Below are 288,358 nucleotides of genomic sequence, written 5' to 3'. Positions count from 1 at the left end.
AACAACTGAAATTGTCATGGGGTTGCTGGGAGGAGGGAAATGTGGTGAAAGGCAGCCCTCTAGTTCCTCAGATCACTTAGCAAGGGGCTCAGCAGTCTTTTCGCAGGCTCCACCGTGGACCTCTGAGAAGCATGATGAAAGAAACAATGCATCCTGAGGAGCTGGCCCACACCTCCTTCTTGCTGGCTTGGGACCAGAGGCTGACCATCAGGTGAGCCCCAGAGAGCAAATCCGATTGGGCACAAGGCCCCACATGCAGCTGCTTTCCCTCCTTTCAGTCTGACGGTTCTTATTCAGATCGGCCAAAGAGCACCTCGCCCACAGTTCTGTCCTACTTAGGGCAGCTTTTCCTTGACTCACTCAAAATCTTTTTTTTTTTTTCCCTGAAAGATGACAGGATGGACATCTGTCACCTTTCTGAAGGCGTGACTGTTTTTATTGTAGGTAGAAGTTCCTCTAACATTTTACAACTGTAAAAATCCTGGGCTCGGGCCAGACTTCCGAGGTGCTGACGTGCACGTTCACGTTTGTGCGCAGACATGGCGTGTCAGCAGACGCCCTGGATACACACTTCTACCCTACTCTACACAGACATGTGAGGGCAACGTGCGAATCCTGGAGAAGGGTTAGGCCACCTGGGCAGGGGCAGGTCACAGGCTCAGATGACATCTGGCTTAGTCGATAGTCATTTCCAAAACACCATGACCCCAGACACACGCAGTAAGCAGCTGAGCTGTGGAGCAGAGAGAACCTCAGCTTTGAGGGCGCCCAGGAGCCATAGGCTTGAGGGGCTTTTATGGATGGAGCATTCCCCACGGGCACCTCCCCCTCCTCCAGACCATCTGCCACCCTAAGAAAGTCACCCGGGGAAAAGTCAGGACTCTCTGGCCCCTTTGCGTTCCATGACTGCTCATTGAGACTAAAAAGCTTAGAGAGTCCAGTTACGAGCTCCGAGGGCACAGCCCAAAGGAGGGCTTTCCTCCTCTGGGTCCAACAGCGTTTGATCCTCGACGTCTTGGCACTCCTCAGAAAGAAGTGGTGGTGAGGGCTAGGTCAGAGATGGGGGAGTCCTCAGACTGCCCAGCAAACCCACACACACTATGGGGGATGGTGCGGGGCTCACTGACACCGCCCAGGTCAGAAACCAAGAAGAGACACAAATATCGCACTTTGGGTCAAGGCATTTCCAAGAGACGATCACAAAAATGATACCACTTTTGGATACTACAACATAACACATTTGGCAACTTTCAAAGAAAACAGCCGTCCCCACCCCAAGCCATCGAGGGTCTAAAGTCCCTTTACCCTCAGCCCCATTTTAAAAAGTCAGGGAAGGAAGATGGGCCAATGCAGGGCAAGAAAAGGCTGCAGAAGCAGTTAATCAACTACCTAAAGCGCCTATCTGTCTGTCTGTCTCATTCAACGCAGGATGCCGCCTGCCTCAAACCTCTTCTTGGGGAGAAAGCAAGCTATCTGGGGGGTCCAGGCTGCTGGAGACAAACGACGCAAAGCTGAACATGGTAGCAGCTGGGTGCCCCGAATCCAGAGCTGCGATCCCCAGTCTCCAACCACAACCAAGGACACCCTATCCTCCCCCTCCTCCAAGACGCTTTGTTCATAGGAATGTGAGGTACTCTGGCAACTCTATCCAAACCTCAGCTCAACAACCTGAAGCTAGAACCCTCTGCATCTGCTGCATTATTTTGGGGTGCATGGGCGGGGAAAGATGGTGTTACAGGGCTTCCCTGGTGGCGCAGTGGTTGAGAGTCCGCCTGCCGATGCAGGGGACACGGGCTCGTGCCCCGGTCCGGGAAGATCCCACGTGCCGCGGAGCAGCTGGGCCCGTGAGCCATGGCCGCTGAGCCTGTGCGTCCGGAGCCTGTGCTCCGCAACGGGAGAGGCCACAACAGTGAGAGGCCCGCGTACCACAAAAAAAAAAAAAAAAAAAAAAAGATGGTGTTACAAAGCGGCTGCCAACGTCCGACATGGCCCACTCAGGTGGAAACATGGCACAGCGCAAGGAAAAACCTCTTCGTTTTCTCCAGCTTCCTTGAAGCACAGCGTATGTGCAAAGACCTAGGCCTTCCTCTTCCCCTCCCCCTAGCCCTAGATCAGCTCCAGCTGGGAACCCGGCCCAGCTGCTCTTGTAAAGATTTGTTATAACACTGGCTAAGAAAACAGAAGCAGGTTCTGAAAAGGTATTCTGCAGCCGGAAGCGGCCTCTGTCTTCCGGTCCCTGTGGGGGGGGGGACTGGGGTTCCTTTGGTTTTGACCAGAACACTTCTCCACCGGGGGGCCAGGCTCAGCTTTGCTTTGCAGTAGTTCGGTTACTGTACAGGAGCAAGATTTAACTTCACAGAGGTGTTCTGCTGGGTTGCTCTCTCGTCGGTTAGGACTCCGGACTTTACATCCGATATCCTCTCTCCTGAAGAATCTTTGCCTTCTCGCTCGGCTCAACGACAATGCCATTGGTAGAATTATTTAATTCTCTGGAGACAATACAGAGGAATTCTGCCTGATCCTCATTTCCATAGTTATAGGAAGATCCGATGCTGATTAGCTGTTCGAATTTCCAACCGTCAGACATAGTGGACACCATCTGCGTGAGCTCCTCGTCTTGGCACTGCAGGACTCTGTACACGTGCTTCACGGGGCCCTGTGAAGTTCTGTTCTCGTTGTCCCGTATCCTTTCCTTAACAAGTCGCACGAGAGACGCAACGTTGTAAAACTCCGCTTCCTCCAGCCACACCTTCTTCTGCCAACTCCTTCGTAATGATGAGCTTCCCAGGGCGGAGGTAGTTCAGGGTAGGACCAAAGTAGGTAGTGTCCCTGTCAATCAGATAGGCCCCTGTCTCGTCCTTGTCTGAGTCCAGCTCCGGGTCCTCCTGGCAGCAGAGGCGGCAGAGAAAAGACTTGGGCTCCCGGCCTAGGGTCGGCCTGGTGGTCACGAAGTAGGTGCCGCCCACGTTCAGCCGGACCCAGCGGGCGGCTCCACCGCCCCCTGCCCGCGCGGGCGGTCCGGGACCCGGCTCCAGCGACTGCGCGGCGGCGGTGGGCTGGCGGCCGTGCCCGCGGGGCGTCGGGCCAGCGGGGCGAGGGCTGGGGGGCTCGCGACCCGGGCCGCCCCCGTCCCCCAGCCCACTCCCGCCACCCCCTCCCAGCCCCGCCATCGCCGGGTCCAGTTACAGCTCCGCCATCTTGGGCCGGCGCCGCCGCTGCCTGCGCGCCTATGATATTTTTTGTATGACTGAAATTCAGTAAAACATCAAAGACTACTGAAGTCAGTTATGTTTGTGTGTCTGTATTTTGTGAGTTTGGAGGATTAATAAAATAAAGACATACATAATTCATACATTAGCATATATATATATTGCTTAAATTTTATTTTATTGCCTGAGTTTACAAAGTCACCAATTATGCTACTATAATTAAAAATTTCACGTAACTTGTGTTCTGTTGATAGTAATTATCTAAAGAATTTTAAACAGAAGATGTGTGTTCGAAAAAATTCAGTCTCCCTCCTATGTATCTCTGACACCCCCACTATGACCACACTCACAACACTTCTGACACCAGATATGTGTGGGTTTCCCCACTAAGCAATTCTCTGCAACACCAGCTGGGTGTCCTACAATTCAACTCAATTCTGACACTATCTACCTGGAGACAGAATTAGATTCCACAAGTTAAAGACTCAGTCCCACAAGACTGCCCCACCCTCACTTCAGACGCCAATTGCAAGCCCAGACTATTACCTGTACTTCTGACCATCCAGCTGTAAATCGGAAGTTCCCGTGACCCCTTCCTCGCGTTTGATTAACTTGCTAGGGTGACTCACAGAACTCAGAGAAACAGTTTACATACTGTTTACCTATTTATTATAAAAGGATATGATAAAAGATACAGATGAACTGGCAGATGGAAGAGATGTGTAGAGCAAAGTATGTGGGAAGAGGGTTGGAGCTTCCAGCCCTCCCTGGGTGAGTCACTCTCCCCAAATCTCCACATGTTCACCAACCCGGAAGCTCTCCAAACCTGGTACTTGCGGTACTTTTATGGAGGTTTCCTCACATAGGCATGGTTGATCATTAACTCCATTTCCAACCCCTCTCCCCTCTTTGGAGAATGGGGGATGAGACTGAAAATTCCAAGCTTCTAATCATGGCTTGGTCTTTCTGGTGATCCAGCCCTCATTCAGGACCCCACCAAGAGCCACCTCAAAAGACACTGCTGTCACCCAGGAAATTCTAAGGGACTTAAGAGCTCTGTGTCAGGAACTGGGGCCAAAGATCAAATATTAGAACAAAAGATGCTCCTAGTGCTCTTATCAGTTAGGAAATTACAAGGGTTTGGGGAGCTTGTGCCAGAAACCAGGGACAGAGACCAATATGTTTTCTATTATCTCACAAGATGTAACTGCATTAAAATTGTATACATTTTTAATATATTTACATCAAATTTTAAAATTAAGGTAGGTAGCAAAAATCAAAATATTAAAACATTTTCATGTTTCAAAAACATTTTTCTTATAAAATATTAAAAATTGTGTATTAAAGTTAAATGGCAGGACTTCCCTGGTGGTGCAGTGGTTAAGAATCCGCCTGCCAATACAGGGGGCACGCGTTCGAGCCCTGGTCCAGGAAGATCCCACATGCCACGGAGCAGCTAAGCCCGCGAGCCACAACTACTGAGCCCACGTGCCACAACTACTGAAGCCCGCGCACCTAGAGCCCTTGCTCCGCAACAAGAGAAGCCACCGCAATGAGAAGCCCGTGAACCGCAACGAAGAGTAGCCCCCGCTCGCTGCAACTAGAGAAAGCCCACGCACAGCAACGAAGACCTAACGCAGCCAAAAATAAATAAAATTGAAAAAAAAAAGTTAAATGGCAGTGGTTGCCAAGGGCTGGGGGGTCGGGGGATGGGGAGTTAGTGTTTAATGGGTACAGAGTTTCAATTTTGCAAGATGAAAGGAATTCTGGAGAGGGATAGCGATGATGATTGCAAAACAATATAAATATATTTAATACTGCTCAACTGTACACTTAAAAATAGTTAAGGTGGTAAATTTTATGTTATGTGCATTTTACCATAATAAAAACATTTTTAATTAAATGGGAAATATAATCAACAGACATCAAATTTTTATCTGAATTATTTAAATAAAGATGACATTTTAAGTTTTTGAAAATTTAATTAATTCTTATTAAATATTTTATAACAGTAAAACAATATAAAAAATCTGGTATCACATTTCACACATTAGGTTCAGACCTACATATATACCAAATTAAGAGTAATAAAAAATTTTTATATTATGTTTTAAAATATTGTTTATATTATTTATATGTTTTAAAATATTGTTCAATATTTTGCCAATGTTCCTCAGTTGCGATGTTGTGAAAATCACCTTAATTCTGTGAGTACCTCCAGAACCATGAATTGGGATTCTAAGAGAAGCAAGAAAATGGACACTTGGAACCGCTGGGGCAATCGCTTATATTTGTGTGATATTCAGTGATGATGTCTTTTCTCTTACCAAGCACTTCAGTCCCTCTAACCACTCTGAAATGCTCTCCACCTCTGGCGTTCTCAGCAGCCCAACCCACAAGTCTCCACAGCATGTGGCTCTGGTCACCTTTGGTTTGAAGGACACAAGATGCCTGAACACCAGTCAGTAATGGGGGTGGATGTTCGAGGTCACAGGCCAGACTGTGCCAATGCCGACTAGCTGATCCTAAGCTAAGAGGTGCCCATGTGCTTGTTAATAAGTGTGTTTTTATGACCTGTATGGCTCTCTGAAATGTGGACCACATTTCAGAGGCAGGGGTCCCTCTAGCCCAGATCTAAGCATGGTACTGGCTCTGGGAAACTGATCAGATCAAAATGAATTCAAGAAGGAAGTAATCATCCAGACCCTTGGCAAGAGTAAGTTTGACAGGCTTTCCTCCAGTTCTACTAACATAAGGAAACAACCATGCTTTTGTAGGAAGTTCCATCACAGCTAAGTGAAATGTCAACCAGGCAACAGCTAGCCTGAAGCTAGGTAATAAGAAAGCCCCTCACTGAGGCCTTCCCTGTTTCCTTCCCTCCACCAGGTAGTGACAGAGGAGAAGCTGCTCCTTCTACAGTCCCTAACACCAGGGATGCCATTTCCCCCCTCCAATGGAAGTAAACTTCTCTCTTCAATTTGGGGTCAGTTTACAAAATATTCAAGTTTCAAATGCCGAGGCTAGAGGCTTGGCAGCTGGCCAGGAAGAGGCATGAGGCCAGAACTGAACTTTGCCCTTCCAGCGGACTGACTGTCCCCACTCTGCCTGCCTTTTTCAGCAGTTGTCAAGTTCCTGGCGTCATCATGGTGTGCCCCATCACCCCAGGGCCCCCGCCCCCATGCTGGGGGCATTATAGAACCCTCCCTGCTATTCCAGTGTGGAGAAAAGGGAAGTTCCCTACACTTGGTGGGAATGTAAATTGGTGCAGCCATTATAGAAAACAGTCTGGTGGTTCCTTAAAAACTAAAAACCAGCAATTCCACTCCTGGGCATGTATCCAGAGAAAGCTCTAATGCAAAAAGATACATTCACCCCAATGTCCATAGCAGCACTATTTACAATAGCCAAGACATGGAAGCAACCTAAATGTCCATCAACAGATGAACAAATAAAGAAGATGTGGTACATATATACGATGGAATACTACTCAGCCATAAAAAAGAATGAAATAATGCCATTTGCAGCAACATGGAGGGACCTAGAAGTTATCATCCTAAGTGAAGCAAGTCAGACAAAGACAAATATCATATGATATTACTTACATGTGGAATCTAAAAAATGCTACAAATGAACTTATTTACAAAACAGAAATAGACTCACAGACATAGAAATCAAACTTATGGTTACCAAAGGGGAAAGGGGAGGGGAGGGATAAATTAGGAGCCTGGGATTAGCATATACACACTACTCTATATAAAATAGATAGAAAATAAAGTATAAGTATAGTATAGCACAGGGAACTACATTCAATATCTTGTAATAAACCATAATGGAAAAGAGTCTGAAAAAAGAATATATATATATATCTGAATCACTTTGCTGTACACTAGAAACTAACACAACATTGTAAATCAACTATACTTCAATTTAAAAAAAAAGACTATATTCAATGTCCTGTGATAAGCCATAATGGAAAGAAATATGAAAAAGAATATATATATGTATAACAGAATCACTTTGCTGTACAGCAGAAATTAACACAACATTCTAAATCAACTATACTTCAATAAAAATAAAAACAAACACACAAAAAAGAACTGTCCCTGCTATTTCTTTGAGCGAGAAGCTGAGATCTTCGACCAATGCAAAATCTGCAGTAGACTTCTCACCTGGGGAGGCGGCTACTTGTCTTCTACCCCATGACTCCATGAAAGAGGTTGATTTTCATTATTATGCATTCTCACTAAGGCTTTTTTCCATGAATTTTTAAACATAAGCATTCGTACGTCACAAAAAAAATCTCAAAAATGATTCCATTTTAGAGCTCGCTAGGTTAGTTAGATGGAGTTGCCATCAGTTAAGAGAACACAGGAGGAAAAACATAACGTAGATGGGAAAGTGATGAGGCCAGTTTGAGACATGTGAGGCGGCACAGCCCTTGGAAGTCAGTGAAATGGCTAATGGGCGATTGGAGATTTAAGCTGAAACTCCAAGGAGAAGTCTGGGATACAAATACATCTATCATTCATGTCTACCGGTCAGATAAAATTTGGGGCCGAAGCATACTCATACCTTTATATTCCCACAGATAGCACAGCCCTTCAGTGACTGGGAAGGACAACTCCTAGGACTTATGTGATGTCACAAGGAGAAAAGCAGAGTTGTTGAGAAGAGTAGTTAGCTGAGGGAGCCGAAAATAGAGCTTTGTGGCAGAATCAGACCTCAGGTTTGCAGACTGCAGGTTTAACCCCAGGGAAGTGAGGTGCTTAAGATAAGGCGATAGATAACACTAAAGACAACTTAGCAGAATCTCCTCAAAAGGTTAGAGGAATTGTCCCAGGTCACTCAGCAGAGCACCTTAGTTAATCAGTGACTCAATTCTGTCTCCCCAAATTCTGGTCCCAGCTTTCCTGTGAATCCCCTGGGTGGCTGTCTATGTCTTTGTCTTATCTTTCAAAGGAGTGAGTGGGCAACTGCTCTACCCTAGAGAATTAAGAAACGTGTAAATGAATATATTTAACCTATAAAATTTATTCCATTTCATTGGAATAATAACTAATTATCCATTTAAAAGGGTTTATTAATAGATGAGTCACAGGTATGAAATGTACAGCATGGGGAACGTAGTCAACAACTATGTAATATCTTTGCATAGTGACAGATGGTAAAAGTAGACTTATCATGAAGATCATTTTGTAATGCGTAGAAATATCGAATCACTGTGTTGTGTACCAGGAACTAACATAGTGTTGTAGGTCAATTACATTTCAAAACCAAACAAACTCATAGAAAAAATGATCAGATTTCTGGTTACCAGAGGTGGAGTTGGGGGGAGGGAGAACTGGATGATGGTGGTCAAAAGGTGCACACTTCCAGTTATAAGTAAGTACTAGGGATGTAATGTACAACATGATTAATATAATTAACATTATATTATATATAATGTGTTATATATATGTTATATATTATGTATCATATATAATATACGTTATATATGAAAGTTATTAAGAGAGGAAATCCGAAGAGTTCTCATCACAAGGAAAAAATATTTTTTTCTTTTTCTTTTAATTTGTATCTATATGAGATGATAGATGTTCACTAAACTTATCGTGGTAATCATTTCATGAAGTATATAAGTCAAATCATCATGTTGTACACCTTAAACTTATCCAGTGCTGTATGTCAACATATCTCAATAAAACTAGAAGAAAATAAAATACAATACAATAAAATAGGGTTTGTTGCATAACTTGTGTACAGAATATTGAAATCATTTCATAGGTCGGAAGACTTAGTTGGAGGACAAAATAAACTAATCCCAAAACAATTCAGAGTTGTCACCTGTTCCTGACTTTCCTCATTCTCAACCATCATCCATTTGGCTTCATCCTGTGGTTTTGTTTTGTTTTTTTTCCCCAAAGAATAAAGCTTTGCTCTTCTCTCCCCAGCTTCCAGAATGGTGCCTGGCACATAGTAGACACTCAGCCAATAGTCACTGAATGACTGAATCAATCCTCTGAAAGTCTATTGGAATCAGATTCCTGATCAAAAAGAGTTACATCCTTCTCAACAACGGAAGTGTGTCTTTTTTTTTTTCTTTGATGACAAACAATTTGATGACAAATTTTTTTTCAGATGACAAACGTCATTTGGAAAACTTGAAAATTTAGAAAAGTGGAGAATTTGGAAGCAGCAGAAAAGTTTTGAAGAGAAGAAATCCTGACATCTTACTACTCCGGGCTACCACAAAACAGTTGAAGGGTTTTAGGATTATAATTAATCAACTAATCTGTGGTCATAATAGAAATGTTAGAGATAGAGGCAAAAAGGGGAAAGGGAGGAAACTGTAGCATCCTCAGAGGAGAATGGGTGGTCCAGTGGTTAAGAATGAACCTTCCAATGCAGGGTACATGGTAGTCCAGTGGTTAAGAATCCACCTTCCAATACACGGTACGTGGGTGGTCCAGTGGTTAAGAATCCACCTTCCAATACAGGGTACGTGGGTTCAATCCCTGGTCGGGGAACTAAGATCCCACATGCCATGGGACAACTAAGCCCGCATGCCACAACTAGAGAAGATCTCGCGTGCCGCAACTAAGACCCAACACAGCCAAATAAATTTTAAATAAATAAATAAATAAATTTTCTTTTTTTTTTTTTTTTCCCAAAAAAAGGAGAATGGCTCAGGTCTTGAGCTTTAAAGAAAGCAGTTTGCAGTTAACAGGGCTTCTGGGACATTACTCTGAGCTGCCTGGGAGCCTGGGGCCAGGACAAGGTCTGGCCCTGAGGTGAGAAGACAGTTGGGACTTCCCTGGTGGTCCAGTGGGTAAGACTCTGTGCTCCCAATGCAGGGGGCCCAGGTTCAATCACAACTAAGAGCCGGCGCAGCCAAAAAAATAAATACGTATTTAAAAAAAAAAGAAGACAGCCACAGGCCCCCATAGCACATGTCTATTTAAAATGTATACATCAGAATTTAAAGTCAAAATTATTTAAATCATACTGAAATTTTATTAATTTGAAAGTTTAATTAAATCTTGGTAACTGTTTTTATAAATACATAGCTTTTTGCATTATTAGTGTTCAATGCCCATTTTGGGCTCCATAGTAGAGAGCTGACATCAGGTTTCCTGCACATTACAAGTGTGTGTGTGTAGGTACCATGCATATTATAGATTTAAGAGTAATATGGGGCTTCCCTGGTGGTGCAGTGGTTACGAATCCGCCTGCCAATGCAGGGGACACGGGTTCGAGCCCTGGTCCGGGAAGATCCCACATGCCGCGGAGCAACTAAGCCCGTGCACCACAACTACTGAGCCTGCGCTCTAGAGCCTGCGAGCCACTACTGAGCCCGCAAGCCACAACTACTGAAGCCTAGAGCCTATGCTCTGCAACAGAGAGAAGCTACTGCAATGAGAAGCCCATGCACCGCAACGAAGAGTAGCCCCTGCTCGCCACAACTAGAGAAAGCCCACACGCAGCAACGAAGACCCAATGCAGCCAAAAATAAATAAATAAATTTATTTTTTAACAAAAAAGAGTACTACGAATTTTTTAATGTCTCATGGTGCTCCTAGCCACCATGTGGTACCTCTGGAACCACAAAGGCAAACAAGAATGCGGACGTGCAGCGTCAATGGGAAATTATACTTGATTATGTGTGAATCTCTTGCATTCATGCTCTCCGGAAGGAAGGGTTTGACAAATCAATTTGTCTTTTCTTTCACCTCAACTTTCTGCAGCTCAAAGTCTCCCGGCCCTCTGAAGCAGTGGCCTCTCCAAGATCAGGGGAGGCACAGCCCACAGACCTTCACAGCATCCAGAAATAGTCGCCTTTTATTTTGAAAACACAGTGTAAGCCGCTGCGCAGAAGTATTTCCCTGGGGCCCGAACAGTTGTGAGTCACACCAGCTCCGGGCTCAGGGCTCTGCCAGCACTGACCACTGGATTCCAAGGCGGAGATGCCCACGCACTCTCTACCGTATGTATTCTGTATGTTCTTGTGGTTTGTGGCACCCTCCAAAGCATGGAGCCCAGGGCCGGGCCCTCTTACCCAGGTTGCAGGGCAATATTGGATTAGGACCTCCCATTGCCTCCTGGGGCAGCCCAGCCCATGTTGTAGGCCTACACAGGACAGAACAGTAAAAGACTGTGACAAAAAAACACTTCCAGGCTCACCTGTGCTTCACAGAATACACTCTCACTTTTTTGTGTTGATTCAATATTTTTATAGATTATACTCCATTTAAAGTTATTACAAAATAATGGCCAAATTTCCCTGTGCTGTACTATATATCCTCATTGCTTATTTATTTTATACATAGTAGTTTGCATCTCTTAATCTCCTACCCCTATCTTGCCCCCTGTCCCCCATACAGGCTCACTTTTGAAGCCACTTGCCAGATGCATTACCACGGGCAGAGATTGCCTGACCCACTGCAAGGCCGTTTTATGGGAAGACAAGCCCCGTCCCAGGCAGGCTCTACAGCAGCTTTTGTGGAGAGGGCTGGGTGCTTCCCACACAACCTCACTGGAGCCAGCCAGAGGTGGGAATGAAGCCCAGGCACTGTGGCTGTGTGCGAGGTCCCCTGGCCCTGGGATGGGGTGGGGGGCACCAGGAGGGAGTTTCATGAGGACAGCTGGGCTTGCTCAGAGCCCAGTAGACCAGGCTGAGGAAACAGGAGTCACCACAGACACGGAGAGCTAAGTATGCACCAGTCCCCCTCACAAGATCTCTGGGAAAAGACCATGGATGAGCCGGTAAGGTGGTCATGTTTGCCATTTCTCCTTTTCACAGACCAAGTCTCCTCTGATAGAGGGCAGAGGAATGGGCCATGAATATGAATGGACAACTTCCAGAATAATGGAAACCCTACAGGACAAAATGGTTCAGGCCCTTCAACAGATAAACTGTAAAGAAAAGAAAGGGATGGGGGACTTCCCTGGTGGCGCAGTGGTTAAGAATCCACCTGCCAATGCAGGGGACCCGGGTTCCAGCCCTGGTCCGGGAAGATACCACATGCCGCGGAGCAACTAAGCCCACAAGCCACAACTACTGAGCCCGCGTGCCGCAACTACTGAAGCCCGTGCACCTAGAGCCTGTACTCCACAACAAGAGAAGCCACCACAGTGAGAAGCCCGTGCACTGCAATGAAGAGTAGCCACCGCTCACCGCAACTAGAGAAAGCCCGCGTGCAGCAACGAAGACCTAACACAGCCAAAAATAAATAAATTAAAACAAACAAACAAGTTATTTAAAAAAAGAAAAGAAAGGGATGGAAGGGGGGAAATAAGTTAAAAGTGACTTAGAAGACATTTAAATAAAAGTTTTTAAAAGGCAAGCTAGTGCTCACTTCGGCAACACATACACTAAAATTGGAACGTGGGCTTCCCTGGTGGCGCAGTGGTTAAGAATCCGCCTGCCAATGCAGGGGTTCGAGCCCTGGTCCGGGAAGATCCCACATGACGCGGAGCAACTAAGCCCGTGTGCCACAACTACTGAGCCTGAGCTCTAGAGCCCGCGAACCACGGCTACTGAAGCCCGTGCACCTAGAGCCCGTTGTCTGCAACAAGAGAAGCCACCGCAATGAGAAGCCCGCGCACCGCAACGAAGAGTAGCCCCCTCTCGCTGCAACTAGAGAAAACCAGCACGCAGCAACGAAGACTCAACACAGCCTAAATAAATAAACAAATAAGTAAATTTATTAAAACATAAATAAAAAAATAAGAAATAAAAAAACATAAATAAAATAAAATTGGAACGATACCGAGAAGATTAGCATGGCCCCTACACAAGGATGACGCACAAATTCATGAAGCATTCCATATTTTTGTGGGAATGTAAACTGGTACAACCACTATGGAGAACAGCATGGAAGTTCCTTAAAAAACTAAAAATAGAACTACCATATGACACAGCAATCCCACTCCTGGGCATATATCCGGAGCAAACCATAATTCAAAAAGCTGTATGCACCCCAATGTTCATTGCAGCACTATTTACAATAGCCAAGACATGGAAGCAACCTAAACATCCATCGACAAATGAATGGATAAAGAAGATGTGGCACATATATACAATGGAATATTACTCAGCCATAAGAAAGAACGAAATAATGCCATTTGCAGCAACGTGGATGGACCTAGAGATTATCATACTAAGTGAAGTAAGTCAGACAAAGACAAATATCATGTGATATCACTTATATGTGGAATCTAAAAAATGCCACATGAACTTATTTACAAAACAGAAACAGACTCACAGACTTTGAAAGCAAACTTATGGTTACCAAAGGGGAAACACGGGGGGAGGGATAAATTAGGAACTTGAGATTAACATATATACGCTCCTATATATAAGATAGATAACCAACAAGGACCTACTGTATGGCACAGAGAACTCTACTCAATATTCTGTAATAACCTATATATGTAAAGAATCTGAAAAAGAATGATTATGCGTATAACTGAATCACTTTGCGGTACACCTGAAACTAACACAAGATTGTAAATCAACTATACTCCAATAAAAAATGTTTTTTAAAAGACAAGCTAAACTTACTGTAGGGATGCAAAATTGGTTGATAAAACACTTGTTTTTTTGTGACTAACATAAAAGTCAGGATCATGGTTACTTCTGGGCAAGGCAGGGGGCTATGATTGGGATGGGAAACATGAAGTGGTTTCTAGGGTACCCGGCAAAGCTCTATTTCTTGACCTAGGTGGTAGTTAAAAGGATGTTCGGCTTAAAATAATTCATTGTCATACATTTGCTTTGCTTGTGTCTGTGTTTTATTTTATAATAAAGAGGGTTTGAAAAATAAAAAGTTTGCTCTATAATCTACAAGGACTTCATTTTGCTGTTCTTAGGACCCAGAAACCCTCAGTATAGTTCTTAAAATTCCCAATTCTCTGGTATCTGTTGCGGTCACACCATTCATATGGTTGTTTTCCAGATGTTGAGCATATGTCCTGGCTATTCTGGGACAACCGTGATTTTAAATAGTCGATCTGCATGTCACTGCAAATCATCATTTCCCCCTAAATTCCAAGATCTTGATGAATTATAGCTACATGAACCGAATCATTAAGCATTGTTTGAGATCGTGGGGCTGAAAAAAAGAAGAAAAAAAAAACACGCCACCTTACAATTATTTACAAAGTTGAGCTCACAGTGACCCATGTTCTGTTGAGGGAAGATTGTGTGTGCAGCACATTCTGGTCAGAATGCCTGTGGGCGAGGGAACAGTTCCCTGAGCAATGTCCTCCTCCTTGAGGTACAGTGATTGGCATTCAGGGGACCAAGGATGGTAGACACATTTCTTCTGAAGTAGGAAGAGCCAGAGGGTGGGCCTGGTTCAACAACCATTGGGGCCAAGGATGGGAAAGTACGGTGAGCAGGCAAGTCTCCAGGTTAGAAGCAGAGATAGAACAGGGGCAAGGCCAGGGGATAGGACATGGACAGGGCAAGAGTAGGTATGTGTGTGGAAGTGGTGGCTTTCCTTTCTGGCCATCCATCTTATGGGGTGTGCTAAGATGACCTGGTTTATGGGCGGCCCCATCCCTTTGCCATCTCCCCACTAGGCAGCTGGGTAGGGCAAGGAAGAATTGAGCTTCTCCAAATTTGTCTAAGGAAAGACCTTTGCCTTTTCCTGAGAAGAAAATCAGGTTTCCTCTGGTGCTTCTGATCCACCTCCTCTTCCCACAGTACATATTAACTAGAGGTAGCCAAGGTCTCTGCCACAACCCAGTACTTCCTCCCCCGTGTCCTCCTGCTTCCCATCTCTAGTGGGCAGGCTGTTGTGGTGGGAGGTATGGTAATCCCCAGAACCTGTGACTGTGTCACCTTATGTGGCAAAAAGGACTTTACACATGTGACCAAGTTCAGGATCTCGCGATGGGGAAATTAGCCAGGATTATCCAGCTGGACCCAGTGTGATCACAAGGGTCCTTCTAAGAGGGAGGCAAGAGGGTCAGAGCTAGAGAAGGTGATGTGATGATGGAAGCAGAGGTGAGAAAGAGAGAGACATTGAGAGAAAGATTGGAAGATGCTACGCTGAAGGCTTTGAAGATGGAGGGAGGGGCCGTGAGCTAAAGAATGCAGGCAGCCCGTAGCTGGAAAAGGCAAGGAAATGTATTCTCCCCTAGAGGCTCCTGAAGGAACGCAGCCAACACCTTAATGTCTGGACTTCTAACCTTCCAAACTTTAAGATGATAAATGGGTATTGTTTTAAGTCACTAAGTTTGCGGTCATTTGTTACAGCAGTGATAGGAAACTCACAGGGGGAGGAAACGGGGCAGGCTCTCGATGAGCCAGCTGAGGCAGGGAGTGGCAGAAGATGCTGTGGGGTGCCTAGAGAGGGGCCACCGACAGTGGAATTCCACGGGGCTGAGGAAGCCTGTGAGCCTGCATGGGTGGAGAAAGTGGGCTTTAGCTTTTCAACAGGGACAGCTGAAGCAGTGGGAGGGAGGAGAGTCTTGGGTTGTTTTCTCTGATTGTCCGCATGGAGCCCAATGTCTGTTGGCCCATGCCATATTTCCCTTTTGCCCTCATTGTAGGGTATCCCTTTGGCCTCCCTTAAAGCTGACAGGCACTGTGTCCTACCAGGGCAAGGAGAAGCCTCGCTAGATATTAACGGGCAGCTGGCATTATGAGTTAGTCTCAGAGGCCGTAGGGATGAAAGCTCTAGTGATCAAGGAATGGAATGTTCTGGATAGAGGGAGGTGAATTGACAGGTTACCTGTTAGCTGGATGATGAGTTAGCATAGGGCCACATGAGTCATTCAGTTCGGCTGCCAGGAATGAATCGGAAAGCTGCGGTGACCCATGCCCAGTGACAGGAACTCTGGAAGCTTCAGTTCCCTCAGCTGTGAAATGGGCTGAACATACTATCTACCTCACAGGGCTGTAACTAGGCTTAAGGAGCTAATCCATGGGAAACAGTGCAGCGTCAGCACACAGAAAGCACTCGAGGAAGTTTATAATTATGCAACACTGCAGCCTCAATTGGAAATCAGGGAGAGGGTGGCCTGTGGAGGTGGAAAGGCCCTTTGGTAAACAGGGCAAAGGGAGGTCTGTTGAATGCAGGTGGTGAGGTGTATCAGATCACGCCGTAACATGGATGGATGGGGCACAACCATCAGGAAGTCCAACAGGATGCTCGGTAATCAGGAAGTGGATGTCAAAGCCTGTCCTCGGCAGGGACGCATGCATGGTGGGGGGTTGGGGGGTAACATGACACACCCTGAAAGGCAGGCCTCGGGACCTGACAGTCACCTCATCCCTATCCCTGTAATATGGGGCATGACTCTACCGTGGTGAGGAGTGGCCAGGAAGTCCAGGGGTCCATCCTGGGGCCAGGCCAGAGCAGGACCCCTGCAGGATGCAGCTCGTACAGAAAGAGCTGGTGGCAAGGCCAAGTTCGGTGAGCCCGGTGAGCGCCAGGCCTGAGGTAGCTGAGATCATTCAAGGAGACCAAAGGGTAAGAGGAGGACTGGACCTGAGCGGGAAAATGCAGCACCAGGAGCTGGAGTGCCAAGGGGCAAAGTCCAGTGGGAGGCTGGGAAGCACTGGGCAACTCCTCACCAGCTGAAGGCCTGGGCCCCCAGGGGAATGCTCCATGGCTGTCTGTGGCGGGCTGTGCCTGAATCAGTTGGCCTAACTTTGTCAACCGTTCCAGGCTGTTTGAAGAGTTTGGGGAAACCTTCAAGGAAATATTTAAATGCAGTTTTTTGTTTCAGTGTCAAAATGAGTGCAAAAGGCATGAGAAGAAGACGTAGTTTTAAAAATGTTGACCTTGTACCATCTATACTCAGTGGAAAAGCAGCATGAATGTTTTTTACAGTGGGAAATCTGACTTCACAAACACAGCCAAAGAACCATCAGTTCCCTACCCGTTCTGCAGCTTCTATTATGTCTGTGAAGAAAATTTTCATGAAATTATTCTATTAAAATGGAAGAGTACTTTTATAGTCAAATAAACAGTTGTCATTTAAGTGGATCACCCCATTACCTAACACAACCATGATTTCAGATTGTACTAAACATCAATTTTCACATATTTAAAGCCAATATTTTATCAGCACTAACAAAAAGTGGAACAATTGTAGAAGAGTTTTCTTCCAAAGCCTCAATTTTTTTTTTCTTCTTTTTTTGGCCACACCTCAAGGTATGCAGAACTTCCCTGGGGTTGAACCCACGCCCCCTGCAGTGGAAGCGGGGAATCTTAACCACTGGACCACCAGTGAAGTCCCCCAAAGACTCTTAAGAATTAGCCAGTGGGAGACTTCCCTGGTGGTCCAGCGGTTAAGAATCCGCCTTGCAATGCAGCGGATGCAGGTTTGGTCCCTGGTTGGGGAACTAGGATCCCACATGCCGCAGGGCAACTAAGCCTGCGCGCCACAACTAGAGAGAAGCCCACGCGCTGCAATGAAAGATCCCGTGTGCTGCAACTAAGACCCGACGCAGCCAAAAAATAAATAATTAATTAGGGAAAAAAGAAAAGAATTAGCCAGTGGTATTGAGTGAAACTTTATCTCTTAGAAAGATTTCTCTAAATTCAAACAAAAAGTTGTTCCTATCATTACTAAAATTTTTTATGAAAACACTATAGTTAATGTGAAAGCCCCTGAACTTTACATTCTACTGTGGTAGTTAACTGAGTGATTACATAAATATTGTCATTGTTATGAGCCATAAAGAACATGCTACTGAGATTGCCGGCACATCTGCTCAAAGTATAAATACTGACTTTGGAGAAGCAAAACTTACAAAGTTACAGTAGGGTTTAGAAGAAAGAAAAACTTCTGAAATTTTGTAGTTCCTAAAAATGAAATTTCAGGAGACAATTGCTAAGGACAGTAGAGGCAAATCTTGAGACCATCTATTGTTTATTCTAATTCAATAGGGGGGAAAGCGCCCTGAATAGGATTATCTGAAAAAAGCATGAAGTCTTTTAAAAATCCCTCTTCCTTCTATATCATAGTGTGTCTCATCTTTCTTTATTTCTCAATGAGAACAGTAGTTAAACATTATCAGGAATGGTTGGATGTTCCTAAAAGTATTCATCACAAGAAAACAAAAATATTGGTCCTTTCACTTCTAGGGAAGTGAGATTGTTTTGTTGATTATCCATTTTGAGGGATCTGAAAAGTAATTGACCATTGAAACTGTAAAACCTCTCCTAAGAATTCAAATTAATTATTCAGAGTCAGGTCAAGAAATGTTTGAAAGTTTAAAGAAGAATAAATAATGGTTGAGCAGACTGAGTTCCTCAAACAAGTACATGTAGACGCATGTACTTGCGGGAGATAATTATTAATAACAGCTTAGACAACTACCCGCTAATCAATGTTCCTAACCTGTATGATCCTGTTGTAAAGTCCATAGAACCAAGTACTAAGTTTTTCTTGTTTAAGAGGAATACCCAACACCTAGAATAGTGCTTAGAATTTAGTAGAGCCTCAATAAATATTCATGGAATTTTAAAAAATAGGTGAATAAAAAATCAAGGCAATTATAAACTCCAGGAAAAAATGGTGTGGCAGAAATTATCTGCAGTAGCCATCCCTCCTTCTTTGTTAATAGAACTCTGACTTCGTTTAAGTATATGTCAGTTTCATCTACTTCAGGAGTGTTGGGACTCCTCCTGTCCCCCAGAGGGAGAATACTGATTAGTCAAAGCCAATCATGGTAATTTATCCCCTTTGATGGTGACTGGTTTACAAATAAACACGTGACACAACACTGGTCAATGAGACCCAAGAAGAAGTCTGCTGTGAAGTTTCCAAGAAAGTTCTCACACTTAAGAAAAGACAAGGAGACAGGACATCCTCTCTTCAATACAATTGACGCTCTGTGATCCTTGCAGCTGCTGCAGCCCCCCTGTGACCATGACAAGACCAGCCAGAGGACCAAAGCCAACAATTAGCAGAAAGATGGAAAAGGCTTGGAACTTTGCTGCCACTGTTGAGTCAGTGGCTAAATTAAGCAACCCTGGAATTCCCTAGCTCTGGACTTCTTTTACAAGATGACAAACCTCACTATTGTTTAAGCCATGTTAAGTTGAGTCTTCTGCCACTTGTGGAAAAAAACAGCCCAACAGGCTTATGCTATTGGTTGGCTACTCATTCCTCACCTCCTTTTTCATTATAGAAAGTGAAAATGCTTTCCCAGCTTCCCTTGCAGCTGGGAGCTCATGCGACCTCGTTTTGACCCATGAGATATAAAGGGAAGTCCACTTGGAGTTCTGGGAAAGGAATTACCTCCCCTCCAAACAAAATAAAAGACAGAGGCATGGGAGGAGAATTTTCTTTCTCTTCCTGAATGATGCAGCTGGAGCTGTGTCAACCACCTTGTGGCTATTATGAGCAAAACTGAATATGAAAACCAGGACACAGGATTGCAGAATGGAAAGAGGGAAGGGACTGGGTTCTGATGACACTGCCAAGCCTCTGAACCAACCTTTGGCCTCCCTGCTTTACACACATTAAGAAAGTACGAAAGAGACTTATGGTTTAAACCACTGTTTTGTTTTGTTTGTTTGTTTGGTTGGGTTTTTTTGGCCGTGTGGCGTGGCTTGTGGGATCTTAGTTCCCCGGCCAGCGATAGAACCCATGTCCCCTACAGTGGAAGCGTGGAGTCTTAACCACTGGACCACCAGGGAAGTCTCTAGCCACTGTTGGTGAGATGGGTTTTCTGTTACTTGCAGCTTAGAGCATCCTTACTGATATAGCCACATTTATAGAGCTGTTGAGTCAGAAAGAAAGTGTGGCTGTGGAGCTCAATCTAGCTCAGCAGTGAATGTTTGCCTGGCCATAATAACAGAAATGCTGACTTGTTTTAACCAAAAAATGTAATATAGCCCTGTTGGGGGGAGCAGAGGGAGGGGGGAAATGGGATCAGGGTATCTGAAAAGGTCCAGTTTTCATCACCATGATGGGAAGTCCACAGATAATGTCTAAACTTAGAAAATAAAACATAGTGGTTTAAGTGTATTAACTAGTAATATGGAGAGATATATCAGAAGGAAGAGAGAAAAGGGCTGAAAATATCTGCTTTGGAAGAAAAGTGAAGGAAGTAGGGAAGGCTGGGGCAGGGTGATTGCCCTGATTTATTATGAGCCTTTCAGTTCTACTTGACTCTTTAAGAAATGAACACATATTCTCTGACAAAATCTTAATTTCAAATCAAATAATATCCCAAAATGTTAGATTTGGAGACAAATTTTACTACTTAAACCATGCCAAAGAGAAAGAAACTAACTAACAAAATGAGTGACTATATGAGAGGTTACTCATGTAGTATCATTTAATAATTACAAAAATGGATGGAAGTCACAAAGACAAGGCTGTTAGGGGTGTATGGTGATGTGTATTTGTAATGAACATAGGAAATGTGAAGACAAAGCCTACACTTTTGACTTCCAGTTCAAGGCATCAATTTATCGGTTTACAGATACTAGTTTTATGCATATCACATGCTCAGTCATATATGTGAATCTCTTTGAATCCCTGCAATGAAAACACTCAACATCACAGCTGGGGAGTCAAGAGTAACCAACATAGAACAGCATAAGAAAAGAGTCAAGAGGAGTTGATAAATGAGCATTGGTATGGTCAGGCATGGCCCTCTGGGCAATGTGGGTTTGACCTGGGCTGTAAAGAATGAATGGTGCTTCTGGAGGCAACAAGGAGGAGGGTGGGGTTCCAGGTAAAATAGATAAGACAAACAAAGTCATTAAGGTAGCAAAGATCCTTAACGTATAAAGAGCTCTTCTAATTTAAGGAAAAGAAAAAGACCAGAAACCCAGGAGTAAAAGGGGCACAGGATATAAGCAGATATCATTCACCAAAAAAAAACAAAGAAATGTAAATGGATCTTAAATATGTGAAAAGATTTCCAGACATAGAAAGAGAAAAATCCAATAAATTCCATTTTCATCTCTCACATTTTACAAAGATGAAAAAGTTTGAAAAAAAAAAAAAGTTTGATAATTCAGTGTGTGGCAGGCAGAATTCTAAGGTGGTCACCCAAATCCCCACCCCATGGTATACCATCACCTTCTCCCAGTTCTTCACTCATGTACTAATCTAGGTGTTGCTGTGAAGGAATTTTGCAGATGTGATAATGTTCCCAAATCAGGTGACTTTAGGATAATCTGGGTGGCATGACTTAATCACATGAGTCCTTTAAATCTAGGTATAGAGGTCAGAGACAGGGAAGGCAGAGATCCAAAGCACAAGAAGGATTTGATTAGCTGTTGTTCACTTGAAGATGGAGGGGGCCATGTGGCAAGGGCTGTGGGCAGTCTTTAGGAGCTGAGAGTGGCCCCCAGCTGTCAGCCAGCAGAGGCAGACCTCAGTCCTACAACCATAAGGAACTGAATTCCGCCAACAACATAAACAAGCTTGGAAGCAGATATTTCACCAGAGCCTCCAGACAAGAACTCAGCCCTGCTAACACCTTATTTTTAACCTTGTGAGACTCTGAGCAGAGAACCCAGCCATGCCATGCCAGACTTCTGACCTACAGAACTGTGAGCTAATAAATGGGTGGGGTTTTAAGCCACTGAGTTTGTGGTAATTTATTACACAGCCATAGAAAACTAATATGCTGTGTTTAAAAGGGCGTGGAGAAACTGGCTTATTCATTTATTGCTGGCCAGCATGTAAATAAGCATAACCTCTATGCAGGGCAAGTTGACAATATCTATGAAAATTAAAGTTGCTCGGGGCTTCCCTGGTGGCGCAGTGGTTGAGAGTCCGCCTGCCGATGCAGGGGACACGGGTTCGTGCCCCGGTCCGGGAAGATCCCACATGCCGCGGAGCGGCTGGGCCCGTGAGCCATGGCCGCTGAGCCTGCGCGTCCGGAGCCTGTGCTCCGCAACGGGAGAGGCCACAACAGGGAGAGACCCGCGTACCGCAAAAAAAAAAATTAAAGTTGCTCATCCGTTTGACCCAGTAACTCCACCTTTAAAGACTCATCCTACGGGTATATCCACACGTGTACAAGATGATCCACAAACAACAACATCAAACAACAACATACACTGCAGTGTTGTTTGTAACAGCAAAAGACCATCTGCCGCCTAAATATCTAATCAATGGCAGGCTAGCCAAATACATGATGGTATGGCCTCCAAAATGAGACCACTCCAGATACACTGATGTAGAAACATCTCCAGGAATTATTGTTAGGTAAAAATGTAAGGTTTAGGTGGTGTATAGAATCCTACTATTTATATGGGGCCCCAAAAATAGATACAATCAGATATGTTGGTAAATGCACAGGATATTTATGGAAGATACACAAGAAACCTGTCCCAAGAACACTTTGGGGAGTGGACCAAGTGACAAGAGGACAGAGGAGGAAGATCGTTCCCAGGTTACCTCTGTTCTCTTGTGTGTAGTACCTGTTCAGAAAAATAAATACAAACAAAAGAACAAGGTGAGCTCTGCCCTTGTGGGTACTTGAAGAGAAGGAAACTACATTTCATTTGTTTCTCCTTCCTCCTTCAAAGGGAGGAAGAAGGAAAGAAGGGCAGGAGACAGGGGGAGGGAGGAAGTGAGGAAAGGAAAAGTAGCAGGAGAAACGGAAGGAGAAACTTCCCCTCTGTTCAACTGGCTACTTTTACTTGGTATGAGCGTTATGGTTCATCTTCAGGTACAGGTCCACTTGCAGTTGGGCACAGAGACGTCCCCTGTGAGAACAGCGCCTGCCGTTTCTTTGTGCTGGCTGTGCACCCTCCTGGCTCCCAGTAGCTGCGCCATAAATATTTCCTGCAGGACGAAGCGATTGACTAATGGCTGCTTTATCCACATTCTTTCCCTCTAAACAGTAGGGTGGAAATGTGCTTTTGTTCTTACGTTTGTGAAAGATTTCTAAACTTTTGCTAAAAAGTTGGCATTTCAATATGAGCTGTTGTCTCTTTGCCAGCGGGCGCCAGTTGGGAGGAGGAGACTGGGTTGGGGGCCTTGCTTATGGTGAACCAATTTTGAAATTGAGAAAGGACTTGATGGCAAATGGAATAGGGCAGAGAGGGACCCCGCAGACTCAGAGCCCACCCCAGCCCTGGCTGCAAGGATGATCACTGGACAGCTCTCACATCTGCGTACCCTGCATCCTGGTCCTTCTGAACTATTTCCAGTCCTCCACGATTTCCTACACACCTATCCCTTTCCACTTGTTGGCCCCTCTGCCTGGAAAACAACCCTTTCTCCCTCATTGCCTGACCAACTCAGGCTTCTCACCAGACTTGGTTCAAGGCTTTCTGTTTGGTGAAACTGTCATGACCCACCCCATCTGGATTAGGGGCCCCTCCTCTGTGTTCCCATAACCCCCCGACACTGTTCACATCCCTACTGTCTTAGTTTGTCCTCCCCCCAAAGCAAGCCAAGAGACATTGAGACAAGGATCTTGGGTGCAGGTCGTTATTTGAGAGGTGACCCCAGGAATCACCAGTGAAAGAGTGGGGAAAGTGAGACAGAGGGAAGCCAATAAAGGATAAGTTTATGAGTTGATTATCACTGAGAGCAACCAGGCTGAATTCCACTGGGGATCGTCTGATTTGGGGGAGGGGGCGGGAAACATGCCTCAAATCTGTCCCAGTGGAGGACAAGGCTGGGGCATTTCTTCACCAACTCTCATTCCCCTTTGGTAACCACTCTCTCCCTACAATTCCCAGTTGCCCCTCCAGGTTCTCAAACTGAGAAGCTGAGAGAGGCAGGCCCTGAGGTAGAAAGCAGTTACCTGCCTAGCACAGCTGCCGGTGAGCTCAGGAGGCCCCCAGGAGACAGCATCTGTACCACCTAGCATAACACTTTCACATGGAATGGAAGGGTACATTTGTTGTTGTTGTTGTTGAATATTTATTTATTTGGCTGCATCGGGTCTTAGTTGCGGCATGCGGGCTCTTTCGTTGCGGCACATGGGCTCTAGAGTGCATGGGTTCAGTAGTTGCCATGCCGAGGGCTCTCTAGTTGTGGTGCGCGGGCTCTAGAGCGCACAGGCTTAGTTGCCCCACAGCATGTGGGATCTTAATTCCCCGACCAGGGATCGGACCTGTGCCCCCTGCAGTGGAAGTGCAGAATCTTAACCACTGGACCACCAGGGAAGCCCAGGATACATTTGTTTTTATTTGCTCCCTTCCTGCTCCCATAGACTATATGTTTCATCTCTGCATCCTCAGCTTCAAGCAGTATATTGGCACACATTTTGTGCTCAAAAACTATTTACTGAATGAATGAATGAACAAGCTTGGAGTTTATGTTACTGACTACTGAGTGAGAAGACTGATTTTTAAAAATATTTTTTAATTAGTTTATTTATTTAGGCTGTGCCAGGTCTTAGTTGCAGCATGCGGGATCTGCGTTGCGGCATGTTTAGTTGAGGCATGTTTAGTTGTGGCCTGCGGGCTTCTTAGTTGCGGCATGCATGCGGGATCTAGTTCCCAGACCAAGGATCGAACCCGAGCCCCCTGCATTGAGAGCACGGATTCTTACCCACTGGACCACCAGGGAAGTCTGAGAAGACTGATTTTTGAGGCTCCAGGATCAAACTACAGTGGTGAATGCCAGAATGAGCTGTCTACTTTAATAATTCGAGAGAACAGCTTTCCCATATAAAAGTTGGCAGAAAACACAGGAGTTTCAAATCATAAAAATCTCAAAACCACTTGGCAAACAGGGCTGTGCTGTATCCATGTTGTGCCATGAGGATGAATTATCGCATAAACGGTTGTCATTTCTATAATTTCTCAAAGCATCCGAGAGCCTCAGAAAATGACATCCCCACTCTTCCCTTCTCAACCAGGGCTTTGAAAAGCCATCCCCAAACTTCCCTCTGAGTCCAAATAGAGGCGCTCTTTCTTTTTAGTTTCCTTTTTCAGTTCAAGTGCTATGGAAAGTAACCACGGCACAGCTAAAATGACCCCGGGCAGGAAGAACAAGAAGGGGCAAGTCATGTGGAAATCGGGGGTTGTGTGTACAGCCACTGCCGTCCTCAGAGAGTTGCCCAACACACCCTCCTGGCCCAGTTCGGGGATCTGGACCAGGCAGGCCTGGCCACAGAAGTGACCTGCCCACCTGCCCTTGGGCACTCCCACAGCCTCTGCCATGCTGGCACTGGGATGGGGCCACCCTGCCCAGGTTGCCATGGAAGTAGACGGGGACTGAGTTGATCCCATGACCTCTGGCCTGGAGCCAGGACCCAGGCTCCCCGCTGACAGGGAGTACTCCCCTGGGCTGTCAAAGGCCCTGACTCATCTGTCCTGGCTCCAGTAGGTGTGGCCTCAGCAGGGCTTCTACCAGTAGGGGCCTGGGTGGCCTCCAGGATGCTTTCCTGTCAGCCTGGGATCCAACAAGAGCGCTCTGGTTCCCCCAGAAAAGTACACTCAAGGCCTGGACAATTCAGCCCGCCCACACTAAAATGTAAGGCAAGCATGACTATGAGAAGGATGCAGGGAATGCAACTCTTTCCACAGAGATTAGCCTCACTTGGCCGCCCAGTGCAGTGGGGGGGCCCTGAGCACTCATGGAACTGAAGCCCTGGCCGTCTCTGGCCTCTTTGACACAGTACTTTTCCAGCTTTCCTGCTACACTGCTGGCCTTTTCGGTGACTGTCTTTCGTCCTCCCCTTAGCTGGGGGTGCTTCCAGCCTTCTGTCCTCATCTTCCCTAATTTATGCGTCTCCCCACCCTGTTCGTCAGTGAGCTCACCAAGCTTGTTTTCAAGGATCACTTTTTGAGAGCTCAAACTGTAATTGACCTTTGCACCACTCTCTATTTCCCAGGGCAGAACTCTCTAGGGGCTCAATGGATGTGGACTCCTAAATTTCTACCTATAGCCTGACTCCCTCTTCTTAGCCTGAATCCAGCCAGAACAGAAATTTCTGTCCAGGCCATGCAGCACCATGGGACACTCCTGGATGGCTAGAGCCCTGCCCTTCTATCTCACCATGCTGCACCACCAAGACTTCCCCATGTGACCTCCAGTCTCCTCTTAAGGTACCAAAGGTGAATCTGGTCAAAGGCCTCCTGCTTCTGGCTTCCCTTTCAATTTCTCCAACTTTCCACCCTTTCCTGGCCAGAAGCCCAGAAAAGTGACCTTGGGACCCACTGCCACACCTCTCCTGGCCCTGCCTCTATGTTTCTTCCCACAATTCCTGGTGACCAGAAGGGACAAAGGCTGGGTTTTCACTTCCTCTAGATCATATCCTCCTCCTCAAAGACAAGTCCCGTGGCCCCATCGACGGTAGAAGGGGTACTGTCTGTCCATCCTGGAAGAAATACTGTGATCTAAGTTCTCCAAGAAATTCTCTCCGATTCTCGCAAGAAACTTAGGAAAACGTTCCTCACTCCCAAGCAAATGGCTCCTCAGGCTGCCCAGGGAGAAGGTGGCCTGTAGAAATGCAAGACAGAAAAGCCCATTTCGAATTCTCCAGTGTTCCCTGTTTCAAGTGGATTTTCCCAGTTACACCTCATGACAACCTATGTGGCAGTTACTATTATTTGAATTTTACTGTTGGAAATATTAAAGCACAGAGAGGTCATGTGAGTTGCCCAAGTCACACAGCCAAAAGTGGCAGAGCTGAGATTTAAACCAGGTCCTGGTTTCACTCGGGAAACAGCTGTGGGTCCATGATTGTATAGCGTTCCCTCTGATTCTTTTTCTTCATTCTCCATTAGCCAATCTCATTCTAATTTCCCCTTTAAACTCTGACTTTGCTCTTTCCTCTGCAGTCCCCCATCAAGCCCCAGGCCTAGAACCCCACCATTTCATTTCTTGATTCCTGCCCCAGCTTCTCAGTTGGCCTTTTACTGCCACTCCTTGCTTACAGTACATTTTTACACAAAAGCCAGGCTATTCCTCCTAAAATCCTGCTTTCTTCACATCATTATAATCATCTCTGGGTCCACATCTTCAGCTGCAATGCATCCTGGCATTCAGGGAGGACCTCAGCCCACTCCTGCAAAACTGCCTTCCCCAACTTCCCCAATTTGACCGTCCGGTCAGTCTGCGCAGACCCCCAATCACTCCCAGCACATGCCATGCACATTCCCAGGCCCAGTCTCCCACCTAGAATGCATCCTTCTGTCTGCATAATCCTGTCTCTCCTCTAAGGCTCTGCTCAGTTCTCCCACCCCTCCCAGGCCACCCTGACCCACAACGGTCCTCTCTCTCCACAACTGTACTCTTCTCTAAGACCACACAGTTTGACCCTGAATTGTCCCCTAAGAGACCCCTATGTTTCCCCAGTGTGACTGTGAGCTCCTCAGGGATGTGAGTGATGTTGAAACAGGAGGGAAGGGGGCAGGGCATAACCTTTAAAACAATGACATCGCCATAGGACATGACAAAAACTGATTAGAACCAACTAGAACCAAGATGGCAGAAGATTCAACTTCCAGCGGACCTTGAGCCTCATTATACGCTCATTGTAATGCATTAGCATATGCTAAATAACACACCCACAGGCGCCATGACAGTTCCGAGGCCGACCATAAAAGGCCAAAAACTGGGCAGTAGCCCAATTCCTGGAAATCCCCGCCCCTTCCTCCAAATAGTTGGAATAATCCCCCCACTCATTAGCCTGTGAAATTACCCAGCCCATAAAAACTAACCACCCCATATTTCAGGGCCTCTCGCCTTCTGAGATGGCCCACACTCGGTGTGGAGTGTGTTTATCCCAAGGCCGTTCTTGCCTTTTGAGAGGGACTGCATTCTGTCTATGGAATGTGTATATCTCTAAATAAATCCACTTCTTACCTATCACTCTGTCTCTCACTGAATTCTTTCTGTAACGAGACATCAAGAACCTGAGTTTCATTAAGTCCTGAGACCAGGTGTGTGATCTCAATTAAAAGATAGCAGGGGGGGTGAGGGGGAACTTCCCTGGTGAAGCAGTGGTTAACAATCTGCCTGCCAATGCAGGGGACACAGGTTCAAGCCCTGGCCCGGGAAGATCCCACATGCCGCGGAGCAACTAAGCCCGTGCGCCACAACTACTGAGGCAGCACTCTAGAGCCCACGAGCCACAACTACTGAAGCCCCGCGCACCTAGAGCCCATGCTCCGCAACAAGAGAAGCCACCGCAGTGAGAAGCCCTCGCACCACAACGAAGAGTAGCCCCCACTCGCCACAACTAGAGAAAGCCCGCGTGCAGCAATGAAGACCCAACGCAGCCAAAAAAAAAAGATAGTGGGGGGAATTCCCTGGTGGTCCAGTGGTTAGGACACCTTGCTGTCACTGCCAAGGGCCTGGGTTCAATCCCTGGTCGGGGAACTAAGAGCCCACAAGCCGTGCAGCGTGGCCAAAAAAAGGCAGTGGGTTCAAGTCCCAATCTGGGTTTTGGCTGGGTTCAAGTCCCAGTCTGAACTGTGCGGTTTTAGCGTCATACATTTCCTCGTAAACCACTCTCCCCAACGTTTAGGGTACTTTACTAAAAAGGCAGCTGGCCAGCTCCCACCTCAGACTTGCTAAAGCAGAATCTCTGAAGGTAGGCCCAGGTGTATGTATTTTTTTGGTAATAGCTTAACTGGGATCTAGTTTACATACCATAAAATTCACCCTCTTTTCTCTTCCAGCTTTAGTGAGATACGGTTGACATACAGCACTGTATAAGTTTAAGGTCTATAGCATAAGTTTATGGCTTACATAAGTTTAGTGAATAAGTTTAAGTGAACTTAAAGTGAACAATAAATTTAGTGAACATCCATCATCTCATAAAGATACAAAGAAAACGAAAACAATTTTTTTCCTTGTGATGAGAAAATTCACCCTTTTAAAGTATACAAGTCAGTGGTTTTCAGTATATTCACAGTTTTGCAAGTATCACCACTAGCTAATTTTAGAACATTTTCATCACCCACAAAGGAAATTCCATACCCATTAGTAGTCACTGCCATCCTCCACCTTCCTCCAGCCCCTGGCAACCACTAAGCCACTTTCTGTCTCTATGGATTTGCTTAATCTGGAAATTTCCTTTAAATAAAATCATATGATATGTGGTCCTCTGTGACTGGCTTCTGCACTCAGCATGTTTTTAAGGCGCATCTATGTTGTAGCAGGTGTTAGTACTTCATTCCTTTAAATTGCTGGATGATAGTCCACTGTAGGGATAGACCACGTTTTGTTTCCATTTATCTTTTGCTGGATATTTGGGCTGTTTCCACTTTTTTTTTTTTTTTTTTTTTTTTTGCGGTACGCGGGCCTCTCACTGTTGTGGCCTCTCCCGTTGCGGAGCACAGGCTCCGGACGCGCAGGCTCAGCGGCCATGGCTCACGGGCCCAGCCACTCCGCGGCATGTGGGATCTTCCCAGGGAAGCCCTGTTTCCACTTTTTGACTACAGTATTCTGAATAATGCTGCTGTGAACATTCGTGTACAAACTTTTGTGTGTACATAAGTTTTCACTTCTTGTGGGTAGATACCTAGTAGTAGAATTGCTGGGTCGTGGGATAACTCTCTGTTTAACCTTTTGAGGAACCACCAAAGTGTTTTCCCCAGCAACTGCACCATAGAACAATCCCACCAGCAATGAATGAGGGTTCCAGTTTCTCCACATCCTTGCCATATGTATTTCTAACATGCTCCACAGGTATGACACAGTTTGAGCATCCCTGTGCTGAATTCTGGAAGCCCTTGCTTGTGTACGTCCTGAGAATTAGCTGGGACTACTCTGAGGTGTTGGGTGACCCTGGGTTGGATGACCTTCTGAGACAGGGGGGAATAGGGCAGGACACAACCTTTAAGAGAAGGACATAACCGTTTAGGATACGACATAAACTGGTTAGAACCGGCTAGGTCCAAAATGGTGGAAGATTCAACTTCCAGTGGACTTTAAGCCTCATTATACCCTCATCGTAATACATTAGCATATGCTGAATGACACACCCACAGGCGCCGTGACAGTTCCGAGGCTGATCATAAAAGGCCAAAAAGTGGGTGGTAGCCAAATCCTGGAAATCCCCACCACTTCCCCCATATAGTTGGAATAATCCACTCATTAGCCTATGAAATTACACAGCCCATAAAAACTAACCACCTCGGGCTTTCCCGGTGGCGCAGTGGTTGAGAGTCCGCCTGCCGATGCAGGGGACAAAGGTTCGTGCCCCGGGTCCAGGGGTATCCCACATGTCGTGGAGTGGCTGGGCCTGTGAGCCATGGCCGCTGAGCCTGCGCGTCTGGAGCCTGTGCTCCGCAACGGGAGAGGCCACAACAGTGAGAGGCCCGCGTACCGCAAAAACAAACAAACAAACAAACAAACAAAAACTAACCACCTCCACAACCCCCAGGCCTCTCCCTTTCCAAGATGGCCCACACGCTGTCTATGGAGTGAGTACGTATCTCTCTCAATAAATCTACTTACCTATCACTTTGCCTCTCGCTGAATTCCTCCTGTGCGGAGACCTAAAGAATCTGAACTTCATTAAGTCCTGAGATGAGGTGTGCGGTTTCAGCTGGGAGACTGTGGGTTCGAGTCCCCCACTAAGCCAGAGACTGTGGGTTCGAATCCCAATCTGGGGTGTGCGGTTTCACTTCCAAGTGCAGATGGTGGAAATGGCGAGACTATGAGCGTGAGCATTGCAGCCCAGGTGCTAAAACTAAAGGCCCAAGAAACTGAGTGCTTAGAGATATTTAGGAGGAAGTAGCTGGGCTAGGGGGAGGGCCTGAGACCAAGCCAGTTCCCGACTCAGCCTTTGAGTTGCTGTTCGTGTGTGATTGGGTCACTTAGCCTCCTGGGAGGCCTCTATTATGTAAAAAAAAAAACAAAAAATGAGGATGGTATCTGCTCCCCATCCCCACCCCCACCCCAAGAAGGACGCTGTAAGGTTAAATTAGGTTAATCGAAAGCATACGGGGGGCTTCCCTGGTGGCCCAGTGGTTAAGAATCCACCTGCCAATACTACAGGACACGGGTTCGAGCTCTGGTCCGGGAAGATCCCACATGCCACGGAGCAACTAAGCCCGTGTGCCACAGCTACTGAGTCTGCTCCAGAGCCCACGAGCCACAACTACTGAAGCCCATGCGCGCCTAGAGCCCGTGCTCCGCAACAAGGGAAGCCACAGCAATAAGAAGCCCGCGCACCGCAACGAAGAGTAGCCCCCGCTCACCGCAGCTAGAGAAAGCCCGCGCGCAGCAACGAAGACCCAACGCAGCCAAGAATTTTAAAAATATATAAATTTTTTTTAAAAATGAAAAAAGAAAGCATATGGTGCAAGTTCTGGGTCACTCCTTTGCGTGATTATGCTATTATCTCCGTTTTGTCCTCAGGTGGGGACGCGAGGGCGTGGTCGATGAGCCAGGCAACGCCACAATTTTCTGGACTGATCTAGCTGTTCTTATTCCTTCCCAGTGCCACAGCCATGGTTTAAATCCCCGCCCCCGGGGCTTTAAAGGACTAAAATAAACAGGAAGTTTCCATTTCACCTCGACCTCTCTGAGGCTTGGGCGGCGTGTGACTTTTGCTGTCCAGTTCCTTATCTCTCTGGAAGGACCCGTCAGGCTGAGCTGTGGCTCCTTTGTGCTCACAGCAAAGCGTCATCTTTTTTGTTTGTTTTGTTTTGCTTGTTTTTTTTGCCTGTATAACTTCCTGTCCAGAAGTGATTCTAGTCACACACACACACACACACACACACACACACACACACACGCTTTTACAACATCGAGGGGACATGTGCTGAAATCACAGGGTTAGAATTCATAGCAAAGCCCCCCAGCCCAGATCTTGCTGCAAATCCAGACGAAGCTATTTGTGTGGGACGCGGACAGTTGGTACTCAGAAGCTCAGTTCCTGGCAACAGGAAGAGTGAAACCTTAGTCCCTGGAGCAACTGAAGGCTGTTTTCTTGCCTTGCGGGGACAGACTCCCTGTGAGGTAGGTCAGAGTCCGTTGAGACCCAGCTTTTCTTTGCCCCTGGGCTTGTCATCGAGTCCCAGGCAGGACTGAGCGAGGGTCACCGCGCGTCAAAGGGCGGAGGAAGGGGTGGGTTTTGTTTCGTCTCTGCCGTGTAAAGGACAGCAGATCCCTGCAATGGGTCTACGTGGAAATAGTCATTGAGAATAAACAGCTGTTCACAGCTGACAGCCATCACTGATCAGCCTCCCTTCTCCTGCTTCCTGGAATTGTATTCCTTGGCTGGGAGATGAGCAGATGGTGTAAGTTCCTTTGCGGCTATGGAATGAAGGCTTTCCCCCACCCCTTTTTAAATAGAAAAACAAATGGATTCCACATGGGCTGCTGCCCAAGTCTTTGCTAAATTTTATGGAGCCTTTGTATGTTTCTCATGTCGCCTCATCATCTGGATCTCAGTCATAAATAAATAAGCCCATCGGAACGTCTCTCGCAGAAGCCAGTGAGAGTGGAGCTAAAGGGGACTCTGCCCTGAGGGAAAAGCAGCTGAGCCCTTTGCCCCCTGCCTACTGGGCAATCTTCTAGCTTTTGGAAAACAGAGTTCCAGTCCCAGGAGGGGGTGGGGGAACTCTGTTCATGACTGGAAGAGTCAAGACAGCTTCTCCTAAGTAGGCTGAGAAAATTCCCAGAGCTCTGAGGAAGAGCGAGCAAGGTCACCCCTGAGGTACAGAGGCCACGCAGGTGCTCGGGCTATGTCCCCAGGGCCATGTCCTAGGGATAGAGGCTGTTTGAGATAAGGCTTTGAACTGAAGGGAGACATCCACGGGAGAGCTCGTGATGTACCTTCTACTCGCTCTAGCTTGCTTAAGGCCAGCCCTCCAATCTCATCCAGCCCCAGGCCAGGATTGGGGGACATTGAGAATTTGAACTCTGAATGCACCCACACTGACCTTCCAGAAGCTTCAGCTGGAGTCACGTTCCAGACCTCGCTCCTTTGCAGCATCAGTGGATTGGAGCTGCCTTGTTCCTCACCAGGCACCCTGCCCACCCAGTTTGACGGGTTGGGGGCCACTGCGTCCCTGGGGGGCAGTTTCTAGCCTGGCACTAGCACCCCCACACCTGGCACTGACAACCCTCAGACTCCAGGGCATCGTCCAGAATGTTGATGGTTGGGAGATGGCTCTGGAAAATGACCAAAGTTTAAAAATAACTAAACAGTGCCTCCCAACCCACCACTCTGACTCCCTGCCTGGCTGTGTGGAAAGGGGGACAGAGCCTCCTTTTCCAGGTACTCAATTCATTGGCTAGTGATGCAAGGTCAAGATGGAGGGCCTCTCAGCCATCCCTCCGCCATGAGATTGATGAAATAAACTACACAGAAGGGCTTCCCTGGTGGCGCAGTGGTTGAGAGTCCGCCTGCCGATGTAGGGGACGCGGGTTCGTGCCCTGGTCCGGGAAGATCCCACATGCCGTGGAGCGGCTGGGCGCGTGAGCCCTGGCCGCTGAGCCTGTGCGTCCGGAGCCTGCGCGTCCGGAGCCTGTGCTCCGCAACGGGAGAGGCCACAGCAGTGAGAGGCCCGCGTACCGCAAAGAAAAAAAAAAAAAAAACTAAACAGGAAAAAAAAGCTCTCTGCATAGCTGAGAAACAAAACCATGATGTGAAAGTGAAAGTGAAAATACAAATGACAAAGTGTTAAAAAAAATTGGCTACTCTTATAACAAAGAACTAATCTTCCTAATATAGAGAGCTTCTACAAATCCATAAGAAATAGACCACGAACACAAAAGAAAAATAAGCAAGAGATATTTGTAGATAATTCACAGAAAAAGAAATGCAAATAGCCCTTAAACATACGGGAAGGTGTTTAAGGTCACTCAGAAGAGAACTATTCATTAAAACCATACAGGTAAAAAATAGAATCGGTCACACTGGCCAAAATACAAGTTTGTCACTGTGTTCACAGACAAAGCTATGGGAAAAGAAGCTCTCTGATGCATTGCTGGTGGAAGTGCAAATTGATTCAACTCCTGTGGGGAACAACTTGTTCACATGTACCCAAATTTCCATAGACATACTTATGTGTACAAAGTTAATCACTGGTAATAGCAAATGATGGAAAACTACCTATGTGGTCATCAATAGGAGGATAGTTGGATAATTACGGTATAGCCACACAATAGAATATTCTGATTATACAAATGTAAAGAAGAATGGACTCTTTCTGTGTACTGATATGTAAAAATCTCCAGTATATATTGTATAGTAGGAAAAAGGTATGGAACAATGTTTACAGTGTTCTTTCATGTAAACTGAGGAGAAAGTATATTCATACATTGCTACTTTCGTATATGGACACTCTGTAAGGATATACAAGTAACTAATATGTGGTTACGAGTTGGGAGGGGGCAGGTGGAAATAAAACTTCACTATAACTTCATATATCACGTGAAATAAGTGAATGTATTATCTACATAAAACATTAAATAATTAAAAGAGATGATAGCCGAGGCCATAAAGATGGATGAAAGCACTTAGGGAGAGACTGGAGACAGAGAGGCTGATTAATGACTGCACCCTGGGGCCCTCCCCAGGTAAGTGTGAGCTTGTGGGAACCTTAGGACAAAAGGGTCAACGAGACAGCGCTCAGTGTCAGCGCTGGCTGCTGAAAGGCCTATTAAGATGAGGAAGAATAGGCGACTGTGACTTCAATAAGAGCCACTTCAGTGGAATGATGGAGAAGAAAAGCTGATTAGAGTAAAAGAAAAATACAAGAGGTAAGGAAGTAGTTGCAGTGAATTTGAGGTTTTGTGGAGACAGGCTGGGGTGGGGGGGAGAAAAATGGAGTAGCAAGCAGGAGAGGGACATGAGATCAAGAGAGGGCTTTGAGATGGGAGATAATAAAGGAATGATCTGGGAGAGAGGGCTAATAGATGAGAGAGTACCACAGCACTAGGTTCTTGGGAAAGGCACGAATAGAAGATTGGGCCTTAAACAGGAACCCTCCATGCTTCCTCACTCGGAAGTAATGGAAAACATGTGAGAGGAGAAAAAGCATGATAGGGCCAGGGGTGATGATGCTAGTTCCTTTCTTAAGCTTTTTTTTTTTTTGCCGTACGCGGGCCTCTCACTGTTGTGGCCTCTCCCGTTGCGGAGCACGGGCTCCAGACGCGCAGGCTCAGCGGCCATGGCTCACGGGCCCAGCCACTCCGCGGCATGTGGGATCTTCCCGGACCGGGGCACGAACCCGTGTCCCCTGCATCGGCAGGCGGACTCTCAACCACTGCACCACCAGGGAAGCCCTCTTAAGCTTTCTAAACGGGGCTGTTACCCAAACATAACCTTATCTTCTGGTACTATACACCTTTAAAAACACCTTTATTTTGGCTGCTTGATCATTAAAACATAGTAAGCCTGTAGCTATGTCCACCTTATTGACGCTACCATTCAAAACAAATCACATCAGTTGTTTGATCTCCCCTAGTAGATAACACATTCATAGGAACCATCCAGGACTGAGCCTCTGGAAAGCCACAAGACAGGAAGATAAACCCAACTTCCCGCTAGAGATAAAATCTGAAGAGTTGTATCCCACCCAATTCCTAAGCAGGAAATGAATAAGATTACTTGAGTTGCTGTGCTGACAAATTTTAGGAAAATTTTTTTTAATTCTTAAAAAGTAATTTTTATTATCATCATTAAATCTAAATTCCTGTCCTCAAGATATTCCTTCTTGTTTGGTAAGAAACCAAAACAATACACTAAAAAAAAAAATAGTGCTAAGTTTCATTTTATATATTTATACCTTATCTCTAAAATTTGGAGGCAACTTATAAATTTCCATGCAAGAAAATGAAAAAAAGTTGGAAAAGAAAAAATGAGTAGGTGAAGATTCAACCAGGGATATCGTCAGTAAATGCCACAGACCTGGGGCTCGGTGGGGTGGGGGGGAGGTGGCAAGTGAAATCATGTACAGCTTCCACAGTGTTCAGAAGAGAAAAACATGTTTCTTAGAAGCAAAGCCTATTTGTTTTACACTAATACCAAGATAAATTTATCCCACAGGTCCTCTTACAAGATAAACTGTTAACACTGTAGATCTCTTTGAAATCTACAGAATGAACAAGAGTGTGAATTGCACATGGCAGCTTCTGTGCCCCTTGTGAAAGAGAAGGCTCTGCCTGAGTGTATGCCAGCTAAAGAACTCCTACGGGAAGTCTCCACAGTACATTGCAAGGACACAGTTCCTTGATGAAAACTGCCATTAAAATTTTGTGTTATTAAAATTCTGGAACACTATGGTAATTAAGTTCGAAGCATGCTGAGAATTAATATTCAAGGAAGACTCCAAAGTACTCTCAAAATAATGAGTTTTAAGAAGATGAAACTGAAAGGTGTAAGGTTTCTTCCAAGTTTGGGATTAGCTGAATGTTGCAATTTCTGCACAGGCAGTTACTAACTTACTTAATTAGCTATTGGGAGACCTCTGTCTCTCTGCCGACCCTTCCAGGAGGTGCTTACTGGCTCAGAAAAGGAATGACTGCATGAAATTTACACTTGCATTTTTATGGTAATCTTCAACAGGAGGGTTGGTCTGAAATACCCAGGCTGCCATGACTAGCAGCTGGACTCCTTAATATTCCTGCATGAACTTTCTCCACAAAATGTGGCATTTCATGGAGACACTTGCACCATGGACATGCTTCAAAAGAGAAGCATGATCCTAGGATGAATTAATGGGAGTGTTCCATGTGAAAAGTACCAGATAATCTCCCTGTTGGCTGGATATAAGTTTTAGCACTAATTCAAAAAGATACATGCACCCGGATGTTCATAGCAGCATTATTTACAACTGCCAAGATAAGGAAGCAACCTAAGTGTCCATTAACAGATGAATGGATAAAGAAGATGTGGTACATATATACAATGGAATACTACTCAGCCATAAAAAAGAATGAAATTTTGCCATTTGCAACAACATGGATGGACTTGGAGGGCACTATGCTAAGTGAAATTAGTCAGAGAGAGAAAGACAAATAGTGTATGATATCACTAATAGGTAGAATCTAAAAAATAAAACAAACTAGTGAATATAACAAAAAAGAAACAGACTCACAGATATAGAAAACAAACTAGTGGTTACCAGTGGGGAGAGGGAGGAGGGGGCAAGATAGAGGTAGGGGATTAAGAGGAACAAACTACCCTGTATAAAATAAATAAGCTACAAGGATATATTGTACAACACAGCCAATATTTTATAATAACTATAAATGGAATAGAACCTTTAAAAAGTGTGAATCACTGTTGTACACCTAAAACATATAATACTGTACATCAATTATACCTCAATTCAAAATACATATATATATATATGTTTTCAACATAGTAAAGATGTCAGTTCTCTCCCAAATTGATCTATAAGTTCAGGACAATAACCATCAAAATCCCAGCAAAATTTTTTTGTAGATGTAGAAAAGCTTATTCTAAAATTAATATGGAAAGGCAAAAACTAGAATAGCTAAAACAGTTCTGAAAAAGAGCAAAATGGGAGAAGTCACTCTAGCCAATTTTAAGACTTACTATATAGCTAGAAACATAATTGAAACTCTGGTATTTGTGGAAGGATAGACACATAGATCAATGAAACAGAACAGAGAGCCCAGAAATAGACCCACACAGGGATAAACAACTGATTTTTGACAAAGTTGCAAAAGCAATTCAATGGAGGAAGGATAGTCTTTTCAACAAATAGAGAAAGAACAATTGGACATCCATAGATAAAAAAGTAAATCTCAATCTAAACCTCACACAGTAAAAACTGAGTCAAAATAGATCATCAATTTAAATGTAAAACAATAAAATTATCAGAAAAAATAGGAGAAAATCTTTAGGACCTAGGACTAAGTGAAGAGTTCTTAGACATGACACCAAAAACAAGACCCACAAAAGGAAATATTGATAAATTGGGCTGCATCAAAATTTTAAATGTTTAAAAAAAAAATTAAAAGTGTTCTACAAAAGACCCTGTTAAGAAGATAAAGGGGGGCTTCCCTGGTGGCGTAGTGGTTGAGAGTCCGCCTGCCGATGCAGCGGACACGGGTTCGTGCCCCGGTCTGGGAGGATCCCACATGCCGCGGAGCGGCTGGGCCCGTGAGCCATGGCCGCTGAGCCTGCGCGTCCGGAGCCTGTGCTCCGCAACGGGAGAGGCCACAACAGTGAGAGGCCCGCGTACTGCAAAAAAAAAAAAAAGAAAAGAAAAAAAAAAAGGGACTTCCCTGGTGGCACAGTGGTTAAGAATCCGCCTGCCAATGCAGGGGACACGGGTTCGAGCCCTGGTCCGGGAAGATCCCACGTGCCACGGAGCCACTAAGCCCGTGCGCCACAACTGCTGAGCCTGCGCTCTAGAGCCCGCAAGGCACAACTACTGAGCCCGCGTGCCACAACTACTGAAGCCCGTGCACCTAGAGCCCGTGCTCCGCAACAAGAGAAGCCACCTTAATGAGAAGCCCGCGCATCACAAGGAAGAGTAGCCCCTGCTCGCGGCAACTAGAGAAAGCTAGGTGCAGCAACGAAGACCCAACGCAGCCGAAGGGAAAAAAAAGACAACGAAAAGACGCGCTATAGACTGGGAGAAAATCTTTGCAAATCCAATATCTGACAAAGGACTTGTATCTATGATATATAAAAACTCAACAGTGAAAAACAATAATTAAAAAATGGGCAAAAGACACGAACATGTATTTTACCAAAGAGAATATAAGGATGGTAAATAAGCACATGAAAAGATGTTCAACATCACTAGCCATTAGGGAAATGCAGATTAAGACCACAATGAGATATCACTTCACACCAATTAGAACAGCCAAAATGTGAAAATACCAAATGTTGGTGAGGACACAGAGAAACTGGATCTCTCATATGCATTGCTGGTGGGAATGTAAAATGGTACAGCCACTCTGGAAAATGGTTTGATGGGTTGTTAAACTAAACATAACTTACCATACAATCTAGCAATTGCATTCCTGCGCATTTATGCCAGAAAAGTGAAAACTTACGTCCACACAAAAACCAGTACACAAATGCTCACAGCAGCTTTAATTTGTAACAGTCAAAAATGGGAAACAAGCCAAATGTCTTTCAATGGCTGAGTGGATAAACAAACCACGGAACATCCATACTGCTCAGCAATAAAAAGGAACAAATTATTTGCAAAAACCTGGATGGCTCTCAAGGGCCTCATGCCGAGTGACAAAAAACCCCAGTCTCAAAAGGTCACATACTGAGCAATTCCATTTACGCAACAATTTTGAAATGACGTTTTAGAGATGGAAAACAGGTGAGTAGTTGTCAGGGGTTGGTGACAGGGTGGGGAGGCAGGAAGGGGACAGGTGTGACTACAAAGAGGTAGCATGAGGGAGATCTTGGTGATGATGGAACACAAATCAACACATGATAAAACTGCATAGAATTATATAAATCCATGTAAAACTGGTGACATCTGAATAAGGTCTGTGGCTTGTACCACCATCAACTTCCTGGTTTTGATGTTGTATTACAGTTATGCCAGATGTAACCACTGGGGAAACTTGGGGAAGGGTACTCAGGACTTCTCTGTACTATTTTTGAAACTTCCTGTGAATCTGTAATCATTTCAAACTAAAAAAATTTTAAAAACCTAAGTTTTGGGAGTTCCCTGGCAGTCCAGTGGTTTGGACTCAGCACTTTCACTGCCATGGCCCCCGGTTTAATTCCTGGTCAGGAAATTAAGATCCTGCAAGCCATGCAGTGTGGTGAAAAAAAAAAAAAGAAAAAACAAAAACCTAAGTTTTATTAGAATATATATTCTAGGGCTTCCCTGGTGGCGCAGCGGTTAAGAATCCGCCTGCCAATGCAGGGGACACGGGTTCGAGCCCCGGTCCAGGAAGATCCCACATGCCAAGGAGCAACTAAGTCCATGCGCCACAACTACTGAGCCTGCGCTCTACAGCCCGTGCTCCGCAACAAGAGAAGCCACTGCAATGAGAAGCCCGCGCACCGCAACAGAGTATCCCCCACTCGCCACAACTAGAGAAAGCCCACGCACAGCAACGAAGACCCAACGCAGCCAAAAATAAATTTTAAAAATAATTTTTTAAAAAAGAATATATTCTAATTATATAAAATTTGTTCAATAAGAAGCAACAGAAAAGCTTTTAGTCAGAAGCAAGTATTGTCATTATTTTAGCAGATTCCCTTCTATGTATTTTCAAAATAGTTGAGATCATTCTACACTAACTGTAACCTACACTTTCTTCCACCCATTAGAGAAATTATTTTCTCCACATCCGTTACAATTGCAAATGGCAGCTTAATATTCTGAGTACAATACATAAAATTATTTTAAACATTAATATAGCGCCAATTCCAGCTAGAAGGAACAGGGTGAACAAAAACTAAGTCAGAGGCAGAGTGTGGGATGCATCTGGACAACAGCATATTCGGCTACTGTTTAAGGCCTGAGAAATAAAAGCTGCAAAGGTAGACTAGTACCACACCATAGGGGCCACTTAATAGACTGCCATTAATTTGGTTGTATTATAATTTGGAATATAGTGATGCTTCTGCCATGAACTACCTGAAGCATGATAATGGTATTTGGAACAAATGATAAAGGGTAGAGAATACTGGACTCCATTCTAATTTTGCTGCATCAGCATTAACTAGGGAGCTTTAGGAACAAAAACAAAAGCAAAAGCAAAACACAAGATCCCTGAGGGAACCCCAGAAATTTTATTAGGACAGTTGCCCCAGAATCACTTCCCAGGTACTTCTGTTGCAACCCAGCGGGGAAACCACAAAAGAAAAACTAGGTTCCAAGAAGACAAGGACTACACCTGAGTTCACTGTTACATTCCCCAATGCCCAATACTCAGCAGACCCCAAATCAGTTTTTGAATGAAACTTAAATCAACCTTTGCCTTGCAAATGTCTACTAAATAACCCACTAGAGTCTATCAGGTGACTGGGTCAGAAGTTGAGGCTCCGAGACCTTTTGGCATACCATTAATCAACTGGTATTAGGTAAATGAGATGGACTGTTGAAACCCTAGGTGTGGAGTGCACCCACACTAGGATGAGTGGAAAATGAAGAATGAGAATTTCCAGCCCAAGATGGAAGAGGTATTTTTTATTCTACTTTTCTCTTTTAAAAATGTCATCTTCAGTTACAAGAGTGGCAACCCCAATTATAAACCATGACTGTATCTGCAAAATACAATAAAATCAGAACTGAAACAGGGCATTCATCCACAGAAAACCTAAGTGTCACAGTGCTTTCAGACCCACCTAGTGATCCTTTGAAGAGTAAGGAAATTAGGGATGTGGTTGGGTGCCCAGATAGAGATAACATCAGTACTCTATTCTTCATCCATCCACCAGTTCATTAGCATTTGGGTTGTTTCCACTTTTGGGTTGTGAATAATGCTATGAACATTCACATGCAAGCCTAAATTGTGGATTCTGTCTCCTAGGTAGAATTCTCCTAGGAGCAGAACTGCTGAATCATATATAATTCTGTTTAAAAAAAAAAACACCAACCTCCATGTTTAACTTGTTTTGAGACACCGCCTCTTAAATGTGTTGACCTGTTGTTTCCTCCCGAAATAAACGTTTCCATGTCATGAAATTTTCTTCCACAATACAACTAAACATAGTGCTGTGTCAAAATAATCTTACTTCTGGAATTACTCTAAACACAACCCAGTCAGATCTAGGTAGGGAAAATGGAGATAGAAAAGAATCAAAAAGAAATGGAGGGCTTCCCTGGTGGCGCAGTGGTTGAGAGTCCACCTGCCGATGCAGGCGACACGAGTTCGTGCCCCGGTCCGGGAAGATCCCACATGCAGCGGAGCGGCTGGGCCCGTGAGCCATGGCCGCTGAGCCTGCGCTCCGCAACGGGAGAGGCCACAACAGTGATAGGCCCGCGTACCGCAAAAAAAAAAAAAAAAAAAAAAGGAAGTCACTAGAGGAGAGCCGCATTAGAATCAGACTAAACATGCTGAAAAGTAGACTATAAACTGACATGAGAACAAGCAGCAAAGCAGTTTAAAACATACCCAGAATCGTGTTCAATGAGAACAGAAATGTTGAGGAAAAAAAAAAAAATCCCAAACTGAACCCCGTAACCGCAGTGAATGAAATCTCTGCAATCTGGTGGAGAGGGGGATTAAGAGCAGTCAACACCCAGATATCTTAAATTACTGAACTTCAGAATGCGTCTGTGACCACTTCAACCAGGTCACTTAAAAAGGGCAAGAAAAAAAGCCATCGGAACAAGTTTATGTCTAAGCATCAAGACATTGGATATTTTCAAACATAAGCCCTGCAAATCGTTTTTGGAAAAATATTATCTGATGTTGAAATTCATCTAAGAGATGGGAGGAACGAACCCAGGAACGCTTTAAAAGTGGGGAAATTATGAATTTATGTATTTAAATATCTACAGAAATGTTAATAAACTTGGGTTCATCTGCTAGAGTAGAAATAATCTCAAGAATTTAGGCAGTTCTTCCAGAGCAGCTTTCTTAAGTGTTCACTCCTCATAATTTACATAAAAGGGCCAGTGAACCACACTTAGAATCCAATTTCACTCTATTTGAACCACCTTCAGCCATTTGACTTTTTTCCGTCTAGCCATTCTAAGTCAACCTCTTTCCACGCTCTCGATTAAGTTGACTCAACTACCTTCCTATCTCCAAAATCAGTATAGCATATTATGCTTCAAAATTCTGCCCTACAAATTTAGGCTTGCTGCTCTGAAATTACAACTGATAAGCTCTGAAAATCTAACTATCCAGAACCAAGTGTATCTTTACAATGCAAAAAAGTTCTTAATCATACTGTAAAATTAGAACTCAAAACTGCAACGAAAGGTGAATACATGTACTTTCACTAGGTGAAGACATACCAAATTGCCAACATTTGACCATTTTTGACCCCCAAAACCAGAATAACCATTTCATTTGGTTCATCACAACTTGTTAGAAGTCATCCAGTTATGGCTCTTGTATCATCTCCTGTTAGCTGGCAGCAGCTGCCTGCAGCAATGTGTGTTAAAACAGGATGTCAGCAAATAAAACTAAAGGTGGAGGGCACACCCAGGCCATCTCTATCAACCTGACCCCAAATACATTATCACTAAGTACTTACCACACTTGTCAGATTACTAATACATTTGATTTTTACCCAATTCATTTTTCCACTGTTCAACCATCCTTTGGATCAAGTGCTTCCAAGAACAGAGATCCCCCCCCCATAAATTTCAACCTATAATCAGTGAGGACCTTTTGGATTTCTATTACAAAAATCCTTTTTTCACTGTACTCCAAACACACACCATCTTCATCATTTCTTAAAATTGCACCAGAGTAATTCTGTATCCAAGAGGCACTTCAAAATCAGCACTGGATGGCAACCCAAAAAAATTACATCTTACAACTATTCAGGCAAGAGCACAACTTTATTTTCACCTCTAATAATAAACCACAATTGACAACAACAAAGGAGACTGTGCAGTTCAACTTTTTATTTTAATAAAATCAGAATATGCACAGCACATGCAGTGCTAGCATCTAAACTAATACAATAAGCAATTACTAAAGCTACAGTGACTTGAGGTTCAATCTTCACATTCAGCAAGTTTAAATCCACTCATGTGATTTTTGAAACCTTATTTATTAACTGAAAATATTGCTTGCTGATAAAACTTGCTCAAATGCTAACGCTGAATGTACAAGTCACTGATTATGCCAATACAACAAAGATAACCACATGTTTGAGGATTGCAATGAGCCAGACATTCACTGAAAAAAAAAAATACACACAACGAAACAAAACTCACACAATATCTGAGAATCTGGACACTTCGTATCAGTGTTTTGAAGTGTTTCATTAATATCTTAAGACAAGTGTATCAAAACCTTGGCATGATTTAATTTAAAGTCGCCAATTTTATTTTTACTAACATCAGAAAGTTATGGCTACACTGCCAATGCCGGGTCTGCTTAATTTGACTTAAGAGTTTATTATGACTTAACATTAAAAGCTCACACTACCCCGAAATATATAATTTCACGCATACGGTGACATTCAACATTCAAGTGCCAGTGTTTTTGTACTGTCTTTTGGTCAAGTTTCTTTAAACTTTCAAAGAATCACTTTTAGGCTTACAAAAATAAATATTTGTCAAAATGTTCAATAAATATTACATAAAACTAGCAGCAAAAAGTATCTAGAAATCTGTCGTGTGCAAATAGTTTTCTTCCCAACTATCATTCCCATGGTCCCAAATAAATTTTAGAATCTAGTCCCATCCCCTTCCTAGACAAGCTGCGTTCAACAATCTCCAAGAGACAAAATAAGATTGGAAGTTTAAGGACACGCACACAAGACATATATATAAAATTCTCTGAATGTGCAATAAAAGAAGTACTTTGTAAAAAGTTATGGGCAAAATGTACAAGGGCCTAAACCTAGACTAATTGAAATAGCACCATAACAAATGACCTCAATACTGTCAAGTGCACCTACTTAATAAAAGTTTTAGAACAAGGCACAATACACTTGAAAATCTATTGCACTTTAGGAAATTTTTGCCATCTTCCTATGCCACTGTAAAAAGATTGAGCGTTTTGATCACCGCATTCTGGCCACAAAATTAGCACAGAATTCAAAGTGGCAGAGGCATTTTAGTGGTGGACAATGCTCATCTTTGGCCAGATTTAGCATAAACAGACTATAAATACAATGGAAACCTATGCAACTAAAACTGACTAAAACTGCACTGTATAGCAGAATTGACACCTTGTGCAGTTATGTACATATTTCCAACCTGTGTGATCTCAAAAGATTTCAGTTTGTTACTCTTCTGGAGCCATTTTTACAAAGTCTATAGTAAGCCAGTTTAACATCTCAACGCAGCTTGAACAGAGTAATGTAAATCGGCATTTAAAATAAAGCCTGCTGCATTAATTCTTCCTGTTCATACCCTCTTGACCAAAAAACATCAACACTAGCATGCGTTATTAGACCAAAAATCATCCAGGGCCCTAAATGAGGGCTGGTCATTGCTGTGGTCAGCCATTCTACCATTTCAATTTCACTTATGGCAGGCATTTATAAAGTCTAAGTAGATGAATTCTCCTAAAAACCTATCTCAAGTTATCAGACCTTTATACTTTCCCTGTAATAGTATGCCCACATCTGGCTAGCTCATAATTAATGATCTGCCTAAACATTGAAAGAGGAATTGCTGTATTTACTTGCATTAACTTTGAAAACAGTGCTTTGAATGTATGCATGTATTCATACATCACCTCATCATGACTGGAATGGCTTGTTTAAAGACTATCAGGTTCTAAATACCTATCCAGGATAGAGTGAGCAAATCAGAACTTTAACTTAATACAGTTTGCCACATTAGAAACTAATTCCATTAATATGCTTCAAGACGTTTATTGTTTGTTTTCCCCCAATCTGCAAGTATCAAAAAGCCCTAATGCAGGCTACCGCATAAGTTTTTTCCTTATAATATTTATGGATGAATCGATGATTCCTGTTAAGTTGTATCACACCTGTGTGCCAAGGTTTGATTTTAGCCCAAGTTCAGTAAATTTATTTTGTCAAAACAATTGGTATCTTGAGCATTACTGAGCCAACAGGACATCAAAATAAAAAGTTGTCTAAAGTTAAAGGCACAGTACATTAACAAACAAATGATCCTCAGTCACAAAATTATAAATGCAGTTTGGGATGGGGGTTGGGAGGGGAGTTAATCCAAACTACAGCAATGAAGTCTTCAAACCACCTTCTGAACAGGGCTGCTGATTGTTCCTTTCAACTCTTCATGTGACCTTGAGCTCCCTTAAAAAAAAAATTTCAGTGGAGAATCACAGCTGGTAATGTACTGCGAGTTCTTGAAGCTACACAAGGTATAGTCTGGCTAAGTTACATGTGGTTTCCATATTAGCTTGTTTGGCAGGGTGACCTACTGCAAAGCAGGTTCAGTTACCCCACCAGTCAACCCCCTGGGAGTTATAATTTCCTCCATATCCATCACTGTTGTAAAAGCCTCCATAGCCACCTAATGAAAGATTTAAAAAAGAGAAAAATTAATTAAGTCATCCACTGTTTAATACAATCTTTCCCTTCTTTAAGTATTTTGATGTAAAATTATAGAAAGCTAACCACAGGGCCAAACTTCCCAATATTTTTAATTATGCTTTGAAAAAGATGGAAAAGAAAAAAAACCCTTCCCAAAGATATGAGGTTAAAAATAAACATTACCTCCACCAAACCCTCTGCTGCTGCCATGGCCGCCTCCACCACTGCGGCTGCTGCTGGCGCGGCTGCTGCTGAAGCTGGAACTGCTGGCACCACTACTCTGTCGATAGTCTCTGGCACCAAATCCTCCACTGAATCTACTACTACAAGGACAAAATGTGTTAGTTCACATAAAGATGAAATTTCGACCACATAACCCAAATCTTGTTAAAACTTCCCAATGACCAATTTCTGATTTTCTAATTCAAACAATTCCATCCAGCCCTATCTTCCCTAATAGTGATTTTTAAAAGGCCTTAGCTATGAAAAGGCTCACATCAACTTAATGTCACTTAAATAACCTTGAAAAGTTAACCTTGGACATAGCACCCATCCCCATCATTATACACCATCTGTAACTCACCTTTTGGATCGTCCACGACTGCTACCCTTGTAGTGATGTTCATAAGCCATGTTTTCTAACCAAGATGGCACTTCTTGTTTAGCTTCAACAAGAAGATCCAACAAATCCTTGGTAATATTTACGTTCCTCTCATTAAAGAATGAGGTGGCAAGGCCTAAAACAGTTCCAAAAAGTACATAAATTAAGGTCTTCCATAAAGTAGCACAGTATTACTTTCATACTAGAGTATTAAGTAGAATACTAAAAAAAGAGGTAACTATTTGCTATTTAACCAACTCAAAGTTCTTTGAACAAACCCTGACGTTTCCTGCCACTTCTGCTAAGATATATCTTAATCGCATTCCTTGAAAATAGGAGTTCTTCTAATAAGATCCTGAAAGTTCTTTGCTGCAAGAATCACACTGAAAACCAGAAACCACCACACCATCAAGTAATCACACACTTACCAAGGTTTCCTACACGTCCTGTACGGCCAATGCGATGTACATATTCTTCAATATCACTGGGCAAATCAAAATTGATAACATGTTTCACATTTGAAATGTCCAGTCCTCTTGCTGCTACCTAGAAAATAACTTCTGTTACATATGGTCCATTTAAAAGAAAGCAAATAGTTGAACATAGTGACCTTGAAAATAAGATTATATTATACATACTGCTGTAGCCACTAGAATCGGGCTTTTTCCTGAGCGGAACTGGTGAAGAGCCTCTTCTCTATCTCTCTGAGATCGGTCTCCATGGATACTCGTACAGGCATATCCTTCATGGTACAAGAAATCCTCTAGAGAATCTGCACCCTTTTTGGTCTCCACAAACACTAAGGTCAGTGAATCTTTGCCTAAAGTAAAATATTACAAGGTTTCTGTCACTAAGAGTGGCTTGGTTCTCTTTGCACTTAGTAAACTTGCAAATAGAGGCAATTAAAATAGACCGTTTTCAAGAGAATGTTTTGGATGAGGAGGAAAAGCAATAAAGGTGATCCAAATGGATTTATTACCTAAGCCACCAGAGTGATGCTAAAATTATACCTGTTGCATTTAGAAGGTCAAGCAGAAATGACCGTTTGTCTGACTCTTCCACCCAGACTACTTTCTGTGTGATGTTCTCAGAGGTAGAGCCAACTCTTCCTACGGCCAGAAAGATATACTCATCCAAGAAATCACGAGCAAGCATCTGAAAGAAAAAAAAATATTTTATTATCTATTGAGATAAACAAATTCCTAAGTAAATAAGATTTGCAGCATCAAACAATACCTGTATTTCCTTCGGGAAGGTAGCACTAAACATCATAGTGTGGCGAACTCCCTTTGGTGGCATAGTATCTTGTTCAACGATTCTACGTATTTGAGGCTCAAACCCCATATCCAACATCCGATCAGCTTCATCTAACACCAAGTATCTGCCATGAAAAAAAAAAATCCAGTTTAGAATCAGAGGAGAAAAGATAGTTTTAATATAGCTGTTTCTATAAGCACAATTAATTACTCATTCAGGTAGTTAAATTCCTCACACCACACAATTTGACCCATGTACGTGAGACAGAGCACAGGATCTTTGCCACTAAATAAATGGTCCAAGATAGTACACACCCAAATTAGCTCTTATACTTGACTCTGGTCCCAAAGTCTGGTCATTCTCAGACTACCAAAATGTCACTGATTTTTCAACATTAAAATTACAAAGAGCAAACTTTTTGGAAAAGCTGGAAGACTAAAATAAATCTCTTCTCCATCTTAAAATTTATGGACAAGTTCCAGAAAACTAATGGCCAGTAATTTTTAAAATTAATGCATTCCACACATTTAAAAATTAACATACTTGCAGAAGTCTAATCCAATCTTCCCTCTTTCCATCATATCCACTAGACGTCCTGGAGTGGCTACTAACAAGTGACATCCACGTTCTAAGTCTCGAATTTGCTGACCAATATCAGCACCACCATAAACCACGCAAGGACGAACTCTAGATCGGTATGAAAACTGTAAGCAAAGAAATTTTATCAACTTTAAGGCCAAGATTTTTACGTGGTCATAAAACACTGCATCAGAATCAATGAGAAAGCCGATAATCTCTGAAATGCATACTTACTTTCCTGGCTTCCTCATAGATCTGTACAGCCAATTCTCTAGTTGGTGCTAACACCAAGGAGATTGGGTATTGTTTGCGGCGCCCATACCTTCCATTTTCCTAAGAAATAATTCATAAGTTAAACTCTTAACATCCTTTTTTAAAGGTCCATTACACATAATTCCCTTCTGTAATTCACTGATTAAACGTAAAAACTGTTTCTAATTATATAGGTTAGAATACAAGTCTTACTGTCATTTAGAAAGGTTTCTCAACAGCTACCTACAAGGTTCTACAATCATTTCCCATTTTATATAGAAATATTTACCTTCATGGCCCTCAAAGCCTCGCCTGGACCATCAGAATAAATCTGACTCAAGATGGGCAAGAGAAATGCTGCAGTTTTTCCAGACCCTGTTTAAAAGAAAACATATTCATTTAACCACAGAAAAACCTGCTTATTATTTTTGAATATATATTGGTAGATGACTTTTTTAACTGCCCAACAACTTAATTAATTAGCAATTTTACTTTATTCCCAAATTAATTTTCTAAAAATTAATAGCTAATTTAAAAAATACCAAGTGACGACTTTGATCAATCTGTAATAGGAGTTAACAAACTAAGGCCCAACCTATATCCTTGTAAATAAAGCTTTACTGGAATATACCTGTGACCAATAATTTGACATATCATCTATGGCTGCCTTCATACAACAGCAGAGCTGAATAGTTGCAGAGACCACATGGTCCATAATCCAAAAAAATATTTTGTTCATTTACAGAAAATGTATACCAAACTCTGGTCACTCACAGTGTACTGGTTAGTATTCACTTCTTCCCATTTGTGCAAAGAGAGCAGAAATTCTGTCTCAAAACTGGTGTCAATTTCAATTTCTAACACTTCCTTGTAGGTACTGTAATACTGATAACGTATAAAGGATGACATTCTCACTCTTCCATAGGGAAAGAAAGATACCAAATTATTCAAGTGCCATATATTTTTATTGGGAGAATCTTATCTCTCTTTCAAACTGGCCAAACTCACACAGATATAATAAAGCCTGTTCTCAACTGAGAGGCTGTAACTATCCCCATTCCCGAAAGATGGGAGGTTAAGGACCCTTCCCTTGGCCACATTCCCATGGATCACAAGCTATTCTCTAATCTTATCCTTCTTATCCCAGATACAATAATGTTATATAGTGCTAACTTTCCCACCACCGCAATCACAATAACCTATCCCTGTTGCACCAATATCAGGGTCATGACTTTCTATAGGCTATCCCCAAGACACCCTAATGGAAACACTAGAGGTAACACAGGATCCAAAGGGCTAAGACAAAAGAGATACCATCCAGCTACTCCTTATCTATATCAAAGTATACCAGTCAGGCTACAAACAGGACTCAAGCTTCCTCGTGAAACTTAGATACTCCATGCGTATTTTTTTGGTATTGGTTTTATGAGAGCAAGCAGAGTTAAGGTATTCTGGACAACTTTTTACTTTATCAAGTCTGCTTACCTGTTTGGGCACAAGCCATCAAGTCTCTCTTCTCTTTGATAATAGGAATAGCATGCTTTTGCACTGGAGTTGGACGAGTGTAGCGAGTAAGCTCAATGTTTCCCATAATAATTTCTCCCATCTCAAGATCACTGAACTGTCAAGAAATACATCAGGGTTAAATAGGTAGAAATACGACCTGGAGCCATTTTGCTTTATACAAATGCAATGGGGGAAAAAACCCTATCAACCAACTTGTACTTTAGTTTACAGCTGCTTTAAATAAAAGTTATCGTGTTACATTTTGAGGGGGAGGGGGGAAAAAAACAACAACACCCCCTAAGCTTAACCTACACTGGAAAAGTTTTCAGTTCCTCCCATGTCTGACCCATTTTCTATTTCAAATATTAGTAATGGTAACATTGAACTCAATCTCCCCCTTTCCACAAACCAACGAGGCAGGCTTTTAGAGTAACTTTAAAAGATTGTTAACACAACGCAGGCATGGTCTATATAGGCCTTTAGGAAGCTCATCTCATCTTGATGTGCTGTGAAAATACTTACACTTTCAATGTGTGGAGGACAGTTGTTGCCTGTTGCCTCAACTGGAATGTCATCGTATTTTTCAAAGTTAATCCCGGTGTTGCCTCCAGAAAAAAGTTCTCTGCAATCAGAAGATCTATAAGTTTATTTGTTATAGTAGCCAATAAGGCTTCATCACAATTAACATACATTTCAAAAACTTACTGTTCCAAGCGTTCACTTGGCGGGAGTGGTTTTGACCAATCATCTTCATCTGATTTGTCACACCAGCGACTGTTTCCACCACGTTCATATTTTCCAAAGCCACCTCTCTCACCACGGCTGCCAATGCTGTCATAGTCACCTCGTCCACGATCATCAAACCTGAACAGCACAACCAATTAATCAGAATCTTATCATTTAACCATTATCAGATTCCTACCACTACTCTAGAACTGTGCCTAAAGAGAAGTTCATTATGGCTGATTTCAAGGATGTCAACAATCCAGTTCAGGCTTACTCTTACTTGACAAATAAGGTCCTCTAACCAGATTGTATCATTTACATAACTTTATTTTCTAAATTCAGTATTCTTCCTTATTCTTATTACACAGCCCACACAGGCCTCATACATGTTGAAATTGAATCACATCTTTATACCTGAAACTAACAGAGTATTGTAAATCAACTATAGTTCAATAAAAACAAACTACGCTTGGGAGGGGCGGGGGGGGGGGCGGGGAGAATCAGTCTTATACACATGAAACCAGCATATAACTTACACCTTTAAATATTCTCATCCAAATATTTCTAGTGGTAGGGAAAAGAGGAAAGTATCACACCAAATATCAATTGTCCCAGTTATATCAGGATGCTACTTAAAGGACAATTCACCTGTGTGACAAACTTTGGATAAAAAGGTAGAAAATAATCCTTACCTGAATTAAGATGTTTTTAGTTTTAGGCCTGTTTTCGAAAAATCAGGACACAGAGGACTAACCACAGCTATTAGGCGCATGAGGTCAGTTCACCACACTTGTGTAATCAAAAATATAAGGTGTTTAAAAATTGTCATATAGAATATCCATGAAAATGTCAACCAAATTAGGCCATTCACTAAAACTCTTTTAAGTAAAATATGTAAAACTAGAGAAATATAAAAACAACTGATTTCATTATGCCAAAAGGAAAGTTCTTCTAATCTAATTCTTGAATAACAAGTTCAATTTAGTAGACCTCTTACAGTTAAAAAAATACATACATACAATTAAACAGACAATACTTAACATCCAAGTAGGTGGTCTACTAAGGGGAAAAATATCATGCTTAATGGTCAGAGTACAAATTAAAGACCAATTTCTAAATTGCTGTATTGTACACGTAAAAAAGGCAAGAAAATAAGAGATCACTCACCTTCCCCTTGATCCACTTCCACGATCACTGAAGAAACTAGACTTCCCTCTTGAATCACTACGGCAACCAAAACTGCTGTATGCATCCTTATCTTTACTAGAACTCCACCCTGAACTGTCTTTATCATAGAATCCTTCAAAAGAAAAAAAAAGCAAACCCATTTTATTATATTATTTAGAAAGTGACAACACTTTAAAACATGTTTCCGAATCTGAAACCCTCCACTGACTATCCCATCTCTGGACCAGAGGGACAATGGAAATATTCCTACCACGGCACTAGAATATACTGTGCACTAACCAAAGCAATTGACAGTCTGAAAATGTTCTGAATGAATACCACTTCTAAAAGGTCAATAGCTTTGCCTGTAACACAATTTTTACGGTATTGTTACATAACCATCACAATTTAACTTCCATTCATTTTATAGGTGAGTTTACTAGGAGTTACCATTATTTCAATGTCTCTTAGAAGTGACATTCATTTAAAACATTAAGAATGTCAGTTTACTTGGTTTAATACAGTATTTCTTAGTTTCAATAGTAAAAAGTTTTAAGAACAGTGCTCTGTTCTCATGAAGTACATACTACCAGATGAGAATTAGGAATATAATAGAAAAAAGGAAAATCCTCATCCCTACACAACTCAGTGTAGACAGGTTCCTAGGGTACAGCTATAAACATTCAGTAAGAGGGGATGACAAAGGTGTAAATTATCCCAACAGGTAGACAGTTTAAAGACAAGTAGAGGGTTTAACTAGCTTCAGTGACACTTTATTAAACAGTCAGAGATATAGTTTGTAAGTTAAGTTACTTTCCTTCCACCTCCTGCCTCTACCAGCCAGGTGATCAACAGTCTCGGCTACCAATAAAGAGCTGAATTAGATTTCTAAGATCTCTTTCAGCTCTAACTCCTATATGATACCGCCTCTCTCCCTGCTTTGATTCCTGTCATTGCAACAAAGGGAGAAAAGCACTAAATATACATGGGAGTCGATTTCAGCTAGTGCATTCTAAGGAATGAGAACCCATGACGATTAAGTCTCTACAGTAAATAAAAACAATGATATGATAGCTAAGAAATTATAATACAGATTCTATATTCCATGTATTGCCAGGGACAGTGAAGCTAACACGGACTGCATATGGATATGGAGAAACGACAGCAAACCATGTGCTTCTGTGGACTCTCCACCCTTCCAATCCTGCTTTCTTTATCCAGTATCTTCCCTCTTCTTGACCTTGTTTTCCTGACCTTCCCCTTTTCCTCCAAATCTCAGATCACCTATTTTATGGAATACACAGCACCCAAACAATTGTCCCATAATATGAGCCATCTACTAGTTCTCTGTCACTTATTTACAAAGTTAACGGGAAAAGACCAGCCGTTGTGATACCTTTTAGATAAGACCTTTCAAATGAAGCAGTTAAGGCAAGGAGATGAAGCCAGAGAATCACTCCCATCTATTGGGAGCGTGCCCAATGCTTGTTAACTATTCCCCAATAACCCCATCTTCATTCTGGCACCTCTGTAAGATAGAAATAACTGGGTTGTCATCACTATGCAGCAGTTTGGTTTACACAGTAATGGGTGCCCAATCACCTTTTTCAAATTGAAATCATGCTGTGAATGATTACAAACACAGGTTAAGCACAAGACTAGTGAAATTGTACAAAACCACGCCCTTGGCCTCAGAAGAGTTTGACATAGGAAATGCAGTTTTCCACTGTCTGACATTAGATGAGTTTTTCCAAAATGAGTAAACCCTAATACCTGAAACAGTTCTGCCAGTAGCAGGTGGAGCACAATGTTTACAGACTTCTCCAGGTGTCTCATTTTCCCTAGGCTCCAACTTCTAAATGCAGCATGAATTAAGTATACCAAGTTGTTCAAAGAACTTACCTTTAGTAGCTTCTCTGTTCCTTAAGTGAGGAGGAATATAGCGCCCTTCTAAAAGAAATTAACAAAGTTAAAACTTCGTATTCCATAAAACTTTAAGTTAAAGCTTTCTGACCAAAATCTGTGCTATTAAAAAACAGTCCTGGAAAGAAATTTTTTAAATCTATAGTCCTCCAGTCTGACTATGTAGTTGGAAATTGAGAAGTGGGGAAAAAAACAATCTACTTTTAAGGCTTCCCTGGTGGCGCAGTGGTTGAGAGTCTGTCTGCCGTTGCAGGGGACACGGGTTCGTGCCCCGGTCCGGGGGATCCCACATGCCGTGGAGCGGCTGGGCCCGTGAGCCATGGCCGCTGGACCTGCGCGTCCGGAGCCTGTGCTCTGCAACGGGAGAGGCCACGGCAGTGGGAGGTCCGCGTACCGCAAAAAATAAATAAATAAAAATAAATTTACTTTTATTTTAAATGGGTTATTGCTTTAATAAGTAGAATTTTAAAAGGGAAAGGAGAACAGGTTTGACTTGGAACCTAATAGTTAAAATCTACAAATACATAAATTTAACTTGTCACTAGTGGTTAATTTAATACAATATTTTAAAAGGCCTGCTATGATTTCAGAGAATTGTTACAAACTAACAAAAGAGTTACAATGTTAAGTATTACTACAACAACGTAACAAACATTAATAAATTATCTAACATGTAGCAAAAGTGTTACTGTAACAACCTAAAAGTAATAAACGTGTAACTAGCCACTAAAAGCCTTTTTTGTTTCTATCCTGGTTAAGTTCCAAGACATAGAATACATATGTAACATGGGAAAGTTGCAAGAGGGAGAATGATTTCAAGGAACTGAATTTTAATTAGAGACCTGCAGAGTTTAAGGAAAGTCAACTGTTTTTCTGTATGCACAAGAATACAGCCTAGACAATGGATGAGAATCAAAAGCAAATAATGTATATACCCACCAAGTAAAGTCAACTTGCTTTAATCTGCAATTTAACTTTTTCACTTCTGGGTTGAATTATTAAAGATCTCTATTAGAATGGTTAAGTCCTAAATGATTCTTAGCATGCCAAATAAAGTGAAATTTTAAACAAATACCAAGTAACTGTGCCCAGTGAGGCCCTTCTTGCCTAAAAATGAAGACATGCCCTTTACTATGCAACAAAGAGAGCTTGAAGAAATGGTGCTTTCAGACCTTACATACAGCCGATACACATTTTTTCTTTTTGGTTAATAGGGTGGGAAGAGACCTGAGCTGAAGCAGGTCTACTGCCAATAATAAACCACCAAGATCCCATACACCTTAATACTAATCTCTACCAAGTATCCAAGAAACCCTTTTAAGGAAAAAAAAATTAAATAAAACTTCTATATCTAACTTCTTTTCAACAGAATACAACAATTCAGCATTTAAAATCCTAACCACCACCCCACGATTCATTATGGCCTCGTTCTATTATTTTTTTTAAAAATATTTATTTGGCCTCACCAGGTCTTAGTTACAGCATGCGGGATCTTTAGTTGTGGCATGCAGGATCTAGTTCCCTGACCAGGGATCGAACCCAGGCCCCCTGCACTGGGAGCAGGGAGTCAACCACTGGGCCACCAGGGAAGTCCCTAGCCTTGTTCTATTATTAAGTCTCATGTTCTTCATGGGAAAGGGATAGCTGTAGCTGATGAATGTGAATGTTCCCTTTATTCAGATTAATTCTGGTAGATTCACTCTAATAGTGATATACACATTCCCATCACCTTTAAGCTGGGCTCAGGATTCATAATGGACATAATCAAACCCTTCTAGAGATAATTTGTGTTTTGTATAAGGTCCTTAATGATTGTTTTCATTCAAGAAAACTACTCTGTTTTGTTATCAAAACACCACAACACAGGACTTCCACTGCAAGAGGCATGGGTTCCACCCCTGGTCAGGAAACTAAGATCCTGCATGCTGCGCAGCGCGGCCAAAACAAAACAAAACAACCCCCCCCCCAAAACCCCCCACAATGCTACCCACCTAATTCTTTACACAGTAAAGATTGGCAGGGAAATTCTTAAATTTTAAACAAATCCAACGAAATATTAAGGTATTAAAGCTCTAATACACAAGTAACAGCATTGTAAATCAACCGTATTTCAATGAAATAAATTTTTTTTAAAAAGCCCTGATTATTCACAGTAAATCCATAAAATGTTTTACTTACTGCTGGCGGTACTTCCTCCACTCTGATTATCAGAAGAGTTCAGGTCTAGGCCAGCAAACTAGAAAAGAGTTATTAAACTTTGGTTAGCAGCCCATGTGCAGAAATATTACACTAAGAGAAAACTAGTCTTGCTCTCTAGCATTTACTAGCACTAGTTGTCCTGTCTGCCTCACTGGGGATGTGAAACTCTTAAGGAGAATGTGACTAAGAATGTGCTTCGAAGACAACTAAGTTGTAAGCAAATGCAAAATACTTTACTACAGTACTACTGTATATACTGCAGAAAGTACCACACCAAGATGGTGGTGCTATCCAGGAGAAACTGGGTCCAAATTTAACTCATTCATTCAAAATGAATCTTCCCTGTAACGTTTTCCATAGTAAAAGTTCAAGAAATTTAAATTATTTTAAAATGTCAAATAGTCATTGGATTCATTTTAGCTCCAAACATTTGGAGACAAATGTTTTCAATGCCACCAACTTTCTACTTGGAATTATTTTAAACCTACAAAGCACACCTGAAAAATGTCAGAACAAAAATTTTATCGACCATGTCATAGTTCCTTTATCCCTAAATACTGCACAAATATTTTAAATTAGGGTAGCACGCTTCAGAACAAAAATTAATATAACCACCACTTACTGAGCACTACTAAGCACAAACCTATGAAGTAGGTACCTACTTGTTCTCCCACTTTCACAGTTAAGTTCAGAACACTTCGGACATAAATGGCACAACTGGCATTTAGTGTCCCTAATGAGTAGGACACATTTTACTGCCTTTATCTCCACGTCTACCCGTCCCTTTACACGGGTAGCTCAAAGTCTCAACATTCTAAAAAAGAGATCTATCTTCATCGCATTATGCAATAACAAACTATTTACAAGCAATAGGGGGAAAACTGTATGTGCCAAAAGCAGTTTCATTTTTTTTTAATGTACCCAGTCACAGCACTATTGCCACCTGTTTGCAAAGCTGATACGCTATACCATAACGTTTAAGTCCTCTGTTAAAAGCTCAAGGTTATACTGTCAAATTGCAAGCATCATCAGTGGAGGCACTGAAAATTGGAAGCAGATGCTAAACCTTGAAAAAAAAATGAGTTATGGTAAGGCAGCTCATTTCCTAATTTCTATCAGCAAAAACGCTGTCATGTTTTCTCTGCACTAGTTATCTCAGCAATTGACTGATACTTTAACGCACAATAGTAACAAACTTTCTTTTTGCACTTGTTGCCGTACGTTTTGTTATTAATTTTACACTTGGCAAACGCTAAATGCTACTGTAAACTGTTAGGATTACGTTATTGCAATTTTCTCAGTTGTGAATTAGCTTGCTGCTTAATTCTAACGACTCTGCATACTTTTACCAATTACTTCGATTACAAATTTCATTCCTACCTAGAATCTTAAATACAGCACTACCTACATAGTAAATGTTAAAACTGGGAACAGCCTATGCTCTTGATAACAGATTTTTTATGTCTCTGCTCCATTTAACATGACGCGTCAGCAATTTGGAGGATTCAAACTGATTCATTAATGGAAAAAATGCTCCCTCCAAAACAGGTCGTTAAGTCCTTAAAAACTTATTACACACGACTACATTAAAGTCTATTGACAATTCATTTGCGTCACTCGACTTCGTTTCAGAATTTCGGAGCTCGTGGTAGGCATAAGTTTACTTAAAGGCTACAAACATCGCACTGAAGAGCTTCTCTGAAGCGCGGTGCCACTGTTGCTGAGGGATGCAGACTTCCTGCCACCTCAGCCCAGAACCCCTCCTCTACCTCTAAACCCTTAGAAAAGGGCGTTCCGGTTAAGACGACAGACCCGGAGCCTCTGACCCATTTCAAAATTTCAGCCCACAGGCAGCAACAAGTCAACAACAAAATTGTTTATTTCTCCCCAAGCCACATTCCGGGTGTTTTTCCCCTGGCCGAGTCCCTAATCAAACGCCCGCATCAAAGTGTCCTAACCCTGAGGACACTCGTACACTCCGTGGCACCCCCCACCCCCCAAAGCGACGCGCGGCCCTGGGCTAAATCGCCACAGTGACTATGATGAGCATGTGAAGCGGGGCGGCCGCAAACCTCCCTGACGTCTCCCCACCGCCTTCAACCACGAACTCCAGAGCCCGGCGCCACCGCGACGCAGCGGCCCATTCTTCCCTCCCTCCCTCCCTTCCCCCCTCTCCCCCCTCCCCCCCCAATCTGCGTCACAAAACTTTCCACTCCGGAAACGCGGCCTCACGGGCCGTGGCTCCCGGCCTGCGGAAGCCGGGCTGGAGCGAAAAAGACCTGCGGAAGGAAGCCCGGGAGGAACATGATGCCCATCCATCCCCGTTTCCGGGCCCTCGGCGGCCCGGCCTCTCCCGCTCGTGGGCCGCAGCGCCGCCCAGCCACCCGACACCACACAAAGGAGGCCGCCGCCATTACCCCGCGCGAAGGCCACCCCCCGCGCCGCCCCCTCCCACATTCCAGGGCCGCGTTCCTCCTCCCGCTCACACGCGCGTACACACACACACACACACACACACACACACACACACGCGCGCGCGCGCGCCAACGCCGCTCGGCTCTCTGACCGGAATCCGAGCCGCGCACGCTGCGAGAGCCGGAGCCCTCAGGACCAGAAACGTCCCCATTCGTGAACCACCGCGCCGCGCCACCCTCCCCCCACCCACCCATGGGTCACTAGTCAGTCGAGGTTCGCGCGTGCGCGCCTCCGCGAGAGCGCGCGCCCCCTCCCCCTCCGCCCGCCTGCGCACGCACACACAAAAGCCGCCATTGTGCTCGGGCCGGGGACAATACCGCGAGCCAAGTAGGGGCCCCAGCGACAACCACAACTAGCATTCCTGTCACCTTCCCGTTCCCCCACAGCCCTGGAGCATTCACACTCGCCAGCCCGAGGGACCCAGCAAATGCGAACTGAGGATACCAGCTAGCACTGCGCCACAAACCATGTTAGGTCAGGGGAGGGAATTCATGCAGCAACAACCCTGGTAGGCTCCCTGCGGCTCACCTGCTGGTCCAGCCCGAGCGCATTTTCCACCGCCACATGACTCATCCCTGAAGAGTACCGAGAACTCGGAGTCTTCCGCTGCTGAGCTAATGTGTTTGGCTCACCGCAAAGGCCCTCTCACGGGAGAACTGCGGCTCTAAGGCGCACGGCGCGGCCACGGATCTAATATACCCGCTGGAACGGCTGCTACGTCAGCACGTAAGACGTGTGCCCTCCCTCTCACACCCACACTCCTGCCGCCGCTACGACTTCTGCCTAGCTACTGCACTCTCGTTTAGTCCTAACCTCGCGGGATTTCCTAGTCGGTCGCGTCCCCGGCTCGTCGTCCTACCTTGGCACTGAGAGCGCCAAATACTGTCCTAGTTCGCTTGAGTTCCACTTCCCCTGTCCTCCGCTATTACCCTAGCCGAGGTCTAGGAGGCCTCGAGATCTCGCGAGAATTCCTCGCCTCCCGCTTTCCGCCAGCTGGGATACCTTAAAATCTAATCCATGCCTTTTCCCTTTTTCTTTCCGTAACGTCCCCAGTGTTCGCTGTTCCATTGTTTCTTGGGAGCGCTCTTTCAGCCCCCCGGACTTGGAGATGTTGTGAGATTTCTCCAAACTAATTGGCCCTAGCGTTTTCGCGGGCAGACTCCCCGAAATCGGAGTTAGGCCGACAGACCCAAAGCCCAGGGGGCGGCGGGTCACGTGACTGCAGGTGTCGAACGCGGAGGCCATTTTGTGGAGCAGGAAACTGGTTTTAAATAGAGTGCTCGGAATCGGGGGAGGAGAGGGGAAAGAGGGAGGGAGGAGGCGGGAAGAGGGGGAAGAGGAGGAGGGGAAAAAAGAGGAAGGAGGAGGGAAGAGGGCGGGATGGTGACCAGGGGAGCGGGGAGAGGAGTGGAGGGGAGCTGGCGGCGCGCGCAGGTGGTGAGACGCTTTACCGCGCGGTTGCCTAGGCAGCGGGGGCACCGCCTAGGAAAGCCAGAGCCCCTCAGGTTCTCTACACCTCGTTGACCCCGCGCCCCCCCCAAGCGAGAGCGCTCTGGCGCGCGCGTCCCCGACCCCCGCGGTGAGGAAACAATGAAACAGTCACGCGCTGAGCTAGAGTGGGTGGTAGCGCACCCTCCTGAGACCCCAGCCCTTCGCCGGTACGACCGCTGAATTAGGCCCGTAGTTTCCTCCTGCGGGGCCGTCCAGCGGCTCAGGGCCGATGGCCACCGGCGTGGTGCTGCCTCCCTCAAAGCCAGAGGACCCTGGGGATGGAGAACGGCTCTCCTAGGGAGTCGGGGGTGTTTGTGGCTGGGCGCAATCTGGGCGTGACTAAGGAGGTCTACAGCATTATCGGCCTGGGTTCGGGGTGACCCTCAGGCCACCGCAGTGGATGGGGAATGGGAGGAAATGGGTTTTTGCCATCGGAGGAACCCCTTCTTCTGATCCCCTCCTAAGGAAGTGACCCCTAGTCCCAGCCTCGGTTCTACAGAACCTTAAATAGAAGAAGTGTTGACTAGTGGATCCGTGGCTTTAAGCGAGCGGCCTCACAAACGTGGTTCTTAAAATCGTTTTCCCCCCTCTCCTCTGACCCTCAGCCTGACAGAAATAATATACAGAGTTTTCCACCATCCCTTAAAGGATCTTCTGTTGCCAGAATTCAGATAGCTAGTTCTCATTACGTGATCTACCACTTACCTTCTCTCCCTTTCCAATTTTTAAAATTGAAACTGAAATTCTAACGAGATAGGGAGATAATATAACACTTGTGTCCTGGGCAAGTTGCTTAACTGCTTTGGGTCTCAATTTCCTCATCTATAAAAGGAGCTGGACTACATGACCCTGTGAAAGACCCAACTCCTTTTTATAACGAGTATTTTGTAATGCACCCTTTAACCATACTGAAATAACAAATCATAGATAATATAACCTAAACTTAACAACACACACTTTCAAAAAACAGGACCTAACTGGAGAATAAAAGCAATTATAATAAAGCGATGTATTTTATGTGGATGCTCCCACACAAGGACACTAAATGATGATATCTCCCTAGTGCAGTCACAAATGCAAACTGAAAAAGTGTGTTTTCACAACTCAAGTACCGTAAGCAACGTTGCCATTGGTGACCTTATTTTCCAAAATGCCGAATTCTTGGTAATGTTTGAAACAAAACACAATAGTCTTCCCTCAGTTGATACAGTAATTACATTCCTAGAGAATTCAGTGTATTTATATCGAAACTGGGTAAAAATACTTTGTTTATATGTAAAATGGTGTTAGTTCTAGGCTTATATAATGATGAACTAGTTTTTCACTTAATGTGAGTATTTGGCGGGTCAATTCTTCGCTGTATGGTACTGTCCAGGATTGTAGAATATCTAGTATGCCTGGTCTCTGCTCACTAACTTCCCGTAGCCCTTGCTAGTCATGGCAACAACCAAAAAAACATTTCCACAGTGCCCCCTTGAGAACTATTAAGCTTAATGATCATTAAGATCCGTTTCAGCCATAAGATTCATGGATTCTTACAGAGTACGGGTGAGGCGTGTTTTTGCTTGGTTTTGCTTCCCTTTCATATAGACCAGGGTAAACAGTCTAAAGCTGTGAGTTCTGGCAGTTCAAACTGCATATAGCAACGATGGGATGTACCGAGTACCCAGGTTCTGGGCTTTATTTTGCTTTTGAGTAGAGCCGGTTTACAGGGTACTGCCATGGGAGTACCTAAAAAAATTAAAATACATAGCCGTTTCCTATTTTCAGTTACCCCCTGCTCATAGGCTTACTAAGTTCAAACCACCGGGGTGTTTTGTTATTTTGTTATAATTGGAATATCAATTTGGAAAGGAAGCAGGGTAACATAAAGCTTTGTCTTCAAACACATTCATTCTGAAAAAGGTTGGGCGCACTTGAAGTAGCTAAATGAGCCAACTTTCACAGAGCTCCGAATGACTTTACATGCCACTAAGCAGTCATTTGTATATCTTTTCCACAAGCCCGCCTTTGCAAATTTTATTTGAAGGGACCTAAAAAGAGGAAAAGCTGAAACCAGGGAAACTCTTTTCACATGCTTCTTTTCTTACATTCCCAGGCATTGTTAAGCTGAGCACCCATGTTGAAGCAAATATACTATTTGCACCACCCCCATTCCCATCTTCACCCCACCCCTCCATCTAGAGCTCACCGGAGCCTAGGAACTGTAGATACTTGAACTAGCAGTTCAAATCGCTGCTCTACTGCTTACAAGCTGTGTGACTGGGGGCAACTTATTTGACATCTTAGGGTCTCAGTTTCCTTGTCTATAAAGTTAAAGTAAAAATATTTTCTGCCTCAAAACATGGTTGGGATTCAAGGGCTCATGCGTGAAAGGAGTGAGACTTTAGTACATGGTGGATATACTTACACGTGTATCTCCCCATCGTTTCAACTTCCCCAGCAGAGTGGGTTGCTCTGGCACTGGGCTCCCAGAGCACTCGCTGTTCAAGTCTCCACTGTAACACTCACTGTGTTATACTGCAGTTCTGTGTGAGCCCATGGAGGGAAGGGAACTTGTCCCACCCCAGGACTGTACAAGGTGTGGCACACAGAAGCCCAGTAGGTGTTGAAGATCAGTGAATAATGCAGATGCCCGGCCTCTGCAAGTTGTAATGTGGGGCATGTTAACAGGTCTAGATCCATTATTTTGCTTCCACACGTGGCTTTAAGTAAATTTCATCACCACTCTCTGAGACTAAAATAGGCTGAAATCACATTATCGTGATGCAAATAATGTGTCCAAGTAGCGTAAAAACTTGTAGAAAGATAATTATACTAGTCTGCAACTTGAAGAAGAGCAGTAATAAGAGGAATTCCTCAGAATTCCTCAGAGCCTTTAATCAACTTCATGATTGCCAGTCGTTTTTCTGCAAGGTCCAGGGAGCCTTCTGGGTTCAACTGACCCACACTTCCCTTTAGTGTGGATAGGGGATAAAGTTCAAGGAGGGCGGAACTCCCCTGTAATCAGAACGATAATTATAGGTGTGGAGGTAAAAGCAGTTGCCTACTGAGTCTCCTTTTATGTTTTAAAGTGTAATTGCCTTTTTGAGTGTTTGTTTGTTTGTTTGTGGCTTAAGATGCAGCAGGTTAAGCTTCCAATGCCAGGTAATTTACAGTAATTAGGAAGATGTTACTATGAAGGTTGATAAAAGTTCTAAAGAGAAAAGAGGAGTCTTAGGCACTAGGATATTGCTGTACACTTATTCTCCAAGGACAAGAGCTGGTACATACAAAACCAGGTTTGTTTTAGACAATTATTATACTCCCAAATAGCAGATCTGGCCTGGAATCTGCTTTCCTCTCACAAAGATGGCAAGGTGAAAAACAAAATTATATTGGAGGGCATCTTCTCTACCACTAACATTGCTAAAAATATTTTCAAACAAAAATCCAGTGTCCTTCTGCCTTCGTTCATGCAAAGTGACTGGGCAGTACAAGGAATAAATAACAGGGAAGCCTTGGGTAGAGGCTCTGAACTGGAGGGAATGGGGCAAGGAGGCTGCCTTGCTTTGGGAGAGAAGACAAGGAATCTTGGAAATACAGCAAAGGGGGTCACACACTTTCAAGATTCCATGCTGTGTCTTAGGTAATAGGGGCATTTTTAGCAGTTTCTCTCTCAGGTGATGTAGAACTTGGCCATGACCTCACAGATACGGCCGAGTAGCAGTCCTTGTGTTGGAATTACAGTTGTCCCTCTGTATTCATGGGGAATTGGTTCCAGGACCATGCTCAAATACCAAAATCCTCGGATGCTCAAGTCCCTTATATAAAATGGCATAGTATTTGCATATAACCTACACACATCCTCCCGTATACAGGCCGACTTCGGAGGTATTTCGGGTTTGGTTCCAGGGCACCGCGATAAAGCGAATATTGCAATAACACGGGTCACAAACTTTTTACTTTCTCAGTGCATATAGAAGTTATGTTGGGAATTCCCTGGCAATCCAGTGGTTAGGATTCTGCGCTCTCACTGCTGAGGGCCTGGGTTCAATCCCTGGTCAGTGGTCAGGGGACTAAGATTCCACAAGCCGCGCGGTGCGGCCAAAAAAAAAATAAGTTATGTTTCCACTATACTTACACTGTAGTGTATTAAGTGTGCAATAGCATTATGACTAAAAAAACAATGGACATACCTTAATTTGAAAATACTTTATTACTAAAAATGTTAACCATCGTCTGAGCCTTCAGAGAGTCATAATCTTTTTGCAATAGTAACATCAGAGATCACAGATCACCGTAACAAATAACGAAACAGTTAGAAATATTGTGAGAATTACCAAAATATGACACAGAGACACAAAGCGAGCAAATGCTGTTGGAAAAAAGACGCCCATAGACTAGCTCGATGCGGGGTTGCCACAAACCTTCAATTTGTAAAAAACGAACTATCTTGGAAGCACAATAAAAAGAGGTATGCCTGTACTTTAAACCATCTCTAGATTACTTGTAAAACCTCATACAATATAAAGGCTCTGTAAACAGTTGTAAATACAATGTAAATGCTATGTAAATAGTTGCTGGCACAGGGCAAATTCAAGTTTTGCCTCGGGAAACTTTATGGATTTTTTTTTCCCAAATGTTTTCCATCCTGGGATACAGAACTCAGATACGGAGGGCCAACTGTACGTACTATCAGCTTCCTAAAATTAATTCACTCTTTCCCCTACACCTTCCTAAGAATTAATTCACTCTTTCCTCTGCACCTTCCTACTTAGTGATTATTACTGTCATTAACCTATAGACGTTGAGAGCTGCTAGGTTTAATCATTTTTAAAGCTTTTAAAATCTTTTCAATGTTTTAATTTTTATTTCTCCAAAGACTTCTAGTTTTTACTGTAATCTTGTGATTTATCATAAATATATACAGTATTTGGTCTTTGACCCTGTTCCCGGCACAGAGCTCCTAAAACCCTAGGAATTTCCTGTGACAAGAGTGATTAAGGGTCTTTTGTTATGTTAACCAGGTGGCTTTTGGACGGCAGCTAAGGATGGGGGCTGGTTGCCAGAGGAGCCAACCACGTGATTAGAGGGTGGGAACTTTCAATCCCACACCCTCACCTCTAGGGAGGGGAGAGAGGCTGGGACTGAGTTCAGTCACCAACGGCCAAGGATTTAATCCGTCGTGCCTACATAATGAAGCCTCCATAAACACCCAAAAAGATGGGGTTCAAAGAGCTTGCAGGCTGGCGTGGAAGCTCGTGCCCTTTCCCCATAACTTACCCTATGCATCTCTCCCATCTGGCTGTTCCTGAGTTATATCCTTTTATAATAAATTGGTAATCTACGAAGTAAAATGTTTCTCTGAGTTCTGTGAGCTGCTCTAGCAAATTAATTGAACCCAGCGTTGGCGGGTGGAGAGCTTGAAACCTCCATTCTATAGCTGGTTGGTCAGAAGCAGAGGTGACACCTGGATTTGCGATTGGCTTCTGAAGTGGAGGAGGAGCAGTCTTGTGGGGCTGAGCCCCTTAGCCTGTGGGACCTGATTCTCCAGGTAGATAGTGTCAGAATTGAGTTGAGTTGTAGGACACCCAGCTGGTGTCAGAGAATTTCTCGGTGGTATGGGAAAAAACATAACATTGTAATTAGAGCCAGAATCCTACTGTCCAACCCAGTGTTCTCTATTAAGAAATATGGAATTGAGTTCTTAAGTAGAACCCCAGACCTTCTATGAATTCTTCCTTCAAATTGGCCATTCTAATGTTATGAAGCAAAAGACAGGGAAAATTCATCCTGGAAATACAGTTTAATTACAGATGGTCTGTGAGTGTCACCAGGCACACAGGGCAGGTGACCCCTCCTGGGATGTGGAGACCAGAAGGGAAGGTGCTTTGGATCTCTTCTTGATATTCTCTGGGAAGATGAAGAGCTGCACCTTCAACTGTTTTCTGTCTATTTAGAAGCACTATTCTAATTACTTCAGATGTATTAGCTTGTCTAATCCTTACAGCAGCCCTAGAAGGAAGGTACCGTTCCCCTCCAGTATACAGTTGGGAGGCCCCAGGACTTGCTGTGGTTCACACATAAGGCTGGTGAGGCTAGTGAGTGGTGGGACCGAGTGAAGCCAGGGCCGTGCTGTTAACCAAGGTGTCTCAGACCCCTCAAACTCAGCCAGTCCTAAACAGGATTCCTCCTCTCCCAAAATGACTTCCTCCTCTGGTCTTTATCTCAGATAATAGCGTCATCATTTCTCACACCCAAACTTAGCACCTCTGATTTTTTGACTGCGTCTCATCTCTTCTCTCCTCCCCGCTATATCCATAAACAGTACCTTCCTCCTTCCCACCTTATGCCTCTCAAATTGGTCTCCTTGTCTCACTGCCAAGTTCAGGCCTTTTTTTACCTCTACATCAGTAGTGAGCACCCTTTTTTTTTTTTTTTGCATGAGTGTCAATTTAAGAATATACATGTTTATAAGCTGTCTTTTCCTACATAGATAAAAACTGTATATTCTCCCCGATAATTCGAGCATTGCTCAAGCCTGCTCTTGATTATGCCAGGAACTTCCTCACTGCCTTTCCTGCCTCCCTCTTTCCCCCTCTACCCCACCCTTTACATGTCTGCCAGAGTTTTCTTCTTAAAAGAGTCCTAATGTGCCACTTCCCTGCTCAGAAACTTTTGACACCTCCCTTTGCATCCAAGGTCATTCCCGACCTAGCTCCCATCAAGCTCTCCAATTACATTTTCTCCCTTTCCCCACCATTCCCCACCCCACCTCAATCGTACACAGGTCAGTACCTCCGTGGTTACACGTCCACTGAGGGCAGAGGCAGTGTCTTTCTTTTTTTTTTTCGGGGGGGTGCGAGTAGTTTATTTTATTTGGAAGCAGAAATGAGTAAGTTGGGAGAGGGATGGAGGACATATGACTGTGTGTTACAGAAGTCACTTCTGCAGGCAATGGGGGCCTCTATAGAGGCTTACCGCTACAGAGATCTCTCTGGAGCACACAGAATTCCACTCTAATTTGCCTGTCAAAAAGACAAGACAGGGACACTTTCTTATCTGTACATCTCCATAGAGCCCAGTGCCTCTTAAAGGTCCTGCTTCACCCAGAAAAGAGATGCCCCAAAGCAGAGACAGGAGAACTGGGGAAATGGAAGGCTTGAACAGTGCAAAAGGGGAGAAAACCAACCCAGAAAGGAAACATGTGCTAGGGGTTATGAACTCAGATGCCTCAGGGCCAGACAGGTCCTGTGGATGGAGGAAGGCAGCCAGATAGCAGACACGGGGTAGGACGTGGTGAACTGGAGGGGCAACCCCACGCAGGACCAACCAATTATTTCCCTAGGGGAATGCAGGCCCAGTGGTGCCAGGTTTTTCCAGAGAGGCTGGCCATCCAGATTTCTGTGTGAAATGCCCCAATTTTTAACTCTTGGCAGTTCATTCGGATTATTTCATGTACTGTGTCTGCCTAGAAGGTTTCAGGGCTATTGGTATTGTTCTATTTGTTAAGCTGGGTTGATGGGTACATGAGGGTTTGTTTTTCTTGATTCTTCTTGCCTCATAGATGTTATAAATATCCCTTTCTGTGCATTCCAAATTAAACTGAGAAATCTGTAAACCCTTTATGTGAGTTCACTTGTGCCAGCAGACCACCCATCTGCATCCTCTGCTGTATGTTAGTTTGTTGTTTTGCAAAACTCACAGATTAAATGAAGGCTTGTGGTTATACACCTTCTCTTGAATAATGATTGGATTAGTTAAGTGTTACTTTGTGCTGAAAATAGAAAAAGGCAGCAATGCTGTGTCTTCCACAAGAATTGTTCTGTGAAAGGAAAAATGTTGCAGCTCACCAACTGCCACCCACTCTTTCCTCTCTGGAATGTTTTTGAATCTATCATATGTTACCTTTCATACAACTTGATCTTGAATAGAAGGATATTAATTATACTGCACAAACCAAACTCTGACTCCGAACATATACATGTTCCTCTTTGCAATTTTGATGAAGTCTGTATGTGTGTGTAATGGGGCACAATTTGTACTCAGCATCTAAGAGAGATATCTAAATACTGGCACCATGGAGATCGCGCTGTCTTTGGTTCCAAAACTGTTCAACCTCTATTTTGAATGAAGCAACCATGACCCACTTACAGCCTGGAACAAGTTACTTCACCATTCTGTGTCTCAGTTACCTCATTGATAAAATAAGGATGATGAGAGCCATCTCCTAAGTATCATGTATAGGTGGTTGGAAATTATTTTATCTGGGTGGAGGAAGAAAACCACGGAGAGGGGAAAATATTAAATCAAATTATTATTTTAATCATTCTGTTACCAAACCAAACTTGGGTCTGCTCCCCTGCACCAGGTTATGGTGAAGGAAAGTGCGGTGTTTATTGTAAGGAGCCATATAAGTCGTCTGGGCCAGCTAGTGCTGAAAAAACCCGAACTCCCTGATGGGTTTCAGGAAAGTATTATTAAAGGACAGGTGAGGGAGGGAGGTCGCAGGGTATGTGATCTGCTTGTGCACGATTCTCTGACTGGTTGATGGTGAGGTAACAGGGAGGTGTCACAGGGGTTAACATTATCAATCCTTAGGCTCCAGTAGGCCTGGGGGGCTATGTACTCATGGTCATCACGTAGTTAACATATTCCATTTGGTGGGGAGTGTTCACATCTGTAAAACAACTCAGATATTATTATCTAGGTATCACCTCCCAAAGCCCCCACCTCCTTCAGAGAGGAGCTAAAGCTAAGGATATGGGGGAGGGGCCTGCCCCAGGAAGGCCCCATAGGGTCCTGCTTGGTTACAATTCAAAAGATGTTTGTTGAACACCATGATAAGAGCTGGGGGTGAGGGGGAGACAAATAAGTTTAAAACATGGCCTCTGCCATCACAGAACTGGGGAGACAAGACAAACGCACAAAAAGTCATTGACCCGGACTTCCCTGGTGGTGCAGTAGTTAATTATCCACCTGCCAATGCAGGGGACACGAGATCAAGCCCTGGTCCGGGGACATCCCACATGCCGCGGAGCAACTAAGCCCATGCGCCACAACTACTGAGCCTGTGCTCTAGAGCCCGCGAGCTACAACTACTGAGCCCCCGTGCCACAACTACTGAAGCCCACGCGCCTAGAGCCCATGCTGTGCTACAAGAGAAGCCACTGCAATGAGAAGCCCACGCACCGCAACAAAGAGTAGCCCCCACTCACAGCAACTAGAGAAAGCCCGTTCGATCTTTGTTGCTGCGTGTGCAGCCAAAAATTAATTAATTAATTAGATTTAAAAAAAAGTCATTGACCCAACATGAGGCAGTATGTGGTAAATACCATCTAGACTGTGAGCTCCTCTACTGCAGGGCCTGCATTCTGTTCATCTTGTTAAATGTGGAACGAATGAATGAGTGGTGCCAAAAGTGCAATAGCTCTTCTAAGGAGGAAGATACCATGGTGGGCTAGGAAGTTCCAGAAGCCTTCAAAGTTGGAGCTTGAGTCAAACCTGGAGACATGGATAGGATTCAGATTATCAGAGGGGAGGGGAAAGGCTGTTTCTGGTGGGGGTAGCTGTGGGGATGAGGGAGAAGACACCTAGTATGTGGAAACTTGTGGGCTGGGGTGTAGGAATGGCCAGGGAATTTTTGGAAACAGTGAGTTTTAGAAACAATTGGAGGGGACGGTTTGTTCATTCACTCAACAAAACCCACAAAGCAGGAATACAGTGGTGAATGAGCAAGACTACAGTCCTTGACGTCATGGAGCTGGCCATCTGTTGACTATGGTGTTTAAATGGGTGTTTAGAAAAATAGGAGGAGATTAAAAGGTAAGTAGAAAAAAGGCAAGAAGAAAAAAAGAAGGGTAGATTGAGGCTGATTGTGGAGAATGAAGCATTTGGACTTTATTTTCTAAGTGGTGGAGAGCAATTAAAGATTTCTAAGCAGGGGAGTGACAGGAGGAAGTATTGCATTTGAGATGTAAATCTATTGTTGCTATCTTAGCTGGCACTGCTCTCACAGAATGCCACAGACTGGGTAGCTTATGAACAACACACATTTACTTCTCGTAGGTGCTGGAAGCTGAAGGTTCAAGGTCAAGGCACCAGCAGATTTGGTGTCTGGTAAGGGTCCACTTTCTGGTTCACAGAAGAGGCCTTCTCACCATGCTTTCACATGGTGGAAGAGACAAGGGAGCTCTTGGGTTTCTTTTATAAGGGCACTGATCCCATTCATGAGGGTTCCACCCCCAGGACCTAATCACCTCCCAAAGGCCCCACCTCCTAATGTCATCACATTGTGGATTAGGCTTCAACATATGAATTTGGGAGGACACAAACTTTCAGTCTAGAGTGTAAAGGATGGGTTGGGGCAGAGAAGCTGAAGGTGGGCAGCTGGATGTCAAGTGTCCCCATACCAAACTGCGGTAGGAATAGGAAGGGAGAATACAAGGGAGCAACAACCCCGAGGGAGAACTAACAGAATGAAGTATTGATTAGACATAAGAACAGAAAGCATTCTCACGTTTTGCGCCTCAAGTATTTGTCATAATGATAATTTGATCAGGTCTTCTACTTAAAAAATTCTTGGGGGAAAACTGTGGCCTAAACCACGGGTTCAATCCTCTCTTCTCACTTAAGAATCACTAGGTTCCTCCCAAATGTGTCACTGGACATACTCTTCTAGGTACCTGGGTAGGGAACATCATACTTTACTTGGAATATAGGCCACTGCATTTCTTCGAAGAGTCAGTGCAAAACGAGGCAGCTTGTCATGTGAGTCAAGTCCTTTAAGCTTCTCAGATGAATGTTGCTATATTAAGACCAAGGACTGTTATGCAACAAGACCCAGCTACACCTTTCCTTGATGCCTGAACTTCTCAGTGAAGACCACCTGTTGAACTAACAGGTGTCATTTTATTTTTGAAAAATGTTCACATCCAGGGGTGAATTCTCCATTAATCTCATAGGATCTCAGTTTGAGTATTAGTCACTGGGGGATATAGAAAGAATATTCTAGAAAATGAACCAGTGGTAATTTTCACTAGAAGAATGCATGGAAACGTTTTTACAAAATACACTATGACCTGTATATAGCTAGAATAATAGTACGATTTCAACTGGTCCATAACTGACAGTCCCTCAGAAACTATATGAAAGAGGCATGCAAGGATCAGCTTTCCCACCTCCCCCCGCCAGAGCACGTGCTCTATCTTGGGCTCCCACAGCCTGCTCTCCATCCCTTACCACATGTCGATGGAAGGCATGTGCTCCATGTCACCATCCCCACTAGACTGTGAACACTTGAGAGCAACTGTACTTTATACCTTTTCAGATCACTAGTACCTGGCACTGAACCTGGAACATAGTAGGTGCTCAATAAAAACATTGGATGGATGGATGGTTGGACAGACAGATGGATAAAATATGTACATGCCCTTATTTGGCATGGAATTCAGGGCAGGCCAGGAGATCACTATATATTTTTTTTAACTTTAAAATGAAACCACATCAAAATTTCAAACTTTGCTCTGCCAAAGACCCTGGTTAGAAGAAAATGAGACAAGTTAACAACTGGGAGAAAATATTTACAAATCATGCATCTGACAAAGTACTTGTATCTACAATATAAAGAACTCTCAAAACTTAATGATAATGAATAATCCAATCAGAAACTAGACAAAAGACATGAACAGATATTTCACTGGAGAGAGTATACAGATGGCAAATGAGCACGTGAAAAGTTGTTCAACATCATTAGCCATTACAGAAATACACATTAAAACCACAATGAGATAGTACCACACACCTATCAGAATGGCTGGGGGCTTCCCTGGTGGTGCAGTGGTTGGGAATCCGCCTGACAATGCAGGGGACACAGGTTCGAGCCCTGGACTGGGAAGATCCCATGTGCCGTGGAGCAACTAAGCTTATGCACCACAGCTGCTGAGCCTGTGCTCTGGAGCCCACGAGCCACAACTACTGAGCCTAGAGTAGAGCTCCGCAATAAGAGAAGCCACTGCAATGAGAAGCCCGCGCACCGCAACAGAGAGTAGGCCCCGCTCACCGCAACTAGAGAAAGCCCGCGCGCAGCAACGAAGCCAAAAATAAATAAATTTACAGAAAAGCTTATGTATCAGAATGGCTGAAATTTAAAAAATCATCACAACACCAAGTGCTGGAGAGGATGCAGAGAAACGGAATCTCTCTTATGTTGCTGGTGGGAATGTAAAATGATGCAGCCACTCTGGAAAACAGTTGGGCAGGTCCTTTTAAAACTAAAACTGGGACTTCGGTGGTGGTCCAGTGGTTAAGACTCTGCGCTTCCACTGCAGGGGGCACGGGTTCTATTCCTGGTCAGGGAAGTTCCAAATGCTGTGCGGTGTGGCCAAAAATTAAAAAAAAAATAATTTAAAAAATTAAAAAAATAAAAATGGGCTTACCATACTACCCAGACCTTGCATTCAGGCATTTTTCCCAGAGAAATGAAAACTTGTTTTCACACAGAAACTTCTATACAAACATCATAGCAGCTTTATTTGTAACAGTCAAAGACCGAAAGCTACCCAAATGTCTTTCAATGGGTGACTGGTTAAACTATGGTAATCCATACCATGGAATACTACTCAACAATAAAAAGAACAAACTATTGAATTATGGACTCAATGTTTGTGTCCCCCCCCCAAAGTTGATATGTTGAAGCCCTACTCCCCCCCCACCCCACAGTGAGATGATGTTTGGAGGTAGGGCCTTTGGGAGGTCATTTGGTTTAGATGAGGTTTTGAGGGTGGGACCCTCATTATGGGATTGGTGCCCTTATAAAAAGAGCAAGAGACACCAGAGTGTGCTTGCACTCGCTGTCCCTCTCTCTCCCTCCCTTCCCTGCTGTCCTACACACAGAGGAAAGGCCTCTTGAGGATATAGCAAGAAGGCAGCTGTCTGCAAGCCAGGAAAAGGGCCTTCACCAAGAACTGAATCTACCATATCTTGATCTTGGACTTCCAGCCTCCAGAACTGTGAGAAATAAATGTCTATAGTTTAAGCCACCCAGTCTGTTGTATTTTGTTACAGCCACCTAAGCTAAGACATATTGGACATATCACAACTAGATGGACATATATTCAGGGAATTATGTTGAATGAAAAAAAAAAGCCAATCTCAAAAGGATACATACTGCATGGTTCCATTTGTATGACCTTAATGGAATAACATAATTCTAGAGATGGAGAATGGCTTAGTATTGCCAGGGGGTTGGGATGGGGGAGGTAAGAGGGATGGGTGTGGCAATAAAGGAATAACCTGAGGGAGACTTGTGGAGATGGTAGAGCTCAGTGTCTTGATTGCAGTGGTGGTTACACAAAGCTACACATGTGATAGCTTTGCACAGAGCCATACACACACACACACATGCACACACACAAATGAGTGCATGTAAAACTGGTGAAATCTGAATAAAATCTGTGGATTGTACATTTCCTGATTTTCATTTTGTACTGTTATGCAATTTCCTGTGAATCTATATTTCAAAATTAAAAGTTTTTATGCACCTGAAACTAATATAAAATTGTAAATCAAACTATACTTCAATTAAAATTTTTTTCTAATTTAAAAAAGATTGTTTTCTAAAAAAGAAACCAGTTAGCATTTCTGACTTGCAACTTTGTTTTTTCTTTATGTACTCCCTCTCTTTTAAATACTGCTTCTTACGTGTGATTTGTGAGAACCTTGAGGCAATTAAAATATACCTAGAGGCTTCAAAGGTGCCTTTAAAGATGTAATCCTTTTGGGCTTCCGGGAAGATGGCGGAAGTGTAAGGCGCGGAGATCACCTTCCTCCCCACAGATACACCAGAAATACATCTATACGTGGAACAACTCCTACAGAACACCTACTGAACGCTGGCAGAAGACCTCAGACCTCCCAAAAGGCAAGAACCCCCCCCCCCCCCCGCCCCACGTACCTGGGTAGGGCAAAAGAAAAAAGAGTAAATAGAGACAAAAGGATAGGGATGGGACCGCACCAGTGGGAGGGAGCTGTGAAGGAGGAAAGGATTCCACACACTAGGAATCTCCTTCGCGGGCGGAGACTGCGGGTGGCGGAGGGGGAAGCTTCGGAGCCACGGAGGAGAGCACAGCAACAGGGGTGTGGGGGGCAAAGCAGGGAGATTCCCGCACAGAGGATCAGGGCCGACCGGCACTCACCAGCCCGAGAGGCTTGTCTGCTCACCCGCCGGGGCGGGCGGGGCTGGGAGCTGAGGCTCGGGCTTCGGTTGGGGCGCAAGGAGAGGACTGGGGTTGGCGGCGTGAACACAGCCTGCAGGGGGTTAGTGCGCCACGGCTAGCCGGGAGGGAGTCCCGGGAAAAGTCTGGAGCTGCCGAAGAGGCAAGAGACTTTTTCTTCCCTCTTTGTTTCCTGGTGCGCGAGGAGAGGGGATTAAGAGCGCTGCTTAAAGGAGCTCCAGAGACGGGCGCGAGCCGCGGCTAACAGCGCGGACCCCAGAGACAGACATGAGACGCTAGGGCTGCTGCTGCCGCCACCAAGAGGCCTGTGTGCGAGCACAGGTCACTATCCACGCCCCGCTTCCAGGGAGCCTGTGCAGCCCACTACTGTCAGGGTCCCGGGATCCAGGGACAACTCCCCCGCGAGAACGCACAGCACGCCTCAGGCTGCTGCAACATCACGCCGGCCTCTGCCGCCACAGGCCCGCCCTCCACTCCGTGACCCTCCCTACCCCCCCCCCCCCCGGCCTGAGTGAGCCAGAGCCCCCGAATCAGCGGCTCCTTTACCCCGTCCTGTCTGAGCGAAGAACAGACGCCCTCCGGCGACCTACACGCAGAGGCGGGGCCGAATCCAAAGCTGAGCCCCTGGGAGCTGTGAGAACAAAGAAGAGAAAGGGAAATCTCTCCCAGCAGCCTCAGAAGCAGCGGATTAAAGCTCCACAATCAACTTGATGTACCTGCATCTGTGGAATACCTGAATAGACAACGAATCATCCCAAATTGAGGAGGTGGACTTCGAGAGCAATATTTATGATTTTTTCCCCTTTTCCTCTTTTTGTGAGTGTGTATGTGTATGCTTCTGTATGAGATTATGTCTGTATAGCTTTGCTTCCACCATTTGTCCTAGGGAATCTATCCTTCCTTTTTTTTGTTTGTTTAAAAAAAATTTTTTTAATAATTATTTTTTTATTTTAATAACTTTATTATATTTTATCTTACTTTATTTTATTTTACTTTATCTTCTTTCTTTCCTTCTTTTTTTCCTTCCTTCCCTCCTTCCTTCCTTCCTTCCTCCCTCCCTCCCTCCTTTCTTTTCTTTCTTTCTTTCTTTCTACTTCTACTAATTTTTTCTTTCTACTTTTTCTCCCTTTTATTCTGAGCCATGTGGATGAATGGCTCTTGGTGCTGCAGCCAGGAGTCAGTGCTGTACCTCTGAGGTGGGAGAGCCAACTTCAGGACACTGGTCCACAAGAGACCTCCCAGATCCACATAATATCAAACGGCGAAAATCTCCCAGAGCTCTCCATCTCAACACCAGCACCCAGCTTCACTCAATGACCAGCAAGCTACACTGCTGGACATCCTATGCCAAACAACTAGCAAGACAGGAACACAACCCCATCCATTAGCAGAGAGGCTGCCTAAAATCATAACAAGTCCACAGACACCCCAAAACACACCACCAGACGTAGACCTGCCCACCAGAAAGACAAGATCCAGCCTCATCCACCAGAACACAGGCACTAGTCCCCTCCACCAGGAAGCCTACACAACCCACTGAATGAACCTTAGCCACTGGGGAGAGACACCAAAAACAACGGGAACTACGAACCTGAAGCCTGCAAAAAGGAGACCCCAAACACAGTAAGTTAAGCAAAATGAGAAGACAGAAAAACACACAGCAGATGAAGGAGCAAGATAAAAACCCACCAGACCTAACAAATGAGGAAATAGGCAGTCTACCTGAAAAAGAATCCAGAATAATGATAGTAAAGATGATCCAAAATCTTGGAAATAGAATGGACAAAATGCAAGAAACATTTAACAAGGGCCTAGAAGAACTAAAGATGAAACAAACAACAATGAACAACACAATAAATGAAATGAAAAAGACTCTAGATGGGATCAATAGCAGAATAACTGAGGCAGAAGAACGGATAAGTGACCTGGAAGATAAAATAGTGGAAATAACTACTGCAGAGCAGAATAAAGAAAAAAGAATGAAAAGAACTGAGGACAGTCTCAGAGACCTCTGGGACAACATTAAACGCACCAACATTCGAATTATAGGGGTTCCAGAAGCAGAAGAGAAAAAGAAAGGGACTGAGAAAATATTTGAAGAGATTATAGTTGAAAACTTCCCTAATATGGGAAAGGAAATAGTTAATCAAGTCCAGGAAGCACAGAGAGTCCCATACAGGATAAATCCAAGGAGAAATACGCCAAGACACATATTAATCAAACTGTCAAAAATTAAATACAAATAAAACATTAAAAGCAGCAAGGGAAAAACAACAAATAACACACAAGGGAATCCCCATAAAGTTAACAACTGATCTTTCAGCAGAAACTCTGCAAGCCAGAAGGGACTGGCAGGACATATTTAAAGTGATGAAGGAGAAAAACCTGCAACCAAGATTACTCTACCCAGCAAGGATCTCATTCAGATTTGATGGAGAAATTAAAACCTTTACAGACAAGCAAAAGCTGAGAGAGTACAGCACCACCAAACCAGCTCTACAACAACTGCTAAAGGAACTTCTCTAGGCAAGAAACACAAGAGAAGGAAAAGACCTACAATAACGAACCCAAAACAATTAAGAAAATGGGAATAGGAACATACATATCGATAATTACCTTAAATGTAAATGGACTAATGCTCCCAACAAAAGCCACAGATTGGCTGAATGGATACAAAAACAAGACCCATATATATGCTGTCTACAAGAGACCCACTTCAGACCTAGAGACACATACAGATTGAAAGTAAGGGGATGGAAAAAGATATTTCATGCAAATGGAAACCAAAAGAAAGCTGGAGTAGCAATTCTCATATCAGACAAAATAGACTTTAAAATAAACACGATTAGAAGAGACAAAGAAGGACACTACATAATGATCAAGGGATCGATCCAAGAAGAAGATATAACAATTGTAAATATTTACGCACCCAACATAGGAGCACCTCAATACATAAGGCAAATACTAACAGCCATAAAAGGGGAAATCGACAGTAACACATTCATAGTAGGGGACTTAAACACCCCACTTTCACCCATGGACAGATCATCCAAAATGAAAATAAATAAGGAAACACAAGCTTTAAATGATACATTAAACAAGATGGACATAACTGATATTTATAGGATACTCCATCCAAAGACAACAGAATACACATTTTTCTCAAGTGCTCATGGAACATTCTCCAGGATAGATCATATCTTAGGTCACAAATCAAGCCTTGGTAAATTTAAGAAAATTGAAATTGTATCAAGTATCTTTTCTGACCACAACGCCATGAGACTAGATATCAATTACAGGAAAAGATCTGTAAACAGTACAAACACATGGAGGCTAAACAATACACTCCTTAATAACGAAGTGATCACTGAAGAAATTAAAGAGGAAATTAAAAAATACCTAGAAACAAATGACAATGAGACACGATGACCCAAAACCTATGGGATGCAGCAAAAGCAGTTCTAAGAGGGAAGTTTATACCAATACAATCCTACCTTAAGAAACAGGAAACATCTCGAATAAACAACCTAACCTTGCACCTAAAGCAATTAGAGAAAGAAGAACAAAAAACCCCCAAAGTTAGCAGAAGGAAAGAAATCATAAAAATCAGATCAGAAATAAATGAAAAAGAAATGAAGGAAACGATAGCAAAGATCAATAAAACTAAAAGCTGGTTCTTTGAGAAGATAAACAAAATTAATAAACCCTTAGCCAGACTCATCAAGAAAAAAAGGGAGAAGACTCAAATCAATAGAATTAGAAATGAAAAAGGAGAAGTAACAACTGACACTGCAGAAATACAAAAGATCATGAGAGACGACTACAAGCAACTCTAGGCCAATCAAACGGACAACCTGGAAGAAATGGACAAATTCTTAGAAATGCACAACCTGTGAAGACTGAATCAGGAAGAAATAGAAAATATGAACAGACCAATCACAAGCACTGAAATTGAAACTGTGATTTAAAATCTTCCAACAAACAAAAGCCCAGGACCAGATGGCTTCACAGGCGAATTCTATCAAACATTTAGAGAAGAGCTAACACCTATCCTTCTCAAACTCTTCCAAAATATAGCAGAGGGAGGAACACTCCCAAACTCATTCTACAAGACCACCATCACCCTGATACCAAAACCAGACAAGGATGTCACAAAGAAAGAAAACTATAGGCCAATATCACTGATGAACATAGATGCTAAAATCCTCAACAAAATCCTAGCAAACAGAATCCAATAGCAAATTAAAAGGAACATACACCATGATCAAGTGGGGTTTATTCCAGGAATGCAAGGATTCTTCAATATATGCAAATCAATCAGTGTGATACATCATATTAACAAACAGAAGGAGAAAAACCATATGATCATCTCAATAGATGCAGAAAAAGCTTTCGACAAAATTCAACACCCATTTATGATAAAAACCCTGCAGAAAGTAGGCATAGAGGGAACTTTCCTCAACATGATAAAGGCCATATATGACAAACCCACAGCCAACATCGTCCTCAATGTTGAAAAACTGAAAGCATTTCCATTAAGATCAGGAACAAGACAAGGTTGCCCACTCTCACCACTCTTACTCAACATAGTTTTGGAAGTGTTAGCCACAGCAATCAGAGAAGAAAAGGAAATAAAAGGAATCCAAATCGGAAAAGAAGAAGTAAAGCTGTCAGTGTTTGCAGATGACATGATACCATACGTAGAGAATCCTAAAGATGCCACCAGAAAACTACTAGAGCTAATCAATGAATTTGGTAAAGTAGTGGGATACAAAATTAATGCACAGAAATCTCTTGCATTCCTATACACTAATGATGAAAAATCTGAAAGAGAAATTAAGGAAACACTCCCATTTACCATTGCAACAAAAAGAATAAAATATCTAGGAATAAACCTACGTACGTAGACAAAAGACCTGTATGCAGAAAACTATAAGACACTGATGAAAGAAATTAAAGGTGATACAAATAGATGGAGAGATATACCATGTTCTTGGATTGGAAGAATCAGCATTGTGAAAATGACTCTACTACCCAAAGCAATCTACAGATTCAATGCAATCCCTATCAAACTACGACTGGCATTTTTCACAGAACTAGAACAAAAAATTTCACAATTTCTATGGAAACACAAAAGACCCCGAATAGCCAAAGCAATCTTTAGAACGAAAAACGGAGCTGGAGGAATCAGGCTCCCTGACTTCAAACTATACTACAAAGCCACAGTAATCAAGACAGTACGGTACTGGCACAAAAACAGAAATATAGATCAATGGAACAGGATAGAAAGCCCAGAGATAAACCCATGCACATATGGTCACCTTATCTTTGATAAAGGAGGCAGGAATGTACAGTGGAGGAAGGACAGCCTCTTCAATAAGTGGTGCTGGGAAAACTGGACAGGTACATTTAAAAGTATGAGATTAGAACACTCCCTAACACCATACACAAAAATAAGCTCAAAATGGATTAAAGACCTAAATGTAAGGCCAGAAACTATCAAACTCTTAGAGGAAAACATAGGCAGAACACTCTATTACATAAATCACAGCAAGATCCTTTCTGACCCACCTCCCAGAGAAATGGAAATAAAAACAAAAATAAACAAATGGGACCTAATGAAACTTCAAAGCTTTTTCACAGCAAAGGAAACCATAAACAAGACCAAAAGACAACCCTCAGAATGGGAGAAAATATTTGCAAATGAAGCAACTGACAAAGGATTAATCTCCAAAATTTACAAGCAGCTCATGCAGCTCAATAACAAAAAAACAAACAACCCAATCCAAAAATGGGCAGAAGACCTAAATAGACATTTCTCCAAAGAAGATATACAGATTGCCAACAAACACATGAAAGAATGCTCAACATCATTAATCATTAGAGAAATGCAAATCAAAACTACAATGAGATATCATCTCACACCACTCAGAATGCCCATCATCAAAAAATCTAGAAACAATAAATGCTGGAGAGGGTGTGGAGAAAAGGGAACCCTCTTGCACTGTTGGTGGGAATGTAAATTGATACAGCCACTGTGGAGAACAGTATGGAGGTTCCTTAAACAACTACAAATAGAACTACCATATGACCCAGTAATCCCACTACTGGGCATATACCCTGAGAAAACCATAATTCAAAAAGAGTCATGTACCAAAATGTTCATTGCAGCTCTATTTACAATAGCCCGGAGATGGAGATAACCTAAATGTCCATCATTGGATGAATGGATAAAGAAGATGTGGCACATTTATACAATGGAATATTACTCAGCCATAAAAAGAAACGAAATTGAGCTATTTGTAATGAGGTGGATAGACCTAGAGTCTGTCATACAGAGTGAAGTAAGTCAGACAGAGAAAGACAAATACCATATGCTAACACATATATATGGAATTTAAGAAAAAATAATATCATGAAGAACCTAGCGGTAAGACAGGAATAAAGACACAGACCTACTAGAGAATGGAGTTGAGGATATGGGGAGGGGGAAGGGTGAGCTGTGACAAAGCGAGAGAGAGGCATGGACATATATACACTACCAAACGTAAGGTAGATAGCTAGTGGGAAGCAGCCGCATAACACAGGGAGATCAGCTCAGTGCTTTGTGACCGCCTGGAGGGGTGGGATAGGGAGGGTGGGAGGGAGGGAGACGTAAGAGGGAAGAGGTATGGGAACATATGTATAACTGATTCACTTTGTTATAAAGCAGAAACTAACACACCATTGTAAAGCAATTATACTCCAATAAAGATGTAAAAAATAATAAAATAAAGTAGATAACTAATAAGAACCTACTGTATAGCACAGGGAACTCTACTCAATACGCTGTAATGACTTATATGGGAAAAGAATCTAAAAAAGAGTGGTTTTATGTATATGTATAACTGATTCACTTTGCTGTACAGCAGAAACTAATACAATATTTTAAATCAAATAAAAGAGATGTAATCCTTTTGTTATTGTTTTGTGGTGGTAAAAGTGGGAGCCGATTTCTTTTTTTTGTTTTTTTTAATACCTTTATTGAGATATGAGATAATGCACATATGTGCGTGGGTTTATCTCTGGGCTTTCTATCCTGTTCCATTGATCTATATTTCTGTTTTTGTGCCAGTACCATACTGTCCTGATTACTGTAGCTTTGTAGGGGAGCCGATTTCTTTTAAAGGCCTAATACCAATCCCCTCTCCTTTCCTTTCTTCCTGGTTAGTGAAATCATCATCTCCTTCCTCCTTGATAAACTCTTCTGACAAATGTTGGGTGAAGTGTTTTCTGAGGATCCTGGAAGATGAATAGAGAGTGTCCAGAAATGTAAACTAGTCAGTAACATACATGCTGAACTTTCCTCTTGTCATTTCCCCCAAAGGTTTATTGGACAATCATGCTCTTCAGTTAACCTAACTTTAATAGCAGGCTGGGCTCCTTACTTGGTGGTTAATTAACCATCACAAGTTTGTATTATTTCTTGACCTCATCACAAGGACAGCTGGAGAACTGTCTTAGTCCTTTCAGGCTGCTATAACAAAACGCCACAGACTGGGTAACATAAACAACAGACATTTATTTCTCACAGTTCTGGAGCCTGGAAGTCCAAGATCAAGGTGCTGGCAGATTCAGTGTCTGGTGAGAACCCATTCCTTAGTTCCCAGAAGATCATCTTCTTGCTGTGTCCTCACTTGACGCAGGGGGCTAGGGAGCTCTCTGGGGTCTCTTTTTACAAGGGCACTAATCCCATTCATAAGGGCTCTGCCCTCACGGCCTAATCACCTCCCAAAGGCCCCAGCTTCTAATTTCATCACCTTGGGAGTTGGGATTTCAACATTAGGAGGAACACTTCTCCTAGGTCCTCCGGTTGAGGGGACCCAGCAGTGGTTGGATGGGGAAGCAGAGAGAAAAGAAAGGCAAGTCCCCTTAGGAAAAATGTTTCTCGAGAAAGATCTGGGAGTCTGTGGCTGTGGGGGCGGGATCAGGCCTTTTCTTGTTCTGCTTCTGGTTTCCCTGCCATCGGCCATTGGGCCTTCAGCCCAACACTGCTGGGGAAGGACTGGAGCCATGTAAACCCTTCCTAGTGGGCTTCCGTCTGCCGGCTTCTCTGGCTGCCTGCCTATACCCTCGTCATGCCCGTGGGAGCCCAAGAGAAGCCATCTGTCACAGTCCAGCTCACAAGCAAGCACCTTTGTCACTTCTGAGTCTCTACTCTGTGCGAGGCCCCTTGGCGGTGCTGACAATAGGGTTTATGCCGCACTGGGTTTTGAACAAAGCCTTCCAACACAGAAAAAAGATTTGTTACATCCTCTGAGATCAAACCAGTAAAAGATCAGAAATGTTTGGTGTTAATATACCGGGCATCCATAAAGTCTGGAAACAAAGACGCTGTTTTTTTTTCCTGATGATGTCCTGATGACATTCTATATTTTTGCTTGTTTCCATCCTGGTTGAATACCCTGTATAATTAGCTAGGGTGTGACTCAATTACAGTGTGAATGGAGCTGTTTTCAGTCCGGCTATTTATAGTATCCCTGTGGGTTACCTGACTCCAAGCTACTCAGTTTCAGGACTTCTAAGTCATAGATTCATTCATTAGGCAGACATTTTTGAGCACCATCTGTGTTTCATGACAGCATTCCAGGTAAAAGGAGGAAAGCAACTCCTGTTGATTACCTACCCTGTGGGGGACGCTGACCCCTGGACAAATTCTTTGTGTCTTATCAGCTCCACTAACGTAATCACATGTTTCGTTTGTTCTTCTGAGAGGAGGGAATCGGTGAAACTGGGATCTCTCAGTCAGCTCGGTGACTGTGTTGTCCTGACTGCCTTCATTTGTGTAATTGTTCAACGATGAGTGTGCCAGCCTCGTCATCAAAAACAACAACCCAGTGAAAACTCAGCAAGAAAATGACTGCTCTGCTAAAGTCATTTCCGTAGCTCAAGGAATCTCAGGCAGTGTGCCCAGATGGTCTTTCTTTACTCAGTTCCTTAAGCCAGTATCTGAAAAACACATGTACTGCTCTATGTCTCCAGAAGGACCCAGTTCTTAGAAAGAGATCCTGGAGAAACATGATTTTAACTAATAGCGGTGAAATTGTAGCAACAGGAAACTGTTTTTCCCGTCAGCTCTGGAACATTGGCCCAGAGTTACTTCCGGGGTTCCACCAAGGCTGCCCTACCAGAACGCTACCAGTAGCTAATGTTACCTTTATTCATTCAAGAGGTTCATGGTTGTTATTACCTAATTTATTTTCCTTAACTGTAATCACAAGAATTCCAACCTAGCAAAGGGCCCACGGGTACGATCTAAGGAGAAACTAATTGAGGTCTAAAAGCTGAGGTATAAATGCTGGGGAGATTCTTGATGTTCCCTTGTGCTTAGCATGTGGAAGGATGAGTCAGCACATCCTCATGGGAGGAGACAGTAGTTTGGAACTGAAATGTTGGTGCACTTTGTAGGAAAGTAAGTTTTGGGCTTAATCGGGGTGCTGATTATTTATTGCTGTGTAAAAGACACCCCAAAACTGAGTGGCTTAAAACAACCATTTATTTATTATTCCACGCAGTTCTGGGGGGATGATAACAGGCTCAGCTGTTCGATGCTTCCTTGAGGTTCTGAGTTTGGTTGCAGTCAGATGATGGATAAGGCTGGACTTATCTGAATCTTATTCACGCACGTCTGGCCCCTGGGCCGAAGTCGCTGGAAAGCAGCTGTGAGCTTCCTTACAGCATGACAGTCTCCAAGTACTTGAGCTTCCTGAAGCCAGCATGGCAGCCCGGCTTTTCCCAGAGCACATGTTCCAAGAGACCCAGGTGGCAGCTGCAAGACTTCCTAGGACCTAGCATCGGAAGTCACACAGTGTCATTCCACAGCATTCTGTTAGCCAAAAAGCAAGTCCCAGGGTCAGCCAGGATCTGAGAGCATGAATACCAGTCCATTGCAGCACTACGGAGCAGGCGTGCTCTCGGTTTCAAACACCAGTATTAAAGCAGGTCTTATTTGTGAGTGGTGGGATATACATGGTGCCTTCCATGCCTTTCCCAGCACCAGGTACAGCACCCAAGCTCTCAGGCCCCGAGGAGCCATTCTGTAGACAAGGGCACTGGCGGACCCAAGCTTTCTTTCCCTCAGCATTCTTTTTTCTCACTGCCGTCCATTACCATGCCACACAAAATAATTCCACCTCAGACTGTCTTTTTTCACTTATGTCCTCCCTCACCGTTTACCTAGAGTTTCTTTCCTACTAGTACATAGTTAGTGCAGTAACATCTCTCCCTCTTTTAATTCCATGTACCAGCCCAAACCCCACCTAACAATGGCTGATGTTAAACCATAGCAGTTTTAGGGCTATGATTGTACTGAAAAAAGAAAAGGCCATAAATTGTGAACTAAAATTAGACAAAAAGAACCAGCGACTTCAAGTCCTTAAACTCTTTGAAAGTTCCCAGAAGTACCTATTAAAATCTTCCTAAAAGTTAATGGCTTCTTTCCTACTTTCTATTAAGTCTGTTTTTTGTTTTGTTTTTTTTTTAAAGTACTAGTGATTCAGATGAATAAAACCTGTCCTATTTTCTGTTCTGAAATTGTTTTTTCTTCGTTTTTTTTTTTTTTTTTTTTTTGCGGTACGCGGGCCTCTCACTGTTGTGGCCTCTCCCGTTCCTGGAGCACAGGCTCCAGACGCGCAGGCTCAGCGGCCATGGCTCACAGGCCCAGCCGCTCCGCGGCATGTGGGATCTTCCCGGACCGGGGCACGAACCCGCGTCCCCTGCATCGGCAGGCGGACTCTCAACCACTGCGCCACCAGGGAAGCCCTTTTCTTCATTTTTTAAAAAAAAAATTATTATTGTAAAATGACATTTTGTTTCCTACTAATTTTTAATTATAAGATATGGGCATTTCAGCCATAATATGACTTATATAGAAGTTTGAGGTCTAGCCTAGAAATCTAACGACCATTTTAAACATTGCTTTGTTTTCCTCTGGGAAAAAGAATTCCAACTCAAAACCACAAACTTCAAAATGGCATTTTTTGGACACGCCCCATTTGTTTCTGACCTCTGCCTGCTCATTTGCTTCTTTCCATGGAGTTATATCATGAACTTGGATTTGGTTGTATTACATTAAGATACTGAAAAGCAGGGCTTCCCTGGTGGCGCAGTGGTTAAGAATCCTCATGCCAATGCAGGAGACATGCGTTCGAGCCCTGGTCCGGGAAGATCCTACACTCCGCGGTCTGCAGGGAGCGTGGGTCAGGGGACTAATACCCCACATCCCACATGCCGTGCAACGTGACCAAAAAAACCGAAATAACAAAACAAAACAAAAAACGGCCGGTTAACATTGCTGGCCAGTTTTAGGATAGTACTGTCTGGGATGGTGACATCTGGGGTCATTTTCCACATTTATCTGCTTTCCCTCAGCTGTGCCCTTCCAGCTGCTTGTGCCCAAAGGTTGAGAAGACAGTGGGAACACTTGTGACAGTAGCAGTGGCCCCAGCAGGAAGGAGGGACAGTAGTAGACCCAGCCTGTCAGGGACCCTGCTACACTCCTCAATAAAGCCCAAGGCACAGGACTGAGACCCAAAACTAAAAGCAGAATCCTTCCCACAGGTCCTAGCATAATGTTGTTCACACATTAGGCTCCTGGTAAGTGAACTGACTAAGTGACTTGCAGCCCTCCAGCTAGATAAAAATGTGGATTTGCAACAAATGTTATTATTTACTTTACAACGAGAATCACCCTGGGTAATCCTAGAGAAATTAGAAATAGGATTTCAGCTACACACAATTTTCTGGAATCCCAACATGTCTATTACATAAAATAAGAAATGCCTTTATGCAGATGTTTGTTAATTATGGATGGTTTTTATTTAGACATACTTATTTTTCCTCAAATTACTCAAAAATTGGTGTATGCCAGGGGGACTTTGGGATGAGCCACAGTTTTTTATTTTTCATTTATTTATTTTTTGAGCCACAGTTTTTTAAAATTTACTTATTTTTTATTGAAGTACTGTTGACTTACAATATTATATTAGTTTTAGGTATACAACATAGTAATTTGACATTTTTATGGATTATACTCCAATTTTTATAAAATATCAGCTATATTCTCTGTGCTGTACATAACATCCTTGTAACGTATTTATTTTATACCTAGTAGTTTAATCCACTTCACCTATTTTGCCCCTCCCCCCACCCCTCTCCCACCAGTAACCACTACTTTGTTTTCTGTATCTGCATGTCTGTTTCTGTTTTGTTATATTTGTTTTATTTTTTAGATTCCACATATAAGTGAAAACATACAGTGTTTGTCTTTCTCTGTCTGACTTACTTCACTAAGCATAATACCCTCCAGGTCCATCCATGTCGTCACAAATGGCAAAATTTCATTGTTTTTTTGTGGCTGAGTAATATACCACATCTTCTTTATCCATTCATCTGTTGATGGACATTTAGTTTGCTTCCATACCTTGGCAATTGTAAATAATGCTGCTATAAACGTTGGGGGTGCATATATCCTTTTGAATTAGTCTTTTCACTTTCTTCTGATAAATACCCAAAAGAAGAATGCTGGATCATATGGAAGTTCTATTTTTAATTTTTTGAGGAATCTCCATACTGTTTTCCATAGTGGCTGTACCAGTTTACATTCCCACAGTGCACTACAGTTCCTTTTTCTATACATCCTCTCCAACACTTTTTATTTCTTGCCTTTTTGACAATAGCCAATAGTTCTTACTGACAGGTAAGAGGCGATATCTCATTGTGGTTTTGATTTACATTTCCCTAATGATTGGTGATGTTAAGCATCTTTTCTTGTGCCTTTTGGCCATCTGTATTTCTTCTTTGGAAAAATGACCGTTCAGCTCATCTGCCCATTGTTCTTTTCTTTCTTTCCTTTTTTTTAATTTTTATTTTGACCATGCCATGTGGCTTGCAGGGATCTTAATTCCCCGACAAGGGATCAAACCTGTGTCCCCTGCAGTGGAAGTGTGGAGATCTAACCACTGGACTGCCAGGGAATTCCCTCATCTGCCTTTTGTTTTTTAAGCATCTTTATTGGAGTATAATTGCTTTACAATGGTGTGTTAGTTTCTGCTTTATAACAAAGTGCATCAGTTATATATACACATATGTCCCCATATCTCTTCCCTCTTGCGTCTCCCTCCCTCCCACCCTCCATATCCCACCCTTCTAGTTGGTCACAAAGCACCGAGCTGATCTCCCTGTGCTATGCAGCTGCTTCCCACTAGCTATCTATTTTACGTTTCGTAGTGTATAGATGTCCATGCCACTCTCTCACTTTGGCACAGCTTACCCTTCCCCCTCCCTGTGTCCTCAAGTCCATTCTCTAGTAGGTCTGTGTCTTTATTCCCGTCTTGCCCCTAGGTTCTTCATGACCATTTTTTTTTTTAGATTCATATATATGTGTTAGCATACGGTATTTGTTTTTCTCTTTCTGACTTACTTCACTCTGTATGACAGACTCTAGGTCCATCCACCTCACTACAAATAACTCAATTTCATTTCTTTTTATGGCTGAGTAATATTCCATTATATATATATACCACATCTTCTTTATCCATTCATCTGTCACTGGACATTTAGGTTGCTTCCATGACCTGGCTATTGTAAGTAGTGCTGTAGTGAACATTGGGGTGCATGTGTCTTTTTGAATTATGGCTTTCTCTGGGTATAGGCCCAGTAGTGGGATTGCTGGGTCATATGGTAATTCTATCTTTAGTTTTTTAAGGAACCTCTATACTGTCCTCCATAGTGGCTGTATCAATTTACATTCCCATCAACAGTGCAAGGGGGTTCTCTTTTCTCCACACCCTCTCCAGCATTTATTGTTTCTAGATTTTTTATGATGGCCATTCTGACTGGTGTGAGGTGATACCTCATTGTAGTTTTGATTTGCATTTCTCTAATGATTAGTGATGTTGAGCATTCTTTCATGTGTTTGTTGGCAATCTGTATATCTTCTTTGGAGAAATGTCTATTTAGGTCTTCTGCCCATTTTTGGATTGGGTTGTTTGGTTTTTTTCATTTTTTTAAATAAATAAATTTATTTACTTATTTATTTTTGGCTCGTTGGGTCTTCGTTGTGGTACGCGGGCTTCTGATTGTGGTGGCTTCTCTTGTTGCTGAGCATAGGCTCTAGGCGCATGGGCTTCAGTAGTTGTGGCACATGGGCTCAGTAGTTGTGGCACACGGGCTTAGTTGCTCTGCAGCATGTGGGATCTTCCCGGACCAGGGCTCGAACCCATGTCCCCTGCATTGGCAGGCAGATTCTTAACCACTGCGCCACCAGGGAAGTCCCCAGGATATCTTAAGTAGAAAGAAGCAAGCAGGTCACAAAGGAAGATCTTGCCCAGATTTAGAGGGATAATATGTTTAATTTTGCACCAAAATGTCAACATGGTTATCTCTGGATGCTGGAATCAAGGGTGATTTTAGAGTCTTCTCTGTGCCCTTCTTATTTTCCAGTTTTACAATGAATATGGATTACTTATATAATCAGGAAGAAACATATTCTAGCAAAATAGTGGTTCTGTAAGGCCCCTTTGTGCTCCTTTTCTGAACCTCATTTGTGTCACAAATCCCTTTGAGAATCTAATGAAAATTGTCAATTTTCTCCCCAAAAGTGCAAGTACCCATCATCAGATTTTTTTTTTGAGGTATGCTCGGTTATCAATAGTATTTTTTAATTAATTAATCAATTAATTAATTTTCAGCTGCATTGGGTCTTCGTTGCTGCACGCGGGCGTTCTCTAGTTGAGGCAAGTGGGAGCTACTCTTCGTTGTGATGTACGGGCTTAGTTGCTCCGCGGCATGTGGGATCTTCCCGGACCAGGGCTCGAACCCGTGTCCCCTGCGTTGGCAGGCAGATTCTTAACCACTGCGCCACCAGGGAAGTCCCATCATCAGATTTTACCAAACATTTTTGGGGATTTACCACCTACAGGTTCACAGGTCCCAAGTTAAGAACTGTCCACCCACAGTCTGAGTGGCTTCCACCCTGTGGATTTAGTCACTCCAGTGGTGCCAGGGTCTCCTCAGTCACTCCAAGAGCAGGCTGGGCATGCCCATCAGCCTCCATGGGTTCATGGACCCAAGCAGATACTTTGAAAGCGCCCCAGGATAGTCTCTCTGGGCGACATTAACAACTGAGAGGTGTGGGTGGAGAAGATCACAGTGTTCCGGGATCCTGCCCGTGAAGCCAGGGTGCTAAGAGTGGAGTACACAGGTGCCTTGTGTGGCTTCCTAATGAGCCTTGGCCACTTGATGTTCCCAGGGGATTGGGGACTATGTACTCAGATGACTGTTATTTGGATGCAGCCAACATGATCCTGAGTCTCTGCAAATTAAGAGCAAGGAGTCATCGTTGAGAAACCTGTCTCCATAAAGGAATAAAATGATGAGAGCAAAAAGTAATGACTGAGGACTGGAAACCCATAGTCATCAGGTTACTGTCAGAGATCAGGATTCAGGGATTTGGTGGCTAAAGTGAAGAGGGACATAGAGCTTCAAACCACAATCTCACTGGACTTTGGAGGAAGATCTCGTATGTGGGCCTCACACACAGGTGCAGGCTGAGGCTGAGGACGGCTGTTAAGGGTGGTTTGTGAAGACTTGGATCTCTTGCTCCTGAATCGAAAGCTTGCTGATCGGGGCTTCCCTGGTGGCGCAGTGGTTAAGAATCCGCCTGCCAATGCAGGGGACACGGGTTCCAGCCCTGGTCCGGGAAGATCCCACATGCCGCGGAGCAACCAAGCCCGTGCGCCACAACTACTGAGCCTGCGCTCTAGAGCCCGTGAGCCACAACTACTGAGCCTGCGTGCCACAACTACTGAGCCCGTGCGCCTAGAGCCCGTGCTCCGCAACAAGAGAAGCCACCGCAATGAGAAGCCCGCGCACCGCAACGAAGAGTAGCCCCCACTCGCTGCAACTAGAGAAAGCCCGCAGGCAGCAACAAAGACCCAACGCAGCCAAAAATCAATATAAATAAAAAAAATAAATTCATTAAAAGCATGCTGATCATCTGGCCAATGAAAAGGCCACAAAAGTTTCTATCCCCAAAAGTGAGAAGACCTGAGTCGACTTGCCGAAAGATAACTAGAGAAAGGAGGTCAGACGAGGCAGTGGGGATGGAGAGATGCTTGAGACCCAGAACACAGAGTATCTGGGATGGATGCGATCAGATGGGGAGGGGAGGAGTCAGAGCCCTTAGGAGAGTCTCCGAGGTGGCTAGCCTGGGATGACTCCATCCACCGAGACCACCAATACATGAGGCAGAGCTAAGTGGGAGGGCTTGATGATGATGATGAGCTGCTGCGGACTTGTTGATCTGAGGAGCCTGAAGGCATCTGAGTGGAAATTGACCAGTGGGCATTAGCAAATAGGGAGTGGGAGCTAGCTAAGTAGCCAGATGTGGCTGCTAAAACAGACACAATATTAGACTGCATTTATAGCTGCACAGTATTTCGGCCGAGGCTGTTTGCCAGTCAGATCTTAGGTTGAGTGCGCCTCATTTGTGTCACTAGCAGTGGGGAGGGCAGAGTTTCAGACTGACGCTGGTACCCCAGCTCAGAACAGGTCTGGGTGTGGTGAGGGCTGGAGGCGACCAGGATGGTAGAAGAAGTGGAAACCGTGGTATACACACTACAGAAAACTAGATGTCATTGTCTTCCGGAAAAGGAACTCTGGGTTGAGTGATTAGTGTATAGCAGGATATGAAAATGGAAGCTTCTACAGACACCAAGCGACGGTAAATGTGAACTTACAGACTGAGGTTCCAAATTGGCATATATCACCATAGACAGATTTACAAAGGAAATGGTTCCTGGACCTGTTCAGCGACTCTGGGGATCAAAGATAGGAAAGGTCTGAGAGTGAGAAGGGGAAATAGATGAAGAGATTTGAGATGGAGGGGGGTAGTAGTTGCCGTGTCTGAGACCCCACCTACCCCCTAAAAATGAGAGGTTATATGGGGAAGGATGTACGTGGGGAGGTGACGCCTTTTAAACCGTAGCTAAATGAGGCGTCTGTCTGAGCCTGTATCCTCAGCGACCCCCGAAAGCAGAGCCTGAGAAAAGGGCTTCTGTGCATAGTCGTTTTGTGGAATGGTCCCAAGGAACAGGAATGAGGGACAGGGAAGGAAGGAATGCCAGTCCCAGTTCATCATTATTGTAGCGAACTGGGGCCTCATATCGCTGGGGACTTTCTGAGGAGCCACGTAAAAGGTACCTCAGGATTGTCTGCCTGAGGGATTGAAGAAGACAGTATTTATGTCTGGCTCCAAGCCTGAATAGGTCAAGGGTTGCACTTAGGGTGTTTGCACGGGTGTAGGATGCCACATTGGGTTCCCCCAACCTCTACCCAGCCACAAAGAAGCCCAGGGCCTGAGTGAGAGGTGCTACTACAGCAGAGGGACATTCTGCTGTCTGGGACCCTAGGGGGCCCTGTCAGCTCCATACCTGAGAAAGCTAAAGTGGGCTGTAGACTGGGGTCTGTTCCCACCCTGGACATCTAAAGGGCAAATGGCAGGCTCACTGCCTTGGTGGCCAAGACAGGGGAGAGCTGCCATGTTGGATCAGCCTACTCTGTGTTGGGAGAGAGGTTGTCTGGGTGTTTCCTGGGCCCTGAAAGGAGACAGCCTCCTTAGGCTTGTCTTAGAGACTACCCAAGAGGAGTTCTGGGGTGGGGAGTGAGGAGACCTCTGCTTAAAGAAGCTGGAGGGTACTGCCCAATACCCAGGGCAGAGGGAGGCGACGCTCATGCCTGTGTATCCTTTTTTTTTTTTTTTTTGCCTGTGTATCCTTGACTTTGGGAGAGGACTCCAACAGTGAGAATCTTTGAAAGAGACCATGAACACTCCCGAGGAAGAGAGAATCAGCTCTAGACACCTGCCAGGCCCAGAGAGAGAACCAGGTCAAGAGACAACACTCCTCCCCCTACTCCACCCTCCCCCAGCTGAGGAGCTGGAGGTGGGGGAGGGAAGCGGAAGTGCAAGGTGGAGAAACAGACAGGAAGTCAGCCACACAGACTTACTGCTGGAGGGTTTCAATTGGAAGCAGGCCTGAGCTGGGGGAGGGGAGAAATTATGAAGATTATCTTGGGCTGGATATTCTAATTATGGAGGAAGGGCTGTATTGGTTACTTTGAGGGACTCATAGGCTCTATGTTACCTAAAACTGAGCTGAAAAATCATGAGGTCCATTGGAGTATTTATCTAGTAATGACATTTATTTATTCAGTATATTTGTCAGGGATCGCCAGAGAAACAGAACAAATAGGATGTGTGTATACATATATATATATAGAGAGAGAGAGAAAGAGATTTATTATAAGGAATCAGCTCATGCTATCGTGGAGGCTGACAAGTCCCAAGATCGGCAGTCGGCACGCTGGAGACCCACATAGCTGATAAGGTAGTCCCAGTCCAAGTGACAGCGGTCTCAAGACCCAGGAAGAGCTGATGTTTCAGTTCCAGTCTGAAAGCTGGAAAAAAACAATGTACCAGTTCAAAGGCAGTCAGGCAGGAGGTGTTCCCACTTACTCAGCCTTTTTATTCTATTCAGGCCTTCAACTGATTGGAAGAGGCCCACCCACATGCAGGAGGGCAATCTGCTTAGTCTACAGATTCAAATGTTAACCTCATCCAAAAACGCCCTCACAGGGGAATTCCCTGGTGGTCTACTGGTTAGGACTTGGCGCTTTCACTCACGGGTTTGATCCCTGGTTGGGGAGCTAAGATCCTGCAAGCCATGCAGCATGGCTAAAAAACCAAAACAAACAAAAAACCCCCAAACACCCTCACACATACACCCAGAATAATGTTTGACCAAATATCTGGGCCTCCGTGGTCCAGTCAAGTTGGTGCATAAAATAAACCATCGCATTCAGGTGATGTCACTGAATGGATTTTAAAGGAGACTCAATAAAAGTTTGTGTTTTCCTTATACGCAAGTCAAGCATAGACAACATTTCAGTTACATACTTAGAACTAGCTCAGGACCTCCTGTGGGGCCTGCTGAACCTGACCCTGACCCTTGGCTACCCTGTCCCCTTCTGCCTTCCTCCTCTGTCTTGACACATGGTTAGTAGCTTCCTGGCTTTCAGTTTGGGGCTCCGTCCTCTGAACTGCAGGCAACACCCTGTAGTTGTAAGTCTAATGAACTCACTGTTAGACGTGGTCTCAGAATCATCCAAAAGATGATGCCCCCCCACTTCTTGAGAGTTGCAACATTCTCTTCCAAAACAGGCTGGTGATTTAACATGCAGGCAGGTGTCAGCCAGAGAAGTCCGCAAGCTGAATTCTAGCAGCCTAGCTTGTTTGTGATAATCCGCAGGAACCATGTCTCCCCTCCCCCGCCCCCCCCCCCCCCCCCCCCCCCCCCCCCCCCGCTTCTCCTACATAGCTCAGAACAAAGGTGTCAAATGGCTTCCTTTGTATCTCTGGCACTTGCAAATCCTCTCCAGTGTACACTTTAAGCCATGATCATTTTGGTTTCAACCATTCCAGTTTGGGTGGAGGAAACAAATATTTATGAGACGTGGTCTCTGCCTCCGGGAGAAATAAACCCACAATTACTACACTGTGTTCTGAGGCTGACAATGGAGAGGAACAAACAGTGTATGCGCATGCGTGAGGGAAGCAGGCGCGGAGAGGAGAAGCCCAGCCAGGACGTGCTTTCAGAAGTCTGGCTTCAGCCTAATCCTGAGGGCGGTCCTGGAGCATACGTGGTATCTCAGAATCTGTTCTGCCCTGAGGTAACGGAAAGGAGCTTTTATGTGTCTATACCAGTCAGTCCTTAAGATGCCTAACTCTGAGGAACTTCTGACCTGAGTGGCTCTAATCACCTGAGGGCCAGCAGGTGAAAGCTGCAGGTGTGGACCATTACCAGCAGCCCCTGGGGCTGTTAGGGAACAGGTCTGAGGAACCGGTTTCAGAGATGGGGGGTGGGGGGGGTGGGGCGGGTCTGGGTGGGGCTCCTAGAAGAAGCAGATGGAATTTGCCGGGCAAAGACACTAGGGAGAGAGGGTTCCAGGCCTGTGCATGCAGGAGAGAGAGGCGGGTTGTACGGGCCTTGAATGCCGTGCTGAGGAAGGCAGACTCCATTATGAGAGACAGAGGCAAACTAGAATGGGTTGAGAGGAGCGTGCCTGAGATGGCCCGGAAATGCATGCTGTGTCTTGACTCCATTGCCAAGGATTGGACTGAGTGTTGGTGAGGCCACGCTGGGGGTGAGGGGACAGGCCAGTACCTCCTAGAAGCCAGTACCTCTTCTGCAGCCAAGAGCCGGCCTAACTCCCGCTCTCCCCTGAGCCTCCTCTCAGCTTGCCTCTCCCTACTTAGTCTGTAGAATTCCCTTCCCACAGCCTCTCCTCTCTTCTCTTACCTCTTCTCATCATCCCAGCTTCTCTTTTCTTTCTCTCCTTTGCCAAGTAGCTGACAGCCTACCTACAGTGAGCTTGCTGTGCTGGGACCATCTTTGATCCATCTCCTCTTGTTTTCCCTGTGGGTTCCCTGGATTCAGTCCTGTGTTAAATGTGGTGCAACAAGGAAGGCAGCTGGACATATCTATGCATACATTTTTATTTTAAAATGCTGCAAAATTTTTTATAAAAGAAAGTTCATGAAAAATTTCAACATATACCCAAGCAGAGAAAATCCTATAATAAAATCCTTTGTACTCAATCACCCAGTTTCAAAAATGATCAATTCACAGCCTATCTTAACATCTTCTATAGTTTTGCCTACTTCCCCACCCCCAGAACGCTTTGAAGCAAATCCCAGACATCATATCATTTTATCTACAGATTTCTCAATATATATCTCTAAGAGTTAAGGACTTTTATAAAAGAACATAACTACAATACAATTAACACTCCCCATAACAATAATTACACCATATTATCAATTATCTTGTCAATATTCACATTTCCCCAATTGTCTTTTTTTGAAAAGGTTGGGGACTGCTGATTTATTTATTTATTTTGGCTGCGTTGGGTCTTCATTGCTGTGTGTGGGCTTTCTCTAGTTGTGGTGAGCAGGGGCTACTCTTCGTTGCTGTGCGTGGACTTCTCATTGTGGTGGCTTCTCTTTGTTGCAGATCATGGACTCTAGGTGCACAGGCTTCAGTAGTTGTAGCACGTGGGTTCAGTAGTTGTGGTGCATGGGCTTAGTTGCTCTGCGGCATGTGGGATCTTCCTGGACCAGAGATCGAACCCGTGTCCTCTGCCTTGGCAGGCGGATTCTTAACCACTGCACCACCAAGGGAAATCCATCCCCAATTGTCTTAATAAGATTTTTTTAAATTATTATTATTTTAATATGATTTTAATAGTTTGAATCGAGTTGCAAATAAATCCATACATTGCATTTGGCTGACATGCTTCTCAAGTCTGTTAATATACAGGTTTACGCTCCACTCATTTTTTTTTCTTGCAATTTTTTGTCATTGTTGAAAAAAACTGGATAATTTGTCCATAAGAGTTTCCCATAGCCTGAATATTGCTTAGTGCATCCTCATGGTATGATTCGACATGTTCCTCTGTCCTCTGTATTCCCTGTAAATTGGTAGTTAGAGCTAGGCCAGCACTGTCCAATAGAACATTCTGCAGTGACAGAAAACTTCTATATCTGCACTGTCCAGTATGGTAGCCACTAGCCACATGTAGGTATTGAGCACCTGAGATGTGGCCAGTGTGACTGAGGAACTGGAGCTTTAGTTTTATGTAATTTTAATTCATTTAAATATAAATAGCTACATGTGGCTAGTGACTACTGTAGGGGACAATGCAGATCTAGAGGCTTGACCAGATTCAGTTTTATTTTATTATCAAAACTACTTCAGGGCTTCCCTGGTGGCGCAGTGGTTGAGAGTCTGCCTGCCAATGCAGGGGACGTGGGTTCGTGCCCCGGTCCGGGAAGTTCCCACATGCCGCGGAGTGGCTGGGCCCGTGAGCCATGGCCGCTGAGCCTGCGCGTCCGGAGCCTGTGCTCCGCAACGGGAGAGGCCACAACAGTGAGAGGCCCACGTACCGAAAAAAAAAAAAAAAAAAAAAAAAAAAAAAAAAACTACTTCAGGTACTTCCATCTTCCACCACTGTATTTAGTCCAAATTTATTTCGTCTTGTCTGTAATCAGTCTACTCTAGCTGTGTCTAAGCCTTTTACGCATTTCCCAACAGGCCACAGGGTGGCACTGTGGATCTGATCTCTTCTGAGGAGCCCACCAGCACCACGGACACAATTAGCCGGCACCCAGCTACACAGCAGTTTTTCCCTTCCTGTTTTGTTTGACTCCATCATGTTTCTTTCACACAGCTTATAAAGTCATGGAATTAGAACATTTCTTCATTTTACAGGTGAAGAAAATGGAGCAGGGAGAGGAGTAGGCTGCTTCTCAAAGCTGTGCTCTCCTTCTCAGTGAAGAGCCCTTCCTGAGAACCCCTTTGGAAGTGGGAGGGAAGGAGGCAAAAGGTTATACAGCTGGTTAATGGCAGAACAGAGATAGAACTTAAGTCTGTCTCCTGATGCCCACCCCAAGAGTTCTTTCTTCTTTCTTCTGTCAACACTGAATTCCATAATACCTTTGCTGATGTTGAACCATCCTTGCATTCCTGCAATAACTCTGCTTGGCCATGTGTTTTAGCATCTTATACACCACTGGATTCAGCTTGCTATTTTTTTCAGGAGTTTTGAATTTGTGTTCATAAGTAAGTTTAGTCAATTTTTTTTTCTTGTTATTGTACTTGTCTGGTTTGGATTTCAGGATCCTAACAGCCCCATAAAATAAGTTGGGAAGCTTTTCTTCTTCGCTATTTTATGTAACAGTTTATATATAAGGTAGGGTTTCCTATTTTTTGAAGATTGGGTAAAACACGTCCATAAAAGTGTCTAAACTGGGTTCTCTTCTTTCCTTCCTTCCTTCCTTCCTTCCTTCCCTCTTTCCTCTTTCTTCCTTTCTCTTTCTATCTTTCTTTCTTTTGTGGAGGGTGGAGTGAGGACTTTGGGAAAGATTTTTAACTTTCTGTTTCATTTGTTTTAAAGGTTATTGGTTTATTCTGATATTCTATTTCTTATTGAATTGATTTTGTTATTTTACATCTACAAGATTGTCTCTTTCATCTAATTTTCCAAATTTATTGGCACAAAGTTGTTCATAGTGATTGCATATGATTTTCAAATCTCTTCCAGCATACTTTTTCTCTCCACCCTGTTTACTCCTGTCCAGTCCTGTGCCACAAGGCCTGCATAATGACTTTGTAGTCATGATTCTGAATGCCAAACCCAAATGTGCAGTAAATGTATATTGTCCATATTTGATGAGATGGGGGGTATTAACCAGATATGGAGAGAAAGCCACAGTTCCTAGGGCTTATAAAGTACATTTAGCTTAGTTTAAGTTTTTCCCCCATGGGAAACACAAATCTGCATAAAATACGGCTTGGTTTTGTCACTGCTGTACTTAAAAGAATGCCCCCCAGCACTGAGTCTAACTTGTTTGGCCAGGCTCTCAGGATCCTATGGCGGCAGCCCTCCATAAATGACTGTGCCCAGTATTGAACTTAGGGCCAGGGAGAATATAGAGACAACAACCACATCTTCAAGTGGTGCCTACGATTAGTTGGGAAGTCATAATAACACAAACAAGAGGTAAATTATGTGGTAATCTGTGAAGTGCTGACGTGGAGACGAACAGCAGGTGTCATTGGATGAGGGGAGAGTTGGACTAGTTGGGAAAGCCAAGTAGGGATTGGCTAGGCAGGGGGAGCACAGAGAGAGTTTTAGGCAATAGAAACTTAAAAGATTAAGGACATGGAAGGAGAGAAGGCATGCCTGCTGATCTCTTCTGTGTAAAAACTAGATTGGGGTGGGAGAATCAACGGGATTCACTGATATTCTTTTATATAAGAATATATTTTATATATAAGAATACATTCTTGTGGAAACAACCCAAATGTCCATCAATGGATGAATGGATAAACAAAATGTGGTATGTCCATCCAGTGGAATATCATTCAGCCTTATAAAAGAAGGGAATTCTGACACATGCTACAACATGTATGAAACATGAAGACATCCTACTAAGTGAAAAAGCCAGGCACAAAAGGACAAATATTGTATGATTCCACTTATATGAGGTTACTAGAGTAGCCGAACTTATAAGACAGAAAGTAGAATGGTGGTTGCTAGGGGTTAGGGGGAGGAGGAAATGGGCAGTTAGTGTTTAAGTGGTATAGAGTTTCAGTTTGGGAAGATGAAAAAGTTCTGGAAATGGATGGTGGCAATAGCTGCACAACAATGTGAATGTACTTAATGCCTCTGAACTATACACTTTAAAATGATTAAGATGGTTAATTAAAATTTTTATTTTAAATTTCATAAAATTTATTTATTTTTAAAAATATTTTTAAAATTTATTTTTGGCTTCGTTGGGTCTTCGTTGCTGTGCGCAGGCTTCCTCTAGTTGCAGTGAGTGGGGGCTATTCTTCGTTGTGGTGCGTGGGATTCTCACTGTGGTGGCTTCTCCTGTTGCAGAGCACAGGCTCTAGGCATGTGGGCTTCAATAGTTGTGGCATGTGGGCTCAGTAGTTGTGGTGCACGGGCTTAGTTGCTCCGCGGCATGTGGGATCTTCCTGGACCAGGGCTCAAACCTGTGTCCCCTGCATTGGCCGGTGGATTCCTAACCACTGCACCACCAGGGAATCCCCTCCATACATTCTTATATATAAGAATATATGTATATCTCCTGAGGAATATAGACCAGGGTGAGCAGGGCTTGTTTCTGGAAGGTGGAAGCACAGAGAATATTCTCTATTATATACTTCCACATTGTTTGAATGTCTTCCAAGGAGCATATAATTTTGTAATCACCAGATAATTAAAGATGAAAAACTCCAGTGGAGGAGGATATAATGTGATGGATGGCCATGAAAAGTCCATGTCATGTAACTCCGGCTGAAAGTCATCTCATGGGAAGGTTTTCCTTCTTTAGAGGAGGGAGGGGTCCACTTTAGCTTAAATCCCTTGGAATGACTGAGAAGGAGCTGAACAGACAAAAGGTTAGGGCTCTGGAGGAAGCTGACCCCCCAGGAACTTGTGATGATTTTCTTCCTTGAGCAGAGGGGACTTGGAGGCTGGCAGTCTGTCAGCAGAGCAAATACACACCCCCGACCTGGGCCCTGGCCAGGGATCTGAGGTTGTCAAGTGCACAGCAGCTGAGAGGCCAACAAGCAGAGGCCCCAAGACCTGGGCATCTGGCTAGAAGGCTCGGGCCAGGCCTCAGGGGCTGCACAGCAGCCTCCCCACCCACCAGAGACAGGCTCATGCAAATATTCTGTATGGCTGGCCTGCCCTGTGGGAGAAGCTGGCACGGTCCAGGGGGCTGGGAGGGAACTGGCACTTGAAATGTTTGTTCCTCTGCTTTGCTCCCAGGTTGCTAGGGTGAAGTTCATAAACACACTGACTGGCTTCATTGCTGATTAATGAGCTCCAGCTTTAGGTCTGACAATGCTTGGACTTGAACCAGGTGGCTCCCTGCTCCTCTTTTTTTTTTAATTTAAAAATTTTTTTATTTTTCGGCGTGTGGGGTCTTCGTTTCTGTGCGAGGGCTTTCTCTAGTTGCGGCAAGTGGGGGCCACTCTTCATCGCGGTGTGCGGGTCTCTCACTGTCGCGGCCTCTCTTGTTGCGGAGCACAGGCTCCAGACGCGCAGGCTCAGTAGTCGTGGCTCATGGGCCTAGTTGCTCCGTGGTATGTGGGATCTTCCCAGACCAGGGCTCGAACCTGTGTCCCCTGCATTGGCAGGCAGATTCTCAACCCCTGCGCCACCAGGGAAGCTCTTCCTGCTCCTCTTAACAGCAAATTTCAAGCCTTGTGCTTCTCCCCACAACCTCAGCCTCCCCCAGCACAGTCCAGTCCAGGCAGATAACTTGTCCTTCCTTCTCCACCGAGGCCTGCTGAACCCTCAGCTCCTGTCTCCATTTGCCTATTAAGTCCCTCCTGATTCAGAGACTGGCTGAGTGGCTGTGCCCCTTCATGCGGCTGACACAGCACTCGTGCCCTTGAACTCTTCCATATCTGAGACCTTCTCATCCATATCTGAGACCTTTCACAATTTCCCTACTCTTATGTATTCTCCTTCTCTTGAACTAGACTTCATCTTCACAGGCTGTACACGTGATCCATATTTCCCCTGTCCTTGAAAAAATAAAACCCAAATCGTGGCCTTACTGTAGCCTCTGTCCCAGGCCATACCGCATCTCTGGTCTCTCCTTCCTGCCCCCGAACCACTGCAAGCCAATGTCTAGGTCCCAGGCACCTACCATGTGTTCTGTATACTTTTTAAAAAAACAGTTTGGGGACTTCCCTGGTGGCACGGTTGTTAAGAATCTGCCTGCCAATGCACAGGACACAGGTTTGATCCCTGGTCCGGGAAGATCCTACATGCCGCAGAGCAACTAAACCCATGCGCCACAACTACTGAGCCTGCACTCTAGAGCCCATGAGCTACATCTACTGAGCCCGCGTGCCACAACTACTGAAGCCCGCGCGCCAAGAGCCTGTGCTCCGCAACAAAAGAAACCACCACAATGAGGAGCATGTGCACCACAACAAAGAGTAGCCCCCACTTACCGCAACTAGAGAAAGCCTGCATGCAACAACGAAGACCCAACACAGCCAAAATAATAATAATAATAAATAGTTTTATTAAAGTATACTTTACATATAATCAAAGAACCAACTTTAAGTGTACATTTTGATGAGTTTTGACAAATGATAGTGTAACCACTATCACAGTCAAGGTATAAAAGATATTATTACCCTAAAAAGTTCCACTGTGTCCCTTCTCAGTCAACCACTGATCCTCTTTCTGTCACTCCAGATGATTTGTCTTTCTAAACTTCCACATAAGTGGAATCATACAGTATGTATCCTTCTGCATCTTGCTTTTTTTGCTCAGCATGTTTTTTGAGATTCATCCACGTTGTTGCATGTGTCAGTAGTTAATTCCTTTTTATTGATGGGTAGTATTCCATTGTGTGGATGTACCATAATTTGTTTATCCATTTACCTGTTGATGGATATTTGTGCTATTTCCAATCTTTTGAAAGATATTATGAATAGAGATGCCATGAACATTTTGTATATGAGTCATTGTGTGGACATACGTTTTCATTCCTTTTGGGCAAATATCTAAGAGTAAAATGGTTGAGTCTTATGTTAATTCTATGTTTATGTTGATAATGAAGTACCAAACCATTTTTCAGAGTTGCTGTAACATTTGACATTCCCACCAACAGTGTATGAGAGTTCCAGTTGCTCCACATCCTTGTCAGCACTTGGTATTGTCAGTCTTGTTAATTTTAGCCTTTCTAACTGGTGTATAGTAGCACTCTGTTTTCTTTTAGATTTTTATCATGACATATTTTCAGCATTTGAAATATTAATAGAGAATAATATAATGAATACCCATGTACCCAGTGCCTAGCTTTGTCAGATGTTAACATTTTTCCATAATTGCTTCAGATCTAATTTCTTTTTATGAAGAGAGTCTATTGAGAATTCCATGTACTGCACAATCATGTCTACATTATATTTGAGGAGAGGATTTAGCTTTGACCTTAGAAATAATTTTATTAAGGCTACCATTGACAATAAATTGCAGTAAATTTTAGTGACTATCAACATCAGTATTTGTTTATCTTCATTAACATTTTTCCCAATGAACACATTTTTTAAAATCAGAAATTTCAGTGCATAAAGTATGAAGTGGTGAAACATTTTCTTCTTTTTAAGCAGCTTCATTAAGATGTAATTCATGCACCATACAATTCACCCACTTTTATTCTTTTATTTTTTATTTTTTGGCTGCATCATGTGGCTTACAAAATCTTAGTTCCCCAACCAGGGACTGAACCTGGGCCCCTGGCAGTGGAAGCATGGAGTCCTAACCACTGGATCACCAGGGAATTCCCTCACCCATTTAAAGTGTACAATTCAATGCTTTTTAGTATAGTCACAGATATGTGCAACCATGAACCCTCTGAGTTCTTTTAATTTTCATAAATCTGTTGAAAATTGGGCACTTCAAATAATATGTGACAACTCTGGAAATCAGAGTCTCCCCTGTTCCAAGGTTAGTTGTTGTTGCTGCTGTTTATTCTTATTGTTTGTTTCTGAACTAAATCTGTAAAGTGTATTCTTTTTTATGAGTGGCCACTGAAGTCTCTGCTCATTAGCTTAGTGGTCAGCTAATGAATGGATAGAGAAGTCCTTAAGTGACTGGAACTAATAAGTCTCTCAGTCATTGCTGGAGGGCTCTGTGTGTATGTTGTTCAACACTCAGCCAGGCAGTTGACAACTCTGCCATAGCCTTCACTTCCTGCTTGCACAGAGCCTCAAGGTCATTCAGAGCTGAGAGATGAGGACTTTTTCAGGTCTCTCTCCGGCATGTGCACAGCCCTATGCATGCAGATTGCCTTCTAGATTCCCAGGAATATGTTGGAGCTTTTCAAAGACCTCTATGGACATCTCCTTCCTGAGCTCCTCCTCCTCTTGTTGTCCCCCTCCCTGTTGACAGTATCTCCAGTTTAATTGGGACTTTTTAGATTTTTTAAAATAAATTTATTTATTTATTTATTATTTTTGGCTGTGTTGGGTCTTTGTTGCTGCATGCGGGCTTTCTCTAGTTGCGGTGAGCAGGGGCTACTCTTCATTGTGGTGCGTGGACTTCTCATTGCGGTGGCTTCCCTTGTTGCAGAGCACGGGCTCTAGGCATGTGGGCCTCAGCAGTTGTGGCACACGGGCTCAGTAGTTGTGGCTTGCGGGCTCTAGAGTGTGGGCTCAGTAGTTGTGGCACACAGGCTTAGTTGCTCCATGGCATGTGGGATCTTCCTGGACCAGGGCTTGAACCCGTGTCCCCTGCATTGGCAGGCAGATTCTTAACCACTGTGCCACCAGGGAAGTCCGGGACTTTTTAAATTTTAGAAAACAGTTTCTCCTCAGGGAGGTCAACTGTAGGTTCCATGTGTGGAAATCAGGGAGACAGGCCTCAGGGCCTCATCAGGCCACAAAAGACAGAAAGGAGCCAGGGCAGCAAGAGCCTGAGACTCCTCCAGGCCGCCCTCTCATCACATTTTCCCCACTCTTGGGCAATCTGCTGTCTTCTCTCCCTGATGATCACATCCTCTGCTTACTCATGCATCCTTTCTGTTCCCTCATAACCTCTGCTGACTCAGGGCCTACCCACATTGTGACCTTTTAGCTTCTGCTCCCATGGTTAACTGATGAGTTCCTCAGCGTGTCCTAGTTTTAATCGCCAAGTGAGAGGAAATCTTCTCCGGGCCTGTGGAATTTTTTTTTTTTTTTTTTTTTTGGTGGTACGTGGGCCTCTCACTGTTGTGGCCTCTCCCGTTGCGGAGCACAGGCTCCGGACGCGCAGGCTCAGTGGCCATGGCTCACGGGCCCAGCCGCTCCGCGGCATGTGGGATCCTCCCGGACCGGGGCACGAACCCGCGTCCCCTGCATCGGCAGGCGGACCCTCAACCACTGCGCCACCAGGGAAGCCCCCTGGAATTTTTTTTGTCTCAGGTTAAGTGCTCACTCTGGTCCCATCGGCTTTTGCAAGTGGGCGGAGTCAGGTGTTCCATTGAAAACACCTTCCAACGGGCCATGGGTGGAACAGTCTCACTCAGAAGGTGCTGGGGATTGGCAGACGTCACGAATGACATCTCTAGGACTGTCACGTGCCATGGCGGAGCATAATGATTAAGTGTACAGTGTCTGAAGCTAAACTGCCTCAATTTGTATCCCAGCTCCTCCACTTACCAGTTATGTGTCCTTAGGCAAGTTAACTTCTTGGGACCTAGTTTTCTTATCTGTAAAATTAGTATGGTGGTAATCATCATACCTAGTGCAGGAGCATTAAATGAATTAGTGCATGTAAAGCACTTAGACCAATGTCAGGTGTATAGTACTCAATTAATGCTTGAAATCATTATCCAGCCACTAAAGGTAGAAAATGCAGATTCATTTTTCCCTCTCTTTATATCTCCCACTTACAACATCACATTCTATCAGTTTTATAACCAAATTCCCGTAAAGGTACCATCTAGACTGCCTCATTGTTTCTCTTTGAGAACCTGGCAGGCACCTCCCAGCTGGTGTCCTTGCTTTCACGTCTCCCTAGTCCAGTCCAATCTCCCCACTGCCTCCAGAATTATTTTTCTAAAATGTACATCTGGTCATGTCATATTACTTCTTTTTTTTTTATGGGAAGGCAAGAACTTTTTTTTTCTGTTAAATTTTATTTATTAAAAAAATTTTAATTTAATTTTATTTATTTTTTATACAGCAGGTTATTATTAGTCATCCATTTTATACACATCAGTGTATACATGTCAATCCCAATCTCCCAATTCATCCCACCACCCCCATCCCCTGCTGTTTTATTTTTATTTATTTATTTATTTTTTATTTTATTTTTTTTTGCGGTACACGGGCCTCTCACTGCCGCGGCCTCTCCCATTGTGGAGCACAGGCTCCGGACGCGCAGGCTCAGCGGCCATGGCTCACGGGCCTAGCCGCCCCACGGCATGTGGGATCCTCTCGGACCGGGGCACGAACCCGCGTCCCCTGCATCGGCAGGCGGACTCTTAACCACTGCGCCACCAGGGAAGCCCTGTTTTATTTTTTAAGTATAGTTTTTAGTGCTTGTTATCATGGGTAGATTTGTTTTTTGGTTTGGTTGCTCTCTCTTTCTTTTTTTTAAATTACTTTTATAATTTTTCATTTCTAATAATATCTTAAATATTTTTAATTTTAATAACTTTATTTTATATTATTTATTTATTTATTTCCCCCCCTCCCTTTTCTTCTGAACCGTGTGGCTGACAGGGTCTTGGTGCTCCAGCTGGGCGTCAGGCCTGAGCCTCTGAGGGAGTAAGAGCCGAGTTCAGGACACTGGTCCACCAAAGACCTCCCAGCCCCACATAATATCAAACGGCAAAAGCTCTCTCAGAGATCTACATCTCAACACTAAGACCCAGCTCCACTCAGTGTCCAGCAAGCTACAGTGCTGGACACCCTATGCCAAACAACTAGCAACACAGGGACACAACCCTGCCCATTAGCAGAGAGGCTGCCTAAAATAATAAGTTCACAGACACCCCAAAACACACCACCAGACGTGGACCTGCCCACCAGAAAGACAAGATCCAGCCTCATCCACCAGAACACAGGCACCAGTCCCCTCCACCAGGAAGCCTACACAACCCACTGAACCAACCTTAGCCACTGGGGGCAGACACCAAAAACAACGGGAACTACGAACTTGCAGCCTGTGAAAAGGAGACCCCAAACACAGTAAGTTAAGCAAAATGAGAAGACAGAGAAATACACAGCAGATGAAGGAGCAAGGTAAAAACCCACCAGACCAAACACATGAAGAGGAAATAGGCAGTCTACCTGAAAAAGAATTCAGAGTAATGATAGTAAAGATGATCCAAAATCTTAGAAATTGAATAGAGAAAAATACAAGAAACATTTAACAAGGACCTAGAAGAACTAAAGAGCAAACAATGATGAACAACACAATAAATGAAATGAAAAATTCTCTAGAAGGAATCAATAGCAGAATAACTGAGGCAGAAGAACGGATAAATGACCTGGAAGATAAAATAGTGGAAATAACTACTGCAGAGCAGAATAAAGAAAAAAGAATGAAAAGAATTGAAGACAGTCTCAGAGACCTCTGGGACAACATTAAACGCACCAACATTCGAATTATAGGGGTCCCAGAAGAAGGAGAGAAAAAGGGACTGAGAAAATATTTGAAGAGATTATAGTTGAAAACTTCCCTAATATGGGAAAGGAAATAGTTAATCAAGTCCAGGAAGCACAGAGAGTCCCATACAGGATAAATCCAAGGAGAAACATGCCAAGGCCGTTTCTTCCAGGTTGTCCATTTTATTGGCATTGAGATTGCTTGTAGTAGTCTCTTAGGATGCTTTGTATTTCTGTGGTGTCTGTTGTCACTTCTCCTTTTTCATTTCTAATTTTAATGATTTGAGTCCTCTCTCTCTCTTTCTTGATGAGTCTGGCTAAAGGTTTATCAATTTTGTTTATCTTCTCAAAGAACCAACGTTTAGTTTTATTGATCTTTGCTATTGTTTTCTTTGTTTCTATTTCATTTTTCTGCTCTGATCTTTATGATTTCTTTCCTGCTAGTAACTTTGGGTATTGTTTGTTCTTCTTTCTCTAGTGCCTTTAGGTGTAAAGTTACATTGTTTATTTGAGATTTTTCTTGTTTTTTTTTTTTTATTTTGAAGATTTGGGAGAGGAGTTTGATTTTCAAGTTGCTTGGATTGATCTGACCCATGATTTTCTTCTTTCTTGAGGTAGGCTTGTATTGCTATAAACTTCCCTCTTAGAACTGCTTTTGCTGCGTCCCACAGGTTTTGGATTGTCGTGTTTTCGTTGTCATTTCTCTCTAGGTATTTTTTGATTTCCTCTTTGATTTCTTCAGTGATCTCTTGGTTATTTAGTAACTTATTGTTTAGCCTCCATGTGTTTGTGTTTTTAACATTTTTTCCCCTGTAATTGATTTCTAATCTCATAGTGTTGTGGTCAGAAAGCATGCTTGATATGATTTCAATATTCTTAAATTCACCAGGGCTTGTTTTGTGACCCACGATGTGATCTATCCTGATGAATGTTCTGTGTGCATTTGAGAAGAAAGTGTAATCTACTATTTTTGGATGGAATATCTTATAAATGTCAATTAAATCTATCTGGTCTATTGTGTCATTTAAAGCTTGTGTTTCCTTATTAATTTTCTGTCTGGATGATCTGTCCATTGGTGTAAGTGAGGTGTTAAAGTCCCCTACTATTATTGTGTTACTGTCAATTTCCTCTTTTATAGCTGTTAGCAGTTGCCTTAAGTATTGAGGTGCTCTTATGTTGGGTGTATATATACTTATAATTGTTATATCTTCTTCTTGGATTGATCCCTTGATCATTATGTAGTGTCCTTCCTTGTCTCTTGTAACATTCTTTATTTTAAAGTGTATTTTATCTGATATGAGTGTTGCTACTCCAGCTTTCTTTTGATTTCCATTTGCATGGAATATCTTTCCATCCTCTCACTTTAGTCTCTATGTGTCCCTAGGTCTGAAGTGGCTGTCTTGTAGGTGGCATATATATGGGTCATTTTTGTATCCATTCAGCGAAGCTGTGTCTTTTGGTTGGAGCATTTAATCCATTCACATTTAAGGTAATTATCAATATGTATGTTCCTATTACCACTTTCTTAATTGCTATGGGTTTGTTTTTGTAGGTCCTTTTGTTTTGTTTTGTAGGTCCTCTTGTGTTTCCCACTTAGAGAAGTTCCTTTAGCATTTGTTGTAAAGCTGGTTTGGTGGTGCTGAATTCTCTTAGCTTTTGCTTGTCTGTAAAGCTTTTGATTTCTCCATTGAATCTGAATGAGATTCTTGCTGGGTAGAGTAATCTTGGTTGTAGGTACTTCCCTTTCATCACTTTAAATATATCATGCCACTCCCTTCTGGCTTGTAGAGTTTCTGCTGAGAAATCAGCTGTTAACCTTATGGGAGTTTCCTCATATGTTATTTGTCATTTTTCCCTTGTTGCTTTCAACAATTTATCTTTAATTTTTGTCAGTTTGATTACTATGTGTCTTGGCGTGTTTCTCCTTGGGTTTATCCTGCCTGGGACTCTCTATGCTTCCTGGACTTGGGTGGCTGTTACCTTTCCCATGTCAGGGAAATTTTTGGCTATAATCTCTTCAAATATTTTCTCTGGGGCTTCCCTGGTGGCACAGCGGTTGAGAGTCTGCCTGCCAATGCAGGGGGCACGGGTTCATGCCCCGGTCCGGGAAGATCCCACATGCCACGGAGCAGCTGGGCCCGTGAGCCATGGCTGCTGAGCCTGCGTGACCGGAGCCTGTGCTCCGCAACGGGAGAGGCCACAACAGTGAGAGGCCCGCGTACTACAAAAAAAAAAAAAAAAATATATATATATATATATATATATATTTCCCCCCCCCCCCGGTCCTTTCCCTCTCTCTTCTCCTTCTGGGACCCGTATAATGTGAATGTTGTTGTGTTTAATGTTGTCCCAGAGGTCTCTTAGGCTGTGTTCATTTCTTTTCATTCTTTTTTCTTTATTCTGTTCTGCAGCAGTGAATTCCACCATTCTGTCTTCCAGGTCACTTATCCGTTCTTCTGCCTCAGTTATTCTGCTATTGATTCCTTCTAGTGTATTCTTCATTTCAGTTATTGTATTGTTCATCTCTGTTTGTTTGTTCTTTAATTCTTCTAAGTCTTTGTTAAACATTTCTTGCATCTTCTCGATCTTTGCCTCCATTCTTTTTCCGAGGTCCTGGATCATCTTCACTATCATTATTCTGAATTCTTTTTCTGGAAGGTTGCCTATATCCACTTCATTTAGTTGTTTTTCTGGGGCTTTGTCTTGTTCCTTCATCTGGTACAAAGTCCTCTGCCTTTTCATTTTGTCTATCTTTCTGTGAATGTGGTTTTCCTTCCACAGGCTGCGCAATTGTAGTTCTTGCTTCTGCTGTCTGCCCTCTGGTGGATGAGGCTATCTAAGAGGCTTGTGCAAGCTTCCTGATGGGAGGGACTGGTGGTAGGTAGAGCTGGGTGTTGCTCTGGTGGGCAGAGCTCAGTTAAACTTTAATCTGCATGTCTGCTGATGGGTGTGGCTGGGTTCCCTCCCTGTTGGTTGTTTGTCCTGAGGCAACCCAGCACTGTAGCCTACCCAGCTCTTTGGTAGGGCTAATGGCAGACTCTGGGGGGGCTCACGCCTAGGAGTACTTCCCAGAACTTCTGCTGCCAGTGTCCTTGTCTCCACAGTGAGCCACAGCCACCCCCTGCCTCTGCAGGAGACCCTCCATCACCAGCAGGTAGGCCTGGTTCAGTCTCCTATGGGGTCACTGCTTCTTACCCTGGGTCCTGATGCACACACTACTTTGTGTGTGCCCTCCAAGAGTAGAGTCTCTGTTTCCCCCAGTCCTGTCGAAGTCCTGCAATCAAATCCCGCTAGCCTTCGAAGTCTGATTCTCTAGGAATTCCTCCTCCCATTGCCAGACCCCCAGGTTGAGAACCCTGACGTAGATCTCAGAACCTTCACTCCAGTGGGTGGACTTCCGTGGTATAAGTGTTCTCCAGTTTGTGAATCACCCACCCAGCAGTTATGGGATTTGATTTTATTGTGATTGCACCCCTCCTACCACCTCATTGTGGCTTCTCAATTGTCTTTGGATGTGGGGTATGTTTTTTGGTGAGTTCCAGGGTCTTCCTGTCAATGACTGTTCAGCAGTTAGTTGTGATTCCGGTGCTCTCGCAAGAGGGAGTGAGCGCGTATCCTTCTACTCTGCCATATTGAACCAATCTCTACTCCACTTTACTTCCTGAAAACAGCTCCAGTAGCTTCTGATGCCTGCAGAATAAAGTTTAAGCTCCTTAGCATTCCAAGGGTGGTCCCAACTGATCACTCAGGGCAGGATGAAGTATTGAACTAGTCTTTTATAGGCTCTTTGGGCAGGCCCTGTCAGGCATGTGTAGTTCCTTGCCCCAGGGCCTCTGGAGGGTCAAAACTGAGCAGCTCGCACTATTTACAGTAGCCAAGACATGGAAGCAACCTAAATGTCCATCAACTGATGAATTGATAAAGAAGATGTGGTATATATATACAGTGGAATATTACTTAGCCAAAAAAGAATAAAATAGGGGTAGAGTGAAGATAGCAGAGTAGGAGGACGTGGAGTTCGTGTCTCTTCACAACTAGGGCACCTACTAGGTGCTGGTGGGGGACCTCGGACACCTAAGGGGATGGGAGGAACCCCTGCATGACTGGGTAGGTCGTGTGGCAGAGGGAGTGGAGGAGAAGTGGAGGTGGGACAGGACCAGTGCCCCTGAGTGGCGGCTGGGGGAGGGGAGGGGTTCTCACGCTCGGAGGGGCCCACTCACAGTGAGGTGGCTGGGGGAGGGGAGGGGTGGCTGGGGGAGGGTATGAAACTGTGATTAAAAATCTTCCAACAAACAAAAGTCCAGGAACAGATGGTTTCACAGGTGAATTCTATCAAACATTTAGAGAAGAGCTAACACCCATCCTTCTCAAACTCTTCCAAAAAATTGCAGAGAAAGGAACACTCCCAATCTCGTTCTACGAGGCCACCATCACCCTGATACCAAAACCAGGCAAAGATGTCACAAAAAAAGAAAATTACAGACCAGTATAACTGATGAACATAGATGCAAAAATCCTCAACAAAATACTAGCAAACAGAATCCAAGAAGACATTAAAAGGATCACACACCATGATCAAGTGGAATTTATCCCAGGGATGCAAGGATTCTTCAATATATGCAAATCAATCAATGTGACACACCATATTAACAAACTGAAAAATAAAAACCATATGATCATCTCAGTAGATGCAAAGAAAGCTTTTGACAAAATTCAACACCCATTTATGATAAAAACCGTCCAGAAAGTGGGCATAGAGGGAACCTACCTCAACATAATAAAGGTCATATACGACAAACCCACAGCCAACATCGTTCTCAATGGTGAAAAACTGAAAGCATTTTCTCTAAGATCAGGAACAAGACAAGGATGTCCACCCCCACCACTATTATTCAACATAGTTTGGGAAGTCCTAGCCATGGCAATCAGAGAAGAAAAAGAAATAAAAGGAATACAAATTGGAAAAGAAGTAAAGCTGTCAGTGTTTGCAGATGACATGATACCATACGTAGAGAATCCTAAAGATGCCACCAGAAAACTACTAGAGCTAATCAATGAGTTTGGTAAAGTAGCGGGATACAAAATTAATGCACAGAAATCTCTTGCATTCCTATACACTAATGATGAAAAATCTGAAAGAGAAATTAAGGAAACACTCCCATTTACCATTGCAACAAAAAGAATAAAATACCTAGGAATAAACCTACCTAAGGAGGCAAGATACCTGTACTCTGAAAACTATAAGATGCTGATGAAAGAAATCAAAGAAGACCCAAACAGATGGAAAGATATACCATGTTTGTGGTGTGGAAGAATCAATATTTTCAAAATGGCTATACTACCCAAGGCAATCTATGGATTCAATGCAATCCCTGTCAAATTAGCAATGGCGTTTTTCACAGAACTAGAACAAAAAATCCTAAAATTGGTATGGAGACACAAGAGACCCTGAATAGCCAAAGCAGTCTTGAGAAAGAAAAACGGAGCTGGAGGTATCAGGCTCCCTCGGTGCTCTGTGATGACCTAGATGGGTGGGATGGGGGCGGTGGGAGGGAGGTCCAAGAGGGAGGGGATATTGATATACATATAGCTGATTCACTTCATTGTACAGCAGAAACTAACACAACATTGTAAAGCAATTATACTCCAATAAAAAAAGAATAAAATAATGCCATTTGCAGCAACATGGATGGACCTAGAGATTATACTAAGTGAAATAAGTCAGAAAGAGAAAGACAAATACTATATGATATCACTTATATGTGGAATCTAAAATATGACACATATGAACTTATTTACAGAACAGAAACAAACTCACACACATAGAAAACAAACTTATGGTTACCAAAGGGGATAGTGGGGTGGGAGAGGGATAAATTAGGAGCTTGGGATTAGCAGATACAAACTACTATATATAAAATAGATAAACAACAAGGTCCTACTGCATAGTACAGGGAACTATATTCAATATCCAGTAATAAACCATAATGGAAAAGAATAGGAAAAAGAATATATATATATAAATATAAGTGAAGCACTTTGCTGTACCCCAGAAACCAACACAACATTGTAAATCAACTATACTTCAATCAAAACAAAACAAAGCAAAACCAAACAAACAAAAAAAACTGAGCTGCTCAAGGCAAGTCCTCTTTCCAGTCTTTAGGGAAAGCCTGGGTTGATCGAAGAGGTCCTGCTGGGTGACAAGGGAGGAACAGGAGGGGAGAGGCATCTCTCAGAGTGGGCGGGAAGGGGTAGAGAATCCCGAGGATAGAGGTAGGGATAGAGGTTGGCAACCCTGCAAGCACTGGGGATGCCCTGCTCTGTGGCAGTGCCCTGGGAAGGTGCCCAGATCCAAGAGAACCAGCTGGCTGGCACTCCTGAGGGCCCGGACTCCAGGCTCCAGGACTGCCAACCTGAAAAAGATTCCTAGCCCCCGAAAATCAATTCAAGCAGTGTCTTGGAATATCCAAAGGCCCCAAACTGATATGTCAGCTGGGTGCCACTGTACCGACTCAAAGAAGGACATGTTCCTTTACTCTGAACATAAGTTTACATGGATCAAAAATACCCATATTCCCCATTAAGAGCCCCCCTGTTCTGAATAAAGGAATCTGGGAAACCAAATTATTTTGTGGAAAGCTCACTTAGCAAAAGTGGTCAACATGTGTACCCAGTCCCCTTTCTTCCCTTCCCCGTTACCAACAATACTCCTATATTATTGGGGGTAGCGATGTGCCGGATAGGAAATGACTGCATCTAAGGATGACCATTGAGATGTAAGTGGAAGTTGGTGGTGAGATTTCTAGGAGAGGTCTTTTGTCCCTTGCCCTTCCCCTACTTCCTGCCTGGAATGTGGGTGTGATGATAGACTTCCAGCAAACATTTTGTGACCTGAAGGATGTAAGCCATGCCCTAAGGATGAAGGAGTAGAAAGATAGAAAGAACCTGGGTCCCAGATGCCTGTGGGTTTTTTTTTTATTGGAGTATAATTGCTTTACAATGTTGTGTTAGTTTCTGCTGTACAATGAAGTGAATCAGCTATATGTATGTATACCCCCTCCCTCTTGGACCTCCCTCCCCACCCCCATCCCACCCATCTAGGTCATCACAGAGCACAGAGCTGAGATCCCTGTGCTATACAGCAGGTTCTCACTAGCTATCTATTTTATACATGGTAGTGTATTTATGTCAAACCTAATCTCCCAATTCATCCCACCCTCCCCTTCCCCCCATGTCCACACATCCATTCTCTACATCTTCGTCTCTATTCCTGCCCTGCAAATAGGTTCATCTGTACCATTTTTCTAGATTCCACATATATGCATTAATATATATTTGTTTTTCTCTTTCTGACTTACTTCACTCTGTATGACAGACTCTAGGTCCATCCACATCTCTATAAACGACCCAATTTCATTCCTTTTTATGGCTGAGTAGTATTCCATTATATATATGTACCACATCTTCTTTATCCATTCATCTTATATCTTGTTTAAGCCACTTATTTATTTTCTGTTTTACCAGCCACACCTAATCCTAACTGGTAAAGCAAGCACAGAATCAGAGCTCAGGAAAGAGAATAGCCCAGAGGGATAGTTCACAGAGGCCAGAGTATGAGCGCAGAGCCCTTGCTATCCACCCCAGAGACCACCTGTGGCAGGAGCCTCAAAGATGGCCCCAATGATCCTCACCTCTGAGTGTTCACTCTCTTGTGTACATCCCTCCCGCAATGAATAGGGCTGGCCTGTCTAGCCAATAGGATACCACAGAAGTAACAGTGTGTGACTTCTGAGGGCCATAAGAGACACTGTAGCTTTCGCCTTGCTGTCTCTTGATTCAGTCCTGGGGAGAGCCAGATACCGTTTGTGAGGACACTCTCGCAGCCCTATGGAGAGGTGTGAGGAACAGGTGAGAAACAGGGACCGCCTGTCAACAGCCAGCCCCGTGAGTCAGCCATCTTGGAAGTCAAGTCCCCGGAGACTGCAGCCCAGGCTGGACTGCACCTCATGAGAGAACCTGAGTCAGAACTACTCCCAGACTCCTGACCCACAGACACCATGAGATAATAAGTGCTCATTGTTGTTTTAAGCTAAGTTTTGTTATACATCTGTAGCTAACCAATACACTACCACATGGGGACCTCTCAGCCAGCTTGTCTCTTGCTTCTGGTAGGTGGAACACAGCCAGATTCCTGCTCTGTGGGCCATGGGCTCTGAAGCAGAGCAGGTTTTAGGTTTTTCTGAGGGCATGGTCTTTTTCTGTTTAGCTCCCCTTCACACCTGTGGTAGCCAGCCTCCAAGATGGCCTCTGGTGATCTCTGCTTCCTGGTGTTCACGCCTTTGTGTAATCCTCTCCTGTTGAGTGTGGGTTGGACTTAGTGAGTAGAATAAGGCAGGAGCGATGACGGGTGACCAGGAGACTAGGTCATAAAAGGCAGAGAGGCTCATCTCTCAATCTCTCTCTCCCTCCCTATGCTGTGGGAAAGCTTGTCTGGAGCAGCCCTATAGAGGGGCCCCACGTGGCAAGGCACTGAGGCCTCCTGCCAACAGCCATGTGAATGAACTGAGAAGCAGATCCTCTAGGCCCAGTCAAGTCTTGGGAGACCACAGTCCTGGCCGACAGCTTGACTATAGCCTCCCCTGAGCACCCAGATTCCCAACCCTCAGAAACTATGTGTGATAATAACTGTCCATTGTTTTAAGCTGCAAAGTTTCAGACTAATTTGTTAAGCAGCAGTGTGTAACCAATATCTTCCCCATCACAGGGTAGTGGTTAACAGCTGAACTCTGAAACTAGACTGTCTGGACTTAAATCCTGGTTAGGCTACTTTGAGGCTGTGTGACCTTGAGCATGTAACTTAATCTTTCTGTGCCTCAGCTTCCTCAGTTACAAAATGGGGGATACCACTGTTACCTACCTCATAAGGTTGTGAGGATTAAATACAGACATAAAAAGGGCTTAGCAAGGTGCCTGGCATATAATTAGCAGTCGGTAAGTGTCAGTTGCTATTTTGGTTGGTACGATTCTGGCTGATGCAGAGACAGTGTGGGGATGAAGTGAGGCAAACACCTGCCAGTAGCACCACGATCATGACCTCCAGAGAAGTAAGGGGGGATGAGTATTTGCAAATCCTGAAACAGGCCCCCGTGGTTTTGCCTCCAAGTAGAGCATAACCGGGCTCTGCGTATTGCAGGTGGGACCACGCTGCCTGGGTGAGGAGAGGCAGCCTTCAGGATGGTTCCATGGATGCCAGGGCCTCAGGTCATGCCCATCCCTGGGTGATGCAGCCACGATTCTGAGCATGCGTCCCTGGATTGTAACATCCCTGCTCTGGAAGATGGTCAGAGAACGCTTTAGAAAGCTTGGACTGCGGCTGAAACTGGAAATGCTGGAATTTCTGGTTTCCAATATGCAGGAAGTGTGAGTTTCCCTTTTCCCAAAGGAAAAAACATTTGATTCCAATTGATCTGTAGGCCTGGAATAAGCTTTTTTCCTCAACTGGAAGGTATTATGGACTGTGTACGCTAAAGGAGAGAAGGGTTAGGAAAATGTAAGCAAGAAACTTTTACCATAAAAGTAAAATACATTACTAAGTGAAAGAAACCAGTCTGAAAAGGCTTACATACTGCATGATTCCAACTATATGATATTCTGGAAAGCACAAAACTATGGACACAGTAAAAGGATCAGTGGTTTCTGGAGGTGGGGGAGGGATGAATAGGATACGTGTCATTATACATCTGTCCAAACCCATACAACACCAAGAGTGAACCATAATGTAAACTATGGACTTCGGGTGATGATGATGTCAGTGTAGGTTCATCAGTTGCAACAAATGTACCACTCTATGCGGCATGTTGATTACAGAGAGGGCTCTGCATGTGTCGGGGCAGGGGCGATATGAGAAATCTCTGCACCTTCCTCTCAAGTTTGCTGTGAAGCCAAAACTGCTCTAGAAAAGAAAATCTATTTGTTTAAAAAGTAAAGTGAGAAAGAGCATTTGATTTGAGGGCATATTATTTAGAACTCCATTGAGTACAAGTACCAGAAGTTTCAAGCTTACTGAACCTCCGAAGAAGGTTATAGGTCATAGGTGTCGGATGAATCGGAAGACAGAGATTTTTGCTCTGGAAGATGGGAGGGTGCTGCAGTGGGCCTCAGAAAGGCCTGGAAGGCAGCAGGGAATCCACGTAGAGGGAGAACTGCTGTGGTCTGCTCCTCTCTATTCCAGCATCTCTTTATTCTCTCTCCCTCTCTCCTCCTCAGCCTTTTGTCCCCCCACAGAGCTTGCTTCTCAGGCCTACAGCATCCCACAGCCCCCCCTACTTACACAGAATGGCTTTCTGGCTCTTCATAAACACTGTTTTCTTTTTCTCCATCCCAATCCTAAATTCCTGGGCAAGGGGACGCTTGGTGGCCCAGTACCTTGGGGCCGATGTCTGCTCCCTGCTCCAGCAACTCTGGCCATGGGGCAGGGGTGGGAGCACCTTACAAAGAAAGCTGTCTGGAGCCCATCCCCGCAAAATAGCGAATGGGTGTACCAGGAGCTGTGCAGGGCTGGTGACTTTTAGCTGGGCCCAGTTCTGTGACCTTTGACAGTCGTCCCCCAGAAGCAGGCTATCATGTTAGCTGCTGGCAGAAATCTGCCCCACTTTCTGTGCTTGGCGGCTGGTGCCTGCTTTCCCTTTTGATTTAAGGCCGGTGCAGGGGCTTGGATTTGGAGCGTGGCATTGGAGGAACTCTTTAACGCCAACTAGCCTTAATTCCTCCTTCTTATATAACTAAATGGCAACTGAGAGGATATTTGGATTCCGCTTGCTTTTTTTTTTTTCGTTGCAGTTTGGTTATTAATTAGTGTGCAAAAAAAAAAAAGTAAGTAATAAAATATCCTTGTTTATGTTCTAGTCCGCGGGTCTGTGTGCTCATTAGTTTGCAGCCTGGCGTGGGGATCGGGAACGCTGGGCCCCCAGGGAGTGGGCCGGACCGAGGGTGTCAGCGTCTTCCGTTGCGGAGGCGATGGGCCAATGCAATTCGTTCCTCTTCCTCCCTCCCTCTCTCCCCCACCCCTCCTCCTCCCCTTCCTCCCTCCCTCTCTCCCCCACCCCTCCCCCACCTTCTTCCCTCCCCTTCCTCCCTCCCTCTCTCCCCCACCCCTCCCCCCACCTTCCTCCCTCCCTCCCCCCTCACCACCTTCCTCCCTCCCTCCCCCCTCACCACCTTCCTCCCTTCCCCCCCACCCTCCCTCGCCTCCCTGCGGGTTCTGGGCGTCCTTGCAAGGCAAGCGCTTCCTGAGAGGGTGGCTTGGAGGCCAGCGCAGTCATTCTTTAAGGAAGGGGGGATGGGATCAACAAGGCAGTTGAAACCCGGTTCTAGGCGGCCTCCGGTGGTGCCCCCCGCGGGGCCCAAGCCGCCCCACCTCCGCGACTGCCCGGAGCCCCGCTGCGGACTGTGCTGGCTGCCGCCACCCGGCCTTCCGTGATGCACCCCTTCACTTCGGGGTGGATCGGAGCCGGGGGATGCGGGGGCTTCCGGAGAGTGTGACTCAGAGGGACAGAGGTCCCCCAATTCTCGAAGCCTGCGAGCCCCAGGGCGACCCTTAGCTCCAGGACAGCGCGTTTGTCCCCTTGCAAAGATGGACTGCGGGGGTAGGGGTGAGGCCGATTGGTGAACGGGGCTTCTGGCCCCCCCGGAGGGCTTGGAGGGTTGTAATTCAGGCTGGCCCGCCTTTTCCAGCCCCTCTCAGCTCCATCCTCCCCTCCATCCCCAACCCCCCTCACCCCGAGCCGGAGCCCCAGCCGTCGGGCAGGTCCGGCAGGCTGTCCGGGGCAGTCTTGACCTGACGCGGCAGGAAGGAGGGAAGGAGGGCTGAGCAGCCTGGCCGGGAGGCAGCACTTCTTATCGCCCCCTCCCACCCGGGGCTGGGGGGCTGGGGGGCTGTGGGCTCCTGCCCCGCTGGAGCCGGGCCGGCTGAGGGCGCCAGCTGCCTTGGGAGCCGGTTTTGGAGGTGGGGTCAGGCCGGGCTCTTAGGCCTTGTTCACCTCATGACACACCCAGAAATTTTATATAATATCTCTAAGACATTCAGGGGAGAACTGCAGAGTATTTGGAGAGTGAAAATGTGGCCTGCTGGAAAAAAAAAAGTATTTCTGTGTATTATGTAATCATTTCTGTGTATTATGTAAAAAAATTAAGTGTGTTGAATATCAAGTATGTATATATTTTTCTAATGAAATCTTTCCAACCCTCCCTTTTATTTTTTACTTTTACTATGGAAAATTTCAAACATATACAAAAATAGATGAGTAGATAATCCCCAGCTTCAATAATTATCAAGGTAGGGCCAATTTTGTTTCCTCTCTACACCCACCCACTTCTTCCCCCTCCTATTATATCTTTTCAATTTTTAATGATAAGTTAAGCTTGCGTTTTAATTAGCCTTTGCTGTGTAACAAGCCACCCCGAGGAATAGTGGCTGAAAACAATATTTTGATTTGTCATGATTTGGTTGGCTGGGTACTTCCTCTTGCCAGTTTTGCCTGGACTCACTCAAGAGGGAGGATCAGCTGGGCTGGAAGGTTCCAGATGGCCTGACTCACATATCTAGCTATGGACTGGGACTCCTCAGGTCTCCTCTCCTCCATGGCTTCTCGTGTTCTAGTAGGCTAAGTGGACTTCTTTATATGGCAACCAGAACCTTCTGGGAGAATCAAGGCAGAAGCCTCAAGCTTCCTGAGCTAACTGTGGGAGTCTCAAGTCACTTCCACCCACTTCTATTGGCCAAAGCAGGTCACAAGGCCAGTCCAGACTCTGGGATAGGAGGGTAGAGAAATAGACCCACCCTCGGATGGGAGGAACAAAGTGCAGTGACACATTGCAAAGTGAATGCTAGCATGTGAGGGATTGGTGGTCTTTAACCAATCTAGTACACAGTTAGCTTTTATCAACATAACTTTTTACATGAGATTTTATGCTTGCAATGGCCACACACAATTCCTGATCTAGACTTTTTAATGATAAACAAAATGCTTGATAGTCACCATCAAGGAGAAACTTTGTTAGTACAGGTAAGCAATTGACATTTTTTTATCATCCATTTAAAGTTGTACAACAATTGAAATTATATTTAAAGAATCTGGCAGCTCTTCCTTTAGTGGGCAGATGAAAAGTTGATATTTCTCATGGTAATGCAAATGAATGTTTGACTCCAGACATCTCTCCCTATAGACACTTGAAAATGAAGATGAAGGTCTTATCTGAAGGAGGCAGGTGCATTATGACAGCAGTAGACCTGCAGTTGGCATGGACACCATAAAATTACACATCAGCCACAAAAGGATAAAGGTGTGTGATACATGTGGAGATGGGGTTTCAGGGCACGCTGCGGGGACCCTGCTCTGCCAGCCTCAGATTACACTGCCAAGGCTCGGTCCATGACAACCTCTGGTGGGGCAAGAACAGGCATGGCAATGAACTCCAAGTTAGGGGCTCCAATTAGATGTTGTTGTTGTTTTTTTAATTGAGGTATGGTTGATTTACAATGTTGTGTTAGTTTCTGCTGTAAAGTAATTCAGTTCTTTTCCATTATGGTTTATTACAGGATATTGAATATAGTTCCCTGTGATTAAATTAGTTTTTGAACAAGCCAAAGGAAAGGCTCTTCAGAGTTGTAGTTACTCTTAGCAGAACTGTCATAGTACTGAAGATTCTTCTTTTATGGAAGATGATGGATTTTGCCTTAACTTTCTTGTCCTTAATATCCACCTTGTTGCCACCCAACATAATGAGGTTGTTTTCACATACTTGTACCAGATCTCTATGCCAGTTAGGCACATTCCTGTAAGCTCTCGATGTTACGTCAAACATTAAAATTCTACGTTGGGTTTGGATGTAATAGCCATCTCTCCATCCACCAAATTTCTCCCGACCAGCTCAATATATCCCATACATTGACCTTAATAGGTCCTCTGCTGGTGTGGAACACAAAGGAATGGACCTCAACCTCAAACATGGCTACGTTCTTCTCCAGTCACCAGTCAGTGACGTTTCATGAATGTAGTTTTTCCATCACCAACCAATACAAGTTTGAACGGAGCTTGTGATTCTCCTTGGGCAGCCATCATGATGTTTCTTCCAGAAGCATCTCCATGCTGAGGGTGCTATGACCATTATTCTTGCATTTACTATTAACATGTTAGCATGCCCCATCTGTGTACCCCCTTTGTAAAATTAGGCAACAGTCTTCAAGACTACTCTCACTTCTGACACCAACTGCAGAGTTCAGGGGTCCCCAAGATCACCCTCAGGTCTGATTATTTGCTAGAAAGACTCACAGAACTCACTGAATGCTTTTATACTCATGGTTACAGTTTATCACTGTGAAAGGATACGGATTGAAATCAGTCAAGGGAAGAGACGCAGGGGGGCAGGGTCCGGAGAGGTCCAAACACGGAGCTTCCATTTGTCCTCTCCCAGTGGCGTCATGAATAGTGCTAACTCCTCCCGGCAACTATGCTGTGACAATATGCGTGGAGTATTGCCAACCAAGGAAACTCACTTGAGCCTTGGCGTACAGTTTTTACTGGAGCTTAGTCGTGTAGACATGGTTGGTGGTCCACGCTCTGAAGGCTGAGCTGATACCGTGTGACCCAAAGCCCCTACTGTAAATCAAGTTGTTCTCCTATCTGGCGTGGCCTAAGGCCTCCAGGTAAACAAAGATACTCTTATCAGGCAAGACATTCTAAGGGTTTAGAGATCACCTTCCAGGAACCAAGGCAAAGGCCAGGCCTTTCTTTGGGCAAGGTTCATTCTTCACTGCACACCCTCATTCTGCTTTTTCTCTCTCTTCCCTTCTCCACATCTTTTCCCTTCCACCTCTCCTCTGTCCTAGGCTGGGAGGTCACACTGTTATCATAGGGAGTTTGAAGGTCAATGAAAGGGATGTGACACCTCAGTAGTTCCCTCCCCAGTTCTCCACAGCTTTGTGTCCAGGGTGCTGTGTGGCAGAGGCCAGCCATGTTGCTGTCTGCCAGGAGAGCCCTGGGAGATGGCAGGTGAGTGTGGAGAGGGCAGTGGGTCTGGGCAGCTGGTTGAGCTCCTGATCCCCCATGACCTGGTCATCTGGGGCATGTTCAAGGCGTCACGTCTGCTCCCTGGAGTGTGAGGGAACTGACACCAAAGGGACAGAGAGAGGTGCCTGGGCAGGTCTGTGCTAAGTTGCCTGTGGCACTGATCACCACTCCCAAGTTCAAGCTGAACCCTGAACTTCAGGCAGAGGAAGACCTTCCACCACCACACCCTAGGAGACCAGGTGTCTTGGAGATTACATGTGATTCTGGGAAGGATGGCTATGCCCAGAATGTGGGACACAAGTGGATGATGAAGACTTTGGAGTCTAGAAACCTACCTGTTCCTAAGAGTAGGCGGTGACAGATTGTTTGCAAAAATGGCCACGATTCCACTTATGTGAGATATCGAGAATAGTCAAATTCATAGAGACAGAAAGGAGAATAGAGGCTACCAGGGGCTGGGGAAGGGGGAAAAGGGCAATTATTGTTCAGTGGGTCCAGAGTTTCAGTTTGGGATGATGAAAAAGCTCTGGGGTTTACAACACCTCATGCTGGCAAGGCGGCACAACAGGAACGCTCATTCATCGCCTGTGGGAATGCAGAATGGTTCAGCCACTTTGGAAAATCATTTGGTGTTTTCTTAGAAAACTAAACATACACTTACCATACGACCCACTACTTGTGCTTCTTGGTATTCACCCAAAGGAGTTGAAAACTTATTTCCACACAAAAACATGCATATAGATGTTTATAGCCACTTTATTCATAACTGCCAAAGCTTGGAAGCAACGAAGATGTCCTTCAGTAGGTGAGTGGATAAACTGTGGTCCATCCAGACAATGGAATATGATTCAATGCTAAAAAGAAGTGAGCTATCCAGCCATGAAAAGACATGGCGGAACCTTAAGTGCATATTACTAAGTGACAGAAGCCCATCAGAAAAGGCTGCAAACTGTATGATTCCAACTATATGACATCTGGAAAAGGCAAAACTACAGAGACACTAAAAAGATCAGGGGTTGCCAGGGGCTGGGGAGAGGGAGGCAGGAAAAGGAGGAGCACAGAGGATTTTTGAGTCACTGAAAAGAAATGGTCTTGTACTAACTGTAGAAATACTAAATGAGGGCTTCCCTGGTGGCACAGCGGTTGAGAGTCCACCTGCCGATGCAGGGGACGCGGGTTCGTGTCCCGGTCCGGGAAGATCCCACATGCCGCGGAGCGGCTGGGCCCGTGAGCCATGGTCGCTGAGCCTGCGCGTCTGGAGCCTGTGCTCCGCAACGGGAGAGGCCACAGCAGTGAGAGGCCCACGTACTGCAAAAAAAAAAAAAAAAAAAAAAAAGAAATACTAAATGAATGAAAGGTAGGATTTTTGAAAAAGTCTATTAAAAAACAGTGCCAGAGATGGATGGTGGTGAGGGTTGTACAACAATGTGAATGTATTCTTTTTCTCTTGGCTGTGCCGAGCGGCATGTGAGGTCTTAGGTCCCTGACCGGGGATCAAACCCATGCCCCCTGCAGTGGAAGCGCTGAGTCTTAACCACTAGACCCCCGGGGAAGTCCCACAATGTGAATGTATTTAATGCCACTGAACTGTACACCTGGTTAAAATGGTCAATTTTATGCGTGGATAAAGTCTCTTTCTAGACTTTCTCTGATCTATTCCACTGGTTTCTCTTCTATTCACGTACGAGTACGACACTGTTTTCATTCTAGAGGCTTTACAGTATTTTTAATATCTGTTGGAAAAAATTATGAAATTTATGCCAACAAATTTGACAACTTAGGTGAAATGGAAAAAGTCCTTGAAAGACATAAACTATCAAAGCTCAATTAAGAAGAAAGAGATAACCTATTTAGCCTTATATCTATTAACGAAATTGGATTTGTTGAAAACATTTCTACACAGAAAACTCCAGGCCCAGCTGGCTTCATGGGAGTATTCCAATAAATGTTTAAGGACGAAATGAGTCAATTCTCCACAAACTCTTCCAGGAAATTCAAGAGGAGAGACTATTTTCCAAATCATTCATGAGGTGGTCGGCATTACCCTATACCAAAATCAAACAAAAATATTATAAGAGGGCTTCCCTGGTGGCGCTGTGGTTGAGAGTCCGCCTGCCGATGCAGGGGACGTGGGTTCGTGCCCCGGTCCGGGAAGATCCCACATGCCGCGGAGCGGCTGGGCCCGTGAGCCATGGCTGCTGGGCCTGCGCGTCTGGAGCCTGTACTCTGCAACGGGAGAGGCCGCAACAGTGAGAGGCCCGCGTAACGCAAAAAAAAATATTATAAGAAAAGAAAACTATATACCAATGTATTTCAGGAACATTAATGCAAAAGTTCTTAACAAAATTTGCGCAAATCAAATCCAAGAATACATAATAAGAAAAATACATCATATCTGAATGAGTTTTATCCTAAGAATGTCAGGCTGGTTCAATATTCAAAAATTGATCACTGCAATTCACTATATCAATGACAAGATAAGGCATATGATCATGAATGGATAAAGAAGATGTGATATATATATATATCACATCCATGTGATAACATGGATGGACCTTGAGGGTATTATGCTAAATGAAGTAAGTCAGAAGAAGAAAGACAGATACTGTATGATTTCACTCATATGTGGAATATAAAAAACAAAACAAAAACAAATGAACAAACCAAAGGAAACAAAAACAAACACGTAGATACAGAGGACAGAGTAGTGGCTACCTGTAATGGCTGGTAGCATAACTGATGCCATCTTGGGCCCTTACAGTTCTCCCATCCTTTCACTGACCCTACCCAGGACTGTACTATGCAGTGAAGCACTTCTCTGTCATCAAGGGTTTTTGTAGTTAATAGATATTGTTTAATAATCATTAGGACCTGTTAGGCTCTATGCTCCGTTAGGCCCCAAACAATGATGAAAACCTTCTGTGACGTATTCCCAGCACCCATGTGACTAGTTACCCATTCATAAATCTTCATTTAGGAACGCATGGCCCATTTCCAAGCAACTACACCCATACCCTAGATTAACTATAAAATTGTCCCAATGGTCCCTCAGTGGTACGGAGTGCAGCTACCAATGCTGCTGAAAGTCTGGTGGACTTGCTGTCCACCAGATCCAGATCCCATCCTGTGAGTAAGTTACCCTATAATAAACTGATCCATTGATTACATGGAGCTCTTGCCTCAATTTTTGGTCTCAAGATGCCTTCTCAGTTTCATGGGCACTTTTCATTCCCTCAGTCCCACAATATTACCAGAGGGGAAGGAAGGAAGGGGAGGGCAAAATGGGTAAAGGGGATCAACTGTATGTTGACGGATGAAAACTAAATTTTTGGTGGTGAGCATGTTGTAGTGTATAAAGAAGTAGAAATATGGGAACTCCCTGGCAGTCCAGTGGTTAGGACTCCACGCTTTCACTGCCGAGGGCCCAGGTTCAATCCCTGGTCGGGGAACTAAGATCCCGCAAGCCGAAATAGAAATATAATGTTGTACACATGAAACTTACATAAACAAATGTTACCTTAATAAAAAAATTTAAAAAAAAAAAGAAAAAGTGGCCACAGTTATTATCCTCTCTGTACCTGCATGCATTTTGAACGCAGAGTAGCTGCTCCCATCAAGAGCTGAAGCCCTTGAACCCGGGCTGGTCTTAGGACTTGCTCTGACCAATTGAATACAAAACGTTATTCCTGGTCCAGGCCTATCTCAAGAGGCCGTGAGCATTTTTGCTGTTTCAGCATGCTCTCCTGCAACTCAGGCACCTCCCTGTGAACAAACCCAGGCTAGCCTGCTGGGATATGCAAGACCAAACAGAAGAAAGACAAGCTGACCAGCAGAGGCCATCTCAGACCAGCCTATCCCCAGCCAACCTGGCAGCAGATATCACAGACGCGTGTGTGAGCCAAGCGCAGCAGTGGGGCTCAGCCCAGATCACCAGTCTGCAGGATCCAGAGCTAACTCAAGAGGTGGTGCCTTAAGGCACTAAGCTTTGTGGTTGGTTGTTTTGTAGCAACAGCTAACTGACTCAGAGTACGGCAATGGAGATAAATAAGGATTTTTTTTGATGAGGAGCCTAACCGTCTCAGATGCTGGTTTCCCTTAAGTTGGAGAGTTTGAGGGACACCGTTTGGTAACGTAACCAAGCAGGACCCTATCGGGCCTTCCCAGGACAGACCACCCCCCAAGTCCTCCACCTGCCTCTTGTCTATAGGAAAACTTTCGCCTCCTAGGCCTTCCCTGAGTTTCAAAGAATATATTTAATCAGGGAAGTGAGAAAATGCAGAAACAAAGGAAAACAGTCAAACAAGACAAAATAATAGTTTGGCCATTAAGCAAGGTCAGGACCTTTAGTTCCTCCTCAAGGGCTATAGATAATCTTCGGAGCCAAATCCTTTGAGCTGTTTTGCAGACACTGAAGCCCCCACCAGGTGGAAGAAGTTAACTGTCTGCTGCCCACAGGCACGCAGCCCCCAGACCAGCTGGAACCAGAAGATTGATGTTGACTCCTGATTACCTCACCCCCAACCAATCAGAAGAATGTCCACCAGCTGATCACGTACCCAGCAACCCTCTCTCTCACCCTGTCTTTAAAAACCTTCCCCTGAAAGCCATCAGGAGTTCGGGCCTTTTGAGCATTAGGTGCGTGGACTCCTTGCTTGGGGCCCTGCAGTACACGCTGCACTTCCCTTCACCACGACCCAGTGTCAGTAGATTGGCTTTACTGCGCCGGTGAGGCGAGCCGGACCCAAGTTTGGTTCAGTAATACTAATGGTTTGGGGAAAACTTGGACGTGGCCGTTACCTTCAATAACGCTGAAGGAGACTAGGAATGCTTGGAGGTCACGTTTCCAGCCTTACCAGGTTCAAGTTTCCAGCCTTACCCGTTCTTGGACATCAGAATCCAATATGAAGGAGATGTGGGTGAGTCAGCACCTGGCTGAGGACTTTCAGTGCGGTGATGGTGGGGCATGGGAATAGGAAGGGATGGGGAGCCAGGCTGGCCCTCCAAGAAGCAGGCCCACCGGCTCCCCCATGTGCCTCCAGCATCCTTTGCAGGCAGCCCTGCAACACTCCCCCTGGCCCTCTCGCTCCCCCCCCCCCCGGCCCTCCTCCGCCCCTCCCCCGTCCCCCCTCCCCCACCCAAGGCTTGCGGGCCCACCCTGCTTCACCTGGTGGGAGGTTCATACAGGCTAAGATTAACCGTAAATGTGGAGGTTGTTACTCAGAGCTGGGTTTCACACCTTCTGGCATTCAGTGCTAGCCTAGTTTTTAATAAAAACAACACTATTTTGGTGCCGTAAACCTATTTTTCACCATCTGGCGTACCCTTATGCCTCTATGTTTCTTCTAGTACAGCCTGACAGGAAAAAACCATCGTGGGACTCGAAGCTCTCGACCAAAGAGGATATTATTGTACATTCAAATGGATAAGGCACCTCTCTGCAGGTTGTAGCTGCTTAACTCTGAGCAACAGACTTTCAAAAAATCCTCTTTCTACAAATGTCAGTAGAACAAGATGAAAGAAGTTTACCTCATGAAACATTAAGGTAAAAAATGAAAGTTTGGTGGGGTTTTTTGCATAACAGATGATGACAATCTTAAAATACCCAAGAGACTAACGAGGAAGAAAACCCATCCCTTCTGTCTCAGGGAATGGTGACAGGATGGCCCCAAGCTGTCCTCTGCAGTTTCCTTGGGGGTGACACTAAAGGAATGGAAGGCTCTGGGGGAACCAACAGCAAAAGTAGCTTAACTGAGTAAAGTCATTCTCATTGGATCAAGCTTTTAATAACTCTGTGGTAATTTTGTGATTCTCTGAATTTTCTGGAATGGAAGTCAGCTGTTGCACTTATGTTCACCAGCACCTTTTTACTGATAAAAAGAGCTGCTCCAAAGCACACACATGTCTCTAGAAAAGGGGTCTTGTGCTTCTTTTTACTTAATGAGACTATAGTTCTTGATTCTCATGTATGTGATGAGTGGGTGTGCGTGGGTGTTCGTGTGATGTGGCTTCAGGTTTTGTGGGTTTTTGAAGATTATATAATCTGGGGGGACTTAAAAAACCCAGAAAATTAGGAAGACAGAATTAGGAAAGGAATGTTCTTTAGAATCAGAAAGAAAACACAGTACATAACATTTTAAAAGCTGAGAAATACCTCAAATCTCACATAATTCAGAAAACTGACATAACGTTTTGTTAACAGCCTGACAAACCTCTATAACACTTTTTTCCCGACAATTTTTGTCTGCAGATGCTTTGCTTGCCTTTTCATATGACAACAATCTTGTAATATCATTTTCTAGCAAGAGGATAGAAAGATAATTCATTGTGATTTTCTTTTAGCATGGTTGATGGAAATTTGGTTTTCATTATTGATACTGTAGAAAAATTTCAGTTTTGCAGTTTGTTATTAGTAATGCTGTGTACATTTTTAGGACTGCTGTCAAATTGGGGGAAACCTCTGTCAAGTTTCTTTCATATAAAAGCTGTAAATTTTCTGGGCATATTAAGGTTTCATGTTCAGAGACCCATCTTAAATACTCTGAATTGACAATACTTAGGCAACCTGACCTCAGTGTCTTGTAGAGATAGATCTATTATGAGATTTGTGTTATTTTTGTCAATATCAGTATTTTGGTCAAGTCAGCAAGACATTTAATTTTTTTCCCAGTGTGTTCATATACTTTACTTCTTCTCATTAAGTATATTATGAATCCCCAAACCCATATATTGCCTCTTTTCGGATTTTCTCTCTCTCTTTTGGTATAATCTGAAAAAAATTTTGTTACAATTTACTTCTCCATGCCAGAATCATTTCTGTTGGTTACAGATGGGCATACTTGAAAAATAATTTCATTTCATAGGGAGTTTGCAATTATATTCACTGCATTTTTTTTTCCACTGCATTATTGATGATACACTTAACAAGAAAAACTTCCGTTTTGAGCTGCTCATAAGTTTAGGCATTTGATGATTGGAAGAATTTCCCACAGATCAGCTTCCGGCTCTGTACATTTCAAACCTTGTTTCTCCTCCGCCTCCTCCCACATCCCAGCTGCTCTAGAGCTCAGTGTCATGATGCCAGGTGGGCAGTGGGATTATTCCTGGAAGTCATTCCTGCCCCAGGATGGTCAGTAATAACTATGTAAACAGATCCCATGAAGGTCACAGTGAAACGTGTCCCCAACTCAACTTCCTCTTAGGCAGCTTCTAATGCTTCAGGACCCGAGGGGAAGTGTGACAGAATCAGGGTGGGGAGAGAGCCATCTTAACCGATTACAATTCAATGCAGATCTTAAACTAATTTACAGTTCATTTCTGCAGATTGTACCAACACGTATGACCAGGTGAATCCATTTCTCAGGCCCCTGGCAAGAATATTCTGCAAATGAGGGGCCCTGCCGCTTAAGTTTCATCAGCTCTGTATAGGTATGAGCCTGTGAGGGGTTTTTGTTTGTTTCTTTGAATTGACAAGCGGCAGCGGAATACCAAAGGGCCGACTCCCTTTGGAAGGCTTGGATCTGCGTTTCCCCGTGACCTTGAACAGATCGTGCCCCTCTCTGTTCGCCTTGGTCCCTCACTTCCCAGCCTCCCACGCACGAAGGGCCCCCTAGCGCCTGCCCAGTCCGGGTCCCCCGCCGTGTCAGCACGCGGCCTCTAGAGGGCATCACACCCCCGTCCCGGAGCCGGGGCGGCCGCGGGACTGGGGGCTGGGTTGCCAAGGCGACGGCAGCGGCAGTCTAGCTGCTGCTGGCCAGTTTCCCAGGACTGTAGATACTTTGTGCGACAATCACGAATCGTGCTCCATGGGAAACGTCGACACCCACAGAAAAATGGTAAACCAGGCAGGGCCTTGTGCAGAACCTGCTTGGTTTTGAATGGCCGCTCGCGATGGGACAGGAGCCTCAGAGAGCTAGCCGGTTCCCTACTGATGGGCAAAGGGCCGTGACCCCTGCCGTGGCCTGGGAGGGGCCCTCCCTGCTACCAGGCCTCCCCTGGGGACTTTGCCATACCTCAGACTCCTGAAGTGCATGGGACACTCCTTGATTTGAGGTGTCTGGGACGGGGAGGGGGTGTTCACTAAGTGATCTTAGGGTGCTTGTGACGGGCGGGACCACCAGCTAGAGAATAAGGCTCAGGGCCTCCCAGGCTGCTGCTCTTCCGGCTCCAGTCCTGGAAGGGCCTGTGTTGGTGACACTGCCCTGGGCTGGGTGGCAGGATCTGATGGGGTCCGCGGAGCCCACTGGTCCCTGACCAATGCCAATCACCCTCTAAGGGGGCCACAGGGCAGGATAGGCTCCTCACCCGCTGCATGGTCTGACCTCCAAATGGGGGCTCTGTGGACCCTATCAGATCAGCATGGGCTCGAACCCATGTCCCCTGCCTTGGTAGGTGGATTCTTTACCACTGCTCCACCAGGAAAGTCCTCCAAAAAATTTGAAAGCATACAATTCAGTAGCATTTAAAACATTCACAGCATTGTGCAACCATCAACATTCTCTAGTTCCAGAACATTTTCATCATCTCAAAAGGAAACCCACACCCATTAACAGTCACTTCCTATTCCCCCCAGCCCCTGGCAACCAATAATCTATTCTCTGTCCCTGTGAATTTGCCTATTCTGGACATTTCACTTAGATGCAATCATACAACGTGTGGTCTTTGTGTCTGGCTTTCGCTCAGCACAATGTTTCTAAAGTTCATCCATGTTGTAGCAGGTATTTAGTACTTAATTCGTTTTTATGGCCGAATAATATTCCATTGTGTTGATAGTCCGCATTTTGTGTATCCATTCAGCTGTCTATGAGCACTTGGGCTGTTTTCACATTTTGGTGATTGTGAACAGAAGCACGTGTACCTTGACGTCTGCATCTTGCTGTCATCTGTGGGCCCCTCTGAGGGCAGCTGTCTGCGAATGTTGGGCTGTGAGCAGGTCTTCCGGCATCTACCCCACCTCCCAACCCACTGCAGCCCAGGGAACCTTTGTGTGGTCTGGCGGGGGGCTTGGACTCATCAGTCACCACCTCAAACAGAGAGGGTCCACTGGAGTTATTTTGTTTCCTCTCAGGGGCTAGGCCTTTACAACTCAGACACCAGAATCTGCTCCTTTTTCTCTGTTTTCTGCTAATACATCCGTAAGGCAGAGAGCAAGACGAGCCAGGGAAAACGGAAGACACTAGAAGATGGGGGACATGAGGGAACAAAGGTGACAGTTCGAAAACATGAGCCTACCTACTTTCATTTTTACTTATTCTCTTGATGACAACTTGTACACATGATTGGAGGGTGGGACAAGGTGGGACATGGAAGCCACGGCCCAGGAAAATGCAGAGGGGAGATCGGGAGGGGCCCTCTTCCCCCTCATCAGGGCCAGTCTGCCCAGGCCCTGATATGAAGCAGGAAGGGGAGAGGCAGTGTGTGTATGTGGAGCAGGGGGGCAACCCCGCTTAGACAAGCAGACCCAGGTGGTTCTTCTTTACCAAGGGAGATGGGCAAATTGTGATCGCCAGTTCTGGAAAAGGTAGCCAGTGGGCCTTGGCAGGGGAAATCTCTCCCCAAGTCCACAAAAATCCACATGCAGGGAATCCTCCATAAGCCTGTGGATCAATGAACAAACTACGTCAAGGTAGGATTTTAATGGCCTGGGATCCTTTGATCCATTGAGTCCTCTAGTTACGGAAAAGAAACCCTCTGCTCTCCTCTCTGATCCACCTGCCCTTTGCTAGAGTCTAAATCGGCTGTTCAGTGAACACAAGCAGCCCCACCCAACTCACCGCATTTGGGATTCAGTATTTACTGAGATGAAAAGATTTTTTTTTGATAAATTTATTTATTTATTTAGGCTGCATTGGGTCTTCTTTGCTGCGTGTGGGCTTTCTCTAGTTGTGGTGAGCGGGGGCTATTCTTTGTTGTAGGTTGCAGAGCACAGGCTCTAGGCGCGCGGGCTTCAGTAGTTGTGGCTCACGGGCTTAGTTGCTCTGCGGCATGTGGGATCTTCCCGGACCAGGGCTCGAACCCGTGTCCCCTGCATTGGCAGGCGGATTCTCAACCACTGCGCCACCAGGGAAGTCCCTCACTTCTTTTTTTTTTTTTTTTTTTTTTTTTTTGCGGTACGCGGGCCTCTCACTGCTGTGGCCTCTCCCGTTGCGGAGCACAGGCTCCGGACGTGCAGGCTCAGTGGCCATGGCTCACGGGCCCAGCCGCTCCACAGCATGTGGGATCTTCCCGGACCGGGGCACGAACCTGTGTCCCCTGCATCGGCAGGCGGACTCTCAACCACTGCGCCACCAGGGAAGCCCTTCTTTTATTTATTTATTTATTTATTTATTTTATTTTAAAGGGGACCAACATTGGTTTCCCAAGTTTGTTTTGTTTTTTCTTCTTTAGATCCTTTTTTTTAAAAAAAATTGAAGTACAGTTGATTTATGATGTTGTGTTAGTTTCTGGTGTACAGTAAAGTGATTCAGTTATATATACATATATATGTATTTCTTTTTCAGATTCTTTTCCATTATAGTTTATTATAAGATATTGAATATAGTTCCCTGTGCTATACAGTAGGACCTTGTTTTTTATCTATTTTATCAATATATATAGTAGTGTGTATATATTAATCCCAAACTCCTAATTTATCCCTCCCTCCTCCCCCTTCCCCCTTTGGTAACCATAAGTTTGTTTTCTCTGACTGTGGGTCTGTTTCTGTTTTGTAAATAAGTTCACTTGTATTATTTTTTAGATTCCACATATAAGTGATATATTTGTCTTACTTCACTTAGTATGATAATCTCTAGGTCCACCCATGTTTCTGCAAATGGCATTATTTCGTTCTTTTTTATGGCTGAATAGTCCATTGTATATATGTACCACATCTTCTTTACCCATTCATCTGTTGATGGACATTCAGGTTATTTCCATGTCTTGGCTATTGTAAATAGTGCTGGTATGAACATGGGTGTGTGTATTTTTTGAATTAGAGTTTTCTCCAGGTATTTGCCCAGGAGTGGGATTGCTGGATCATATGGTAAATCTATTTTTAGTTTTTTAAGGAACCTCCCTACTGTTTTCTATAGTGCCTGCACCAATTTACATTCCCACCAACAGTGTAGGAGGATTCCCTTTTCTGCATGCCCCCTCCAGCATTTATTTTTTGTAGACCTTTTTTTAAAATATTTATGTATTTATTTGGTTGCCCTGGGTCTTAGTTATGGCACGTGGGCTCCTTAGTTGCAGCAAGCAGTCTCCTTAGTTGTGGCATGCGAACTCTTAGTTGCAGCATGCATGTGGGATCTAGTTCCCTGACCAGGGATCGAACCCGGGCCCCCTGCATTGGAAGCGCAGAGTCTTATCCACTGCACCACCAGGGAAGTCTCTGTAGACTTTTTTTTTTTTAATCTAACTAAAATGATGAACTGTTTTTTATCTTTTTTTTAATTGGAGTATAATTGCTTTACAATGTTGTGTTAGTTTCTGCTGTACAATGAAGTGAATCAGCTATATGTATACCTATACCCCCTCCCTCTTGGAAAGCCCTCCCACCCATCTAGGTCACACAGAGCACTGAGCTGAGCTCCCTGTGCTATACAGCAGGTTCCCACTAGCTATCTATTTTATATATGGTAGTGTATTTATGTCAAACCTAATCTCCCTATTCATCCCACACTCCCCTTCCCCCATTGTGTCCACATGTCTGTTCTCTACATTTACGTCTCTATTCCTGCCCTGCAAATAGGTTCATCTGTACCATTATTCTAGGTTCCACATATATGCGTTAATATACGATATTTGTTTTTCTCTTTCTGACTTACTTCACTCTGTATGACAGACTCAACAAATGACCCAATTTTGTTCCTTTTTAATGGCTGAGTAATATTCCATTGTATATATGTACCATGTCTTCTTTATCCATTCATCTGTTGTTGAACATTTAGGTTGTTTCCATGTTCTGGCTATTGTAAATAGTGCTGCAATGAACACTGGGGTACATGTGTCCTTTTGAATTATGGTTTTCTTTGGGTATACGCCCAATAGTGGGATTGCTGGGTCATATGGGAGCTCTATTTTTAGCTTTTTAAGGAACCTCCATACTGTTCTCTGGAGTGGCTGTACCAATTTACATTCCCACCAACAGTGTAGGAGGGTCCCCTTTTCTCCACACCCTCTCCAGCATTTATTGTTTGTAGATTTTTTGATGATGGCCATTCTGACTGGTGTGAGGTGATACCTCATTGTAGTTTTGATTTGCATTTCTCTAATAGTGATGTTGAGCATCTTTTCATGTGCCTCTTGGCCATCTGTATGTCTTCTTTGGTGAGATGTCTATTTAGGTCTTCTGCCCAGTTTTTAATTGGGTTGTTTGTTTTTTTGATATTGAGCTCCATGAGCTGTTTGCATATTTTGGAGACTAATCCTTTGTCCGTTGCTTCGTTTGCAAATACTTTCTCCCATTCTGAGGGTTGCATTTTCGTCTTGTTTATGGATTCTTTTGCTGTGCAAAAGCTTTTAAGTTTAATTAGGTCCCATTTGTTTATTTTTGTTTTTATTTTCATTACTCTAGGATGTGGGTCAAAAAAGCTCTTGCTGTGGTTTATGTCAAAGAGTGTTTTTCCTATGTTTTCCTCTAAGAGTTTTATAGTATCCGGTCTTACATTTAGGTCTTTTTTTTTTTTTTTAACATCTTTATTGGGGTATAATTGCTTTACAATGGTGTGTTAGTTTCTGCTTTATAACAAAGTGAATCAGTTATACATATACATATGTTCCCATATGTCTTCCCTCTTGCGTCTCCCTCCCTCCCACCCTCCCTATCCCACCCCTCCAGGCTGTCACAAAGCACCGAGCCAATATCCCTGTGCCATGCGGCTGCTTCCCACTAGCTATCTACCTTACTACGTTTGGTAGTGTGTATATGTCCATGACTCTCTCTCGCTCTGTCACAGCTCACCCTTCCCCCTCCCCATAACCTCAAGTCCGTTCTCTAGTAGGTCTGTGTCTTTATTCCTGCCTTACCCCTAGGTTCTTCATGACATTTTTTTCCCTTAAATTCCATATATATGTGTTACCATACGGTATTTGTCTTTTTCTTTCTGACTTACTTCACTCTGTATGACAGACTCTAGGTCTATCCACCTCATTACAAATCGCTCAATTTCGTTTCTTTTTATGGCTGAGTAATATTCCATTGTATATATGTGCCACATCTTCTTTATCCATTCATCCGATGATGGGCACTTAGGTTGTTTCCATCTCCGGGCTATTGTAAATAGAGCTGCAATGAACATTTTGGTACATGACTCTTTTTGAATTTTGGTTTTCTCAGGGTATACGCCCAGTAATGGGATTGCTGGGTCATATGGTAGTTCTATTTGTAGTTTAAGGAACCTCCATACTGTTCTCCATAGTGGCTGAACCAATTCACATTCCCACCAGCAGTGCAAGAGTGTTCCCTTTTCTCCACACCCTCTCCAGCATTTATTGTTTCTAGATTTTTTGATGATGGGCATTCTGAGTGGTGTGAGATGATATCTCATTGTAGTTTTGATTTGCATTTCTCTAATGATTAATGATGTTGAGCATTCTTTCATGTGTTTGTTAGCAGTCTGTATATCTTCTTTGGAGAAATGTCTATTTAGGTCTTCTGCCCATTTTTGGATTGGGTTGTTTGTTTTTTTGTTATTGAGCTGCATGAGCTGCTTGTAAATTTTGGAGATTAATCCTTTGTCAGTTGCTTCATTTGCAAATATTTTCTCCCATCCTGAGGGCTGTCTTTTTGTCTTTTTTATGGTTTCCTTTGCTGTGCAAAAGCTTTGAAGTTTCATTAGGTCCCATTTGTTTGTTTTTGTTTTTATTTCCATTACTCTAGGAGGTGGGTCAGAAAGGATCTTGCTGTGATTTATGTCATAGAGTGTTCTGCCTATGTTTTCCTCTAAGAGTTTGATAGTTTCTGGCCTTACATTTAGGTCTTTAATCCATTTTGAGTTTATTTTTGTGTATGGTGTTGGAGAATGTTTTAGTTTCATTCTGTTAATATAGCTGTTCAGTTTTCCTAGCACCACTAGGTGGTGTATGTATGTTCCATTGTATGTTCTTGCCTCCTTTGTCATAAATTAGGTGATCATATGTGCGTGGGTTTATCTCTGAGCTTTCTATCCTGTACCATTGATCTATATTTCTGTTTTTGTGCCGGTACCATATTGTCTTGATTGTTGTAGCTTTGTAGTGTACTATAAAGTCAGGGAGCCTGATCCCTCCTGCTCCGTTTTTCTTTCTCAAGATTGCTTTGTCTATTTGGGGTTTTCTGTGTTTCCATACAAATTGTAAAAAAATTTTTTCTAATTCTGTGAGGAATGCCATTGGTAATTTGATAGGGATTGTATTGAATCTGTATATTGCTTTGGACAGTATGGTCATTTTCACAATATTGATTCTTCCAATCCAAAAACATGGTATGTCTCTCCATCTGCTTATGTCATCTTTGATTTCTTTCATCAGTGTCTTATAGTTTTCTGAGTACAAGTCTTTTGCCTCCTTAGGTAGGTTTATTCCTGGGTATTTTATACTTTTTCTTGTGATGGTGAATGGGAGTGTTTCCTTAATTTCTCTTTCTGATTTTTTGTTGTTATTGTATAGGAGTGCCAGAGATTTCTGTGCATTAATTTTGTATCCTGCTACTTTACCGAATTCATTGATTGGTTCTAGTAGTTTTCTGGTGGCATCTTTAGGATTTCCTATGTATAGTATCATGTCATCTGCAAACAGTGACAGTTTTACTTCTTTTCCAATTTGGATTCCTTTTCTTTTTCTTCTCTGATTGCCGTGGCTAGGACTTCCAAAACTATGTTGAATAAGAGTGTTGAAAGTGGACATCCTTTGTCTTGTTCCTGATCTTAGTGGAAATGCTTTCAGTTTTTCAGCATTGAGAATGATGTTTGCTGTGGGTTTGTCATATATGACCTTTATTATGTTGAGGTAGGTTCCCTCTATGCCCACTTTCTGGAGGGTTTTTATCATAAATGGGTGTTGAATTTTGTCAAAAGTTATTTCTGCATCTATTGAGATGATCATATGGATTTTATTCCTTAATTTGTTAATATGGTGTATCCATTGATTGATTTGCATATATTGAAGAATCCTTGCATCCCTGGGATAAATCCCACTTAATCATGGAGTGTGATCCTTTTAATGTCTTGTTGGATTCTGTTTGCTAGTGTTTTTTGTTTTTTTTTTGCGGTACGTGGGCCTCTCACTGCTGTGGCCTCTCCCATTGCGGAGCACAGGCTCCGGATGCGCAGGCTCAGCGGCCATGGCTCACAGGCCCAGCCGCTCCGCGGCATGCGGGATCTTCCCGGACTGGAGCACGAACCCATGTCCCCTGCATCGGCAGGCGGACTTTCAACCACTGCGCCACCAGGGAAGCCCTGTTTGCTAGAATTTTGTTGAGGATTTTCGCATCTATGTTAGTCAGTGATATTGGTTGGTAATTTTCTTTTTTTGTGTTATCTTTGTCTGGTTTTGGTATCAGGGTGATGGTGGCCTCATAGAATGAGTTTGGGAGTGTTCCTCCCTCTGCAATTTTTTGGAAGAGTTTGAGAAGGATAGGTGTTAGCTCTTCTCTAAATATTTGATAGAATTCGCTGGTGAAGCCATCTGGTCCTGGACTTTTATTAGTTGCAAGATATTTTTATTACAGTTTCAATTTCATTACTTGTGATAGGTCTGTTTATTTTTTTAATTTATTTTATTTTTGGCTGCATTGGGTCTTCATTGTTGCGCATGGGCTTTCTCTAGTTGCTGCGAGTGGGGGCTACTCTTCGTTGCGGTGTGTGGGCTTCTCATTGTGGTGGCTTCTCCTGTTGTGGAGCACGGGCTCTAGGCATGCGGCTTCAGTAGTTGTGGCGTGTGGGCTTAGTTGCTCCACATCATGTGGGATCTTCCCAGACCAGGGATCGAACCCATGTCCCCTGCACTGGCAGGCGGATTCTTAACTACTGTGCCACCAGGGAAGTCCTCATAGGTCTGTTTATATTTTCTAATTCTTCCTGGTTCAGTCTTGGAAAGTTGTACCTTTCTAAGAATTTGTCCACTTCTTCCAGGTTGTCCATTTTATTGGCATAGAGTTGCTTGTAGTAGTCTCTTAGGGTGCTTTGTATTTCTGTGGTGTCCATTGTAACGTCTCCTTTTTCATTTCTAATTTTATTGATTTGAGTCCTCTCCCTCTTTTCCTTGATGAGTCTGGCTAATGGTTTATCTATTTTGTTTATCTTCTCAAAGAACCAGCTTTTAGTTTTATTGATCTTTGCTATTGTTTTCTTTGTTTCTATTTCATTTGTTTCTGCTCTGATATTTATGATTTCTTTCCTTCTGCTAACTTTGGGTTTTGTTTGTTCTTCTTTCTCTAGTTCCTTTAGGTGTAAGGTTAGATTGTTTGTTTGAGTTGTTTGTTGTTTCTTGAGGTAGGATTGTATTGCGATAAACTTCCCTCTTAGAACTGCTTTTGCTGCATCCCGTAGGTTTTGGATCATCGTGTTTTCATTGTCATTTGTCTCTAGGTATTTTTTTATTTCCTCTTTGATTTCTTCAGTGATCTCTTGGTTATTTAGTAACGTATTGTTTAGCCTCCATGTGTTTGTGTTTTTTACGTTTTTTTCCCTGTAATTCATTTCTAATCTCATAGTGTTGTGGTCAGAAAAGACGCTTGATATGATTTCACTTTTCTTAAATTTACTGAGGCTTGATTTGTGACCCAAGATGTGATCTATCCTGGAGAACGTTCCGTGCGCACTCGAGAAGAAAGTGTAATCTGCTGCTTTTGGATGGAATGTCCTATAAATATCAATTAAATCTCTCTGGTCTATTGTGTCATTTAAAGCTTCTGTTTCCTTATTTATTTTCATTTTGGATGATCTGTCCATTGGTGTAAGTGAGGTGTTAAAGTCCCCCACTATTATTGTGTTACTGTCAGTTTCCTCTTTTATAGCTGTTAGCAGTTGCCTTATGTATTGAGGTGCTCCTATGTTGGGTGCATATATATTTCTAATTGTCATATCTTTTTCTTCGATTGATCCCTTGATCATTATGTAGTGTCCTTCCTTGTCTCTTGTAACATTCTTTATTTTATTTTATTTTATTTTTACATTCTTTATTTTAAAGTCTATTTTATCTGATATGAGTATTGCTACTCCAGCTATCTTTTGATTTCCATTTTCGTGGAATATCTTTTTCCATCCCCTCACTTTCAGTCTGTATGTGTCTCTAGGTCTGAAGTGGGTCTCTTGTAGACAGCATATATTTTTTTGTACATATGTTTTTGTATCCATTCAGCAGGCCTGTGTCTTTTGGTTGGAGCATTTAATCCATTCTCGTTTAAGGTAAGTATCCATATGTACGTTCCTATGACCATTTTCTTAATTGTTTTTTTTTTGAGGGGGGGCCTCCCACTGTTGTGGCCTCTCCCGTTGTAGAGCACAGGCTCTGGACGTGCAGGCTCAGCGGCCATGGCTCACGGGCCCAGCTGCTCTGCGGCATGTGGGATCTTCCTGGACCGGGCACGAACCCGTGTCCCTGGCATCGGCAGGCGGACTCTCAACCACTGTGCCACCAGGGAAGCCCTTGGGCTTGTTTTTGTAGGTCTTTTTCTTCTCTTGTGTTTCCCACTTAGAGAAGTTCCTTTAGCATTTGTTGTAGACCTGGTTTGGTGGTGCTGAATTCTCTTAGCTTTTGCTTGTCCGTAAAGATTCTGATTTCTCCATTGAATCTGAATGAGATCCTTGCCGGGTAAAGTAATCTTGGTTGTAGGTTCTTCCCTTTCATCACTTTAAATATATCATGCCACTCCCTTCTGGCTTGTAGAGTTTCTGCTGAGAACTCAGCTGTTAACCTTATGGGAGTTCCCTTGTATGTTATTTGTCATTTTTCCCTTGCTGCTTTCAATAATTTTTCTTTGTCTTTAATTTTTGTCAATTTGATTACTATGTGTCTCGGCATATTTCTACTTGGGTTTATCCTGTATGGGACTCTCTGTGCTTCCTGGACTTGGGTGGCTATTTCCTTTCCCATGTTAGGGACATTTTTGGCTATAATTTCTTCAAATATTTTCTCGGATCCTTTCCCTCTCTCTTCTCCTTTGGGGACCCCTATAATGTGAACGTTGTTGAGTTTAATGTTGTCCCAGAGGTCTCCTAAGCTGTCTTCATTTCTTTTCATTCTTTTTTCTTTATTCTGTTCCGCAGCAGTGAATTCCACCATTCTGTCTTCCAGGTCACTTATCCATTTTCTTCCTCAGTTATTCTGCTATTGATTCCTTCTAGTGTATACTTCCTTTCAGTTATTGTATTGTTCATCTCTGTTTGTTTGTTCTTTAATTCTTCTAGGTGTTTGTTCTTTAATCCTTCTAGGTCTTTGTTAAACATTTCTTGTACCTTCTCCATCTTTGCCTCCATTCTTTTTCCAAGGTCCTGGATCATCTTCACTATCATTATTCTGAATTCTTTTTCTGGAAGGAAGGTTGCCTATCTCCACTTCATTTAGTTGTTTTTCTGGGGTTTTCTCTTGTTCCTTCATCTGGTACATAGCCCTCTGCCTTTTCATCTTGTCTATCTTTCTGTGAATGTGGTTTTTGTTCCACAGGCTGCAAGACTGTAGTTCTTCTTGCTTCTGCTATCTGCCCTCTGGTGAATGAGGCTACCTAAGAGGCTTGTGCAAGGTTCCTGATGGGAGGGACTGGTGACAGGTAGAGCTGGGTGTTGTTCTGGTGGGCAGAGCTCAATAAAACTTTAATCCGCTTGTCTGCTGATGGTTGGGGCTGGGTTCCCTCCCTGTTGGTTGTTTGGCCTGAGGTGACCCAACACTGGAGCCTACCCGGGCTCTTTGGTGGGGTTAATGGCAGACTCTGGGAGGGCTCATGTCAAGGAGTACTTCCCAGAACTTCTGCTGCCAGTGTCCTTGTCCTCATGTTGAGACACAGCCACCCCCCACCTCTGCAGGAGACCTTCCAACAGTAGCAGGTAGGTCTGGTTCAGTCTCCTATGGGGTCACTGCTCCTTCCCCTGGCTCCCGATGCACACACTACTGTGTGTGTGCCCTCCAAGAGTAGAGTCTCTGTTTCCCCGAGTCCTGTTGAAGTCCTGCAATCCAATCCCGCTAGCCTTCAAAGTCTGATTCTCTTGGAATTCCTCCTCTTGTTGCTGGACCTCCAGGTTGGAAAGCCTGATGTGGGGCTCAGAACCTTCACTCCAGTGGATGGACTTCTGTGGTATAAGTGTTCTCCAGTCTGTGAGTCACCCACCCAGCAGTTGTGGGATTTTATTTTATTTTGATTCCACCCCTCCTACCATCTCATTGTGGCTTCTCCTTTGTCTTTGGATGTGGGATATCTTTTTTGGTGAGTTCCAGTGTCTTCCTGTTGATGATTGTTCAGCAGTTAGTTGTGATTCCGGTGCTCTTGAAAGAGGGAGTGAGAGCATGTCCTTCTACTCTGCCATCTTGAACCAATATAGCTCCTTCAGTATTTTTATAACCTCCTTTTTGAACTCAGGATCTAGTAGACTCGAGAGGTCTGTTTCACTGTTTTTTCGATTTCTCTTGTTCTTTTAATTGGGAGTGGTTCCTCTGCTTCATTTTACTTACATTTGTCTGACTATGAATTTAGGAGAAACAGTTATTTACTGTCATCTCGAAGGTGTTTGCCAACTTTGTGTTGAACCATTTAGAGAATTAAAAAACCAAAAAAACACAACCACCCACTACTATCTTCACCATATAAGGATGGAGATTTAAATTTCAAAAGATCCATCTATATAAAATAGATAACAACAGGGACCTACTCTATAGCACAGAGAAATATATTCAATATCTTGTAATAATCTATAATGGAAGAGAATGTAAAAAAGGAATAGATATATACACACACACATACACATTTCAATAAAAATTTTAAATAAATTAAAAAATAATTACCAAAACACGATCCAAAGATCCTATAATCTCATAGGGCAGTCTTCCAAATGGAGCAAATTCAGTCTTATGAAAATCTTACTATGTTGTCCCAATTTCTCTCATTCTTCCTCAGTTTGACCAGAGAAGTGCTCAGAGTATGAGGTTTGGGGACCAGCCTAAGGTTTAGAAACCTCTTCCCTGACCTCCCCACCAGGACCCCTGGAATCTTCTCATCTGGTTATCTTGTTTCCTTCTTCAATTATGATTCCCAGTTTGCTTTTAAATTTTTTTATTTATCTTTTTAATTTAATTTTTGTTTTATATTGGAGTATAGTTGATTTACAATGTTGTGTTAGTTTCAGGTATACAGCAAAGTGATTCAGTTATGTATATACATATATTCATTCTTTTTCAGATTCTTTTCCCATATAGGTTATTAGAGAATACTGAGTAGAGTTCTCTGTGCTATACAGTAGGTCCTTGTTGATTATCTATTTTATATACAGTAGTGTGTATATGTTAATCCCAATCTCCTAATTTATCCTTTCCCCCACATTTCCCTTTTGGTAACCATAAATTTGTTTTCAAAGTCTGTGAGTCTATTTCTGTTTTGTAAATAAGTTCATTTGTACCTTTTTCTTCCTTAGATTCCACATATAAGTGATACTATATGATATTTGTCTTTCTCTATGTGACTTCACTTAGTATGATAATCTCTAGGTCCATCCATGTTGCTGCAAATGGTATTATTTCATTCTTTTTTGTGGCTGAGTGATATGCCATTGTATATGTGTACCACCTTTTTTTTTTTTTGGCTGTGCCCTCAGCAGTGAGAGCACAGAGTCCTAACCAATGGACCACGAGGGAATTCCCTGTACCACATCTTTTGTATCCATTCCTCTGTTGATGGACATTCAGGTTGCTTTCATATCTTGGCTATTGTAAATAGTGCTGCTATGAACGTTGGGGTGCATGTATCTTTTCAAATTAGAGTTTTCTCCAGATATATGCCCAGGAGTCGGATTGCTGGATCATATGGTAGCTTTGTTTGTGTTTTTTCCAAAGAATTTTTTTAGCAGTTTTTACATTTTTATGTATTTATTTATTTAAAAATTTTATTTAGTTTTGGCTTCATCGGGTCTTCGCTGCAGCACACAGGTTCTATGTTGAGGCATGCGAGATCTTTTGTTGTGGCGCATGGGCTCTTCGTTGTGGTGCGTGGGCTTCTCTCTAGTTGTGGCGTGCAGATTTTCTCTTGTTGTGGCACACAGGCTCCAGGGTGCATGGGCTCTGTAGTTGTGGTGCGCGGGTTCCAGAGCACGTGGGCTCTGTAGTTTCCAGCCTGTAAACTCAGTAGTTGTGGCACGTGGGCTTAGTTGTCCTGCAGCATGTGGGATCTTAGTTTCCTGACCAGGGATCAAATCCACGTCCCCTGCATTGTAAGGTGGATTCTTTTTTTTTTTTTTTTTTTTGTGGTACGCGGGCCTCTCACTGTTGAGGCCTCTCCCGTTGCAGAGCACAGGCTCCGAACACGCAGGCTCAGTGGCCATGACTCACGGGCCCAGCCGCTCCGCGGCACGTGAGATCTTCCCGGACCGGGGCGCGAACCCGTGTCCCCTGCATCAGCAGGCGGACTCTCAACCACTGCGCCACCAGGGAAGCCCCATGTGAGGTGGATTCTTTACCACTGGACCACCAAGGAAGTCCCCATATGGTAGTTCTATTTTAGTTTTCTAAGGAAGCTCCATACTGTTCTCCACAGTGGTTGTATTAATTTACATTTCCACCAACAGTGAAGGAGGGTTCCCTTTTCTCCACACCCTCTCCAGAATTTATTGTTTGTAGATTTTGTGATGATGGCCATTCTGACTGGTGTGAGGTGATATCTCATTGTAGGTGTTTTTTTTTTTTTTTTGCGGTACGCGGGCCTCTCACTGCTGTGGCCTCTCCCGTTGCGGAGCACAGGCTCCGGACACACAGGCTCAGCGGCCATGGCTCATGGGCCTAGCCGTTCCGCGGCATGTGGGGTCTTCCTGGACCGGGACATGATCCCGCGTCCCCTGCATCGGCAGGCGGACTCTCAACCACTGCGCCACCAGGGAAGCCCCTCATTGTAGTTTTGATTTGCATTTCTCTAATAATTAGTGATGTTGAGCATCTTTTCATGTGTCTTTTGGCCATCTGTATGTCTTCTTTGGAGAAATGTCTATTTTGATCTTCTGCCCATTTTTTGATTGGGTTGTTTGTTTTTTTTGATATTGAGCTGCATGAGCTGTTTGTCTGTTTTGGAGATAATCTCTTGTCAGTTGCTTCATTTGCAAATGTTTTCTCCCATTCTGTGGGTTGTCTTTTCATTTTGTTTATGGTTTTCTTTGCTGTGCAAAAGCTTTTAAGTTTAATTAGGTTCCATTTTTTTACTTTCGTTTTTACTCTAGGAGGTGGATCCAAAAAGATATTGCTGCGATTTATGTCAAAGAGTGTTCTGCCTATGTTTGCTTCTAAGAGTTTTATAGTATCCTGGCCTTACATTTAGGTCTTTAATCCATTTTGAGTTTATTTTTGTGTATGGTGTTAGAGAATGTTCTAATTTCATTCTTTTACATGTAGCTGTCCAGTTTTCCCAGCACCACTTATTGAAGAGACTGTCTTTCCTCCATTGTACATTCTTGCCTCCTTTGTCATAGATTAATTGACCATAGGTGCATGGGTTTATTTCTGGGCTTTCTATCCTGTTCCATTGATCTATATTTCTGTTTTTGTTCCAGTACCATACTGTTTTGATTACTGTAGCTTTGTAGTATAGTCTGAAGTCAGGGGGCCTGATTCCTCCAGCTCCGTTTTTCTTTCTTAGGATTGCTTTGGCTATTTCAGGGTCTTTTGTGTTTCCATACAAATTAAAAATTTTTTTGTTCTAGTTCTGTGAAAAATGCCATTGGTAATTTGATAGGGATTGCATTGAATCTGTACATTGCCTTGGTATTCCCAGTTTGCTTTTTTTCAAATTGAAGTATAGACGATTTCCAGTTTGCTTAAAAAAACTTTATTGAGGAATAATTGACAAATATAATTGTATTTAAAGTGTACAACATGATTATTTGATATACATACACATTATAGAATGATTACCAAGATCAAGATAATTAACACATCCATCACCTCACATAGTTAACATAGTTAACTCTTTTTGGGTATGTGTGTGGTGAGAATACTTACAATCTACCCTCGCTGTCTTTCAAGTATCCAGTACTGTATTATTAGCTACAGTCAGCATGCTGTACATTACAGCCTCAGAACTTATTCTTCTTGTAGCTACAAATTTGTACCCTTTGACCTACAGCACCCCTTACCCTCCTTCTGCCCATTTTTCTTTGTCAGGCATTCATAGGGTCTGTGGCTAATTAGAAATCATACTGCTCAAATTAGAACATCTTATAGCTTCTAGAAATCTCTACATTAGTATATTAGTGTGAGCCACCTTTATTTTCCCCTGCAAGAGCCAATTTATGGGGAAAAATAATGCTTAGGGGCTGCCGGTATTTGCATTCCAAATGAAAATAACTTTGAGTCCTGGGGGGGGAATATGTATTTTCTTCCAGGGGAGTATGCCTGTGCAGTCAAGTAGATTTACGCTCATGAGCAACCGATGCTACTTGCCAGTTACTAAAATGTTAATATCGGCAGAATTGAAAACTGGTCACATAGAGGCAGCTTTCTAATTTTTTTATCCTAAAATTATTTGATAGGCTGAAGGTATAGATACATAGAAGAACATAAAACCATTTATTACAAGCAGTAGGCTGCATCTCTCCCCCTTTGATCAATCAGTTGGATTTGTTTTGATGCACTACAGGAAACCAGCTTATTAAGAATTCTGCTTTTTGTTAATACATTGCAAACTGACCATTTCAGTCAGAACTCAGATGGTTTCTAAGGTGTAGCCATAAAGGCCAGTGCTCAAAACAGCTGCTGTCCCCAGGGAGTGAGGGCTTCCTAACAGGTCCTTAAGGGACCCCAGAGTGAATCTACTGGAATCATTCTTTTGGGGGGCTTTAAAAAAATATTACAAAAATAAGTGCTTATGTGTTATCAGGCAGATTTTTACATCCAGATCATAACTTAAATTACTGTGTGGTTGACACTTCTATTAACTAAATCACTCGTGTCCTAGATGACTAAAGCTATGATACAAAGAATTTGATTCCTTTGATTCTTAGGTGCCTGAGTTTGCATCTGGAGTCAAACTGCCCAGGTTGGAACCCCTGAGAAAGCACTGTTAACTAACAGTGGTAACTGTTAGTTACCACTGTGTTCTGGCTACTAGTACAGAGGGACTTACAGAAAGGACCAGAGGAGGGTAAGGGGGTTAGCAAGATGTCAAATATGGGAACTTATTAATGATTCGGCAGAGGAGGAACAGACACAGGGTACAGAAAACTTGGAGAAACCACATGATCTAGGAGATGCTTCAGAATTCATTCCCTTATGTTTGTCGTTTCAGGAGAGAATATTCCTTATCATAGCAAGACTAAGTACAATTGTCTGCCAGGGCTTAATTCTTAAATGGGTTTTCATTGTTAAAAAATGACTTTAAAAAGTCTAAGTGGCGCTTTCTGTGGAATCTGCAGCATTGCAGAGGCCATGAAAGCTACAGAAGTTCTCCGTATCTTATTTTCTGCATTTCTAGTTTTATGCAATTTCATTAGATTTTTCTGCTTTGGTAGTGAATTTAGAAGGGAGAAGAAAAAAAAATCACATATTTAAAAATATAACCCTTATTACAATTTACTCGCCAATAATTAATAACTTTAATCCCTGCAGCACAGTGTTTCTAACTGCAATATATTTAACACATTACGTTGTGCAAATTTAAAGCTCAATTTTTCCTTTGTTTCCTTTGAAGATAGTGTAACCTGTTTCTGGACAAAAACATCTTCAATATTCTCTCCTCTGGGTATGTAGCATTAATCTTGCGGGGAGAGAATTGGTTAACAAATAGTATCTGGCACAGCCATGAAAACGCCAGTGATCTCTTCAAAGAAATAAAACCATGTATTTTTGTCCCCAGTTCTGCAGATGAAACATTTCATGGTTAAACGCTGACAAATTACGCAGTCAACAGTCATGACACAGGAGCCGCAGCCATCAGTACCGTTCATAAACCATGGAGTACGTTTGAAATGCTACCTCCTGTTTATTTATTTGAGCGATAGTTTAATACAAAGAAGGCAATTTCTCATTTTTCTCTCTCCCTGCTGAGCAACCCCAGAAAAGTCACTTAAGCTCTTTGAGCTGAAATTTCTTCATGTGTATGATGAGAATATTCTGTCTACCTCATATGATTATGAGGATTAGGGCTGTCCTGCTCGCTGAGGTTGAAATATCCAATCTTTTCATGTCTTCCTATCCTGTAGAAGAGAGCAAATAAATATAATACTATCTTGTGATATCACTTAGCAAATCAACAGGGAAAAATCCCCACAGGATTTTATGCAAACAGAACTGGATTTTATGTTTGTTATGCAGACATAGAGCAAAGCTAACTGCCATTAGTCCTCCATGAAAATCGTCCCCCAAGCGTTACCAAGAATCGCTTGGTGAACTAGTTAGGCCAATGTTCCAGAAGATCCTTTCTGCTAATTTCAGCAACAAAGCCAAATTTAAACATAAAAGCATACCCTCAAAGTTGTGACACCCCCATGTTTTCTTTGCTTTTCTTCACAAAGGAGGGGTGCCTAAACAACACCAGAGCACACTGCATTTGTTGCTCGAAAGCAAATTACATGTTCTCAAAACACCTTGGCTAAATATAAATTAAGTTGTGTTTCTTTCTGAGATGGAAATTGCTTTTGGCTGCTTACCCAACCATGCTTTTTGCTAAACTCTGGGCTTTGTTTTTGCTTTTTATTGAAGCAGGTTTATAAACACCAGAGGCAAAATGCACCAACTCGAACAGATGGCTAAAGTGCTATTTCGTTCGTCATTATTTGTTCGGGGAATATTGCAAAGTCGGGCTACTGGGATTGCAGCCTTACAGCTAGAGGAATTGTCTTGGGCAGAAACAAAGCCCCTAGTTGCAAAGCTTGGGCTCAGTACTTTCCTTTTCTAAAAAGGAACATTCAGCAAAGAAACCATCCTCTTCTTGCCCATGGGACTCTTCCCAAGGTGAGAAAAATCAGATGACTAGAAATCTTGTTTCTGTGAATGGGGGAAGGCAGTGTTGACAAAAATAATCAATAAACAATCTATAATAGGAATATAAAAGAGTTTTATTTGAGCCAAACTGAGGACTATAGCCCGGGAGACAGCCTCTCAGATAACTCCAGAGGAGCATGGTTTTCAGCATAGTTTTATATCTTGTCAGAACAAAGAACATTAAACGGGTCAGGGATACATTCCTTCAAGGTTTAAAAAAAAAAAAACAGATCAGCACATACACAGCAAGTCAGTATGGCGTCAGCACGTGGGAAGGGAGTCTTATCAACGAAGGAGTACCAGCATGAGCGTCCCAGGAAGGGTGGCCTTTAATCTTTATTTTTAACATGGACTTTCTTTACTTCTAGTCAATGTGCCCTTCTTTGTAATAATTAAAGCAGATGTACAATGTATGTTTCATAAGCCACAAACAGGCTGTTTTAGTTAGCATGAAATTCGAGTAAATCGTGTATAAGCCAGAACGACTTCCCCACACCTCAATATGTGAAACCTTCTTCCATCAGCAGTCATGTCATATCCCACGTCCATGGAGAAGAAAACCATTTCTAACCCAGAACCCTGTGACCACTTCTGGAGAAACACCGTCAATTCCTTTGGGCCTCTGACACCTTTGCCTAGAAAATACTACACTATGGTCGTTTTGCTCACACGATGCGTTGTCGATGTTACTGAATTTACCAAATCTTTTTCTTTTTTCATGGGTTTCTTTAAGTAAGATCCTCGTGCTCCTTCTCTGGAGAAACCCGACTTCCGCTCTTGCCTGTGAAATGCCCAGTGTCAGGTTGCTGTGGCTCCTGCACTGGCCACCTGGCAGCAGGGCTGGGCACCATCACAAACGGAGCCTGAAGGACGTGCCCTGAGTCACGACCGTGGTGGCTTCTGAAGCAGGGGACGGGAATGGGGCTGAGGATCGTGGGGAAACGGGGACTTTATTGTAGTACCTGATGTCTTTTTATTTATTTATTTATTATTTTATATTTATTTTTGGTGGCGTTGGGTCTTCGTTGCTGCCGCACGGGCTCTCTCTAGTTGCGGCGAGCGGGGGCTACTCTTCGTTGCATTGCGCGGGCTTCTCATTGTGGTGGCTTCTCTTGTTGCGGAGCACGGGCTCTAGGCGCGCAGGCTTCAGTAGCTGTGGCTCGCGGGCTCTAGAGTGCAGGCTCAGTAGTTGTGGCGCACGGGCTTAGTTGCTCTGCGGCATGTGGGATCTTCCTGGACCAGGGCTCGAACCCATGTCTCTTGCACTGGCAGGTGGATTCTTAACCACTGCGCCACCAGGGAAGTCCAGTATCTGATTTCTATTTTTTTTTTTTTTTTTTGCGGTACGCGGCCTCTCCCTGTTGTGGCCTCTCCCGTTGTGGAGCACAGGCTCCGGACGCGCAGGCTCAGCGGCCATGGCTCACGGGCCCAGCCGCTCCGCGGCATGTGGGATCTTCCCGGACCGGGGCACGAACCCGTGTACCCTGCATCGGCAGGCGGACTCTCAACCACTGCGCCACCCAGGGAAGCCCTGGTATCTGATTTCTTTTAACGAAAATAATACTTGAAGCAAATATGCCAGTTCTGGGTAATAGGTACCTGGGTGTTTGTCTACTTCTCTATAAAGTTTGGCAAACCACCACCCCTCCTATTTTTAAGAATAGCAGTACACTATGGAAATGGTTTTCAAACCTGACTGCAGTTACATGTGGAACTTTAAAAAATGTTTCAGATTCCTGGGCCTGCCACACCTATACTCAGTTTCCAAGAGTGGGGACCCAGAAACTGGGTTTCTTAAAAAGCTCCCTAGATGTTCCTCATTCAGCCAGTCCAGTGTTAGCCCTCAGCTTTGAAACACCACTACCTTGCAAAAGTCATTCTGTGTATACTTATAAGTACTATAATACAATCCTATGGATAACCCCAAACTGTGTTAACTTACACTGCTGGGTTGTTGGATGTTTTTAGTCTTTTTTGTGAAAACTGGGTCAAAACTCATTTGATAACATATAGACTAGGATCCTTGTGCAGTTTTAGAGCTAAAGTTTTAAACTTTTTTTTTTTTTAATAATTTATTTATTTTTGCTGTGTTGCGTCTTCGTTTCTGTGCGTGGGCTTTCTCTAGCTGTGGCGAGCGGGGGTCACTCTTCATTGCGGTATGTGGGCCTCTCACTATCGCGGCCTCTCCTGTTGCGGAGCACAGGCTCCAGACGCGCAGGCTCAGTAGTTGTGGCTCACGGGCCTAGCCTCTCCGTGGCATGTGGGATCCTCCCAGACCAGGGCTCGAACCCATGTCCCCTGCATTAGCAGGCAGATTCTCAACCACTGCGCCACCAGGGAAGCCCAAGTTTTAAACTTTAATAGCTTAGATTACAACACAATCTGTAAATGGCCTTTCAATATAAACGGAATTTCCTTTTCGGTCTGTAGCTTTAATTCTGCCAGGTTTAGGCCAGTTCAACTCGACAATAGCATCTTTTTCATGGTAGGATTGGATATTATCGAATTGTACACAAGATTTCTTTTGATTGTCCTCGTTTTTAGCCGTAAGTTTCTTTTCCAATGTTCACTCAATTTAAAATTTTTATTTTATTAATTTTATTTATTTATTTTTTGGCTGCGCAGCTTGTGGGATCTTAGTTCCCTGACCAGGAATCAAACCCAGGCCTGCAGTAGAAGCACAGAGTCCTAACCCCTGGACCACAAGGGAATTCCCCCATGTTCACTCAAAATGATTGTTTTGAAGGTAATGAGTTTAAGTCCACATATGCATACTTACATTTACATGTGCACAGTCACTCCTTGGCACTGATGCCCCAGTGGCACACGTGAAGTCCCTCACTTACTTCTTCTTCTTCTTATTACTACACTTATTTTGCCATTACCCCCATCCTCCATGAGATGGTAAGCAAACAAAATAAGGAAGTGAAATTAAATAGTTCTCTTTGTTATTTGACAGCAGCTTGGTAGCAGCTACCTAAACCTAATAAATCAAAACCAGGACAATTCTATGACCACCTATTGCTTTCTAGCAAGCATTTTTTTAAATTAACATCTTTATTGGAGTATAATTGCTTTATAATGGTGTGTTAGTTACTGCTTTATAACAAAGTGAATCAGCTAGACGTATACATATACCCCCCATAATCTTCTCCCTTTAGCAAGCATAGGTTATGGTTTGCTTCCATCATGACAGCTAAGACTAGGCTGTATTTTTCTCCTTCTTTTAAAATTTAAGATTGATTCTCTAACAGGTGAGAAGAACTTCCAGGTTGGAAGGGCCCTTCGGCCCCAGCTATCAGGACTGTGTTCGGGACGAGTGTGCCGGTGAGGCTGGCCCGCTTCAGGCTGGGCAGATTCTTTGCCCAACTCAGTAGGAATCATCAGGTACTCGTGGGACCCCTGTCATGTTCCAGTGTCCTACATCCATGTTCCTGGGATACCTGTCACATGTCCAACAATGTCATACGTACATTTCAGTAAATAGCAAAAATTGAGAAGATTCCTCTCTTCTCAATGTAAAATTCTCTTATCCTCTGACTTGTTTATAGATTTACTGATATGGAAAGGCTTATTATAAGAGCAGAGCCGGAGACCTAGTGACCAGCTGTACTCATGTGAGGTATCTCTGCTCTTTTTGGCTGGCTCCAGGCCTTTCTTAAGGGCCACTGCAGCCCTTGCTGGTTCCTTGATTTTATAACATTAGAAAAAGGAAAGCAAGTTCAAGTCTACGGGAGCACTGGAATAGCAAAGAGTTCAGTCTTTTCTTTCTTTCTTTCTTTTTTGTACTGCACCACGCGGCATGTGGGATCTTACTTCCCCAATCAGGGATCAAACCTTGTACCCCCTGCAGTGGAAGCGTGGAGTTTTAACCACTGGACCACCAGGGAAATTCCTTAATCATTTTCACGGAAAATTAATACAAACAAATACAAAGAAAAGTAGACAAAGTTGGACAAAATAATATTCCTTGAATGTGTTTATGTTCAAAATCTGAATAAGATATTAAAAAGTAAATACGAACAAGCAACTAAAAAGCCAACAATACAAACTATTTTGGGCCGTATCGAACCTATCCAGGTAACCAAGCTCAACGTAAGATTTTATTTACAGAAATCCTAAACTTACACTTTTTCGATTTTAATTTGAAGCTGAAAGATTTGACTGGTTGCCTTTCTTAAGACATGGAGGTTGCATTGTCTGTAAAGAAAACTGGCTTTTCTTATAAAAGACACAAATACATCCGAAAACCCCCAGCAAGGACATGCTGACCCTAGCATTTTTCTGGACCGAACACAAATGACTTTACACAGGGTTAAAGACTGTGCACTTAGTGACAGAGACCAGAGCTTTCCAGAGATGCAGTTGGGACTGAATCCCCCATATCAAGAGAGCAACTGAGACAATGCAATTTAAGGCATTATCGAAAGAGTTTGTGTCTGAGAGAGAAGTGTGCTTGACACGCAGAGCTTGTGCTCTGTTCGTTCTGATAACCGCCCTCACCTCCTTAATTGGCTACATTCATTTATTTCTTCGGGGCCCAAAACATGTTTGCTAAGTACTATTTCGGAATGACTGTTACAGTAAAATTAACTTCTGATGAAAACTCATTTTTTTAAACAAAATTTTATTTATTTATGGCTGTGTTGGGTCTTCATTTCTGTGCGTGGGCTTTCTCTAGTTGCGGCAAGTGGGGGCCACTCTTCATCGCGGTGCGCGGGCCTCTCACTGTCGCGGCCTCTCTTGTTGTGGAGCACAGGCTCCGGACGCGCAGGCTCAGCGGCCATGGCTCACGGGCCTAGTTGCTCCGCGGCATGTGGGATCTTCCCAGACCAGGGCTCGAACCCGTGTCCCCTGAATTGGCAGGCAGATTCTCAACCACTGTGCCACCAGGGAAGCCCATGATGGAAACTCATTTTAACAAAGACCAGAGTGAAATGCAAATGAGAAAAATCCCTGGTCTGAGGCTACCCATGTGGAGTTTGAATTCAGACCATTCCAGAAAGGGTTATAAGGAGGTACATCTTTAATCAACATTACCATGGTTAGGTTTAATATGAATAAACAAGCTTTTTATTTTTTAATGGAGGAAAAATTCATAGTTGAGATCCAACTTAAAAACCATATGCAAAGACTGCTTTATTAGTTCTAGGCATTGCCATTTGACTGGGCAAGAACACAGCTCACAGGGTACCTCTTCTGTTTGGTGCTGGACTGAAGTCACCCACTGGGGCCCATGACATCCATACTTTAGAGCTGCCGAGGACATGGCAGGGAGCGGTGCTGGGTCAGGATACATCCTGCTGTCACTTGGAAATATGAGTTGCCATTTTCTTTTCCCCAGGGACCTACGTTTTTTGAAGAGAACGTTAGCATCTTTTCTTCTCATTCCAAGAATTGGCTACAAGAAACCCCTCATCTGAGCTACCAGAAATGTGTGAGTATAGCTTTTCAAAGTGTACTTATTTTCAAATCAGAGCTAAGAAAAAGTAAAAGGCATATTTCAGTTCTCAAAGTTGTAACCCCACATCAAATTCTTAACTAAAGCTGTTCCTCAATGGGAGCTCACACTAAATGCATGGCAAAGGTCTACCTACAGTTAATGTAGAGAATAATTTAAAGTACAGGAGAGCTTCACTGGTGGCGCAGTGGTTGAGAGTCCGCCTGCCGATGCAGGGGACACGGGTTCGTGCCCCGGTCCGGGAAGATCCCACATGCCGCGGAGGGGCTGGGCCCGTGAGCCATGGCCGCTGCGCCTGCGCATCCGGAGCCTGTGCTCCGCAATGGGAGAGGCCACAGCAGTTAGAGGCCCCCGTACCGCAAAAAAAAAAAAAAAAAGTTAAAAATCATAGTCATTTTTTTAAAGTTGTAAATTAAGGCTGATTCTGTAAACAATACTTAAGAAACACTAAGCCTTTATCATTAAATAATTTTAATAAAATAAAAACATTTCCTTTCAAACAAAACCAAAAAAACAAAAAAGACTTAAATGTGAATTGCATATTGATAAGTTATCACTGCTGAAAAGCACCTGAAAATATAACTGCTGCTCTTGGTTACTTGGCATCATGCTTTTCTAAAGACAAAAACACAATGAGAGGGACATCCTGTAGCCATTTCTCGTTTATTATCATGAGTGTAAGGTTTTTCCAGCACTCACTACATTCTACTCTAGCCTGCACTCCTTCCAAAACAGTTTGTTGGCTTCTTTTCCCTGTAAGAATGGAGTATCTGCTAACCTCAGTGTAAGAAGCCTATCATCTCAAGTGTCTAATGCTGTGTGGGTAGGTGCTAAACAAAAACTCAACATCCAGTTTATCTAAGCACCGATATTACTAGTGACAGTTAAGTAAACCAAGCTTCAGTAAATTAGAAAGGTAAATCTGTTCATATTTTACTGCAAATCTGAATTTTTGGTTTTTAATTAAAAATCCCAACCTTGGGGCAATACAAAAGGCTACCTACAACCTAAGAGCTTGGTATTTAAAACTGACTTAGTAACTTAAGCTTTTAAGTCTCTTTAGTAAATTCACCGTCTTAGCCTTTGACCTAGTCAGACTTCCTAAGGAAGATATGGTTAACACAGCCTTACGGGAATCTGCATAAGGCCCATTTTGCTGAGAAAGGATTTATACTAAATGCTTAAGACATTCTGCAAGTAGATGGCTGAAAGAACTAACTACTAATACTACTGATTAATATTTCCAGTAAGGGAAGGTACTCACCAACTTTAAGCAGTCACCATTTAGATCTGATTTTTAAACACACAAGCTTGAAAATGCTGTTTCCCTGTTCACCCAACAGAACACAGTAATTTACATCCCCTTCAGGGACACATCCTAAACGTAGAGACCTTTGGAAAAAGGATTACGGGAGGGCTCTTCCTCAACACACACTGAGCCCTAGGCATTGACCTATTGCCTTGGCATCCCGCAGACACTCTTCCTTGGTGACGGTTGTGGTGCACCCGGTTCTTAAGTAAGTCAGAAGGGAAAGACATTCCGAACCTTCACGATAGGAATACTTCCTTCTCCCCACCTAAAGCACCAGATTTAAGACTCCAAAGTATCTTTACTTCTGAATTCCAAAGAAGGTGCACCCAGTGTTTTAATGGGTTGGAGAAGAATTAAATGGGAACTCTAAGAATACATTTCGAATCCTCACGCAGGTGAATCCCTCCGCAGGACTCATGGAAAAACTTTCGTGTCCAAAGCATCCGTTTTGAATATTTTTACATCTATACAATTGAAGAGAAATAGAAAATGAATAACTCCTATCTTGCAGGGTGGCCCCCGCTACTATCTCTAAGTAAATGTTGATGGAGCCCAACAAGATGACCTTGTTTTCAGATGACAACTAAAAGCATTTCCATTTTACTCTTGAGCTGTGTAATCTCAGTGGAATGTCTTTAAAACAATTAACTGATTTTTGTATGGGTCTGTAATTTGTTTTGTGGAGGAAAGTTTTAGTGTGGTTTAAGAACATTTCCCTTGAGACTTTACAACCTAAGAAAATTATTAAAACCTTTGATATAACCCCAACTTTAAACTTTGAGGTATAAAAACTGTCAATTTTCGACCTACCTGTAAATCATCAGATTACAAGGAAGCAGTTCAAAGTATTAGTGGCCATATTTTCATTGTTGTGTTCATGTGGCTAAAAATACTTAAAATTCAAACAGTTTAATCCAACTGGAGTTTTCCAACTGCAGAACACTAGTTTATTAATCTCCTGGTTCTTAAAAAAATAAGAAGAGTTTGAGGAAAATGAGATTATGTCTTTTTCTTTAGCAGTAATCCTTGCAGTAACCCAGCTGTAGGGAAGCACCAACAGGTTTCTATGGAAGCCATATTTCTTTGGAACATGGCAACAAATAATTACTTTTCAGATACCCAAAAGCAGAGCAGATGGAATTTGCTAGAGAATTAAATGAATTTTCACTTCTATCACTCCCGTCAAATACGCGACCTGCTTTATTTCTGATTTAAATGAACTTTGAAACACCAAAGTGTTTGACAAATCTTGGTCTTAGAATGAACAGTTAAGCCAGCAATTAGATCACAATCCCATTTCTGAAAGGCTTAGATGTGAATGTAGAAAATAAGGGCTGAATTCCTCTACTTGTAAACATTTCCCCTTTAAAGTTCCCTTTAAATCGATTACACCTCTACTTTCCGTTTAGAAATCTTATTTTAATAAATAAAAGGGGAAACCGAAATTTAATTTATAAAGTTTTATTTTTGTATATGTGCTAAATCTTAGGAACTGTGGACAATCTTCAGTCAGTCTGTTGGCTTGTAAAAGGCTGAGAAGTATGTGATCTGGGTGGTGAAATTTCCTCTTGGGAATCTGGATTTCAAAATGAAAAAAAATTTTCACTCATTTGCAAGTTTAAAACATGGTGCACCTTTCCCCCTTTTTTTCTTACACCTATAAATTCGGAGGAAAAGGGCTACATTTCTGCAAATGTAAAATAATCTAAAATAATCGTAAATACAATCGGCAGCAAGTTCTTAATACATTTAGCACTTCTGTAGTGATTTACCACACCCAAAACCTTATTTTCAAACACTAAACACTCACATAGGCGCAGGACCAATTTTGGCTGAGCCCTGCTAGGAAACCAGTACTGAATGGTTTTTCTCAGTAACACAAGAACTGGGGGGAGGGGAGGGGTGTTTTACTTTCTCGGCAGTATGTAGTACCTTCAAACTAGAGACCAAAATTGGGCACTTATGAAAAGGCAATTAAAAAAAAAAATCCAGTTATAATTCTAAATAAGGCAGGATATATCCACCAAAGTAACCACAAAATTCAGCAAAGTAAGAGTTCACGGGAAAACATAAGCTGGAAAAATACTAAGAAAAAACGGAAAGGAACTATTTTGGAGTAGTCATCTGAGTATTCACAGACTTGCTTTCATTTACAAATGTAATTCAAATAAAAAAGGCTCCTCATGTTTTTAACCCACTACTAGGATTAAATACTTAAGTTGTTATCATTCACTAATAAAAGTTAATCATGAAAAAAATATAAAACATTTTAATTCTAAATTTGTACATATAACAGCTAAAAGAGACAAGGTTGGGAAATTATCATTGAGAGAAAAATGAACCGACAAAAACCCCAAATATGATTATGTTCTTATTTCTGCCTCTACAATGCTGAACATGAAAATTTTGTTGGTGGAGGGCTTAGAAACAGCAGCAATATGGTTCTTACCAAGTTGTGCACTGAAATACTTAGATCCAATAGGGCAAAGCCCTTGTTCACACAGATTAACAATGAAAATATCTTCAGTCTTTTTAACAGATTCTACTGTCTTCTATAAAGTAATCATGCCATTTAGAATTCCGGGGGTACTTCTTTGAAAGGAAGACTAGTGATTCCGCAACAAACATGTAAAGTAGGAAATATATATATGGCTCAAGAAATCAGCTGAGGGAGAATTAAATAATCTTTAGGCACTTTGAAGACTTGGAAGTTTAAAATGTGCCATTTATGTTCAGAAAAAGACCTCAAAATCCACCACTATGCTGCTCTTACAATAACATGCATCTTAAAATTTTCAGTTATACATTAATGCTTGCTTAAGAGTTAAATATAGAAAATAATTTGCACAAACAAACAAAAATAACACTCTCCATTCACCTCTCCTAGATCCTGGTCACAACACAGACCATTCTTCCTCAAATGGAGGGGGAAAGGATTCACAAGCCCTCACCTGGCACTAGGGGACTTGTAAATTCAAAGCAACGGAAAGTGGGATCTCCCTCCAAGGAGAAAAATTCACAGCCTTTTAAAATGTCAGGTTTTTCATGTCTAGGAAGTCATTCATTTTAAAATTAAGTATATTACATACTTTTGTTAAGGACCAGGAAACACAAAAATCATCTCAGATGGTTAGATGGTAATATTTAATGATAGCAACTTGTCCAAATAAATTTAGCCTATTCTGCTCATTGTTAAGGAGGCTTGGAATTGAGGAACTTCTAAATTAAAATTACCAACTGGAACTGCACACAGTGTGTATGACTCTGGCTCACACTTAACAAACTCAGATGTAATATACTTAAGGTAAAAACAGGATCTATCCGGTGTCAAAATTTCCTAATATTACAGAAAACCTAGAAGCACAGATTGACTACAGAGTACTGCAAATAAGATATCCAAAGCTTTATCTTAAATACCTGCCCCTTTTAATCACAAAATAACACAATTCTCAATTTTGTTTCTGCTTTGTTCAATTCCAACTATAGCCTTTTTGACAAAACATTTGCCTATTAACTGAATTGTAAAAAATACAACCAAGCTTGTGCTCATTAAATATACATGTATATAAAAAACATACAAAAAGTACAAGATTGATTATGTTAGGAAACTTTTACAGTGTCAACAATCCTGTTTTTCTCTAAGTCTTTTAGTAAAGGGCCAAAGGTCAAATCTTTCTGTGCACAAAAATTCAATGTGACTGAACTCTTGAATTCAGTGTCATGCCTAGGCATGCTATGCACAGAATTATTTTTAATATGCAGTCCTTAAAAAAACAAACAAAAAAAAGACAAAAAATTAACCAAAAAACCAAAACACACCACAGGACAAAAAGTTCTTCTTAAATCAAATTCTATTTGTGAATTCAGCAAAATAATTTCTATAAAATAAAACAGCAAAATATTTAAATAGAATAGGGTGGACTGTATCTGTTTGCAGGGGTATTTGGTTTTTAGACAGGTTCCAAAAAATCACACACATTCAAGTTACCAATGCTCTATTAACTGATGAGTTCCTTATCTTTAATTAAATGCTTATTCTGAAATTATACCTCAATTATATTAACTAACCAGTTTCCTTTTTAATTAGACCCTGCTTCAAATGTTAAAATTTTTGGAATAATGGAAAAGGAGCTAGGACAATTCTTGCTTTCAAGTAAAACTGTGACTGAGCAGCAGCTCAGCCAGACATCTTGGTGCAGTGGTACTCCAAATATTGTAGGATTCTGACTTCCACTTCACTGGGATCCAGCAGAAGGAAAGTTTTAAAAGGTTCTCCTAATAAGCTCTACCAAAGAAACAGAACAAGCACACCAAATACAGTCTTCTATTATGCTCCAAGCATCCTGGCATAGCAAATTTTTGCATATTTGTTTTAAATCCTTTAAAATTCCCATTACTGCTACTTAAGTTTCCTTATCCCACCCAGAGGTTGAACTGTCAAACATTAGATGTAAGCAACATATGTGTAACTGAAAATCACCTGTTTATCACATTTCTCTCCTTGTTTTATATTTTATATTCTAGGTGTAAGACGGAAAAGCTCTGAGCAATACAGCTGTCACACTGGGACAACTGCTGTCATTATGGTAATTTTTTCCTCATTGGCTACACTAACCTGGTGTGAAGCCATGCTACATGTTACAGCGTAACTATAGCTTCAAAGTGATTAACCTAACCTCAGAATAAAAAGGCAATGAAAAAGATCTAGAAACAATGTTACATCACCAAATTTTCCACATCAACCAAATAATTTAAAGGTTACCAGCCTTTCACTGCTCATAATAAAACTGACTCCAGTAGCAAAGAATTAACATGAAACTATTGGTGCGGTTGAAATGGATGGGCTCTGGTTTGTTGCTGTTGGTTTATTTTGTTTTTGTAAAGGAGCTGATCCAACTGCCGTTAAGGCAGGCAACACTGGCTGCAGAGTGCAATGGGTGCAACAAGGAAATAACTTTTGTAGGTTTTGTAGATCTGTGAGTCTCATCAAGAAAAAAGTTTCTTGCTTAAGAATTAACAGTCAAACATTAATATACTATATACACCTTTGCCATTTACACATTAGCATCAGGCCATTTATTACAAAACACTATACACTTTCCACTGCAGGCGGGTTATATATTGACAGCAAATTTCTGCAGGTAAGACAGTGAATAAACTTTCCACTCCATGTTGATTAGGAATAGTTTTTCTAGTTTTAAATATTAGCCAGACACAGAAAAAGGTTGGACTGTAAGGCCTGGGTGCACAGTCTTGATGGAACCAGTTAATCATGTGCATTTCACTGATCCTTCGTCTGAGGTGGGGATACTTCTTCACTGCCTTCATAATTTTCTTGTGCTCGTTGGCCAGTTCTCTGAGGGTTGTTCATGTGATGTGCTGCTGGGCCTGTATACGGCTGTCCATGCACATGGTTATTCTGGGAGGGGAGAAGAGATCTGCATGTTAAAACTTTTCATATATTAAACTTCAACTTTAAAGATCACAGGCTGAAGTTTGTAGAAATGTAAACATTTCTTTTATTCCTAGGACTTAAAAAGAGTAAATACACTTGGGCTAATGATGGAAAAGAAAAAAAAAAAAAAAAAAGTGGTTTGAAAGAGAAAAGGTAGCCTAAATTCAAACCCCAAAGCCCCAAATAAAAGCAGTGTAGGTCTGTTTAATTCTTTGGCCAAAGTGATTTTAAGTGCCAAAAATTATTTAGATTCAAGTCTGACAAATACGGGATAACACAGCCCATTATTGCTCGTGGTAAAAAATATTCATGAAAAGGGATCTGTGAGCTGGAACACCTCTATCCTCACTCTTCTGAGCATCTTGAAGCTCCCATATGAGAAATCTGATTGAATGATCATATGAGGTCTGCATGAGCAACAACCCTGAACACAGGATGATGTTAATGAAAACAAAACAACACTGAAAATAATGGATTAACCGGGCATGATTAATATATGAGTTTTCTCACGGCCGAGGAAAGTAACTCTTCTCCTTGTGGATTTGGGTCCTTAATGTTTTAAACCCCTGAACTCATTATTCTGTATGTTCCCACCAGTCAAGCCAAGAAGATCATAGGCTTTAACTTTCTGTAATTTCTATTACGAAAATTAATATGTTGAATATGCATTTTCCAGTCATATTCAACATTTCTAGTCAGCATGCTTCTATTTCCACCCTGAAATATAAGACAGAATGCTTAAATAATGGTTCTGAAAGCATGGTTCCTAGACCAGTAGTAGCAGCAGCAGCAGCAGCAGCAGCAGCAGCAGCAGCAGCAGCAGCAGCAGTTGGGAACTCGTTAGAAATGTAGTGAATGAGAAACGCTGGGGTGGGGCCTAGCACGCTGCTGCAACAGCCCACCAGGGATTCCCATGCTTGTGCAAGTTTAAGGACCACTGCCTCAAAAGCTCTGAATTAGTCACATCTGGGGTTTAGAAAGAGACGCTCTCATTTAGAACGTTTCTTCATCTAAATTTATTTAGTTATTGATTTCACAGAAAAATTCATGGAAATCTGTCAAATCCCTGATTTTTTTCCAACAATTTTTACTGTCATTGAAGTCTTGGTTATGCTAAGTAATAAGCAAACACTTCTTCCTTCACTGCCATATCTTAGTGCCCTTCAAAATCCACTCGCACACTTAGCCTAACAGGAAATGTCGTCTTAATCCATTATACTAAACTAAATATTGATTATCATTTTATATTGATGTGAATAATCATAGTTTTACAAACGTCATCTACTAGTACAAGAAGGGCACATATCTGACCAGGAAAACACCACAGGGGCAAGCTCAAACATGCCACATTGTGACCCCATGCTAACCATTCCTCTTTTGATCACACCCCCAAAGCTAGTCTAGATGATCCCTCTATTACTTTACAGTCACAACAAAAAACGTAGCCATCCTTTGGGCTTCCCTGGTGGCACAGTGGTTCGTGCCCTGGTCCAGGAGGGTCCCACATACCGCGGAGCGGCTGGGCCCATGAGCCGTGGCCGCTGAGCCTGCGCGTCCGGAGCCTGTGCTCCATGGCGGGAGAGGCCACAGCAGTGAGAGGTCCGCGTACCGCAAAAAAACCAAAAAAAACCACTTAGCCATCCTTTAAATAAAGCATAAAGATTGGTTCTAGGGAATAAAAACACGAACCAAGCCCAATATACCTGCTGATACTGAGATCCAGGTGAATGGGGGTATAATGGGGCATCTTCAGGTGGAGGCGACTCATGCTCATCTGGGGCATCTTGGTCATCTGGCTCCTGATTTTAAATATTTAAAGATAAAGAATTACGTAGCCAAATTCAAGTTTAGTTTTATTTTTTTTTCTATTTGAAATAAAATCTTTAAAATCTAAAAAACTGACCCACTAACAACTTTTCTTTTACTACAGATAAACAAAGTAACTGAAAGGAACCTGATTTGGATTCTCTTAGAAATACTAGATTCAGGCAATTTCACAAATATTTCTCTAAAAGAAGGCTCCCTCATTAAGACCACATATAAACAAACTTCAACATAATTTTTTTTTACCATTATCATTAATACATAAACACTGGCCTATAAAGTGAAGAATTACTTTGCTTTCTTCCATTTCTATCTGCTGCACACTGGCGGCTTTTTTTACCTCCTCTGGACAGAGTTCACAAGCTTTTGCAAGTGTCATCCTAGCACTATGTGATCTCTCCAAGAAATAACCATTTGATGTTTCATTGCTTTGCACCGGAGGAGACCAATTGTTGTAAGTGTATTGAGGATTGCCAGTGTATGGTCGTCTTTCAAGTTCATCTCCAAGCCATTCCACTGCCCAGGTCCACTTTCTTTTAAGATCTCCATTGCCCTTCAAAAGAAAATAAAAGTATATATGTAAAAGGTTTTGGAATGCTTTTCAAAGGTAACTTTAAACGACAACTCCAAATTCTCATAATTCTCTTCTTTTAAAACAGAATCCTTAATTCTGATTCAGATTTCTACAAAATTATATGTGTGTGTGTATATATATACACACACACATATATATATATATAGAGAGAGAGAGAGCGAGAGAGAGCGAGTGAGCGAGAGAGCGAGAGAGAGAGAGAGAGAGAGAGAGAGAGAGAGAGAGAGAGAGAGAGAGAGAGAAAGGGAGAGAGACCCTCACCTGCAGAATCTGGTAAGCAACAGGACAATTGCTAAAGAGAGCTACCATACATTTTATACACTGGTATGCTCTTTTTTGATAGTGATTCTTAGAGCGCTGGATTGTGTCAAAGAGCCCATCTCGGTCATCTGGGATTCCTTTAAGTGCATTATGAATTCTGAAAGAGAACCAGATAAATAAAAACTTCTAAAATCAAATAGCAGCTAACATTACTGAGTGCCTACTATGTGCCATTCAATAAATGTCTTTGATGTAGTTATGTAATCTAATGCTAGACAGTAAGTCCTCTTCTTAAACCCTTGAACACAGATAAGAAAAACAGAGAGGTTAAAAGGCTTGCAACCCAAGGTCATATGGCCGCCTAGTACCAACTTATTACCAATCCAAAATGACAAATATCATATGATTCCAGTTATACGAGGTATTTAGAGAATAGACAAAAATCAGAGAAAGCAAGAATAATGGGTACAGAGTTTCAGTTTGGGATGATGAAAGTTCTGGAGATGGATAGTGGTGATGGTTAACACAATATTGTGAATGTACTTAATTCCACCAAATTGTACACTTAAAAATGGTTAAAATGGTAAATTTTGTTATGAATATTTTACAATTTTTCAAAAAATATTTAAAAATTCACCTGCCTGCAATTCTACTCTAAGCTATATAGCCAAGAGAATTGAAAACAGGTGTTTAAAAAGAAATACAAAACTTGTACATGAATGTTCACAACAGTATTATTCACAGCAGCCAAAAGGTGGAAACAACCCAAATATCTACCAACAGATGAACGAATATACAAAATGTAATGTACCCATACAATGGAATATTATTCAGCCATAAAAAGCAATGAAGTACAGATATGTACTCTAACATGGATGAATGTGAAAACATTATGCCAAGTGAAAGAAGCCAGATACAAAAGAACACATTGTATGATTTCGTTCATATGAGATGTCCAGGCAAGTCCTGGATATTTTGCCTATGCACTGACAAATTCATAGAGATAGAAAGCAGATTAGTGGTTGTCAGGGGCTGGGGGATGGGAGGACTAGGGAGTGACTGCATAATTGGGTTTGGATTTTCCTTTTGGAGTGATGAAAATGTTCTGGAATAAGACAGTGGTAATGGTTGCACAACATTGTGAATGTACTAAAAGCCACTGAATTGTATGCTTTAAAATGGTTAAAATAGTGAATTTTATGTTAAGTGAATTTTACCTCAATAAAGAAACAATACCTGAAAAACCTTTTGTATACCTTATATTTTACTTAATAGAACATTCCAAATCAAAATTCAAGTTTGTTTTGTTTTTTTGTATTACATGCATTTATAAAATCTGTTTTGTTTGGAAATCATGACTTTGTAATTTTGCAAAGTTTAATCATTTCAGACCACACAATCAACCATGTACAGGCTTCCTGCTATTTAATCTGAAACATTGCAGTGTATATTCTGTTTTTACCTTCAGTTTTGTCAAGTGATAATGAATCAACTGCTTTCAAATGCCGTTTTTATCAATATTACCTTTCCCTCCCTTGTTCCCCAATGCTTAACGGTGCCAGGCCCACGGGAGATGCTCCATAAATATACACTGCTTACTAAATGACCTAAAAAGCCCACTATGAGAAAATTATTTTCAAGCTTGGTGCCAGGGACTCATAACAACAATCTTATCATTACACAAAAGTCAAATTCCCATGTTTAATCCGGCACACATGCCTTTAGCATTATTACTTGCTCTAATGAAACAAGAGAACTAAGATGTGGCTAATTGGCTTAAAGCTATAAATGCTTACAATATTTTCAAAAGAAAATAATGAAAAGTTAGATTCCATTTCAACCAACTCTTAAGTTTCAGATCCTTTGATCATATTGAGAAGAATACTGGTAGTATGCAAAATAAGCAGCTATAGTTTTAGAACTACTAAATTTTGTGTTTAATGAAAATTGATTTCTGGTTTAATGCTATTTTTACAATATTAATTCAACTGTTGGAAATCTATGATGGTAATTCTGGTGAATAATTTGAAAATATTATTTCATGAATTCTGGCATTTGCAATCCCCACTAAGACTCAAGATTTTAATTTCTCTTTAAGCATTTTGTTGTTATAAAACTTGTAGGTATGTATGTATGAATGTATTTATTCATTTATTTTTTGTGTGGCCATGCTGTGCAGCATGTGGGATCTTAGTTCCCCGACCAAGGACTGAACCCTTGTCCCCTGTAATGGAACCACTGGACTGCCAGGGAAGTCCCAGGTTTCTGTTTTAATTATTACACTGACAGACAGGAGGCAGTCTGTTATATAGATTGTCAATTGTTTCCCAACATAAACTCTTACACTATTGTCCATGTAGGGAGGGAAGTTATAAAATCTGGCAAAGTTGCCAACTAATTCCACAGTTCATCATCATCTGTATTGCTCTTGGGATTAAGGATAATGTATTAAGCTTTTACGTAAAAAGAGGAATTCTGGAGGAAGCTTAAGGGACAGCTAAGTTGGATAACCTTAGTCCTAAATTAATAAATATTAAAAATAAAATTTAAAAATTAAATAATAAAATTAAAAATAAATAAAAAATTGCTAACTCCTAAACCTCACGTACGTATACTGAAAAACTAGTTATGGTTCATGCTCATTTATTCACGGATTCCATATCTGCAGTTTTGCCTACTTGCTAAACTTTATCTGTAATGGTAAAAATCAACTCTTTGCAATTGCAGTCACATGCAGAGTAGCAAAAACATCTGAGTTGCCCAACACACGTTCCCATCTGAAGTGGAACAAAGTGATATTCGGCCTTGTTTTAGCTCATACTGTAAACAAGTATCCATTTTCCCATCTATTTCAGTGACAGCTTTTCACATTTTTGTGCTTTGTGTTGATCTCACTGTTTAGAAAGGGCCTCAAATGTTTAGTGCTAAAAAAAAAAAAAAAAAAAAAAAAAAAATGTTTAGTGCTGGGCTTCCCTGGTGGCACAGTGGTTGAGGGTCCGCCTGCCAATGCAGGGGACGCGGCTTCGTGCCCCGGTCTGGGAGGATCCCGCATGCTGTGGAGTAGCTGGGCCCGTGGGCCGTGGCCGCTGAGCCTGCGTGTCCGGAGCCTGTGCTCCGCAGCAGGAGGGGCCGCAGCGGTGAGAGGCCCGCGTACCACCAAAAAAAAAAAAAAAAAAAAGTGTAGTGCTTAAGTGCTGTCTAATGTTCTCTAAGCCCAAGAAGGCTGTGATGTGCTTTGCAGAGAAAATATGTCAGATAAGCTTTGTTCAGACCCGATTTATTGTGAATTCAACGTTAATAAGTCAGCAATATATATTAAATAAGGTGTCTTTAAACAGAAACACACATTAAAAAAAGGTTATGTATTGATTGGTCGAAAAAAAAAAGTAACCAGGGCTTCCCTGGTGGCGCAGTGGTTGAGGGTCCGCCTGCCGATGCGGGGGACGCGGGTTCGTGCCCCAGTCCGGGAGGATCCCACATGCCGCGGAGCGGCGGGGCCCGTGAGCCATGGCCGCTGAGCCTGCACATCCGGAGCCCGCGTACCATAAAAAAAAAAAAAAAAAGTAACCAGAGCCTGGCAAGAACCTAACCCTGTTTTTCCCCCAGGAGCAATGATTTAGTATTTGCTCATTCAGTGTTCACAGTGACTTTCAGACCGTAACTACCATGAATAACGGGAACTGACAGTACTTACTGAAGGTACTATATTTAGATAACCAAATGTTATCTCATGTAATTCTAAAACTAACGTAATCTAATCCTAAAATAACCCTAGAGCATCATTAATGAAATTGAAACATTTACAAAAAAATCCCCCCAAACATAAAACACAACAACAATTGAAAGAAAAAGGTTAGTATATTAAGTATGCAGCTTGGGCAATGAGAGCAAAAAGTAAAAAATGAAATAAAACTGTGAGGAAGGGGGGACCTTTTTATTCATTCTTGTCTTATGTTTTGTTTAAGATACATTTATTAGATATTCAAGAGGTAAAAAAAAAATATGTGCCGACTGGTAATTTCAGTTACTCTAAAAGCTGGGCAAGGAACAAAAAAGGGTATCTACCTGTGAGTCTGCCAGGAGTCCTCAATCAGTAAGATTTGCAAAAGCAGATCCAAATAGGGCCGGAGTTCATAAGTATAGGAATATGCAACCTTTAAAAACAGGTAAGACATGGTGAAGAACTTATTTTAAAGCAGCAACAGTGGTGATCCTTTTGTAATGTGTAATGTATAAAAATATCAAATCACTATGTTGCACACCTAAAACTAATATAATTGTAAAGTCAATTATATTAAAAAACTATTAAAAAATAAAAATATAAAATAAAGGAATAACAAATCAAATTATAGAGACATATGAATGTATATTTTCCTTTAACCTGCCAGAGAAGTTCACTGAGGACAGTAGATGAGAACTGAGGATTCTCCCAGCAGCAAAAACGAAGCAATTTGACGGTTTCCTCTGAGTTACTGCAGTCCTCAATGATTTTCTTCACATAACTTGTCCTCACAAATAAAATGTCTGCCACATTCTGCTGAATTGGCATTATAGGTTGTGATAAATTAGGATCACCAAAAGGATTGGGAAGAGGAGGATTACCTAGAATACAGATTTGTCATCAATGAAAAACTAATCAGCTTCTCTACAATAATACTCAGCTTTCACCACAGAAAATAGCTTATGAATTTTTTATTTTATGAAAATAATATTTTAAATCAAGTTTCCTGAGTACAACAAAGAAAGTAATATTAAGCATTATAATGATCACATATATCAAGATGATAAAATATAAAATTGAAATGCCAACACTGGCGTTTTCTTTATATAAAAGTTAATTCTTAAAACTACTTCATAAACAAGGTACCAACCTCAGCAGCAAGTAGACAGAAAGATTCCCTTTAAATATGAGAAAAAGGTGCAGGACTCAAAATATTATAAAATATTCCAAAGCATGGACTTTCAGACTCTCGTTTTATTTTTAAATATCTTTGGAATTACTTTGAATCAGGTACTATATATGGCCAGCAGTACTTTAAAACCAATGTAAAGAATGGAGTATTTGACTTTACCGTTGATTGAAGACTGCATTCTTGATGAGACATTGCAGCATCGGATTAGCTGTGACACTACTGAGTATAATTTGCCTAATTCAGCATACTGATACTTGATTGGAGGACCTGGACCTTCATCTAAAGACACAAGCATAAAGGTAGCAGGTACACTCAATTTCAGAAGCTGTGTCTTCTCCGCCACACCTACAATAAAGAAGGGAGAAGCAAGAAGAGAGGGGAAGAATTATATGAGAGGAAAGAACTGGGACGGAAGGGCTTCATAATAAGATATTTTTCTACAACTTTTATGATCAGAAGATCACTTTTACTTAGCATTCAGAACCAAAAATCTACTGAGTTAGTATAACTGGATTTAAGTACTGAAATGGTTAAACGGTGACTATGACATTCCAATCCTACTGGGCATAAGGAAGAGAAACACCTTCTATGGCCTGGGGAGTCTCGGGAACTGCCTAGTCTGCAATCCTCATCATTAGGTGAATGACGAAAACTGAGAAATAAGAATTCTTTTATGAACTGCCTTTCTTCCTCAGCCAAGCTTCTTGACGCCTAAACTTGTTCCCTCTACTTTCTCGTCTTCCCAGTCCTCAACCCATGCCTATTTGGCTTCTGCCCCCTTTTCTGGTTTAAAGCTAAGGAATAGTTCTCAAACCATAACCATTTCCTTTCTTGGGTTCCTGTCTTATTTTCCTTCTACCTCTTCTTATTTGTGAGTCCTCCTTCCTGTCTTCAAAAGTGATGGTCCTCAAAGTTCCCACGTCAGGCTATCTTCTCACACCATATGCCTTCCCTGGACGATCAAACCCACTCTAATGGCTTCAAGTTCCAGCTATTTTCATTCAGCTGATCCCAAAATATTTCCAGACAAATAGATCACCGCTCTACTGGACATCTCTATTTGGGTGTCACAAAGACTCAAATTCCCTGTCCACGTTCTTCCTCCTGTGTTTCCCCTCTAAGTACATGGCACTACTTCCTGCTCAGTTTGTCAAGTTGGAATCCTGGGCATCATTCTTAACATCTCTTCCGTGTTCCCCTTCCCTGAATATCCAATCACCAAATCCTACTGTCCTTATCTCCAATAAAAAGCACCAGGATCTGACTACTTGTATCCCGCTCACTGCCAGTTCCTCAGTATAAGCCACAATGATTTTCTATCTATAAATTACTTTAACAATCTCTGGTCTTACTCCCCAATAATCCATTCCACACTGCAGCCTGGATCTTTCTAGAAGCCATGTCTATTCAAAACTCTACAATGGCTCATCAATGCTCTCAGGATAAAGTCCAGAATCTCTCACAAGGCTTGACAGAATAGCACAATTAGAAAATTCTGCTCACCACTCCTGCCATCCCCGTATTACATCAATTCTAGTCAGACTGAATAACTTTCATTTCCTCCAATGAGCCATGCTGAGTTTATTCCAAGTCTCTGCACCTGCTGTTCACTCTGGATGGAAAAACTCAACCGACCAATTCCCACATCTTCCCCACTAAGTCCCCCACACTCCCCCTATGATGTACTTCCATAGCACTTTGTATTTTCCCCATTATAGCCACAAACATATTTTATGGCAAGTACCTTTTAATTTGCTTCTATACTCCATTAGAAAATAGGTGTCTTATTTATTGCCATGTTCCAAGAAGTATAATAAATACAGGTCCGTCCACAAATCCCTTATCTGAAATCCTGAGATTCAAACAGCTCTTAACATCAATATAAACAAAGTTCATTCATAAACTTGCTGTGAAAATCTGGCCTGAACTGACAAGAGGCTATGCACAGTCTTCAATCATCCCCTCTCAGTGTGAATATTCACGTGTATGATTACAAAGTGCTGTTTCAGACCCTGCTCTAGGGATGTTACATAATTCAGGGCATATGGGCTATTTTACCTTTCTTAAAACCAAACAGTCTGAACCACAAAGCATATCTATCTGGTCCTAAGGATTTCGTATTAAAGTTTATAGACCCATGTTTGCTTTTAGCAGGGAACTTTTAATTAGATTAGATTATGGACCGACGATGCATGTTTTCTGAACAGGGAATACCTAAAAAGGGAGTTGAACAGAGTGAGATTTTTATAAATACCTAAGATTTGGCATTTCTAAGTGTGAAATACAGATTCCCCTTATGCTTGTTTGCGTAAATATTCTTTTCAACTACAAATATGCAAGCATCTCCAGTATGGGAAGGTAAGGGAAAAGACGACAAACGCAAAGTAGAATGTTGCTTATGTTAAAAGGGCCATGGATCAACTGGCGATTGGTAAGTTCATGCACAAAAAACCTGGAATGACAGGGATGTTTGGGTTTAGAACTTAACATAAATAACAGGTAATTTAAGTGAATATTTATATTATCCCCGATTTTAATTTAGTTTACGTCAACAAAAACTTACGTACAGACTAAGTCCTTTACCCAAACTTGGTGAGTATTACACATCCATCTGGGACCTTTTGAAAATGTGGATTCCTTGTGTTAGCTCTGAGAATTCTTATTCAGTTCGTTTGGGATGGGGCCTAGGCATCAGTATTTAAGAAAAAAAAAGGTCTAGCACCACTACTTTAGGAGATAAAAATATGATTAAGATACAGATTTTGACCTGTGTCTGGTGCAGAGATAAGACACATGCATAAATAATGATAAAGTACAAGGTGAAAAGTGCAGTGTAAAAAAAAAAAGTTTCAAATAAAATTCACAATAGGTTTTATGGAACACTGTTTCTATTTTAGACCAGGTTATATTTCATCATGTGACTTACATGACTTCATTACTTAATACATTAAAAGAGAATTATGAAAACTTAAATTCTTACCTAAATTGGCATACATTACAAACAGGTTGAAATACTGCTGTAAATGACGCCCATGCTCTGAAACTTCTCTTCTCAGTAGATTTAGTACTGCTCTTAGTAAGTGATCACTCAGGCTTAAGTTGTCATAAGCCTGTAAAGGATAAAACATTGGTTGTTTTTCAGCAACAAGGTGCAGGTACGATATAATTCTCTTTGCATGAAAAAGGGACATGCACATATACATGTTAAATATAGGCAGAAATTTCTGGAAGGACTGATCACACAAGAAATGATTAAAAAGGGTTGCTTTTTAGGAAAGGGGATGAAGATCCAATGTAGATTTCATTATAGAGGCTTCATACTGTTCTAAGCTTTAACAAATGGAAGTCCATTTAAATTTATATACAATTTATGTAACAGTTAAGTGTATAACTAAGCCACTGAATGTAACTGAATTAACAGAAAATTCCGCTATGTTTTAAAGAGCCAATAGTCACTATTCACTGCTGGGAAGTACTTTTAATGGAACTCAAATAAACATTGAGTTATCGGACTATCTGGTTATTACGTGCTCATGCACGTTTGTTAGGTAAATATATCAAACAGATGCACATATATTTGTGACTTCAACTTCCAGGAAACAGAACTTATTTCTGTTAACTGGGCAATTACCTGACTAGAAGGTCCTGGAGATGCAAAAGGTGAAGGACATGGCCCATCTTGCAAGGAAAAATGTGCAATAAAAACTATAAGTTTTGCAAATGCACCTCTCACTTCTGCACTAGGGCACTCCAGAAGGTATTCAGAGAAGCGATTTGAAACATTAAAAAGGACATTGTGAGCAAACCAAAAACGTACATTCTTGCTGTGACGAAGGAGAATACATAATGCATCATACCTAAGACAAAACCAAACAAAAATCTATGAATATCGATTCAGTAACATGTTTCCTATAGTATAGGGATGGGTCTCTAGGAACCAAACCAAAAAAAAAAATCAAAGAACTTCTTTTACTACTGGAGGGAGAGAACCAGCAATGGTAGCTTCTAGTACTAATATTAAAAAGATAAATACTATGTGACTTGGTCTATTCTCACAGAGTGACAAAATAAATAGACGAAAACTTATACAGTCCTCTACAAATCCATGACCAAACTCTTCCTAGGTTCAATGACAAAACAATAATCCCCATTCCCTTAACATCTTACTACTAGAATACTAAGTAAATATTGTTAAATCGAGGTATTATAATGGCCTCTAAGTTTATACAATTAGAAACTTAAACTCATTTTAAGTTTCTACCTTTTTAATCTATGGCTGAATTTAATCTAGGGAAGCTAAAATGTTAATATTTTTGTGATTAGATAGCTTAGACTTTTAAGTATCACCCTGTAATGTTTTGTACAGAGATGTCAAAAATATGACACAAGGTAACAGAAGCAGAAGCCAACTTCTGAATAATAAAAGGTGGTATTTAATCTCAGTATTTTTTAAAATTTATTTTTTATACAGGTTCTTGTTAGTTATCTATTTTATACATATTAATGTATATATGTCAATCCCAATCTCCCAATTCATCCCACCACTCAGTAATTATTTAAATATGATTTCTCTCACTATCGCTACCAAGATTTTTTAAATTCTGCATTCCAAATCTGAAATGAAATTATCATGGCTTGGAAAAAATAAAGCAGTATATTAAAGAACCAAACTAAATGCCAGTAATAATAGGAATGAAAATTCAAAGCAATGATACCAATCACTGGCAGAGCCACGGACTACTTTCTTGGTGTGAAATCCTGTGGTAAAGAGGAACCTAGCAGCAAGCTGAATACTAATCATAGTGATTTCTTCTGCTTCAGGCAACAGGTGATCTTGCCCTAAAAATAAAATGTAGATTAAAAAATAGTCAAATTTCTGTGCTCAAACCCCATTTTCATTTTCAAAAAACAAATCTGCATTATCAACAATTTTCCAAGTACTATGTTAAAACCCCTGGGCTACTTATGAAATAATTCTTAGTAGTTCAGTAAAACACCCTTCAACTAATGCTTGAGTAAAAAAACCAAACTGTTGTAGCAAACAAAAGCTCCTCTGTCTCTAAATGGCAAGACAATATATACCACTCAAAGGTAACAGTCATCTGAAACATGACTTTAGAACAACCAAAAAGAAAGAAAACAAACATGTTGATGCCTGCTAAGAAACCCTGCAAGTAAAAGAAGAGGTATGCTTTCTTACTAAGAAGCTAAATTCTTGATACTTACCTGGAGGAGGATTTAAGTAAACACCATTACATGTAAGCAGTTTTTTCATAAACTGAAAATATTCCATACTGTACTGCATTCGGTTATGCATGAACTGCACATTCTGTTTCCGCACACTTCTCTCAATGGCTGATGGCATAATAATCTGATGCGGTCTTGTGGTGATAGCAAGCTCTGATATATACCTTATCAACTCATCACCTTGGTCTATTGTGTCCAATCGTTCATAAAAAAGTATATAAGCATTCCACCACCTTTTCTGGCGCCTGTATGACATGCGCTTCATCATGTGATCAAATACTTCTCCCATGTACTCTCCACCAAAACACTGGTTTTTCATTTCTTCATCGTCATCCATTTTACATTCAGTTACATCTCCATCATCAAATTTATACCAGCGATTTCTCTCGCCATCTCCTCCGTTCCTTTGAATGATGTAAGAGTAGTAATGTCCCCCGCTCGCCTGACCACTGTGTACAAGCACCCCCACAAGTCTGTATTTCGTGCTTCCTGCTGGCTCACTGTCAGACTGCTCATTCTGTTGTATCAACTGACTCTCTGGGTTTACGTTATCTCCTTCCAGCTTTGCAACACCGGCAACTGTGTAAGGTTCCATGTCCAGTTCGCGAGGAAATTCAAAATAATCATTAAACTTGATTGCACATTCTCTTTCCCAGTCATAGTCGAATCGTTTTAGTTGGATAGCGAGAACAGGAGGTAATTTTTTAATAAGCAAGCGCTTTACAGTATCAACCTAAAGTGAACAGAGCAAATTACTAGATGTTTTCTTATAATCCACTGCAAAAAACCCACAAAATTTAAAACTCTACTATTAAATTCTCAGGATTAATCTGAAATTTTAAGTATAAACAAATACATGATAATGAACATAATCAGAGCATTTCTGTCAGTTGATATTTTTAAAATGTTCACTAAAACTAATACGAAGTAGCTGATGCCTTTTGCTACAACTTGCAAAAATTAGTGATATAGACATTATTCGCTGTCTGATTTCTATATTGGAAGTGCTATCTAACCATTATTACTTGTTTGATATTTACTGTTATTTTAATGAAGTTTGCTGTGAGCAAACTACAGAAATATAATAGTAGCAGCTAATATTTATTGGGCAATTAGGTACCAAGTTATATGATGCTAAGTGCTGTCCAAGTAGTAACATGTTTAATCCTCCCAACGCTCCCAACCCTGAAACTTAAGGATGAGAATTAGGAGTAGTAAGAGATAACTTGCCTCATGTCTTAGAGCTGTGAGTGGCAGGGAGTATGGCTTTACAGCTCATGATCTCAACCTCTAGATTTTAATACCTCTCTAAGTGGTATGTAACGTCAAAACAATACAGGTGACTTACAGGTGAGAGGGCTTGGGAGCCCAGAAAGATACACATTATTTACCATATGTATGCGTAAATTGTCTCTCCTAAAGAACTGTTAAATGCCCACAGGCAAAAACCAATCAAGTGAGTCTAAAAATCTGATCCAAGTGGTTTAAAAAACACAGGTGGTAGAAGAAATCTTTTGTGGCTAAAGTAATTAACGGTTTGGCTTCAGCAAACTTCTTGGTCTTGGGTAGCAACTCTGGACATGAGAGAAGTGTTTTCCTCTATGAGCTCTGTAGCTTCGAGGAGTTCAAGGGCAGGTTGGTTGAATATGGATGAAAAGTGCCTGTGTAACTCAGACAAGAGACTGATATTAAGCTACTATGACCTCTAAAGTGATTCACTCTTATCTTTACCTGTTTTCCCTAGCCCTTCTGGCACTATTTTCTCTCAATTGCCTTTACCTGACAGACCTTTCTCTCAATCATCTTTACCTGACAGACCTTTAAGTCAGTTATCTTAACTACCTCTCTGTTACCACTATAACAAAGCAGGGTAGGGAATAAAGAGGGTGAATTTTGAGAACAAACAAAAACAACCATTCTTCCAAACCCATTAAATGTAATCATAATTATTTTAAACAGAACTGGGCAATTCATACCTTTTTATTGCATTTTTCACAATGATAAGCATTTGCACCTTCTAATAAATCTCCTTTGACATATTGTTCCAAAGAATCAAGAAGATTTTGGTGATTTCTAATGTCTACATTCAAAGTCGTAAAAGATTCTTCACACTCGTATCTAAAGATATTATTTAAGAAATGATCAGAGAATTTATTCCTTAGTTTTCTAAACATCTTATTTAGTTATGGACTCAATGAAAACTACTTTTGCAATTTTTATAACATAACACAAAACCCATTAAGTCATAAAATGTTACCAATAAATAAATGAGTTACCATTTATGGGTCACTTATCCTCTGCTGGGCATACATTAGGTTGTTTACACACTACATACAACAGGTGCTTTGTCTTCATGACAAATATTTCTCTATCACCATCTCCACGTCAGAAATGAGGGAAGTGGGATTCAGAATGTGAATTTGGTCAAGATTACTAGGTGAAATGGTGTTTTCAAGCTAGGTCTGTCTGGTTTCACAGCTCAATCTCTTTATAGTCTACCATGCTGCTTCCACCATCATCTGTTTAGATCTATTAAATGAGCTGAATTTTTAAATGTTTCTCCTCTTCTGTAATGGAAACCTTACTAAAGCACAAGTTTAAACACACAAATGAATACGAGATAAGCAATCTGAATAGGAGCCACAATCCCACCTTGTGGCAATTTTCTACCAAAGGAATTTTCAGATTTCTGGTGAGACATATTCATGCATTTAGAACATGGGATGTGAGGAATTCATTCTCAACCATTAAATTCATTCACTCAACAAATACACTGAGTGCCTACCATGTTTAAAGCCCTGTGGGATAGTCAATGTTTAAGACAGTTCCTCATATTTAGGGCTTTTCAATTTAGTTAGGGGAAAAAGGTACACAAATAAAGGCATTTATAAGTGACATGAATGGAATATGAAGTATTAAGCAAACTGTTACTATAACTGGGGAACAGCCCATAGAAGAGAAAAGAGAAATTAGATTTTATGATTCCAGTTAAAAACTAGGACATTTGAAGCTGAGAAGTCAGCAAAGTTTTTCTGTAAAAGGCCAGATAGTAAATATTACAGGCTTTTTGGGGCCATGAGGTCCCTATGGCAACTACTCAACTCTGCTGTTATAGTGAAAGTGGTCAGACAGTAAGTAAAGGAGTGGGTATGTTCCAATAAAACTTTACAAAAACAGATGCAGGGCTGGATTTGACCTATGGTCCATAGTTTGTTAACCCCTGCTCTTGATAAGTAAATACCCTAAAACAGATTGTCTCAGGACCCTTTATGTAACCTTCCAGCATATAACAAGACTAATTTAGTTGTGGAATAGGTATTTGAACTTTAGGGATTTTACTTAAGATCATGCTCTCTGGACATTTTCACTTGGCAAAGGAAATCAATAATTTCCAAATAATTTTGAAAACTGTCTAAAACAAACCAAGAAAAACTGACCAGAACAGATGACCAGAAAATTTAATTTTTATCAGTAATTAAAAACAGGAGGTGAAAATAACAATTTTATTGTCCACCTAATGCACAAGGTCTTTCAAAAGGATCAAAAGTTGCCCAGTCTCAAGACAGGAATAAAGACACAGACCTACTAGAGAATGGACTTGAGGACACGGGGAGGCGGAAGGGTAAGCTGGGACTAAGCGAGAGTGGCATGGACATATATACACTACCAAATGTAAAACAGATAGCTACTGGGAAGCAGCCGCATAGCACAGGGAGATCAGCTCCGTGCTTTGTGACCACCTAGGGGGGTGGGATAGGGAAGGTGGGAGGGAGACGCAAGAGGGAGGGGATATGGGGATATATGTATACGTATAGCTGATTTACTTTGTTATACAGCAGAAACTAACACACCATTGTAAAGCAATTATACTCCAATAAAGACATTAAAAAAAAAAAAGTTGCCCAGTCTATGCAAACAATTTTATGGCCTTATCCAGAAAGAGTAGTTTAGCATTTACATATAGTATTAGCACTCCCTCAATCATTTTCCCTGTGTTCAAAAATAAAGCACATACACACACAACCTATGACTGTATATAATGCTGTTTAGACTTGCAGAAGATACTATCCTACTGTGATTGTCTGGTGAGAAGGGATTTCAAACCAACATTAATTGACAACATACAAGAGAAGTTCCAAAGTAAAACTTCCATACAATAGGCATAAATGTGTATCTATCAGTAATGAACTTTAATAGTTATTTAACTATTTTCAATAAGAGCCTTTAATCAACTTCCCCTTTAAGAAAACCAAAAACCAAAAAAAACTGAAACCCAATTTGTTTAGTCAATTTTGCTATAAAGATTTTGTGTGGGAAACATACCTTAAAGACAATGACAGTAATCAATGCTATTTTCAAAAAGGCAGCATTTCATTTGTATAGGAAATAGTGCTCCATGCCTGTTATCTTCTAAACTTAACATATTTACAATATTGTAACTATTTTAATTCTAAGATAAAGGGCAAATTCATAAGTAATACCTGTAGCTATGCAAAATGCCATTTTATTTTCTTAGGCATGATCATACATAAGAACATGTAAGAGTATGAAATAGTAAGAGCTTAGGTGTAGTTAAAGGAACCAAATATTATTTGACAAAAACAAACAGACCCATAAAGTTCATGAGACTTTTCTGTACTCTTAAACTTCACTGTAATAAAATGAGAAAACAAACAACCCCCCCCCACAGTAGTAAGGTATGCGCAATATGTAATTCATCCAGCCTCAGGTATTTAGTAATCGGTAGCGTACTTCACTTTTGCACATAACTAATAGTAAAAATAAACAGTACAACATACACTTTAAGTATGAAATTAGCACTTACCTATGTGGGCAGCCTTGGCAAATCTTCTGATCAGCAAAGGAACCTCCTAAAACTTTACTTAGCATAGCTGGGTGTCCTAAGGCTTTCAAAGCTTCATCTAAACTATCCACCAATGAATTAAAAAATTCTAAAGCATCATGTTGTTCACGAAGATTAACAGGCTCACCCCAAAGCCTAAGAAATGAATGGAGTAAAATATGTAATGTGCGACACTCCCAAAACAATATATACAATATATTTTTCAGGAAAAAAGCAATACAACCACAAATGACACCACAAAAACTGAGATTTTATTCCTCAACTACAGGAAGTAGAAAAAAACAAATGCCATTTATGTATCGATTGCTGTGGGGAAGAAAGTGAGATTCATAGTAAAAGTGGTACTTCAGTGGGGAAGAAATACCATGAAACTACTGGTGTGGCTGGATGCACAGTATAGCTCCAGGAAGGATGGTTTCTGTAGGTAATATAGTATAAGCATGCATTTTGAATCCAACTGAAGACGCTGTTAAAATTGGGTGGCTGATCTCACTCTTACGCAGATAATTACTACTTCATTTCTTTCATTTTGCTTAAATTTTGGGTTACAGATACAGTGCAAAGATAATATTTACTCTTAATTAAATTGACTTTTCCGATCGAAAAGAGAAAGGTTTGACTTGTTTTACAGTTCATCCCTTTTGAATAATCTGAGGATTTAAATTAGGTAAATCAATCCTGAGAAAAGAAAATATCAATTATGTGAATGATAAAATGAGAAGTGATACTAATAAAACCTAGGCACTGCTGGAAACTATGACATCTAATTTTGTATTTATAGCGTAATATACATTGAGAATATAAGTGAATTCATTCAAGCAACAGAGACGACAAATTTATTTTAAGTATGCAAGAGGAACTGTCTTTTAATAAATTCCTTTGTAACACTTTTACTATGTAGCAAATAATCTCACCCTAATTATATTTCAGCTGTTAAATTTGCATATAGCGAGTTAGAAATCAAATATATCACTTGTTAAAAGCTACTTTACAATGGAGAGATTTGTTAAGACACCAAGGGATCAAAGCTAACATCACCAATAATCAGATAAACTGATACCATGTGCCTCTGAATGCAATGAGAAGCATATAATAACATCACCTATGTAGTTTTCTTGCCAAAAAGTTTAACCTGAATCTAATCATGGGGAAATAATCATACAAATCAAGGAAGTACCATAAAGGTCATGACAAGTTAGGGAGATTATTTTAGAGAAGACTAAAGAGGTAACAACCAAATTCTTGTGATTCCTTCTAGGATACCAGTCTGGAATTGGGAAAAAAAAAAAAAAAAGAAAGAATATTTTGGGGAAATGGAAATACATATTGCTGAATATCAGGCGTTACTAAATATTAAATTTCATGCATGTGATAACTGTATTAAACATTACATAGGAAAATGTCCTTATTCTTAGAGGATACATTTTGAAGCATGCAGGGGAGTTAAAGTGTCATATTTGCAACTATCAACTCGTTTAGAAAAAACAAACAAAAACCAAAACCCAAGTATACATATAAGCAAATATGGCAAAATGTTAACAATTGGCAAATCCGGGTAAAGAGTATATATCATAAAGGTGATTATTATACTACTTTACCTTTTCTGTTGGTTTGAAATTCTTCAATACAAAAAATCGGGGGCGGGAAATGTGGTTAACTAACCCACATATATATCTAGAGTATACTATGTATAGAGTATATTATGTGTCTAAAGTGTGGATAATCCAAAAGTGCTAGTCTAGACAAACTGCGAGCTCCACTAGCATAGGGAGTAATTAATTGAGAAGTCAAAAATGCAAGGGCATTGTAAGATAAGCAATAACTATAACTGAATGACAAATTTTAAGACAAAAGCTCAAAAAGCTTGAGAGTAATCTGGAAGAGGAAGAACAGAAATGCTAAAAGCCTTATGGCAGAGACGAGACAAGCTAGAGAAAGAATGAGAACGGGAATAGTCAGAAAGGAAGATGAGAGGTGCTGAGAGGTGATGGGACCAAAAGAGCAAAAGCAGAGCTGGGAAGGAGGGTGGTGCATGCAAGCCAATAAGTATGGATTAAGTAGGGGGCCTAGTTAGAGGAATTTATACGGTGAGTCATTGTATTATAAAGCAGTGGTTTCAAAAGAAATCTAAGTAGTATCCTTGTAGGCAAAAGGGGAGCTGCTCTGATTGAAGCAGGGAAGGTGGACAAGAGCGGCAGTGTCAGGTGACCCTTTGCTTCCCCTGCTCTCAGCTGTCTGGGAGATACCTTGAAGGGATTCTAAGGAGTATTATTTAAGGGAATCTCCTGGTGGTCCAGTGGTTAGGACTCTGTGCTTTCACTGCAAAGGGCTCAGGTTCAATCCCTGGTTGGGGAACTAAGATCCCACAAGCGTGCAGTGTGGCCAAAAAACAGGAAAAAAAAAAAAAAAAAGTAGTAGTATTTAAAAAACCCAATGCTATGAAGGGTTATAGCATTCTCATACACAGTACAGATATGTGGTTGTGCTACAGTATTTTAGCACAGTGCACGACATGATAGGTGATGATAAAAAAAAACAAATGAAATAAATGAAGCCAGAGAAATAAGATCAAGACATAATCGAAGATTTTTAAAAAATTAACAACAACAAAACCCAATGTATTTATCGAACCTTTCCTATAAAATTGTACATTAGAATAGCCAAAGAGTTGCTATGGGGAAGTTTTCCTTTATAGATCTCCTCTAGCTAAAAAATGAAAGAATGATAAAATTAGAATGTTGCCATTTTGTAATCCTCATGAAATGCTGCATTTAGGCAATGATGATCAATGGCTGTTATAAGACAGAGACAGACAGACATTATGTACTTCTCACTGAGGTCATCGTTATCACCTATGAAGCAAGCCTTGTCTATCTGCTCCAAAAAAAGAAAAATCACACCTGAATTTGATCAAGCCTCTAGCTCTCACTACCTATTTATATGACATACAGGGGACTGAGGAAAACAGAAACCACCACAAGGATCCCATCAATGAAATCCAGATGGGAAAATTTACAGAGCTAACTACCTTTTTTTTTCTCCCCAACAAATAACTACAAGGGTGAAAAAAGATTAGAAGAGACTAAAGAGTCATGTCAACATCTGCAGCATACGGACTTCACTTGGATCATGATTTCAAAAAATTTATAGTAAAAAAGTTATGAGGTAATTGGGTAAAATCAGACATTGACAAGGATATTAAGGAATTTTTATAAGACATGGTAATAGTATCATGGTCATGTTATAAAAAAGACGTTAGAGATACACACTGACACATTTATGGATGAAATTATGTATTTGCTTCAAAGCAATCTAAAAAGTAGATGGCAGTGTAGATTAAATAAGATTGGCCATGAGTTGACAACTGTTGAAGTTGAGTGATGAATACATAAGAGTTTATACTCTTCTCCCTACTTATGTAAATATTAGAAGCTTTCAAAATAAAAAATTATTAACATCTGAAGAGACTAAAGAATGCTGCCTCTTACTATGACACTTTCTACCTCCTTTGGGGACAATGAGAAAACAAACCTAACTACGAAGTAAAGTTTGATTATTACTACTGCTTAAATACTAAACATAAAAGTGCCTTCCAGTATAGGTTTTATAAGTTTAATGTTAGTGTCATGAGATAGTCATAAAGGTTTAAGCAGTATCCCAATTACTATTCATCCATAGTTTACCTGAACTGTTTCCAAAATCCTCTGGGCACATAGTACTGTAGTCGAGAAGCAGCTAAATGACCAAAGATGACTTGAAGGTGTCTTAGAACACCAATATTGTACTCTTTCCTATCTTCTGTTTTACTTAATGCTGGTTTCTCTTCAAACTGTTGAGGGTATCCAAATACATCATCTCTGGGATCAACATTGCTCTAGAAACCAAAAGTTATCATTAATGAGCTAACCTAACTTCAAAGTATAGTAAAAATATGTTGAGACAAATGCTATACGATTAGTGAACAAATCACCTGTACTTCTATTTATTTCCAAAGCACTTAACTTTCAATTTATAAATTTTAGTTTACAGTATCAGTGTTTATATCCCCACCCCTTTCACATAAGAGTTGTCATAAAGGAATAACCCTCACTAAGTATCGTAGAGGTAGGTAATATAGCAAAATACAGTAGAGTGATTAACTTAGACTGAACTGGATACAAATGCAGGCTTTGCTACTTATAAGCTAAGTAACTTTGAGCAATTAAGTGCCTCATGTGTAAATGGGTTAACACATTCTTCATGTAGCTGTTGTGAGAATTATATGAGACAATGTATATAGAGTGCTCAGACTTGTAAACATTCAATACAATATACATATTAAGATTAGTTGGAAAAACTAGATATCCATATGCAAAGGAATAAGGTTGGACTTTTCCCTAACACTATACACAAAAATTTACTCAATACAGATCAAAGATTTGAATGTAAGAGCTAAAACTATGAAACTCCTAAAACATAGAGCAAAAACTTCACGACACTGGATTTGACAATGATTTATCGGATATGACACCAAATGCACAGGCAACGAAAGAACAGAGACATACTGGACCTCGTGAAAATGAAAAAGTTCTGTGCAAAGAAATTGGAACCCTTGCACACTGTTGGTGGGAAATGTAAAATGGTGCAGCCACTGTAGAAAACAGTTCCTAAAAAAAATTAAAAATAAAACTATAAAATGATCCAGCAATTCCACTTCTGGGTAAAACACCCAAAAGAACTGCAAGAAAGGTCCTGAAGAGATATTTGTACACCCATGTTCAGAGCAGCATTATTCACAATTTTGAATTCCACCAAAAGGTGGAATCAGGGACTTCCCTGGCGGTCCAGTGGTTAAGACTCCATGCTCCCAATGCAAGGGAAGCGGGTTCGATCTCTGGTCGGGAACTAAGATCCCGCAGGCCACGCCGTGTGCACCACCGCCCACAAAAAGGTGGAAGCAACCCAAATGTCCACTGATGAATAAATGGATAAACAAAATGTGGTATATACATTCAAAGGAATGTTATTCAGCCTTTAAAAGAAAGGAAATTCTGACACATGCTATGAAATGGTCGTTACGTTAAATCAAACAAGCCAGTCACAAAAAACCAAATACGGTATGATTCCACTTATATGAGGTACCTAGAATAGTCAAATTTATAGAGATGGAAAGAGAATGGTGGCTGCAGAACTCTGTGTGGGACGCGGATGTAGAAATAGACAATGTCCAGTCCCTGCCCACGAGAAACTTAGTCTAGGGAAGGAAAAAAGCACACAGGCAAAAAACAGTGCAATGGGGTGCTGAGACAACACAGAACGGAGGGTACCATGAGAGCAAAGTTGAGATACCTTATTTGAACTGTATCATACTTTGTCTGCTGGTACAATTAGCTATCTCTACTGTGCTTAACTCAACAACCTAGAGATGTGATGAATCACAGAACTAGAATCTGAACTCCAATTTTCACCCAGAGCAGTGGTTCTTAACCAGGTATATGGTGTGAGCAATGCCTATGAAACTTCTTAAAAAAGTAAAAATGCTCAGACCCCAAACCCTGGATGATGCAGTTCAGCAGACCTAGGGAAGAGTTGGGGTCTAGTGTATGTTTCAGAAGCCCTCCCTGTAAGTGATAAACTACCTCAGAGCAAATAGTTCGGTGACTGAAGAGAGGGAATGAGAAAAGAACCATTTAAGATATTTACTACAATCAGAGCATGCTCTGGCTTCTCTCTTCAGCTCTCACCAACACAACACCATGAGTAGGAAAAGGTCAAATAAAAACAAAGAAATACAGCGTGGACACAAACATGACCACAGCTTAAGTCTGGCCATAGTCTCTTCTTTAAAGAACGATGCCATAGTTATGTCAACTCTGATCCACCACTACAACCTAATTTTTTCACAGCTTTATTCTGCATTGGATACTTGGTAGGAGCCTAAATTTTGTCACAAGTAGAAGTTTGTTTCCTAAGCAAAAATAGTTATGATCTGGGAGAAATGCAAAAGTAATCTAAAAGTAAACACAGACAATGAAACTGGCATAGCACATATCTTGGCATAAATAAATGGAGATACATAATTAAAATATCAAATAGAAAAATAAAAATATAATTTAGACTATTACTAAAAATGAAGATTCTTATCATTATACAAACTCTAAATTATACCAAACCCCCAAAAGTGAGTACATTAACTGTTGTGTTAAAACGTATAAACTATCATAAACATTAACTGTAGTTGCAAGTCTGTTAGGTAGTGAGCACTATGTCGAGGTAGCAGTCTGTGCCAGGAGATTCTAGCTTTATTTTCAAATATTTGCCAACAGGTCCAGTGAAAAGTCTAACGCTTTCTAAGAGAGAACAACAGTATCTCGTATCAGAACTTCAAACACAGAAAACAAAAATGCTAAATAAAATTTACCTCGTTGTCCTGCTTCTCATCCCCAGACATATCATCATCTACATCGCTACCTGTGCCTTCAATTGCGAGAATACCATTCCTAATGGACGGAATCATGTAGAGTTGCTGAATCACAGAATTCATATAACAAGTAGCCCCAGCGTTTTTCAGCCCCACAAATCCTTTTGGTGGGCGGGGTCCAACAGGTGGCAGATATTCCCACTCAGTAAGTGCTTCACAAGCTGAGAGAAGACAAAAGATTCTTGCAGCACAAATAAAAACATTTTGCCCACTTTAGACTTTATTAAGCTGATAAATTAACATTACCAACAATTCCACTACTCCTATAGCCACCTGAAATAGTGCTCTAGGTATGCATTTCACCCTCAACAAATTGAAGATACACAGCAACACATACCACTATATAGATTCTTACCCCACCATCTATGAACCCATGCTTTATCTAATGTTGCTTCTATGGCAGTCTCACAAGATGATACAAGGCTAATTTCTACATGTTAACTTTACTTTTAACTTTATTATAATTTAGTCATTATGAACTGTAACTTCTTCTACTTTTATATGTTTTTTTCAAGTGCCTTCAAACTCCTTCTGGCATGAAATGTTATACAAATATATCAACATATGATAGCTTACTAAGTTTTAAATAATCCTAAGATATCACCTGGGTTCACATCCAGGTTCTGATGCTTACCAACTCTTTCATCTTCAGGCAAGCCTCTGTTTCCTTCTTAATAAATGTAGTAAGACGTGCTTTGCCTATAATCACCATGTTATTTTGAGGAGCAAACGAGATAGTGGATTTGAGTTCTGTGAGAACTGTAAATCACTGCCTATATCCCTCTACCTAGTATAAACCTGGAAACAATGTAAACATCATCACGTATAAGACCAATTAAATAAATTATATAGTATATTGAACTGAAAGGTAGAAAGGTATATAGCTAATAAACGGATTTAGATAAATATTTATGTGTTGATAGGAAATGATCACAGATATATTAAGGGGAAAACAAAGTGAAGAACACTGTGCACTCCACACCAATCTGTGGTTAAAAAACTAAACAAACAAACAAAGATTTTGTATGTGGATTTTGCATACTCAGAGATTCTGGGAGGATAGACATGAACTGAAGATAACGGTTACAGCTATTGAAGGGGACCAGGGGAATGGAATGGGCAGGAAAAATGTTTTAGAATACATCCTTCTCTGGTAGTTGAAATTGTTACCACACAAATGTACTACTTAAAAACAAGCGGCCTTTCTCTTTCTGCCGTCTTGGAGCCTGTGGAGGAGCACTGGGAACAGGACTTCTAAAACAGCAAATAGGTCTGGAAGGCTGTGGTCCAAGGCTCTATTTTTGCTGGCTATAAGCAGGGTCCTGTGAAACCAGAGGGTTCCTCTTCTTAAAACTGAAGGTGTTTATGCCCAAGATGAAACTGAATTCTACTTGGGCAAGAGATATGCTCATGTGTACAAAGCAAAGAACAACAGTGACTCCTGGTGGCAAACTGAACAAAACCAGAAGAATCTGGGGAAAGGTAACTTGTGCTCATGGAAACAGTGGCTTGGGTTCCTGTCAAATTCCAAAGCAACCTTCCTGCTAAGGCCACTGGCCACAGAATCTGTGTGCTGCTGTACCCCCTTGAGGGTTTAAACTTATGAAAATTAAATAAATAAAACTGTGGATTTGTTTAAAAACAAACAAAACCCCCCACCCTACTATATACAAACTTGATAGAATAACTGTCTAACATTTTAAGAACTTTAATCAGAATCTCCTAAAATGTTAAAAAGTCCTTATATTCTAAAATATATCAAAAAACAATTTGACATGTTCTTAAAAACTTACCATAATCAATTATATTCTTAAGCTTTGTAGATAAATGGTTTTCTCCTAAAACAGAAGAGCCTCCACTGTGGTCTGCTTTCTTATTTCTGCTGTCTCAGTCATTTTATATTGCCCTCATCCCTTTTGAGCTTCGGTTCTGTATCAGTAAGATCTACAGTCTACAGTCTGTTTCATGGGCTTCATGTGAGCATTAGCTGAGGACCAAGGGCACTAAAATATTATCTTCTCACATTCTTCTCTTTAAAACCAGATTTTCTTAGAACTCATATGAAAATAACATTAAAGAGCTTCTAAAGTGAGGGCCTGAAAGGTTTTCCAATGCATGTAATTTGAATTTTTAAGTTTGAACTCTGAAATTTATTTTGACTGTTTATTATTCTGGAGTTTGGATTTCAGTCCAGATTTGACTGAAATGAAATTTATTTTGTTGCTCAATACTTGTACCACTTACAGGAAGACATTTAACAAACATCTGAAAACTTTTCTACATTAAGACTCATTGCTTGTAATGGTCTTAAACGTTATACTAGTTGCTGAAAGGAAAACATGAGTTGAAGATGTTTACTAGAAGGAAAACAGGGCTTCCCTGGTGGCGCAGTGGTTGAGAGTCCTCCTGCCGATGCAGGGGACACAGGTTTGTGCCCTGGTCTGGGAAGATCCCACATGCCGTGGAGCGGCTGGGCCCGTGAGCCATGGCCGCTGAGCCTGCGCGTCCGGAGCTTGTGCTCCGCAACGGGAGAGGGCCACAACAGTGAGAGGCCCGTGTACCGGTACCACAAAAAAAAAAAAAAAAAGGAAAACAGAATTTGAACACATTAGAGAACTGTCATCAGAACTTTGTATTTTAAAATACTTACTAGTTATTGCTGTGCCAATGTAATACATTTCAGTCAAAGAATCTACTATCTGTTTGAGGTTCCTCACACAGCCAACAGCTAATGCTACAAGTAACTCAAAGCCTGCATTAATGGTAGCTGGTGAACTACAGACTGGAATAGCCTGTTCAGCTGGCAGTTCTCCATTTCTCATATACCGTAGGTAAACATTGGATGCAGGGAAGATGAAATCATCAATTAATTCCTACAAAGGTGAAAAACGGATTATGTATTAGCAATGATACATATTTATATAAAAATACATGTAAAGTTTTATATGCGTATGTATTTTTTTTTAAAGAAAGAAATGTCTCTTGGAAGGAAATAATGTTAAATTAATTGTCAGAATTCAAGATTTCATTACATTTCAGAAAACTTAGATTTTCTAATAAAAAGATCCCACTTCAAAACACTATTTACTACAATTAACAAACAAACCCAATTTCTCAGGTTAAAAACTCATCAAGAATGAGTTGACTGTAGCACTTAACAAAAATTCACATTAAGTAAATTTACTCTTTTAATCACATGTATACCAAAGCTCATCTTGAATAAAAATGAAATGTCCTAAAATGATACTTTTTGTTTCCTCGAGTTACCACGTTATGTGAAAAAACTCAAAGAAACATGGTAAATATGCACAGTCTTACATAATAGAAGTCTGTCTCATTCTGAATAGTCTGATGAAGTAAAAAGTTCAGATTTTCTAAACAGAAAAATTAAATAGTGCTTGCTTACTTCACACAGTAGTGAAATTTTATTCATGTACAAAATTTAGAAACGATATTTTAAAAGTTACTGTTACCTCTATATTCTTTAAAAGTAGAAAAGAGAAATGATCAAGAAAACACACCCAAGACATGATACCATAAATTAACCAGACAGATTTGCTAATGAACATGTAGAATGTTAATGATACATAGCTTAGGACCAAGCCGACAGAAATTACCTTAATGAGATTAGCACCTCCTTTTTCACAACCAATATGATATTTTTTCTCAGGGGTTTGAAAGGCCAGTAACTCTTTTGTTACTCCAAGGTGGCCTTCCAAGATTGTCTCTTCAACACCCGTTTCACCTGTTCTTTTAACATCATCCTGCCAAAGAAAAATATCAAATGCCTAACTTACAAAAGGGCGGTGAGATGTCAGAACAAGACTGAGCTAGACAGAGGCAATTCCTTCAAACCTTTCCATTCTAAGAGATTTTTTCTCTTCAGAACTTTCTAGAAGTAGGCTTTACAAACTAGAAGAAATGCTAATCTGAAGGCTAAAAGATACCAATCTGGGCTTCCTTGGTGGCGCAGTGGTTGAGAGTCCGCCTGCTGATGCAGAGGACACAGGTTCATGCCCCGGTCCGGGAAGATCCCACATGCCGCAGAGCGGCTAGGCCCGTGAGCCATGGCCACTGGGCCTGCGCGTCAGGAGCCTGTGCTCCACAACGGGAGAGGCCACAACAGTGAGAGGCCCGTGAACCGCGAAATAAAAAAAAAAAAAAAAAAAAAGATACCAATCTCTTCAGAAATAAATTCTCATACAACTCTAAGTAAAAAGTATCAGGTGTTAAGATCAAAAGTTAAATTAAGTGCTAGTCTATCAGACTCATTTTTTGATGAAAACAATCCAAGAATACTTTTTAAAATGAAAATTTGCAAAACGGGCCCATTTGAAAATGGAAGAAGCTGAATATCAGTGTCTCAAGTCTTAAAGCAAGGCATTTGACAAAACTACTTACGCATTCATTCTGGGAATCATGAGTTAGTAATATCCACCAACACAGAGTATATTCTTTGGTCCTTTTATTACTCTTTGTTGTTTTTCATTTAACCAAAATGCTCAAAACTATAAACTATTAATAAAATATCTTATTTATTGACGATAAACACAGTATTAAATGCAACTTACCCTAATTCTTTTAAGCCAATCAATTTCATTATTGAGAAGAACTTCAGCATTGGGTATATTAATATTACTATTGTAAGCATAATTAAGAAGGTGCCTTAAAAGAATAAAGTAGTCGCCTGAATGTTTAGCTCTCTCTCTGGCTGTGCTCTGAAACAATAAAGTAGAATAATATGAATTTACATGTCCATGTTCAGAATCCACTTTTTAAAAACCCAGAATTAACTAGAGTTAATAGACTAACATAGGATGGGAAATTACTAATATTTTTAAAATAAATATAGACTGCTCCAACTTTAATACAAGCTAAAACCATGAATTCTTGACTGTTCCATGTACAAGAATGAATCACAATGATAAGTATATTAAAAAATGTCTCACCCCCAAAACGGTGAAGAGCAGAGTAATGAAGAAGAGTAAAGGCCTGTGTCCCATGCAACATCTGGTGCACATTAAAAAGAACTGCTCCTGTGCCACCTGGCGAACAGTTCTGAAATAAAAATGTTTCACATTTAATATATTATCTTCATTTAGAAAAAGAAAAAAAAAGATTCCAATGCTGTCTCTCGGGGTGGGGGTGGGGTGTTAAGGGGTAAGTAAATTAAAAGTAAAAATACAAGAATACGTAACACCCCTTTAAGCAGCAACGTTTAACAGATGAACTTAGGCTGTGTGTCAAGAACTAAAACCTCAAATTGTCACTGAAGAGTTTAAGGGATACCTTCTAACACCCCTTTCTTGGAACAGGCTGGAAATGTTCCTCTAGGTACAAGAGTTGTACAGTAAGCCTTAAGCATCTTTTGGGCATTCCATAGAATTATTCCATTGTGCTCTGGAGCGAACAACTCTGTAGAAATTCTGTTACAATTACACAATAAGGATGTTGCTGCAGATGTCCCTGATATTATACTAGTGATTCCCAAAGCATGTTACCCAGATCAGCAGCATCTGAGAACTTGTTAAAAATGCAATTTCTCAGGCCCCAGCAACCTGCGCTTTAATAAAGCCTTCAAGTGATTCTAACATGTGCTAAAGATTGAGAACCACCGTATTATACAATATTCTATGATTACCCATGGGAAAAACTTGTCTCTGGTCACAGTACTGGGAATTTTACCTGAGCATCATGGGTCTCTTAAAAAATATGTATACTATACAGATCTCACCAGAATAAATGCTCCAAGAGGGCAAAGACATCATCTAGTTTATTACTGTGCCTCCAGAATGAAAAATGATGTCTGGCATATAACAGGTGCTGAGAACCAGTTACCAGATGTATAAATACTGTTTGTTTACAAGATGGAGGTCTGTCTCCATTAGAAAGTAAGCTCTTTCAGGGCAGGGCTTTGCTTTGTTGAAGAACCTAGAACAACATCTGACATATGGAAGATGCTCAAAAAGTATCTGCTAACGAAGCATTTGTCTATCGTACAAACTGCATTCGGTGAATAACTGTTTCTGGCAATGTGCTAGCTGATAGACAGCTTAGAAACAAATTTTTAGTTCCATGTAAGAACTTGACAGTATACATTCTGTGTACTAGCCTCCCTCCTGGATATGTTTTAGGTTTCTGAAACCTGTACATGGTCCTATAAACCATAGGGACCTTTAGAAGCTTTGTGGGTTAAGTTTGGTGGAATTCAAATACACTGACATCAGGAGTACTTGGTTTTGTTGGGGAGAAGGTCCATAACTTTTACCAGATTTTCAAAGGTATATGTCATTCATACTGCCCTAGTTTATTTTTTAAAAAGTAAGGTATGCGGCCCAAATAGAGTGAGGGTCTATAAAGAGTTGATGCTTGTCAGTTCCTGATGAACCCTCCCCTCACACACGCAGACTTCGGTAATGCTTCAAAAGAAACACATCTACTAAAAAATCCTGTTGCCTGTATCTTCACAACATACTCAAAATCTGATCATTTCTCACCACTTCTACTATTGCCATACTTCCAGACTCTCTCATCTTTTATTTGGATTAATGAAATAGTCTAAGTGCCTTTCCTGCAAAGCAACCAGAATAAACTTAAAATGTTAACTCAGAGCATATCATTCTTCTGCTCAAAACCCTCCAATGGGGGACTTCCCTGGTGGTCGAGTAGTTAAGACTCCGTGCTCCCAATGCAGGGGACACAGGTTTGATCCCTGGTCAAGGAACTAAGATCCCGCATGCCGCAGCAAAAAAACCAAAAAAAAAAAAAAAAAAAAAAACCCCAATGGATTCCCATCTCACTTAGGGTAAAAGTTAAGGTCTTTACAATGATCTATAAAATCCTTACAGGCTGCTTATTGCCTCTCTGGCCTCACCTCCTACAACCCCCCCACCTCTGCTGTTCTAGCCACACTCGGCTCCATGTTGTTCTTTACATGTCAGGCATGTTCCTGCCTTGGGACATTTGCATCTGTTGTTTCTTCTGCTTAAAACACACTTCCCCCCCGGGGCGGGGGGGCGGGGGAGGGGGGGCGCGGGCGGATAAAGTTGGAATTTGGGATTAACAGACTACTACATATAAAATGGATGAACAACAAGGACCTACTATATAATACAGGAAATACAGTATTTCGTAATAATCTATGATTGAAAAGAATCTGGAAAAAAAAATATGTATAACTGAATCACTGTGCTGTACACCTGAAACACTGTAAAACAGCTATATATACCTCAATTAAAAAATAAAAATTAAAAAAATATATATTTGGTCATTCAGATGACCAAAATGTATTTCTCATATAAAAAATGAAATAAAATTTAAAATGAAATATGATGGAGGTGTTAGCTAACCTTAGGCTATGGTGGTAATCATACTGCAAGATATGACTATCAAATCAACACTTTGTACACCTTAAAGTTACACAGTTATATGCTGATTATATCTCAATAAAGCTGAACAAAATAAAAAATACAATTTAAAATGAAAAACAAAACAAAAAACCCCCACCCAAAAACCCAACACACTTCCCCCATTAACTGCATGGATCACTACCTCATTCTTTCAGAGCCCCAGAGACTTCAGGGAAGTCTTCTCTGACTATCCTACATAAAACTGAACTCCAATGACCCTGCCTCCCCACTCATCCCCATTCCTGATTTATTTCTCTTGATAGCATTTATTAATATAACATACTACATATTTTCCCATATGTCTTCTCTTCCCACTCCCCATCCCCTTTAGTACAGACTCCAAGAAGGCTGACATTTTGTCTGTTTTTTTTCACTGCTATATTCCCAGTAGCTAGAACACTGCCTGGTGCATAATGGGTACTTGATAAATTATTCATCAGTGAGACTGCCTACAATATTAAAATCTAACACTACTTGGATCTCAGCATCAAAGGCCTTCTGTAAACCGACGCCTACTAATCTCCTTTTCTGCATTATCCCTTTCTCTTCTTCTACCAGAATACTCAGCTGTGCCTTGAAAGCACTATGCCAGGAGTGGCAAACTCAAATGCCTCCATGGATCATCAAGGTAACATAAAGGAGTTAAACAGGCAGAGTATAAAGCAACAGGTGCTGGAGGAGGCTTAAAAAAAAAAAAAAACAAATCCACTTAAAGGAATTCAAATCCAATTATGAGCAATTACAACAAAATATCAGTGGTGTTATGTGGAAGCAGACCTCTTCTAATAGCAACAGAGGTCTGGGAGACCTCTAGGGATAAAGAAAACTTACTGGAAAATGTGGCCCTGAAGTTGAAATTTTCGAGTGTGTAGAAGCAAGAGCCAAATTGTGGAGTGCTTATAAACCAAATTTAAATGTTTACACTTAATTCAAAGACAGTGGGAAGACATGGAAAGATTTTAAGCAGGAAAACAACACGATCATATTTTGCAAGATATACTCTGCAAGTATCGAAGCCCGGTACTCTGATATTTATAATATGATGATTTAAAACTGCAGGGCAGGGCTTCCCTGGTGGTGCAGTGGTTAAGAATCTGCCTACCAATGCAGGGGACACGGGTTCGAGCCCTGGTCCAGGAAGATCCCACAGGCCGCGGAGCAACTAAGCCCGTGCGCCCCAACTACTGAGCCTGTGCTCTAGAGCCCACGAGCCACAACTACTGAAGCCCGCGTGCCTAGAGCCCGTGCTCCACAACAAGAGAAGCCACCGTGATGAGAAGCCTGCTCATGCAACGAAGAACCAAAGCAGCCAAAAATAAATACATACATATATAACTAAAACTGCAGGGCAGGGTGAGAGTCAGTACTAGGGAAGAAAGTCAGATACCTAAAGCTCAAAAAAGATCTTAACCTTAGAAGACCCCCATTGTTGTCAAAGACAAGATAACAGAGGCATGAGAAGAAGTGCTGTGTACGATACTTTTTACTTCATCGTGCACAAGTTTCAGGAAGAAGAGGAGTCAAATGGTTCTAACTTCCTATAATGGGGATTTTCATAAAAGTAGAGGGCAGAAAACTTATTAAACAAAGTTCCTTGATATTTAGTAGCAAAGAAAGTGACATAAGTTCCTAATTTAGTTTAAAATTTAAAAAAATCAGCATAGATTAAGAAATTTGTACCTCCAGGTCTGACTTCATCAAAACTCATGGCTAGGGCTTCCCTGGTGGCACAGTGGTTGAGAGTCCGCCTGCCGATGCAGGGGACACGGGTTCGTGCCCCGGTCCGGGAAGATCCCACATGCCGTGGAGCGGCTAGGCTCGTGAGCCATGGCCGCTGAGCCTGCCATCCGGGGCCTGTGCTCCGCAACGGGAGAGGCCACAACAGTGAGAGGCCCGCATACCGCAAAAAAAAAAAAAAAAAAAAAAACTCATGGCTAATCATCTTTCCTCTCCTCCAGACTTATTCAACCTATTTATCTTTCTTAACATACAGAGTTGTCCGACGATGATAAAGTTTTCTCAAAGAGATAGCAAGCTCAAGCTTATTTGGGCGGGGGGGATCCCATCAAAGAACATAGGCTGAACTAGATGTCTTCAAGGAAATTACCAAGGAACTTCTAAAATAATAGAGATTCCCACTGGAGACCACTAAATTACTTTACAGCACGCCCTGGAGTGAGTTGAACCTACTACTCCATCACACCACGTACACTTAAAAAAAACAAACAAACAAACAAAAAAGAAAAAAACTTTACCACTAGGCTTCATGTCAGCAAAGTGCTTATTCTGACTTTACACTAACTTTTCATCAGTGATTTCTGTCATTGTTGAATGGAATGTGAAAGAATAAACAAAGTGAACATTTCCTGTGTCTTTTTGCAAAATGTACACGAGACAGATTAATTACATATAACAATGATACTGATTAGAGCTCAAGTTTAAAAAGTTACCTTATGAAGGTCAAGATTTAGACTGACATAAGAGGATGGAAAACCTAAATTTTCTACAAATTTGATTGACTTGCACAAAAAGAAGCCCAAAACAAAATTAATGTCATTGAATAAATGCTCTAAAAATGAAAAACTAGGACTTTATAATTGGTCTTTATTCTCAGTGTAAAATGCAAAAGTTCTTACCATAACCATGCCTTGTGAATTCCACATTGACTTAACAACTTCACTAAAAAAAAACACTTGGCCCTAGGTATCTAATAAAGGAAGCTAAATGTCCTATTTAATTTAAATCTTGTAAGCCAGATTTTTTAAATGGGCTAAAACACACACCTCTTAGGTGAAACTAAATTCTGGAATTACAGAAAAATTAATTTTACTTCGAGAATTAATGTTCACATTTTGTAGACAGTAAGACCAAACAAATTCAGGTCTAGGCAAAACACAGTTAAATAAAAATTTCCTAAACATTAGTGTGCTATAGAGACAATAAATATTTGATTCCTGGGATAAATTCTGCCAACATAAATTCATTCATTTCTGCTTAAAAAAATAAGGTCAAATTTCTTACAATTAAAAAAGACACTTACTTGCTGTGACAGTGCAACAGTAAATCAATAATGAATGTCTGCCAAGCCTTTTCTTTACTAAGAGTATCTAAGGCTGTCGGAATCAAGGCAAAACATAACGTCATCACCTCCAATGCTTCACAGCAAACCTGTTCATCTTCCAAATCTGGCTCACTGCCTGCATTGGTCTGTAAAATTATAGTCAAGGACAAATTACCTAGAGATATATTTAAGAAAAATCTCATACAAACTTCAAGTTAGTGCTTAAAACTTACCTAGTCACTTAAACCACTTGGCCTCAGCTTCTTTACCTACAACTCTTGAGGCCCCTTTGAAATAGCATGGAAATGAGTATAAACAGATGATAAAAGTCTAATTCTATTCTTTTGCTACGTCCCAAGGATGGCTGAAGGAGCACACTGAGCATATTACCTGCTTCTTTGTCCCCCAAGCTCTTAGAGACCTTCTAAGTTGTGTACTTCTGCACCAACAATCATTCCTTCCTCAAGAACCACTCTGGCACTGCAGTCAGAGTACCCAACTTCTGACTAGTCCCATTATAGCTTACCTATAGTGCCATTTTATTCAAAAGCAATTGTCTCAGACAACCGTTCAGGAAAGGTCTGAAGGTTTTACGACCTAAAATATACTTGGGTAGGTAGCTAATAAATTCTAAACTGAAGTTATCAATAAGTAATATTTATAGTACATGCCTGAAAAAGAACAGGCGTTCAAATATTAGCTGAGTGAATAACCAACAGTATAGGACATCAACATATATCCCAGGCAAATCACGGTTATGTTGGCCATAAAAGGGAAGCTCCTATAACTTAATTTCCCCTTCTAAATATGCAGCAGTGGCTATCAGGGGCAGGTATATATAACAGAAAATCAAAGAGTCAAACACAGTCTCTCTTCTGTAAATAATTTGATTAAGCTAATGGAAGATCAAGGATGATACCTAATTGGCTGACACTCTTGAATGCTTTAAGAGTCAAAAATACTTAAATGCCATGATATCACAATTGACAGTTACCTAAACCAAAATACATAGGACAGAAAGATGATGAAAGAAGAATAAAGAGAATAGGAGAAAACAAATTCAGTATGAAATAATTATACTTGACTTTAGTGAGAAGTAGAAAAAGACAGTTTTATATTAAGATGGCAGACATAATAATTCAGCCTCATGCACAATTAAACATTTTCTTAAAGGTAATATATTTCTGTGATAATTCTTACCTTCTCATAAATTTTAGTGATTTCTTCATTTGGGCTAAATACTAGCTGTAATGCCCCACATCCTGATGCCCAGATAATTTTTTGTATAGCTCTAATTACACAAATATCAGGCATATATCTTGAAGCCTGCAAGATAATGAGTAATCAAAACAGTTGACACAGTATCAGAGTGGAATAATCACTAGAAAAGCAAAAATGTTTCTCCCTGTAAAGGAAACAGGAATGGCTGTGAAGTAGTACCACTGTCTTTAGGTTCCCAAGTTGCCTTTGTCCCATTATTTCATTTAACAGCAATACAACGAAGTATGTTCTCCAAGTTATTATCTGGCTCTACACTAACTTTCAGAAGAACCTTAAAAAGACTACAGAGGTGATCAAACCATTCCACTCCTAGTTTTTTACCCAAGAGAAATAAAAACTTAGGTCCACACAAACACTTGTACAGAATGTTCACAGAAGCTTTATTCACAGCTAAGAAAGAGAATGTCCTTTTCCAAGTATATGGATAAACACAATGTGGAATATTCATAATGGGATATTACTCAGCAATAAAAAGGAATGGACTAATGGTCCACACCACACAGAGAATTCTCAAAGTCATTATTCTGAGTGAAAGAAGCCAGACATAAAAGAACACACACTGTATGATTCCACTTGTGTAAAATTCTAGAAAATGAAAACTACTATATAGTAACAAAAGATCAGGGGTTATCTGAGGCCAGGGGTAGACAGGGAAGAAGAAGAGACTTCAAAGGGGCATACGGAAAGAGTGATGGAGACATTCTGTGTCTCGACTATGGTGGACGTGTGACACAAATATGTATTTGTCAAATTTCACTTAATTATATGCTTTAAAAGGATGCTGTTCATTGTACATAAAGGTGATTAAAACCAAAAAGCACTAATATTATCATTAGGTAAAATTCATGTTAAGGGAACTTTATCTAGACTGAGTCAGTGATTAAAGTGAGTGGGCCTAGGAAAATTAAGCCCCCAAATGTGATAAGGGTTATTTCTACATGAAGAGAGGGTCAAAAGTGAAAGAAACGAACCTTCCAGAATTCCAGCCTTACAAATTTAATACTAACCTCATCAGATATTTGCTGAGCAAGACGAATTGACACATTTCTAAGCATGCATTCAGATGACGGATTAGGAATGCTCTGAAGGGCACTTTGTAGCACCACTGCTTGATCATGAGTAACTTGGTTGACCTGAAAAAAGATAAATATTTTACTTTAATACTGCATACATAATCAAATCCAATCATTTGCTCCTCACTCATCATCACTCCCTCAGGATGACCTCCCTTCTGTATATATTCAGTACACTGTAGAACCCGTGTGACTTACACAAAAAGTTCTTTGCATTGCCAACAATGTGGGCTTCCTCTTTTTCTTGTGTAGTGGAGTGCCACATATCCCTCTGCAAACCCCCATTCTAGATTAATCCAACTTGTGCATCTACATCTGCATTCAGCACAACTTGCAGAGGTGAGTGATAAACTGCAGTCCTATCTAGAAACTCAGTAAAGTACTTCACATGCATGCTCCTGGGCAGACCCTGCTCCCCATTCACCCTGATCATCAAACTCTTTTGAGAAAAGAAAAATTAAGGAATATCAATAACAGAATAAAAATACTAATGTATAAAAGGTACCAGACCAAATTTTTAAGCCCATAAAGAAAAAAGATTACTTTTTTTTTTTTTTTTTTTGTGGTACGTGGGCCTCTCACTGTTGTGGCCTCTCCCGTTGCGGAGCACAGGCTCCGGACGCGCAGGTTCAGCAGCCATGGTTCACGGGCCCAGCCGCTCCGCGGCATGTGGGATCCTCCCAGACCAGGGCACGAACCCGTGTCCCCTGCATCGGCAGGCGGACTCTCAACCACTGCGCCACCAGGGAAGTCCAAGATTACTTTTAAGTTGTTATTAGCCAGGCAATTCTGACTGCCTTTCAAGTCCTAACTCTTCTCCATATTGTAAGTATTTCTACAACAGTATTTAAGACAAGTCTGTTTTTACTAATTTTTGCCTTTAGCGCCCTATTGACTGTGAGCTCCTTGAGATTAGAGGCTATTATGTACCTCTGTATACACAGTGGCACATTTTCTGAATAAAAGAGAAAAGTGAAAGAGGGGAGCATTTATATTTTGTGTTCTTCATTAAGCTCCTGTCAGGGATTACGATAATAATCTGTTTTTATCTTAAGAAGAACACCACTTTTAAAAAATCCGAGTAAGCGTGGTACCTTTAATGCAAAACAATTTAAGACTTGGGGCACTTTTTTTCATTACCCTTTTTAATGAAAATGGAGAGAAAAGGATTATGAACGCACATGTACCCACCGCCCAGCTTCAACAATTATGAACAAAGGACCAAGATTACTTTGTCTAACCACTCCCCTCACTTTCCATCCAGGCCCCACCCCAGGATTATTTTGAAGCAAATCCTAAATAAAATTTCATCTGTAAATACGTCAACATTTTTTTTTTTAAAAGAGGGGGCTCTTCCTTTTTTTTTTCCCCCGGGTACGCAGGCCTCCCACCGCTGCGGCCTCTCCCGCTGCGGAGCACAGGCTCCGGACGCGCAGGCCCAGCGGCCATGGCTCATGGGCCCAGCCGCTCCGCGGCACGTGGGATCCTCCCGGACCGGGGCACGAACCCGTGTCCCCCGCATCGGCAGGTGGACTGTCAACCACTGTGCCACCAGGGAAGCCCCGGGGGTCTTCCTTTTAAACATAACCACAGTATCATCATCACACCTAAAACAATTATAAATGCTATTATCTCAATTATATGTGATTATTATAGTATCACATATCTAATCAATATTCTAATCTCAAGGCCTAAGCCATTCATTCTTAAAATAGAAAATCTATATTCTTGAAGTTTTTATCTTCTATTGGTAACTTAGTAAACCATCACTTATGATGCATATAAAACAAGTCAAATGTGTAGTTTGACTTCTCATAAATAGGCATTGAATTCTGGCATGTCTTGAGAACCTTTGGTAAAACGGATCAAGGTAAAAACAAGAGTCAAAATAAGTTCAGAATTGGAGGTTAAGACTGTCAAGGTGGGAAGAGAGGCTGGCAACAGGCTAAATCAACTACAGTTCATCCTTGAACGGCATGGGGGTTAAGAGGACAGACATTCTAGGAGTCGAAAATCTGCACATAACTTTACAGTCGGCCCTGGGTATCTGTGGTTCCAATCAATTTAGGATCATGTAGTACTGTAGTACTTATTGAAAAATCCATGTATAAGCAGACTCGAGCAGTTCAAACCTGTGTTGTACAAGGGTCAACTGTACATCTTTTTTATTACCACCTGTGTGTGTGTGTGTCTGTGTGTGTATGTGTATGTATGTATATATATATATATGCCAAATACAAGCTAGGAAGAGATTCACATGGAGTTTTTAGTAGGTTTAAAATAAATGAAGGAAGGAATTCCCTGGTGGTCCAGTGGTTAGGACTCCGCGCTTTCATTGCCGAGGGCCTGGGTTCAATCCCTGGTTGGGGAACTAGGATCCCTCAAGCAGTGCAGTGAGGCCGAAAAATAAAATAGAATAATTGAAAGACTATTTGGGGTTTTTAGCGGTTCCATACAAATTTTAGGATTATTTGTTCTAGTTCTGTGAAAAATGTCACAAGTTTTGATAGCGACTGAATTAAATCTATACATTGCATTGGGTATGAACATTTTAACATTAACTCTTCCAATCCATGAACACAGGATAACTTTCCATTTCTTTGTATTGTATTACAATTTCCTTTTATCAGCGTTTATAGTTTTCAGAGTATAGGTCTTTCACTTCCTTGGTTAAATTTATTGCTAGGTGTTTTTTTTTTTGATGTGATTGCTTCCTTCATTTCCCTGATAGCTCATTATTAGTGTATAGAAATGCAACAGAGTTCTGTATATCAATCTTGTGTCCTGCAGCTTTACTGAATTCACTTATTAGTTCTAATGGTTTTTTGGTGGAGTCTTTAGGGTTCTATACGTATAGAATAGTACCATGATCATCTGCAAACAATGATCCAGCAATTCCAGTCCTGGGTATATATCTGAAGAACATGAAAACACTAATTTGAAAAGATATATGCACCTCAGTGTTCACAGCAGCATTATTCACAATAGCCAAGATATGGAAGCAATGTAAGTGTTCATCAACAGATGAATGGATAAAAAAGATGTGGTGTGTGTGTACACAATGGAATATTATATTATTCAGCCATAAAAAGAATGAAATAAGTCCGACAAAGAAAAGACAAATACTGTATATTTTCATGTATACATGGAATCTAAAAAATAAAACAAACAAATAACTAAACAGGAACAGAACCACAGATACAGAAAACAAACTAGTGGTTACCAGAGGGGAGAGAGGCAAAATAGGTGAAGGGGATTAAAAGGTACAAACTACTAGGTATAAAATAAGTGAGCTATAAGGATGTAAGGTGGGGACTTCCCTGGTGGCACAGTGGTTAAGAATCCGCCTACCAATGCAGGGGACACGGGTTTGAGTCCTGGTCCGGGAAGATCCCACATGCTGTGGAACCACTAAGCCCGTGCACCACAACTACTAAGCCTGCGCTCTAGAGCCTGTGAGCCACAACTACTGAAGCCCGTGCACCTAGAGCCTGTACTCTGCAACAAGAAGCCCGCGCACCGCAACACAGAGTAGCCCCCGCTCGCGGCAACTAGAGAAAGTCCACGCGCAGCAACAAAGACCCAACACAGCCAAAAATAAATAAATAAACAAATTTTAAAAAAAAAGGATGTAAGGTACAACACAGTGAATATAGCCAATATTTTATAATAACTATATGGAGTATAAGCTATAAAAATATCAAATCACTTTGTTGCACACCTGAAACTAATATAATATTGTAAGTCAACTACACGTCAAAAAAAAATATTAAAAGTCAAACAGGATTTAAGGGAACAGGGAAGAACTGCCCTCTCAGAGTAGAGTCAGTGAAAAGCATTTGTAATTTTAATACAAATATAATTCAATAGAAGGAAACCATTAAAATGAGGAACCACTGGAAAGGAACTGAAAACATTCTGAATCAACTCTGAACTCTATAAGCAACTCTTAAGAGTTTCTAAGAAGTTTAACTTTAAAAGTTGCCATCTATTATTACAAAAAGATTTTTAAAAAGTCTGTATTACCGACGCCATGGGATTCACGCCTTCCACACCTGGCTGACAAGCTTCCGCCACAGCTCGTACATGGCCATAGCCAATGGCAGTTAGCAACAGCTTGGCTATTTTAAGAGCATTGAGGTAGGCACCCCTTCGAGTTTCCATATCTGCATTTGGTAGGAAGTTATTTCTGGTTAGCATACTCAGGACAAGGGGTAGGCCACCACTTTTCAAGAAGTGAAATTGAAAATCAGAGGAATCATCAGCCAGAGGTGCACCAGCAGGCATTAACAAGGCATAGACTACCTGGAAAAAAGTAGAAGAACTGTATTAAAAGGTTTTAAGATAATTTCTTATTTTCCTCATCATCACTGGTTTAAAATTTTCCCATATTTTGAAATTCTTTCAAAAACATTTCATTACAATTTTATCCATGTTCTTCACATTATCATATAAAAGGTCAAATTTCAAGAACATGGAATAAATTCAAAAAGTAAAAACCAACCTCTGTTAGGTACAGCACTTGCGAGGCTGAAGGACCAAAGAAAAGCGAGTCAAGAGATGGACTAAGGCTGCTTTCTCCAAGTTTGGCGTGGTCTAAACAAATAGCTCTTAATTTTTCTATTGTTGTGCTATCTGTAAGAAAAAAAAGATACATAGTCTAAAATAAAACATAATTCATGCATTCATAGTATTTTACTTTTGATATTCCGAAGACTACTTTAGTATGGAATAAGAATCAATTCAGCTGAGTTACAGGCTCAAACTTCACAAGACATAACCAGATCTGGATTGGTTTAAAAAAAAAAAAAAGTCCCAATCAACCAGGGCTCTTTAATCACTCAACCCAAACACGAAGGAAGCAGTCTCCTCCTACACAGAGACCTCAACTCAACATGTCTTCCTCAGGCACTAAAGACCAAAAAACTACAACACACTTCAAAAGGAAGTAGTTCTTATTGAAAATAAAAAACCGGAAATATGACAAGCTCTTCCTTCCAACTTATGTTAGCTTCCATGACACTGTGTATTAACTCAACAGTCCCCAACCTTTTTGGCACCAGGCACCAGTTTCGTGGAAGACAATTTTTCCACAGACCGGGGTGGGGGGGATGGTTTTGGGATGATTCAAGCGCATTACACTCATTGTGCACTTTATTTCTATTATTATTACATTGTAACATATAATGAAATAATTATACAACTCACCATAATGCAGAATTAGTGAGAGCCCTGAGCATGTTTTCACTTGTCACTCACTGATAGGGTTTTGATATGAGTCTGCAAGCAATTGATTTATTATGGTCTCTGTGCAGTCAAACCTCTCTGCTAATGATAATCTGTGTTTGCAGCCGCTCCCCACAGCACTAACATCACTGCCTCAGCTCCACCTCAGATCATCAGGCATTAGATTCTCCTAAGAAGCGTTCAACCCTAGATCCCTCGCATGCGCAGTTTACTGTAGAGTTCGGGCTCCTATGAGAATCTAGCTGCCGCTGATCTGACAGGAAGCAGAGCTCAGGCAGTAATGAGAGTGATGAGGAGCGGCTGTGAATACAGATGAAGCTTCCTTTGCTCACTGGTCCGGCCTGCTGCTCACCCCCTGCTGTGCGGCCAGGTTCCTAACAGACCACAGATCGGTAGCAGTCCGTGGCTTGGGGACCCCTGTATTAACTGGTTTGTTACAATGAAAGAAGCTTACTGGTATCCTTGGAAACTGAACCTTAAAAAGCAAACATTAAAAAAAAAAGGGAACAGTGCCTAATGTGCACATCAAGTAAGAAGATTTTTTTGATAATATTAAAAGATGAGTTTCATTTAAATCACACTAAAAAGATACAGTAAAAAAGAAACAATCCCATTATTAGCTACCAAACACTCAAACTTACTTCAGAAAGTACTTCAATAATCAAATTATTTCCAAGGTAAATGCCCTATGATTAAAATACCACTCGATAAATAAGATTTTCTTTTTAAGTAAAAGCTTTTCTTGAAGAATAAAGATAACTGAAAATTACTATAATTTCCTTAGGGTAAGCTAATTTTTACAGGCCTGGAAATATCAAAAAAACTTCAATTTGTGTTAAAATTGTTGGCTTTCCCTATTCTGAAGGGAGAGTGACATATAACTAAATGAAATATTCAGTTTTAATAATAAAACATTTGTGAATATCTTCTCCTGTCATTAAATACCCATCCCCTATATCATTTTATATTGATGATTAAAATGACAAGTCCTGTTGCCAGTACACTAGTTTAATCTCTAACACTGGGTATTTAGGTTTTCTCATTTTTTTTTAAACAATAAAGATCCAAGTTACTCTCTAAAAAGAAACCAATTCATATGCTGTATCTGAAAATATCTTGCTTAGTTTAAAAATATTCCGAGCGGGGCTTCCCTGGTGGCGCAGTGGTTGAGAGTCCGCCTGCCAATGTAGGGTACATGGGTTCGTGCCCCGGTCCGGGAAGATCCCACATGCCGTGGAACGGCTGGGCCCGTGGGTCATGGCCGCTGAACCTGCGCGTCCGGAGCCTGTGCTCCGCAACGGGAGAGGCCACAGCAGTGAGAGGCCCGCATACCGCAAAAAAAAAAATTCTGAGTGAAGGAGGGAGGGCAAAGGGAATAGGAGAAAAGAAACAAGAGCTCTAAGAAAAGGAAGCACTGAATTTTAAGCAAATCATTTAATGTTGTTGGATTATAGTTTATTCATTTGAGGGATCTGAACCAAATGATCACTAGTGGCCATTCCAGCTTTAGCATTCATGAACCTAAATAATCTTAGGTCCTCGATTATGCACATGCTCATTTAACAAAATATGGAAAATAGAGACAACAAATTTAAACTGCCCATAAATCCTGGATTTTAGTTTATTTCTTTCTAGTTTTTTGAAGAGATACCTAATAAGCCTAATCAATTAAATGATTATAGCAACACAGTATAAGAAAGTCTAGAAAACGTTGAGCAGTAACACACAGGTTAATAGTACAAACTTTGGAGCCCAACTGCATGCATTATCTTAGAACTGCCTTTAAGCTGTGTGTCTCTGGTCAAAAGGAACAATCTCTCGGTGCCTCAGTTTCCCCATCTTTAAAATAGAAGTAAAAATAGTAATTCCCTCCCTAGGAATGTTGTGAGGTTTAAATGAGTTAACAAGTGTGAAATGCTCATAACAGATTTTGCCATATTTTAAGATATGAGTTAGACCAAACTCCTGGGAAAAAGGAAGCTCTGAAGAGGAAAAGCAACTCATTCTGCTTAGTAAAGCAATATACATTTTAATTTCTCTGTATCAAGCAAGAACCTGTTTTCCTGATGCGTGTAAAGGTCACAAGAACTCCTGAGGAGTTTAAATTACAAGAGTTTAAATTACCTACAGAGACTACTGTAGAAGTTCTAAGTTTAACAGCAAATCATACTGGAGGCACTGGACTTTAGGCAAAGATTCAGAATAAACAAAAGTAAAGTCAATGACTAATAAAAAAGCTTCTAATTCCATCTTGTTTTTTCCTCCTTTTAAAATATGTGCACGTGTGCACAAACACTAAATGATTACCCAAATGTTAGAAACAGAATTTATAACTACTTCCTTTTCTTAGAGCTCCTGCTTCCTATCTTAAAGAAGAATGTGTGCACCCATGTGTGTAACAACCACAGTGACAAAGAGTAGGTTAACATTTGTTGAATAGGGATTAAATACCCGTCACTAGGCTAGGGGTTTTCCATACATGACCCCATTTAATCCATGCAATTCTATGAAATAGTTATTAGTAGCTCAGTTTTACAGATAAGGAAGCTCTGAGAAACTAAGAAAACTCATGTTTAAGGCCATGGAGTAGCAACTTGAAGAAGCAGGACTTAAACTCAAGTCCATTTGAGTCCAAAGCCTATGATTTGTCTACTGTCATACAATCATTACTGGCATTTTCAAAGCTGGCTAGTTCAAATTTAGGTACTATACTTCGATTATATAAAATAAGATAAAAGCGCCCTCGTAAGCTTCCTGCTTGAGCTGCTCGGCAAGAGCTCCCTCTCGCCATCTAGTGGCACTATGCTCAAATCACAAGGTCAGGGATTATGAGATGGGTTTTCCTTTTCAAATGTTGAATCTGTGTACATAAAGCAACAACAGCTGTTACTCAGATACTAGTAAGTAAAACAATACAAATTCTAAACTACACAACAGATAAGGATCAAATTAAATCATTAAGAAAAGCCTTCTTAACAGAGCAAATAAAAACTCAATTAGAAAAAAAAAGAAAAGCCTTATTTAAGAATCTAATTAACATCTAAATCGACTCTGTACCACATGACTCAGAAAGTGAGATCGGATGGGAAAGGTCAGACGTGTCTACTTTAGAAAAAGGAGATAATGTAAACACAACAGTTTAAAAAATTATCTGGGCCAATTATTGAACTGCATTTGTCAGCAATGCATCCATAAACCCCACTAAAATGAGAATAAATTAATATAAAATACATAAACTCAGAAGGATAAAGAAGTTAAAAGCTGAAGGAACATTAGAGATGTCAGCAAATTACTGAAGGTGTAGAGGGGATGGAAGATAGCTGGCTTAGCTGAACCCAAGAAGTGCTTCTTGGGGGGTAAGAGAAAGAGGGAGAGGGTACCTATAAATCAGCACTCCACCAAGTCCTGGAAAAGTTAAGGATATGAAAACAGAACATAATTGAGATGGTACAGATGAATCAAAGACTTAAAAACAGAGTGCCTGAAATCTGCCTAAGAGGCAAATTTCTACTCTACCTCCCTCCCCAATAGACTGATGAAGCTGGGAAGCAGATATCTCACTAATGTAGAGAATAGATACAGATATGGAATGCAAAAGACTAAAAAGCTGGATTAGTACCAGTATGAACCCATGTTTTTTTTGATATAAATGTGTTTACATACGTGTGTGTGTGTTTAAGTGTGTATTACTTCCTAAGTCCAATGAAAATGCCTAGACCACAAGAACACCCCAGTAGTAATGAGCACAATTTAGCCCTCACATTCTGGTTTCTAAATATCTTCCCTCACTAAAAGTCTGATTCTAGGGCTGGAATAGAGAAAGTACTAGATGAACTTTAAATATCTTATGCCAGAAAGAAGTACTCAAAGGATGATGAAGCTATATTAAAAAAAGCACTGGGTTTATGTAAAAAAGAGAGTTGGGTACATATCCACTGACCATACCTGGGACAACTGAGCATCAAAATAAATAATGACTATACTGGCTACAACCCAATAGATAAAATAAGAATCCATGAGTAAACAGTGATAACACATAATTAATAGGGGAGAAGGCAAAGCTCTACTTTATAGTAGTATGCCAATATCCTTGCCTGTTGGAAATACACAATAAAGTATTTAAGGATGATGGGACATCAGACCAGCAGCAAATTACTCTCAAATGGTTCTTGAAGTCCTCAAATTGTACTTCAAACTTTTCTGTAAGGTTGTAAATGTTTCCAAAAAAACATTAAAAAAATATTTTTAAGTTGTATAGGATTGAATGATCTGATTGAATTCTCTCTTTCCACAAGCTCTGTTATTTTTAGTGCATAACTTTGTAGAATGTTAAGTTTTAGAGGAAAACACATATATTAGAGTAGAAACACTGAAATGTGCTCATGAAAAAATCCTACGGAAAAGGATCACTTGGAGGAAGGTCTTGAAAATTTAACACTAGAATATCTGGGGACAAAAAGTCAACAGAAGAGCTGGAAAAAGTTAAGGATACCACCCAAAGCTGGAATAAAATTAATGAGAGGAGAAAGGAAAGGCAAGAAAATCAGATTTAGTAGATTCAACACCACAGTCAAAGACATCTCAAAGATCCACAAAAAGCAAAACACGGAGAAGTAAATTAGCAAAGAAAGAACAGAAATCTCTCACAAATTAGGAATCTCCAGGCCCACTGAAAAACCATCACAAAGCAGACCTATACCAAGCAAGGCATTTCATCAGGAAAGTTCTAAACTCAATGATAAAACCAAAACTTCCAGAAACAAAGATCAAAAGCAAAGGAATATCTTGCACTGTTGGTGGGAATGTAAACTGATATAGCCACTATGGAGAGCAGTATGGAGGTTCCTTAAAAAACTAAAAATAGAAGTACCATACCATCCAGCAATCCTACTACTGGGCATATACCCTGAGAAAACCATAATTCAAAAAGAGTCATGTACCACTATGTTCATTGCAGATCTATTTACAATAGCCAGGACATGGAAGTAACCTAAGTGTCCATCGACAGATGAATGGATAAAGAAGATGTGGCACAAATATGCAATGGAATCTTACTCAGCCATAAAAAGAAATGAAACTGAGTTATTTGTAGTGAGGTGGATGGACCTAGAGTCTGTCATATAGACTGAAGTAAGTCAGAAAGAGAAAAACAAATACTGTATGCTAACACATATATATGGAATCTAAAAAAATGGCTCTGAAGAACCTAGGGGCAGGACAGGAATAAAGACGTAGATGTAGAAAATGGACTTGAGGACACAGGGAGGGGGAAGGGTAAGCTGGGATGAAGTGAGAGAGTGGCATGGACATATATACACTACCAGATGTAAAATAGATAGCTAGTGGGAAGCAGCCACATGGCACAGGGAGATCAGCTCAGTGCTCTGTGACCACCTAGAGGGGTGGGATAGGGAGGGTGGGAGGGAGATGCAAGAGGGAGGAGATATGGGAATATATGTATATGTATAGCTGATTCACTTTGTTATAAAGCAGAAACTAACACACCATTGTAGAGCAATTATACTCCAATAAAGATGTTAAAAAAAAGCATACGTAACTATTAAAAAAAAAAAGGCAAAGGAATAGAACTCAGGAGAGCTTTGGTCTTCACACAAGCAACATTACCAGCTAGACAGTTGAGTAAATTTTCAAGCTAGAATTCAATACCCAAACTACTAATCAAATGTGAAGGTTAAGCATTCAGATTAGCAATGTTTCAGAAACGAATAACAAAACCACCTCCCACGTACCCTTTCTGAAATAAGTGCAGGAGGGTGTGCTTCAGCAAAATGACAGAGCCCCTCAAGAAAGGCTCAAGACATAGGAGCCAGTGAACAGGGATCCACCATAGGAAAGCTGAAGAAAGAAGTCCCCAAATGGTAGCTGTGTAGCGAACAACCAGATGAGAGGAGGCAGACGAAAAGTTCCAGGACAACAGTGGAGCCAACAGATTATATAATACACATAATAATGGAAAATTATTTTGAGAGGTTACTAGAGAATATGTGGAAAGAATTAGTAATAGGTGTATAGAAAATCAAGAAAATAAAAAGGGGAAATTATTAAACCCTGAAAAAAAAGTTGCCATTAATCCAGCAAACTACTTTTCACACACTCTTGAAAAAACAAATGCTGAATATGAATTTAAGAAATAACTGGGGCTTCCCTGGTGGCACAGTGGTTGAGAGTCCGCCTGCCGATGCAGGGGACATGGGTTCGTGCCCCGGTCCGGGAAGATCCCACATGCCGCGGAGCGGCTGGGCCTGTGAGCCATGGCCGCTGAGCCTGAGTGTCCGGAGCCTGTGCTCCACAACGGGAGAGGCCACAACAGTGAGAGAGGCCTGCTTACCGCAAAAAAAAAAAAAAAAAAAAACTGGAAGAGGGACTTCCCTGGCAGCCCAGTGGTTAAGACTCCACGCTTCCACTGCAGGGGTTGCAGGCTTGATCCCTGGTTGGGGAAGTAAGATCCCACTTGCCACATGGTGTGGCAAAAAAAAGAAAAGAAAAAATTGGAAGAATGTGGAAGTAAGAGTTAAGTTTTCATTTACACAACAGAAAATCAGTAGGTATCTAAAACTGACAAACAGTTGTATGAGGGTATTATTTACAGATAGTATAGACATAGATAAGAATAAGAGCTACCTATTGAAAGTGGTTGTTTCCCAGGAATAAAAAAGGAACAATGCTATAGATGACACATGACCCAAAACACAGTCCAGGGGCCAGAAAATTTTTTCTGTAAAGGGTCAGATAGTAAATACTTAAGGCTTTGCAGGCCATATGGTCTCTGCCACAACTGCTGCTGTGCTAAGACAAAAGCAGCTAAGACAGTGTGTACATGAATGGGCATGGCTTGTACACCAATAAAACTTTGTTTATGGACACCAAAATTTAAATTTCATATAATTTTCATAAGTCACAAAATATTATTCTTTTGATTTTTTCTTCAGCAATTAGAAATTGTAAAAACCATCCTTAACTCTTGGGCTGTACCAAAAACACACAGTGGGTTGGATGTAGCCAGTGAGCTATAGTTTGCCAACTCCTGTTATTTTCCATCTAGGAAGAGAATTTGCTAACATACCCCTTTACTGTCCAACATGTACTTTATCAACATTATCATTTAAAAAGAAATTTCTTACCTGGTGGCATAAGTTTCATAAGTACTCTTGCTCCATCTCTAAGAGGTGGCATATTTAGGCTGCTACCCAAGTCTGCAACTTGCCAAAGGAAAGAGATGTATCTGGGATGCAGTGACATTATCTAGAATACAAAATACACAAAATATTTACCTGTAAATTACACCTCCCCAAAAGAAGAGTCCCCAAATAAATGTGTTGGTTTATCTCCATAGTTTTGCTTATGTCATTTCTATCCTGAAATGGTCTGCCTACCCCATCATCTCACTTTTAGAAATCCTTCCTAATGTAGACTGAATACATTATCCAAGCCACCTCCTGTACTTTGTGTGTGACAGCTTTTTTACTGTTTTGTTAAACTATTCCTCTTGTACATACAAGTCAGACTCTGTATAAACAAACAGCTGCCATGCCCACCAACAGTTAAATTCCTAATGCAACTGTTGTAGAAAGCCAATCCTTCTGACACTGGAGTGGCTGGTATTATTGTAGCCATTAAAATTTTTGTGGGGAGGTAAGGAAGGAAGGAATCACTTTCTTTAGAAACAAGATATGTTACTGACAATCTAAGAAAGACTGCAGATATTTTCCTACAGAAACAGTTCTGAAGAATTCATTTTTGTGGTACAAATACAAAATACAGTGGTTATTTTGCTCAATAAACTCAACAGTTGTAATTAAGTTGTATAATGGGCTAGTTTTATGTAAATACAACAACACTATATCTATACAAAATGTGGTTTTAAATTTCAACCAGGTTACAATCACCTTTCAAAGGGATCCATTCTCAAGTTATGGTTAAATGTACAGTTATTTGATATTCTGCCACATTAAATTGTAAGTTCAAGAAAAATGAACTATTCTGTATACTTTATTCTTAAATAACCTAGCAAAATGCCTTGCATACAATAGCTCAAAACTATCTACTCACCACCCCGGGCAAACAGCTTTCCACTTCTGGATTGGGACCATCACTGTAATGATTACCATGGTTTCCAGGAGATCCAGTTGAGGAATCAGAAGAACTATCAGGGCTTGAAGGCATATTGGAACTTATTTGTGTAAGTTTGGCTGTAATTAGCTGAAAATGATATACTATGTTAGTACCAAAGACAAGGAAAAATACACAAAACAGAAGTTAGTGACATACCAACAAAAAACAAAAAACTACACATTATATTTTTAGAAATATAATTTATAACTGTTGTCTAACATAACCACTTAAATAGTTTTGTTTTCAGAAATCTTTTCCTCTACTATATTATAGGTACCATAATACCTGTCTTATTTAGTATTATAATTCAAACACCTAATACAGAAAATACAGAGCCTCACACATAACAGATGCTCCATTAACATTTACTGAGTGAAATGCTGACTACAAAAATGAAAGTCCCCAGTTTGCTTTTCTTGAAAAGTTTGGTAATTATAGATACTTACCGATTTATCCTTTAAGTTTAACTGTCCAATCAACTTTCTATCATCTGCAGGATCTATCAGTTCACCACCTACAAAGAGCTCAATTTTTGTATGAGCTACATTGGCTTTGATACGATTGAGAATACATCGTCGTACTGAACCGATTGTATCATTTGTATGAGACCATACGTCCAAGTCATCAACCTGTCTGCCCTGGTTTGGAAATCGAACTATAAAAGAAAGGTGTTTACCACGGAAAGCTCTGGGGGGAAAAAAAGGGAAACCATCATCATATTCAGCAGATTTTCAAATCTTCTTGCAAAGAAAATAAAGCTAGCAATTTAAAATTGAATATTTTCTTACTAAACAAGAGAAAGTGAGTTAAAGACACATTATTTTTAGGAACTTGAAAATATTTACTGCTCCTTTTAACTACAAATATTATAGTAATCTTCAAAACACAACAATCATATTTCACTGTTGTTACTCTTGGACCTATAGTTTACAGGTATCTAGTTATAAGACATTACAACAGACATGAGTAACATTTCATTTATTTTTAATGCTATAAAAGCCCAACTAATGTCAAGTCATCCCCAAAATGATATTTATGTTGGCATATTATCTTCCTGCAGGTAAGATACAAAAAAAACATATTCAAGGAGCAATTTTAATAATTTCATGGTTAAAAAGAGAACTCAAATACTAATGGCTCACATTCTATAAATATCTCTAAATTATACATATTATTTGAGTACACTAAATGGTGAAATCTTAAGAGAAACGTTAATAGACCCGAAGATGAGTGAATTAGGTAAGGGAAATTTTAAGAGGTACAAACTTCCAGTTAGAAAATAAATGAGTCATGGGATGACAGGTGGTAACTAATCATGGTGATCATTTTGTAATGTAAGGAAATATTCAGGCACTATGTTGTGTACCAGGAACTAACATAGTGTTGTAGGTCAATTATACTTCAAAATCAAACAAACTCACAGAAAAAGAGATCAGATTTGTGATTATCGGGCTGGGGGGGCGGGACGGGGGAGGGAGAATTGGATGAAGGCAGTTAAAAGGTACAAACTTCCAGTTATAAGATAACTGAGTATTAGAGATGTAATGCTCAACATGATTAATAAACACTGCTCTATGTTATATATGAAAGCTGGTAAGAGAATAAATCCTGAGTTCTTGTCACAAGGGAAAAGTATTTTTTCCTTTTTCTTTCTTTTGTATTTATATGAGATGATGGATGTTCACTAAACTTATTGTGGTAATCATTTCATGATGTACCAAGACAAATTATTATAAACTTATAAAGGCTGTATGTCAATTATATCTCAATAAAACTGGAAGAAAAAAAAGAGAGAAATGTTAGTAGACCATTTTCAAATATCTCTTGCTATACTGGCTATCTGTCAAAGCAGCTTTTAAGAGTTCTCTCCAATTACTCTGCAACCACACTATACTATTATTTTTAACAGTGGAAATGAATGGCATCAAAGCACTTCAACGGCAAAATACCCCTGGCAACACTTAACAGGCAACAAAGTCAATGGCAAAAAAACTCCCAAACAAACAAAAAAAGACCAACCAGAATAAAAAGAAGAAACTAGAGGGCTTCCCTGGTGGCACAGTGGTTAAGAATCTGCTTGGCATTGTAGGGGACACGGGTTCGAGCCCTGGTCTGGGAAGATCCCACATGCTGCGGAGCAACTAAGCCCGTGCACCGCAACTACTGAGCCTGCGCTCTAGAGCCCACGAGCCACAACTACTGAAGCCTGCACGCCTAGAGCCCGTGCTCCGCAACAAGAGAAGCCACTGCAGTAAGAAGCCCATGCACCGCAACGAAGAGCAGCCCCCGCTCACCACAACTAGAGAAAGCCCACGCACAGCAACGAAGACCCAACGCAGCCAAAACAAGAAAGCCATTAAGTTAAAAAAAAAAAAAAAAGAACTAGATTTAATTGAGAATGCCCTAAACAAAAACAAGCAAAAAACAGATCCTGAAAACAAAACAAAAAAGGCCTACTATTAAAAAAAAAAAAATTCTGTAAGATACAAATACTGTTTTAAAGCAAGACACTAACGTTTTCAAAAAATGAAAAATTTCCTCTCTCCTTCTTCCTGTACATCATCACTTTTTAAAATCAAATGGCTAGGAAAATGTCAAATAATTAAGAAGTAGCACTAGTACATCAGTTATTCACAAACCTTGACATAGGTAGAATTGTTCTTTCCTCATGATAATCACTGTCACATTCATTTATATACTCCCGTAACACAGTTAATACTCGAACCATTCGAACAGCTTCCTGTCTTGCACAATTAATACTGTCTTTGTCACCATCCAAAACACACAGTGTGTCATAGGAGGCTTTCAAGCGATCAAAGCAAGACTGAATGAAGTCTTCATGGATTACCACCTACAAATAATGGGCCAAATAAAGACAGTTCAAGTTTTATATGTATATAGTGTTTCATATATATTAATAAAACATTAATCTAATTAAAGATGGCAACAATTTAAAGGTAGATCTCATTTAACCATGATCCTATTTAACGAGAGAATCTATATTGATAATTGATAATAAAATATGTTTGAGAACAGACTTGTGGCTGCCAAGGGGGAGAGAAGGTGGGGGAGGGATGGATTGGGAGTCTGGGATTAGCACATGCAAACTACTATATACAGAATGGATAAAAACAAGGTCCTACTGTATAGCACAGGTAACTATATTCAAGGTACTCTGATAAACCATAATGGAAAAGAAAATAAACAAAGAATGTATATATAACTGAATCACTTAGCTGTGCAGTAGAAATTAACACAACATTGTAAAATCTACTATACATCAATAAAATAGAAACAACAATAACAAACACACACTATGTTTTGTCAAAGGAAGCTAACATTATTTAAGTTAACAAGTATAAACTAGATACACAAAACATGAACTTCAGGATTAGGTGTCAGAATGGAAAGAAATTCGGCCGAAATCTCCTACCATAACTATACTCAAAATAATCACTTCAAGATAATTATATCAAGATGAAACTCATTTAGACAGCGTTTTGTAGGAGAGAAATGTAGACTAAATATTTTAGGTATGTTTTTATAATACGAATTGAAACAAAAACAATTTCTAGTTAATCTTGAAGTAAAGAAAAAAATTCTTATTAGCAACAGTTCTTCAATCAGAATTCAAATTCGTGTAAGTTTTAATACATGTCAATCCTCACCTGATTGACCTGTAGCCTTGGACCAAGGTTCGTGTATATCTCTTTAAGGAGATCTATAGCTCTGCTGGCAATATCATCATTACTCTGAATCACCACCTAGGTTCAAAAAGATTCAAGTGTAAATACCTTTCAAGAAATATTTTAGTTGGGCATTTCCATTCTAACCATACCTTCCGTTATTTTTAATACAGCATTCAATAATTTAAAAGGGAACATCGACTTTGATAATCAAGTAAAATTAAAGTGAGAAAACAGACCAAAAATATAACAAATGCAAAACTCAAGTCTTTGAATAAATCAAGTTAAGAAAGAAAGACACATTTTACTAAGAATAAAATATGCTGTCATTAGTATTATTTAACCCTGCAATTCAACACCCTGGTAACCAAGCAGTGAGATATTAAGGAAGGAATTCAAATTAATTAAAGGAAACAAAGATTATATGAAATACAGCTTACCATAAAAGGCTACCCACCCCTACCCCATCTGTATAGATCTTCATCACTCATCTAATCATATCAGTGGTTTTCAAACTATGTAGAGAACTCTAGGAGTGATGACGAGTTTTAGGGATGAACCCTATAATAGGCTTGGGAGGGGGAAGGGAGTGAAGCATAGGGAGACTGAGTCACAAGAAAAAATCACGCTTTCCTTTCTCACTTCAACTAGTTTTACATTTTGGAGTATTATCTAAATTTTGACTTTTAAAAAGGGTCTCTGCTGTTTAAAAATGTTGAAAACCACGTACTTAAAGTCTGAATACTCAAATACCAAAGTAAACAACTTGGTCTGTCTGCAGAAAAATATTTCATATCCAGAAAACAATATAAACTGCTGTGATCAGATTTTTAAAGATAGGAATAATATATTAATACTATATTAGAACAACATGGATGGAACTTGAGGGCATTATGCTAAGTGCTAATAAGTCAGACGGAGAGAGATAAGTACTGTGTGATCTCACTTATATGTGCAATCTAAAAAAATAAAAAACACAAACAAAAAAATGAACTCATAGATACAGAGAACAGATTAATGGTTGCCATATGGTGAACGGGTTCAAAAGGTACAAACTTCCAGTTATAAAATAAGTAAGTCCTGGGGATGTAATGCAGAGCACAGTGACTATAGGTAATAATACTGTAACTGCATATTTGAAAGCGTGAATGGTAAGAGAGTAAATTTTTTTTTCGGCCAAGCCTCACAGCTTTTGGGATCTTAGTTCCCCAACCAGGGATTGAACCCAGGCCACAGCAGTGAAAGCACCGAGTCCTAACCACTGGACCACCAGGAAATTCTCGAGTAAATCTTAAAAGTTCTCATTACAAGAAAAAAAAAATGTAACTGTGTAGTGACAGATGTTAAGTAGACTTATTGTGATCATTTTGCAATACGTACACATCAAATCATTATGCTGTATACCTGAAACTAATGTAGTGTTGTATGTCAATTATATCTCAACTAAAAAAAAAAAAATATATATATATATATATATAAAAATACTATAAAGGTGGAAAGGTGGAAAAATTAGTGGAAAAATTAGCCTTAAGTAGATAATATTTTACTCAGGTATCTAAAAATATCACAAGTTAAACAGTGCTGATAAAGTGAACATTCATAATCCTTTCTAAATAAAGTCTTTTTTTCTGTCCTCTATTTTAGCATTAAATGGGTAAGCTAAAATTAATGCTGAAGAAGAAAGAGGTCTACTTTAAATTAAAAAAGGGAAGAAAATAACTTTCATGGAGGGGCATGAAAGATCTGTATGGTCAGTGCATTCACTTCTAAACACATCTGGGACAGACAGATTCTAAGCCAAGACAAAAGGAACATCAGTGGCAGAAGGAGGGGGAGGGGGAGGGAGGGAGAAAAGTAAGATAAAGATGAACTATCACTACCTCCTGCGACAAGCATCAGAGCAGCATACATACATATAATTCATTTGTACAAATGTGATTTCTTACCTATTTGAAAAACTACATCAGATACACTGCTTACAAAGTTCCTACTTTTCACTTACCCTCCAAAGGTAGTCTAATCCTATTAATTCCAAATCATCCATCATATATGCTCTCCTTTTTGCTACTAGTTTTCCTTCTCGACAATTCACAGCTTTGAAGAATCGCTCAAAACATTTCATTCCATTTTCAGTCAGTAGAGAAGGATCAAGCTGAAGTACATTGCTTTCAAAGAAGTCCTTATTAATATCAGGATCCAAGTCTGGTTCATCACCCATCAACTTGGAATACCACTTAAAACAGGCTTCACGATCACAAAGGTAAACTGCGTTCTCTGCTAAGCATTTCCATATTTGTTTTGCCTGAGGAGCGCAGAGCCACAATTGGCCATCCTTCAATAAAAATCTTAAAAAACATAAAAAATTAGCAATTAGATCTACATAATTTTTTATCCTGAAAGGCAATCTGTGTCTATATATGGGAAATAATCCATTTATCACAATTATATTTTAACTACAGGTAAAAAGATGTCAGTTTTTATCAACATCTTAAAATAACTTAATTCTTAATTTTTATCTATTACTAAAAAATACTAGATATTAATTCATTCAACAAGCACATATTAAGCACCTACAATGTGCCAGGAACTCTGCTACGTCACTGGACCTAAACTGAAAAAAAGATTTGTTCCCTCTACACGTGAAACACTGTAAATCAACTATACTTCAATAAAAATAAAATAAAAGGATACACATTGGGAGAAAAAAAGATTTGTTCCCTGAACTTAAACAGTTTCATCTTTGAAACAGCCATTCTGAAAGTATGTTTAATAGGTTACCTGAGATTTAGCATTGTGCTTATATGGTATCATTGGAGAAAGAGATATTCTATTATGTGACTTTATAGATAACCAACTTATCAACGCTGAAGAGTTAAAATTGCTTAAATTTTAATATTTGATGATGATCTAATATTCATCACTCAGTACTTGGCCACACTGAACAGAATAACTGACCTATTTTAAACTTTTTAATGTCAAAACTCAACAGGATGCTTATTAATTATTCAGTGGCATTCTCGAGGGTCTTTTTAGTTTTGGGACTATAGGTTTAGTTCAAGTGAATTCTGTTTCAACTAGTTTCTTCAGTTAGCTTTCTTTTTCTTTTAGCATTCATCCACCCACCCTGTCTGCCACATCTCTGAATGACAAGAGAATAAACATCTCATTTTATTCTGAAGAACTTAACACAATCTTTAGCTAATGTAATGGTGGCTCCATTCCCAATTACATAGCAAGGTGAATGTATTTAAGGTTCCCTCTTCATTTCAAAGCATTTTGAGTTATCAATTCTAGTGTCTTTGATATTTTCATAGTATTGCTGAGCTTAAAGAGGGCTTCTAGCACCTGTCCCACCTAACCCTGTCACCTCTAATTTACAGATAGGAAACTGAGGTCCAATATGATAAAATACAGTTGTTTTCAGTTTTGAGTTGTATTTTGTTTTGTTTTGGTTTTTAAAAACAGCAGCAGAAAACTTTCTTCAAGCAAAAATTCCATTTGCAAGGCCAATGTATAAAAATAAAAGCAGAGATGTTTCAATTGTTGGGAAGAGGAGGAAAGAAGTGAGAAATGGGGATAAAACCTCTACTGCCTGTCCAGAAATCTTGGAGGAAGCTCCTCAGAAGCCCTAAGGCTCCAAGGTAGGTTTGAAAAATCACTGGTCTAATAGAAAGAGCATAGACTTAAGTCAGACACACCTACTTGAGTAGTGCAGCACTATGATATGCTGGTTGTGTGATTTCAAACAAGCTAATTTAAGCCATGCGAATCTCAGTTTTCTTATTAATCAAACTGGGATAATACCTGCCTCCCTGCACTGCTATGTAAAGCATTTAACACAAGCCAAACACATAGTCAAGTTCGGTTCCCATCCCTTGAGAGAATTGCTGTAGGTCATATAGATAGGTACTAATAGAGCAAGGACTAAAAACAAGTTCTCTGATCCCAAACTTTAATTTAGCAAAAGAGCTGATAACCACCCTTCTGTTCTAGGCAATCTAAGATACAACACACACCAATCAATAACAATGGCTCACTATGGCAATGATTCTCAATCTGGGGAGGAAGGTCCTTCCATCTAGATGGTTGAAAAACAAAACACACACAAAACCACTTCACTTTAAACAAATGCCAAATTTCTTAAAATCTGGTCTCTAGAGTTTTCCCTCAAGTTAAAATCTTAATGTACCTACTTATGTCAATGCTTCCAAGTAAGCACATAATTCAATAAATGTAAGCCTATAATTAATGTAGCCCAGGAGAAAATTCCCCAGTGTATCAAAATAATAAATGCAATAGATTTTCTGAGGCACTGATAATCTGGGCATTTCCTTCAGCATGCTTATGATCTGAATAAGCTCTTCTGCTATATGATGTGGTTTCTGAATTCACAAGAAACCTCTCATCATAAAAAATTTTAACAATTTCAAATCTATAAGTGTATAATCATTAACAGCTAAACATCAATGAGTAAATCAAGCCTTGGACTACATTTAACTTTGGCTTAAGGGAATAAACCTCTTTTCTTCATCCCCATCAGAATAATGTTGTTAACGTATGACTCCAGACTGCCTTTGTCAGCCACTGTTAGGATAAATGAGGCACCAAAGAACTCAATCACTCTTTTAGGGTGCTGGTCCAACAGCCTTTTCTCCCCATTTCCTTACTGTCTATGATATCATAGACAATATGGTTCTCTACCTGGTTCTGTCAAAATATGGAAATCTCTTCTTTAAAAATAAATATAAACAAATATGAAGACCAGAAGTCTATATACAAAAGGTTTAAATGTGTTCTCTTCAAAATACTTCTTTGCAGTCAAAGAAGAAAAGTTAAAACTCAGCCAATAATTTAAAAATATTTAATAATGAACACATAGGGAAATGTCCTGTGACTTTCATGTAATGATTTCCACATGGGGAAATAAAATATGGCAAGAGCCACCTAACAAAGACCTAGTCATACAGCATATCAACTTGGTATTCTTTATTTGTCTTAAAAAGAGCAACACCAATTGTTTAAAACAAACCTAAGGAAGTTAAGCCGTTCTTGGACTTCTTGAACATGACTATATCTACTTCCCAGCCTCACAGTTTGTGGGTCATAGTCTTCATGGTCTGCAAATTAAGAAAAATCTTGCATTATACACATGGTTATCCATATCATTGCTGACTTTAATCAAAGGAAGTCAGTTAAAAAGTCGTTAATCCTTTATCACTAAAAGGCAACATGAAATTTACTAATTACTGGTAGTTTCTATCCATCTCCTTTTTCCCAACCAAAATAACCTTTCCTTTCACATAACCAAAAGAAAATAGTCTGTTAAATGTGCTGTCAAAAATAATTCTTCATACAACACCTTCGCCCAATTTTCATACATAATGAATTTCTGATTACAGCCTAAGACTGACCTGAGTGGCCTATGTTATAAAAAAATCATATTACCAATCTCTATCTAGGAAGTTAGAATTAACGCAAGATGCTACTCTACATAATGAAGTTATCATACCATAATCACCACCAGCATGTTATGAAAGCCTTGAACATTCTCAGATAAATTTAAGAAAACCTACCCTTCTATCACAGCACGATGATGGGTATATATTGGTCACTAGGCCTAGCTTAATTTGGAAATTCCTTAAAAAAATTTTAATAAAATAAAGCTAGTAAACCCTTTGGTTTTACTTTCATTAGAGTATACCCTACAATGGAAGAAAAAAGTCTCAGTGTTTGCAATGAAAGACCAGAGCAAAAAAAATCTTTAAAAGCACCTCCGGTCCTAAAAACACGTTGGACAGTGTTTTTTTGTTTTTATTTTATTGGAAAAAGCCATATATGATCTGGAAATGGTCAAGTTAATTTGTGGCTTAGAGCAGAAGAAAGCTGAAGCAAATGTTCTGAACACGTGCTTTCAACTACTTGGGAATCAGTGACATTTCTTCCAGAAAGTTGAGGCAAGTTATGCAGGAATAAGAAATTATGTAATTTTTAAAAAAGAAATTGTATAATTTAATTAGCATTAATTATTGGTATTTCCATACCCTGGATCTTATGGTATGTGTATGCTAGTGCCAAAGAATTCTGATTGTGTGTGACGCTTTAGACATAGTAATGGTAATGTCTTAATTTTTTTTAAAATTAATTTATTTTTGGCTGCATTGAGTCTTTGTTGCTGCACGCGGGCTTTCTCTAGTTGCGGTGAGCAGGGGCTACTCTTCCTTGCGGTGGCTTCTCTTGTTGCGGGGCATGGGCTCTAGGCGTGCAGGCTTCAGTAGTTGTAGCACTCAGCTCAGTAGCTGCAGCATGCAGGCCCTAGAGTGCAGGCTCAGTAGTTGTGGCGCACGGGCTTAGTTGCTCTGCGGTATATAGGATCTTCCTGGACCAGGGCTCGAACCCGTGCCCCCTGCATTGGCAGGCGGATTCTTAACCACTGCGCCACCAGGGAAGTCCAATAAATGTCTTCAAATACAGTGAGGTTTCTTCTCTGAACAAAACCTTAACATGTTGTAAAGATGGACCACTTACAATGTTTAGAAACATCTTTTGATGCTTTGGTGAAGAAAAGCAGCCCAATGTATTATGACTACCTGCTTTCTACTTCCACATAATACTGCTATCTACCCAAGTCCTAAACACATATTGTCTACTCCCCAAAAAAGTCAATTTCATTAGGGCTCAGGACTTGAAGCACTACTTCTCAAGAGGTTTTCTCAAGAAATTGAGTAGAATTCTATTCCACTATGTAGCAATTTTCTTTTTCAGAGCATCAGTCAAAGTACCTGAATAAATGATGGACTTTTTTCCTTAACAAGGAGTTTACACACAGTTTTGTTTGTCAGGTTCTTTTTTAGGGGAAATTTTAATAATTTCAAAAGTAAGTTTAAAAAATAATATAAGAAACACTTATGACCTTTACTCGCATCACCAGTTGTTTACATTTTGCCCCATTTGCTTAACTAATCATCACATATATGTATGTGTGTGTGTGTAATTTTTCTAAACCATTTGAGAATAACTTGGCGACATGTCCCTTTATTCCTAAATACTGCAATGAACATTTCTGAATAACAAAGACATTCTCTTACATAACCACACACAATTATCAAATTAACACTGATACAATAGTATTGTATTATCTAACCCAAGGCTTCTCAACAGCACATTATTGACATTTGGGGCTGGATAATTCTTTGCTGTGTTGAACTGCCCTATGCAGCAGTGTAGGATATGTAGCAGCACCCCAGGCCTCTACCCACTAAATTCCAGGAGCATCCTTGCCCAACTGCCCCCCCTCCCAAATTAAGATAACCAAAAAATATCTCCAATTTTACCAGTAATGTCCATTTATGCCTTCTTTACCCCAAATCCAAGATTAAGTACACACTGCTTTCAGCTGTCACGCTAATTCTTCTTTAATCTGGAGAATTCAACATTCTTTTTATTTCTTGACCTTTTATAAAACTATGAGCCAATTTTGTTGCATGTTGCTTAATGTGGGCTTCTCTGATGCTTCCACATGATTAGATTCAGGCTAGGCATTTTGGCAACAAAGAGTACCACAGAAGTAACCCTATATCCTCCTCAAAGAATCATTATCAGGAGGAACAGCGTATGTCATTCTGCGGCAGTATTCATGTCAACTTTGATCACTGGGTAGATGCGGTTTCCACCAGGTTTCTCCACTGTAAAGTTACTATTTTCCTTTTTAATTAATTTGTGGGGACATACTTTGAGACTATGTAAATAGCTTGTCTATCAAACTTTTACCCACTAGTTTTAGCATCCTCTCCCTTTTATTTAGGTGGCAGCACTTTAGCAAGAGCTGGGACCCTGAACATAGGGAAGAGATTTGAAAACATTCAATGAAAGCCAAACAATAATCAAGAAAAGTCAAGAAGTAAGAAGATCCCTCTATGCTAAATAGGAATAGAGGAGCCCTACACTTCGCCACAGAGCAGTTGCCGGGCTTATAAAACATAAACAAGATGGTTGGTGGTTCTGCCCATAAACATTCAGCTCTAAATAAATAAAGAGATCAGTGAGCTTATGGCTAAGGCTAACATGAACTGGCTCGTCATTATTATTTTTTTAAATTTATTTATTTTTGCTGCATTGGGTCTCTGTTGCTGCGTGTGGATTTTCTCTAGTTGTGGCGAGTGGGGGCTACTCTTCGTTGCGGTGCACAGTCTTCTCATTGCGGTGGCTTCTCTTTGTTGCAGATCATGGACTCTAGGCACACAGGCTTCAGTAGTTGTGGCATACGGGCTTAGCTGCTCTGTGGCATGTGGGATCTTCCCAGACCAGGGCTCAAACCCGTGTCCCCTGCATTGGCAGGCGGATTCTTAAGCACTGTGCCACCAGGGAAGTCCAGGAGCGTGGAGTCTTAACCACTGGACCACCAGGGAAGTTCCTGTATATTGATCTTAATTCCTGCAATCTAGGGGAACTCATTTATTAGTTTTAGTAGATTTTAGCAGATTCTTTAGAATTTTCTGTATATGAGATGGTGTTATCTATTAGACATAATTTACAATTTCTTTTCCAATCTGGATGCTTTTTATTTCTTTTTCATGTCTAGTTGATCTCGCTAACATCTCCAGTAGAATGTTAAATAAAAGGGACTAGAGTGGACATCCTTGTCTCATTCCTAATCCTAAGAGGAAAGCAGCCAGTCTTTCACCATTAAGTATGATGTTAGCTGTAGGTTTTTTGAGATGCCCTTTATCAGGTTGAGGAAATTTCCTTCTATTCCTGGTTTCCTGAATGTTTTTATAATCAAAGGTGTTGGATTTTGTCAAATGCTTTTTCTGCATCTACTGAGATGATCTCATAGTTTGGGCCCTTTATTCTATTAATATGGTATATTACAATTGACTTGGGGTGTCAAATCAACATTGTGTTACAGGGATACATTCCATTTGGCCCTGGTGCATAATCCTTTTTACATGTTGCTGGATTCTGTTTGCTTGTTTTTTTTGATAACTTTTGACTATATCACAAGGTATACTGATCTGCAATTTTCTTTTGATGTCTTTGTATTATTTTGGAAGCAGGATAATAATGGCTTCATACTATGAGCCTGGAAGTATTCCTCTTTTTGAAAGAATATGTGAAGGACTGGTGTTAATTCTTCTTTAAATATTCAGTAAATTCAGTAATTCACTAATGAAATTCACTAAACCTGGTTCTGGGCTTTTCTTTGTGGGAAGTTTTTTGATTACTAATTCAATCTTTTTACTTGTTATACATCTATTCAAATTTTCAATTGCTTCTTGAGTCAATTTCAGTAACCTGGCATTCTCTTATTTTTTAAATTTTTGTTAAGGTTAGTGGTGATGGCCTCTCCTTTTTGACTTTCACAACTAAGCCTAACTAAAGGTTTGTAAATTTTGCTGATCTTTTCAAAGAACCAACTTTCAGTTTCATTGATTTTCTCTTCTCTATTTCACTTATTTCTGCTCTAATCTTTATTAATTCCTTTTTGTTTTCGGGTTAGTTTTCTCTATTCTACCTTTTGAAGGTGAAATGTTACTGATTTGCTGTCTTTCTTCTTTAATACAGGAATTCTGCAGTATAAATTTCCTCTAAGCACTGATTTCGGAACACTCCGTAAGTTGTGACATTTTGTTCTTTTTCATTCATCTCAGCATATTCTCATTTCACTTGGCATTTCATCTTTGACCCACTGGTTAGTAAAGAATGTATACTTTCCATACACCTATGAAATTCCCAAATTTACTTTTTAATTTATAATTTAATTCCACTGCGTACAAAAAACCTACTTGTATAATTGCAATGCTTTTAAAGTTAATAAGGCTTGCTTATAGCCTAGAGTATGGTCTATCCTGGAGGATATTCTGTGTATACATGAGAAGAACGTACATTCTGCTGTTTTCGGATGGAGTATTCTACAGATATCTTTTAGGTACAGTTTATGGGTTTATACTGTTCAGGTATTCTATTCCCCCCTCCACCCCCCATGGCTTTGAATTACTGTCTGCTGTCAGTTGCTTTCAGCCTAATTACTTCCTTTAATATTTCTTCAAAGGCAAGTTGGCTAGCAACAAATTATCGCAACGTTTGAGAATGTCTTTACTTTGCCTTCATTTCTGAAAGACAGTTTTGCTGAATGTAAGGTCCTTAGTTGTCAAGTCCCTTCCCTGCCCCTGGCACTTTGAAAAGGTTGCCCTACTGCCTTCTGGCCTCCAATGTTCTGATAAATCAGTTGTTAATTTTATTGGGGTTTCCTTGTATATGAGGAGGTAATTGAAAGTGGCAGTCCTCAGAAGACAAAGTGCAAAAATGTGATCTACAATAAAGACAAGTCCTCCAACTCTATCCAGAAACCAGGAAAAATGGTAAATAAAACTTTTATAAGTGTTCATGCCAGTACAAAGTCTATCCTACCAATAAGGTAAACCTTAAGTGAAAACTGAGAGATGGTTTTATACTGTGCTGTATGCATATAAAAAAACTTTTAAAAAATGACTTGGTAAGCACCAATGCTTGAAGGCAATAAGAACACATGAGGAAATATTGAAGATAATTTTAGTAAGTTCATTACTTTATCTAAATAATGTTAAAACAGGAGGCAGAATCGGCTGACCATACTATTGAGGAAATGTCGCCACACACCCCACCCCACCCCGCCAAAGCTTAAGATACTAGTACAGATGAAACATTGGCAGGACAAATAATACTGGTGAAATACTTATCAGAAATTGAGAATATCAGTAAACTAGAAGCCTGATGTTATCCTGCTGAATAATGTCTCATACCTAACGGGATCCATGCAACACTTTCATTATATAGAGGCTAAAACGTAATTTATTTTTGAACTGCAAATTTGGAAATCGGTGGTTGATCGATTTCCAAATGGTGTGAAAAGTTTAACAAGGAAAATTTTACTAGCTTTAAAAATTACTTTCTCCCCCATATTTAAGTATCTGGAGACTGATCAGTATTAATCAGAATATTACTACAATAGAGGAAGAAAAGGTATCAAAGATAGTTAGAAGGTATGGTGTCAATTAAGTCAGGGGAACATAACAGTAGCAACAAGAATTCAAGGGCTTACTATGTACCAGGCATTATTCTAGCATAAATAACTTGTTCAAGGTCATACACCTAATATATTAGGTCATGTTTCAAATCTAGGCAATCTTACTATGCAGATTCACATCTCTTACTTTGTGAAGATACAGACAATATAAGAAGGGAAACTGGAAGCAATGACTCATGTAGAATTTGACTACAAAGGAAAAGAAAACCCTAGTGAGGCTGAACTGTACATGTATCATCTCCTGATAGCCTCGAGAGCAGGATTCTCAACCTCTGACAATGAAATTAAATGAAATACCACATGCAAATAAATTAAGTAAAAATTAGCAATGCAACACATGTGGTTTATATTAAGGCTTCATTTGGGGGGAAGGCCTGCATTGGCATCTGTGAGGGCTTTGTACCATCAAGAAGAGGTGGCATCATAACAGAATGTGAGTTACATTAAACTGAGCCGAGATGTTTGAATGCTTGGGAGTACTACATGCAAACCTCTTTTGCCTCTCTCAGATTTTGTTTGCATTTGGTATATAACATAAATCATATGGTTGCATGCCTATGTTGCCCTGATTATTCTATCATGCTACTTAGATGGAACTTAGGACTGAAATGATAAAAGATTATTGCCTGGTGCCTATCAGTTGCCTGATGCTTAAACCGGCTATGCAATCTATTAACTAGGAGGACTCAGCTGGCCCAGAGTGGTAAATGGAAGAACAGAGTCAACAAAATCAGTTCAGGTATCTTGAGAGCTGCTTAGTTTTTCAATTATGTTTATCTGAGTTTTATATATGGGAATGTATGTATGTATCTTAAGTGTTAAGCAAAGCAAAAACCTTGTGATTTATAAGCACCTTGGTTGGGATTTTATTCAACAATGCCAAGAGTCTAACTCTTCAAATAATGAGTATTAGAAATATCCTCATTTTTAATACGTATATTGGCTTCTGCAGACTCTACTATAACATGTTAAAGGAGTGGTATGTTCAGTAACCATTATGTTCAATTCTATCTCTGTGGTAATATAAAGTTTTCTTTCTATGGCAATGTGAAGAAACTTAAACCTACAAGATAGTTCTGGGGTTTATTTTGGGGCCTATGAGTTTGGCATAAGACAGAGGAATATGTACTAAGAACCCATCTGTACCCTAGCACACAGACTCAGACACAACTATCAGAGGGCAAAAGCACATTGAAACAGAGCTCCACATACAGCAGGCGCTTAAAAACGGACTGTTGACACCACAGAAATCTTTACCTTAACATGTTAAAACAAATCCACACTTTGAAACCAATGTAAACATGTGGATTCTAGTAGCCTCGGATCTCTTTCTTATAAACTTTTAATTCGTAAAGTCTGAAGAACTTATGAAACATGGACTTAGGATTACAAAAGAACTATAGTATTTGCAAGAACAGACTTAGACAAAAGTTTTCTTGAAAAGATAACGGTGGTGGTAGTAAGGAAACAAAGGATGAAAATGAGTCAGGTACATACCTAGGAAGGTAACAACCAATTGTAGTATAGGCAGGCAGAGCTCCCAGGCAGGGAAGAAAAATAAATCAACTTAAACAAGGAGAGTGGGTAAGGCAAGCACTTAGTAAAGAGCCTTGAAATGCTGGCCTGGAGTTTAGAGTGTGTAAGATTTGGGAGTAAAAGTGGATCACAAGTTCATAAAGGAACACAGTTTATAAAATCAACTACCTCGCATCTTTAAAAATACATTTGTTGTCACTTCTAAGGTAACTGATGAAAAAAAACGCTGGTAAGGGAAACTGCTGTTATTTTTCATAGTTCATGTTAGCTTACAATACATACCTCTAGCATATAGTCTCATGCTTTCCATATAAGTTGCAAGGTTTTCTGCTACCAAAGTAACTAGGGCATGATTGTGCTGAAGTTGATTGATTAAGTCATGGCGATAGAATACATGGGGACTTCGCTGAGTTTGACTGAAACGAGAAGAACTTAACAATATAATTAGGCAATTAAACTCTGTTGTAATCGAAAGAGCTTATACAATCTAAATTCCAAGATACTAATTTAAACACTTAAAATGGTTTCTTTTATAAGAGAATTAACTTTGGGCCATTTATTTTCTTTAATGACAATATTAAGCTATTTAAAAGAAAATAATCAATGCCTCAAAAATAAGACATTAATTCCACTATGCTTCCTTCATACAAAAACTATGCATTAATATTCTCCAATTTCACACTATGGGAAAATCAATGACTGATTTCTTCTCCCATACTACAGTAGTACCAAAGCACTTACAAGTTTACATGATTATTTCCAGAATTATAAAATAGAAACATTTCTTGTAACATTAGCACCACAAAGATTATGTTGTAAATGTAGTGGAGAATTTAATCAAAGAAAGTGCTTTTGTTAAAATTTTATTTATTAGGCATTCAAAGTACAGAATTATCTCTTATTTCCATCAAGTATGCCAGATAATTTCAGTGGCATGTGTTGTATCTATTAATCTCATTCCTCACTGCATTTTATCCTTCCTGCTTTGTTTCCCTTTTTGCCTGGATCTACCCTAATCCGTATTATATATTTCTTACAGACATTATATTTCCGTAATTGGTTTACTTTGCAATGTTTTAACGTTTTATTAACTTTGAAATGTCATACTACAGAAGTTTTCACAGTAAAATAAACCTATTGGCTTTTTAAATAGTTAGTTTTTAAAGTTAATTTCAAACACTAGATTTCAGGTATGTTCAAATGATGAAAGATGACAGGTATAGTTTAAAAATACTTTCTGATTTATTTTAGCTAAAGTTTGTTAAATAGCCGACTTTAAATATCTTACATGCCAAACTTTAGTTACTGGAATAATCTGTTCTTGTACTTTCTGGTTATAAGAGTTGGAAAAGATAACATGAAAGTAATATCATCTTTATTCTGATACTTATCACTAAATTGTGTCTTACTTCCTCTTCAATAAAAGAGGTGGATATGATGAACGAATCTTCTTTTGTTCAAATTTAATCCATGTGTAAGTGTCCTGTCACCCCACTGTAATTTTCTTTTTTAAAACTCGCTTTCACCAACTGACAATGCCGTTTCTTTTCAAGAAAATACATAAATAAAAGTATTGAAATTTTCTGCTAAAAGCCTTACCTCAAATTTTGAGGTGCTTCGCCAAACAAACTACAAATTTCTCTTATTTGTTTCAGTGCAGGAATTACCCATTTGTCATTTGTACGAAGTTCTTCTATAAAGCGATCTATCCACTGGATCTTCTGTGTGTCACGGTCCTTAAAAAACAATTTCAATGTTTTATATAGGTCAATACTCAGGAGAATTCCACCTTCAAATTAGTTTGAGAATTACAAAATAGAGCTTTTAAGATTAGCATCATACACATTATGCTGTAACTGCAGTAAATAATAATAAAAAGCTGCTTTTAAGTACATTTTTATTCCACATATACTACCAAAACTCCCACAAGTAAAACACTATTATAAAAACTCAACATGACACGGATTCAGATATATCTACAGAAAGGTATTAAGCACACTGAAAAGTTTGATTTTAAGTTGCCAGGAGGTAGACATTTAGCTTTATCCAATGTATTAGGAGAGTCTACCACATAATAAAATCCAGCAATAACGTGTAACTCCAATTGTTACTCTGTATGGGTTTGTTTTTAGCATAGTAAGGAACATTGAAAATTTATGTTTTACCAAGAAAATAGTACGGAAACTGAGTGAAAAAAATTCACCAAAAATAAATTCACACACAAGGAGAGAAAGAGACAGAAACAGGAATAAGCAATTAAAAATTAATGTTATAAAATCAAAATAACTTCAGATATATTTTACTTCTCATACTTTACTCCTTCCCTGAGTCAATAATAATCAGAAATGTAGGTTTGTGTACCTAACAATTTTAAGTACAGATTATTTTTATTTTGTGTTTGTGTCTCTCTTTAATGAAATAATTTAAACTCAAGGTTCTTATTACTATTTGGTATACTAAATACTTAATGAACTACTAGTACAAGTGCAGTAAAAAAAAAAAAAAGAAAACACCTACGTGAGCTATTAGTTCCTATCTAAATTTCAGTTCATTAGTATAGGAAATAGTTTTAACAAGTAGGAAATTAGTTACTCAGCAATATTCATTTTACCATGAATTAAAAAGATACACATGCTAGAAGTTAGAATGTAGGGAAGCTGTTGATCTGCTCATAGGGAAGGCACTAAATGTTTTAGTGTTTAGGAAGTTCTACTAATTCTTCTTAACTTCCGTAAGAAGCAAAGAAAACCTAACTTCTCTTACCTCTAAAGTCCATAATCAACTTTAATATCTTATATGATCTACTGATATTTGAAACTGGTATTTCAGCACCATACATCTGACACTACCACCACTATATTACTTGTTTTGTTTATACCGTCTTTCTACTAAGAAGACTAAACTGCTTTTAGATGATACACAAAACTTAGACATAGAGACCTAAGAGGAAGAGAGACCTACATGAACAAAATAGGTCAATTCTTGAAGATCACTTCAAAAATAACAATGTCAGAAAAATCTGGAACTATTCTATATCTAAGCCATCCTCATGGTGAACGAGAAGGGTCACAAAAAGTGAGCAAGGCAGCACAACCTCACCTGGGAGCAACTATAATCTAGTATTTTTATGTGGGCACTGAGAGCCAGGTCCATGATGTCTACAGGCACATCATCACTATGGGCCAGATTCCACAGGAGGTTCAACACTTTGTGTGCCATCACACCATCTTTATCATCTTCTGCAAGACGACGTATCAGCTCAAGTAGCTTTTCTCGCTGCTTTTTACTTGCATTTGTCCAACTGGCCTAGAAAAAATTTTTTAAATGATATGGAAACAACACATATTTATTGGTCACTGCTTAAAATTGTCACTGGATAAACTATATTCATCAGAAAAACAACACAGCTAAGCACAGCATTATTCAAGTGGTATCTGAGCGATAAGACAGGACAGATTTAAATTCCAGGAAAAACAAAAGAATCTCCATTTACAGTTAAATACCGTAGATCAGAGTTTCTCAACCATGAGTACTACAAACATTCTGGACTGGAAAACTCTTTTTCCAGTTTTGTGGGGGGCTGTCATGTGCACTGTAGGAAGTTTAAAAACACCCCTGGCCTCTACCCCACTAGAAGCCAGTAGCAACTCCTCCTCCTAGCTGTGACAACGAAAAATATCTCCAGATATTGCCAAGCATCTCTGGGAAGCAGAACAGCCTCCTGTTGAAAACTACTGCCTTAGATTCAGTCTGTCATTTGCACCTTTAAAATTATATTAAAAGATGTTAAAGACAACTTGATATACAAACATTTTCATAATAAATGAAAAAAGCCTTTTATAAAGCAATGTGCATTACACGCATTTAAAAACAGAAGTCTATAACAAAGTCTGTTATTATCCAAGACTTACACAGAACAGAAATGATACAATGCTATTTCAATTTAGAAGACAGAATACTCATTTAAAAACTCTAAAATGGAAAAACAAAAAACAAAAAAACAAACCCTCTCTAAAATGGTACTTTTTAAATGCCCAGTTTATACAATGGGGTATGTGTGCAGGCTGGTGGCATCTGGTGGGTAGAGGTCAGGGATGTTGCTAAACAACATGAGAAAAGGTGTATGTATAACGTTGATAATCAGTGTTTATTGGAAAATAAACTGAAATCAACCTAATGGCAAATAGCAGAAGGATGATTAAGTAAATTACAGAGGATCCTTTCAATGAAATTATTACTCAGACATTTACAATGTGATAAATACAGGGTATGTCATAAGTCAACTGGAGTGCATACTTCTAATTCCTCCTAGACCCCTTAAAATTATGAAAGGAATAAGAGAAAGCTGCTAGGAATATAAAACAAGACTGAAATATTAGACTGTATTACAATTAAGAACATTTTAAAGAGAGAGACCAGCAAACATTATGTGCCTCCTAAAGAAGAGCACATCACCACCTATGACATATTCTAGCAAAACAACAACAAAAAAGGCTCTGTATCATACTTTTGATATACAACAAAGCAATAATCAATCCAGTTTCCTCAACAAATAATTTACAAGGAAAAAGTAAAGACAAAGGGGGGAACTGTAGATTCAAAGAGACTTAAAAGACATATGCAACTGATTACAAACTATGGAGCCTAGCTCAAACAAACTCCAAAAATAAGGTATAATCTGAGGCAACTGAAGTTTCATCACTATTTGAGAATATTAAGGAATTATTAGTTTTTAGGTATGATAACGATATTGTGAAGTTTTTCTTCATGTACTTATCTCTAACAGACATATACTAGAGTCATTAAATATGAAAAGGAGAATCCATTAAGAACATTTGTTTAGGGCTTCCCTGGTGGCACAGTGGTTAAGAATCCACCTGCTAATGCAGGGGACACGGGTTCGAGCCCTCGTCCGGGAAGATCCCACATGCCATGGAGCAACTAAGCCCGTGCACCACAAATCCTGAGCCTGCGCTCTAGAGCCCGCGAGCCACAACTACTGAGCCCACGTGCCACAACTACTGAAGCGTGCACGCCTAGAGCCCATGCTCCACAAGAGAAGCCACCACAATGAGAAGCCCGCGCACCACAATGAAGAGTAGCCCCCACTTGCCACAACTAGAGAAAGCCTGCGCACAGCAACAAAGACCCAACGCAGTCAAATAAATAAATAAAAATTCCTTCCTTAAAAAAATAAACATTTGTTCATCCAAAGCCACCATAAGGTGAGTAAAAAAAAAACCAAAAAAACAACCACAATTTGCAACACCTGAACTGATAAAGATGGCTAGTGTTCAGAATGTCAAGAATTCCTAAGAACCAATAAGTACAAACAACTCAAAAGGGAAAAATTAGGCAAAAGACTTGAACAGGCTTTTCACACACACACATAAAAGGAGAATAGAAACATATGAAAAGATGTTCAACTTCATTAGTGATCAAGGATATAAAAACCAATACGACAATGAAGTAACATTTCATACCAAGCAGACTGTCAAAACTCCCAAATTCTGACAAAAACAAGTGCTGGCAAGGATGTGAAAATCTCAATGGGACTGTAAACTGGTATAACCACTTTGAAGAACGAAGACCTAATTAGAACTCAAACATTGAAAAACTAGACCAGCTAGACCAGGCAAGTACATAAGTCTAACCAATAAGCTTTGAAATCATTTGGTTGCACTCTATAAAGAACTGCAAAGTGACCTGGACTTCATGCTTCTTTTGAATCATCTTTAGTAGAAAGTTTCAAGACACACTCCATAAGAACGTTAGTTTTACCAACACCTCAAAAAACAGTGCTTGTTACCAAATAGTAAGCGCTCAATAAACATCTATTAATCCAAAGGGGGGGAGCATAGATGATGGAATTATTTTTATATTTAGACTATTATTGTATTTAGACCACTCTTAGAAGTGGTCTAAAGTGGAGGGTCCAGAGAATGTAATAACAATCAACCTCTTCTTTCTCCTCCCATCATGGCCATCACTGGTCATGTACCATCATTTCGTAAGTCATCTCAAAATTAAAAATGAATGGCAATTAACTTTAGAGTACCCCACCGTAACTGATTCTGTTATTTCCTTAGCTGCCTTTGTTGTACTTCAAACTTAATTTTTCCATAAGGCAGTGATTTACAACTTTAATGTACTTAAGATTCATCTGAGAATCTTGCTTAAAATACAGACTCCCAGGATCCATTCCTAGCAACTCAGAGTTAATTGGTCTTAGGTAGAAGCCAGTAATTGGTATTATTTTTTCTTCAATTGTGAAATACACATCAAGAAGGTACAAACATACACATTATACTACATAATGTAAACACCTATGTAACTATTACCCAGGTCAAATGTAATATGGTAAGCAGCACTCCAGAAGCTAGCTGGGTCTATTTCTGAAGTTTATGTTAATGCAATCAAGGTATATGAAATTCTTGTGTGCCTTCATTCCTTTCTTCAACCTTCTTTTTATTAGACTCACCCTTGTGGTTGAGCTGCTCAAATCTGCTCATTCTCATTGGTATGTTTCATTATATGAACATTCCACAATGTATCCATCTTACATAGCAATTTTTAGCTATTATAAATAATTCTGCCACAAATGTTGATTGTGTATACTGGTGTACATATGCATGAGTTTCTCTACAGTATATATTCAGAAGTCAAACCGATTAAGTCATGAAAATCTTACACTTTTCCAGAAACACCAAACTATTTTCCTAAGTGGTTGTAGGAACTTATGTTCCCACCAGCAGTCAGTATAACTGTTATAACTGTTATTTTTAACAAGATCCCTTCGTGATCTAATGCCAGTTGTTAACAGAATGCCCCTATGTGAACACTGCCATAACATCTTGTGTTCTTAATCCACAAATTCACCAAACACTTGGCTTTTACAAACCCAGCACTAGTAACTGGAGAGAGACCACTACACAATATGGCTTTAAAAAGTGCATCATGGCACCAATGCAGATATGACTGTAGGAGCTCTTGGGCTACCTTTTGAATTACATTTCCATTAAGTCCATGAATTACATTTCCAATTCGCCTGTGCATATCACCCCAGACTATTAAGGTATTGGTAGTCCTTGCTGTTGATTCTTTATTTTTCATTGCAACCAATTAATCCTTCCCTGCAGTCCTACAGTTCACTTGAACCTATAATAAAAACACAAACTGCTAGGGGAAAGGAATCCAAATTGACAACTGAATTAAAAAAAAAATCCTTATTTATGAGGACTATTATTATAAAAATGAATATCAAGATCTCATTGAAAAAGAAAACAATGGTCAATTCCTTTACACTAGAAACTGTTTAATGATTTCCATTTAAGTACTTACTGGGTAAGAACCATTCATAGATTTAATGAATTAACTGTATTAAAAATGAAACTGTACTACTATGTTAACTATTACCTTAAAGCAATCAAAAAGATGATCAAGTTGCTCAGGAGAAAAATCCCATGCCAACTTTGCCAGTAGATCATGTACATTCTTCACAATGGCTTCATGCTTCCCCGCCTATTGAAAAACCAAAGAAAATCAGAGCATACTAAAATTTGAACAGCAATAAGTAGCATACACTGTCTGTGGAAAACTATTAATAAAGTATTCCCATCTCCGACTAACTGTGTAACCTAAGAAAATTCCTAATATTTTACATGTTTTAGAACTGCCATCTAAAACCTGACAACTCAATTTCTTGACATACATGGTTAATGTACACTTTGGGAATTCATGTGAACTTTTATTACAGTTTATTGAAGTTAACATGCCAGTTCTAACATTGCAAATAGGAGAATAAGGCCCACCAGTGGTACTGTTTCAAAATTGGAACCTTAAGCACTCAAAGGCAAAACTGAATGCTTTGTTGGTTTCTACAGACTCAATGAACAAAGCTTTGTAATCTAGAACTCATCGATACTTCCTAAGTGATCCATGAATAGAAACTTGTCATTAAGATAATCAAAGGAATCACATAGTTTCTATCTCTGAGACCAAAGATCACTTATCCTTCTAAAAGCTATTAATCTTTCGGATTATTACAGGATTTTATAAATAATCTAGTGATTTAACTTTCCTGACATCGGAGTTCTTTGTTTTCAGTATATGAAGAAACCAATTATGGATGTCTTATACTCTTTCAATAGACATTTCTTATTATTTTACGTTTGCCTCTTATTTAAAACCTACAAATTGCCAACCTTTACCAAATACATACAGTAGATGTTGGAATATTTTTTATTTTAAAAATATTACTGGCCATCTCAAAAGGATTCTTGACAGGACTTCTGTAAACAATAAGCATTTACCTATACTAAAAGTCAAACAGTATAAGTCTTCATCCCTTTTAACTACAACTATTACCATTTCTTTAGTTTATAGTACATTTCTTTTACAAACCAAAGAGCCACCATCTTAAATTCCTTACCTGCGCTGCCCAGATATTATCAAGATCTTGTAAGGTCAGGGCCTTTTCTTTGATGACAAAACGAAGAATCTTCTCTAGCTTTTCTACATACTGTGGTTGATGAAGACTATCTCGCAAGACTATGGATAAAATATTGTTCTGCTGTATCCACTCCTAAATAGAATTCAAACACTTGTTTCAAAGCTTCTAAAAATATATACATAAAGTATTGTTCACACTTTTAGCTTCCAGGGTTTTTTTCTCTTTCTTTTTTTCTTTTTACTTGCAGCATGCACGTGGGATTTAGTTCCCCAACCAGGGATCAAACCCGGGCCCCCCTGAATTGGGAGCGCAGTCTTGCCCAATGAACCACCAAGGAAGTCCCTGTTCACACTTTTAAACATTAGTAGGAATTTAAAAACTCAAAATATGGGCTTCCCTGGTGGCACAGTGGTTGAGAGTCCACCTGCCGATGCAGGGGACACGGGTTCGTGCCCTGGTCTGGAAAGATCCCACATGCCGCGGAGTGGCTAGGCCCCGTGAGCCATGGCCGCTGAGCCTGCGCGTCCGGAGCCTGTGCTCCGCAACGGGAGAGGCCACAACACTGAGAGGCCCGCGTACCGCAAAAAAACAAAAACAAAACAAAAAACAAAACAACTCAAAATATAATGCACTAATGGAACATGGTTATGTGTTCTTTTGATACAAAATTATGAAAAATCACAATAATTTCATGGAACTTAATTTTGCACATACAGAAATGTTTCCATGAATTAGAAACAGTGAAATCATTAGAAAGATTTTACTCCAGCATTTACTCAGAAAATTATTATTTAAATGTAGCAATCGGGCTTCCCTGGTGGCGCAGTGGTTAAGAATCCGCTTGCCAATGCAGGGGACACGGGTTTGCGCCCTGGTCTGGGAAGATCCCACATGCCGCAGAGCAACTAATAAGCCCGTGCGCCACAACTACTGAGCCTGCGCTCTAGAGCCCGCGAGCCACAAGTACCTAAGCCTGTGCACCTACAGCTGGTGCTCCGCAACAAGAGAAGCCACCGCAATGAGAAGCCCCCGCTCGCCACAACTAGAGAAAGCCCGTGCACAGCAACGAAGACCCAACGCAGCCAAAAATAAATTAAAAAAATAATTTTTAAATAAATAAATAAATGTAGCGATCACCATGGTTTAGGTATGGTGGATTATAGGACTTATTTTAGGATCTTTAGATTTTTTTATACCAGTTTTGATTTGGGTGAAAAGGTACTTTTTACTTTTATTTATTAACCAATTACACTATTATTGCTTATCCATTAGCTTTTTAATCTTCTCAGCAATCCTAATGAGGGCTGTATTACCCTATTACAGAAAAGTAAACAGGCTCAGAAGTGTTGGAACCAGAATCTGAATCAAGGCTGAAAGCTACCGAAGTCTGTGTTTCTCTAACACTATGCTATATTGCTTGACAGGTATTTATTTAATATTTAAATCAACAAAAGAAAACTAACTCATGATACAATACAAAGGTAACAGTCCACACTGTATGATTTTACACTATTCAATTTAATGAGAATAAAAAGTATTTAGCCCCAAAATGTGCTAGAGAAAAGAAGTACACTTCTCAGCTGGTAAAGGCCCTTTTTTACTTCTAATCTATTACAGACAGATATTTTTGTAGAATACCATTAAAATGTGGCAATATGAAATTGCTACAGAAGTTTCTAAACACTCAATGCCATCTGCCATATTCATCTAGCCTTGGCAACAGCTCAAGGACCAGAACCAGACCTCAGACCACACTGAGTAGCTCTGTGCTCAACTTTCCACAAGGTGAACAGACAAATCAGATACACAAAACTACATGTCTACCACCTGACCCCCTAACACAGGGCCAATGTGTCTAGGCATCCTCCACATACCTTTTATCACATTCTAATCACTGTTTTCCTATTAAACTGAGGCCTCCTTGAGGTCAAGGACAGTTCTTTTACAGATGTCTCCTCCGTACTGTCAGACAGTATGCACTAAAGTTATTCAATATTTAAGTAGCATTCTTATTCATTTTTAAACTATAATATATGCTTATCTAGGGTAAAGTTTCCTAAACTTTCAACATCAAAATGATGTAAGTGCTTAAGCGAAGTCCTTACAATGATGACAAAACATTAACTCATGTGTATCTTACTCCAATAATTCTATTTCTTATTTTAAAATCTTTAAGTGGAATTCATCAAATGAATAGGCCACTTCATTCAATAGCTACCAGATACTACCCAATCTATTTCCCAAATCACCTTTATTTACTCAATTTCAACCCCCCACCCGACAAGCTAATAATTATTTTAGAACACCTACATTCATCAGTAAGCTTATCAAAGATGTGCTAAGCTACCCATTATCATCAAACAATTACATATCACCAAATATACCAAATAATAAACCATGTTATCACAAAAAGTTCTCAGGATTAACAGAGTTGTAGATCAATCCAAATACCTCCCAATTTCAAAAGTTTACTTTAAAATGTTAACATTACTAACTTTAAGTAGAGCTATTCTGATTTTTGCCTTAGATAGATTCTTATTCATGAAAGTAGAATCAAAGGACTTACTGCCATTCGTTCAGCTGTGAGCCATTCTTCCTCCTCAGGGTTACCATGCCGATGAGTGTAGTATGATACACTAGATATCACCTTATTAACTTCATTAAGTGCATTCATCTTTCCATTAAAAGAAGAAATCTGCAATAATCTGTAAGAGAAATTCAGTGTTAAATACGATTCTAAACATACACATAAATAATTATTTCAAGAGGTAAATATCTTACCTAAGTATCATTTTTAACCTAAATATTTCTAAATTTTTAACAGTTTCTTCTTGTCCTGGAACCCTTGAAGCTAAATTTTTCAAAGATTTAATAATCATTGAAAGAGCATCATTTTTGGCTTCATTCTTTGCTTCCTTTTTCAGTTCTTCATCAGTTAAGTTTTCTAAAAACTGTGGAACCATTTCTATTACTGGAAGGAAGTACTTTTTCACCGTATGAAGAGTGAGAAACTCATAGCATTGTCCAAATGGTCTGAAACAAGAGAGACAAAAATCTCTTTTAATATTCAATTTCTTACAATTCAACTAGGACTGAACTCAGACTGTACCTATTACTTTAAAACAATCCGGGGACTTCCCTGGTGGTCCAGTGGTTAAGACTCCACACTCCCAATGCAGGGGGTGCGGGTTCAATTCCTGATTGGGGAACTAGATCCTGCATGCTGGAACTAAGAGCCCGCATGCTGCAACCAAAGATCCCGCGTGCCGCAACAAAGACCCGGCACAGCCAAATAAATATTTTTTTTTAAAAATAATAAAAAATAAAAAAAACCAGAGTAATTTCCTTTAAAAAATAAAAAATCCAAGTTACCAGCTAAAGAGAAGAAACCACATTTGAAAAAAGCAACAATTTTTAATCAAGCAATTAAGTAGCAATTTCTATAATGCACTGAAAATTAATTTTAAAACATAACTTACTTAATAAGGGCTGCAATTATTTGAACATTTAATGCTGATCCATTAATAAAACGATCATGCAAAATCTGAAACCCATTTAAAGTGCCGAATTTGTTGAGAAGATCCACGAGCCAACCCTGCAACAATACAGTTAATAAAAAAGTTAACTTCCTGCTTTTGGCGGGGGGGAATGCTATCTGAAGTAATTTCTTGATTGAAACATACTAGAAACAGGAAATTCAATAAAATTATTATGTAAAACCATCTTTGAAAAAAGACACGGAATATTGCATATTGTTCACAGTAATCCTGTCTGTGAGAAAAGCATAAGTAGTAGTATAGATCACTAGGGCACAGTTGTTTGTTTGTTAACGATATAGCTGGTGAACAGGAATTAGAAGCCACACTTCTATCTCAGAGATTCCACCACAGGAGAATACCTTATTATCTGAAGGTCTATTTTAAAAAATTTAAGGGGGTAAAAAGACTCTTTTAAAAAAAAAAAAGATATTTGGTAACCTAAGATATTGTTTGAATTTATTTTTTGTTGTAGTTGTGAATAACTACAAACACCCTAAAACTACAATAATCTTAAAGCCAAAGAAAAACTAATCCCTGGTATTCTATTTTTTGTTCCTAACTAGAACATGCTGGTTGATGCTCTGTTTTGACTCATGTGAATACACCTAGTTCTCATCTTAGAGGTACCACAATACAATAGTAAGAATTATCTTTCAACCTCTTCTCTAAAGGATAGCAAGTAACTCACAAGTACAGTGCAGCTGGGATAGGCAAATTAAAAAGGAATCAAAAGCTTATACAGATAAAAGAATCAAATGTATCTAAAAAGTCACGTACTTAAGACGTTTAATTCCTTGCCTTCTTCTAAAAGGCCACATTTTGCAAGTCACTGAGGGAAGAAAAACAAGAGGGGGAAAAAGGGGGCACTTTCTCTACTTAAGTCTTAAGCAAAAATAATTTCTACAGCTATTCAAAAACAAACAAAAAGCAGTGTTCAGGACAAAGGGAAAACGCTAAGTAAAAGGTAACTGCTTTAAAGAGACACTATGGTAGTTTTGATATGATTTTTATGAGACTCTAAATCAATTAAATTCTCAAATAAATCAACTACCATATATTTCTATGTAAGTTCATTATAATGTTTTCCTTTTTATTTGGCCTTAAAAGGCTAAATCAAAACAATTAAAACTCTGATTCTTACAAAGAAATCTGTTGAGATAAAGTCAGATACAAAAGAATTTATGTCAATTTAATTTTCATAAGGTATTTTAAATAGACAAAACTAAACTACAGGGATTATGGACATGTGCTTGAGTCCAGCTATAAAGAAAAGCAAGGAAATGATTTTATTAGTTAGGACATTACTTAATGTTAGGAAGGCCAGAGGGGGCAATGATTGGGAGGGAGTGTGGAAGGGGGCCTCCAGGGAGTGACAATGTACTATTTCTTGACCTGAGTGGGTTACATGGATGCTCATTTTGCAATAAATCATTAAGCTATTTAAAAAAAAAAATTAAAAATCTGAGCATTTAATTCACCAGGTCCCTTTTAGCATTCAGCAATTCTAAGAAAGTACATACTTATTATGTAATGTATTTTTATTTCTCCAGTAACTGGAATGAGACAATTAGGCTGATATACTCAACAGTTATGTATATATAACACAGTATATATATGTGCACAAAGTAAAGAATCAGGCTAAAGCTAATCTCATATATTTTCAGCTGCATTGTACACTTATGCAATTAGGAATACTCAAAAATTAATAATACTCAAGAAAAGCTAGGCTTCAAAGAAAGATATTTAAAAATGTCTTCAACCAGAAGCCATCCTAAATCAACTTGTTCTCTTTGAGACTCTTACAGATTACTATTGACCTACAGAGCAAAAAATTAGGTAAAATTTTTAAAAAATACAGGTATATTTTAGAGATTGCCATTATTTAAATATTAATTTGATTTACTCAAACAAAAAAAGCCTGAAGTGGCAACAATAGGAACCTTGGGAAATACCAGAAACTCTCAGCTCGAAGTTCAGTAAGTTTTGATGACTTCCACTTTTAACAGAATAAACCAAACAATATATATACATATGTTCAAATTTTCCTTTTTTTAAAAAATAAGGTCATCAATATTTAAAAAGTCTTCCTAAATTCTAAAGTTTAAAAATTATATATGGTTAATTATTTAATTAAAAGAAGTACAGCTTAGGGATGCATTTTTTAATGTACATTCTGTTTATGCTGGCATAGAAAATTTACATTGGAGAACTTTTACGTTTATGTATACTATATATATTTCATTGATATTTGTAAGTTTTGCTATTTTGCTTTCATTTGTAATTTCTATAGTTTTATGACACATTAGCCAGGCCTTGGTCAAAGAAGTAATCTCCTACTCTACTCTTATTTAAAAGGAAAAATATGCTCTGTTTCATACCAACCCAAATTATGACTATTTCCCAAGAGGCTGGGCAGAAGACAATGGGGACTAACTACATGGAGAAAGTCAAAAATATTTTTAAATTAAAAAAAAAAATTACAAAATAATGCAAAATCCCCTTAAGAGCAATGTGAAATTACCCTCCTCCATGTTAACAGTAGGTTCAGATCATTTAAAGTTCTATAGCAGAGCAAAACAACTGTAATATTTAACTTTGAAAATAACAAACCAACACACTTTTGGTGATCGAGGGTCTGGAGAACGAGCAAAGAGTTCATCTTCAGGCAACTGAACATTTGAGGAAACGGATTCACATGGACGTGTACCATTGTAGATATGGAATTTGCAATGAGGATTTAAGGCCATGGAGAGAAGTTCTAGAAGTGGAAACCAGTCTTGGGACAACTTGGCCACACATAGCTCCACCAGGCGATGAGTATTGTTGATAATACACCTCTGTTATATAAAGAATAATTAATGAGATCAAACCATCCCAAACAGAAATATCTTCTGATCTTGATTAATTATCTTTTTTTTTTTTTTTTTTTTTTGTACGTGGGCCTCTCACTGTTGTGGCCTCTCCCGTTGCAGAGCACAGGCTCCAGACGCGCAGGCTCAGCAGCCATGGCTCACGGGCCCAGCCGCTCCACGGCATGTGGGATCTTCCCGGACCGGGGCATGAACCCGTGTCCCCTGCATTGGCAGGCGGACTCCCAACCACTGCGCCACCAGGGAAGCCCTTGATTAATTATATCTTAATAATGACCTCTCAATTGTGCTATACCGATCATTTTTGAGTTACGTTTAATTTTACTAATATTGGGATCAAATTTATATATCAAAAAGAAATTAGCATTTACTTTATAATTTATATAGTACCTAATTTCAAAAGCTATTTGCAATGACTTACAAAATGAAGCAGGCACTGCTCTATGTCCCCAGACGATGCAAATTACCACTGCTTTCTCTATGCAATTTTCTGACTAGAGGCAACAATTCTAAAATCTAAACAATGTATCATCAAATATCCCAGGTGGAGTAGGTTTGCTATCTACGCCTCAATGCAAAAGTCTGATACCACTCCCAAACTTTCCATTCTATACTTAAAAACTTACATGTTGAATTAGAAGATGTTGGTATCTTTATGCTATGGTTATATGAGAAATAGTTCACAGGGCATAAAAATATGCCCTGCTTCACAATTTATAACCATATTTCCATATTATAAAAAAGAACAGAGACTTGGAGTAATTATGGTACTTCAATCTAAAAATGCACATTTCTTATCACTTTTTAAGATCTCTGGAATCTGATTGTATCACATAATCAATGTATAGTGCATTTCCCTAGACTGAAGGTATTTGTAGAGATTTGTCTTGGTTTCTGCCAGTCATTTGGGGACACTACCAACCTGAGATCACTTTAAGTTCCCCATCTGATATTTTTTGTATCACAACTCTGATTTGAATTCAGGCTTCAAAACTGTTTGAATACTAGCTGGTGGTTTAAGTTTTTAAGAGATTTTTTCCCCCTCTACCAGGTGCCAAAGTTGAAATGTGCAGGTTTCTTTGGTGTTTCTTTCTGTATGTTAAATTTATTTCTCTACATTGACGCTTTGTGTCTCAGATAACAGTTTCCCATCTTGGGTGTTTTCCTTCCTCAGTGGTACATAAAGTGAGTGAGCGGTGCATTTCACAACTGTCATATTTTCAGTGAAATACGGTCACTTGTCAAAAGTCACAAGGCACTTGAGAACCAAGGAGACAGATCAAACCAATGTTTTCTAACTCTAAATCTCACACTCATTCTAAATGATCATGCTTCTTTCAACAGAAATTATAACTAATAAATTTTTAAAGTTTCTCATTTTAAAATCCTTTAATTAATGGATCAAATATATAACCAAATATACTATATAAGAAAACACACTCATCACTATATAAATCTGATTTTCAAAATTTAAATGAAAGACTCACATGAATTTCAAACTTCCAGCCACTCACTGCCTCGTCTGTAAGGATTTTAGTGAAAGATATTGTTAGCCCATCGCGAAAAAATCGCTGACATGCTTCACTTTTAACATCAAGGCCTAAGAAAAGGAGAGAAAAATTAATGTAAACAAAATATTTCTCTGGTTGTCTTACAATGTCCAATTATAAGATAAAAATAATTGTAAAATATTCAGTAACAGCTAACAAATGCCGACTAGATTTGGAACAAAACTCACAGCATTATGTATAAGAGGTCAAAAAGGTAACAGATTCAGAAACAAAAATAATCTTCAATGAATTTCAAAAATACTTAACTGTATAAGAGTACATTAATCCAAGTAATATTAAGATGAATCAAAACTATTTCAAATTATGACACTGGACCGACCTTAAATACAAAACGGTTATGAGTACCATGTGATAGGGGATTTAAATACTTCACAGTATTTTACTCTCTGACAACAAATCTTAAAATTTTTAAAATGACGTTTCTCGGGGACTTCCCTGGTGGCGCAGTGGTTAAGAATCTGCCTGCCAATGCTGGGGACACGGGTACAAGCCCTGGTCCGGGAAGATCCCACATGCCACAGAGCACCTAAGCTCGTGCGCCACAACTACTGAGCCCATGCTCTAAAGCCCGCGAGCCACAACTACTGAGCCCGCGCGCCTAGAGCCTGTGCTCCGCAACAAGAGGAGCCAACCCAATGAAGCCCACACACCGCAATGAAGAGTAGCCCCGGCTTGCCGTAACTAGAGAAAGCCCGCGTGCAGCAATGAAGACCCAACACAGACAAAAATAAATAAAATAAATTTTTTTTAAAAAACGACGTTTCTTAACTATTTTTAAAATCTCATTTTGGTTGTACATTATCCATTTGACATCAAATACTATTCTACTATTCTACAGAAGAGTTTCATCGATTAAAGATAAATTATCATCTTCTGTATTAGTCTCTTCCACTGGCTCAACATCTATGCTTCTTTATATCTTTCTTTTAATTTCACCTGATTTCAGAAAGGCAACAGAGCTACATGCCCCCAGACACACAAAATAACCTTTAACTCTTGATGACAAAATGAAAAGCCATTCAGTTTGAACATACGAGTATTATTCGATTTTGGCTGTACAACAGACATGACATTTAAGCCCAGTACTGTAGTTTAAAAAATCTGAACCTTGCTTAAAATTAAAATAAACCACGGTCCCAAAGAAATATGGGGAGGAGGAGGGGATTGCATTTCCAATGAATGTCAATGATATTAAATGAAATACCATTGTGTGTTTTTACCTATCACTGTACAGTCAGGACCTAAAACATGTCTAGGACAGAAGCCTTCAAAAATCTGCTGAATTGATGAATAAATGTGTAAATGAACAAAAGAAATCTGAGTGGTGAAAACAATGGTTATCTGATAATGCATTTTCATAGCTCATTAGATTGGTTTTCTAAGATTAGTAAGGTGTAATGACACGTTCCTTAAATGAAGGAGGGTAATTACTCTAAGACAAAGGAAATTTTACCCTTGCCGTGGAATGAGACAGACTTAAGCAAGGTACTAAAGACAATAATTTTTACAACATTTAATTTCAATTGTGATGATTCCTATTGATAATTAGAACACATCCCTGGCTACCCTATTTCAGAAATTGAAATGTTATTGCTGTTTATTTTAATCTCCAATGCCTTAAAAATGAGTAGATATTACAATAGTAGCCCTTTGCTAAGAGAATTCAATTGCACCTAAAGAAAACTAGTCACTGAAAAAAATAATGATTAATTCCAAAATTAAGCTTTTACTTCTAGACAAGAATAACAGCATGACTCCTTTTAATTGGGTTACTTTTTAAAAAAAACACAGGACCTCATCTTTCAGGTCTTTTTTTCTTTTAGAGAAAATCCAAACCTTTTCTGTGTATTAAAGAATAATCAACACATAAGCTAAACAGTTTAAATATGAGTATATACAAATTTTACGTATAACTTCAGAGAGTTCACAAACATCCTTGAAGGCTGTCCGAAGGATATGAACCCTTGCTCTAGGGACAAATCATAAGCCATAGCAAGAAAACTTAGTTAAATGTTCTAGTCTAGGAATACACAGAAAAAGTCTTCAGGCATGAAGTGAAACTATTAGCTAGTAGCATACATTATGGAAAGCATAAGACCATTTAAACTTACCTTTTTTACTAAGATCAATAGCAGCTTCTAAAAGCACTTCTAATTCCCCTTTCGGCAAAACTGGAACCACCCATCGAGGCCTAAGAGTTTTAATAATATAAAAAGATGTTTATTGGTTGAACACTGAACGAGGCACTATAAATGAGTTACTAATTACAATTACTCACTTAGCGCACCATGAAAATATTAAAATGAAACTAAAATATTAAAACCACAAGGTTGGCAGAACATCTGCTTTGTGGGACTAAGCATCATCTGTTGTCTCTACAAACAAAATTTTTTTAAGGAACTGTCAAACAAAAGATATAGCAATGAGAGAAGGGAAAATAAAATTATTTTAATAACACAGAATATAAAACTAATAATCAAGTATCACTAGAATATAAAACTACTATAATAATCAAGTATCACTTAAATGGATACCTATTGTTAGAGTTCATAGGAAAGTGCTCTTTCAGGATTCAGGTTAAAGGAGACATGATGAACCTCTTAGTTGTCCATCCACTTCCTCACAAAGAAGAAAAAATCTAGGTGGCAAATGACTAATTTCTGCCTCAACTTTTCCTGAAGGTTAAGTTAGACATAGGTCTCCAAGTCTTTATGCCTCCACAGGCACCCTCCTCCCTCAAACAACGATGCAGCATACACCCAGGTGGTGCTTTCTCTGCTCCCAGTGCCAGCGGCCCAACCATCTGGGAGTCCATCCTCTTCCTACCCCTTCATCCCTCACTACCACCCAACTTACCCAGTGCTCCAAAAAACCCCATTTTGATAAAAAGTGCTCCATGACCACATAATCTATTAGAAACCAATGTATACCACCCTTTCTCATTGTTTTTATTTACATAAAAAAACATCACTTGTGTTTCTCTCCCCCTGCAGATTTGCTAACATGCAACTTTGCCCTCGAGTGAGCGTAAGAAGTACACTTTATCATCAGCAACCACCAGTCAAAAATTGAAAAGTAACAGTACAACTTTCTGCTATGATAACTCTGCTACAAAGAATGGGCAGGGACATTACAACTTTATACAACTGTTTGTTTGTTTGACTAATTCATTATATACCATTACTACAGGTATCTGCCAAAAAAATCACATTTAATGTGTTCTTTCAAATATACATTTAAAAACAATGAGTTAAATATATATTAATAGGAAAAATATTTAAAATAAATGAAGTGAGGAAAACAAGTTATAAAATGATATTATAGTAAGAATTCCATATTTGTACAGAAAGCAGCACATATGATAATAAACACAAAGACAACCTGGAAGAATGTACACCTTATTGTTAGTAGCAACTTTTGGTTGGGAGGTGTGTATCTACAGAGGAAATTACAAAGAACATTATTGACATAATATATTTCTATGTTTAACAAGATGTACTTACATTATATTACTTATGTAATCAGAATGTTTTTTTAAAAATGCAAAGGGTTTCTATTTCCCCTGACATTATATATGTAATGGTGTTAACTGATTTTTAAAAAGTAAACTTACTAAGGCAAGTAACTGCCTATAAGTGTATTTTCCTTACTTTTCTTTTTGGGGGTTGGAGGGATGTGTCACACCTCCCTGGGACTCACTTGTTGAGCTCACAGTCTGGTGAAGACCACAGACATGCAGGATGGTTCCCTGAAACGCTCTTCCCTTATCTTCTTTAAATCTTTTCCTTCCCATACACACAAGCTTAAACTTTCACACTCTCAGAGTCTTACTCCAAATAATCAAAGCATGGGGCGGGGAGGTGGGTGTGGGTGAATGTTTGTACTATGAGTATGAAAATGTATACTCTGAACCACCCCCATGAGATGAAGATCAGGAGAAACAAATAGCTGAGATGGTTAAATGTCTCAAACTAATCAAGGGTTCACAAAGGGGCAGGCTCTGAGGAACTCAATCTTCTTATGACCTGGTTTACCTCAGGGCCATGCAAAAAGTATTAAAGTCATCCAGTAACCCACATGCTAATAAGAAAAAAAACGGGAAATCACACATACGGTTCTACTTCAGTAACACACCAGCTAGGGTGATCATCATTAAACTGAACACTTTATTGACACTGTTACTTCCTTTCATTTTTTAAATCCATTAAGAACCATGGGTTGCAAAGTACTTGGCAATGACTAAGATGTTAAGGCTATTTATGGAGGCAGTATGGTTACTGGGATATTCCTATCCACTCTTCCTCTTTTCTTAGTACTAATCACTGTGCTGAAATACTTTTGTTTTTCCTGTGTATGACACACATTAAAAAGCAAAACAAAATCAACTCACCTATTGATCATGTCATCCAACTTTGCCAGGTCAGTATGTGGAAATGCAGGTTCCTCATCTTCAAGCTGTGGTGGGGCATCAACTTGACCTTGTTCATCTGGGGGAGTTGCCGGGGAATTTTCATTGGAAGAATCAGGTGATGAAGTCTTAATTAAATTCAAACACCAACACAGATTAGGGGGAAATAATGTAAGCTTTTAAAGAAGATATGATCATTGTAAGTTTATGATGTTTCAGGCAGTCTCTGTGCTACTATGCTTTAAAATAATTTCATTTAATCCTCAAGAGCCTAAGGAAGTATTCTTCTGCCACTTAACAGATGAAAAAAACAAACTCAGACAATAAGTAATTAGCCCTAGGTCACAGAGCTCCAATTCTGTGGTCAGGATCTGAATCCAGGTCTAATTCTAAAGTTTGAGTTCTTATCCACAGTGTATACTGCTTCTCTGCCTACATTTCCCATTATATGAGCCCTTCATGATAGAAATTATTGTACACATTTTACAGATTAAAAAGTTTCTGATATAACATTTATTTTTCATTCTGAAGAGAAAAAATAAATTTTATTCCACAATTCCCCTAGTCTCCAACTATTATCCAAATAATTATTAAAACTTCACTGTGGTTTCTAAATAAATCACACCATTTTCAACTAATAAGGCTAATTTTATTCTTTCATTCTTCATTCTTTGTGCTTCTTTTTCTTTCCCCCCATACTTTAGCTGTGTACAATATTTCCACAATTAAGTGAAAGAACTTTTATGACCCTTATTAATTTTGAAAGCAGATAGTATTTTTCTCTTTCAAATTGAGACTGATCTAAATTTTAAGCTGACTTTTACTCGTATATTCTTGAATTTTCTACCTACTGTAGGTTGATGGCCCTTTTAAAGAAGGCCCCTTTCCCTATCATTTTAGCATTTATTGAACAGATGCATAAATAAGTACTTGTATTGAAGACAGGTAGGTATATCACCATTAATATATTCTACTTACAAAGTTTATATATGAACTCATAGAGCCAATTTGCAAGTAAATAGCAAACTTTTACTTAAGATGGCGAACACTACGCAGGTGCTATAGGGCTAGTTTCAAGGCAAAAATCTATAGAACAGAATTCAAGTTTTTTCAGAAGCCCAATAAAAATATTTGCATTTCAAGTATGTAACTTCGGAAGTCTGCTTCATTACTTTTTAAAAAGGCCCATTTCCCCTGGTATATATGTATTATATACATGCTCACAGAAATCCTAAAGACAAAAATAACAAAGATACCCACAATACCACACCAACAGATAAGCACCAATGACATTTTCAGTTATTTCCTTGCAGTTTTTCTTCTATGTGACCCCTCCAAATCCTGTCTATATATATGTATAAATTTTCAATAAAATTGGGATTATACTTGCTTAAGTCTGTGTCCTTTTCCATTCAACATTTGAGTATTTTCCCCCATCATAAACAATCTTTTTTAAAGAGCTGATTAATGGCCACATAGTATTAATTAAACAAAATTAAGGGACATTTAGCATTCTGCAATTTTTATTGCTAACATAAAACAAAACTATACTGAATCTTTTATATATAAATCTTTGTGTTGAACTTCAATTTTTCCTTAGGACAGAACCCTGGAAATATAATTACTACAACAACAGTATAAATTATTTCTTTTAGGGCTACTGACATATATTTTACTAAATTCCATTCCAGAAAGTCTGCACCCTCCCATGAACATCTCCCAAGATTGTTCATCCCATAGGGCCTTTGCCAAGGCTGTTTCATTTATCACTGGGCTTTACTATTATATATACTAGAGCCTAAAATTCTCTCCTATGGGAACACTCTTTTAAAAACTATTATAGATTAAGTGAAAAATCTGATTGGTTTTAGAAATTCCCTTTATGCCAATATGAAAAAGCATTTTCAAAGTAAGCCGTAAGTTGGGTAGTGATTAATGCTATGGTTGCTTCCTCTTGGTCCAGTAAGTGTCAAATCTTCTGAAATAACTAAAATCCTAACATTAAAAAGTAGAGAATAAGAAAGTGAAAGAGGGATTCTACAGATAGTTAAGAATGCAATTTGTGGGAATTCCCTGGCGGCCCCGTGGTTAGGACTCTGTGCTCTCACTGAGGGCCTGGGTTCATTCCCTGGTTGGGGAACTAAGTTCCCACAGCCGAGTGGCGCCCCCTCCCACCAAAAGAATGCAATTTGTTTGTTCCTTTTTTTCTTTTAATTATCATTCATCCTCAAAAATGTGAAGAGCTATTTAAAGGAAGAGGACATAATGCAGATACATAATATTAAGCTGAGTATCACAAACCTAAGAGCTCTTAGAATTATCAAGTACACCTTAAAAATAAAAGTAAGGTTAGAGGTTTAATTTCTGTCTAAAGCCATGCAAACCACAAACACTGCAGAAGATGTTAAAAGTCCATGCAAGATGCAGGTATGAAACAGAAGAGAGCAAGATACTGGAACTCAAGCTACAAGCTCCTGGTTTAAAAATATAAATCTCTGGCATCCAACACAAACTTTAGACTATGTTTAAAGAAACATGAGTACTGGCTAACAAATTTATGACACAGGAAAGACTTAACAACTCTGTCCAAGACTCGTGGCCATATACTTAAGTATTACATGTCCCAAAAGTGGGAACTGGAGAGGAAAAGGAATAAAGTTGACATTTATTTGGGAAAAAAACCCATTAAAACCTGACTTGCTCACTTCTCTAAAATGGCAGAAGGAGAGGATGAAAGGGGGGAAGGGCGGAGGGAGGGAAAGTGCACCAGCGCACGCGCGCGCGCACACACACACGCAGCTCTTTCCTATCATACCTGTAATAGAGAGAATACGTAATCTATAATAGCTGGACAATAAGAACTTAACCACAAATGACAAATGTAAGTACTCTACAATAACAGTACTTTTGCCTAAAAACTTATCCATACAGAATTCTACACAAACATGTACCAACTGTAAGCAGCAAGTCTGTGATTCACATGCATGCACCTCAGCTACAAATTCACCTCTAAGTGCTGTTTGAGCCGCATATCACAAGTTTTAATGTTTGTCTTATGTGGTTTAATATGTCCCAGTATAAAATTACATACAATAGAAGGTTGAAAATTAATTATCTAAACTTACATTTCAAGAAATGAGAAAAACAGCAGCAATCCAAACCCAAAAGAAGTTAAGGGAACAAGAAATAAGAGTTAAAAGCATGTAAGTGGGGGCTTCCCTGGCGGCGCAGCGGTTGAGAGTCCGCCTGCTGATGCAGGGGACACAGGTTCGTGCCCCGGTCCGGGAAGATCCCACATGCCGCGGAGCGGCTGGGCCCGTGAGCCATGGCTGCTGAGCCTGCGCGTCCGGAGCCTGTGCTCCGCAACGGGAGAGGCCACAACAGTGAGAGGCCCGCGTACCACACACACACACACACAAAAAGGCATGTAAGTGGGAAGGGCGAAGAGAGTTAAAGCCAAAAATTAGTTTGGGGGAAGGTTTGATGCAATTGATAAATCCTTTAGGAAAGAGTAATCAGGAGAGAGAACACAAATTAGCAGTATCAGAGATGAAAAAGGAGATGCTACCACAGGCCCTAAGACATTAAAAAGATAATAAAAAAGGATATTATAAAGTTTTACTCCAATAATTTGACAATCTAGATGAAGTGGACAAATTCCTTGAAAAACACATTACCAAAATCCACCAGAAAAACAAAAAAATCAGAAAATTCCCCTATTTAAAAAAAAAAGTTGGATCTGCAATTACAACCGTTCCACAAATAAAGCCCCAGGCCAGATGGTTTCACCAGTAAAATCTAAATAATTAATGAAGAAATAACTGAAGTCTTATACAAATTCATCCAGAGAATAGAAGAAGAAAGAATATTATGAATTTTGAGGCCAGCATAAAAATCTAGATACCAAAATCTATTTTAAGCTCTTTGCAAACATTATTTCATTTGATCCTCTTAATGATCCTATGAAGTAGTTATACTATTATTATCCTTATTTTATAGCTAAAAAACTGAGGTGTAAAGGTCATATAATTTACCCAAAGTCATAAAGCTAGCGTGGTGCAAAGCTAAAATTTGAACACAAGCAATATGACTTGAGTCCATACTCTAACCATAGGCTACATCAAATGATTTAATGCTTTGCTCTGGAACTGACACAGGGCTTAAATACTTGATTTTAATGATTACTGATAGTGTAAGACACCAGGAAAAAAAAAAAGCGGGGGGGGGGGGGGAGACCTGCATACCCAAGCATCACCATCTATAGCCCTTGAGTTTCTTGTTACTATGTAAGACCTATGTTTATATTTCTTAAAATAACAGTTTTATGGTTACTTCACAAATTATTCAGAACATGCTCCATTATTTAATATCCCATAATAGACACACCAATGTAGCTTTAACTAGTATCTTAAACATCCTACCTGATTCTGTTGGAGGGGGGGCTGAGACTGTCCATCAGGAGCCTGGCCCTGGCTGTCATTCCCTCCTACTGGAGAGCCACGAGTCGTGGCTGTCATACTCGACACAGGGCAGATCTTTGCAATTTTGTCTGCTTATGTAGTTGTCTTGAAAAAAGAAATTATAGTCCACTTATAGAAGATGAAGTACCAGCATTTGTCAGTCTTAAAAAGCTCCAATTCAAGAATAAACCATCTTGCAGAGACCATTGCATAACCTACAAGTAGAAGAAAAAAAGCACATTGTTTTAGACATAAAAAACATGAACTAAGGAATTGTTCGAACTTAATATTACCAGTGACTCTAGTCAGGAGAAAGTGGCTATATAAATGAGAGAGAGGACAAAGCTGAAAAGTTTCATCAATACTATATTTAACTTAATAAACTGATAATAGTACATCAGCAGTTATGTCAAGAAAACATACAAGTATAGCCTTATAATATTTCAGTTTCTTCCTGGGATTCCAAAGACATTATCAAGGTATTCACTTAGTTGTCATTTCAATTCAATTATGGAGTGGCAAAACTGTCTTCAATTTGCCAATGCCTTGAATATACACATTCCTACAATGTATTTAAGACATAAACCAAGTAATAAAATCTGATTGTTAACTGTATACTACTCCTCCAATACGACCTATTTTGTCAAATGACCTTGACTCTCCCCTTTTGGGAAGGTTTTGGCCACAGGCACTCCCAGAGCCACGACAGGGCTACAGACCCAAACTGTTTAACAATGGAATTCCTCTTTGCAGAAATCTAGCAAAGGTGTATAGAGGAATACCACCAAACCCTCAATTCTATATTCTTAGCTGTGTAGTAAAATCATCCAAAGTGCTTTTAAAAACACTGACGTCCAAACCCCTCTCCAGATTGAATAAATTACAATATTCGGGAGTTAAGCCTAGGCATCAGTACTTTTCAAAAAATCTCCCCCATGACTGATTCTAATGTACCACAGATTGAGAACCTCAGCTGACTGATTTATAGATCTTTGGTTATAAGGCAACCACACTTCCATTTAGTCCATGGTATTTACTTCAAGCTTAAATATAATCACTTAACCCAGAGATGGTGTTCTAACAAGATTTTGTTTCACTTATCAAATTGGCATAATAAAAAGCTTAAGACTGATAACATCGGGTACTGGGGAGGCTAAAAACAGAAAAATCTTTAATACATAAAGTGGAAAAACAATTAAAAGATAACATGGTTGAACACCCTCGCTTTCACTTTTGTTTTCCATTTTTATACAACCTACATACACTAACAAAAAATTTTATGTGAAGTAGACAATTTTAAAACCCAGAAAAACCCACCTATCAAAATCTTCAGCCACTTTGGGTTGGCTGGCAAATTGTTTAAATTTTTTTTTTCTTACCACTCAAAATATCAGCTAACCAATTCAACTTCATTCTCTCTACTTCAAATTTGCTCCAATCTCTTTCTTTTGATCCCACTGCTCATGATCCCCAATGAATGATGCTCCCTCAATCTTTTCCCGGAAACCTTGTTCTTAGCCTATAAATATGCTTGAATCTTTGTTACTGAAATGAAAAATCACCAACCTCTGTCCTTCCCTTTCCCCCCAAATCTTAAAAAGAATGCCTCTGCTTCTCCCTTCCCTTTCACTCCTTCCACTCTCTCATCATCTAGCTGTATCTAAACTATCAAAACTGTTTTAAGCCACTGGGTCTTAACTGAGGTCTATGGATGGGTTTGAGGATTAACTCCACTAAAATTACATGCAAAGCTTTGTAAATATGTACATTTGGGGGTGGGGGAGGTCTGCTTCACAGATCATCAATGCTCTACTAATTGACAATTAACTGATAATCAAATGACTGCCCCTTGCCGTTCACCCTGTTTGCCCTCTTCTTAGCGTTAGCCACAACTGGCTGCCACTACCCCCACCTCCCTTCTTGAAGCTCTGAGCTTTCTTGGCTTATACAATCCTGGACTCAAGTTTCCTTTCCTTTCTACTTCTTTTCAAAGGGGAGGGTAGAGAATAGTAGGTAGTAGTGATGTCAGTGACAAATACAGTTTTCCACACTGAAACAGAGGTGAAAACCTCCACTAGACGACTGACTCTGTAAGTCAGGAATTGAAGGAGAACTTGGGGGTCTTGAACAGAACGTTAAGGTTCACAAGAGTGGGAGACGGATTCATTAGCATCATCTGGGAGCCCCCCGAATACACACCTCCTTCTGAAAGTGAGGGGGTCACAATCTTGGGGGGTGGGAAGAAATAGCATAATATATTCTCAAGTGTTGGGCAAGTTGGGGAGGGGGGAACGAAACCCTGAGGCACACCAAAATTAAAGTGGTGTTTTTAAGGTAAATCCTTACACTTTACATAGAATGTGGCATTTTCCTATAAATTAGAAAACCACAGCTCTAAGAGGTGACTTGACCAAAGCACAGATAGAAAGCAAGTCTAAAAAATTAATTCTACTACTTTGTCCACTAAACCAATCCTATCGCTCTTCAAAAATTATTTCCGGGAAGCAACCCAAGGATGAATGGATAAACAACATTTGGTATATACATACAATGTAATAGTATTTAGTGTTAAAAAGGAAGGAAATTCTGACTTGGATGAACCTTGAGGATGCAATGCTAAGTGAAATAAACCAGTCACAAAGGGGCAAATATTCCATGACTCCATTTATATGAGGTACCTACAGTCAGAGAAGGAAAGTAGAAGGGTGGTTACCAGGGGTTGGGAAGAGCAGGAAATGGGGAATTATTGTTTAATGGGTACAGAGTTGCAGTTTGGGAAGATGAAAAGTTCTGGGGATGGATGGTGGTGATGGTTGCACAATGTTAATGCACTTAATGCCACCGAACTATACCTAATAATGGTTAAAATTGAAAATTGTTTATATATTTTTCCCACAATAAAAAACATACATACACACACACACGGCACTAACTGCTCTCTTGCTTTGCACTCTTTAACGTTAGATTATTTGAGTTAAAACATCTTAAAATTATATTCTCATGTTGTTTTGTTTATGCTCAACATTGTTCCATCTATATGCATCCCAATAACTCTCCATCCATAGACAAATCAAAAATATCTGGCAAAAGTCAGAGGACAAATTATTCTAGACAAAAGCATTCTGTGGATAACTAAGGGACTGTCCCTTTCAACAAAATAACATTAAAGTAAATGGAAAAGGTGGCAGTCTGAATGAAACCTCTCCCCAAACAAAATACCTTTCTCTCAGACCACAGAACTAAATCACCTTCTGCTTCTTGCAAAGTATTCCATTGGCAAAGCCTCAAGCTGCTTGCCATCCATATCCCTTATATACTCTCACCTTTCTGTCTCTTGGTTTCTCAGTTTCTTCTACCTCTAAGTTCCCCATATTTCTAGATTTCCAACGCTGCTGGGAAGGTACAGCAGGTCTCAGGATAGCATACTCTGCTCTATTCTGCTGTTTTTAACAGTCATCTCTCTACCATCACATAAGAATTGGATACTTTTTCCTTAATGTGCTAGGCTGAGAGATTAAGAGCAAGACAGAGGGATGGAGCAAGTAAAAATAACTTCTGGATTCAAACATAACTCTTGTTCAAAATCTCACCTCTGCCACTTACAAGCTGCCCTATCTTAAAGGCCAGTAACAACTACTCTAATTTTCCAGGTCTTTAAAACTGAAACAATGCTACCCACAAAAATGCCATGAGGGGACTTCCCTGGCAGTCCAGTGGTTAAGCCTCCAAGCTCCCAATGCAGGGGGCACAGGTTCGATCCCTTGCTGGGGAACTAAGATCCCACGTGCTGCACAGTGCAGCCAAAAAACAAAAACAGAAGTTAAACTGATAAATTTTACATTATGTACATTTTACCACCCAAAAAGGGGGAGAACAGATAACAAGTGTTGGCGAGGATGTGGAGAAAGTGGGACCTTCATACACTGTTAGCAAGAATGCAAAATGGTACAGCACCTTTGAAAAACAGTTTGGCAATTTCTCAAAAAGTTAAACATAGAATTAACAAATGACCCAGTCATTCCACTCCTATGTATATATTCAAGAGAAATCACATACGTCCACACCAAAAACATGTACACAAATGTTTATAGCAGCATTAATCATACTAGCCAAAATGTGCAAACAACCCAAATGTCCATCAACCAATGAATGAACAAAATGTGGTGTATCCATACAAAAGAATATTTTTCAGTCATAAAAGAAATACAATTCTGATACATGCTACAACATGGATAAGCCTTGAAAACACCATGCTAAGTGAATTAAACCAGATACAAAAGGACAAATACTGTATGGTTCCACTTATATGAATATCCAGAATAGGCAAATTCATAGACAGAAAGTAGAGGTTACCAGGGGCTGGGGGAAAAGGAAGATGAAGAATTACTGGATAACAGTTACAAAATTTCTGCTTGGGGTGATGAACAAGTTTTGGAAATAGTTGTGAGGGTTGTACAACACTGTGAATGCAAATAATGCCACTAAATTGTACACTTAAAATGGTTAAAGTAGCAAGTTTTGTGATATATATATATTTCAACACAATTTAAAAAAATTATTGATAGGACAAAAACATTGAATTGTACACTTTAAATGGATGAATTGTATGGTATGTGAATGTCTCAATAAATCTGTTAAAAGAATATTAACAAAAAACACAGTGGAAAAATGATTAAAAGGAATTAAAATACATTAGAAAACATTCACTTAAGGCAAAAGAAATCAGTAACGGAAGAAGAAAGGAAGAAAAAAGCCATGAGATATAGAAAACAAAGTAAAATGGCAAATGTAAATCCACCTATATCAATAATGACATTAAACGTGAATGGTTCATAAAATCCAATCAAAACACAGAGATAGACTGGATTTAAAAAGAAAGATCCAGGGACTTCCCTGGTGGTCTAGTGGGTAAGACTCTGCATTCCCAATCCAGGGGGTGCCTGGGTTCAACCCCTGGTGGGGGAACTAGATCCCACATGCATGCCACAACTAAGAGTCCACATGCCACAACTAAAAGACGATCTCACATGTCACAATGAAGATCCCACGTGCCACAACTAAGACCCAGTGTAGCCGAAATAAATAAATTTTTTTAAAAAGAAAAAAAGAAAGATCCAACCACATGCTGTCAACTGGAGACAGATTTTGGATTCAAGGATATAAACTGGTTGAAAGTAAAAGGATGGAAAAATATCCATCATGCAAAACAGCAACCATAAGAAAGCTGGAGTGGCTATATGTTTATCAGAAAAAAAAGACTGTAAGACAAAAAAATATTACTAAAGGTAAAGAGGAACATTTTACAATAATAAAAGGGTCCATTCATGAAGAAAATATGACAATTTTATATATATATATATATATATACACACACACACACATATATACACACACACACACACACACACAACCTAACAGAGCCTCAAAACATATGAAGCAAAAAATGACAGAGGAGCGAGAAACAGACAATTCAACAATAATAGTTAAAAGATTTCAGGGCCTTCCCTGGCAGTCCAGTGGTTAAGACACTGCACTCCCACTGCAGGGGGCACGGGTTCGATCCCTGGTTGGGGAACTAAGATCCCACAGGCTGCACGGTGCGGGCCAAAAAAAAGAGAAGACTTCAACTCCCCACTTTCAATAATGGATAAAACTAAGCAGAAGATCACCAAGTAAACAGAAAACTTTAACAACTATACACCAACTAGATCATACAGACATCTATAGAACACTCTACCCAAGAGCAAGAATATACAGTCTTCTTGAGTACACATGAACATCCTCCAGGACTGACCATATGCTAGGCTGCAAATTAAGTCTCAATAAACTTAAGGGATTGAAAGTTAAGTATATTCTTTGAACACAGTGGAATGAAATTAGAATTCATCCAAAGGAAATTTCACAAGCATGTGAAAATTAAATAGATATATTTTGCCATGGTAATCATTTAAATCACTTACTAGCTCCTCAGTTGATTTTCCTGGTATAAAATCCTGCCATCTACAAATAATAAAACTTCTGAATTCTCCTTAAAGATAAAACTAAGGGGGGCTTCCCTGGTGGGGCAGTGGTTGAGAGTCCGCCTGCCGACGCAGGGGACACGGGTTCGTGCCCCGGTCTGGGAAGATCCCACGTGCCATGGAGCGGCTGGGCCCGTGAGCCATGGCCACTGAGCCTGCGCATCCGGAGCCTGTGCTCCGCAACGGGAAAGGCCACAACACTGAGAGGCCCGCGTACCGCAAAAAAACAAAAACAAAAAAAAACTAAGGTAAGATGTTGTCACTGAAATATATCGTAACACTATTTCTTTTCTTGCTTAATGTTAAAAACTTCGGCACGCAAAAAGGTCAGACTAAAATAGCTTCACAGCACTTACCTTAAGAAACAAAACAAGTCCTCACAATCACTATTTTTAAAAACTGTCCAGCCCTACAAACAACAGGCATCCAAACATATTCACCCAAAACATCAATGAAAACTTAGAAAGTGATGGAAACATCAATAGTCATAAGTACAAACTATATTTAATCTATTTCAAATCAATGATATGAAGAGATGGGGAGGGGAAGAGAGAAATGAGGAAAACGGTATAGAATTACTGTAGAAAAAGAACGAACCAAAAAGGAAATGAGAGAAGCAATTAGGAGTGACAGTTAACATCTATTGAGCAGTCACCATGTGCCAGGTACCATTTAAAAGTTTTCATCTATTAACTCACTTAATACTCAATCTCAAAAGGTAAGTACTCATTATTACCATTTTACAGACAAAAAACTGAGGTACATAAAGATAATCTGACTAAAATGAAGTTAACTAATAGGGGACAAAGCTAGCAAATCAAATTTCAAATCTAGATACCTTGGTACCAACCGTTCTGCTTATCCCCTTGCTATGCTACATTGCTCTTTCTATTTCAGTGCTATAGGAGGAGAGACCATAGAGGGGAGAAACAGAGGTACTTCATCAATCCTATTAAGTGTGTTAGTCAACCACTCTTGTTAAAGATCTCAAACTTATTTTGCCAGAAGCAGTGTGGTACACAAAACCAATTTTCTAACCAGAAATATATGAACTTAAATTTCTACTCTAGAACTTAACTGTGTGACCTTAGGCAAAGTTCCCAAACCTCTTTGGGACTTAGTCTCCTCACCTGAGGATACAAGGCTATGGTTGTTGATTAAATGAGGTAATGATTATCTTTAAATGTCAGACAGAGCTGTCCAGTTAAGTATTAGTTCTCTTTCCTCTCAAATAACATTCCACTGGAGGGGAGACACTTTAAAGACAACTATTTGTAATTTAGTACTGAGGATGGAGTGAGGGTTTTGGAGTGAAAAAAGACTTGGTAAATATGAAGTCTGTTCTGCTACAAAACATGTACAGGCATACCTTGGAGATACTGTGGGTTCAGTTCCAGACCACCACAATAAAGCAAATATCACAAAGCGAGTCACACGAAGTTTCTGGTTTCCCAGTACACATAAAAATTATGTTTATAGTATACCGTAGTCTATTAAGTGTGCAACAGCATCATGTCTAAAAACACAATGTACATACCTTAATTCAAAAATACTTTATTGCTAAAAATGCTAACCATCACCTTAGCCTTCAGCAAGTCATAATCTTCTCGCAACAGTAACAAAGATCACTGATCACAGATGACCGTAACAAATATAATAATGAAAAAGCTTCAAATATTGTGAGAATTACCAAAGTGTGGCAGAGACACAAAGTGAGCAAATGATGTTGGAAAAATGGCAGCAGACTTGCTCGATGCAAGGTGTCCACAAACCTCCAATTTGCAAAAAACACATTATCTGCCAAGAGCATTAAGCGAAACGTGATAAAGTAAGGTATACCTGTAGTTTTGTAATGGTATTTAGCTCACTGGCAAACAAACAAAAAAATGGCTAGCTCACTGGCCAGTAAACACACCTGCAAATCATGTTACTTCATAAGCAATTTCCCCCTCAACACATGAATGTTTTGTACCAAGTAACAGCAGCTGAATGCAGCATGAGTGTTGGGGATAAAGGTCTGGACCAGATAGCCATCACCCTACATTTTTCTTGGCTCAGTCTGGCCGCATGCTCTGTCTTGTAAGTATGTATACTGTTCCTCCTGACCTTCGTGCATTTGAATTTTATTTCAGCCTCGTGTCCCTAACTCAGTAACCTCAACCATTCCCTATATGGAAGGGTTCTATTAGGTTACCTTAAAAAAGAAGAAAAAAAAAAAGTCCTACATTTACCATAGTTTGTCAGGAGTTTAGGATCTTTTAAACTGTGCTGTTTATTTTATTGAAATTCTTATTGTTTTTGTTAGTGCTCTAATTACAAAGTTACATAGCTTCTGAGTGATCAGTTTGCTCTCAATCCTGTTTCCCCCGTAAGCCCTGTTACTTTTTGGTGCATGATTTTTGCAGAACATGAGGCTTTTCAGCCATTGAAATATAACAGATATACCTATAACAGATCATATTTAATCTCCAAGTATCTTCTTCTCTCTTTCAAGGTGGCTAATACCTTCAGAGATTGCTGGGAAGCTTCAATGGAAGAATGTATGTGAAGTGCCATGTACACAGAAGGCACACAACAAATAATAGATATTCTAACAAGTGCTGGTTTTTTCTCCCTTGAAATGCTAATTAGATTACTATGTACGCGTAACAATTCTTATTCCCAGGCGCCCTATGATCTCCAAATCAGTCCAGAGGAAAAGTATTCTGCCAATTATAAATTACCAGGATTCTATGCTCCTGACATACATATTATACTTGCACAGGTTGAACTTTAAAATGAATGAACAGCCTCAACAGTTATATTAATGTAGCTGCTTTTATTATTCTGTTACATTAACACAGAATCCTACCATATCTCAAAAGTTTGCCCTACTTTTTAAAAACTTTCAACTCAAATCTTACCATCTGTAAGACAATTCACAGCACAGCGTTCGTATCAGAATTTGTGCTGGCTCTAAAGAAAACGTGACAATAGGAAGACTAAAGAAACCAGTAGGGACTTCCCTGGTGGCGCAGTGGTTAAGAATCCGCCTGCCAATGCAGGGGACACGGGTTCGAGCCCTGCTCCAGGAAGATCCCACATGCCGTGGAGCAACTAATAAGCCCGTGCACCACAATTATTGAGCCCGCGCTCTAGAGCCCGAGAGCCACAACTACTGAAGCCCGTGTGCCTAGAGCCCGTGCTCCGCAACAAGAGAAGCCACAGCAATGAGAAGCCCGCGCACCGCAACAAAGAGTAGCCCCCGCTCGCCGCAACTAGAGAAAGCCCACACACAGCAACGAAGACCCAACGCAGCCAAAAATTAATTAATTTAAAAAATAAACCAGTAACAAAGAGACATCAAAATTATGCAGTGCTACACAGTAAGTAAACTAATTATCTGTTGAGTAAAAGAATGGACAAATGAACCACCCTTTTAGGTAGAAATATAAGTATATTTTTCATTCAATAAATAGGGAAATAACCTGGTAAATATGGAATTGGAGTCCTGGTTCCAGTCATCTGACTCCAAGCACCAGGTTTCTATCAACAGTATACTAAGCTGGCTCAAGTTTGCCAAACCTGGTTCTACCTTAACAGCATTTTAAAAACTTAAATTACTTTCTATTTTAATGCTGCTTAAATATGTGCATAAATGAAATCAGAATTCAACTCCTTATGCTTATTGCTCTTCTACAAATTTGCAAACTAAATACAAACAGAACTATTAATATTAATAATATGTGACAGATGGCAGCATACTGCTGACTGCTAAGGCATAGGTTCCTTTGAGTTTTGCACAGCTAACCTACTACTATCATGTACCATGTAGGAAACACAGCTTTCCTACTTGAATTACTACATCACTCTGTACACGTGGTTTGCCATGACATCATTTTTCCTTCACACCAACACATCATTTTTGTGTTAAGTCTGCTTCTTTTGCTCTCATCTGACAAATTAAATTGTACAACTGAGCATCAACGTGTTAAAAACACAAAGCTAACATCAGTGGTTGAAATGGTGTGGCGGTTCCTGATTATGAGACAATCATCCAGGTACTCAAAAGCACATGTACTAACGTTTAAGAATATCATAAAATTGAAAAGACTTGTTTTAAAAAGAAAATACTTGTTCTAACTTGAGCACAAAAAGGGCACCAAAGAGATACTTTGAAGGCTAGAATCTTGCAGGCAATCAGGGAGAGGTGTTCAAAGACTATTAAGATTTGGAAATTAACTGCTCCAATTATAGGAAATTCTACATTTAAATCTTCCCTTTAAAGGTTTTTGGTTACAACACTGTGAAGCTCATTGCTATCAGCAAGAAGGTCTTTTACTGAGTCTAAAGTCTATTTCCCTTGTCACTGATACCTATAGCTTATAGTTCTGCCCACAGAAACAAAAGTTAATATTCACCACTTTCTAAATTACAATCCTTCAAAATACTGAGATTTATAGTGTACACACACCCAGGTCACTTTTCAAGAAAAGATATACTTTTACTTAAATATTCCTTTATTTACTAAATCTTTACAAAGGGTGCAAGGTCTCAATAAATTCTAGTCCCTAAACAAAGCAACCTACTCATAAAATCGAGCAACACTGACTTAAAATATTAGACACAGTCACATACCAAATGTCACAGAAGGTATGCCTACTTATCAGTCTACTCTTTGTTAAAGGACAGATTAAGATAAACTCAGTTATTTATTAATAGCTCTTACCAATCTTTATCAAAGTTAGTTAACACTTTTAGAAGTTAACTAATCTAATCATGAAATGCTGATCCAACACATTGAAAAGAGAGACTTCATTTCATTTAGTCAATATTTTAAGCAAGGCAGACACATTATTGATAATTACCATTTTCAATGTGCATCCAGTAGGTACTCTTTTTGCCTGAAACTTCCACAATGAGATTGAATCACAAATGTAAAGAATTTGAAAAGGAAACCAGAATTTGTAAGTCCTTCTAGTCGTTGAAGGAATGTTTGAAGTTACATATTATAGTTTTAAAATAAGTCTTGAAATATAATTCACATATATAAAACACTCTAAGTGTACCATTCAACTGCTTTTAGTTTATTCAGAGTGATACAGCTATCACCACAATCAATTTTAGAATATTTTCATCACCCCAAAAAGAAACCCCATGGTAGCACAGTGGTTGAAAGTCCGCCTGCCGATGCAGGGGACACAGGTTCATGCCCTGGTCCGGGAAGATCCCACATGCCGCGGAGCGGCTGGGCCCGTGAGCCATGGCCGCTGAGCCTGCGCGTCCGGAGCCTGTGCTCCGCAACCAGAGAGGCCACAACAGTGAGAGGCCCGCGTACCGCAAAAAAAAAAAAAAAGAAAAGAAACCCCATACCTATTAGCAGCCATCATTCCCCCTTCCCTCCTCCCTCACCCCCAGCCCCAAGCTAATCTACTTTTTGTCTTTATAGATTTGCCTATTCTGAACACTTCATATAAATGGTATCATACAACATGGAGTCTTTTATGACTGTCTTCTTTCACTTAGCATGACTATCTTCAAGGCTCATCCAAATTGTACCATGTATCAGTACACTTCATTTCTCTTTATAGTTGAAAAATATTCCATTGAATGGTACACATTTTATTTAGGCATTCATTAGTTGGACATTTACATTATTCTGCAATATGATTTTATATATGTAGACTCCATTAAGAGAGATGTATGAAAAAGAGCTATCCTTCCAACTCTGTATGTCTGTGTACAATTAATCCTAAAGGTTCAAAATAACACTACAGTATACCATGAAGGCTGATGCTCAAATCAAAAGTGAAAGCTATATGAAGTTACTGAAAATGAAAACATTAAAAACTTTGAATGTGGTATTATAGGGACTTCCCTGGTGGCACAGTGGTTAAGAAACCGCCTGCCAAAGCAGGGGACACGCGTTCGAGCCCTGGTCCAGGAAGATCCCACATGCTGTGGAGCAACTAAGCCCCTCACAACGAAAAGTAGCTCCCACTCACTAACGCAACTAGAGAAAGCTGCAACTAGAGAAAGCCGCAACTAGAGAAAGCCGGCGCAGCAACGAAGACTGGAGGGAGGGAGGGAGGGAGGGAGGGAGGGAGGGAGGGAGGGAAAGGAAATAAACTGTTTTTTTAAAATGTGGTATACAAAATATAAAACTAAAACATTCTAATTCAATTATGGCACCCCCCTTAGTATAGTGAGACACTACTAAAAAAAAAAGAGGCCAGACGTCAGCAGTATTTTTGACAGATCACAAACGAAATGAGAAGCAGAAGTGCTAAAGGCAAGGGAACCTCGTTTTTAAAATGGGAGAGCTGCACGCTAAGGTCCCTTTAGCTATGTTTTATGAAAAAGCAGTTAATGTCTACGTGCTGATGGCAACTGCAAGGCAAAAGAAGGCCGAATTAATAACAAGGGGAAAATACTAACAGAACTCATTTACTCAGACATTATACAGGGTAGTGGTTAATAAGAGTACAGAATGAAGATAAACTGCCTCAGTCTGAATTCCTGCTCTGCCACTTACTAGGTGTCCAAGCTGGACAAGTTCCTTAACATCTATATCTTGTTTTCCTTAAATATAAAATGAGGAAAATAGCAGCTACCTTTTCAAGACTGCTGTAAGAACATAAAGAATTTATACATATATAATATATATAGGCACTGAGTATTAGCTATTGCTACGAGAGGTTTACAAAGTAGAATACAAGAATATCTAAGAACTAAATTAAAAACCTATAATTTACAACACAGAAGGGCAATGTGAGCACCAAGGAAAAACATCTAAATTAAACTGGAATATATTAAAATATTTAAGATGAAATCCTGCCTGGGATTTGCTTCAAAATGGAGGGGGTACATAAAAAGAAAAGCCATGAATTGAAGCCAGTTGATGGGAGTTTATCTACATCTATGTATGTTTGATTTTTCCTTAATAAAAAGTTTGGGAAGGTGGGAAAATAAATTAGTTGAGAGTAGAGAATATCTACAAAAGCTTCTTAGAAGAACGATATCTGAGCTGCATCTTACAGAATAAAGATGAGTAGTACGCCAAGTAAATGTGTGTAGGGATGGAGCAAAAAAGGCATAAGAAACAGTATGGAATAGCCTAATGCAGTCAATGTGACAGTAGTTCAAAATAACAGAAGACCAGCACCAATTACCAAGTAAGGTTGATGGTATGCATAACTGGGTGGCATCCATAACCTTGGTTCTCCCACCTCTGGTATTGTAATTATTTTTTTGGGGGGAGGGGGGTGCCGCACTGCATGTGGGATCTTAGACCTTAGTTCCCTGACCAGGGACTGAACCCGTGTCCCCTGGAGTGGAAGCAAGGAGTCTTAACCACTGGACCTCCAGGGAAGTCCCTAAGTGTAAAATTTTAACAAAGAAAATTTGGCCTAGGGGCTTCCCTGGTGGTGCAATGGTTGAGAATCTGCCTGCCAATGCAGGGGACACGGGTTTGAGCCCTGGTCCGGGAAGATCCCACATGTCGCGGAGCAACTGGGCCCGTGTGCCACAACTACTGAGCCTGTGCTCTAGAGCCTTCGAGCCACAACTACTGAAGCCCGTGTGCCTAGAGCCCGTGCTCCACAACAAGAGAGGCCACCGCAATGAGAGGCCTGCGCACCACAACGAAGAGTAACCCCCGTGGGCCGCAGCTAGAGAAAGCCCACGCGCAGCAACAAAGACCCAATGCAGCTAAAAATAAACAAATTTATAAATTTATACTACATATTAAAAAAATTGGCCTATACAAAAAGTTCACTGGTGGTAAAACATATGCAATCTTATTTAAACAAATCAGATATTCTTAAGGGTGTTCAATAGTTATCTCTATCCTTGCCCATCCCTTAAAGCATGTTTATATAGGTGAAATCTGGTTAAATAATTAAAGGTAGGGTAAAAAAAAATCTATGCAAACCTGTTTATCTTGGTGACATTATAGAATACCGATTCTGCACCAGACCCTGAAGAGATAGAACAGTAAACAACACTCAGTTTCTGCCCTTAAGGAATTCACCTGTCTAGCCCCCTCACTACCAAAGGAACAGAATAGCAAGTATATTCTTTAAAATGTATTTCATAACTGTGAATTTCACACAAAAAAGAATGATAGCTAAGCTTAGAGACATTTGTTGGGATACATAAAAAAAAGTCCTGGAGAGTGGAATGAATGTAGAATGGAATAAACTTCCTGGTTTATATCTTTTTTTTTTTTGGTGGTATGCGGGCCTCTCACTGTCGTGGCCTCTCCCGTTGCGGAGCACAGGCTCCGGACACGCAGGCTCAGCGGCCATGGCTCACGGGCCCAGCCACTCCCGTGTCCCCTGCATCGGCAGGCGGACTCTCAACCACTGCGCCACCAGGGAAGCCCTGGTTTATATCTTTTTCGATAATGAACGTGTAACTTTTTTTTTTTAACCTTTTGACCCACTTCACCCATTTCTCCCACTCCACCCCCTACCTCTGTCAATCACCAATCTGTTCTCTGTATCTATGAGCTTGGGTTGGTTTGTTTAAGATTCCACATACGAGAGATCATATTTGTCTTTATGTCTATGAAGTCCATCCATGTTGTCGCAAATGGCAAAATTTCATTCTTTTTCATGGCCGAGTAACATATACACACATACCACAATCTCTTTAACCACTCATCTATCAATGGACACTTAGGTTGTTTTGGCTTTTGTAAGTAATGCTGCAATGAACATGGGCGTGCATATGTCTTTTCAAGTTAGTGTTTTCCCTTTCTTAGGACAAACACCAGAAGTGGAATTGATAGATCATACCAGTTTCTTTCTTTCTTTTTAAAAATTTATTTATTTTATTTATTTATTTTTGGCTGCGTTGGGTCTTCGTTGCTGCGTGTGGGCTTTCTCTAGTTGTGGCAAGCGGGCGCTACTCTTCGTTGTAGCGCGCAGGCTTCTCATTTCAGTGGCTTTTCTTGTTGCAGAGCACGGGCTCTAGGCACGCAGGCTTCAGTAGATGCGGCACGCGGACCCAGTAGTTGTGGCTTGCAGACTCTAGAGCGCAGGCTCAGTAGTTGTGGCACACGGGCTTAGTTGCTCCGCGGCATGTGGGATCTTCCCAGACCTGGGCTCAAACCCGTGTCCCCTGCATTGGCAGGCGGATTCTTAACCACTGTGCCATCAGGGAAGCCCTATAGCTTCTATTTTTAATTTGAGGAACCTCCATACTGCTTTCCACAGTGGCTGCACCAATTTACATCCCAGCAACACTGCACAAAGGTTCCCTTTTCTCCATACCCTCACCAACACTTGTTATATCTTGTCTTCTTGGTTTATTTCTAAAGGCCATATTTTAATTTGAAGTATTGAATCTCTCAAATGCAAAGATCTTTCCAGATGTATTCACCAATAAGCATATGAAAAGGTTCTAACGGCATTAAACACAGGTAAATGGTTATTTAAGCCACAATTAAATATTCCTAAATCTCCACCCAAATGGCTAAACTTAAAAGGACCGACAATACTAAATGCTGCTAAGGAACAATGACATCAACTACAGGGCTGATAGGATTCTAAACTAATATAACCAACTACTTACTCTGTGGGAAATCTGTTTGGCAGCATCTACTAAAGCTAAACACACATATACCCTATAACCCAGCAATTTCACTTCTGGGTGTATACCAAAGAGACCATCAAAAGACACATACTGGACCTCCCTGGAGGTCCAGTGGTTAAGACTCCAAGCTTCCAACGCAGGAGGCACAGGTTTGAACCCTGGTCAGGGAACTAAGATCCCGCATGCCACACAGTGCGGCCAAAAATATAGTAATAATTAAAAAGAAGAGGGCTTCCCTGGTGGTGCAGTGGTCGAGAGTCTGCCTGCCGATGCAGCGGACACGGGTTCGTGCCCTGGTCCGGGAGGATCCCACATGCTGCGGAGCGGCTGGGCCCGTGAGCCATGGCCGCTGAGCCTGTGCTCCGCGACGGGAGAGGCCACAACAGTGAGAGGCCCACGTACCGCAAAAAAAAAAAGAAGACACATACTAAAACAATCATGGCAACACTTTATAATTAGTGAAAACACTGTAAACAATCTGAATGTCCACCAACAGTAGAATGTATAGACAAATAATGGTATATTTCAAATAATGACATCCTAATGAAAAATAAGAAATTAATCAATCATCTGTTGGGCAAAAAAAGCCAGAAGCAGAGTGCATATTGTATTATTCTGTTTATATGAAATTCAAAACCAGGCATGACTAATTCATTGAAAGATATGGGTCAAAATATTGGGGGGCAGGGGGTTGGAGTAGACGCATAAGGGAGTCTTCTAGGATTCTGGAAATGTTCTATATGTTGATCTGAATGATAGTTATACAGATATATACATTTATAAAATTTTATCAAGTCACACACTTAAGATTTGTGGACTTAAACTGTATGCAAGTTATATCTCAATTAAAAACCAAAACTGGGGACTTCCCTGGTGATCCAGTGGTTAAAGACTCTGTGCTGCCAATGCAGGGGGTACAGGTTCGAACTAAGTCGGGAAACTAAGATCCCGCATTCAGCACGGCCCAGCAAAAAAAAAAAAAAAGTGAAACTGTATAGTAGGTAAGCCACTCAAAAGATAATGTCAAACTTCCCTTGGGAGTCTGAGGCACTGGTTCTCAAAGTGTGGTCCATTAAGACCCTTTCAGCAGATCTCAGAGATTATGTTTTCATAATAATAAGACATTATTTGCCATTTTCACTGTCATTCTCTCTCAGGTATACAGTGGAGTTCTTCCAGAGGCTACATGATGTATTATATCACAACAGACTGAAGGAAGAAGGAGACAGAGAATCCACCTGTTTTTCATTAGGTCAGATAAAAGATATTTGCAAGAATGTAAAACAATGTCACTCTTCTCACTAACTTTTGGAAGTTATTTTTCATAAAAGTATTATTTACATTAACTTGCAATGAGTTTTATTTTTAAATACACACATAAAAATTTTAAATGTCTGTTTTAGTTTCTAATATAGTAATATATATCAATGGATAGAACCCCACATTAACAAAAGCTCTTTGAGGTCCTCAATAATTATAAAGAAGTCCTGAGACCAGTAAGTTTAAGAATGACTGGCCTACTGATACACAATAAAAATGATAGGCTTCTTTTGCTACTTCTCTTACAGTGATGAAAAACAAGGTTATCAACGTTTTCTCTGAAACCGTCTGTGCTAGACAAAAATCACTGCTACTCTATTTATCCGCATACTTTCATTCTCAATTCAGAAAAAAACAACCTCCCCTAAATTTTATTCCCCCTGCAGGCCACATCACTTTTTAACAGCAGTACGTTCTTAAAGCTTAATCTAGACTTCAGATGAAAACTTAACCAAACTTTAAGCTGCTCTGCCAGCCAAGAAATTTTACCCCTGGCTACCAAGTCTGTAGTCCCTAAATTCACACTACAAGCTGTTGGGCAAACACAATTAACCCACAGGATACTAAATAAAATAAAGCCCTACACACACACACACACACACACACACACACACACACACACACACACACACACACGAAAAACAAGGGAAACATTCAAATTACATTATCCCTCCCTTTACCTGTCAATCCAATACTAACTCCTAAGCCTATGAACCCTTTTTTAAAACCTTTCCTATGTTCCTTTACTTGAAAATGTCTCTTCTCTACACTCCAGTTTTTTCCACATCTTTAGGGATAAAGAGAAAATTTACTAACTTTAAAAGAAAAAAAAAGGTACCTTAAGTCGTCTCTCATCCAACACCTTGGTTTTACAGGTAACTAATAACCTTTTGGGTCCTCACTGTTAAGTGACTTCACAGAGGGCAGGATTCTAAAACTAAAACACAGCCCTTCTGATTCCAAATTCAGTACACTTCCACTGACTATGTTATTTTCACTTCAAATATGAGCAGTTTTTTAAAACAAACAAAAAACCCCCCCAAAATAGAAGCCAATGGGATTACTGCAACTATTTAAACAATAACTTTATTCATCTATTTTTGTGTGTCAGTCTATTTCAAAAGCTGTAAAATATCACCTATACAAACCATGGCGAGCCTACAGCTGACACTCAACTGGATGCCAGATTGTAGTCCCCTACATGTTGGGGGAGGGGGGTGGTTAAAAAAAAAAGGCATGTGCTTTGATAATCCACTGTTTAAGTAGTGGAGCCACATTGGGAAAACAGTCATTCTATAACCCAGATTCCTTTCTCCTGATGACCTTTCAATAGATCTCAACAGACAGAAGCTCTCGGTGGGGAGAAAGAGTTGAAGGGGAAGATAATAAAGGTGTCTAGCTTTTTAGTTAAGTATAACATTCAGTGAGAGAAGCCGAAGTCAAATTAGCAGCACCATCCTCATACAAGTGGAGTCCCAGGTACCTCATTCCTTTACTCCATTCCCTAAACCATTCTCTTATCTTTCAGCGAAACCCTTACAAATACTGTCTCAATTCCCTTGCTACGCAACTTTCCAACATGTCCACCATGATGCCATCAGAATTATCTTTCAGAAATAAACAACAGATCTAATTATCTCTACCTTTCACTTAAACTTGAAGGCCCATCTCATTACCCCCAAAACAAAAGTGCCCTAACGTGGCACTAAGGTCGTCCCTTGTGCTCTAGTCTTACTCAAATTACCTTTCTAGTGTCATATCCCCAAATCCCCCTCCCCTCCCAATATCTCCAGTGTTTCTTCTACATTCTACTACCAGCTTTTCTGTAAAAACATTACACTTTCACACTTCCATTCCTCCATTTCAAGTAGTGGTGCTCAAATACTGCCCCCAGGGCACATTTGGCAATGTCTGGAGATACTTTTAGCTGTCACAGCTGAGGGGGTGGTATACTACTGGCATTACGTGGGTAGAGATCAGGGAGGAACAGGAGAGCACCCCTACAACAAAGAATTATCTGGTCCAAGCTATCAACAGTGTTGAGGTTAAAAACCCTGATCTCAAGTTGCTTTCTCTGCCCAGAAGTCTCTGCTCTAATTCACAGGGCCACCAAAATAGTGCACCTTTGAAAACCAACAAACCTCACTCAACACCAAACTAGAATGATTTTTGTTTTTCTCTTATTTATTTCGGCCTGCCTTGGGTCTTCGTTGCTGCGTGCGGGCTTTCTCTAGTTGCAGCGAGCGGGGGCTACTCTTCGTTGCGGTGCGCGGGCTTCTCACTGCGGTGGCTTCTCTTGTTGCGGAGCACGGGCTCTAGGCGCGCAGGCTTCAGTAGTTGCAGCACGTGGGCTCAGTAGCTGTGGCACATGGGCTTAGTTGCTCTGCAGCATGTGTGATCTTCCCGGACCAGGGCTCAAACCCGTGTCCCCTGCACTGGCAGGCGGATTCTTAACTACTGAGCCACCAGGGAAGTCCCTCTTCATCTCTTTTACCATTCTATTTTCCACACCACTATTTAATACAGCACTTATCACACTATATAGTCTGGCCCAACAGACATTAGAGCCTAGGAGGTAAGGATTTATCTTTATATCCCCTTGTGCCAGAATACTATAAAATGAGTTCAATTCAATCGTTATAAGATAGCAGTCACCCAGTCCAAATCCTTCATTTTACAATTTCATCTAGGTTAAATAATTTGCTCACTAACTGGCAGTAGTTACAATCATAACCCAAGCCCTTTGACCGAGATTAGAGCTCTTTACTACCAACTACACTTTCTCAATCAGGCTGAGAGAGGTTCTGACCACCTACAAAGGACAGTTCAGATTTTAGACACTATCAACTGAGCCTCAGGAAACTTCTCAGAGCCACCTTCCCAGAGGCTGTTTTTGAAGAAACATAAAGAAAGAAAAAAAGTGGAATGCCAAGGGGCTTCCTGGTGGCGCAGTGGTTAAGAATCCACCTGCCAGTGCAGGGGACACGAGTTTCGAGCCCTGGTCCGGGAAGATCCCTCATGCCACGGAGCAACTAAGCCTATGCGCCACAACTACCGAGCCTGCACTCTAGAGCCCGCAAGCCGCAACTACTAAGCCCGCGTGCCGCAATTACTGAAGCCCGCGTGCCCAGAGCCCATGCTCTGCAATGAGAAGCCACCGCAATGAGGAGCCCGTGCACCGCAACGAAGAGTAGCGCCTGCTCACCGCAACCAGAGAAAAGCCCGCACGCAGCAACGAAGACACAACGCAGCCAAATAAATAAATCAATTAAAAAATAAAAAGTGGAATGCCAAAAGAAAAGCATGGGGGGGGGGTGGTGGTACATGCTACCAGAGTTCGGAGAAAATGACGACCACTTCCAACTGGAGAGAAATCAGGAAACAGTTCATGAAGATGGCTAGGTGGCTAGCCACAAAAGGGAGACGGAGTTCCAAGAGTAAAGCCACGGGAATAGGAAAGACTGGAGCATCCACATCAACTATGGATAATTTGATTACATGAGAGAACAAGAAATAACCTCACAAAAGTAAACCAGAATTACATCAAAATGACCTAGTCTGGGTAGAGCCGACATGGTAAGAGTTTTCAGCAGTATTTGGGAAGAGAGCGGGAAGAGAAATGGAGGTACTCGAAGAACCTGATTTTTGTGGTTGTGTAGATGAACAGAAGCCAAAGAATCCTTCCATTAGTCTCCTTTCACTGATGTGATTCTTCTTCCCATGATGCACTGAGGATAACTAAGGTAATCCTCAAGTAGGAGTAATTTGAGATAGCTGACATATGGCTCAGATAATGACATCCGTTATGAGACAAGAAATACACCTACAAGCACTCCATTAGGCTTCTCCAACCCTCAGTCTAGACCCACAATCTCTCTCACCCTAGTTCAGCATGCTCCAAGTCAAAAACTCTCAAGAATTTTGGATAACTATATTGTACACTCGATACTGATACTGTTTATCAACTATAGTCAATAAAAAAAGAATTTTGGGTAACTAATTGCTATCTATGTACGATGAACACAGTAAACAGATATATACAGACAGATTAAATATAAGTAAATGAGACTCTCTGTAGTCATTTCCACAAGAGTCTAGGCAAACACTGTACATAGGCAGTACCCTCCTTTCATATATAACGCATTCCTGAAAATGTGATAGAAGACAAATATTTCAAAGCCAAACGATAGATTCACATGTTTCTAGGGGTTTTTCCAACTCTCAGAGTCAGAGTGAAGGAAAGTATTGTAAAATCCCTAATTACACCTCACCTTTCACATACAAGCTTTATTACATACTCGCCATACTTAATTTCCTGTTTCGTTCTAATTATTTCACTCACCACTGAACAAAGTCAACCAACATAACCAATGAGCACAACCTAACCCTGTAAGGTTAAAGATTCATATCCCCAACCAGTCCCGTCTCAAAGATATTAGGTTTGAGCTCCCCAGCTGATGCACTTTTGTTTTCCCACTCACTTATAAAAGGGCAAAATACAACTGAACTTACAAATCAACACACAAGACAGTGCTGTACAAATACAGCAAAACTGCTGAAACAGAACAGTTCTCAGGCAGGCAATACCACCCTGCAATAAAAAGACACTTGCTTCATCAGCTAATGGACAGAAGTCTGAACTTGACTTAAAGAAGTCAAGTGTATGGGCTTCCCTGGTGGCACAGTGGTTGAGAGTCCGCCTGCCGATGCAGGGGACACGGGTTCGTGCCCCGGTCCGGGAAGATCCCACATGCCGCGGAGCAGCTGGGCCCATGAGCCATGGCCGCTGAGCCTGCGCGACCGGAGCCTGTGCTCCGCAACGGGAGAGGCCACAACGGTGAGAGGCCCGCGTACCACACACACACGCACACAAAAAGTCAAGTGTATTAAGTGTATTTATAGCATATTAAAGTATTGGTTATACAAAAGTCAAATATATCACAGCTGAGGACTAACATGTTTCAAGTGGAAAACGTACAGAAATAAGAATCAGAGCTCAAAGTTCTTGTTAAGAAATCCTTCCTCTTTATATAGACACAATTATAATATACAACTCTTACCTCCTTTCCCAGTCCACAGAACGTTTTTTGGGGGGTGGGGTGGGGAGGATTAGACTGGAACCACGACTCACAACAGTGAAAATAAAGATTACTGAGAAAATGAGATAGCTAAGAAAAAACAAAAACACAAAAACATTAATTCAAAAAAGTCTGTGGCCGGGACTTCCCTGGTGGTCCGGTGGTTAAGAATCCGTCTTCCAATTCAGGGGACGTGGGTTTGATCCCTGGTCGGGGAACATGTTTGATCCCACATGCCGCGGGGCAACTAAGCCCGCACACCACAACTAGAGAGAAGCCCTCTTGCCGCAATGAAGACTCGACCCAGCCAAATAAATGAATTAATTAATTAAAACAAGAAAAGTCTGGGGCCTTTTAGTATGTATGTGAACCATCCTTAAACCTCAATAGCCACCAAAGAAGAAAAGCAACAAATGCATAAAATGAAACAGGCCAAAGAACAGTTAAATTATACTCTCGATGTTACTGCCACTGGCAAAGAACAGGAAGCCCCTTTGGAGATTGAAGAAACAAAGCAACAGAAGTGGGAAAGCATAGGAAGTGTATGGAGAATCCTGAGTCAAGTGAATGGAGAACAGGGGAAAAGAAAATTTTAAACGGTGGGAAAGTCGGAAAGTTATATTAAAACCAACTTCATGATGAGATTTTTGAGCAGTATTTACCAAAACAGTATCTAAAAAAGGAACAGCAGAGTGAGGAAGGACCCCAAAACGGTGTCTTTAGGCAGGATGAACAAATGGCACACTCTGAAGTCCTGAAGCAGAAGTGGAGGCAGAGGACATGAGGAAACATGACTTAGTAAACTGATTAACTGATAAGAACCTTTGATCTAACACACATCCAACATCTAATAATACGGTTACTTCTACATGATGGAATTATTAGAGGTGGGGTTTGTGTGTTTTGCTCTTTGCTTTTATTCCCTTATGCTACCCAAACTTTTTCTTAATCGAATAGATTACAATAATCTCATAATCAGACAGAAGTTATAAAGAAAAAGTATATAACATCTTTAGAAAGCTTTCTATCAAATAATAAATTGGTTTAAGTATTTAATGAAATAGTTTGATAATGCCTCTTTCCAATTTAGCTTTCCTTTAACATGAGTATCAAACACCACTGCACTGCTTTCCAAATGGTGCTCTTTGTCCCCAGACTCTAGCTCTAAAGGGTTTGTGGAAATTAATTTTTAAACTCCTTCTAACCAGTATGTATGACAGGGACAATTGTGTTTTGCTCACCTTGTGTATCCCTGTTACCTGGTACAATACCTAGCACGTAACAGGCATTTAACAAGTAACTGTTGAATTTAAAACAAAGTACAAAATAAAGATTCAAGAAAAATTAAACAAAGTGATCAGCCTGATAAAAAATAGGATATGCTGGATTTCGTCTCTAAACCAGTAATTCTCCAAGGGTAGTTCCACGCTTGGGAGCTTGTTAGAAATGCACATTCTTGGGCCCCATTCCATACTTAATGAATCAAACTGGGGGCAAGAGCCAGCAATCTGTTTTAACAAGCCCTCCAGGTTTGAGAACCACTGCTCTAAACCAGGGCTGCCAAACTATGGTCACAGATTAAATCTAGCCTCCTGTTTTTGTACAGCCCACAAAATTGAGAATGGATTTCACACAGCGTCACTTACAATCAACTTGATGACAGGGAATATGAACTTTAAACCCCAAATAGGCAAAATACTGTATTACTGGCCTCCCCCGCCATTCTCTTCTTCTCATTAGACCTAAATTACAATTAATTGTACTCAACTATCATTATATTTTGAATTTCATCAATGAAAAATTTACCTAACAGCCTCGATTTTGCCTCTTAAGAACGCAAAGCCTAAAGCCTATAATATTTACAATCTGGCCCTGTACAAGAAAAGTTTGCTGATCCCTGCTCTGAACCCTGACAGTGTTATCAAGGAGAGCAACCGAATCTTTCTACACTACCTTGATCAGGAATACTCTGTTAGGCAGAACATGGGTCTAACACCATATAATTTCCCTGTCCAAGTTAATCGAGTAGACTTATGTAGAAGTTCTAAGTAACCAGCTAAGAAAAAAGACCAGAAAAGAGAGATGTAACCAACAACCTAAACTTACAACTCTCAGTAACCACCAAAGTCAGTAGGAAGGAAATGAACACAATAGGACAGGAAAAAGAGGTTTCTCCTACTCCTTTTTCTCTTCCTAAATTTTCTTCTTCCCACTTCACAGGTAGGTAGCTGAAGATGGGATCCAAGACTTACCAGCTCAAAACTGTCCCAAGGAAAATAATTCCTTCGATAACGGTTGGCCAATATGGGTCTAAACTGTTCAAACCATACATGATTGATCAGTTACAGAAAGGATAAACAGAAAGGGGCTATAATATTATGATACAAGCCGTTATAGATATTAGAAATCGAACATTCCCCCACATTTTGCCTTTGAGGCAAAGTTACTGTTTACAATGTTATCGTGGGTTTTTTTTGTTGTTTTGGCCGCACTGCATGGCATGTGGGATCTTAGCTACGTGACCAGGGATGGAACCCATGCCCCCTGCAGTGTAAGCGTGGAGTCTTAGCCACTGAACCGCCAAGGAAGTCCCAATAAACAATGTTATTCTATGCGCTCTACTACAAAAAGGTAAAGGACAGAATCCCTGACCTTATTTATCCATTATTAGGAAGAGATTTAAGTGTGAATTATATGAGTGACTACAAAGGTCATGGAATTCAAAGAATTTAATAATTAACGTGACTTGTTAGATACAGAAATAGCTTCACACAGAAGGTAGTCTATGTACACTATCTTAGTGAAGTTACTTCACCTCGTTGAGCCATGTTCCTCATCTGAAAAACAAGGAGTTTGACTAGATCTAAGATTCCTTCCAGGACTGCCCATCATAAAAGGATTATTAGGTCAAGTTAAGTGACTCCAAGTAATAAAGAGAATTAGAAAAAAAAAAACCAAAAGACATAGAGAAATCATACAAGAAAATGATGAACTGAACGTCCAACAAATAATTATTGAATGTCTATGTGCCAGGCACTTTCTAGGTGCTAGGGATATGTCAGTGACTTAGGATCTTGAGTCTGACCAGACGGATGCCACCAACCTAAAAGAATCTGGAGAACAAATTTAATCAAAGCATCTGAACAAAATAAGTAAAACAAACAGAAAAACACACAAGCAGTGCAGAGATAACTGACAGAATCAATACAGAAAAGGAATGGCAGGAGGAACAGGTGACACCAGAGTATGTAGTTACTGGCCCCAAATTAAAAGCATCGTTAAGTATGGCTATTTCTAAAGCCAATACTAAAAGAATCCATTTCTACTGTACTTGACATTTGGGCTCACTAGAGAAGGCTGGCGTTCATAGGAAATTCTATTTAACTTATTTTAAAAAGATGAAAGGTAAAAGGAAAGTTCCATCAGCTTATACCAAAACTAGTATATTTCTTATAACAACTTAATTCAGTCCCCTTCTATGAAGCACAATAAGGAATGACGAAATTAGAGCTAGGAAGGACTTTATAGAGACCAGCTAGTCCAATGGCCCTCACTTCATATAACGTAAGCTTCTAAACAGTAATCTCTAGGACAGTGCCTGGCACAGGGTAGATACCCAATAAATATTTGATGAAAAGGAAACTAATGCCTTAACAGATATTAATAATGTTAGTATTAGAGCTGGAACCCTAACTCTAAGATGCTCAGTAAGAGATAATAAATAAATGTGTGTGTGTATAAACTCAGAATCTCAGATCTCTTTTTCTAAAATAAATTGCCAAAAAATAACCTAGCTGCTCATCAGAATATTTTGAGTTTTTTAATTAAATGCCCAGTTCCCACCCCAAACCTACTCAATTATAATCTCCCCAGAGTAAGACCTAAGCAAATACATTTTGAAAAAGCTGCACAGGTGATTCTGATACACAGCTGAACTAGAAAATTACTGTTAGACAGTGACTGAAAATAGAATTAGAAACCCACTGGCTATCAAATGCATGTAGAGTGTGAGAGTGTACTGAAGCCCAAAAGGTTAGCACAGGCACACTGAAGAATAAGTTTAAGTGAGATATCTCGTCTTAATAGTATGCCTTTTCACACCGTATTCCTTAAAAGCATGTTACATTGATCATTACTTTCCACTCAACAGTAATAACTGAATGATAAATTCAAACTCCAATATACATAAACATCAGGCATTTCATGACTTCTTTTTTCCTTATGACAGACTTTATAACATAGAAAATAGGACAGTGATCATTAATTTAACAGAAAGATCTCTGACAAATCTTGTGCCACATTAAGAATGCTGATAGATTCTACATTAGCAACCCCCCAATATAGAATTTAGCACAACAGACCAAGGAAATTAAGAGAAACAAACACCAAATAAAGATGTTATTACTATTTCATTCATTCCATAAAATTACCAACCAATATTGCAAAAATGCAAAACAAAACCTTTCATTTTGAAAACTTTTTGTGAAAATTACACTGATTTTAAACTAAACTAAATAAAACTCAGAATTCTCAAATTGAGATAATAAAAATTCACATGATACTAAATGTTCACTTATGGGATATGATTTAAATAGATCACTGGGAGAGAAATGCCTAGATTTTGCATCTTTTAGGAATGTTAAGTTGCCTTACATTATTTTAGTCATAAACAGACCCACCAATTAAACTATCAACCTGAACATGTTGGGAGACATATGGAAGGGGAAGAACCTGTTTGCTGCGAAGTTGTAGCATCTCCCTTGGTCAATCAAGATATTTCCCAAATTGCAGACTATTACATTTTTATTAAAATTTTAATCTAAAGCCTCTCTGGTACAGGAAACAAAGCAAAAGTCCTCATTTTTAAAAAAAAATAGTAATCAGTGTCATTTCACTAACATGGCAGAGCAGTCGAAGCACCACTGGTTGAACCTGACAGACCTTAGTCCTTTATCTGTTTAATGGAAATAATATGATCCACATACAGTGGAGTGTTTAACATAGTGCTGGCACATAATTAAGTCACCAAATGACAATTGTAGTGATAACGGAAAACAGTTGAAGAAAAAAACCATCTTATTTATCCACTGGAAAGTTCAACAAGAACATGCTAACAGCAATAACAATAGTTTTCAACCCTGACTGCATGAGAATCACCCATAATCCTTTTATTTTTTAAATTAAAAAAAAATCTTTATTGGAGTATAATTGCTTTACAGTGTTGTGTTTTCTGCTGTATAACAAAGTGAATCAGCTATATGTATACATATGTCCCCATATCCCCTCCTTCTTGCGTCTCCCTCCCACCTTCCCTATCCCACCCCTCTAGGGGGTCACAAATCACCGAGCTGATCTCCCTGTGCTATGCAGCTGCTTCCCACTAGCTATCTATTTTTACATTTGGTAGTGTATATATGTCCATGCTACTCTCTTACTTCGTCCCAGCTTACCCTTCCCCCTCCCCGTGTCCTCAAATCCACTCTCTACATCTGCGTCTTTGTTCCTGTCCTGCCTCTAGGTTCGTCAGAGCCATTTTTTTTTTAGATTCATGTATATGTGTTAGCATACGGTATTTGCTTTTCTCTTTCTGACTTACTTCACTCTGTATGACAGACTCTAGGTCCATCCACCTCACTTCAAGTAACTCAATTTCGTTTCTTTTTATGGCTGAGTAATATTCCATTGTATGTATGTGCCACATCTTCTTTGTCCATTCATCTGTCAGTGGACACTTAGGTTGCTTCCATGTCCTGGCTACTGTAAAGAGTGCTGCAATGAACACTGTGGTACATAACTCTCATAATCCTTTTAAAATACACCGCTGCCCAGGGCCCATACCAGACCAATTAATAAGTCTCCGGGAATGGGACGCAGGCATCAGTATATACTTTTTTAACCCCCACCCCCGCCCAGTGATTCTAACATGCAGTCAGGGTTGAGGTCCAACACATTAACCCTTTCGCAAGTATTAATGTTAGACTCTATGTTAAAATTAGAAAAGAATTTAAAAATAAATACGATACCTTTCAAAGATACAGATCCTCAAAGAACTAACTAAAACCCTGTTATCCAATTTTTTGGGAAAAAAATTTCAAGATTCAAAAAACATACCACCAATAGGGGAAATATAACCTGATTTAAACAAAGTTTGGTTCAATATCAAAATTCTGAAACTTAAGTACAAAAACAATGTTTTAAAATTGACCTTATGAAACAAAAAATAAGCTAAAAGAATGCTTGCTGTGTCCAACTAATCAAGAACTTGATGACTAGCAAATTCACGAGAAACACCCATTTTCAAAAACTAAGCAGCATTATTAATATCATATCAGAAAAATTATCTTTCAGGAGATATTCATAAAATCTCTCATCCTCTTGAGATGTCAGAAAATTTATTTCAAGAGTCTGGAAGAAAAAAGATCCAAAGTAAATCCTACTGAAGCATTCCACTGATAAAACAAGGAGACTATGGAACACCAAGAGATTCCAATAATTTGGTGAAAGGTAAATTCTGCCCTTCAAAGCTACTTTCTAAGGAATTTAGATTCTCACATGTACGGTTCTTGGTGTTATTTAATCCCTCCAGAAATTTTCCTTCTCAGAAACTACCAAGGTCAGCAAATAAAAGGAAGAAAAGGCATGAGAACATTAAAATAACACGTTAAGAATTGCAAATTAAGTGTTCATGCAAAAAATATTCAAAAAAGGCAGAAAAAATACATATAGTTCAAAGGTCTTATTTTTAAATGAGAGAAAACAAAACATAACATGCTATCAGAAACATTTCGAGTTTGCCCTTGGTACACCAATCTCAAATATTTCTGGTTTTCACTCAAATCCAAACATTGTTACAAGTATGACAAAGCACATGGGTTATAAAATTGAGAAAACAAATGTTGACATCTCTGTGTATTTAACACGTAAATCTTTCAGAACTAGGAAGGCATTTGCTGAAACCAAAATGGCAGCCCACTGAATCAGTAGACCAATGAGATCTAAAAGAGTTTGTAGTCTCTATTTTTAAGTTCAAGTATACGGATTAAAAAAGCCAAGCTAATCACGGTTAACGAATCCTTACCATATAACCACTAAGAATAGAGAATGAGCTCCAAGAGAGGTTAACTATCTGCTGAAAAGCTTCCTAATCTAAAAAACCCCGAATTCTTCCTCAGAAGTTAAGGTTTACAAACGTTATATAGACTTAGACTCATGGGTTTCCATGAAACTCATGGGTTTCATGGGGACTCATGGCTACAAATATATTTCTCTCCCCTCAAAATAAAGCATAAAAATTTAACTTAGAACTCGCTCAGTTAAATTCAAAGACTGTCTGTAGAAATTACACACACCTGTAAACTGTACGATGCAAAATCCAATTAACGTTGTAACTATGGACTTTGCAAAAAAAATAACAAGCTTAATTTAAGCAGCTTCAGTTGAAGATCTTAAGAGTCACTGTGTAAGTTCCAGTCGCCCCAAAAATCCATACAAATATTGCAAAACACGTATACACCTGCTCCATAACTCTTTAACTTAATATTTCACAATGAATGAAAAATAAACCGTTTCTCAAACCCGAAGCGTCACACCACAAGAATCTGAAGGCTTTATCATTAACAAACTCGTACATACTAATATTCTTTGCAGAAACAGTTAAAAATAGAAAGGTGGTCGGTCCAAGCTCGCTTGGAAGCGATTTCTGCCTCAAAACATCTTTCGCGGCTTTGGCCCTCCGTAAATAAAAGAGGGCGAAGGAAGCGAAGGAGGCCGATAACCCGGAACCCGGCTCCGGCTCCCAGACCACAGGGCCCAGGAGAAGCTGCGGGTTATCGCAGGAGGGCGGGGGGAGGCGGACAAGTCGTCGGGCCCGATAGCCAGGCGTAGCCGAGGCCTAGCTCTCCGGCTCCAAATCACTCCACCTCAGTAATGGCGTTTGGTGTCAAGTAGAACGAGACCGGGAAGGAAACCGGCCGCGAGCCCGCCGAGCGCCGGGCTGCAAACCCCGGGACCTGGGGGCGACGAGCCCCCGGCGCCGACCCGGCCCCGGACTGCGGATGCGGGGGCTGCACGCCGCGCCCGGAGACTCCATCCTCCGACGCGGCCCCAGACAGGACGGGAAGGGGGAGGAGGAGGAGGGACGGAGCCGTCAGCCATTTTCCCTTACAGTCCAAAACACACAGACACGCTCCCGGGACGCCGGCTGGGCATGGAACGGAGCCCCGCGGCCCGCCCCGCGCCGCGCGCGCCCGCCCCGCCCGGGGCCCAGGCGGGAGAGCCGGGAAGCCCCCAGCCCGGCCCGCGGCCGCCGCGGGAGGAACCGCGCGTACGCACACCCCCCTCGCCCTCTTCCCTCCCCTCGATCCAGCTGTTGGCCCCGGAAAAGCGCGTAGTCCCGGCGTGGCTAGCTACCCACCGCACGACACAGGCGTCTTCTCTTCAGAAGCAGGACACACAGAAGCGGCAGCAAGGCTCAGTCCCGGGACAAGGCCGACCGTGGGTGCATCCCAGGCCCAAGGGTGACGGGCGACAAAGTGTGTCGAGAGGCTGCAGGCGTAGGGACCAGGGGGCTGCACAGCGACGCCGGAATTCGCTGCTCGCCGCGCCCGCCCTGCAGCAGCGGTGGCCGCGGCCGCCTCCTCCTCCTCCTCAGCCGGCGGCGGCCCTCTTCCCCCTTCTCGCCTCGGGCTGGGGCTCTCTCTGAGCGCAGACGGGCTCCGGGCGGTGCGTTTCTCCTGCGTCACCTCCTCCTGCTCCTCCTCCCGCAGTGGCGGCTTCACCTTCCACTGGTCGCCGCCTCTGTCCCCGCTCCGGGCCTGGTCGCTTTGCGGCGGCTTGCTCCTCGCTCCCGGCGCCGAGCAAAGCACCGGGCGCTGAGGCGGCCGCCTCCCGCGAGGCCTGTGAGCTGAACGGGGAGGGGCTCCGCGCGGCAGAGGCCCGGACGGGCCGGGTGCAGGGAGGTTGCGGCTCCGGCGACGGCGGAGACTAGCTTCCGCAGCCGCGGCTGCCCGTCCTCCTCAATATGGCGGATCCGGCAAACCAAAAAAAAAAAAAAACAAAACCGCTCGGCCAGTGGCAGCGGCGGTAGCGGTAGCAGCAGCAGTGGCGGCGGTGGAGGCAGCAGCGAGACGGCGCAGACTCCCACCAGCCCCAGCACCGCCCAAGGCCCTGAGGTTCCCCGCCCCCGTCGAGCCCCGCCCCGCACGAAGCCCGCCCGCTCTAGGCCCGCCCCGCACCAGGCCCGCCCCTCAGCCCTCCTCCTCCTTCTCCTCCACCCCACCCCCCTTCTCCCTCACTTGCTCCTTATGCTCCCTCTGCTCCCCCTCCACCCGGGGCCGTCTTCCGCCAGGGAGGAGTGGCGCGTGCGTCCGGGAAAGCCGGGCCAGGCGTGAGACGCTTGGAATTCGGGGAGCTGGGGTGGGGGAAGGGACGAAAATGCGGAAAAGATTTTTCAAGCAGTACTGTTTCTTTCGGCCGGCCCCTCCAGGGTCGCACTACGGCCAGGAACTGTGTTTCACACCCCTCGCCTCTGGAGCAATGTGAGGGCAGAGGCGGCACCAGGGCGGGCAGAAGTGGGGGAGGGGAGGCCCGAAAGGATCTGGCATACCACGCCGGGGAAGGAGCTGGGAGGTCGGGATTGGCAGGTTGCGTGGCCAAGATAGAGTTAATCGCGCGAGCCACAGTCGCGTCGCTCAGAGTTTGACTTGGACCGCCTGTTTTTGTTCCATTGTGTTCCGGCGCCCCGCCGCCGAGTGCCCGGATGATGACGTCACCAGCCTCCCCTTTTTCCGGGATTGTGGGGGGAGGGGTATCGGATCTCGATGCCACGCGCTGGGCGGTCGCACCCGCGGTGGCTGGGGGTCCCGGCGGCAGAGCTGACCCTCGTTACGTGTCCTGTGAGCCGGCCAGGCCCATGGGGCGGGTACCTTGGTGTGTGGGGGGGCGACGGTGCGAGGTGCCGAGGGCCGGCCACCTGCTCCTCGCCGATAGGGAGAAGGTGTGGCTCTCTCCTGCGGCGGGAGGGGGGAGTTGGGAGTGGGGGACCTTCTCCCTCTCCAAAGAAGCAGGTGCTCTGAGAAATTCATTCACGTGATTCTGCAGCACCCGTACCTGAAAGCACTTGGGTTCCTTCACAGCCTGTGACCGACCACCCTTTGGCCGTAAGAGCCTTAAAACACAGCAGCAAAGAAAAAATTATAAGGTGCCACTGATGGCATAGCCACTAGGCAGTACTAAATGTACCAAGATTAGCCTCTTTTTGCCAAATCATTAACACAATACAGTGTTAGAACCCGGAAGGGCTTTATGAACCCATGACATCCATTATATCATGGACTATTTTCTACATGTTTATATTCCAACGTGAAGCCTATCAAGCTAATCTCAAATAAATGGAGTGCAAGGAACAATACAATCTCGGCTGCCCAAATGAAGAGAAAAGAAATGCAACTCCTAATTTAAGCACGGATATCCTTTTGACATAAAAATGCTTGTGGACACCAAATTGCATGCAAAATCATAGCAAAACCCTATAAAACATTTTGTGTGGAACAGAGTTGGATTTAGTTACGCTATAATTATGTTACTTTGTAGTACAAAGTTGTTAAAATGGAATCCAAACTAGGGTAACACTGGGAGAGCACAATGATACCAGTATCTTAAATTTTGAAACCACTTCCCTATATAGTAGTAGACTATACAAAGTTTTCACCATAAAAATCACCTAATAAGGTGTCCAAGACACAATTCATAGGCCTAATAATTCACACCACATTTTATCTTGTTTTTGTAATTATTTCCATGAATGGCTTGTCTTCTCCACTAGCTTATGAGCTCCTAAAGAGTAGACTACCATCCATGTACACTGTAAGTTTGCTAAGTGCATGGTTGTTTTATTTAATCCTCAGAACCTGCCCGGTGAGATAGCCAGAACATATATTACTATCACTGAGTCTAGATAACAGAAAGGGTAAATGATTTGCCCATGGTCACCAGACAGGATTGGTAAATGTTGAACATAGGTCTTTAAACCCTATCAAAAATGCACCTTTAAAAGGATGTCCCCTCTCACCAATTGTATTCAAGATTGTACTTGTGGCTCACATGAGGGAAAGAAAAAGAACTATAAGGCATTCAGGTAAGAAAGGAACGATTAAACTCCTTCTATTTGCAGATGACATGATCTTGTATATAGAAAATCCTGGGGAATCCAGTATAAAAAACTATTAGAGCTAATAAATGAGTTTAGCAAGGTTGCAGGATATAAGGTCAATATGTTAAAAATCAATTATATTTTTATGTACCAGCAATAAACAATCTGAAAATGAAATTAAGAAAACAATTCTACTTCCAATAGCATCAAAAAGAATAAAATACTAATGAATGAATTTAAGTGACGGACAAGATCTGTATACTGAGTACTACAAAACATCATTGAAAGAAATTAAAGACCAAAATAAATGGAAAAACAGCCCATGTTCAAGGATTAGAAGACTTAATGTTGTTAAGATAGGAGTACTCTCCAAATATATCTTCAGTCAGCCCAATCCCTACCAAAATCCCAGCTGGCTTTTTAGCAATAAGCACATGAAAAAATGATTTACATCACTAGTCATTAGGGAAATGCAAATCAAAACCACGATGAGATGCCACTTCACACCCATTAGGATGGCTATTATCAAAAAATGGAAGGGGCTTCCCTAGTGGTGCAGTGGTTGAGAGCCCGCCTGCCGATGCAGGGGACACGGGTTTGTGCTCCCGTCCGGGAAGATCCTGCTTGCCGCGGAGCGGCTGGGCCCGTGAGCCATGGCCGCTGAGCCTGCTTGTCCGGAGCCTGTGCTCCGCAACGGGAGAGGCCACAACAGTGAGAGGCTCACGTACCGCAAAAAAAAAAAAAAACAAAAAAAGGAAAATAACAAGTGTTGGCAAGGATGTGGAGAAATTGGAACTCTTGTACACTGCTGGTGGTGAATGTAAAATGATGCAGCCACAGTGGAAAAGTTTGGCAGTTCCTCAAAGAACTAAACTTAAAATCATCATATGACCCAGCAATTCCACTCCAAAGTATATACCCACAAGAATTGAAAGCAGGGACTCAAACAGATACTTGTTCACCCACATTCTTAGCAGCATTGTTCACAATAGCCAAAATGTGGAAACAATCCAAATGTTCATCAACAGATGAGTGGAAAAACAAAATGTGGTATAAACATACAATGGACTCTTAGACTTAAAAAGGAATGAAATTCCGATACCTGCTACAACATGGATGGACCTTGAAAACATTATGCTAAGTGAAAGAAGCCAGACATAAAAGGTCACATATCGTATGATTCCACTTAATGAGGTACCTATAATAAACATTCATAGAGACAACAGGTAGGATAGAGGTTACCAGCGTTGGGGGGAGGAGAGAATGAAGAGTAATTGTTTAACAGGTACACTGTTTGTTTGGGGTGATGAAAAATTCTGGAAATGGAAAGTGGTGGTGGTTGCACAGCATTGTGAATGTACTTTAAGCCAATGAATGGTACACTGTAAAATTTCACGTTATATATATTTTACTACAATTTATTTTTACGGTGGGAAAAAATCAGTTTCATATGCTTTAGCCTATAAGCTATAACCCCACCAGTAGTTCTAGGGGGACTTAGTCTATCAAGTCAAGCTCACCAGCAACTCATTCCTTCCTATGCTCTGTGGAGCTACCCAGAGTGCACCGTGGCTCCCAGGGTGGGTGTGGCCTACAGGACTGCCCACTTTTGACACCTTCCACTCAGTTAATGGGATAGGAGATGAACAGTTCTAAGTTTAAAGAATAGGTTCAATGTCACAGTGCAGCTCCTCAAAATCCATATAGTCCAGGCCTTCCTTCTTATGTCTTTTGTTTTGGTTTCTCTTTTCTAACACCTGTCCTTTAGCTTTAAAACTAATTTTTTACTTCCTGGTTCTGACTCGGTAGAGCAAAGCCTTATTATATTACATTTCCTCATAAAATTTCCCAATGCACTCTTATTTTTCCCCCCAGAAAAGCTTGAAAGTATATTCATTTTTTACGAGTACACTTACCTTAAAAAATAGACAGAATTTCCTGGATAAGTTGTTATTATTTAATACTTTCAGGGCTACACATTTCAAAGTTCTGAAGACAAGTGTTAAATGCTTCATACCTGCAGAGACGTCTTCTGGGTTAATGGCTAAGCTAATATAAAAGAGGAGGGAGCTTTGATAATATGTCCCCTAGAGAAGGCTTTGTGGCTTGAATGGAATGAGGAAAGTCCACAATGACTATTTTTAACATAAAAATATGAGAACTAAGAATCTGAGGAGATGGTCCCATTTCATCTTCCTTCATGACAACAGGCAGAGGATGTAGCTAGGGAGAACAAGGTACAACATAAAAGATCTCAGCTGATAACATGCTAGTGTTCAAGGATATTCAATTGAATTTTAGACACCAGTGCCTAGAACAGACATGCTTAAAAATAGCCTGTCCATCCTGCTCTGAGAGGATCTCTCTGAAATGGACTTATTCCCAGCTAAGGACTTGGACACAGTCCAGGGTGTTATTTCACTTATTTTACTCTAGAGCTTTTCGATCTCTTGGGTTTTATTTAAATTTTGAAGCGTTCTATTTCATATATTTTATGTAAACCACCACAGTGCAAAATAATCTGATCCTTTTAATTTGTTTTTACTAGCACAGTCTTGCTTATTTCATCTAGACCAAAGAAGTACGTATTTTCCCTGTTGGAGAGTAACAACCATGCCTCTGGAGAAGACAGGTGAATTGCTTTAGAGTGACTTAGGGCTGCTAATTATGCCTCACTCCTGCCCTTATGCTAGCTCTAATAAACTCAGAGCTCCTTAACAGTGGTATAGCTCAGCTCTGTCCACGTGTCTGTCCAGAAGATTCCAAATTTTCCAAGTCTTACTTAGCTAAAATATATGATTTAAATATGGACCTGCAAAGTCAGCCTGATTTTCTCAACCATTTTCACAATCAAAACTGCACTGCAGTCACCCAGCTCAACCATTTGGTAATTCAAGTCAGACAGCAAGTTAAATTCTCACTACATGCAGCCTGGTGAAGCTTCAGCTCCAGTCTTGCTTTCTGCCTTAGCACACCTTCCAAATCTCTCAGCCAGCCTGGAAGTTTTGTAAAAAGGCAAATTTTCAACCAACTCTTCCTTTTCCTTGTGTTTCTTCAAAGTCTACTCTAGTTTGGAAATATTATTGCTTATCCCAGAAAAAAGTCAACACTGTTAAGCTCTAAGGCTCTGATCACCAATTTCAACATGTATGGGGGTCGGGGGGAGGGTCTTTCCCCACATCACCAACTAACAGTTCTCCGACACCAACTGGGTGTCCTACCATTCAATCCAATTCTGACACTATCCATCCAGAGACAGCATCAGATCCCACAGGTTAAGAGCTCAATCCCACAAGACTGCCCTCCACCTCAGATGCCAATTGCAAGTCCAGGTTGTCACCTGTGCTTCTTCTGACCAACCAGCTACAGATTGGAGGTTCCAACGACCCCCTCCTTGGGTTACAGGTTAAGGGCTCAGTCCTACAAGACTGTCTCCTCTCCCCACTTCAGAAGCCAATCAACAAATC

The 288,358-nt window shown here is 40.9% G+C and overlaps 2 protein-coding genes and 3 pseudogenes across 10 annotated transcripts; 1 reads left to right on the top strand and 4 right to left on the bottom strand.

Moving 5' to 3' along the window:
- Positions 1–2,379: 2,379 nt before the first annotated feature.
- LOC309978548 (BTB/POZ domain-containing protein KCTD2-like) lies at positions 2,380–3,182 on the bottom strand (annotated as a pseudogene). Its single transcript has one exon. The product of its transcript is annotated as a BTB/POZ domain-containing protein KCTD2-like (transcript).
- A 40,417-nt stretch (positions 3,183–43,599) lies between these two features.
- Positions 43,600–59,539, bottom strand: DDX3X (DEAD-box helicase 3 X-linked). Of its 4 annotated transcripts, none has more exons than XM_082864440.1 (17): positions 59,411–59,539; positions 56,387–56,444; positions 54,188–54,235; positions 52,286–52,418; positions 51,098–51,256; positions 50,915–51,029; positions 50,372–50,507; positions 49,176–49,261; positions 48,869–48,967; positions 48,599–48,759; positions 48,035–48,179; positions 47,809–47,953; positions 47,437–47,618; positions 47,227–47,344; positions 46,781–46,934; positions 46,381–46,520; positions 43,600–46,177 (listed from the first exon to the last, which is right to left on the bottom strand). In XM_082864440.1, exons 1-17 carry the CDS (start codon positions 59,453–59,455, stop codon positions 46,098–46,100), a joined length of 2,004 nt encoding a protein of 667 aa, XP_082720566.1. In that variant the 5' UTR covers positions 59,456–59,539; the 3' UTR covers positions 43,600–46,097. The 4 variants fall into 4 exon arrangements, with proteins under 4 accessions (XP_082720566.1, XP_082720567.1, XP_082720568.1 ...); XM_082864441.1 differs by having other exon boundaries at positions 46,381–46,517; XM_082864442.1 differs by having other exon boundaries at positions 50,915–51,014.
- A 60,251-nt stretch (positions 59,540–119,790) lies between these two features.
- LOC309978547 (GTP-binding nuclear protein Ran-like) lies at positions 119,791–120,499 on the bottom strand (annotated as a pseudogene). Its single transcript has 3 exons — positions 120,022–120,499; positions 119,932–119,937; positions 119,791–119,880 (listed from the first exon to the last, which is right to left on the bottom strand). The product of its transcript is annotated as a GTP-binding nuclear protein Ran-like (transcript).
- Positions 120,500–155,839: 35,340 nt separating this feature from the next.
- USP9X (ubiquitin specific peptidase 9 X-linked) lies at positions 155,840–283,033 on the bottom strand. Of its 3 annotated transcripts, none has more exons than XM_082865243.1 (45): positions 282,156–283,033; positions 251,707–251,960; positions 247,268–247,413; positions 244,989–245,068; positions 242,794–242,906; positions 241,055–241,273; positions 238,377–238,492; positions 237,679–237,930; positions 237,464–237,602; positions 234,877–235,029; positions 233,862–233,966; positions 229,545–229,751; positions 228,045–228,181; positions 226,728–226,876; positions 218,877–218,964; positions 215,850–216,192; positions 213,830–213,925; positions 212,801–213,012; positions 210,608–210,848; positions 210,099–210,248; positions 209,171–209,291; positions 201,286–201,416; positions 200,808–201,086; positions 196,716–196,841; positions 195,628–195,753; positions 194,407–194,573; positions 188,907–189,015; positions 188,529–188,675; positions 187,575–187,721; positions 186,608–186,830; positions 183,898–184,118; positions 181,181–181,371; positions 177,459–177,632; positions 174,610–174,751; positions 172,613–173,366; positions 172,102–172,225; positions 171,018–171,243; positions 170,367–170,496; positions 167,546–167,731; positions 166,855–167,075; positions 166,539–166,627; positions 162,474–162,630; positions 161,961–162,173; positions 161,500–161,595; positions 155,840–159,760 (listed from the first exon to the last, which is right to left on the bottom strand). In XM_082865243.1, exons 2-45 carry the CDS (start codon positions 251,800–251,802, stop codon positions 159,623–159,625), a joined length of 7,680 nt encoding a protein of 2,559 aa, XP_082721369.1. In that variant the 5' UTR covers positions 251,803–251,960; positions 282,156–283,033; the 3' UTR covers positions 155,840–159,622. The 3 variants fall into 3 exon arrangements, with proteins under 3 accessions (XP_082721369.1, XP_082721370.1, XP_082721371.1); XM_082865244.1 differs by having other exon boundaries at positions 226,728–226,861; XM_082865245.1 differs by lacking the exon at positions 234,877–235,029.
- On the top strand, positions 184,432–186,515 carry LOC309977995 (large ribosomal subunit protein eL33-like; annotated as a pseudogene). Its single transcript has 2 exons — positions 184,432–184,438; positions 185,221–186,515. The product of its transcript is annotated as a large ribosomal subunit protein eL33-like (transcript).
- Positions 283,034–288,358: the final 5,325 nt, after the last annotated feature.

Source organism: Leucopleurus acutus (assembly GCF_964270905.1).
Source record: "Leucopleurus acutus genome assembly, chromosome: X".
Classification (NCBI taxonomy): domain Eukaryota; kingdom Metazoa; phylum Chordata; class Mammalia; order Artiodactyla; family Delphinidae; genus Leucopleurus; species Leucopleurus acutus.
Note: the sequence above shows the minus strand (reverse complement) of the source record. Positions and strands in the feature narration are given on the sequence as shown.

Bases quoted from the DNA above. Each gene is read 5' to 3' on its own strand.
- DDX3X (XM_082864440.1), bottom strand. From the start codon at position 59,455: ATGAGTCATGTGGCGGTGGAAAATGCGCTCGGGCTGGACCAGCAG. The intron at 48,968-49,175 runs GTAAATATTTCT...ATTATTTCTTAG, and splicing joins AGGCTTTGAGGGCCATGAAG to GAAAATGGAAGGTATGGGCG. The intron at 47,619-47,808 runs GTATAATTTTAG...ATTTTACTTTAG, and splicing joins TGACCTTCTAAATGCAACAG to GCAAAGATTCACTGACCTTA.
- USP9X (XM_082865243.1), bottom strand. From the start codon at position 251,802: ATGACAGCCACGACTCGTGGCTCTCCAGTAGGAGGGAATGACAGCCAG. The intron at 213,926-215,849 runs GTAAGTGAAAAG...TTTTGAACCTAG, and splicing joins GATTAGACTACCTTTGGAGG to GTGGTGATTCAGAGTAATGA. The intron at 201,087-201,285 runs GTTGGTTTTTAC...ACTTTTTTCCAG, and splicing joins AAGTGCTGTACCTAACAGAG to GTAGTCTATGCCTTGTTAAT.